General features: G+C 37.3%; 10 protein-coding genes across 11 annotated transcripts; 5 read left to right on the top strand and 5 right to left on the bottom strand.

Annotated features, from left to right (window-relative positions):
* Window positions 1-15,624: 15,624 nt before the first annotated feature.
* Window positions 15,625-18,416, bottom strand: LOC125236631 (cytochrome P450 6B6-like). Its single transcript, XM_048143511.1, has 2 exons — window positions 17,027-18,416; window positions 15,625-16,786 (listed from the first exon to the last, which is right to left on the bottom strand). Exons 1-2 carry the CDS (start codon window positions 18,384-18,386, stop codon window positions 16,599-16,601), a joined length of 1,548 nt encoding a protein of 515 aa, XP_047999468.1. The 5' UTR covers window positions 18,387-18,416; the 3' UTR covers window positions 15,625-16,598.
* A 1,171-nt stretch (window positions 18,417-19,587) lies between these two features.
* Window positions 19,588-21,679, bottom strand: LOC125236389 (cytochrome P450 6B6-like). The gene is made up of 2 exons (XM_048143172.1): window positions 20,293-21,679; window positions 19,588-19,946 (listed from the first exon to the last, which is right to left on the bottom strand). Exons 1-2 carry the CDS (start codon window positions 21,650-21,652, stop codon window positions 19,768-19,770), a joined length of 1,539 nt encoding a protein of 512 aa, XP_047999129.1. The 5' UTR covers window positions 21,653-21,679; the 3' UTR covers window positions 19,588-19,767.
* Window positions 21,680-28,589: 6,910 nt separating this feature from the next.
* LOC125236612 (cytochrome P450 6B6-like) lies at window positions 28,590-30,358 on the top strand. Its single transcript, XM_048143477.1, has 2 exons — window positions 28,590-29,949; window positions 30,173-30,358. The coding sequence occupies exons 1-2, from the start codon at window positions 28,590-28,592 to the stop codon at window positions 30,340-30,342; spliced, it is 1,530 nt and encodes a 509-aa protein (XP_047999434.1). The 3' UTR covers window positions 30,343-30,358.
* Window positions 30,359-72,745: 42,387 nt separating this feature from the next.
* LOC125236651 (serine protease 1-like) lies at window positions 72,746-76,634 on the top strand. The gene is made up of 5 exons (XM_048143535.1): window positions 72,746-72,845; window positions 73,768-73,933; window positions 75,076-75,343; window positions 75,775-75,900; window positions 76,343-76,634. The coding sequence occupies exons 1-5, from the start codon at window positions 72,779-72,781 to the stop codon at window positions 76,487-76,489; spliced, it is 774 nt and encodes a 257-aa protein (XP_047999492.1). The 5' UTR covers window positions 72,746-72,778; the 3' UTR covers window positions 76,490-76,634.
* Window positions 76,635-111,010: 34,376 nt separating this feature from the next.
* On the bottom strand, window positions 111,011-121,384 carry LOC125236619 (SWI/SNF-related matrix-associated actin-dependent regulator of chromatin subfamily B member 1-A). 2 transcript variants are annotated; one of them, XM_048143484.1, is made up of 8 exons: window positions 121,182-121,384; window positions 120,871-121,061; window positions 120,405-120,567; window positions 119,475-119,622; window positions 118,167-118,378; window positions 116,842-117,018; window positions 116,268-116,406; window positions 111,011-111,682 (listed from the first exon to the last, which is right to left on the bottom strand). In XM_048143484.1, exons 1-8 carry the CDS (start codon window positions 121,260-121,262, stop codon window positions 111,591-111,593), a joined length of 1,203 nt encoding a protein of 400 aa, XP_047999441.1. In that variant the 5' UTR covers window positions 121,263-121,384; the 3' UTR covers window positions 111,011-111,590. The 2 variants fall into 2 exon arrangements, with proteins under 2 accessions (XP_047999441.1, XP_047999442.1); XM_048143485.1 differs by lacking the exon at window positions 111,011-111,682 and having other exon boundaries at window positions 116,260-116,406.
* A 283-nt stretch (window positions 121,385-121,667) lies between these two features.
* Window positions 121,668-143,176, top strand: LOC125236441 (putative tricarboxylate transport protein, mitochondrial). The gene is made up of 5 exons (XM_048143249.1): window positions 121,668-121,949; window positions 130,023-130,149; window positions 138,514-138,737; window positions 139,920-140,084; window positions 141,647-143,176. Exons 1-5 carry the CDS (start codon window positions 121,751-121,753, stop codon window positions 141,883-141,885), a joined length of 954 nt encoding a protein of 317 aa, XP_047999206.1. The 5' UTR covers window positions 121,668-121,750; the 3' UTR covers window positions 141,886-143,176.
* A 2,543-nt stretch (window positions 143,177-145,719) lies between these two features.
* On the bottom strand, window positions 145,720-178,175 carry LOC125236568 (aldo-keto reductase AKR2E4-like). Its single transcript, XM_048143418.1, has 6 exons — window positions 177,869-178,175; window positions 177,142-177,315; window positions 176,403-176,519; window positions 157,157-157,324; window positions 155,079-155,282; window positions 145,720-145,857 (listed from the first exon to the last, which is right to left on the bottom strand). Exons 1-6 carry the CDS (start codon window positions 177,941-177,943, stop codon window positions 145,720-145,722), a joined length of 876 nt encoding a protein of 291 aa, XP_047999375.1. The 5' UTR covers window positions 177,944-178,175.
* Window positions 178,176-178,366: 191 nt separating this feature from the next.
* LOC125236664 (zinc finger protein 723-like) lies at window positions 178,367-180,431 on the top strand. Its single transcript, XM_048143557.1, has 3 exons — window positions 178,367-178,642; window positions 179,067-179,216; window positions 179,385-180,431. The coding sequence occupies exons 1-3, from the start codon at window positions 178,510-178,512 to the stop codon at window positions 180,224-180,226; spliced, it is 1,125 nt and encodes a 374-aa protein (XP_047999514.1). The 5' UTR covers window positions 178,367-178,509; the 3' UTR covers window positions 180,227-180,431.
* A 1,849-nt stretch (window positions 180,432-182,280) lies between these two features.
* On the bottom strand, window positions 182,281-283,500 carry LOC125236445 (gustatory receptor for sugar taste 43a-like). The gene is made up of 12 exons (XM_048143254.1): window positions 283,404-283,500; window positions 198,669-198,781; window positions 194,861-194,975; window positions 193,898-193,980; window positions 192,782-192,892; window positions 192,127-192,274; window positions 187,324-187,479; window positions 185,018-185,167; window positions 184,189-184,374; window positions 183,729-183,838; window positions 182,769-182,930; window positions 182,281-182,420 (listed from the first exon to the last, which is right to left on the bottom strand). Exons 1-12 carry the CDS (start codon window positions 283,462-283,464, stop codon window positions 182,358-182,360), a joined length of 1,458 nt encoding a protein of 485 aa, XP_047999211.1. The 5' UTR covers window positions 283,465-283,500; the 3' UTR covers window positions 182,281-182,357.
* Window positions 203,766-207,042, top strand: LOC125236444 (cytochrome P450 6B2-like). The gene is made up of 2 exons (XM_048143252.1): window positions 203,766-205,149; window positions 205,946-207,042. Exons 1-2 carry the CDS (start codon window positions 203,766-203,768, stop codon window positions 206,131-206,133), a joined length of 1,572 nt encoding a protein of 523 aa, XP_047999209.1. The 3' UTR covers window positions 206,134-207,042.
* Window positions 283,501-288,358: the final 4,858 nt, after the last annotated feature.

Below are 288,358 nucleotides of genomic sequence, written 5' to 3'. Positions count from 1 at the left end.
CGTGAAATGACTTCATTTTTTTTTTTTTTTTCATTATCATTTGGAAATAAGTAGAGCATTTTTACCTTTCTCTATGAGAGATCCATATCTCCGTGAAAGCTGGTGGTATTGCTTACCTGTAACAATGTTAATATTTGTTATTTCTTTTATTTACATAACTTAACTGATTTATAGGTATATGTAGAAAGTGTACGAAGCCTCCAAACGGTGACTTACTGGACCAAAAACTGCATACATTTTACGTAACATTTATTACATAGAATACCTGACGTATTTTAGAGCATTACAAGCACAATCTAGACTCTGTACTCTGACACAAAATAATAAAAATGAAATAAATAACTAAAAATTCCATAGGTACAAGGTTATTGCCACAGACATTTTCTACAGTTTCGTTTTCTTTCAACCCTTTATTTGGGCGTTTTTCAAAATAAATCTCGAATGTTGAATTTCACCAGATTTTGACGTGTTTGGGCTAATTCTTCTCAGAAGAGCTGATTCGATCCCGACGATAAAAAATGTGTCCTAAATTTTCCATACAAAATTCGAGTTTCCAATACGTCACGCTCGTAGTAAGTTCATACAAAAATCGTGACGTAAAGGAAAAAAATGAGGACACATTTTTTTATCATCAGGATCGAATCAGCTCGTGACTCTGAGAAGAATGAGCCCAAACACGTCCAGATCTGGTGAAATTCCATATTCGAGATTTATTTTGAAAAACTGAAACTTGAGTAGTTTCGTGTGCTCTGCCTACTCTTATATGGGAAATAGGCGTGATTGTATGAATATGCGAGACGACTAAAAAAACAATTAGTCCGTCAGTTACATTCTATCAAAGAATTTCAGACACGTATTTTTTTTTTCTCGTAAACGAAAAATTACGACGGTACAGTGCGTCAAAGTTTCGCGTGACGTCACGCCTAGCGTACACTACAATTTTTACTTAGAAGTGACATCACAAGCCCCCGCTCCGGAACTTTGATGCTCTATATCTTTGTATTTTTTCATTAATTAGAAAAAGCGAAAAATATGTGTTCAGTATTTTTGGACGATCTAACTGACGGACTAGTCAGAATGCCATTTTTTTAAGTATTCGTCATCCCTATTGCCAGCGCTAGCCATATGGCAAATCTAGACAAAAAGCGAGGACAAGACTAGATGGGTGCGGGGTTAAAGACACCCAGTATTACGCTTGGAGTTATTTACCCGCCGCCCTCAATTAGTCCCGCCCACAGATATATATTCAACTAGATATACATACAATAACTGAATGTGTAACAGTGTTAGAACGAAATTGTTGTCATCTTTGTCGTACCGGCGCTGGTGAAATTGTAATAGGTGATTTTATTTTTTTAAGGACCCAAATTATTCATAATATTTTGTCCTGTAAAATAATATAACCTTTTCAGGAGCAGTTCATTCATAATCTTACTTCTTGACCTTCATGACTTATGTTAAAAATATTTTAAGTCAAACACTTATGGCAAACGCACGTTCTCCTACACATACGTTATACGTTGGTAAGTTGGTATTTCGCCCAACGCTTACAACCGTAATCATATTGTATAAAGACGTACTGCACTCCAGGGTCCCAAGATACAGGCTCAGCCTAGTTTGGGATCCGCCAGAGAAACCATTACTGTATTGTATTACATGTATTACTGTGTAATGTGTAACAATAAATAATTTTAATTTTAATTTTAATTTTAATTTTTAATTTAAATTGTTTTAATTTTATACAATCGTGATATAATACAAAGCTTTTCAGTCGAGTACCATGTTTAGGCCACGAAGCTTGCTGAGTGGTCTAATAGTAGTAGTACGAGAGTGAAAAGATATCACTATTGTATACAATATTTTTTCTATGAGTCATTATCAATGGATGAAAAATATCATCATTCAAGTTAAAATTAATGTTAAAAGCGTTGTTCACCGTTGTATCAACATCGAATTACCTGGCAACCAATTTTTTGTAGTAACCGTCTCTGATTGGTCGATAACGCGATAAATAAAAAAAAAATGTGTTTCAGATGCAGAAAAAATTACCAGGTATCGCAAATTAGTATAGAACTTGTATGAAGTTATATTTTTGAAATTTTTTCAGTTAACTAAAGTGAAGTGTAATGAAATATTATAGTTGACTAAGTGTCAAAGACTATCCAACACTGAAAAGTCAGCACGTATAGTTTAGTCTGGTGTCCTAAATGACAGATTAAAGTCGACGAGTAGAAAAAAATATATATAAACACCAAAATTATTCCAAAAAGTTTTCAGGTAGGTAAACGAAATCATAACAAGGCTACCTACCCCTCTCATGCCTATCACTGTCTTGCTCGTGAATATAAAGTCGAAGTTAGTTGCAATAAAGTCACATGTGGCATCTAATGCATAGTGTAGTCTGTAACGTCAGCAAACACACGCATGAGACGAACGCTTCAAGCGGTCCTAATAGCGTTTACTTCCCATAATACATTTACCCGCCCCTTTCCAAGAAGAGCATCTTTCTTCCGGGTTTAAAAACGTCCGAAACTCCGCAGTAACATTCCCTTGATTAAGCCCCAAACCCATTTATCGTCTCGCGAGCGTAGCGTCGGGCCAACTGCACAGATGTGGGGGGGGGGGCTAACATGGGCAAGATCAGCAAAAGAGCCTCTACGTGTTGAGTTCGCCTCCACGTATGCTTCCAAAAGGACGGAATAGTATTGTTCCGTGATATGATGAAAACGAAGAGAATTTTAGTATCGTTCACTTGAGTGGGCAATAGGCTAGGAAACCTGTCACTGCAATATTACGATGTAGTTCTTTTTAATACCCTGGCGCTAAAAGTTGCACTGAACTTGAGCTGTTCCATGTACTATCAGCTGAAAAAGTGCATGGAGAAATTATGAATTAATTCGCGGTTATTTTCATTAGACTTATATTGACCGGGATATAGACCGTGATTACCTTTTTGATTTTTGTCGAGCTCCCGATATTTCGACGCAGTTGCATGCATCATGATCACGGAAAACTGACGAAGGCGGGTGGATTAAAGTTGTATAGACAGCGCGCGATCTACCCTCCTTCGCGCGCGTCGGCTGCGTTCACTTCAGCGTTACCACTGGTCGCGTTCACACTCGATGGTCTGTCCAAACACACTACACTCACAGTGTCACTACGTTTGTTCAATTCTGACTTCACCGGTTTTTTACACAAACAAATCACTGGATTCCATACAGTAGATAGTTTGAAGCCATCCTCACGATTGAAATTTTTGTATTTGTGAATCTCAATGGCTTCTCTTACCAATCTCGGTATGTAGTGGCGTTCCGTCGAAATTACCTTAGGACTATGCAACTCGATCCAATGATTTGCACCCGACTCAATGAGATGTTGAGCAATAGCAGACTTGCGAGTATCGTTCTTTTTGACTGCAGCAATGTGTGTGTGTGGGAGCTCGACAAAAATCAAAAAGGTAATCACGGTCTATATCCCGGTCAATATAAGTCTAATGAATTAATTCATTGATAAATTCGCCATGTACCTACTTTTGCACCTAATAGTACATTGTTACATTTTTGCAACTATTATGTTTCTTTATCTTAAGGAAGTAAAACTAACTATTAAACAACAACAAATAAGATAGCAACTCATAAACCATACTAAACGCGGTTAGGACTGTTTTAGCAGCAGTTAACGCCAAATGGCCTATTATCACAATTAACTGGGTACTTTGCTATCCTTACGTAAATGAGACTACAGATTAGATGTGGTTCCGCATCCCGCATTTTAAACCCTTTACCCGTAGTTTCAATAAGCGTCGATGTTGGAGCGATAAGAGCGCGGGACTTCCAATCCAGAGGTCATGGGTTCAAACCCTTGCTCCTGTTAATTTTTTCGGAACTTATTGAGTACCTATATACGGAATATCTTGTGATATTTGCCGGTTGCTTTCCTTATTATCAATTCAATAAGGTTAAGTTTGCTATCTGGGTTAGTCGAGTTTATAAAAAGTTTCCTTGGGTTTAATTGCCGCGCGGATTCCAAGCTTCCTGGAAAAAGTACAAAGGATGATGAGGGAATTCATATTGTTTTTTCTCATGAGTAACTATCGTGATAACGTAAAAGGAAGGTATTTTCCTCAAATATACACGGAACAACGCGCCGTCATTTCATTTCACAGTGGATTGAACCGCACGACTATTTGGAAGGTACGTGAGATTACAAGTGAATGAGTTTCCCAATAGGGTTGACTGGCTCGGATCAGGTTCTTTTGTGGTAACATTAAAATTCTCTTGTTTGATGTCGCTTTCCAAGACTTCAACAGAAATTGGCTCCGAAAAAGACAAAAAACAAAGTTTGCTTTCATAACATTGCAAGTTCATATTAAGCTAAAGACGAATTACAATGTTCTGGAGTTATTTTGATACAGTTACAGTCTAACCTCAAGTAACAGATGAAAATACCATTTTCTATTTGAGGTAAGAAAAGTAGGTACAGCGTACGGGACTCTTAAAGTACCTACGCAGAATCAATACGCTTGGAAGACTGAGTCCCTGTATTTCATTCAATATTATTTCCGCTATTGAGCAATCAACAAATAAATAATACCGTTATATTGCCTAATGCTTATCGCTCTAGTTTCAAAAACAGTACCTATTATGTCACTTTTACACAGTTTGGAGCGTCGAAATCGAACGATCGAAATTCAAAAATCGTCCCATCGGGAACTTTGTTTACTTTTCTCCTATCCTCTCCAAATATTTTGCATAACATTGTTTACTAAGATCCCGTCTATTTTCCTTGTCGACCCCTCGACCCTTGATTGTTATTCTTACCGTCCACTTATCCTAATTATCTTGACATTTCCAAGAAGGACTAATCTGGAAAAATATTCTTCACAATATTATTAAATCGAATAAAACTATTTCGGTTCATTATTCTGCATATTTATAATCAAATAAGTCCTAAGTCCTAAATAACCTAAACAGTTCTGACCCAGTCCACTATCGAAGACCAATTGTAGTGTGTTCAAGATTTTTTCGATCATTCACTCACTCAATCTCTATAACAATTTTGACCCACTGCTGGGCAAAGGCCTCCCCTTCCTTTCTCCACTCCTCGCGGTTTGATGCCCACTCTTGTCAGTTGCTGTAAAATACGTCGAGGTGGTCCCGACATCTCTACTTTAGTCTACTTCTGCCTCTGCTATATTCATTTATTTATACACGAACGTAACTTTCCCCATTTTTGACTGATCTATACGCGAGTAAGTATAATTATATAGTTCGTGTCATCCACAAAGCTGTGACACGCTCCTGTTTTTAATCACTTTGAATATAAATATTCAACCTTTTAACAGTGTACCTACATTAGTTTTGTATATTTTTTTATTTAGTCGTAAGGCAAAAATCTGTTTCTGTAATTGCTGCGAGGCTCTCATAAAAAGTGCAGTGCAGCAGCCAAAGTTGACTACGCTTTAGCACCACCCAGGGGACACATGTAGGGAATCTAAGGTAATCTTCCTACGGACGCGAGTAACCAATGTCCCCCAGTTTTGTATATCACATTTAAACAATACGTACAGAAGAAATTTTAATTTTACTTTAACTATTATCGAGATTATTCTGAGCCAAAATCCTAAAAGCCAAACTTTATATATGTAGATATTTACTCGATTAAAATATCTTTGTACACCGTTATAGGGGTAGAAGAATGTGGAGGCTGCTTTGGTTACACAGAGAACCTCCTATAGAGTAGCAATATTGTATATTTTGTTCGCGATACGAGTCACCAGTGTTTGGGGTGCGAGGAGCGGGCGGGGAATGTGTTAAGCGCGCTGTGATCGGCCGTTTCAAGGACGGCGGGCAGTCGCGCCAGATGAAAAGGGACAGAAGTATGACTGTCCCTCTACTGACGCGTAAGTGGCCAATGTAAGTTGACCTATGCCGGCTCTGAATAAATTATAAATATGACTTATTTGTGGAATGTAATGCCGTCTGTTTTTAAATTTGAGCTTCTTGTTACCTTTCCACGCCATTTCACACTACAGGTGGACATCTTTAAGGCATCAAAATACCCTTTTCCAATTTTTTAGTGCGAAAAACACGCGCTGCTTTCGGGTCTGTTACTTGGTCGATACTGATCGGGCACGGCGAGCGCCCGCGCTTATATCAGTGCAAATACTAGGAAGGCTGGCGACCGCGAGTCGTCTTGTAATGGATGTCTATAGGGGTTGGTCTGTGTTTGGTTATCACAATTTGATCGTGTTTTGATTATATTTTGATACAAACTTTAGTCTTGTCATGGTATATTCAAATAAATATTATAGGACTTCTTACACAGATTTACTGAGTCCCACGCTAAGCTCAAGAAGGCTTGTGTTCGAGCAGTAATCACTGCGAGATGCCTAAATTCAACCAATGCTGTGACCAGACAGAGTGAGCGATAAACTCTGATTAATGTAGCCTAATATTGTTGACTCAAGATTGTTTCAAAGCAAGATAGAAACTCCACAAAATTCCTATGAATGATATGCTCTGAATCTATCTCCCTCTACTGCAATTCCGAATCTTCCGTATGACTAACGACAGAACCCGTTGTGTGGGCAGAGCATTGGCGATTAGCGAATTGTACTTATGTACTTACTTAGGTACTTCCTTTGTTGGCGCGACGACCCAAGGTGAGTCTTGGCGTCCAACACAAGGGCACACCATTTTACGCGGTCCAGAGCGACCACTCGCCAGCCCTCGTTAACGCCGCGCTCACGGAAATCTGCCTCCACTCTATCTGCCCAACGACATTTAGGATAGCCAGCAGGACGGCGTGCAGTTGGACAACCCAGATAGGCCCTCTTGACTTGACTGCCCGATCCTCACCCATCCTTATGAGATGGCCAAGCCAGCGGAGACGATGTGCCTTGGTCTCACCTATTATATTCGGTTCGGCTATTAGATGTTCCATTCATACGAACTTTAGTAGGTACTAGGTACTTCAAATAAAATATTTTATACCATGCACGAAATAAAGCATCAGGTATTTCTATTTATAAGAAAAACATGGACAGTGTCTAGTTATAAGTCTGATAGAAAGATATAAAGTAAATTAGTTGACCGTGACGTCATAATTTCATATTAATTCCATAATAATATTAGCCCTGTGCCACACTTGCCCGTGTGGTGCCGGGTTAAGAATTTCACCACCCCCTTTCTTCCCGTGGGTGTCGTGGAAGCCGACTGTGGGATATGGGTTAAAATTGAGGCGTAGGCGAGAGGCTGGCAACCTGTCACTGCAATGTCACAATTTTAGTTTTCTTTCAACCTCTTTTTGCCAAGAGTGGCACTGAAACTTTATGGAATACAGGCGTGATTGTATATATGTAATAATATTAGCAAATCGTTCTATGTCGTTTTGACTGTTCTTAAAAAGAAGCTGATTTGACTAGAAGAAAAGTAGCATTCGCAGTAATTCATTTCTCGAAAGGAACAAACCTTGTATTACAAGTGCGCGAACTGTCAAATCGTATGGGTTGTCATGGAAACACACCTGTAATACAATGCTTGCACCTTTTGAGAAACTGGTCACAGCTAGATGTTTTATTTTCATTTCAGTTATATCCAACAAACTGTAATCAGACAAAATCAATCCGACGAGACAAGCCGAAGATTCAATCTACAGCGAATCCATTTCTGTGCAGTGGACAAGTCTCGGGGGAATGAGAAAATCTACGAGGCGGCTGGAAAACTATATATGTAGCGAGGAATCATATAAGCACAGTACAAGGAAAGCGTCTTTAGGACCCAGTAGTCCAACATCGGATTCTTTACACTTTTTTCATACAATAAATATTATTTTATTCTGAAACACAATTTAACTAGATTTCCAATCGGGCGATTCCGGTAAGGTTCGCCTGGCATTGCTACGTAGCAATAAAATTGTTTGCATTAGCACAACTTGACATCCCGTTTGCGTGCGCTACCAGTGCTACCACTGATAAGACAATTACTTAGTGTTTGACAACCCTAAATAGACGTTAGAAAGAGACAACGTGTTTCGACCCTGAACTGGTCAAATATCGCTGTTGTAGTGTCCTCTCTGTGCGTAAGTACTATTATTTATTCTGTGAACTATAAATAAAACAAAAGTTTATAATGCTCAACCTTCAAATCAAGAGCGAACAGGCATCTTCTGGGCGAGCTCACTCCATCCGTAGGCCACGTCTTTGCCTTTGTCTCCCTAGTAGCATTTTGAGTTGGCTGTTTGTTGGGCCTTTGTCCACCTTTAGCTTGGCCAACCGTCCGGCGTGTCACCCCTAGGAATAGAAGGACCAACGGTAGAATCAACAAGGGGCCAACTACGTCGGGCCAACTGCGTATTTATAGAAGAGGCCCTACCGTTGGCTAAACGTTATTTATTCAACTCTTAAACAAGTTGGGCCCACGTTGAAGATCCTACGTAGGGCCCTCACTCGATTTTCCTCGTAGGGCCTTTGAAACATATCCGACGAAGGCCCTACCTAATAGTTACAGCTGTTGGCCCTCAGTTTCTTGTGCATACATAGGGCCTTTCAGGTAGTAACTTCGGAGGCCCTACGGAATGGTAATAGCTGAAGGGCCATCACTTGATTATCAACGTAGGGCCTTATAAACATCTCTGTCGGAGGGCCTACGTTAGGGTCTCTCAGGGTGCCTGTCCACTGGAGCGGAGCGAGGCAGCGGAGCTGTGAGCGAGGTAAAAATCTACCAATAGAATATCAGGAGCGGAGATTTTATGATATTCAATTGGTGGATTTTTACCTCGCTCACCGCTCCGCTGCCTCGCTCCACTCCAGTGGACAGGCACCCTGAGAGACCCTAACGTACACAGGCACCCTCAAGCGATTCCTTTGGAGACCCTTTGTCGCACCTTAATTTAATTTAGAATTGTATGACCTAATTCTCATACAAGTTGTATGAACATTAGGTCGGTACAATTCTAAAAGTGATAAGGAATTTCAGAAAATGGGTACAACCAACTTATGCTATTGATTTGTTTTTAACATCTACAATTAAATTGGGAGTGTTATTATAGTGCTAACACATGACCGTACGAGGACCCCGCCGCACCAAAGTCATCCAATTACTATCCTGTAAGTGGGAGCGAGAAAGAATCATTCTTTTCTAGCTCCCACGTACAGGCATATATCGAAAGTTGTAGTAGTGCGAAAAGCTTTTCCTTCGTATTTTTCCGGAAACGTTCGTATTTCTCATGCTAGTTCAGTCAATTTCAGTACTTCTTGTACTGAGACTGACTGAAATACGAGTACCATGACATTCGTACGTTGCACAAACAGAAGCAGATTAGTCAGAAATCTAAAATGAAGAAACATTATGCTTATAATATTTAGCTAGTATTAGAATTTCGATAAAACAACAAAATTTGTGTCTTTGAGAAAACTTCGGAAAATATTTTTTTTTAATTTTAACCATCACTTCACTTACCATCAGGTGTGATCGTGGTCAAACGTCTACCTATCTATACTAAAAAAAAAAAAAAAAAAAAAAAAAAAAAAAAAAAAAAAAAAATGTATTTCTTTAAATATTAATATACATACAAAGAACCTAAAATTCTTGTTACTTATATTTTAAAACATCATTTGGCGGAAAAAAAATCATTGGACTGGCAACATTTATAAGAAATGGCGGACAACAAAAATTTCAATTTTAGTATTTACGATTTCGTAAAAATATCGCATTAAACTCTATACTTTCGCGTGGAATGTAATATCGGGCGGTTTATTTTTATTATATGTTGTGTTATAACATCCATTCTCGACAGAAACTACAATATTACTCGCAAATTAATTTTTTTTCGGGAGATGCTTTTGGAACGACTTGAAATTGAGTACTGCGAGGGCTGTTCGGATACAATCACACAAGTGCGAAAAAAATTCACACTTGGCATGGCTGCACTAGGATGTTCGGACACACTATCTGGTGTTATTAATCTAAGGGTACAACCAATTAGCGTAAGATGTTAAAATAAATAGGTCTGTATCAGTTTTATGACTATAATTAAGTTTAAAAATGTGTACACCAGTGTGAAATGACATACGTATTAAAGAAAGAGTACAACACAATATAATTAATAAGTACACTGGTAACAATTTGGTGATAACAGGTGGTAATAGGCTACTTGACCCTTTTTAAAGTCTCTCTTATATTATTAATTACTGTTCAATGAACCGAAAAAAAATATTGCCATATTTTATTATAAATAAATAAAATAAATAAATAAATATTGGGGGACATCTTACACAGATCAACTTAGCCCCAAACTAAGCAAAGCTTGTACTATGGGTGCTAAGCGACGATATACATACTTAAATAGATAAATACATACTTATATACATAGAAAACATCCATGACTCAGGAACAAATATCTGTGCTCATCACACAAATAAATGCCCTTACCGGGATTCGAACCTGGGACCGCGGCTCAGCAGGCAGGGTCACTACCGACTGAGCCAGACCGGTCGTCAAAACTTATGACTTGAAAACCGCAAAAAATATTTTCAAAGTATACTTTTAATTAATCAGGCAAAAACATCAGCCATGTTAGTCTACTGATTATCTGTGTTTGTTGTCATTCTGCTGGAAAACAACATTTTCTAACATTTAAATATAAGGCACAAATGTCATTTATGATTCGACATAGTTAGGTTGGAATCCTATGACGTCACTACATCGCCGATAGCGTTTTCAGTGTCCAAAATTAAAAAAAAAAACAATCATTTTTAGTCAAAAATACGTAGGTAGTCAACATGCACTTTTAATACCTCATACCTCAGCAATTCCCGTCAACTTTGTACAATGCCACGTCAGCAAAATTTAATTGATCCTATTTTGTTACCAACATTTAGTAATATAATTCGACTTTCGTAAGATATATACAGGATAATTGTTATAATTAAGAAAATATAGATACTAGAGAACCTTAATGACGAAATAAAACTTAATAAAATCTCAATTAATCAACAAAATCTTGGTAACAAAATAGGAATTAATAAAAACAAATTTAACTTTTCCCTTAATTTTTGTACAAAGTTGACGGGAATTGCTGACCTATAAATATTGGTTTCTTAAGTCAAATTCTATAGAAAACAATTATTTATTTTGCCAATATTGATATAAGTCTAGTAGCCTAAAAAGGTTAAAAAGTTACAATTAGTACAATTAATGGAGCCTTACTCGTCTTAATTAAGTATATATACTTCTATTAGTCTTTGGCCATACCTAATAGTATAATACAAAGGGTATACATACAAAAGAGTTATCATTATCACAAAAGTTGGGTAACAGTAAGTAAACATATTTTGTGCAACTGTGACGAGATGAAAAAAAAATCTGTTTGTGCCGTGACTAACTTTATATATGCCTAATTTGCTACTGTCGTAAATAAATCTGATTTTTATGTGGAACCAATGTTCCACATAAAAATCAAATTTATTTAAGAATTCCTATATTTTGCAATTATATAGGAATCAGACTTCGGACATTTTTTTATCTTCTTAATGACTACAATATCAATCAAGTTCTGTTAGTATACTTTTTAGAATCTGATGGTCTTCATATTCTTGATTAACAAATCCAATTTCGGTTCTAAGAGATAATATGAAATTGGTTCAGATTCACTAAGGACCGCAATGGAGGACGGGAAGCCCGAAGAGCCAAGCAGTAGCAAACCCGCTGTTACAAAAAAAAATAAAAAAAACGAAGTCTAGCTCGTAAGACAATACAAATCAAACAAGAGTTACGTTTACTCACTTCTCTTTCCAATACTGAACATGAATCACTCTTAAGTGCAGATCATTACGGTACAATTAACGTAGCTTCTAATTCAAATATTCCAATTGATTACTATACCAAAGAACCCTTAAGAGATATTGATGTTCCATCTGATTCAGAGGATAATATTAATTCTTTTCTTGTATTGTGGTCTAAGAAACATAATATAAGTCACTCTGCTCTCAACGATTTGCTAAAAAAGTTGCAACCTTGTCATCCTTCTTCACCGAGGGATGCACGAACGTTATTAGAAACGCCGCGTAATGTAAACGTTACTATTGTAGAGAAATAAATGATTATGACATTTTACTTCATGACTTTTTATTCTAATAAAATATTTTTTTCTATAAAGGAGAGCTGGTAGCGGCCTGCATTATGTGAAAACATTATATCCGATCAAACTATTTTTATTTAGAATCTTTTCATTAGGCTTTTAGTCCAGTGTGTCTCCTGTTAACCAAATCTTGTAAGTGAAATTATATATTGCGTGACGAGTTTCGACTCGTCTTATCCGTATTGACGAGTTCTTTCATTATATTTGGTAAGGGTCTGATATGCTGGAGCTGGAAGGTCTGAAAGGCTGGACAATCCTACGATATTCCTGATTGGTTAATCCAACCCAGTAAGGCCAATTGATAGAGGTTTGTGGGAAATTACACAATAAACCTTTTGGCCTGGCCAACTGTAGAAGCTGTTGGCCCACTGTTGTCAGTTTGTAGAAAATATACGTTGGTATTACATCGTTGGCCCATTGCATTTTAATGGTACACTAAAACTACAAATTCATCATTGGTTACCCAACCGTAGAGCTAGTAGGGCCATCGTTAAAGGTTTGTGGGAAATTACACAATAAATTTTGTGGGCTGGCCAACTGTAGAAGCTGTTGGCCCACTGTTGTCAGTTTGTAGAAAATATTACGTTGGTATTACATCGTTGGCCCATTGCATTTTAATGGTACACTAAAGCTACAAATTCATCATTGGTTACCCAACCGTAGAGCTAGTAGGGCCATCGTTAGAGGTTTGTGGGAAATTACACGATAAACTTTGTGGGCTGGCCAACTGTAGCAGCTGTTGGCCCACTGTTGTCAGTTTGTGGAAAATATTACGTTGGTATTACATCGTTGGCCCATTGCATTTTAATGGTACACCAAAGCTACAAATTCATCATTGGTTACCCAACCGTAGAGGTAGTAGGGCCATCGTTAGAGGTTTGTGGGAAATTACACAATAAACCTTGTGGGCTGGCCAACTGTAGAAGCTATTGGCCCATTGTTGTCAGTTTGTGGAAAATATTACGTTGGTATTACATCGTTGGCCCACTGCGTATTTAACCACAATATATTTTCGTGGAATTTAATGCGGTTAGCCCAATGTTCTACCTACGGTAAAAAATCTTCGTTAGTTATCCTACCGTAAAGCTAGTAGGCCCAATGTTACACGTGTGTGGGAAAAACAACATAATCTCTATGCGGTAGGTCCAATGTTGGGGCTTTGTTGGTAGACCGATTATCATCTCCCAACAATAAACCAACCGTTGGCGAGGACACCCCAACGATAAATGCTACTAGGGCTAGTCTGTGGCGAAAAGCAAGTCCATTTATAATAAATAAATAAATAAATAAATGTACCCGCCATATTTAATTTCATCTCAGCCACTCGCCTCAACTCCCTGGATATGAAAACAATGTGGAACTTTCAACAACCTTTACCGCTTCATTGATTCTTACGGCGCCCGCATACAAATGTGGCGATAACACCTCTCCTTGCCGCATACCAAAGATTTATTCCGAAATACATTTTAACCCTTAAATTGTTTTTGTCCGTTTTAAATGACGTCCTATAGAGTCTAGGCTAACTCAGATTCCTAGGCACTCTGGCGCAGGTGGCGTGATCCACACGATCTAGCGTCTATCCCTTTTATTTTTACGCACTATCGCATCGCTTTCTCTTATCAAAATTTGAAAAAAATACTCAGTTTACAAATTACAACCGTGAGGTCTTTTTGCGCTTGTGACAAATGTCGTTGTTATGTAAGTATTTTAGTAGTTTATGCGTATTTTTCACTCAATTTTATAGAAATAGTAATTAAGTTACTATTTAGTGTCATTATTGTGAATAAATGACAAACATTTCATTATTATTTTTGAAGTTATAATATATGTCACTTCAAAGTGACACTGCCAGTTAGTACTAAATATTGTGTTTTTTCTATTTGTCACTTGTAACGGACATTGCCAACTTTTCTAAACGAATATTTTTTTGTGTATTGTTAACATTAGTTGCATTTTTACAATAATATAGATGGGCAACGTTTGAGATCAAAGAGGATAATAGCTCTTCTACCACCTCCAGCTTCTAAAAACTCCGATTTAGAATCAGACAACGAAGAAAAAATGAGAATCTTAGGTAGAGAGTTTTTTTAGAGACGACTGCAGCAGTAAATCTTCTTCTCCTAAAAGTGTAGGTACCTGTTTATTTTTGCCTGGACTATATTTTTATTTAATTTATTAGGAAAACTCACAGATAAAATTACTATTAGGCTTATAACATAGAAACAACGAGCCAATAACAAGTATCCACAGATAGAAACTGGGCAAAGTACATGCGTGCAAAATTACAGGAAATTATGTAATTTATTTAAAGATTATGTAATACATATCTATATATGAGTTCAACCGATGATTGAGAGCAAACAATAAAAGAAAGAAAAAAACAGTACCCTGTTTATAGTGTTATTTGAGAGTTAACAGTGGGTGAAGTCTTGGGTCAGTAGTTTGCGTACTGATGTAAAACTGTCAGAGATCAGATCGATGGGGTCATGATCAAATTAAATTTGATTGAAATATTTAGTGGTTCTTATAATAAAGGAGTTTTTTCTGAAGTTAGTATTAGCGGCGAGGATATGAAACATTCGTTTAGTGCGAGACGCAAGGCGTGAGGGGACTACGAAGTGGGAACTTCAAGCTTGACAGCAGATCCGGACAGTCAACATAGTTTTGAGCATTTTTCATAACGTAGACTACGTTAGAGATATTGCGCCGGACATAAAGAGGTAGCACGTGAAGTTTCGGACAATGTTGAGTGTAACTTATTAAGTTTACGTTTTATTTTTCTATGTTAGCAATGTGCATGTGTAGTTGGCAATGTCCGTCCAAAGTGACGTCTTTATGTTAAGCAGTAGTTGGCAATGTCATTTATAAGTGACGCTTAAAAAAAACCATTTCCAATTTTGTTATGTTTTTTTTCACACATTTTCCCCTTAATCTACCCTAACTGAACCCAAAACACCAAGTTTCATTATAAAAATCCTGCGCGGTCATAGAGTGGCAATTTAAGGGTTAACTAGATAATGTGAAATGTTTAAAAAATCTGACGATCACGCCTGGTTGTTGAAAGCGTCGGCAGAGTCCATCCTTGTCACTTGCTACGATCCTGATATATAGATAAGGTACAGCGGGACAACTTCGACTGGGGGGGGGGGGGGGGGGGGGGCAGTAACCATTTTTTTCATACATTTTGTATGGCGGTAACGGAATGGAAGGTTCGAAAAATGTATGGAAATCTTGGGACTTTTTTTTTCTCCTATAAGGATCGAAAGAGCTTGCGATTCTAAGTATTAATCGCGTAAAAAAATACCCATGTTACAAAATAAGTGGGGTGGTCGGACAACTTTGAAAACAATGGCCCATATAATGTTTTAAATACTTGTGTATTTGTTTTTTTTGTCAACCATACGCTGCCACCGATACAGCACGCTGATAACGATCTTTATAATTACCTATGAGATTAGTTTTATTGGATTGAAATTAAACCAATGATAAGCAACTAAATTTATTACAAAAGCATAACATCACTTTCATTATAATACATTTTAATACCCTTAAGTTATATCACTGAAACTTCAACATTTACTTGTACATGTGTTTTACCTTTTAGGGATACAGGCGTCAGTTTAGGAATATGTAGTAAAATAAGTACTTAATTTTGATACTACGAGTATGTATTTACTATATACTCTGTAATGCTTTGTAGGTAATCTGTAAGGTCCGTTGTTTATTCTATATCGTCTGTTGGTGAGAAGAGATGCGCATGCGCAAAACGCTTCACTGAGGTGAAAAGAGTGATTCAATGTCTGTCGCTCGCGGTGATATAGGTATATTAATAATTTCTCTCATTCCGCTTATTTTGCTCAGTAAATCTGTCAGACTATTTTGAGCAAGATTGCTAATCATGTGACACGATACCGCCACATTGCCAAACCAAATCCTTCCGAATCGCTCCGAAGCTGTCATTCCGAACATTTGTATCGTTTCGCTCTTTTGGTTCTACCCGCTCATTCGAATCATGGCTGGGAAAATGCGCGCAAGTAACTCTGAGATATGTAAGTTATCTTATCTTATCTTAAATCTGCCGGGGCCCTTACGGATACACTTCGACCCATCGGGATCTTTTGTGCAATCACCCCCTACTATCCTAAGACCATACAGCTATTCAGGAGCTTCTCGAAAATCTCCACGTATCGGATGATGAGGCTCATGGATAGCTCTCTGAAGTCCTTTGGTGCCAGGTAGCCTGCTCCAAAGTTCTTCATTCTTTGTCTGGCGATAGCGTGACATTCACACATTAGATATCTGACGGTTTCTTCCTCTTCACCACACATGCGACAATCAATGTTGTCAGCGTGTCCCATCTTGGCCAAAATTCCTTTGACCCCGTAATGATAGGTAAGTTACTGAGCGAAATGAGCGAGATGAAACTGAAGTTGAAGAGTTAGCGTTATGAAGAGTTATCACTCACTCGCGTATGACACATCTCTACTGGTGAGCTTGAGTGGCAATCCTCCCCGGACAGCTTGTACAATGTTCGAGCGGGAGTCGAGCGGCGGCACACGCCGGGTCTCGGCCGCCGGCGACACGCTGCACTGCTGCAACACTGCTGCCAGCCCCGCCAGCGACTGCATCTCGCCTAGACGTAGTCCTAGAACATGTCAGCCAGTATAAAAAACGCTCAAGACAGTCATTGCATCAAATGTATAAAAAGAAAAATCTTGCCAATAAATCGGCAAACACATTCAAAAACTTGAATAGTCATGGGAATAAAATATCGGAAAAATTACAGCTTACGAAAGTCGTCATCTAGCCGAAAAATTTACAAGGGTTGCAAGAAAATATTTGGAAAAGGAGTAAAAATTTTGAATCATTTGTTTACATGACATACCTATACACGCTCTGGGTCCGTCTCCAAAAGGTAAATACACGTATTTGTGTCGCTTCTGAATTTCTTCCGGAGTGAATCGCTCCGGCCGGAACTCCCGCGGGTTGTCGAAATACTTCTCATCATTTTGCAGCGCTTCCACCGGGATCACAATCTTTACTCCAGGATCAATGGTTAGACCTAGTTGAGGGAATGTATACGTCCGCGCGCAGACACGGTTCAGTACGCCCAGCGACGGAAACATTCTCATTCCCTCTTTAAAAGCCATACCAAGCAATGTCATCTCTGCTACCGCATCGTAGCACAACTTATTGTCATATTTTTGCAACACTCCATCTATCTCCGACTGAATCTTAGCTTGTATTTCAGGGTTGTACGCCAGTTGGTGCAATAAAAAGCTTGTAGCAGATGACGATGTTTCAAAACCTGCACCAAAGAAGACATATACTTGAGCTGCCATCATTATGATATCCATTTCCATGTCCACAATTAAAGGGGTCCCATCAGCATTCCTATGTTCAACTGATTCTCCTACGATCTTTCCCTTGGTTTCCAATTCTAAAAGTAGGTCTATGAAATCATGTCGACCAGAAGGTTTACATTGCCTATCTTCTCGTATAGTTTTTACCAATTCAATTATTTCATCACGAAGCTTCGGATTGGCAACATGGAGGAATGATCTCATTGGTGGCAAAAGTTGATACAACATTTCTTTAATTATTATCGGGAGTGGTGTAGCAAAGATCATCCTGCCGATGTTTCTGAAGGCTGAATTTTCATTTCCTAGGGAATCAGCATCAACACCAAAGCCACATGCTCCGATAAATTCTGTGGTGAACCGCGCCATGAGTTCGCGGACGTCGCATGCGTCGGACCGGCCCGCGGCGGCGCGCGCCACGTCCTGCAGCCGCTCGGCACACCGCACCACCAGCGGAAACATCGCCTTCAGCTTGGCAGTCGTGAACGCGGGCGTTATTCGTTGTCGCAGAAGCTTCCATAGATCTCCTTCGGCACCGAACAAGTTAGCTGACAACGGCTCCACCTTTGGATCTTTTCCATGACCCCGTCGATAGAAATAAGCAAAATCGGTGTTCAATATCTCCCTGATGATATCTGGATCTCTTATGTATAGTTCCGGGGTGGATCCCCTGTAGTAGCCGACTACTTTCTCATTCGGGAACCGGTTGTAGAGGTCGTTGGCTACCTGTGTGAAGCTTCGTTGTCCAATGAAACCCTTGTAGTTGTTTCCGAACAAAAACACTGGCGGATCATGCTTGACATTTCTCTTGGCCCAGTAGTCGTGATTGCGGGTGCCGAAATAGTAAATGGCGATCACTATAATTGCGAGCAACACAACAACCATCTTCACTCGTCAGTTTGTTTTTGATAACTGAGCCTGTTTTTTTATACTAAAATAAAAATTACATTTGATAGTCTTCTGTGATAACAGCATTTTATGATTTGATTAAATGAATCTAATTTGATAATTAAAAGCGCTTATGACTGTAAAAATAATCTTGTTGCATTTCGTTGTAATTGTAATAAGCATTAAAATACTAAAGATAAAAAAATTGCTAATTCATGTAAGTAAAGTTACATAAGTTATTCACTTACCGTAAGAACTGGATTTAAATTAAATAAATATGAATCTAGATAATTACGTATGCAGTCTAAGAAGAATTATAAGATTTGTTAGTCAAATGTGTTGTTTATGACATTAAAGGTTTTGAATTGAATTGAATTGAATTGAATTGAATAAATGACATGATAAAAGAAATCAATCGTTAACCTTTACATAACGCAATTAAAGATAGTTTGTGTTTGGTTAGAAATAAAAATAAACCAATGATAAGCAACAACATTTATTACAATAATATAGATTTAACTATCGTAATGTATTTATCGATATTTATCACAAAAGTAAATATTATAACATTTATTATTATCATAATACTTTTTAATACCCTTAGATGCCAATAGTGTCACCGAAACTTGAGCAGATTCTTATGCTCCACCTTTCGGGAATACAGCCAAGAAATTATGCAGGAAATTACTTAAGAGATACGGTAGGGGTCAATTCTCTATACAAACGCTCTCGACTATTTCCTCCCTGATTTTTGAAGATAGAGCAATGATTTTTTCAACACATATTGTTATTATTTTTATCTGTGTCGGACCGTTTTGATTTTTTTGATATTCTGCTTTTAAAAGACTCTAGAGCCAATAAAAATTTCCAAAAACGGCCTTTTTCATTGTGGCGCAAAAAAAGGTGTGATACTCAAGATTGGTAACAATTAACCAAAAAAGCTAAACGGTCCGACATAGATTATTTCATAGTTATTCAGATTCTCAAATTTCGTTCCGATTGATTAGTTTTGAAGGAGGAAAGAGTCGGGAGCGAAACCTCGATTTTAAAGATTTTTTTGAAATATCTTTTGACTGAGTTGTTCTTAATGGACAATTTTGATAAATCTAGTTAATAACACTTGTATATTTAACTAAAATTCCCAAGTTAAAAGGGGGGCTCCTTTATTTATATATATCGTTGTCTGAGTACCCACAACACAAGCCTTCTTGAGCTTACCGTGGGCCTCAGTCAATCTGTGTAAGAATGTCCTATAATATTTATTTATTTAAGTATTTATTTATTTTCCATTTTAGCATTTTCGCTACCGTATCCTCTTAATATTATTCCCGTTTACTATACTCCGGAATGCTTTGTAGGTAATCTGTAAGGTCCTTAGTCAATTCTTTATCGTCTGCTGGTGAGTTTGAGTGGCAATCCCCCCCGGACAGCCTGAACAACGTTCGAGCGGGAATTGAGCGGCGGCACACGCCGGGTCTCGCCCGACTGGCGACACGCAGCACTGCTGCAACACTGCTGCCAGCCCCGCCAGCGACTGCATCTCGCCTAGACGTAATCCTGGAACACGTCAACAAGTTCAAAAAAGGCACAAAGCATCAACCATTACAAAAAATGAGAACACTCATGCAAAATTACTATTAGAGGAATAGTTTAGAGCCGCCAGGCAAGGAACGACTACTGGCTCTGGGCTCTTAGTACATAATTATGTATTTAACTGTTATCACTCAAAGAGTGCATCGGAACGTCTGTCAAATTACATCAGCTTGACAGCGCTGGCTTCCTTCGAAAGCGCTTGACCCGTTATATCAAAGTCTTGACAAGTATAGTCGTGTAGCAAGATGGTTATTAAGTTCCTTGGAATGTAAATAAATAATGATTGAATTAAATAGTTTACATAACATACCTATACACGCTCTGGGTCCGTCTCCAAAAGGTAAATACACGTATTTGTGTCGCTTCTGAATTTCTTCCGGAGTGAATCGCTCCGGTCGGAACTCCCGCGGGTTGTCGAAATACTTCTCATCATTCTGCAGCGCTTCCACTGGGATCACAATCTTTACTCCAGGATCAATGGTTAGACCTAGTTGAGGGAATGTATACGTCCGCGCGCAGACACGGTTCAGGACGCCCAGCGACGGAAACATCCTCATTCCCTCTTTAAAAGCCATACCAAGTAATGTCATCTCTGCTACCGCATCGTAACACAACTTATTGTCATATTTTTGCAACACTTCATCTATCTCCGACTGAATCTTAGCTTGTATTTCAGGATTGTACGCCAGTTGGTGCAATAAAAAGCTTGTAGCAGATGAAGACGTTTCAAAACCAGCGCCAAAGAAGACAAATACTTGAGCAGCCATCATTTTGACATCCATTTCCATGTCCACAATTAAAGGAGTCCCATCAGCATTCCTATGTTCAACAGATTCTCCTACGATCTTTCCCTTGGTTTCCAATTCTAAAAGTAGGTCTATAAAATCATGTCGACCAGAAGGTTTACATTGTCTATTTTCTCTTATGGTTTTTACCAACTCAAATATTTCTTCACGAAGCTTCGGATTGCCGACATGGAGGAATGATCTTATTGGTGGGAAAAGTTGATACAACATTTGTTTGATTATGATCGGGAGCGGTGTGGCGAAGATCATTCTACCGATGTTTCTGAAGGCTGAATTTTCGTTTCCTAGGGAATCAGCATCAACACCAAAACCACATGCTCCGATAAATTCTGTGGTGTAGCGCGCCATGAGTTCTCGTACGTCACATGCATCGGACCGGACCGCGACATCGCGCGCCACGCCCTGCAGCCGCTCGGCACTCCGCACCACTAGTGGGAACATTGCCTTCAGCTTGGCGGTCGTGAACGCCGGCGTTATTCGTTGTCGCAGAAGCTTCCATAGATCTCCTTCGGCACTGAACAAGTTAGCTGACAACGGTTCCACCTTTGGATCTCTTCCAAAACCCCGCGAGTAGAAATAAGCAAAATCGGTGTTCAATACATCTCTGATTATATCCGGATCTCTTATGTATAGTTCTGGGGTGGATCCCCTGTAGAAGCCGACTACTTTCTCGTTCGGGAACCGGTTGTAGAGGTCGTTAGCTACCTGTGTGATGCTTTGTTGTCCAACGAAACCCTTGTAGTTATTTCCGAACAGGAACACCGGCGGGTCATGCTTGACATTTCTCTTGGCCCAGTAGTCATGATTGCGGGTTCCGAAATAGTAAATGGCGATCACTAGAACCGCGAGCAAAACAACAATCATCTTCACTAGTCGGTTTAGCTTCGATAACTGAGCAAATAGATGGCTTATCTTTTTTCCTAAAATAAACATGAGATTTGATAGTTTTCACTGATAACAGTATTTTATAGGTTGATAAATAAAAAAATTACTTTGATGATTTAAAGCGCTTAACACTATAAACATAATCTTGTTAAATTGCGTTGTAAACACATAAAGTACCTAGTAAAATACCTAGGTACTAAAGATAAATAAATTCAAATTTACTTCAGTAAAGATGCGTAAGTTCTTTTTCATCACATTAGCTGTATAAAGGTCTCATTGCATCTACGTGTACTGAAGAATAATGTACTATTTTATTCCCAATGGAGTAATGGATTTTGTTTTAAAAATTAATACAATCCATACAATACTTCCGGCAAAGGATGTTTCAATCAGCCAAGGTTTTTTTGCACAACTAAAATTTGACTATTAAGCTATAAAAAAATATACGCTGTATGAAAAATGCAATGTTTCACATTTATTTTGTAAATTTCACGTAGATAAATCGTTATAATTTGCAATCTGGCAGGAAATTGTGACGGCCATCTCGATTTGCGCTTAACCGCGTTGCCATAGCAACGGGCAGTACATACAACACCGAATTGAAGGTTTTGCCTTATAATTTTTTTTCCGTGGTTTCCTCTTAAACGTGATGAAAAATATTGTGTGTAACTCAGGAGGTAAGGATTTTGTAAACTCGTGTTTAAAACTCTCTCCAGCCTGCGGCTGTCGCGAGTTATTAACAACACTCGTTGACAAAATCCCCCTTACCTCCCTTGTTGCACAATATACTATACTTGTATGTTTAATGCTTTAAGTACCTACTGGTTAAAATTCACAGTCACAGTTTCGTTTTCTTTCAACCCCTTATTTGCCAAGAGTGGCACTGTAACTTTAGCAGTTTCATGTGCTCTGCCTACCCCTATATGAGAAACAGGCCCCGTAGCCGAATGGCATTTCTCCGACGCCAAACGAAAGCGATACGCCGCTGGCTCTGTCGCGCCAATACGCAAGCGCGATAGAGATAGATATCTACTAGCGCTTCGTTTCGTGAGCGTTTCGTGAGCGATTGTGCCATTCGGCTAGCCACCCAGGCGTGATTGTATGATTGTATGTTGTATGGTTAAAATTAAGTAAATATCCGGCGGCCGCGACGGCGACCCATCGAGTTTGACTAACATCACGCTGCGAGATAAAACTCAATGTTGCGGTCCGTTGACAGTGAGCCTCTGTATTTGTACTATAGGCTCCTAGACTCATATCTAATTGGCACAATAAATGATTGTCTTCTGTAATATTTGACATAAGAAACCAATATTTAATGATTTTGGGTATTAAATGTGCACGATGACTACGTATTTTTATTTTTTTTTTATTTTTTTATTTTATTATAAAAGTACGTCCACATCATATATATTGTAGATTACATTAACAAGCATTCAAACAGGCATTAAGTACTGATATATATGACAATTACGGAGTACATAACATTCTCTCATATAATGCAGCGAGCTCCAACTAATACTATTATCTAACCTAGAATTACACAAGAACTAAATTTAAATTACTTAGTCTAAAAATATATAACATAACTACACGAATTAAGTTCAACTATAATTATTAACTTGTTTTTACAATTTTTGTTGTTTTTTATTTTTATTTTTATTAATCATTTATTTACCCTTTTATCATCCCCCCTTATTATTTTATTTTTAAATTCGGATAAAGTGTCGTGGAAAATGTCGATGCAAGTCCCGTCCCTTACAAAGGCATTTTATGCAGCGCAAATTCGTACCATGGGCGACTGCAGTCCAAGATTAGTCCTAGTTGCTGGTAGCGAGAACACTTTCGTTATGGGTTGCCGAGGATAATTATATGGTGCAGTTAGACAGAGTCTCTCGAGCAAGTTACTGCAATTTACTTGTCCGTTTACGACCTTGTGCAAAAAACAGAAATCCAGCATTCGTCGCCGATCGCGTAGGCTGACCATGTTATATTTGGCGAGGCGACAGTCGTAGGTGTTTCTATGCGAGAATCCTGGAGTACCATAAGCCAGATACCTGGTAAAAGCTCTCTGTATACTCTCTATGCGTTGCGAATGCACATGATAGAATGGATTCCAAACAATTGAGGCAGATTCGAGATGGCTGCGTACCAGTGTATTGTAGAGGATTATTTTAGTTTGCTGCTCTTTGAAACCGATGGAATTTCTCTTAATAAAACCAAGCATCTGTGCAGCTTTTTTTACTATGGCGTCAATGTGAGCATTAAAATTGAGCTTATTGTCAATTATGACGCCAAGATCCCGAACTTCAGAAACTTCTGTTATGTTTGTACCGCCTATCTCGTACCTATATGCAAGTGGTTTTTTTTTCTTACAGAATTTTATAAAAAAGCACTTGTTTGCATTAAGAGTCATGCGGTTTGTATTGCACCACGATACTATATTGTTAAGGTCACCCTGCAGCAATTTTGCATCAGAGTCAGATGTCACTGATCTGTAAAGCTTGAGGTCATCTGCATACAGGGAATAATTAGATTGTTTTATGTGGTTCGTAATGTCATTTATAAATATGAGAAAAAGGACTGGACCCAGGTGTGAACCCTGTGGTACTCCTGAACTGGCATTGTAGGTTAGAGATTTAAAGCCATGCACAGCCACATTTTGGGGCCTGTTACTTAGATAGGACTTAAACCATTTGAGCCAATTACCCCCCACTCCAAAAGTATTAAGCTTTTGTACAAGAATTGTATGGTCAACCTTATCAAAGGCACTGCTAAAGTCCGTGTATACCGTATCAACTTGCAGGCCCTTGTCAACATGCTGACACAAATCCGAAACAAAAGGCACCAAGTTCGAAACTACGGAGCGTCCGGGCCTAAAACCATGTTGATGATCTGACATATAATTGTCGTCGCGAGAGTATTGGTTGTACAAGAGACTCAAATAGCTTTGAAAAACACGACAAAATAGAGATTGGGCGATAGTTTCGTACGTCAGCTTCATCTCCTTTTTTAAAAACCGGGACTATTCGCGCCTCCTTCCATGCAGAAGGAAAACATCCATCAGAAAGTGACCTATTATATATTATAGAGAGGGGCAAAGCCAATGCTGAGCCGCAGCGCTTCACAAATATAGGAGGTATACCATCTGGACCAGCACCTTTAGAAGTGTCTAATAATTTAATTGCCCGCAATATCTCAGATTCTGTTAGGTGTATTTTACTAATGTAGGCATCCGATCTGGGAGGGATGTCACCAAGCGTGTTGTTGTCACCGTCGCTAGAGCTAAAAGAACTGTACACTGAGGAAAAGTGCCTAGCAAATAAGTTAGCAATCTCCGGGCCCGATGTCGCCGACATGTCGCTTAAGAACATTCTGGCAGGGAGAGTAGAGTGTCCACCTCTCTTGTTTTTAATATAGTTCCAAAATGCTTTTGGGTTACTTCGGATGTTTGATTCAATTGTTTGTTTGTAACGTTTAAAACACTCATCATAAAGTTTGTGACATCTACTACGAAGTAACTTAAACTCCAACTCGTCTCGAGGGTTCTGGTATTTACGGTACTTTTTGTGAATTTTACTTTTTTCATGTAAGAGTTTTATCAGCGCTTGGCTAAACCACGATGGATATTTGCCACTTCTGCTGCTCCGCTTTGGCACAAATTTACTTATCAGGTCATTCAGCATTTTATAAAATTCTGTAGTCATTACATCGACACTTTCCAAGCCTGATAGCGCGTTGTTCCAGTTTATCTCATTTAGTTTGTTTACCAAGTTGTTATAGTCTGCTTTGAAATAATTGTTAGATACATTTGTTTTGGGTTTTAAATAGCTAATGTTACAGTATGACACCATTGCTACCAAGCTGGGGTGGTTTTGATAACATTTACTTAATGTGTCCAGGGGCTTACTGACTACGATAGATTGAAGATTTGTTACAATTAAGTCAAGATGGCGATCGTCACTATTGCTTACATTATTAACTTGATATAAGTTGTTCGCTGACATAAAATCTATCAATAAATAACCCAGGGTGTTATTATAATTCGCCGGAGCCAAATAACTCACATCATGTTGAGGTTTCCAATTAATGAAACTTAGATTAAAGTCACCAACGAGTACAATATCATCAGTTTGATCTAAAACTGTATCTAAACTTAATAGAAAATTTGACAACAATTCCGCCTTGACTGGTGGAGGCAGGTAGACTACACAAATTGTGATCTTTCGAACACTGTGATTATGATTAAGGAGCAATGTGACCGCTAGACTTTCAATGCCCGTCCCAGAGTTCGCTAATTTTACTGACGGAATATCACGTGAAACCGCAATCATTACACCACCTCCGTCTTTTTTGGAACTTTCAGAACATATACGGTCTCTTCTATATACAACATATCTATCATCTATAAATTCTTCGTTTGAAATTTTTGAGTTTAGCCAAGTCTCTGTAAATGCAATAACTTTGTAATTAGAAGCTAGGATGTTTTTTAACACATCATTAGTTTTAGTTCTTAAACCTTGCACATTTTGATAATAAATATCTAACGTGAATTTGATTAGAAATTTACAAGAGAGCTTACACTGTGAAACATTCAGTTAACGCATTAACCCTAGACTATCCATGTTTCTAATGAGTATGGCCTGATCCTTATCATCTTTCCGGACATAGATGCGCCCATTCCGAATCCACACGTACTTGTAACTAAGTTCTTTTGCCTTCATCCTAGTCGCTGCGTGTAGTTTCTTGGCAGCCGGCGTTAGATGCTCCGCCACAAATACCGGGACTCGTTGACCACCAATTCCTAGATGCTGGGTGGACAATTTATCTTTGGCATTATCTTTATTAAATTTAGAGACTGCGGCTAATATCGTATCACGTAGACGCGGCGTTCGAAGCTTAGCTATTATAGCTCTAGGCCTTTCACTATCATTTGTTAGCTTAGCAACTCTGGTCACGGTATGGATATCGTCGGTAGTGACAGGACTTTTGACGATTGTTGACAGTTGAACCACTGTGTTAACTAAATTTTCGGCCTTATTTTCTGGGACACCGTTTATCTCAATATTACACTCACGCATGTGATTTTCTACAATATTCACCCTTGCCTGCAGGTCCGAAACCGACATCCGCAGCTGTTCGTTTTGGTTTGTGAGATCCGAAATAGTGACACGTTGATCTTCGACTGTTTTTTTCATAGACTCATATTTCTCGTCGTAAAAATTCATTGAATTCCGGAAGCCTGCAATCTCTTCATTTATATCTTTCAACTTATCTGCTACAAGCCTCTGAATGGTACTCTCCAGTGCAGAGTTTACTTCTTCTCTTATAATTTCCCGCCATCTTTGCTCCGAGGTGCGTGCATCTTCAGATGCACTCAGTGCGGGAGCAGGTTCTGTTAAGGGCTTTTTCAGCGTACGGTCCTTATTTGGACTCTCCGAGTTCACAGCCACTCCACCCACAGCGGAGCACGCCGCTGCTGGTCGCACAAGTGTATTCGTATTGCCGGTTTTAGGCTGTTTGCAGCAGCACTCTGGGCATATCCATTTACCTTTCTGCTGGGTATTCATTGATGAAAAGGTCGGGGAATCTACATTGGCACAGGTAAAATCATATTTTAACTTGCATGATGAACAAACCAGGTACTCGTTTCTCTTCGGGAAAGGCTGACGGCAGCCTGCACAGCAGCTTATCGGTGCCATATTAAGAATCGATAAAAAAATCAACAATCGATTTGAAAAAATAGTATCGAGTTCGACGCTGGCAACATTGATTGTAGATTTGCGTGTTGCGGAACGTATCCGTCAACTGTCAATGTCAGCACGACTGAAGTGTCCAATCAGCTGTAGCCGGGGAAGCCGGTCCCGTTATTTATTTCCGAAAACAAACGAGCACAATACGAAATTTCGTTGTTTTGAAGATAATCTTGTTTCCAACGGCTTTTATGCAGTTCTTACCGAAGTCCCTGGTTATTGTTTTGTGCAGTTGTGAGCTTCTTTTTTGTGAATAACCAACAATCATCGCCTCTCGATGTCGCAGGATTCACATCCACCAATATATTCAACTTGTAATTAATTAATTCTTATTAAATTAGATAGGAGTTCTCACTACAAGTGTTTACATGGCTGGGGATACCAGCCGCTCTTCCTTCATTAAAAAATGTGAGTATTTTTTTTTATTTAGGCCACTGAAAACGCTGTCGGCCGTGTAGTGACGTCATAGAATTCATGTCAAATCAATCACTGATATAATGACCTTTATGCCTCGTACTTAAAGTGTCAGAAAGTGTTGTTTTTGCACTGAATGACTTCATTCACAGAAAATCGATAAATGACATGGCTGATGTTGTTTTCGCCTGATTACGTAAAAGTATTCTTTAAAAATATTTTTTGCGGTTTATAAGTCATAATAAAATATAGTGATATTTTTTTTCGGATTGGACAGTAAGTAATAATATAAGACAAACTTTAAAAAAGGGTCAAGTAGCCTATTATAATTATCTATACAGTCTTAGGAGTCCTTGATAACGTTTTATTAATTTTAGGATTCATTAGTCAAGATAAATGACATGATAAAATAAATTGTTGATTGTAGGTCCATAACGCAATTACGACGCCAAACGCCGCAGAAATGTAGTCTGACTTTGTCGCGCCAATATGCAAGAGCGATAGAGATAGATAGTTACGAAAGAGATATTATTCGGCTACGCACACAGGTCCACCTTTTAGTAACACGTGCTTGTCTACACTAGATTGTGTAATGTTTAACACAGGTTTATTTTTTATCTAATTACGCTACTTTCAATCATACGATTAAAAAATAGACAAGACTTCTAATCTTACCTAACTACAGACATTGATAAAAGTTTGAACTTCATTTTTGAACTCAGTTTCTAAAGGAGATCAGAGTAAGAAACATGATCATTTTACTACTGGCAGGACTAGTTTTAGCTGTCTACTATTTGGGCACTCGTAATTATGACTACTGGGCCAAGAAAAAAGTTAAGCACGACCCTCCAGTGTTTCTTTTCGGGAACAACTACAAAGGCTTTTTTGGTCGGCAAAGTTTCGCAGAGATAGCCAGCGACCTTTACAACCGCTACCCAAATGATAAAGTAGTCGGCTTCTACAGAGGCTCCGTTCCAGAGCTATACATACGTGATCCAGATATCATCAGGGACATACTGATCAATGATTTCGCTTATTTCCATAAAAGAGGACAAGGAAGAAACCCAAAGTTAGAGCCGCTGTTAACGAACTTATTCCACGCGGAAGGAGATCTGTGGAAGCTTCAGCGCCAGAGGATAACGCCCGCGTTCACGACTGCTAAGCTGAAGGCGATGTTTCCGCTGGTGGTGCGATGTGCCGAGCGGCTGCAGGACGTGGCGCGCGACACCGCGACCCGGTCCGACGCATGCGACGTCCACGAACTCATGGCGCGGTTCACCACAGAATTCATCGGAGCATGTGGCTTTGGCGTCAGTACTGACTCCCTTGGCAATGAAGACTCCGCTTTCAGGAACATCGGCAGGATGATATTCCATATCCCGCTCCCGATCATGATCAAACACATGTTATGGGAACTTTTTCCACCGGTAAGGTCGTTCCTCTATGTTGACAATCCGAAAATTCGAGATGCCATGTACAGTTTATTGAAATCCATAAGAGAAGATAGACAATGTAAACCTTCTGGTCGAAATGATTTCGTAGATTTTCTTCTCGAATTGGAAAATAAGGGAAAGATCGTGGGAGAATCAATTGAACACCGGAACGCTGACGGGTCTCCAGTAATTGTGGACATGGACATGGATATGAAAATGATGATTGCCCAATTGTATGTATTCTTTGCTGCAGGTTTTGAAACTTCGTCGTCTGCTACAAGTTTTTTATTACATCAATTGGCATTCAATCCTGAATTACAAACCAAGATCCAATCAGAGATCGATGAAGTGATGCAAAAATACGACAATAAGTTGTGTTACGATGCTGTAGCAGAGATGACATTGCTTGGTATGGCTTTTAAAGAGGGAATAAGGATGTTTCCACCGCTGGGCGTACTGAACCGTGTCTGCGCGCGGACGTATACATTCCCTCGACTAGGTCTAACCATTGATCCTGGAGTAAAGATTGTGATCCCGGTGGATGCGCTGCAGAATGATGAGAAGCATTTCGACAACCCGCGGGAGTTCCGGCCGCAGCGATTCACTGCGGAAGAAGTTCAGAAGCGACACAAATACGTGTATTTACCTTTTGGAGACGGACCCAGAGCGTGTATAGGTATGTTACGCTGTAAACAAATATTTCATATTCCAAGGATCTTCTTGTAACCCTATTTCTCGGCTAGATGACGAGTTTCCTAAGCTGATTCTTTTATATTAATTTGTGTGAGTGGTGAAACTTTTTGAATGTTTTTTCCGATTTTTTGGCACGATTTTTGTATTTTTATACATTTGATGCAATGAATGTCTTGTGCCTTTTTTTACTTTTTGACGTGTTCCAGGATTACGTCTAGGCGAGATGCAGTCGCTCGCGGGGCTGGCAGCAGTCTTGCAGCAGTGCAGCGTGTCGCCGGCGGCCGAGACCTGGCGTGTGCCGCTGCTCAATTCCCGCTCGAACGTTGTTCAGGCCGTCCGGGGGGGATTGCCACTCAAGCTCACCAACAGACGATAAAGAATTGATATAAGACATTATAGATTTATTAAATAATATGTAAAATCTATAACTCACGTAAAATTGTCGAAGGTCACTCGACATGTTTCGCTCAATAACGAGGATCATTTTCATTGAGCACGCGCGATGCTGATGGTATCCCGACGCAGACGCATCGCGCGTGCTGAAATGAAAATGCTCCTCGTTACTGAGCGAAACATGTCGAGCGACCTTTGACAATTTTACGTGAGACACCCGATTTTACATGTTTAATATGTCAGTGTCTCGCGTAGTTTTATCATTAAAATGACCTTATAGATACCTACAAAGCATTACGGATTATAGTTAAGAGGATTAAAATTACATAGGTGATCTAATCTCACGGATGTATCCCCAAAATGAAGAATATAACGAAACTGCTATTTAATTGATACAATAATTGTATAGTATCTATACAATTATTGTATCAATTATTGTATTGTATTACATAGGTAATCTAATCTCACGGATGTATCCCCAAAATGAAGAATATAACGAAACTGCTATTTAATTGATACAATAATTGTATAGATAATTATGTTGAAATAAGTAACAATTTGATTGTGACCTGTTACCTTATTACCAATAAATGATATGACTACGTCTGCTCAAGTGTCTACGACACTCTTAGCAATTAAGGGTATTCAAAAGTAATTTTATTTATTTAAACTTTATTGCACAGTAAAAAAGTACAAAAGGTGAACTTAATGCCAGAAGGCATTCTTTACCAGCTAACCTTTGGGAAAACAGAGATCTATAAGAGCTTAATAGGTGCAAGAAATATCGCAATGACGAGAAATGGAATACCTACTAACCTACTATATACTGTTATACACCCTGTTTTTATTGAATTCCGTTAACTATAAGGGAAGGTTCTTTAGATCAAATGCAATTAATTTCTCTAAGAAACTAGGGTCTTAACTCTTACGATTAACGAGTTATTAAAAAAAATAAAGATAATTACTGAACACGTGTGTGACAGCCTTTACCAATTACTAATGTTATTTTTTTTGACATGTGCCGTCAATCACTTGACACTAACTTGAATGTTATTCTTAAGGGTCTCTCACACTAACAAATTAATTTATTACGTATGAAAATGATGAAATTTTTTTTTACGCGTATTTAACTAAAAGTCATATACAGGGTGGTTCCTGATAATGAACCTAGTTACGTGTCGAATTTAACGGAAAACAAAAAAAAACACGGTGTATATATACAGCGCGTAAACGTAATAAGGGCGATAAATGAAACCAGGCATATAATTCAATATTGTTATCATTAATTAAGAGGTGTTTTTGAGTTACTTTTAATTTTCACCCCATGATGAATTTTTTTAAAATTTCCCAGCAGCAATGTACTGTAAACGTGGTTGCGATGACAATCAATGACAACTGTCAACGAGCGTTTAACGCGAGTGTGTTTGCATTACGTTGCGGGCCGAAATAATTTGTATGGATAAAAAAAATATTTCAATTTTAAGTAAAAGTTATCTAATTCCATTTTTTATGTCCTATACTCACCGCCGTTAAGAGGTTCGCCCGTATTAGGTTTACACCCGGTATATATATATAAATAACAACAAAAAACATATAACATAATATAGATATTTTCACCACACCAACTGTTCAAGGCTTACTTTGCTATTCGAAAACAGATAGCAAAATTGCATTTTATCCACAAGAGTGCAAAGTAATTTCATACAAATTTTAACTTGATGTCTTAAGCTGACTGGTAGAATTGATTTAAATATTTTGAATGATGATTTTGAATCATAAATATTGAATAAATTGATAGATTTCATTTAACTTGATGTTTTATAGTTAGTATTTTGTTCGTGTTAGTGTGGTGAAAAATTTTGTGTTTCACTCGGCAAAGTTTGTTTTTAACCTTTGTGCCTTGAAACCCTCGCAACGCTCAAGATTCCACTTTTTGAACCACTAGCTACGCTCGCGATTGAATATTGGAATCTTTCGCTTGCTCGGCTATCAATATTTGTCACGTGCGGTTAAACAACTACTTTGCCCCCTTGTAAAACATTTATTTATTTATTACTTTTGTAATAAATGTTGTGGCTAATCATAGTAATCATTGGTTTATTTCTAACCCAATAAAAACTAATCTGCTAGGTAATCATTAACAGTAGTACCTACTTCAAAATAGTTTTGACAAGTACTCTAAAAAACTTTTATATACATCGCCATAGGGTGCATTGGGGTAATTTCGAAGGACAGAAATGCGCGGGTAATTTCGAAAGGGGCGACTTTTGAAACTACCCCAATGTTATACAATGAAGCGTTACAAATGTTTTTCCCAAATGTTAATAAGGTGCATTAGGGTAATTCCGAAAGTCGCAGAAAATCACCATTATTTCCATCATATCAAGATTCCCTTTTCGAAATTACCCGAGCATTTCTGTCATTCGTGTTAACCCTTACAAAAATACAAAAATACAAAATCATTTATTCAGCAAATAGGCCACGGGGGCACTTTTACATGTCAACATTACAGAGTATTCATTAAAGTTAAACAAATGAAATTAATAGAAATATTAACTAAAAATATTAATCATAAGCAAAGTAGCCTTATAAAATAAAATACTTAACCGAGTAAAATCACAATCAATATAATAAAGCGAGCGGATATCGTGTTCTATTTTGTTGAGAGAAGTTGGAGATATCGCTCCTAACAGGCAATAGCAAAGTTAGTTGATATCGAGCCAGTGGCCACGGCGTTAAGGCCCAGCCACGACATTGGTCTAAGCGCGACAGCGGTGAGCGGCGGCCATACATGGGAGCGAGACACAGCGATGGGACTTTTCATTCGCACGTATGGCTGCCGCTCGCCGCTGTCGCGCTTAGACCATTGTCGTGGCCACGGCGTTATATTTAGGTTAAATGTGTCTTGCGATAAATGAGCTACATTGAGTGTTAGATTCTGTAAAATGAGAATCTTTAAATTGTTTATTTATTTATTTATTTCATGACAAAAATTGTACAAATGGTGGACTTACTTCTCTAGCAGTCAACCAAATTGTTTTAATTAATAGATTTTAAAACATTAAAAAACCCTCTTTGGCGACACTTTGCAAAGAACTGCATCAATTTAATGCATATCGTAATGCAAAATTTGTATAAAAAAAAAACGTTTAGTTGAAATTACACGATCACGCTAGTCCAGATTGCCTTAGTGCGTTTTCACATTATCCGATCCGATATCGGGTGTCGGAAGGATTTCAATAGAAAAAATCCAAGATGGCGCCTGTAATGTATGGGATAACGGTCCAACATCCGATATCGGATCGGATAATGTGAAAACGCACTTACTGTGCCTTATCTTATAGGAAAGAACAATCTTAATAGCATATTACGATACGAGTGAAAAAAAATCTGAAGTGACAGAGGATACATTTAAACAACAAGGGAGTATTTTAAATTGACACGAGTTACGTACTTTAAACAAATCAATCTAAAACAAAATAACCGAGTAAAATCACAATCAATACGTAGAGCAGCAAGCGGCTATCGTGTTTTATTATGTTGAGAGAAGTTGGTCATAATATCATTCCTACTAACAGGCAAGTTAGTTGTGATCGAGCCAATTAAATGTGTCGACCTCTTGCGATAAATGCTTGCTACATCGAGTATTAGATTCTGGAAAATGAAAATCTAGATATGTTGTTAGTAATAAGTATATTTTATTCCGTGACAGATAACTGTTGGTTCATAAAACAATAAACATTTTTTACGACATTTTCTTGCATACATTTTATGAATTTAATAACGTAAAAACTTATAAAACATGAATAGAATCGTTTAGTTGAAATTACACGCAAGTTAAAATTACCCTCTTGTGCGTTTTAGAAAATGAAAATCTTAATTAGCTTACGATAGTGGAAAAAAGAGGAAATCCGAAACGATAGGTGATAAAACTTAAACAACAAGGGAGTATTTAAATCTAAGTATTTCCTGTTCGCATTTGTATTGTACGACGTTTTACAGTACATAAATATGGATCTTTGAAGTTTTGCCACGATCGCCACTCCTTTCGAATTTCCATTTATTCGCCCTAAACTTATATAGTAATGTACTGTAACAGAACAAGCGCCTATGACGAGGAAATTGACTTGTTATTATTACATATAAAACTTACGGCGAATCAACTTTTCCTTGACCAACTTTTTGGTGCATATTTCCTTTGGGATTTCATTGGATATTTTGACAAATAATATCTGTGATGTTTAATCACATGTATAGTCACGTCTTCACTCATAAAATTCACTGTTATTCGATGCAAAACAGGTTGGAAAAACATATTTATCAACAAACTACGTTCACTGTGGAACGAATTGTCGCCTGCGGTATTTCCGGACCGATACGACCTTCAAATCTTCAAGAAAAGAGCGTACACCCATCTTAAAGGCCGGCAACGCACCTCCAACACCTCTGGTGTTTCGAGTGTCCATGGGCGGCGGTGATCGCTTACCATCAGGCGACCTGTCTGCTCGTTTGCCTCCTATCCCATAAAAAAAAAAAAAAAACATGGATTAAATACTGACACTGACAGTTGTCAACTGAGTAGCGTTCCAATATTATATCTTGATTTCAATTATAGGTCGTAAAAATTGATAATGATAAGTAGTGTATATATTTTCTGGATGTGTTTATTGTAGCATTTAGAAACAAAAATGATATTTTGCCTCAAATTTGATTTACAAAACTAGTTAAAAACCTTTGATAAAGTAATATTTGCATATTTATTAGGGTTCCGTAGTCAACTAGGAACCCTTATAGTTTCGCCATGTCTGTCCGTCCGTCCGTCCGTCCGTCCGTCCGTCCGCGGGTAATCTCAGTAACCGTTAGCACTAGAAAGCTGAAATTTGGTACCAATATGTATATCAATCACGCCGACAAAGTGAAAAAATAAAAAATGGAAAAAAATGTTTTATTAGGGTACCCCCCCTACATGTAAAGTGGGGGCTGATATTTTTTTTTATTCCAACCTCAACGTGTGATATATTGTTGGATAGGTATTTAAAAATGAATAAGAGTTTACTAAGATCGTTTTTTGATAATATTAATATTTTCGGAAATAATTGCTCCTAAAGGAAAAAAAGTGCGTCCCCCCCCCCTTCAACTTTTGAACCATATGTTTAAAAAATATGAAAAAAATCACAAAAGTAGAACTTTATAAAGACTTTCTAGGAAAATTGTTTTGAACTTAATAGGGTCAGTAGTTTTTGAAAAAAATACGGAAAACTACGGAACCTTACACTGAGCGTGGCCCGACACGATCTTGGCCGGTTTTTTTATTTACCACAATATAAAATGTTTCATTACGTACTAGGAATCAACAAAAGATATCTCCATCTCACTCTAAAACACGTGCAGTCATGCAGGTGTTACTATTGAGAAGCAAAAACGTACGTGCTGAGTTGTATTGGACATTAATGCCTAAGGCGTATGACTTAGTAAACAAAACAGTTATGACCTTTTTCTTATGCGTGTAATTTAGCGGCTATCCATTGTTATTTGTCGCCAGTCACTCATTTGTCACCTTTTTGTCGCTCTTTTGTCGCTCTTTTGTCACTCTTTTGTCGCTCTTTTGTCGCTCTTTTGTCACTCTTTCGTCACTCATTTGTCGCCATTTGAGTCGCCTGTCACCCTTTTGTCACTCATTTGTCACTCATTTGTCACTCTTTTGTCACTTTTTTGTCACTCTTTTGTCACCCATTTTGAATCTATAAAAGGGTCGGAGCGAGCTGACGCGGGGCATTCTTAAAATATCTACAAGACTAACAGTGTCTCTGGCTTTCGTGTGTTATACTGGTGAGTGAAGTTGTTCTGCTATTATTTCTCTGTTTGTTTTTACTTGGAAATTATTCTAAGTGATTGTGTTGGATTTGCCATTATAATGTTTAATAATTGTAACATTTTAAGGTACGTTTCTCTCAAACATTTAAATTTATGGCAATAATGTCGGTAGACAAAGAAACCGGGTCGGTCTGGCAAGTTTACCTGGACTGGTTATAAAAGGGACTGCTCGTCGGCGAGCAGTCACTTTTAGTTCTACCAGCGCCACGAACAGAGATAAGTACCTTTATCTGATTATATCATAATAATAATAATAATTGTCTGAATTAATTTATGAAATTATTTGAAGTACCTTAATCTGATTATTTAATAAATACCTGAATTTATTCAATGAAAATTGTCTGAATTAATTTATGAAAAGGGTTAATGAAGATGTAATTAAAAAGTTAATGTTTTAGTGTTTCGTTATAAACAACTCTACAACGCTGTTTATGTCTGATTATTTAATAATAATTACCCGTATTTAACTATGAAAATTAATTAATGAAAACTACCTGAATAAATTGATGAAACTGACTAATGAAATTGTAATTAAAAATAAGCATATTTTACTATTTCATTATACGTAACTTAATAGTAACCATGTTTATGATTTTACTCCCTTGTTGAGTATATTTTGATGTGTCTCTAACGAGTAAATATATAATTGGTGTCATTGATTTATAACCAACGCAGTTTTATTATGTCCCATATTTGCCAATTGAATTACATATTTAAATTTATCCCAAAAACAAATTTAATTAGGATCGCTTAAATGGAGAATTGCCCGAATTGTAATACAAATAAATGTTTAAAATTATTTTATCATATTAGTCACTTCAGGTCATATGACATTTGGGTAAAGCTAATTTGTTCTTTGGAAGTTGGTTATTTCGTCATATTAGTAGTCACTATAGGTCATATGACATTTGAGTAAAGCTAATTTGTTCCTTGGAAGTTAGTTACCTCTCTTGAAGTAAAAACGTTGATTATTATTTTGGACAAAAGGCTGCATATTATACCCCTTTAACATACTCTGTCGCATAATTGAATTGATATGATCTCTCAAACAAGCATAAAATAAAAACGTTTCATTATATAACCAAAATGCTAAATTCAGAAGTGGGATACGTTTTACCTAGCCATCTTTTAACACTGTGAATTATTTCAGAGATAACGGATTGAAATCTGCTGACCAACTTTCATACCACCATTCGGAGTGAAGTTTCTTCGGGCTGCCGATACCACAACATTGTGCTTCCTACATTTGGTCCTACTAACAGCGATGATGGGGCTGCACGGCCGACGCATGGTGCACCGATTTCGGGACCTTCTGAAAACCTGAATGGACTGGCGTTGTTATGATCATTAAAGTCGGTAAGGCCCTGAGGGCTCTGCATTATCATGTAAAAAATCTTGCTTTGAAGAAATATTGTTGTACCCACTGTGTTTTAAACTGATTTTGTTTACTTATTACGGAACTGCAGTTAATCGAGCTAGTTATTGAAAGAGCTAGTGTTATGATTATGACATCTTGAATAAATAAATTACCTCTTATTAGATCATGTTGTTTAAAAGAAAAACAGTTAAATCCTGAAGAAAGGGTATAAAAGTCAGAACTGAACAATACAGGTTTAGAACAATACTGGTTTAGTTTCTTCCTTTGGGAATAGATTATATTTTGTTAATGACATAATTCGGTAAACAAGTTCTTGTTGTAAAGATTGTATTACGACACTACTGATCCGGAGTGATCCTATAACTGCAAAACAATATTTCGATTTTCGTATGGATATAGGGTCTAAATCTCTGTATTGACCAACGTTTATTTTATTTTCCAAAAAATATTTTTAGCTATTTCTCTTGAGAAACACTAATTTTAAAAACACTAATATATTTTTTTTGTTTATGTATTTAGCAAAGTGGCAGTTTTCACTTAATAAATAAAAATTTGATACTAATAAGTGACTCAAGATCGATGTTTTCAAGCAAATATGTACGTTTCAAAAATCGTTTTTATTTTTTTTTAATACTCGCTTTTCAATTGTCCAATATTTGTTTTCGCTTACATTTTATAATGATTTTTCTCCACTTTGACCAGAATGAGACCTAAGTGGATTGCCATTGTAATGAGATACAAAAAAATTGGCAATCGATATGTGATTTACTTTAGGTGGTTTCGTTGTTTATTTCATTATAATATACCAAAAACAAACAAATTAGTAAGTAATTAAACCTGCCTACCTACAAAAATGTCAAATTTAAAAGTAGTATATTAGTGTTTTCTTCAGATAGTGGCATGGTTTCAAAGTGAAAGTTATTGGTTTATTTAAATACAGTAGTTTAGTTACATACTTACGTTGTACATCATAAAAAAAATAGACACAAAACTTGCTGCTAAAAATGCTGTGCTTATTTTAACCTGTTCCTGCCCACCATGTAGGTACAGTTTGAGGTATTTAAATTTAAACCAAATTATTTAATAAATATGGTAGACTTTCTTTACCTACCTAATTAATAAAAAAAAATAGATTCAAAACTTGCTACTATAAATGCTGTGCTTATTTTAAGAAACGCTTAAACGTTTGTATCCCGCACTAACGTATTTCAAAATTATTTCACCAATTGCGGACCAATAAAATTTACTTTTAGTACCCAACAGTAATGTTACACACACATCCCTATTGGTTTGAATTCAATTAACATTAAAACTTTTTCCAAGTAGCTGTTACTTCGGACAAACTACTGATCTGATAAATGATAAATCTATTTATCATCATTGCGAGTATGTTTACAATTTTGTCTTCTCTTTTCGTTGAGAAGTAACGATTAAGAAAGTGTCTGAGATTTTAATTCTACTTTCACGTTTGTGTGTCTGTTATCGCATATCTTAGGCTCAAAAACGAATAAAGTTTTATTTATTTATTTGAACTTTATTGCACAAATTAACAATAACAAGTACAAATGGCGAAATTAACGCCTTAAGTCATTTTCTATCAGTCAACCATTGGGCAAAACAGAGATAGTCTGGTGGGCGCCATTAAAAAAGCCAGTATGAGATTTTAATGATTAAATACAAGTTGATTCTATTATAAAATAAACATATATAGATACAATAAATGAACTTACATACATATTAATATATACGTAGATAAATAAATGGACCTAGTGCAAATAAAGGCTTACGCAACTTGCTTTATAAAGAGAGTTTACTCTGTGCTTGCCTGGTTTTCGAGTTTGGGTAGATTATTATCTACAAAGAATTTTTATTGATTTCCGTTAATATTAGGGGACGGTTCTTTAGGTAAATTACAATTAATTTCTGTAAGAAAATATTGTTTTTTCTCTTACTGTTATCGAGTTATTCAGGGAATGAATTTAGTGGCTCAGTAAGCGTAGTAATAAAGGCTGCCTTTGTAATTCCTTATCATTATTTATTGTTACATGTGTCGTCATTTACTTGAGACTGACTTTATTGTTTCTACGGGTCTCTCACATGATTGACAAATTTATAATGTATGAAAACGGTTAAAAAAAAACCTTTTTTCTAATTTAATAAGTGATTTGCCGAGTGGTTCCTGATAGGGATCCTGGCGACTGTCAAATTTAACAAAAAAAAAAGTGTTTTCATATCAGCGGGTTCGTTTATACGAACCAATTATTAATTTGGTCTCCCAACAAGAAAGTCATTATTAAAAAAAGGAAAGCAAAAAAAATAAGATTAATAAATTAAATTATGAACAATAATACAAATCTCACAGAACAAGATTCTGCAAAAAAAAAGGGTCACTAGGTAGGTACTTATTCATCTTTCATGCTGAGTAGAGTACCTACGGAAAATAGTGTGAATAGATTCAAATAAATAAGATTCTTTGGGAAAAGGGACCATTTTCAAAATATAACTGTATAAATAAGTGGGCGATTCTATATGCTTCTTTTCCTGATTATTCGTCACGTTTATGCTTTACTTCTCAAGATAGCTCATTACATAGTTAATATGTGATACTGTAATGTTTAATAAATATATTAGGTATACTATTTACTGAAAACTATTGCTGATAAAGCGCTATTTACCATGTAATAAGCTACGAATAAGGGAAGATGAGTTTTCAGTTTGTACGGCATTTGCATCTTACATGACATGCCCTTCATAAAATATTATGTCGTTAGGTCAGACTGGCCGAGCTGTTTGGAAGATATAATAATATTCACACTTGTTGATTGATCGTGAAGTAATCAGAAATAAATATATAGCTCGATTAATTGAAGTCCTAGGATATTGTATCTTTTTACAGTACAGTACAAAGATAAAAACATTTTGTGATAAAACTTGATGAAAGATATACCTATCGATGATGCTATATCTGTAAAGAAAATGTAAAATAGTATACAAAATGGTAAATGGCCATATTAAGTGCTGATTATCTTAAAGCATTCCGCAAAAAAAACTGGCTATATTTATTGTGTACTTGCTATACTGTTACATTAATTTAAGGTTACAATAAATAACTGAAAAAAAAGGTAGCTTTTTTGCCGATTGCTTTAAGTCCGGATTAGCCGTGTTGGATATATACATATGTAATAAAATGTGTAATATATATTATATACTATGTATAATTGACAACGTTTCAAAATTTTCAGTGTCCCTAAGTCGAAAACCATTTCAAGATATAATATTAATATAATTTTTTTTCCCGTATTTTTATGATAACAAAAAAATCTTAAAAAATAGTTTAATGGGGATGTGACCTCAATAGCTGATTTAGAGCTGTCACTATAACAAAAGAAACTTCCAGTTAGGAAGTCACTTGAGTTTGACAGTGACACTTGACAGTCAGACATACCGGACTGTTTAAGCTGAATGTTAAAACTTTTTTTTTGGAAATTATTTTGTCGTTTTCTTAAGTGTATGAATCAACACATGTGAAGTCATAAAGCTGTGTCTTCTTAAGCTCTTTCTACTCGAAGTAGTAATAAGGGACTTTCTCATTAAAATAGCAGTTTTTGGAAAAATAAAAAAATACGTGTATCTTTTAGTATTGAGTTCTTTCAAACCAAACAATAAAAAGTAGTACTCAAAAATATGAAATGTTGTCAATTGTATATATACTGCTGGTCGGTTATGTGTCTGATGATTGCTTGACGTCATGGTGCAGCAGGTGACGGAGCTTTCATGCCAGGGCACATAGCTACAAAAATACTGTTGGTCGGTTGTGTGTCTGATGATTGCTCGACGTCATGTCGCAACAGGTGACGGAGCTTTCATGCCAGGGCCCACAGCTACAAAAATACTGTTGGTCGGTTGTGTGTCTGATGATTGCTCGACGTCATGTCGCAACAGGTGACGGAGCTTTCATGCCAGGGCCCACAGCTACAAAAATACTGTTGGTCGGTTGTGTGTCTGATGATTGCTCGACGTCATGTCGCAACAGGTGACGGAGCTTTCATGCCAAGGCCCACAGCTACAAAAATACTGTTGGTCGGTTGTGTGTCTGATGATTGCTCGACGTCATGTCGCAACAGGTGACGGAGCTTTCATGCCAGGGCCCATAGCTACAAAAATACTGTTGGTCGGTTGTGTGTCTGATGATTGCTCGACGTCATGTCGCAACAGGTGACGGAGCTTTCATGCCAGGGCCCATAGCTACAAAAAATACTGTTGGTCGGTTGTGTGTCTGATGATTGCTCGACGTCATGTCGCAACAGGTGACGGAGCTTTCATGCCAGGGCCCACAGCTACAAAAAAAATGCTGGTCGGTCACAAGTCTGATGTTTGCCTGGCTTCACGGGCAGCAGGTGATGGGGCTTACATGACAAGGCTTGTGGCTACTTAGTGTTAGAGTTAGATTAAGATAATTATGTAAATACTTTTGTACTTCGAGATCGAAGTACTTGTCAGTATGGCCGTGTTGGATTTGCCATTATAATATTTAATAATTGTAACATTTTAAGGTACGTTTCTCTCAAACATTTAAATTTATGGCAATAATGTCGGTAGACAAAGAAACCGGGTCGGTCTGGCAAGTTTACCTGGACTGGTTATAAAAGGGACTGCTCGTCGGCGAGCAGTCACTTTTAGTTCTACCAGCGCCACGAACAGAGATAAGTACCTTAATCTGATTATATAATAATAATAATTGTCTGAATTAATTTATGAAATTATTTGAAGTACCTTAATCTGATTATTTAATAAATACCTGAATTAATTTATGAATTTATTCAATGAAAATTGTCTGAATTAATTTATGAAATGGATTAATGAAAATGTAATTAAAAAGTTAATGTTTTAGTGTTTCGTTATAAACAACTCTACAACGCTGTTTATGTCTGATTATTCAATAATAATTACCCGTATTTAACTATGAAAATTAATTAATGAAAACTACCTGAATAAATTGATGAAACTGACTAATGAAATTGTAATTAAAAATAAGCATATTTTACTATTTCATTATACGTAACTTAATAGTAACCATGTTTATGATTTTACTCCCTTGTTGAGTATTTGATGTGTTTCTAAAGAGTAAATATATAATTGGTGTCATTGCTTTATAACCAACGCAGTTTTATTATGTCCCATATTTGCCAATTGAATTACATATTTAAATTTATCCCAAAAACAAATTTAATTAGGATCGCTTAAATGGAGAATTGCCCGAATTGTAATACAAATAAATGTTTACAATTATTTTATCATATTAGTCACTTCAGGTCATATGACATTTGGGTAAAGCTAATTTGTTCTTTGGAGGTTAGTTACCTTTCTTGAAGTAAAAATGTTGATTATTATTTTGGACAAAAGGCTGCATATTATACACCTTTAACATACTCGGTCGCATAATTGAATTGATATGATCTCTCATACAAGCATAAAATAAAAACGTTTCATTATATAACCAAAATGCTAAATTACATTGCATTGTGATAATTATTTAAATTTATTTAAAATTTATAAATAATATTTTAATTTATAAATGATATTTCTATATTTAATAATATTTTTGTATTTAATAATATTTCGTAAATATGTTGACATTTTAATCAAATGAATTATTAGAAAAACAGTTGGCTATAAGTGATTAGCACTATTGTTTTATGTTTATTGTACTTTAGTCTCTATTAAAATATGGTTTTAAAATTGTAGAAGATCTGTTTGATTATTTATGTGTTTATCAATAAACAAGTTTGATCCATATGAAATAAGCATTTTTTATTAGTTATCGCCTATTAAATATTCAACAATTAATATTTATGCTGAATTAAATCCTTTTATTAATTAAATAAAAGGATAATTCCTTTTATTTTATAGTTAATTACTTCCATATTTTGTAGTGCCGAATTTTGAGATAATTAAATAATCCTGCACCAAATCTCTAATATCAAATAGCCTATTTAATTTATGTAGTAATATTTAATAACGACAATAAACGTACTTTGCTATCATATTATTAACTAAATCGTAAATTAAATTACCTTAAGTAATTACATTCAGCTATTTAGATTGTTGGTTAATTATTTTGTGTTTCGGGTAATATATTTTAACACTGTCCCATTTGCTATAATTTCTTTAAACATTAGAATATTATCTCTTAGTTGAAATGAACATCCATTTATTTATTTTAATTAAACTGAAATAGAATTTTAACGAATGTGAAGACGCTTGATATAAACAGCATATTAAAACTTTAAAAGATGAGATAAATTAATTTAGCATTTTGGTTATATAATGAAACGTTTTTACTTCAAGAAAGGTAACTAACTTCCAAGGAACAAATTAGCTTTACTCAAATGTCATATGACCTGTAGTGACTACTAATATGATGAAATAACTAACTTCCAAAGAACAAATTAGCTTTACCCAAATGTCATATGACCTGAAGTGACTAATATTATGATAAAATAATTGTAAACATTTATTTGTATTCTCCATTTAAGCGATCCTAATTAAATTTGTTTTTGGGGTAAATTTAAACATGTAATTCAATTGGCAAATATGGGACATAATAAAACTGCGTTGGTTATAAATCAATGACACCAATTATATATTTACTCGTTAGAAACACATCAAATATTCAACAAGGGAGTAAAATCATAAACATGGTTACTATTAAGTTACGTATAATGAAATAGTAAAATATGCTTATTTTTAATTACAATTTCATTAGTCAGTTTCATCAATTTATTCGGGTAGTTTTCATTAATTAATTTTCATAGTTAAATACGGGTAATTATTATTAAATAATCAGACATAAACAGGGTTGTAGAGTTGTTTATAACGAAACACTAAAACATTAACTTTTTAATTACATTTTCATTAATCTATTTCATAAATTAATTCAAACAATTTTCATTAAATAAATTTATAAATTAATTCAGGTATTTATTAAATAATCAGATTAAGGTACTTCAAATAATTTCATAAACTAATTCAGACAATTATTATTATTATATAATCAGATTAAGGTACTTATCTCTGTTCGTGGCGCTGGTAGAACTAAAAGTGACTGCTCGCCGACGAGCAGTCCCTTTTTATAACCAGTCCAGGTAAACTTGCCAGACCGACCCGGTTTCTTTGTCTACCGACATTATTGCCATAAACTATAAAAATAATATTTATCACAATGTAAATAACTTTGAAATTGTGTCTCTGTTTGATTGTGCGGGGACAATATCGTCGTACAGTTGAACTTAGACCTGTGGTGGAATTGCTTTACCGTCAGTTGTGGGGTTATTTTAGTGTTCTATTTATAGTGTAGTGTTACATTTAAATTGATGTGTATAGTGAAGTTTTCTGTGCTTTGTTTCATGAGTGCCGTCAAGCAATACAAAGACTGGGTCGATGTATGGCTGGTGCTTGGAGATAAGTCTGTGTTTGGTTTTGTAGGGAGTAATTCTTGCAAAACTAAGCTTAGATTATAGCACGTAAAGGAAACTTCATTCGTTTGTTTTAGTTGGTCAGTAAAATTGAACTTAAGAGTAATTTTCTATGGGGTTATTTTGTGAAAATATAAGCCAGATCATTGTTTGTGACAGACTGTTGTCCGGCTAAGCGCTTTATACCTTGCGGCTGTTAAACATAAGGCATTTAGGGGTCTTTTTGTTCCAAGTGGAGACTTGGACGCTTTTTTTATACTTACAAAAGCGTATTTTCTCACCGGTCTCAAAGAGTCCAACTGTTAGATGGAAGTGAGGACTTTCACGATTGACGAAAGACATTAGGAGTAATCCTTGCTCACTGAAGTCGGCAGTATTTGAGGCTGGGGTCCTATATATATATATATTTATTTACTCGGTGTTCTGGTTCATGCTGGCGTTGGTCGCTGGGGATTTCGGTTGTGATTGATCCATATCTAAGTAAAGTTTGATCGCAGCTGGGTCTCCCATGTGGCTGGTACTGGTGTGTTCTAGAATACTGGATATATACACGGATAGGGCGATCTACTCTCTGCTACCCTAGCCCGCGGGCAAAAGCAGAGGGAGGGGTCTAACCAACTCAAGCCTATAGGTTGCCTATCTCAGCTTCGCTGGCTGAACTGTACAGCTTATGGTAGGGATACACTTGTGCATATTTTGAACACAAGATCTATGGTAAGTGACGGTCTGTGTTTCAGATATGCTAGAGTAGGGAAATAGATAGGATTAGGGTAGAGTCACACACTATTTCTATGAATGTAGAGTTCTTTTATGATTGGTCTTAAAATATAATTGGTCAACGTGTATTGTGGAGAAATAATTTAACTACTACTATTTATATGGTTTAAATGGATTTTAAATGTGGTGTTTATTATCTTAAAATATGTGGTAAAACTGGTAATTTATAAAACCTCTTATTACTTAATTTATCTGAGTGAAATTAATAATTGTGGTAGCAATTTCTGATTCTTCGTGTAGCATCGAGCCAGTGAGTGTTGCTAACTGATTTTTATGGTGTATTTTCAAATATCAAGTAGGGACCAGTGGCAAGCGAGCGCCGTCCACTGATGACAAGTCAAAAGCTTCAAGGAGTTACTAGACTTACTTACTTCGTTCTCAGTGGTAGCAACTACTCGGAGCCTTGATGATACATTAGAAGGATCAAGAAGTTATGGTCTATTAGCAGTATTGGGGAAAAGGGGGGTTTAGCTAGGAAACAAAACAAAAAAATAAATGGGGGGTCAGTTCATAGATAGATAGCCCTTCTGGTTTGGCATAGGACTCTCAACAGAGCAGTTTGGTTGAGATGAGGAGTTCCATACCACAACGCAAGCTCCGAGCCCCATTGGAACTACTAATAGGGCGTAGTGGATGATTACCAAAATATTTTTTAATATTTATTTCATGTATGTTTCACTCACTAACTTTTATTCTAAAATTTCTTCATCACGTCATTAATTTTCTCACATATAACTTTCTAGGCCTAAATCTGATAAAATACTCTTCTATAACACTATATTATTATGCTACAATAACCGTTATCCTTCTTTAAAATATAAATAAATAAATTTTTACTATTAGTCAAAAATACAGCTGATACTCATTAAAGGATCTAGGTTGTCGCGGATCACATCGAAGGGTTCTACTTATTCACGCTAGACGATCACAAGGCCAAATTTACGGGGTATATTTAAAGGGGGCTTAGCTATACTATTGGTTAGTCAAGTAAGTAAGTAAATAAGTAAAGGTGAGCGGAGGTTTAGTTACAGTACTATAATTATAATTAATTATTAGCATTGTATTAAAGTACAAATCAAGAACGCCGGCTGAACTCCTTTCACATGCGCTGTTTGCGTAGCATAGTGGGCATATCACATGGAAGGATCGCGTGACAAACGAGTCTGTTCTAGCCGCGGCACAGCTTCCTAGTATCACAGCCATACTAAAGAAGAGGCAACTGAGGTGGCTCGGGCATGTGTATCGAATGGAGCGGACTCGTTTGCCATGTCAAATCCTGCTCGGAGAGGTTGCAGATGCAAAGAGACCGGTCGGACGGCCAATGCTGCGCTTTAAAGATTGCGTGAAGCGTGACATGGTGACATTTGATATTCCATGCAACCAATGGCAGCGACTGGCCGAAGACCGACCCACGTGGCGCCGTGTTGTCCATGACGGTCAATCCAAGCACGACAATGCCTGGTTCTCCTCCGTGAATGATAAACGCATGAGGCGTCACGAGCAGGCCTCTAAGCCCCGCCCATCTGGGGGAGCATACACCTGCCGTGTGTGCGGACGAGGAATCCTCTCTCGAATTGGGCTATACAGCCACGAATGTAAGTGTCACAAGGATGTTGCTTGAATCATCTGTTATAGTTGCAAAGGCCTGTTATTATTATTATTAATAAAGTAAGAGTAAGAGCTCCTTCTGAAAATAAAAGAAACGAATGAGATATACGAGTATATTTAGTAGCATATTTATTTGAAGACTACCACTCAAGTCATGACAGTTTTGGGTCATTATTTCAATGCATGAAACTGTGTTCAGACTTGATGTACAGAAAAGTATACGTAGTAAATGATATTTTATTAACTTTACGTGTTTATTTTGTTAATACTATTATCGTCCAATAATGTTTTTTAGAATATTGTAAGATATTTTTCTGAAATTGCCGATTTACGTAATAAACATCACGCTACGTGGTCAGTTCGGATGAGACATCGTCTACTGCTCACCACTGTTAAAAATACATATTTAGCAAAAACGCAATGTTAACTGTATATACTTATGTGGAAGTATGTTGGCTATATATAAAACAAAAGCACAAAAAATACAGCAATGATGAATATCAATATTGACATGATTTTATTTGTTCCTAAAACCATCATCACTCTCGTGGTCACTCATATTTAGTAATATTTTTGGCAAAAAAACTGGTCATATCGTAGTATTTATACGTTTTAAATACATTAGCAACACCGATACTCTGCCTCAAAAGTTTGGTAATTAGTTGGACACCGACGACGGACATCATTTATGATTAATCAAATGATATTGTATCTTGTCAAGACTGTGTCAAAGATCGTGCGTCACTTTTGTTGACTTAAGTTTAGGTAAGTGTTTAATTATTAAATTATATTAATATGCTTAATTCATGCTTTCTGGGGTTAATTTACACGTCGACCATGTAAGTCCATTATAACTTAAAAACTATTCAGTATAAATCCGTTAAAGCAGACTATCGTCACTTTCGTGGTCGTCACTTTCGTGATCCGTCACTTTCGTGGTCAAAAGTCACTTTCGTGGTCGGACACGAACGTGACTTTTGACCACGAAAATGATGCATCGGGAGATGAATTTGTTAAATTTAATTATTAAATTAAAGTTCTTTGTAAGATATATGCTTATAATACTTTGACATGTGTGACACCTATATGTAGAAATAGTACGAAGTGTTAAATATTAGTATTTTGGTGATTAAATTTATAAAATAAGTTTTACAGTTCAATTATGCCAAAATGTCTGAAAAAATTTAAACGGATGCCAATGTCATTCATAGCAGAAGTAAGGTAGTAAGCTAGAGAAAGGTATTAAATAAGAAAAGAAAATGGATTATTATTTTAAAAAAAATACTGTTTAAATACCTGTGTTCAAGAGAAGATACTTACTTCTCGTGAACAAAGCTACGCGAAAAAAAAACTGGAGGGATCGAGCTAAACGTTACGGGGATAGAATAAAGCAAAACAAGCCAAATATACTAAAAGAGTTATTAGAGAAGAAACGCCACCTTCAAGTGAAATATCAGAATATAACCCGTCCCCTTCGCGCGCGTCTGCGGGTAAAAAAGCGACTCTTAAAAATCGCAGAAAATTAAAACACGATTATGTCGATTATTTAAGAAGAAAGGTGCAAATTGTAGACACTAGATTGGCAAATTTAAATGACAGATAAGAGAAAAAAAAACAAAAAACAATTTAAAAGAGCAAAGAAAAGCTTGAAAAAGGAAATAATATGAAGATCGAAACAAGATACCCAAGGAAAAACGAAATCGATTAGTAAACTTAGATTAAAGAAGACATAGTTAAGATTTATTTAGAAGACATCGATATCTGTAGATATCTGCTGGCAAAAAAGAGAAAATAAGCTTATTAAACAAATACACCGTAACGTTCTGGAACAACGCGATCACAGGAAAACCTTTACTCGGAAAAACCTTATTCGAAAATCATCTAAGTGACAATTCAGCTGAAAGTCGGGATGTTTGATATGAAAGTGTACAACATGCATACCATACCGATCTAAAAATAATAGGTATCACATTTAAAACAATATTTGATTCAATTACAGTGATTAAATTCAGACGTTAAGGCGTAGACTAAGTTGGGTAACTAAAGTGATGATTTGAATTCGTCACTTTCGTGAGCAAGTCATTTTTATTTTTTTTAATGAACGTGCAATGTTTATGTCAAGTTCATTGCTACCTGACTGATTGCAATCGATGGTTCCTAAATCATGTTATAACTGTAATTTCTATTATATATGTAAAAGGCTTAAAATCTGATTAAGTGTTATTTTTCGTGGTCATCATGGTCACTTTCGTTACCACCAAATATAGTTTTTTGAGTTTTTTTACATAAATAATTATTTTTGATCTCTAACACCATTAAAACTTTGATTTGTATATCTGACTACATCCATAATAAACAAAAAACTAATCAAAAAGAGCATTTTTGTTTTTGAACATTTTTAGAACCCCTTGAAATAATGACCCTTTTATTACAGTCTGTTTAAACTATGAGATGTTTTAGGTAGTCTGATAACGAATTTAGTAAGCAACTTAATCTAATCATTCTCGATGATGAGATAAGTTAGTCAATAAAGATAGGTTACTTACACGTGTAGTTTTCAAGGTTACTGTCACCAATCTCACCACCGCCATTGTTATGAAATCGAAGTGAACTGAAAATTTAATCATAAAGTCTGACAATTTTCATTCATTATTTTAAGAAAAGCTTGTTAATATCACTTTTAAACATGTGAAATCGGGTAACTCACGAAAAATTGTCGGTATTACGTACTACGCAGGTAGTCCGTGTGGATGAGCCCTTAGCGAATGACGTAATACAGTCTACATTTAGTACACCTACTTACAAGGTTAAATTTATTATTCTCCACTACCTAGGTTGTCTGGAAGAGATCGCTCTTTAGCGATAAGACCGCCTGTTGTTTTACCTCTTAAGTTGTTGTTTATACTTACTATGTTGTTTCCTGTATTGAGGTGTGCAATAAAGAGTATTTGTATTGTATTGTATTGTAATGAGTGTAGTGTGCAACCCACGTGCAACCCAAATGACAATTATGCCGAAAGTGAGGGTAGTGTACAGCGAGCTGCGGCCCGCAGTCTACGCCGGGATACCATCGGCATCGCGCGTGCTCAATGAAAATGCTCCTCGTTACGGAACGAACCATGTCGAGCGACCTTTTACAACTTTACGTGAGTTACCCGATTTTACATGTTTAATATGTCAGTGTCTCACGGTAGTTTTATTATTAAAATATTACCTTTGCGCATAATTGGACAATAATAATGTTAGGTAGCTGATGTTGGGCACTTGTCTTTCTCTCTTTTCCTTGTTTAAAAACATTCAGTAACACATTAAAACAATAAAAACACTTATACTAAAACCTTACAAAATATAAACACTAATGCTAAAAACCTTATAAATAAAAAATTTGGCTTAGATCCTCGCCGGCAGGCAAGGTGCCCAGAAGGCTGGCCGCATTGCCCCGCTGGATAGCAATGCAGACGCCTCTATGAGGCGCTTGGACAGCTCCTACGTACAACGCGTACTTTACCAACGTATACAAGTACCTATTAGTTATTTCCTAGTGCCGTAGCCGAATGGCATTTCCGCGAAACGAAAACGAAACACCGCGAAAGGTAGTCTGGCTCTGTCACGCCAATACGCAAGAGCGATAGAGATAGATATCTAGAGCGTTTCGTTTCATGAGCGTTTGTGCCATTCAACTACGTACCCTGCTCTTAATAAATATTATCTACCTATCTGATAATCTTGTCTAGCAAAAACATCGTCGGATAATTGAGGTAATCCGATTTCTCAGGGGATTGACCGATTAATCTCTGTTTAATTAGACCGTCTGCAATACACCCTGTTTTTATTGAATTCCGTTAACTTTAAGGGAAGGTTATTTAGATCAAATACTTTAATTCCAAAAGAAACAAGCGTCTTAACTTTAACTGTTTTTGAGTTATTAAAGGAATTAAGATAATTACTGAACACGTGTGTGACAGCCTTTACCAATTCCTAATATTATTTGTTTTGACATGTGCCGTCAATCACTTGACACAAACTTGAATATAATTCCTATGAAAACGGTAAAAAATTTTTTTGCGAATTTAACTAAAAGTGATATACAGGATGGTTCCTGATAATGAACCTAACGACGTGTCTAATTTAACGGAAACCCAAAAAAAACACGGTGTATATTAGTGTATCTATGTGTCATTCCATGTGTAAAGGCTATGGAAGGACAATTAAATGCACTATATTGTATTAATCTTATATGCGCTGCCTGCGTAGGATCTTGGGCATATCACGGCAAGACAGGGTGACAAACCAGAGGGTTCTAGAAATCGCACAGCTGCCCAGTCTGACCGCGCTTCTCAAACAGAGGCGACTGCGTTGGCTGGGGCATGTGCACAGGATGGAACCCTCCCGTTTACCACGCCGTGTTCTTCTAGGCGAAGTAGCGAATGCCAAAAGAGATGTTGGGAGACCATTGCTTCGCTTCAAAGACTGCGCCAAGAGGGACATGGCAGCCTTTAAAATCGACTACCAAAACTGGGAGAAGCTTGCGGAGAAGCGGACTGAGTGGCGAAAGTGCGTTGAAGATGGTCGCAAGTTCGTCGATGAGACCTGGTTTGCGGCACTTGCTGACAAAAGGGAAAGAAGACACCATAGCGAAACGTCGCAATCGGTTGCAAGCTTCCCTTGTCAGCTATGTGGCAAAATGTGTCGCTCTCGCATAGGTCTCTTTAGTCATCAAAAGCGATGTCTCTCGGACATTTTGACGACCGGTCTGGCGCAGTCGGTAGTGACCCTGCCTGCTAAGCCGCGGTCCTGGGTTCGAATGTCTTAGGAGTCCCTGTACGTGGCCCGTGGGCAGCCACGAGGGCCCCTGATGCGGATTAGAGACTTTATACACACCAATCGTGTATGTTACTAATATTGAACTTCTTATTATAAAAACACAAAATAGCGAATCCTACTAACATAATTATACAGATGGATAGATTTATCAATCTCAGAAGTCGTTGTTATAAAAAAAAACCCTGACCGCGACATAGTGGACCGATTTTCATAAAACATGGCTAAGAACACTCCCGACTAACTCAGCTTTCAATCAAAAAAAACTAAATCGAAATCGGTTCATCCGTTCGGGAGCTACGATGCCACACACACAGACAAACAGACAAACAGACAGACAGACACACACACACAGAGACAGACAAATCAAGAGTGAACAGGCATCTTCTGGGCGAGCTCACTCCATCGAAGACCACGTAGATCTTTGGCTAGTCTGTGGCCAGGAGTAAGCCCATTTATAATATACTAGCTTTTGTCCGCGGCTTCGCTCACGTTAGAAAGAGACAAAATGTAGCCTATGTCACTTTCCATCCTTTCAACTATCTCCACTTAAAAAAATCACGTCAATTCGTTGCTCCGTTTTGCCGTGAAAGACGGACAAACAAACAGACACACACACTTTATCATTTATAATATTAGTATGGATAAAAAGTATTAAAGTAAAATGAAAATAGTAACAAGTTGATAAATCTGCTTCCACCCGTCTCAGTTCAGGCACAAACTTAGGCACAAATTCAAAAACAAACAGGTTTCAGGATTTCGTTTGAATTAAGCGCTTAATCCGACAAATCCTGTAAGTCGGCTTGATTAAACCCTTCCTTGTAGGAAAGCCCTTAAAGCGATTATGTTTATAGGTTTCAGGCACCGTGATACTTTACCGTTGCTGGGCCATTTAGTATCGCTTTAGCGAGGGGGATATGTCATTCTGTAGGTAGTAGGTATACGCTTCTAAGTGGGGGTGAGTCTTATAAAATTCATCTAAAACCCAGGAACATTGGCTTAACAGGCAGATTTACTATCCACTGGGCCATACCGGTCGTCAAAATACGCAACACACTGACAATACGTAAAGTCTAAGAAGGAATTTAGGGGTACGGTGCAGCCTGGCAAAAATCATCCTCATTTTCTAATGAATGAATGAATGAATGAATGAATGAATGAATGAATGATTTATTCACAAGAACATACATATAAGATACAGATACAGGGCATGCACTTATATACTATATTCTGCCATTCGGCATGTGAAATTTGATTGTATTCATTCATATCGGGGACAGAGACGATGTAAATAATTACAGGCCTATATCAGTATTACCGGTGATTTCAAAAATACTGGAAAAGGTACTTAACATCAGACTGCAGAATTATTTAAATAAATACCAATTACTGTCTCCATCTCAGTACGGTTTTCAAGCCGGAAAATCAACTGAAGATGCTGTGACTGCTCTAACTTCTTTGATAACTGAGAACCTGGATGCTGGGTATAAATGCATGTCTGTATATTTAGATATCAAGAAAGCTTTTGACACCGTCTCTGTCCCCATACTCTTGCATAAACTGGAAAGGTTGGGCATAAGAGATGTTCCGCTAGGTCTTTAGATAGATAGATAGATAGATGATTTATTTCACGAAAAAAATTACAATATAAGTTTGTGTTTCTGTACAAAAATATAAGAATTCCCATCATGATCGTCATAAAATTAAAAACTTAGAGATAACAGGAATAATATTAATAATAAATCATCATATTGTGTCCCCCAATAAGGATCGTCATTTTCCAAAATTTAACAATAAAAACAAATTAATAAAAATTAAAATTAAAAATTAATTAACATAAGTATGTAAATACTTACAAATCAAAATACAAATCGATTATTAAAGGAATGTCACACACAAAGATAAAAGATGAAAATATAATGTCATTATTAAATTTCAATGTAAAAATAATATCTCCCAATAAGAATCGTCAACAAAAATAAGTATAAAAATAACAATCTTAAATAAAATTAAATCTCCCAATAAGGATCGTCATTTACGTAAAAAATATCAAATAAAACAATAGCAATTAATAATAATAACAACAACAAATCATCAAAATTTCAATTCCATATACTCTTTTATTGAGTATAGAGGATTTTTCACCAAAAGGTTTCTCAATTGACGCCTGAATGTTTCGTCACTTGGCTCATTTCTTAGTTCGGCGGGTAGGTGCTCGAAATAAGTCGGTCCGATGACACGAGGGTTCCTTGTTGAAAGTGCCATGCGACGAGGGACACTTTTTAGGCGTCCTGTTGATCGTAGCAGTTTCCCCGGACAGTGTACTCGTTTAAATTGACTTATGTTGTTGCGCACGAACATGAGTATTTCGAACATGTGTTGTGAGTAGTGAGTCAATATACGCTGCGAAACAAAAAGTTCTCTGCAGGGGTATCGGCATTTCACTCCAACAAGTGTCCTTTTTTCGGGACTATTTGACAAACAGGAAACAGAGGGTAAAATTAGGATTCAGTGACTGTACCAGTGAAGATGAGGACGTGACATACGGAGTTCCTCAAGGTTCTGTGCTTGGTCCCACGTTATTTTTAATCTATATTAACGACCTATGTGACTTGAGGATCCCAAATGCCAGAGTGTTCTCGTATGCAGATGATACCGCCATCGTTTTTACTGGTACGTCATGGGAAGATATTCAAAAATCTGCTGAGACAGGATTAAAAAACATCAGCCTATGGCTTAAAAATAATATTCTTACGCTAAATACCACCAAAACAAATTATATATGTCACAATATCTACTCTAATACTCAACCGAATAACAGTTTTTCCATTAAAATACATGGCTGTTCCAACGATGAACTAGATTGCTGTCAGAGTACCTGTCCTACTATATCTAGAGTGGAGTCTACAAAATATTTAGGCGTCTTTGTGGATCGGGGGCTCACTTGGTATCAACATCTCGAATATGTCATATTGCGATTGCAAAAACTTAAATGGATTTTTAAAAATGTGAGACACATAGTTCCAAGCAAAGCGCCGGACCCGCAATGGAAAAACAGAGATATTCTGAAGGAGATATACACATCGTTGGTACAATCAATACTCACCTACTGTCTACCTGTTTGGGGTGGGGCATGCAAGACTCGTTTTATAGATGTAGAGAGAGCTCAACGCAGTCTTCTTAAACTAATGTATTTTAAGAAAATATGGTTTCCAACTGAAGAATTATATAAATTATGTAAAGTACCTACAGTGCGGAAGCTATATGTCTTAACCACAGTACTTAGAAAACACAAAACTACACCTTTTGATTGCAATTTGTTAAATAAGCGAAGAAGAGACATTGTTATGCACTCACAAACAACTAAAACTGCATTTGCTAGCAGACAATATAATAAACTATCATCTCATTTATACAACACCTTAAACAGAGAGCTTGACATATATCCGGAGTTACATTATAAGGTAAAAAATAAAATAACAACTTGGTTACAAGAAAAAAACTATGATGAAGTGGAGAATTTGTTAAGATTTGTAACCTGAACTAGTAACACACACACGCGCACACACACACACACACACACACACACACACACACACACACACACACACACACACACACACACACACACACACTCACGCTCGCGCGCACTGCATGTTTTTTAGGATTAAAAAAAAAATTGTTTATTAAAAAATAGGAATGTTACAGGATAGTAAAATTATATTAGGTACTACGTTATAGCTATGAAGAGCGGTGCCTCCTGGCACAGGTTATTTTGCAAATAACTTACAAGGAGACACCAGCAACTGTAAGATTTTGTACAAAATGTGAACAAATAAATAATTTTAATTTTAATTTTTTAAATAATTTTTAATTCATGCAAGAAACAGAAGTACTGAGCTGCCTTTTCGTGCACAAACACAGGTTTGACATTGACTGCTGTCATTTATGCCAAATAACAGTTGATACCAAATCTAATATTAAAACTTAAAACTAAAGAAATCGTCTAGGGAATAAAAGCAACAATCGCATAATAAATTATACAGTTTGTTTTTGAAATCAGTATAAGTAAGGGTCTTTAAATATGCTGGAATTTTATTATATATTCTAATACCCATAATGTAGGCACTTTTCCTTCTGACTAGTAGATTATGCGATGGCACTGTCATTTAGAATTGCCGTACAGGTCTATTGACAACATTTTTTTATAGCAGGAAACAAGTCTGGGTTCTGCTTGACAAACAGTGACATTTCATATATGTAAAGGGAGGTCAGAGTTAGGAGTCCAAGTTTAGGAAATAAAGGCTTACAGGTTTCTATGTATCCTACTCCACAGATGGCCCTAATACATTTTTTTTGTGCAATGAACACTTGATCGGCATTTACTGAATTACCCCACATGATGATACCGTAACGTAAGACGGACGCGACATAGCCATGGTAGGTCATTAAGGCTGTGTCCAAGGACACTGTTTGTTTCAGTTTCCACAGAGCAAAACGAAACTTATTAATTCTAACACAAACATATTGATTTGAAACTGTTTTCACTCTCACTACAATATCACACCTTTTTAATTTATACTTAGTAGCCAGCCTGTAAATCTGCCAAATAGGAATTTATTTAATTCAATATGCATTACTATTTTATGAGCCACATAAACAATGAGTTCCGCATCCAATTCCATCGCGTTTAATGTAAACACCGAGTGTAAACCTTCCTCGTAAACATTATTGTTTACGACGGTACTATCAGGTCGATTCGAATTCAAACGTACAATGATATCAAAATAATATCAGGGTTTTTTTATAAAAAATATTGAAGACCTAGGCCTGTAGTAGGTATAGTCAACTAATATACATAACCCTAGGTCACTCTACAACCATGTCGAAATGACAAGCAGTAAGAAACTTCTTACAATCTGATTTATAACGTCACTATAACATAGTTCTACAGTGGTCTAGGGTTCTAATTGGTTGACTGTACATACTACAGGCGCTGTAGCCAAACCAAAAGCGTAACAGTCGTAGACGCTTCGAGGTGCACTACGGGCCATTGAAATTGATAACTAATAGATGTTTGTTTTACAAGGAGGCAAAGTTGTTGCTTAACCGCACGTGCCAATATTGATACACGAGTAAGCGAAAGATTCCAATATTGAACCGCAAGCGTAGCGAGTGGTTCTAAAAGTGGAATCTTGAGCGTTGCGAAGGTTTAAAGGCACGTAGGTTAAACAAACTTTGCCACCGAGTGAAACACAAAATTTTTCACCACACCAACACGAACAAAATACTGACTATAAAACATCTAACTAAATCAAATCCTGCAATCTCTTCAATATTCATAATTCAAAATAATAATTTATAGGTGAATTCTACCAGGCAGCTTTTGAGCATTGCCTTGGCATCAAGTTAAAACTTGTATGAAATTACTTTGCCCTCTTGTGGATAAAACGCAATTTTGCTATCTGTTTTCGAATAGCAAAATTGATATTCACCAGTCGGTGTTGTGAAAAATACATTAACGGAGCGCTAACGATTGTCCTCACGGCAAATACATGTAAATATATTTTACCTTATAGATATAAGGTAATGGCGCTTATTAACGTGGTACTTAAGGAAGATTTCAAAAGATACCAAAAAATTAAGGGTATCAAAGCTCATTAACGACCACAAATATTTTTTTTATGGAAGAGTATTTATTGAACTATTAGTTTTGAAGAGTTTAAGGATCATTTTAGTTTATTATATGTCATAAAATGATTATTGAAGCCAACATACCTAAATTTTCTATTACCGTGGTAATGAACAGGCTGCAGTTCTATTAACGCGAATTGAGATTTCATTACCGAGGGTATGAATGACAGTGTTTTTCTGCCATCGGTAAATAGAAACCCATCTCAAAATTCGGAGCTTAATACCGACGGTTGAATATACAAATTATGACAAATACATATACCAATACTATCCTCCTTTATGAATACCCACAGAAGACTCAGTTTCACCTAAGAAATCTGTACTTACGGTACACTAAATGTCATATTTTTGATACAAGACTAATATGTCACTCGGTAATAGATACTTCTATAGGAACCCATTACCGACCCAAACAAATATTGCATGGATCGGTAATAGATTCTTATATATTCTATTACCGAGGGTTATCTGATCGTACCATCGGTAATAGGCATAAATTGGAGTATTATAAAATATAATTCCGACCCAGAAAAACAAAGTCATACAGATGTATTTTCATTACAAATCAAAATAAAATATTGCAACCTTATATTAAAACCAAGTTTATATAACTGGTAAGTAAGCATCAGACTTTATGTCAATGTTTAAAAAAAATGACAAATTAACGGTTTTCATAGAAACTACGAAATCAGTCATGAAGTTTCTGCTAAAAATTAAGGTTTTGTTGAATAATTTTCATACCGCGTAAATAGTTCTTTGATAGCGTGAATAGATCAAGATTGAAACAACTGTAATACATTATATAACTGATCACATATACTTAAAATAAAGCAAAAAGAACTAATATCACTACTTTAACTATTACTGTGGTATACCACAGTAATAGAATCTACTCACGAAATGGCGCCTTTCACCGCTGTCTTTTAATTTCCACTTTAAACACATTTCCAGGCTAAACAATACGTAAAAAGTACTCAGAAGTCATGTAGAAAACTATAAACAATAATTTGAAATGCATAACTTTCACCTGTTTGCCATAATTATTACGTAAACTACTAAATGAGATTGGAGTTCACTTAGGTTTAGCGTCACACGTCAGTATGACACAATCTCTCCTCGCGGCCCCGTGGCAAAAACTGTCAAATAGCGAGCGTCTTCTTTCATTCACACTCTCTATCGCCTATATGTGCGTTAGTCAACTAAACAGGCTTCCTTTGTGTGAGTAACTTTTTTTAAGAAATTGGTCGGTTTGCCTATAAAATGCGTATTTGCAAATGCGGCGGTAATGGACGTCGATTTCGATACCCGCGTTGATAGCCGCCGTTACCTTATAAAGTCTAAATAAAAAAGGTAAATCGGAACCATTACAAGAAAAGTACGGCTGATGGTGTTACCAAAGATGGTTGATTCTCGGTTAGATGGCGCTAATCATATTTGACAATTCTAACACATATCAAGTTAATTAATTCTCTATAATATACTCGATCCTTTTCTCCTCAGCGGCTTAATTTGAGAAAGCTGATATTTGTGTTTTTGAATTTTTTTACTCAGAATCAATAGCATATCCAAACATGGTTTAAAAGATGTTGCAAAATTTTGTACAAAAAAATTAGTTTTCACTATGTGACGCTCATACTCACAAGTGATTTTGTCACTCATCAAATCAATGTTCAATAGAAAGGGCATTCTGGGAAGTCTGCTGTCCGTGTATGTTCGAATAGGCTTGTGTTTTACTACTCGCGATTTGAACACGTTTTTGACAACGATACAGCGTGTTTAATTAAAATGAACTGACCTTTTCCGAGGGATAGAGCTGTGAAATCCCACTGACTACCTGCGCACGTTCTATCATCGAGTAATGAACTTGAAGCAAGATTAAGTAGGTATATCTAAATTCAATTTTGGAATGGTGACCAAGCCATGAAATACAGTATTTTTTAGTAATATTATTTTCACATATACTTATTACTATTCGTACCTATGGCCGGGGCATATGGGCATTTGCTTCCTAGTATTATTAATAAAATACCCCCGACGCAAACTGTCTATCTGTGGCGTAGCTTTCGAACTGATGAACCGATTTAGATTTCGATGTAGGGAACAAATCAAATTATTTAATTGAATATTTTTTGATATGTTATATATTAATTATAAACTGAAATAGATACCATACACCAAAAAATCCACACTAAATAAAAAGTGGCCCGGCTTCGCAACCAGTGGGCTTGATCGCTTTTTCATTAGTGTATGGTATCTATTTCAGTTTACGATTTAGATTTCGTTTTTTTTTTGAAAGCTGAATTAGGCAGGAGTGTTCTTAGCCATGACATGTTTGATGATAAACGGTTCACTATGCCGAGGTCATACAAGCTTTATCTACCATTTTAAGTTTTTCACATTGCAACTTGCACTCAAGACGACCAGGCCCCAATTTCATATAGGTGACAGGTGCGACAATTGTCACAAAATATTACATATGCAGAATTATTGGTTTCACCACGCTGACAGGTGCGACAATTGTAGAATACAATTGTCATGCCTAACCATAGGGACAAATGTATCAAATTATTAATAGTAAGTAGTTGACTCAAATGGCAATAAGTAAGTAAATTTATTTAATGGATATTTTTATGTTTATTGGCTGACTATAAATATAAATGCCTTTATTAACTTCGATAAAACTTATTTAAAACTATTCATTACCTAAATCCTCTCCCACCATTATATAATTTTCTTCGGTAACATTATTTATGTGTATCAAGTAGGCATTGGTTATGTGTTAGTATTTTGTTTCAAAAACAATATTGCAGTATGGATATAATAAGAAAGATGACTATCTTAAAATTGATTTCCGACCGCAAATTCGTGTTATTTGATAAATTTGATAAATAACATTTGATAAATTAACATGCGCAATGAAAGTTAATACTTAAATATAAAGGAATAGCTCAACGTTTGATTGAAACGGGTGTATGACAAAGAAATAGAAATATCTAAGTTATATACCTAACTTGGCACTATACTAAGTATTTAATAAGTTTGAATTATTAATTATTAAGATATATAAAATTTATTTCTTATAAACGTGAATAAAACAAGAAAAAGTAAAAATATTGACCATTACTACAATAAAAATATACAAATAAAACAAATTAAAACTAATCTAAACTAATAGTTAAAAATGCTTAACTAAACTAAAAATATTTGAATTTGGAATTTGGTGTACCTAAATACGAAGGTAACTCGTTCATTTAAAAACGCTCAAATTAATTTGAGGGTATTTGTTTAAAATGATATTAATGATAGCTATTTAGGTACATAGGTATTTAGTATTTTTTATGATACATAATAAGTTTAAAAACACAATTTAGTATAATAATACATATAACGCAGAGAAATCTCAAATAAATACCTAAGTACTAATAATGTTACGAGGGGCCAATAGCGTTTACTAACAGCAACACTCTTAACTAATCATGGGTAGGCTTTATGCCCTTGTAATAAGGTAGTAATATTGCTGCCGATGGTACAATGATAAAAATAAATTGAGATATCCGTTTGCTACAAATTTAATTTCATATTTACGTAGCATTATTGAAACTTATATCGACGGTGAAGTAACAGGAACTCCTAACTAAGTACGAAAACCTAAGTATATAGGTAGGAATTACTGTCACTAATAGTGTCACTATACTACTCGCATGGGCAGCCATTTTGAACAACGCGTATGTCAACCACAAATTACTACAATTGTCACACAATTCGACACATCTTAATCCTCCTGTCGAGATTCACCGACAATTCTACAAATATGTCGCCTAGAAATAATAATTATTGTTTCACAACATCATTGTAATACATACAATTGTAGCAAAATGCCTGTCATGTTTGTAAGCAATTCTATAGAAAATATTTTATAAAATTGTAATTTGTCACCTGTCATCGACAATTGTCGCTTCACATATGTCACTGACAATTGTAGCCTTTTTGAAACAGGGGCCAGGCTAGCAGCAATCGACACTGTTGTAAGACTTCAGCCGAGCGAACGACCGGCTAATCCCATTTGGAGGCCGGCCGGTGTAATACGCGGGTTATACGCGTTGTATCGAACTAGCAACTCGCCCGCCCCAACTTCATACATATAACCTCAAGATAACATATTCATATTCATATTCATTTATTCATAAAATTAAAAACCGGCCAAGAGCGTGTCGGGCCACGCTCAGTGTAGGGTTCCGTAGTTTTCCGTATTTTTCTCAAAAACTACTGAACCTATCAAGTTCAAAACAATTTTCCTAGAAAGTCTTTATAAAGTTCTACTTTTGTGATTTTTTTCATATTTTTTAAACATATGGTTCAAAAGTTAGAGGGGGGGGGGGGGGGGAACGCACTTTTTTTCCTTTAGGAGCGATTATTTCCGAAAATATTAATATTATCAAGAAACGATCTTAGTAAACCCTTATTCATTTTTAAATACCTATCCAACGATATATCAGACGTTAGGGTTAGAATGAAAAAAAAGATCAACCCCCACTTTACATGTAGAGGAGGTACCCTAATAAAACATTTTTTTCCATTTTTTATTTTTGCACTTTGTTAGCGTGATTGAGATACATATTGGCACCAAATTTCAGCTTTCTAGTGCTTACGGTTACTGAGATTATCCGCGGACGGACGGACGGACGGACGGACGGACGGACGGACGGACGGACGGACGGACGGACGGACGGACGGACGGACGGACGGACGGACGGACGGACGGACGGACGGACGGACGGACGGACAGACAGACAGACAGACAGACAGACATGGCGAAACTATAAGGGTTCCTAGTTGACTACGGAACCCTAAAAAATAGAAAATACTCGCAAACAAATTCAATAATTAATTAAAAAAAATAGATGTCGAACAATAATTACAAAATAATCAAGTAATCAAGTAATCAAGTAATTTATTTGCTTTCATGTAGTACATTGGGTCTTATACAGTAAAAGTTTCATACATGAGCCCCGTAAGGGCATGGCAATTCTTAAAAGTAACTTATACTAACTTAAACTAAAATTTTTGTTTTACACTAGGTAACCACTATAACATGCTTATTATTATCTATTATAGTTGATCATTTAAGTATTCTTTCACAGAGTAGTATGTTTTAGTTACTAGTAGTTTTTTAATTTATTTACAAATATATTAAATTTTACTTCTTTTTTAATATCTTCAGGTAATTTATTGTACAGTTTTATTGACATTTTTAAAGGGCCAGACGAGTGTAGTTTTAATCGAGAGGGTGATGGTGCCATTAACCGTGAGTTATGTCTAGATGGGTGTGAGGAGGGTATATCTCCTCGTTTTGTGTAAAATTACATGTATTTATGGACAAATTTGCATGTTTCTAGTATGTAGATGCAGGGTAGGGTGAGTAATTCGTGTTCTAGGAAGTAAGGCTTGCAACTATCGGGCTCTTCAATATTTACTATAATGCGAATGAGTTTTTTTTGCTTAATGAAAAGAGAGGGAGCATCGGTACTATTTCCCCATAAGGATATTCCATAGCATAGCCAGGCGTAACCATATGCATAATATGTTGAAAGTGCAGTTTTCATGTCAGTAGTTCTTTTAATTTCGCCTAGTGCATAAGTAAATTTTGATAATTTGGTTTTTATGTTATTTATGTGTGCTTTCCAGGATATATTTTTATCTATGGTGATTCCGAGTAATGAAAATGAGTCTATGACTTCTAGTTCAATGGAGTTGTATATGCAATTTATTTCTAATGGTTCTTTTTGATGGGGGTAGAAGGTCATTAGTTTTGTTTTTTGGTAATTTATTTCTAGGTGGTGATCATGCATCCAGCTTTCTACGTTAGTAAGTGTGTTATTTATTTTTTCATTTATGTCTCATTGACCCGTTGTCAGTATTGAGATATCGTCGGCAAATAATATAGATTTATCTTGTATAATTTTTGGGAGGTCGTTTATGTAACAAAGAAATAGGAGGCAGCCAATAACACTACCTTGCGGTATAGAGGAGATGATAGGTTGGGTTTCGGACTTTACTTTTTGTATTTCCCCCGTTTTGTAGTCGTAATAATCGAGCTCAACATGTTGGTTCCTATTAGTTAAGTATGACTTAACCCATTCATGAGCTGCTCCCCGGACTCCGATTCCGTATAGCTTATTTAATAGAATTGGGTATTGGACTTTGTCGTAAGCTTTAGTCATGTCTAGTAGAATTATTTTATTTTTTTATTTTATTTTTATTCATAATAATTAACACAGCATTACAGATAAACCAAAGCACTGTGAAAATACATATATGATCCCTATATATACATAACGGGAAAAAGTTGACATACAATAAACACTAATAAGGCACAGAAGAAGGACGAACATCCATCATCTCGCTGAACCTCAGACATTCATCACGTACAACCATCCATCTACTAGCAAACACATCACATTCAGGCGCTGATGCGAGGAGTAAATTCAAGCTGTGTAATGCTCGAACAAAAGGAGAGTTCCTTCTCGACACTGTTCGGGAACTTGGCACTGACAGAAGACAGCGGTTTCGAGGCCGAAACTCAAATTTAGACGGTATCGGGACAAGCAGCCGTACTACTTGTGGTGTCAATTCGACACAATCAGAGTCACCGCGTAGGATGGTACAAATTGCAGTGAGAAGTGCCGAACTGCGTCTTACCTCGAGTGAGTTATATCCCAGCATTCCTAACAAAAATTTGGTGGGATAGAGAAATGGGTAATACCCGTACAATTTTCTGTATAGGAAGCGCAAGAAAACTTTCTGCACTTTTTCAAGTTGCAAGACATATGTTGTCTCGTAGGGACTCCAAACGACAGAGGCCGTCTCAAGTTTACTCCTCACTAAGGCGTTGTAGAGCAGCTTTATTGTATGTGAGTCAGTAAAATCCTTGGCACTTCGAATGACAAATCCTAACCTCCTGTAACAATTACGGGTCAATGCATTCAAGTGCTCATGGAAATTGAGACGAGAGTCTAGGATGACACCGAGATCACGAATAGAGCTAACACGAACTAAATTGTTTGAACCTAAAGTATATTCGTACATCAGTGGATTCCGAGCTCTACTAAAACTTATAACCGCGCATTTGGAGACATTAAATGAAAGTATATTTCTTACGCTCCACTCGTGCAGCAGATCAAGATCCTTTTGAAGAGATTCACAGTCTGAGATTTCTTGCACGCCATAAATCAACTTTAAGTCATCGGCATAAAGAAGGCATCTAGCGAATCTCGGAACGGATGCCAGGTCATTAATCATTATACCGAAGAGCAAAGGACCCAGCACCGATCCCTGACTGACTCCAGATCTAGTGTGGTAAGCGTTCGATATAAAGCAGCCGTGTTGCACATATTGGCTCCTATCGCGAAGATAACTAGCGAAGAAACGGAGCAATTGCGGGGAAAAGCCTATATCGCACAACTTGCTCAATAGCACATCGTTATCCACGCGATCAAATGCTTTTTGAAAATCGAAGTACAACACGTCCGCTTGTATACCCCTGTCCATATGATCGGATACCGAGTCCGCCAAAGTTAGAAGATTCGACTCCACTGAGCGCCGAGGCCTAAAACCGTGCTGGGAATCGCTAAGGAAGGACTTAACTTGAGGAGCTACGAGCGTATTCACTATGATCTCAAATACCTTAGCAATCAACGACAGAATGGCTATAGGTCGATAATCTTCCACGCAGGTTGAGTTACTAGTTTTAGGAATAGGTCGCACTCTTGTGACTTTCCAGTGATGCGGGTAAACTCCAGTACACAATGATGTGTTCAAAATGTGACATAAGGGTTCTATAAGCCACTCTTTACACCCTTTTAATATATAGGCCGGAACGTTATCAGGACCTGGGGAGCTACGCGGCTTTAAACGCTTTATAGCGGCTTCAATGTCTAGCGGAGATATAAGGCTTATATGAACGTAATTAGAATTACAAGTCAAGTCACTGCGAACAGCTTGCTCAAAGTCAAGGTTTGGAACATTTGACAAAAAGACAGAAGAAAAGAAGTCTGCGAAGGCCTGTATGCCGATAGCATATTGTTTTGAGTCTAATATGTCGAGGATAGCTTGTACGTACTTGAACACCGCTAAAGTTGTAGAGCGTTTTTTTCGGAAGCCGTTTTGTAACTCGTTAAATATTTTATACTTCTCGCAGAATGCATATATCCGGTTGCACATAGCTTTTTCGAATATTTTCGATGCTGTAGAAAGTAGGGCTATCGGGCGGTAGTTATTCGGATCCGTTTTTGAGTTTTTTTTATGGATCGGTTTTACTATGGCTGTTTTTAATAAGTCGGGGAAAGTACCTTCCATAAATGATTGATTTATTAAGTAACACAGTGGCAAAGTTAGCTCGTTCGCACATTGCCGTATTAAAGACGGCGGGAGATCGTCTATTCCACAACTGTTTTTGTTTTTTAAGTTTTTTATAATCGTATGTACTTCTTGATAGTTAACCGGGGCGAGAAACATCGTGTTCTCAGTGGGTTGGAGTACAGGTCGCCCCTTTCTTTGTTCTGTGTTATCAGAGGATTTCCCAATTGATACAAAAAAGTCATTAAAAAATTCAGCAACTTGTTTTGGATCGCTGGTTATCTTATCATTTATTTGTAGACTTAAGTTTTGGGGTTCTTTTTTCTGTTTTTTATTTGTTTGTCTTTCCCATCACGGAACAATGGTATTCCGGACCTTTGGGAGGCGTGCGTGGGGCCGAAGCCAACACGTAGAGGCCCTTTCGACACTTTAATGAAATGTAAGGGGTACACCGAGCGGATGTTGCCCTTGCCCGTATCATGTTTGTTTTTTCATTAATTATGTTCCACATTGTCCTAACCATATTATTTGATTTTTTTATTCTGTGTATGTATTGAATTTTTTTGGATGTTATTATTGCTTTTTTTAATATTTTATCGTAAAGTTTATAGTGTTTTTTCAATATGGGGTTATTTGTTTTTGTTACGAGTATTTTTAACAATCTTTTATTCTGACATGATAGTTTTATTCCAACTGTTAACCAGTGCTAATAATAATAATAGTACGTAATTGTATTGAACATTTAAATGCATTATTATTATGATATTCGGAGATGTCATAAAAGGCATTAATAGTTAGCCATTTCCTGAATTTATTATGGAACGTGGCTTCCACTTTTAATATTTTTATGGTCATACTTAAACATTCCTCAAGAATCACTCTTATGGTGCTCCTACACTGGGCGATGGCGCGCTGTCGACAACATGTTATATAACATTTATAACAGCCACTCTGGGAGCAACATTAGGTGAAAAATGCATAAAATCAGTTGAGGTGTATTGTTTGACTCTGGCTAGGGACCGGACAACCCTTTCCGCGCTAAAACCCTTTCATTGGGAATCCCTAACATAAGGGTTGTCCTTATGTTAGGAATTCCCAATGAAAATTTCCCATTGAGAGACTCTCCCTTTCGAACTGCAGGGCCATTCATTTGACTAGCCCTTGTAGAAAACTTAGCAAAACAAAAAACCCTGTGCATTAGCTTACCGCTATCCGATATGACTTGCAATCCTTTAATAAGGGTTACCCTTATATTAAGCGCTTTTTATAAGGCTTTCCCTTTTGTTAACGCGTAGTCGAGCCTTGCGCGAAAGAGACAGGATTAATAATTTAAGCTAATGTAAGAACAGTGCCCTATCCCACAAAACTTTACAAGTGTACAATTCGACAAAATTGTTAAGTTGTAAACATAACAATGTACCACAATAATTACAAATATGTGTTCGTTACAAGTGTGCAGTATACAAATAAGTAAGTATGTTACTTTTGTGAAAGCGTATCACTAAGAATAAAGGTATGTCATGACAGCTATATAATTGTAAGATTGTAAAATATACAAGTGAAAAATTGTAATGTTACGACTACAAATATTTTCATTTAATTTTTTTAGTTTCAATTTATACACAATACAAAGGAATAACATTAATTATAAATAGGTTATTGATCTATTATACCTGCGACCCTGGGAAAATTAACATGTGATGCTGCAATAAAATCCTGTGCAATTGTGTTTCCATTTACACCGATTACTCTAAAGCCTTTGACAAAATATCTCATTCTATACTTTTACAAAAGCTAGAGTCAGTCGGAATTCATGGCAATCTCTTGCGATGGGTTACTTCGTATCTGCGGGACCGTTGTCAAGCTGTAGCTATCAAAGGTTTCTGTTCTAGTTTTGTCCCTGTCAGTTCAGGCGTCCCTCAGGGATCGCATTTGGGGCCTCTATTTTTCAATGTCTTTATAAATGATGTGACATCCCATCTGGTATCTTCAACTTGCCTTTTATACGCCGACGACAAAAAGATACTAAAACTTGTTAAGAGTATAACTGATTGTCATGCGTTACAGGAAGACTTAACTCGACTGCATACATACTGCCAATTAAATCACTTGCACTTAAATATTAACAAATGTAATATAATTACATTCACCAGAAAAAAACAAGTTATTTACTACGACTACCATATAAATAACACGCCATTATGTAGAGTCTCTACTATTAGACTTGGGTATTCATCTGGACAGCAAACTATTGTTCAGCAGCCATATTACGAGCATAGTAAATAGAGCCTTTGGTTTACTTGGGTTCATCTTGAGAACTTGTAAAGCTTTCAAAGAACCAGTCACATTGCTGACACTCTTCAACTCGCTAGTCCGACCAATTCTGGAATATGGTTCATCTGTATGGAATCCTAATTACAAGTGTTATATTAACAGTATTGAAAAAATTCAAAAGAAACTTATAAAACATTTAACATACAAAAACATTGGGTCAACTCAATCGATAAACCTGAAGGATCTGGTATCGCTCGAAAGCCGGCGCACATTAAAAGATCAAATATTTTTGTATAAAATTTTAAGAAGTTTAATCGACTCCCCTTATTTGTTAAGTAGACTTAGCTTTAAAACTCCCCGCCTGAACACACGACGTAAAGATAAATTATTTCATATTCCCTTCAGCAAAAATAAATATAGATCGAACTCCTTTTTAATAAGAACATGTAAATTTAATAATGATATTTTCTCAAACATAGATGTATTTAACGACTCCTTGACTAAATTTAAACATCATGTGCTTTTGGTTTTAAATGAACAAATAAAATAAGATTTTAATTTTAAGATTGCACCTTTATAATTTGAGCTGTAACCCCTTTATAACTTTTATTGTGTAATTAAGTAGTGTGTAGAAATAGTTACTTATCTTTTTTTTTTCTCATTAATGAAGCCATTGACCTAATTTGACTGTTGTTGTTAATTTTAAATTTAGTTATACCGTATTAGTTAGTCTTTAATGATATATTAAGTGGTGGCAACTGTATTGGTTCATAAATTATGTATTTACTTTAGCTATAAGAAACATGTACCGTTTGTGCCCAAATAAACATTAAAACATTAAAACATTTGCTGGCCATCTTATTTCACTTCCTAGTAATTTTTCCACTATTTGCCTAACATACGGCGTAAATCGAATTGTCGTTTTCGAAACACCATGAGCATCGCCAGAGATGTGATATTGGTATCCTAAGCCATCTTAAAACAGTCAGTAACTGTTGTTTAGGATCAAGAGCATGACTTCTTCTTGTCGGATGTCTAAGGTTTCCAATGGTCTGTAATAGATATTCGACAGTAGATTAACTCTGAACCTTTGATTGAATGTAAAACCCGTTATGGTCAAAGCATAGATATATATGAAATAGTATTTTTTGCTCTGACGATCAAAGTTAAATTTATTCCTTTTCTATATGTTCTTGGACAAGAATTAATTGTAAGAACTAATTGCAAGAATTAATTGGAGCAGAAGAATTAATTGTCACACTACAATCAATTCTTCTTCACAATCACTGCTACTTGCACGAAATATTTCGTGGTACAAAGGGTTGAAATCGCTGAATATGATAAAATATACCGCAATGTACCTATCCGTAAATTTGTAAGAGGGTGTGACACTCGTTTAGAGAATGGTTGACTTGTACGTACAATTCTACATATATGTAAAATTGTTACCACAATTTAATGTAGCACAAAACAATTGTCCGCTACAAATTTGTACATTTTCCGGAAAATATGTGTATCGTATGTAAAGTTTTATGATACAATGAATTGTAAACTTGTCGATACAATTTACATATTTGTCAGAATTTTCCGCTACATATTTGTTATGTGCGTATTTTGTGGTACGCATACTTGTACTATTACAAATTTGTAACTTGACACTTAATTGTAGTTGTAAGTTTTGAGAAATAGGGCACAGGAAGGAAAATGCTGTTGCCACTCCGCACTATGCGCCCTATTTTCTCTGGCAATATGAAAAATCTATCTATTTAAATATAAATGTTAGTGTAAACTCACACTGCATTCGGAGACTTATGACTGCATCGGTTTGAAAATTACCTGTAAGCATACAATTTTATATCAGGTAGGTGTTCTATAAGTAGTTAAATAATTATTATGGTATAGAGGAGCAATTGAGTACTATTTTCAAACTAGTTGAAATACATATTATTTTTAGCAAAAATGAATCTCCTCTAAAGGATGTTTCCGGTTCATTTGAACCTAAACTCAAATTACCCTATTAGACGGTACCTACCTACTACATTAAGTCAAAAACACATCTACACTATTATTATAAATGGGAAAGTGTGTGTCTGTTTGTTTGTCCGTCTTTCACGACAAAACGGAGCAACGAATTGACGTGATTTTCTTTAGTGGAGATAATTTATTTATTTATTTATTTATTACAATAATTAGCACTAACAGTTAAACCTTACGTATAATTGAAGGGATAGAGAGTGACATTGGCTACTTTTTGTCTCTTTCTAACTCCCCACTTCCCGAAAACCGAAGGATGTCCTGGATATCGTATCTCTAAATAATAATATTATCATGAAATGACTTTGCAATTTTTTTTCTTATTTTGTAAAATCATCTCATGATAATAATTATAAAATACATTTAGATTCTACCCATACCACCTGCGTACGAGTATTTAACCTACAACAATTTCATTACCTTAACTTTTCCTTTATTTATTTGTGACCAGTATAAAGTTCTTGGTAAAAATAACAAACTCAATTATACATTATGGGGATATGAAATTAGTTTACTAAAATTATTATCAATGCATGTTGATAAAATTAGAATTGATAAAATAATAATTGCAATTATTTCTGAAAAAGGCAGTCTAATCTAAGCTAACTAGAGGTATTATAGCTGAAATTTAATAATCAAACTACTTGTAGGTAGTAGCTAGTAGTGCAACAATTTATCAATCGATTTTTATCCCCCGACGCAAAAACGACGGGGTGTTATAAGTTTGACATGTCTGTCTGTGTGCGTGTCTGTTTGTCTGTCTATATGTCTGTGTGTGTCTGTATCTGTCTGTGGCATCGTAGCTCCCGAACTGATGAACCGATTTAGATTTAGTTTTTTTTTGTCTGAAAGCTGAGTTAGTCGGGAGTGTTCTTAGCCATGTTTCATGAAAATCGGTCCACTATGTCTTGGTCGGGGGTTTTTTCAAAAATTTGAATTTTGTGGTTAAGTATTAATAATTTGGAGTATAAATAGAGATCGTAATAGTTTAGAGGTACATTCGGAAGCTAATTTCAATATGGCTCGCCCGCTACTTTTGGTTTATGTGAGTGTTATAGGTACTTCCAGCAACCAAGAGTTTTATTGGTTGACAACCCTTTTCCTATCGCAGTTATCTACTGGCACGGATTCAGGAGAACATCTTCCAGAATGTTTAGATTTCTTTAAACTTCTTCCTCTTTATTTGTTATGTTCCTAATTAATTTTTGCATTAATAAAATATCTGTTTTAAACACTCCATAATAAATGGATATTGAAAAAAATACTTAGGTATTGCAATTATCACTAAACGTAACAAATAATCTAATCTAAACTTTGATGTTATAAATAAAATTATCAGTCTTCAAACGTAATTTTACTTAATTTTTATTCCCCCCTCTGAAAGTGTCGCCCACCCCCTCTTGGTTACCTCACAGTTACCGCCTGTCCAAAAACGCGAACAGTCGACCTGTCATATCTCACTCATACAAGCATAGTACGTTTCACCTACACGACCTTACTGTGTGATGGGAACGGGCCTCATTCATATGTTTGACCGCCAGTGTCCGAGGTGTGCCAGTGCCCCAGGGGCGAAAGGTCAGAAAAACATGTAAGATAACCAAAAGATTAATACATATACCTACATGCGTACATAATCTTTGGATACGACGTAGTTTTATCTTATTAGTCGAGGAAATTGTATTAATCAATTTAATGAAACCTATTGATTATGGCATATTAGATATGAAATAAGATCATCATTTATAAAATTAAAGATTATGACTGTAAAAAAAATTTTGTTACTTTGATAACATTTTTTTTCTGGCAAAATACCTATATGAGAAAATAGCGAGATAAATGAAATTAAATGTTTCTTAATGATTTTTATCTCACTGACAATTTAGATTTTTTTACATTACAGCAAAAAAGAAGCCAATTAATAAAATTGAGCATTTTTAACGAAGACTAACTTTATCGAAATTATAAAAGTTTATAGGTATAAAATTCCAAACAACGCCAATAATTTATCAAATTAAAAAAACGATAGTTACCTACCTATATTTAGGTATTTCATTAATTGTTATCCTTATCAGGGTATAAATAAGTTCAAACATAAATTCATACAATTTAGTTCATTTTACTGTGTCGCCATGACTCTCATACTGAAATTATTATGTGTGACTGTTAGTGCATTTCTTCCAGTAGCATGGGGTTCAGGTAAGTTCAAATTTCATAAGTTACAGATGGTAATATGAGTAAAATATTAATAGAGCATACCACAAAAACATGGGTTCAACCATAATACCTAAATACTATGATTTTTGTAAAAAAAGGCGTAGGTATTTAACGAAATAATTACTGTTTCTACAACAAGTTTTAAACATTTCATAAGTACATTTATTTTATTTATTTATTTAAACGTTATTGCACAAAAATACACAAAAATGTACAAATGGTGGACTTAATGCCAAAGGCATTCTCTACCAGTCAACCATAGGGCCAAACAGAGATTCAATACAAATGGTGCAGAGAGAAAACAAAAAGGTGATGTACTAAGAAGAAAAGCAAACTATATGTATAGACTACATATACTTTTACATAAATAGATATTTTAATAAATATTTTAAATATTACATATAATACATACAATGAAATACATATAATATTGATGGATATTATTCGAATTGTTGTTTTTATTTACTTCATTTCGATCCAGAGCTATTGGCAAATGGCGATGTAGCCTATCATTCATTAATTGAACATACTTAAGTTCTAACATTTTCTGTCGTATTATAAAATTTTGAATTTAAATTGATTTTGAATTTAAATTGTGGCGTAGGCGAGAGGCTGGCAACCTGTCACTGCAATGTCACAGTTTTGTTTTCTTTCAACCCCTTATTTGCCAAGAGTGGCACTGAAACCTGAGTAGTTTCATGTGCTCTGCCTACCCCTTCATGGGACACAGGCGTGATTGTATGTATGTATGTATGTTATAAAATTTTACAAAAAATAAAGTGTTACCATTTCTTTTATTTTTCCGGTATGTTATCACTTTTAGACAAGTTTTTTTTTTACATATGTACATATGAGAATTATATTTATTTTTCAAAATTTATATCAATTTTCCATTTTCTTTCAGCCTTACATACTTCAATTCACTTGGGCATCTATGGTGGACATGCTGTATCTATTGAAGACGCGCCTTACATGGCGGCCCTGTTTGGAGAATACCACGGGTTCCGGTACTTCTGTGGAGGATCCATCGTCCATGAGAGATTTATTCTTACTGCAGCACATTGCATAAGGTACTTTAATATACAATACAATACAATAAAGCAATCCAAAACCGACCGGTCTGGCGCAGTCGGTAGTGACCATGCCTGCTACGCCGCGGTCCCGGGTTCGAATCCCGGTAAGGGCATTTATTTGTGTGATGAGCACAGATATTTCTGTGGGCCTGGTGAAAAAGGGTATAACTCAAATTGACTCGGTGAAAAAGGTCATAAGTCCGAGGTGGGACTTGTGCCCTTTTTCACCGAGTCATTTGAGTTATACCCTTTTTCACCAGGCCCACAGATTTGTTCCTGAGTCATGGAAGTTTTCTATGTATATAAGTGTTTATACATTATATATATCGTTGTCTGAGTACCCACAACACAAGCCTTCTTGAGCTTACCGTGGGCCTCAGTCAATCTGTGTAAGAATGTCCTACAATATTTATTTATTTATTTAAAATACCGACAAAATAATACGAGTATTGTACCTATGTCAGTAGAATAAATGTCCTAAATACGGAAGACATATTATCAAAGTTATCGTAGCCTATTTCTGAATAAAATATAATAGCAACACAAACAAAAACGAGCAAGCACAACCTTTAGTAATTGACTTCTAGCCTTTCATCCAGTTATTAAGTAATACAAATATTTACATTTGAATACCAATATAACACGGAAGGTATCGATTTATTTTTCCTGTAATATGTATTATGATAGCCATATTTGGTAAAAAAATCATAAATTTTCGTTGGTAAACTTCGGAGATAAGGGGGGGGACGGTTTTTTTTTTCAAAAAACGATATTTTTCCACAACAAAAAAATTATAAAAAATAGTTTTGATATGTACAGTTTGAGTTCTTTCTAACGATACTCCACTTGACCTAGTAACTTGACATTTTATAGTCCCTTTCATTTAGGCCCTTTTCTATAATTAATATTAATAAATAAATGAAAAATACTTTTAGATTGTAGAGGTTTGCCATGTTCATAAATATTCCAAATTTCAAGTCAATAGCATAAGTAGTTCTCGAGATATTTAGAAATGTGACAGACAGACAGACAGACGGACAGAGCGTCGCCATAAGGGTTCCTTTTGTACCTGTTTGGTACGGAACCCTAAAAACAGTTCTTATATCTAACTTGATCGACTAACAAAACAAAAATTACAGGAGTATCGAAGACACGTCTTCAATAAAGGTTCTGGTGGGCTCCGACAATTTAGAAACCAATTCTGGAGTTTTCATAGACATACAAAAGGAGCTCTATTACAGGACATTCATCCCTTTCGGGAATATAAATGATATATGTCTCTTGAAATTAAAGGAGCCAATACAGTTTGGAAACAAGGTGGCTAAAATTTCACTGCCTGATGAAGGATTGGAACTAGAAGAAGGAGCTCAGGTCAATGTTACTGGATGGGGCTCAACTGATGGTTACGTAAGTATTACTGAAACTTTGTGAGGCATTCCAGCTACAATGCAGATGCCTACTCATAGTCTTCCCAGAAACATACGATCATTTGCAATACTATATAATAATACCACAGAAAGAAAAATACTATCAGAAATTGATTATGTTTAATATAGAGAACTTCTGGAGAGATTAGTCAAGTAAATAGCCCATAACTTAGGCTTTTTCTCAGTTTCACTTGTTACCACTGGAATTAGGTATAAAAAATCTCACTGACTACTACTTGTACCAAGCGTAAGCAATTGTTTTTGTTTTCTTTAGATACGAAATCATAAATTAATGTAATCCTAAGAATAATAAGCCATTTTAATGACCGCCGAGACATCTGTGAAAAGTTTACAGGGAAATTCAGTTTTTTTAAACGGACACCAAATTGATATTTTTCTCGTTTTATACAGTACTATGAGAATAACCTCCGCCAAGTGACAGTACCGGTGGAGTCACAAGACAACTGCGCGAAGATCTACGTCGACCTGACCGACTATAAGATGTGCGCAGGAGTGGACGGCCAAGATGCCTGCTGGGTAAATACATCTTTACCTAATATATAATTACATACATACATACATACATACAATCACGCCTGTATCCCATATAGGGGTAGGCAGAACACATGAAACTACTAAAGTTTCAGTGCCACTCTTGGCAAATAAGGGGTTGAAAGAAAACGAAACTGTGACATTGCAGTGACAGGTTGCCAGCCTCTCGCCTACGCCACAATTTAACCCATGTCCCATAGTCGTCTTCCACGACACCCACGGGAAGAAAGGGGGTGGTGAAATTCTTAACCCGTCACCACACAGGCAATATATAATTAGCATTTAATATACAAATTATATAAATGGAAAGGTCTCAAATCTCAAATCAAGTACGAGTATCTATTACGTTTCTTACAAGGGCATACTCGTATCCAAAGATATTCTGAAGTTCATATTACCAACTTTCTTTTTGTTATTTGTCATGCAGGGTGACAGCGGAGGCCCACTAACATACAACAACGTGCAGATCGGATTAGTGTCGTACGGCGAAGGCTGCGGCCAACATTCATCGGTGTACACCAGGGTGGCCAAATATGCCAAGTGGATCACCAAGACTATTAGGCAAAATCTTTAATTTATATTTCTACAATAACTTAAATTAAAAAAAAAGAAATTCACACCGATACAATCGCTCTGACCTACTGAGCTACGGGGGCCTACCAGATTTGTGCAAATTGTTCTACCTTCCCTCTAAAATGCTTCCAAGAATAGATGAGCAACGCATTGTTTTATTTGTACCTTATCATTGTATTGCATTGTATTTCTGTTCGGGCGATTTTTCGTAACTCGACGTCTTGCGCCTATTTTGCGTGATATGGGGGATTGGCTAGTCCTGCCATCCCAACTTTACCTTATCATTATATTAGTATGAAAAACAATCGCATTTTAAAATCAAAATTTCGCAAAATTAATGGGTGTATCAAGTTTACACCTACCAGGGCATCATATAATGTGAGGACGGGTGAAATTTACACGCATCGCATCGCATACATAACATTCTCTTCAAGGGTTTCATGCCTTCCACAGATTCAATTACAAGAGCTAAACAAAATGATTTGTATCTAAATATTCAAACACACATATGTCATTAAGTACTTCTTCAAAATTTATTTTTTAAGCACACGCACACACTTCTAAGAGCAATATCAAACTAGCGTTTTATGTATAAGGAATTTTCCTAGCGTTCTCCTAACGTTCTAGTAAGCTCATAAAAACAATTGAAGGGAAGTTGAATCGTCGTCACCGAAAGGACCGTAAATGCACATGTTTAGTAACACTGAAACCACCCTAAAAGTACACCTCGGACAATGCCAATATCAAATATATGAAAGAAGCGCGTTCCTGCGCACAGTCTAAGCTCGTGTAGGGTAACGCGTACCATGCTTGTATGAGTGAGATATGACGTCGACTGGTCGCGTTTTTGACAGGCGGTAACTGTGAGGTAACCGAGAGCTGGTGGCGGTAGTACTCTTTATTATACTGTGCTAAAAGTCTCACAAAGAGACCAGTTTACTCAGGTCACACCACATAAGCGCGTCGTAGATCTATTATTAAGCAGTGGAATACTCCGCAATAGCGCGCCCGACTGACTGCTGATCCGATAACAAATAACCAGAGGAAATATGTAAAATTGTGTGCAAACACGACACTCGCTATTTCCATCCGTAACGAGAATCCGCCCCCACATTGCTGTTAATTTTTAACAATAATAAATAGCGCTTGGATTCATCGCTCGTCGCTCATGTTGATATTTTGCCTAAACACACCTATATAAACATATATTTGCCAGTCGCTTTTCGGTAAAGGAAACCCATACAACCATTTCAGTCGCAAAATCTTCAAATCAGTAACTAACTGTCAAATGTGACATAACGCGTGGTAACGTCGTGCAAACAATGCGACCGTATTGATACAATAACAAAATGTAGTCGTCGTGTGCACTCGTTACGGTAACAAAATGTGTACGAATATGTGGCTGTCAATGTCACTGTCAGAATGACTTTTAACGACACTTTATTAGTCGACGTTTGCACACATAACGGTAACAACATGTAGACGAATTTGTGGCTGTCATTGTCACTGTCAGAACGGTTTCTGACAGTGACATTGACAGAATTTGTACACACATGTGTAGGTCTGATTACCGAACTGCTCCTAAACCACTGTATCCGCAAATGACAATCTGAAATACGAAGGTTTCTCAAACTGTCTTGTGAAGTTGTGGACTGGTTGCTTTGAATCATTTAAATATGAGCGAATTAAATAATAATAAACGACGACGACTATTTAATCACTCTTCGACATTTTATAGAAATGTGGGAAAGTTAAGAAAAGTGCAGAATGATAATACAAATAGATAAGCACTTTATAGTTACTTAATGTATTAAATATATAATTTTTAATTCTTATTGATAAAAATGAAGTGTAGTGTTGCTTTACACAATAAAAGTAGGAAGTAGGAATCAAATGAAATAGAGTATTTACTGTGATATTAATAGAATTTCTGTTGCGCAATGATAGTTTTTTTTTCAGTACAGATGCTGCTTTTTCTAACGCAGTAGTGCGAGCAAATCAAGCAATGATTCATTTCTTGTCTGGTCGAAACTCTTAGCTTAGATTTAGGTACTGAAAATCGTCGTACGATACACGTGCGAAAAGGACATTCACAACTCGTGTCGAAGTAAAACACTCCCTTCGTTCGTGTATTAATTTATCGCTACTCGTATCGATTTTCCTCTTTTCCGCACTCGTATCTACAAGTATTTTGTTTGGGTTACAAAAAAAAACACATCAATTGTGAAATGCCGCAAAATACTAGTTGCTCTATAGAAGACCATAATAATATGATCCCCGATCCTTTACAACCCAGCAGCTCGATACGCACGTTACAATTTTTTTTTAATCTTCTTTAGTGAGAACTGAGTACGACGGCATATTTAATTGTTTATAAAGTTTGAGGATACCTGGAAAAAAATAATTCATGAAGCCATTTTGAAAATATAATAAATATTCACTGCTTTCGGTCACGCGTGTACGCTGCGACCATTTTGCGACCGTTTGTCGACCGTTTGGCGACTGTTTTTTTACATGGAATATTACCGTCTTAATCCATATTTTAACAACTTTATTGGTTTTCTAGGCATTATTTTTATTATTTCAGTATAGTATATGCACCGGAGCACTAAAACTTCACCAATCAATATACATAACACGCAAACACCGAGTAGTCAATAATATTATTACTGGTTAAACTGAGGTAAATTGATGGCGCGTTGATAAATTTAGACTTATTTTATGAAATCACTCGAGCAATTTAATTGGCCATGGTAATTAGCCCACATTATATTACAAATGCAAACAATATTTTATCTTTAACAAATTCTTACGCCATTACATTTTAATGTCAAATGATTTTATTTCTTTTTTACTTTGACGTCTGTGACAGTCGCCATTTGAAAAGAATGAAATGAACGAATGATTTTGGGAAAGTAGTCGCCAAACGGTAACAATGTGTGCACGCGTAGTGCACACTTCTGTCACTTCTGTGACCATTTGTGCCTGTTACCAATCGTCCCCATTTGCGTAGGAACGGCGACCGATTATGGTTATATGGGAAACATCATGACGAAACCGGACTAATTCCTAATAAGGCATAGTTAATTAGTTACCCTTCGGGTAGAAACTTGAAAGGTCCGAACCCGAATGGCATACGCTTTCGCAAAACTATTCGATTGGTTTTCAAAGCAGACCCCAGGCCCTCATGACGCAAGGAGGATCATGTTAATAATGATTAAACTCGCTCTAAATTTAAAAGGGCAATTAGCAAATTAGTAAAATAAAATGCAAATAAAAAGAATACGAAATTATGATATCGCAGTGACAGTGCGACGCGTGGACTGCGGCGTGGTGGTTCATAATCATATGAACCTCATATAGGCAAGAGAGATGAATTTTGATGGATGGAGAGGGAAGGATAAACCAAAACAACTATGAAGGGATTGTGTGAAAGACGATATGAGAAAGAAAGAAGAGAGTGCTGAGATGACGAATAATAGAGGAGAATGGAAGAGAAAGACAAGTTGTACTGACTCCACATAACGTGGGATAAGTGTTAGGTACGAAGGTAGAAGAAGAGTGACTGTTGCTAGCCGCCCATAGATACCAGCGGGCGTAAAACACTAGTAGGGTAAACTTTATCGCATCTTTGCGTCTCTATCGCACTTACAATAGTGCGAAAAGGATGTCCTGATGTTATATCGTTTATCACGCAACCGTGCTTGTCTGCCTGTTCATTGAAGTCGTGATAAGGATTAAATACGTAAAGGTCAGAAACAAAACTACCCTCATTTCACAAAAGTAATTCTTCCAGTCAAAAGTTCATTGGAGGTGAAATCTTATGATTCCCGTGGGTGTAAATAGAATTGATTTAATTAAAATCCTACGCTGAGATAGAACTCTTATGAAAATAATGATTTATTATTTTGTTCAATCTTGGAAACCTTCAATAATGAAAAAGATGTGATGCACTCTCGACTAATTGGACGGAAAAATGTTAACCTTCTATTAAATTTTCTTGGATTTATTTAGAATGGAGCTTAGATAGCAATATTGAAAGTCTATTTTACAAGCTCAATAAAGAACCATTGCAGTAGTGATAGTTTGAGCACGAATAAGTTAGTCCAGATTGGCAGGATTTCTATTCCAATAGCTTATAGACTTGTTGCAGGAAAGTGTCCTGTTATAGTATAGCCATCACACAGGCCTAAAGGAGACCATAGATTACCAGTTTGCCCGACGATAATTATCGGCCAAAGTTTTCAGCACTGTAATGCTATTGCAAGTGCCACTGCTGAGAGCCCATATCTTACAGCGAACGGGTAATCTGCGGGCCGATTTTTGAGTCTCACGCGTTCGAATTCAGAAAATTGTCACTGAAAATAATAAGCAAGTCACAGTTTTCAACCGGTATTTTAGTGACAAAATCCCGTATGCGAGATTCAAAAATCGCCCTCCTGACCTGAATTTCGACCGCTCAATTTCGCAAATTTTCTTCAATTCTACTACAGACTTTCGAGTGGCTGTACGCGCTAAATCCAAAAGTCAGTTGGAATTGTTGAAAATGAAATGAAAAAAAATCAAAATTATTGTCAACGTCACATCAAAACCACTTCAAACCATTTTCATTTTTTTAAATTTGGAATGGGCTTAAGGTGAATGCTCCCCGGTTCGTGGTGAGTGCTCGATATGCAATGTAAACAGTAGTTTCGGACGTAATCAATATTCCGCGAAAAGTTTGGATATGCGAAAAGCTGTTTTCAGAACCGATATTAGTATATTTGAGAGGATGATTGATTGCCTGAAAATGGTTAGAATATTTTCTTGCCTAGCCTAGGCCAAGGCTATTCAAATTGTAAGTAACTCATCCTACGTCGGATATCATATCTATTCAAAATGACTCAGAGGCAGTGAAAAGGGCTTTTATCTGGATATTGTATTTTCTTTCTTATGTGCTTATGGTTTATTTTCAAATAAGGAAGAGTTTTTTGGGTTTATCGGCCCGATCCGACTGGTCAGATATAAGCTCTGGATGTATCTTGATCTAAGTAGAATGGATTGGATATGTCATGTAGTGATGTTTGACAAATTTATTTTTTTTTCTTTCAGCGTGTAAACGTAATACGGGCGATAAATGTAGCCAAGCATATATTTCTTTAGTGTTACTGTTATCCTTAATTGAGAGGTGTTTTTGATTTACTCCACAGATTAAATATAAGATCACAGTATACCATCCCATAAATTAAAATGCGACCGCCTAAGAACGTGCATACCCTACACCACACATAGATGTCTTGTAGCTTTCGATTATACTTGTAGATGGCGTTAAGTGTCACTTTTGATATAGATTTATGGCTCGATAAAAAATATTTTAATTTTAGGTAAAAGTTATTTAATTACATTTATTATCTCCTATACTCATCAGCTCATCACCGTTAAGAGATTCGCCCGTATTAGGTTTACACCATGTAGGTATATGCCCTTCATTAATCTGTACCTTTTTGTACTTTCAATTTCTTGTTTTTCTAATAAAACTGTTCATGTTAATTTAAACAGTTTCAATGTAGAACAGACGGGGCCAAACGAGAAAGTTTGTGTTATTTTAGTCTAGCCCTAAATATAGTGGATAGGGGGAAATGACTAAAGTTTCGTTATTTACCTTAAGCTTCGCAGGACTGCGTGCGTAGCTGAATGCACAAACGCTCACAAAACTCTCGAGATAATTAATAAATAAATAAATATTATAGGACATTCTTACACAAATCGACTAAGTCCCATGGTAAGCTCAAGAAGGCTTGTGTTCAGTAAGTATTATATTCTTTGCTTGTGTTGCAGGCACTCAGACAATACTAACTTTTTCCCGCGGTTCGCTCGCGTTAGACACAGACAAAAAGTAGCCTATGTCACTCTCCATCCGCATCCCTTCAACTATCTCCACCTCAAAAATCACGTCAATTCGTCGCTCCGTTTTGCCGTGAAAGACGGACAAACAAACAGACACACACATTTTCCCATTTATAAAATTAGTATAGATACAAATACTTATATACATAGAAAATATCCATGACTCAGGAAACTCAGCTATCGCTCAGCTTTTTTATTTATTTCTACCGCTCTTGCGTATTGGCGCGACAGAGCCAGACTACATTTCTGCGGCGTTTCGGTGGCGTTTCACGTCGCAGAAATACCATTCGGCGACGGGGACTGATCATGTGCCACCCACACATGTTGGCACTTACGAGTTACGAGTAAGTATGTACTTATGTAGGCTGATAACAAAAATCGGTCTAAAGCATGTCTAGCGATAATATCCACAGTTGATTTTGAAATGATGGGACTTTGACAGTTATTATATTTGTGGTTTATATTAGGCCCTTGGGCAAGCTCAGTGCATTGTTTCGTGGTTATCACTCTGTCACATTCGAAACGTAATAAAAATAAAAAAAGGCATAAAACTCATATAATCCAAGATGATAAACATTACTAATGATAGGAATGAATTGAATTGATAAAGTGGTACAAAAGCAAAATCGGACGAATTTAACAAGTTAAGAGGTAGGTACCAAAAATGATAACTATCTGAGAGAAAATACAACCAGTTTTCATGTCCGTTCAACAAGTTTTTTGGTTAAAATAGCGCCTACGTGCTCTTTGGTTCAAACAACAAGCTACTTGTCATTTGAATCGGCAATATATTTGAATCAACAAGTCGATTTTATAAAAACAACCTGACACATATTGTTTTAAACATACGTTTGGCTGATTCAAACGGATAAACCGCAACAAGTCGAACTTGTTAAATTCACAATGCAAATTTCTCTCAGTGATATGGTTTCGAATATAATTTTACCTGCAGTTCGTTCATCCTTTGTAATCACTCCATATCGACTAAATGCAAAGTTAGGGCCCATTTAGACGGTGCGAGAACTCGCATACGAGTTTTATTAATTATTACATTGAGATATTTTATGGATGTGCATAATTGCATGTAACCTCAACAGCCCGCAATGTAACTAAAATCGCATGCCAGTTCGCGAGCCGTCTAAGGTCAGGATGCGTAACCGAATGGCACAAACTGCAGCGCAAAACGAAAACGAAACGCCGCGAAAGGTAGTCTGGCTCCGTCGCGCCAATACGCGCGATAGAGATAGATATCTAAGAGCGTTTCGTTTCGTAAGCATTTGTGCCATTCGGCTACGTACCCAGACCTTATACACAAGAGTAGGTACTTAAACTTACGAATCGAGTCTTTTCGCGACACTTTCGGAAAAAAACTGGATTCTGCTCGTTTAAAAATAATTAGCAATTCCCGCCGCTGTCATTTCCGAGACGCATTTTTTCCACAGATTGCCTCCTTCCACAGCCCCTACTAAATATTAAAAGGTCCTAAAGACCATTAAAACCCTGTGAAGTTAGGCTGTTTTCTTATAAAAATATATAGAAACGTGCGTTTTTCTCTGTATTTTTTGTAGGAAGAGTATTTTAGTCGTTAAAAATACATGGTTGTTTTAGTTAAATATCGCTCGCACAATTTGGATATCATATTTCTTGGTAAAGAGAAGTTTCCGTGTTCGCGCGTGTGAATATGTACTGTCATCCAATTAGAATCCTAGGCCACTCTAGAACCCTATCGTATTGACACCGTGCTTTATTTGATATAAAAGTCAGTTTGACTTTTACTGTGAAAGGGTTCTACAGGGGCCTAGGATTCAGATTGGTTTACTGTACAAGTACCTACCTAACTGACGAGTGGATTTTAGATTTTTGACAGTGTTGATATATTTATGATACCTACGACTTGCAAATTGCCTGATTCTTTCATTGTTTCTTAAATGTATAAATCACCTCATGTTGTAGATATCTATCTAAAACACTGTATTCACAACATATTATTATAATTATGGTTATTACAAAGGATTTACATGCAACCTAAATTAAGAGAAAAATCGTATTGTAATATTTATGTAAGCAGAATTAACTAAGTATGCAGACTTGGCTCATTCATGAAAAACAGGGTAAGGTACAGCGGGGCAAATTTCGACGGGGGGGGGGGGGGGGTGTAACTAGTCCATGTTTTTATTATAACACTATGATGTTGAATTTTACCACTGAACACACCTACCATATATAACCGGTGGACACTCTATTTAATAATGCAAACATTGTAAAACATGGAAAAAATGGACCAGTTATATTTGCCCCCCAGTCGAGTTTTGCCCCGCTGTACCTTATTCTTCACTCTCCGTGCGATGCTTTTTCAAATTATCCGATCCGATATCCGTATCGTTCCGATCCGTTTGGTTTTTGCCTTTGAAATTCATCCTACATCTGATATCGAATCGGATAATGTGAAAAAGCACTTATCACTTACAGTAGATTTTTATTACAATCTGTAGTTGGCTTTAATTGTAAAGTATTTTGATACTTTACAATGGAACAGAATTATATATATTTTTAATGAGAATTTTAGGGGTCATTTAAACTAGTATCATTGATCACCCAGCTGACTTGAAACCTCAATTAACCCATACCCTAATCGAATGCCCAGACACATTGACAGTAAAAAACGATTACTGTTAGGTACAGCGAAGCGGTGCCACTGTTATCCACGGTCCAGTATGTACAGTCAACCAATTGGAACCCTGGGCCACTGTTTAGAACTATGTCACAGTGACGTTATAAATCAGATTGTAAGAAATCTCTTACTGCTTGTCATTTTGACATGGTTGTAGAGTGGCCTAGGGTTCAATTGGTTGACCAGTCAACAACACAGCTGTGAATACAAAGTGACAAAAACATGTATACAGAACTTTGACGGCCGGTCTGGCTCAGTCGGCAGTGACCCTGCCTGCCTGTCTGTGTGTCTGTGTGTGTGTGTGCTATCGGCGGTCCTGGGTTCGAATCCCGGCAAGGGCATTTATTTGTGTGATGAGCACAGATATTTGTTCCTGAGTCATGAATGTTTCCTATGTAAATAACATACATACATAAGTACATACATACAATCACGCCTGTATCCCATGGAGGGGTAGGCAGAGCACATGAAACTACTCAAGTTTCAGTGCCACTCTTGGCAAATAAGGGGTTGAAATAAAACGAAACTGTGACATTGCAGTGACAGGTTGCCAGGCTCTCGCCTACGCTACAATTTAACCCATATCCCACAGTCGCCTTCTACGACACCCACGGGAAGAAAGTATGTAAATAAGTATGTATTTATCTATTTAAGTATGTATATCGTCGCTTAACACCCATAGTACAAGCTTTGCTTAGTTTGGGGCTAAGTTGATCTTTGTAAGGTGTCCCCAATATTTATTTTATTTATCGCCCGTATATTTAATAAGGTGTGTGTATACATAATCTTGGCACTTTGTATGTATTCACAGCTGTGTCGTTGACTGTACCACTCCTTGTCATTTCGAGCCCTGTAACCACAACACCCAAGTTTCTACATCTGTAATTTCACGGGAATATAAATCGGGTTCGTTGTCGGCCGACGTTATCGTAAAAAGGGCCTCGCAGACGCGCGGGGCCGTTTAATCGCCCCTGCCAATTACACTGAGAGATTGCGTTTACTTGTACATTTATATGTGAAACATTGTACCCCTGTTTCAAGTTTTAAAAATGTTTATCTTGCAAGTAAAATTTGTTACAAAAAGAGTTTTTGTTAATTTGAAGTTTTAAAATTGTTAAAAATGGTCTAGACCGACAAAAAAGTTTTACATAGTCATAGAAACTGTTCACAAAATTCAACTTTTCTGCTTTGCCTAATGGTTGACTGGTAAAGAATGCGTTACGGCATTAAGTCCACCTTTTGTACGATGTTTTTCTTTGTGCAATAAAGATTGAATAAATAAATAAATAAAATTTTATGAGAATCGGTTGTGAATTGCGACTTGTAGAGGAAAACATCCGGGCATACACAAATCAAATCGAGTTAAACTATACTACGCTGTCGCTCCGGTGAACTTGTAACCCGACAGCGGACAATCTTGTCACTAATCTACAGGTCTAGTAAATACTAAATCACAGAACAAATTACTTCGTGAATACATACATATAATCACGCCTGTATGCCATAAAGGGGTAGGCAGAGCACGTGAACTAATAAGTTTCAGAGCCACTCAAAAAGGGGTTCAAAGAAATCCAAATTGTGACATTGCAGTGACAGGTTGCCAGCCTCTCGCCTACGCCACAATTTACCCCATATCTCACAGTCGACTTCTACGACACCCACGGGAAGAAATGGGGTGGTGAAATTCTTAACCCGTCACCACACGGGGTCATTTCGTGAATATAATTTATATTAACTGTCCCCCAAATTGTAGGTCACAAGAGTGCCACGAAACCTAATACAAATCGTAAATCGAACCCCTTCGTAAAGGCCTATAGTCTTGTAACACAAGTAAGTAAATTGATTTATTTTCCTGTGGGAATATTAAGCTACAAGGACCTAGGTTTTGGAAATGGTGAATAATAATGAAGACATTTTAGTACCTACCGAAAACTAACCAGTCCTGCGGATGCAGTGTTTGTAAGCAAAGTGACAACGACAACCCTACCACAAAAGTGAATAATCAAGAACAAGTGCGGGTAATAGTTCGAAAAACTTGCGCGGCTAGAAGATGTTGCAATTCCTCGCCAGTCTACCCGTGACCACGAATATAATGTGATGTTCGAAACGTCGGGCCAAATATAAATGTAAGTGTTTACGCGATTAAGTTCCGTTTAGTTCTAAAATTATGAGGGCAAATCGTATGTTAGTTTACATCAATATTTGGTCAAATTAAATAATATTTATTTAATAAAAGATACGGACGAGTAACTAAGTGAGCGAGCTGAATATCAAAAACCAAAGACAAGTGAGCTGTGTTAATTGCTATATGTAATACTCACTGCGTGAAAGCAACTCGCCAGTGTGATACCGCCTTTATCCCTATTTATTTTGAAGCCTAAGAAATATGTTTAAACTTCACTGAATTGCCACATTTTAGTGTCATCTTCAGATTAGATATTTCCAAGGCCTCCATTAATTTATTAAATGAATAAGCATTGTTATTAAGAAGCACCCATATTTATCAAAGTACTTTAAGAGTTTTCAGGCTTTTATGTAAGTTAATTCTGCTTACCCGAAATGAACAGTGTTGTGGGCTTTTGTTAGGGAATAATTTACTTAACAATCGCGTCCCAACAAAGTATGGAAAACAATGGATGCTTTGCAGAGTGATGTTTTTGGAGGACGTAATTAAATTCTGTACTTGTGCATGTAGTAAAAGAACGATAAACGTAAAAGCGCGAAGAGGGGACAGTACCAAATACAGAAAATTGATAATAGATGTACCTAAACTAATTGGGCCTAGCAATATGCTAGTCTATAGTTAGCAGCAGCGGCTGGTCCATACAAGCCGATTCCCACCGGCTTGCCTAAAATTGATTACTAGTAAAGTACCTAATGTTAAGGTAGGTTTCTTTTTGATCGGTGTTACCTAGCAGAAATTTTCACCAGCCACCACTGATAGTTAGTAAGAATTATTTATTATTTGAGTGACATGTAAAATTACTTATAATTTTCTCAATAAAAATCTCATTTTTCATTTCTCTCACGACACAAATTATTATCAACTCGCAGCGCAAGCGATTATCACCCTACAGAAGAAAGCCTACAGAAGGTACAGATTTAAGTACCTGATTTAAATTACAATAAGTATTTCGAAAATTTAACTAAATAAGTATATATATGTACATAGGTTATGGAAGCAAGGAATTGTGTAAAATAAGATAAGTTTTCCAAAATCCATAAAACAAATATGGTCGATATAACCAATCTGGCACCAAAACACAATAGATTAACACAATGAGCAGAAAGTTTGCGACCAAGCCGCGATCCTCCGGGATTATACTTCGGGAGTTCATCTCACTTCTAATAACGAACGAAAGACATTTCCCGGCCTAGCCTATGTGACAATCGTTGGCACTCACAGGTTTCATTGAAATGAAATGAAATGAAATATTTATTTTCCAAGTAGGCATATTACAATGCGCTTATGAACGTCAAATAAAGCTACGCCGGCTCTAACCCTACGCCTCAGCCTCGAGAAGATTTCAGTCCCCCCTCAGTTGGAGGGGGGTATCCACTATGGGACCGGCAAGAAACTCGGCGGGCCACTTCTTTTCAAAACATTACATCTTATAATTAACATGCATTACGAGATTTAATCAGCAAAAGTATTCATCAAAAAAACTACAAAAACATAAAAATGCCTCATTACGTGTTATTAAATAACAACAGTACAATAGTTAATTGTTATAAGTACAAGAGTACAAAGTTGTATTTTAACGCCGAGTGTGGAATTGAAAAACGAGCAAGAATAGAATCCTGAGCTTGCGAGTTTTTCGACACACGAGAAGTAATAGTTATTTGTTATACAAGGGGGCAAAGTTGTATTTTAACGCCGAGTGTGGAATTGAAAAACGAGCAAGTGAAAGGATTCTATAGTTGAACCACGAGCGAAGCGAGTGGTTCGAGAATAGAATCCTGAACTTGCGAGTTTTTTAACACACGAGAAGTAAAATACATTTGCACCCGAGTGTAACACAAAACTTTTCCCCTCACTGTAGCGAGGAAACTACAACGCAAAAAATGCGTTTATCACTGCTTCCAATAGTTCCACAGGTGGTAAATCATCTTCATTACTAGATTCACTTACTTTTATCAATTTTAAAGCAGTTAATTTGACTTTATTCAAGGTCAAATTACTTTACCCACTAGTGGATAAAATGCGTTTTTACCCGCTGGTATTAAAGGACAAAACACGTGTTTCCGAGCTAGTGAGGGGAAAAATACATTTGCGCTCGTGTGTAACACAAAACTTTTCCCCTCACTATAGCAGAGGAAAGTACAACGCAAAAAACGCGTTTATCACTGCTTCCAGTAGTTCCACAGGTGGTAAAACATCTTGATCACTAGATTAACCCACTTTTATCAATTTTAAAGCAGAAAATTTGCCTCTATTCAAGGTCAAACTACTTTATCCACTAGTGAATAAAATGCGTTTTTACCCGCTGGTATTAAAGGACAAAACACGTGTTTCCGAGCTAGTGAGGGGAAAAAATTATGAACAGGTTCTCCACCTCCTCCCCCACCTCCAAGACAGTTGATGTTTTAATACAGTCGAGTTCATAAATATATGTACATTTTTTCACCTTATTGCAACGAATTAAGGTGAAGAACACATATTTATGAATTCGACTGTACAAGGGTAGACAACCGTATGTAAGTTCATACATTTCATGTATTTTTAGGGTTCCGTAGTCAACTAGGAACCCTTATAGTTTCGCCATGTCTGTCTGTCTGTCCGTCCGTCCGTCCGTCCGTCCGTCCGCGGATAATCTCAGTAACCGTAAGCACTAGAAAGCTGAAATTTGGTACCAATATGTATATCAATCACACCAACAAAGTGCAAAAAGAAAAAATGGAAATAAATGTTTTATTAGGTTACCCCCCTAAAGTGGGGGCTGATATTTTTTTCATTCCAACCCCAACGTGTGATATATTGTTGGATAGGTATTTAAAAATGAATACGGGTTTACTAAGATCGTTTTTTGATAATATTAATATTTTCGGAAATAATCGCTCCTAAAGGGAAAAAAAGTGCGTCCCCCCCCCCCCCCCCTCTAATTTTTGAACAAAATGTTATAAAATATGAAAAAAATCACAAAAGTAGAACTTTATAAAGACTTTCTAGGAAAATTATTTTGAACTTGATAGGTTCAGTAGTTTTTGAGAAAAATACGGAAAACTACGGAACCCTACACTGAGCGTGGCCCGACACGCTCTTGGCCGGTTTTTTATTTTAGAATGATGCCAATATAATACCGGAATTGAATTTAACATCCTTGAGTTATGCACAAAAGAGACGATACTTATCTTATCCTAGCAGTTTTCATCATAAAAAGTTGTATTCTGTGGTAATACCCCGTCAAATAATTACATCAAAATTTTTGGTGGGTCACTTCTTAAACGGAAAGAACCGTCCTAAGGAGCAATCCTGTTCACGTCACAGGCCAGTTTCAAATCTACAACCGACTAAATATTTTTTCCCCTCACTAGCTCGGAAACACGTGTTTTGTCCTTTAATATCAGCGGGTAAAAACGCATTTTATCCACTAGTGGGTAAAGCTATTTGACCTTGAATAAAGTCAAAATAACTGCTTTAAAATTGATAAAAGTAGGTGAATCTAGTAATAAAGATGATTTACCACCTGTGGAACTACTAGGAATCAGTGATAAAAGCATTTTTTGCGTTGTAGTTTCCTCGCTATAGTGAGGGGAAAAGTTTTGTGTTACACTCGGGTGCAAATGTATTTTACTTCTCGTGTGTTAAAAAAACTCGCAAGTTCAGGATTCTATTCTCGAACCACTCGCTTCGCTCGTGGTTCAACTATAGAATCCTTTCACATGCTCGTTTTTCAATTCCACACTCGGCGTTAAAATACAACTTTGCCCCCTTGTATAACAAATAACTATTAAATCCATCCACATCCAACGTTTAAATTAAGGGTTAAATTGTGGCGTAGGCGAGAGGCTGGCAACCTGTCACTGCAAAGCCACAGTTTCGTTTTCTTTCAACCCCTTATTTGCCAAGAGTGGCACTGAAACTTGAGTAGTTTCATGTGCTCTGCCTACCCCTTCATGGGATACAGGCGTGATTGTATGTATGTATGTATGTATCCAACGTTTCCTACTAGCCACTTGTCTACGGGCAAAGACACTTGATAATTAAGTATGTACCAGTAGATACAATACTTTTATAAAATACTAGCTTTTTCCCGCGGCTTCGCTCGCGTTAGAAAGAGACAAAAAGTAGCCTATGTCACTCTCCATCCCTTCAACTATCTCCATTTAAAAAATCACGTCAATTCGTCGCTCCGTTTTGCCGTGAAAGACGGACAAATAAACACACACTTTCCCATTTATAATATTAGTACGGAAGTATGGATAACAGTCACTTTGCTACAACAACAAAGTTCACTAATACCCTTGCAAAATAACCTTTGTAACCCCAATTATTTTCCATTATAATGCTTTTCAAACACAGACTTTTTCCATCAAACGTTTCAAATTAGACTTACATTCTTCAAACTCCTAGAGGTATCTATCCACCAGCGTTTTTGTAACATCACTCGTAAGTCAAGCACAAAAGAATCTCAATTTATTTCAAAAGACTAACTAAAATACGACTTCGTGAAAGTTATTTGGAATTATAAAGCGAACCAAATTGGAAGGGCGTTGAGATGAATCGGAATAAGATTGATTTAATTTTTTGCCGGATAATAGATTCAGTGGTCGCGAAACCTTGTCGAGGCTGTGGTGTACTTTAATCCATTTTGGTGGAATTCTATTATAATCAGAGATCGGACGGATTTGCGACATTCTTAGTGACTTACGTCATTTTAATAACTTTTAGTATGAGATGACGCACAAAAATCCGATCTCTGATTATAATTCATCTAATAAATGAAGTGGAGATACGCGCCAATTTTTAATGGAAAATGGTATAAAAATTTTGACCACAATCTCAACAGCAGAGTTATTTACATGATTGGAGCCGTGGAGCGAGAGTATGTCGCCGCGAGAAAGACTACCCGTTCTGTGTGCGTAGCCGAATGCACAAACGCTCACGATAATATCTCTTTCGTAGCTATCTATCTCTATCGCTCTTGCGTATTGGCGCAACAGAGCCAGACTACATTTCTGCGGCGTTTCGGTGGCGTTTCGCGTTGCATACTTAAATGCCATTCGGCTACGGGGCCGATGTTATTAATACAGAGAAGACGTGTGATCTATCTATCTAACGGCGACATACTCTCGCGGAAATTTTGTGCGTTCCTGCTGACGGTACCTACCTAAGTGACGATGCAGTCTAAGATTTTACACGTGAATCACGCGATAAAATACAAGGTTCAAGTTCACATCCACGTTAAGTGAGTGAATCAACTTTTTCTTGCCTGTTGCCATGGTCACGGTCCCCTGAGTCACGCTGGTTTTATGCAAAATTATGCTACTGAAATTACGCAAGCATACAATATGTAGTCTATGTTAGTAGGTGGCAAATTAAGGAAAGGGTTTGTTAACACTAGTATAAAAATGCATGTTTGCATAGTTTAAGTAGCATAATTTTGCATAAACCCAGCGTGACTCATGGTGGGGACCATATGTAAACCATATCGTCTTTAACCATTGGGATCGTCTCAATGGCAATAACGGGCAAGAAAAAGTTGATTCACCCAAGTACAATTTACTCTTTGGTTTGCTTCGTTTACCTATGCAGTAATTTGTGCAAGTATTCAATAACAGTATAATTAATATGTCTACAAAACTCTATACGAATACACGTTTAATAAACCCTTCAAATTTGTGTTTAATTCCGTATAGGTCGCGTCCATTTCGGGATGCGCAATTTGAATTTAAAATGAGGGTAGATTCAAAGTAGCTTTATTTTACACCTTCGGCCGCGACTAATCAACGAATTTTGTTTGAATTTGGATGTATTTTGCTTTTATGAAGAGGGCTCAATTTGGTTGACCCAGAGTAAATGTTGTACTTATTTAATATTCTTTACGTTGAACTGTGGATTGACGAGGAACTTTTTATTATAGCTGCTAGCTGGCAGAACAGGATACGAGTAAGTTAATATAAATTTATATCTTCAACTGAAACTCATATAATTTCGATCGAACTTCACTTCAAGAAGTTCGTTTGATCATCAATAAAGTTTTTGGCATATTTTTATTTTGTGTTTTCCTTTTTTTTTTCAAATGAATGTTAATATTTTTAGGTAGGTACTCAGAATCATAAGCTCTTTCAATTCCATAGGAGTAAAAAAATTCAAAATATCCAAAAACAAAAAAATGGTGAAATCGACTACAAAATTAAAATCCGCGTAATTAGTATTATAAATGAATAATCGCCCCGATTCGAATTTCAGTAGAAGACAAACATTAGATACAGATATTACAGAGCATATGGTTCGGATATAATTATTGTCAGTAACATCTGACTCACATCTTAGAATCATTGGGCGAATATGGCAGAATATCCTATCATTTTATCTCAAGGCGGTATCCGTAAACAACTCCATGCATAGATCAAGAGGATTTGGCGTAGTGCCGTTTCGACAGGCGATGGGGTGAGTCTAAGGCTATTAAGGTCACAGGGGACATCAGGGTGCGTATCCATGGTGCCAGTTTTACGCTCTGTAGCGAATGAAACGCGTGATAAAATGTATCGCTGTCGGTGCGTCCCTATTGCACTTACAAATAGTGCGAAAAGGACGGCCTGACGTGATAACCTTAACGACTATCGCACTAACGTGCCTTTGGTTAAATAAAAGAATATTATAATTTTAGAACTAAACAGGACTTAATCGCGTAAACATTTATATGTATTCAGTCTACCCGTGACCACGAAGGGATCCCTTTCTTTCCCATAAACTTATTGTTCATAATTTCGTTAGTCAGAAGTTGTTATTCATATATTTTCTGGTCATAAACATCACTAGTCATAATTTTTGTTACGAATAACGTTTAATGGTTCTAACAATAACAAACCATAATATTGGATATCATAATCTCAAAAGTCATAAAGTTGATGAGTATAAAATTGAAAAGTATAACAATAATTATTCAGAAATATTATGAAGCATATATTTTGAAGCCCTACTGATTGTTCTGCATATAGGTTTAATGTCTAAAATTTCTAAAGTATATTATATTTCAGACATACATACCTATAATTAAATTACACAGAAAATTTTTATACATAAAATATTATTTATGACTTCAAAACAAAAAGTAACCCTATTCCTCAGGTAGGTTGTTAGTTTCTTAATATACTCTGGCAAGTGATTAAAAATCTTTATTCATGTGGCATATCGTCACTACTTTGACAAAAAACTTGTAACTTCTTCTGTTAATGAAAAGAAAATTGTAGTAAGTATGTATGAAATACATACAGACTTACTGCGTTTTAACTTTGAGGAGCAGTGTGAGATACGAGATTTTTTCAAAAAGTGACGATATGTACTTTTGCTCATTACAAAAATTTAGATGCTCTAATCGTACATACATCATTTTTATATACATACATTTCTATCGTGACGTATCATATCATATCGTCACTACTTTTAAAAAATCTCGTAATGCATTCCATACATACTTACTACAATTTTATTTTCATTGACAGACGAAGATACAAGTTTTTTAGGGTTCCGTAGTCAACTAGGAACCCTTATAGTTTCGCCATGTCTGTCTGTCCGTCCGTCCGTCCGTCCGTCCGTCCGTCCGTCCGCGGATAATCTCAGTAACTGTTAGCACTAGAAAGCTGCGCTGAGCGTTAACGTGAGCGGACGTGTTGCGAATTTTTTAAATAGTTATTAAATTAGTGTAATAACAAAAATAAAACCTATTACTCAGTCATTAAAGTGCTTATTTAAATTACTCGCTAAAGTGAAGTTACGTCCTAACGGAAAAGAGCAAGACGCGGTCAAAAGTGCGTGCAACGTGAAAGTGCCGTCGGCGCAATTATCGTGTGTGCTCTATTAACACCCAGTCCAATACGCGTTAAAAAAATGTCGTTCAACTTAGGCGTTCAGAGGTCGCCCGTTAAGGCTGTGACCGGTAGCGCTCCGCAGCCAGAGCCGGCTAAGGCGGATGATGAGAACGCTGCGGAATTATTGGCGAAGCGTAGTATTAAGCGTAAATACTCCCCGGAGACGAATTGTAACTGCACTCGGGAACTATCAGAATTCAGATCCGAAATTAGGGAAATGTTTAAGGAATTTACCACCAACCAAGGAACTTTCATGAATAATATGCGTGAAGATATATCACAAATAAAAAATCAAATAAGTAAAATACAGGCAACCACAGAACGATTGTCATTGGAAAACGAGAAAAATTCCTCGGAAATATCTACACTTAAACAACATGTATCCCAAACAGATGACACTGTTAAGAGTCTGCAGAGTGAAATACATACCTTGAAAAGTGAATCCTCAGCCAATAATCCAAACAACCGCCTCATTGACGAGGAAGGTTTAATCAAGGAGGTTGGTGAACGTGCCTACAGGGAAAAAAACATAATAGTTTATGGCATACCAGAACCAGCTGAAAGAGACATTCAAGAAAAACGGCAGCATGACGAAAATAAAGTACATGTTATAACACAATCGATTATTGAAAGCCCGCCAGTTCCTCAGAAGATATTTCGCCTTGGAAAATTTAACCCAAAAAAAACTCGACCGGTGAAAGTTTGTTACGATTCTGCACAGTCAGCAAAACAAATACTACGTAACAAGAACAAAAACGAAAACAGGGAGATCAAAATATATGCAGATCTAACACCTACTCAGCAAAACAACCTTAAAGCATTGCGACAAGAACTTCGCTCGAGACAAGAAAATGGTGAAAATAATATCACTATAAAATATATCAACAGCGTTCCCAAAATAATTACAACCAACGCGCCAAAAAACTAAGTATAACCCATCAAAATATACAACCGTCTCCCAGTGATGATGCTATGATATCATTTGACCTTCCGCAAACATATAAAGACGTTCGGATAAAGGATTCGTCACTTAATGTTTTCTACACAAATATACGCAGTTTAGTAAAGCCGGGAAAAATCGACGAACTAAAATGTGTAATCAATACCACACAGAGCAAGATCCACTTGGTAATACTAACTGAAACATGGATTAAATCAGAATCAGAAATTCAGTACTTACAGCTTGACAACTACAGCCACTATTCAAACTACAGAACCAATGCTAGAGGTGGAGGAGTATCCATTTTCGTTCATAACGATCTTAAACATTATTTATTGGAAGAATCCTACAAAAATGGCAACAATTACTTATGGGTTCACATAAATAAACTTCAACTGGACATTGGTGTCGTATACAAACCCGGGGACACGAATATTAATAGCTTTTTGGAAGATTTTGACCTACAACTACAAAAACGCAAACGAGCAATGGTCTTTGGAGATTTCAATTTGAACCTACTATCATCATCGGACAGAAATACCGTAAGATACCAAGAACTCCTACAAGAATGTGGATATTCGATCCTGAATAACATCGACGTGAACTACGCAACTCGTAAATCCTCTACAACGAGCAGTATTCTCGATCATGTACTAACTAACCTAGCAGATAATAAATTCACCATGTCATTGATAGATTCCGCACTTTCTGATCATGTTCAAATATTTGTCAGCGTAGAGAAAATAAAAGTAGACCAGAAGCAACGCATCACATACGAAGCAATTAACTTTGATACCATGTATGAATTAGCTAAAGTTTATAATTTCGATTTCGATAATAATAAAAACTATAAAGACTTTGAAAAATATATCAAAAATCTCATAATTAGCAGCACTACGACCAAAACTAAAATACTTAACTTACCACGCAAAGATTGGATTAATAAAGATATTATAGACAATATTAATAGCAGAAATATACTATGGCAGGCACTAAAAAAGGACCCAAATAACTCGAACCTCCAAGACAGCTTTACCAAAAAAAGAAATGAGACAACCCAACTAATACTCAAAACAAAAAACAAATACTATACTGATAAATTCTCTAAATGTCTGCACAATCCTAAAAAAACTTGGAGTCTAATTAATGAACTGTCTGGTAATAAAATTAAAAACGACTGTAGCCCTCCCAAACTTATGTTAAACTCTGTACTTACTACCGAAGGCACAGCAGTGTGCGACATTTTCAATAACTTTTTTGTTAGCATAGGAGCTGAGCTAGCGAACCAGATTCCAACGAGATATCATAACAATACCACATGCACAGTTAACTACTCAACCGTAGCTAGCAATAAACTATCAGTTCTTGCACCATGTTCTCGCGAAGAAGTATCGAAGATAATAGATGCATTAGACAGCAACACAAGTGTGGGTATCGACGGGATTAGTACAAAGTCCATCAAATGCTTGAAAGTTCACATCCTTGACGGAATTACAAACTGCATTAACAAATGCCTATCAAATGCAGAATTTCCGGACGAACTAAAAGTGGCTAAGGTCAGCCCTATTCACAAATCTGGCCCCAAGACCGATCCTGGAAACTACCGCCCAATATCAGTGTTGCCAGTGATGTCTAAAATTTTCGAAAGGGTTCTATACAATCGCCTGGATGAATACCTGAATAGTATAAATTTTCTTTTTGAACGACAGTATGGTTTCCGCAACAAATCTAGCACATTAACGGCAACAATTGACTTAGTGACTAAAATCAAATCAAGTATAGATGCTAAAAATATTGTTCTCGGCGTATTCATTGATCTCAAGAAGGCATTTGATACGGTCAGTCACTCGATACTTCTCCAGAAACTTTCTAGCATTGGTGTCACTGGCAATGCACACAAGATGTTTGCTTCATATCTTTCAAATCGGTTACAAGTAGTAAAAATAGGAAATTATCAAAGCTCACCACAACCAATTACCTATGGCGTGCCACAGGGATCGATTTTGGGACCGCTGTTGTTTTTGACATATATAAACAATGTAAGTGCATTGAAACTTAACGGAGAGATATCGCTTTACGCAGATGATACGTGTGTTTTTTACTACGGAAACTCAATTAGTGACATGTCTAAATTGGCACAAGACGATCTAAACGTTCTACATAAGTGGTTTCAATATAATTTGCTAACTATAAACATCTCTAAAACCTCATACATTATATTTAAATCCAAAAATAAAAAGATACGTAATCACACGCCATTATCAATCAACAATATCACACTTAATCAATCGTCGCACGAGAAATACCTCGGTTTAATTTTAGACAGTGGTCTGACGTGGAGGGCGCATATTGAGAAAATAAAATCAAGATTGTCAAGCCTCTTGGGTTCAATCAGAAACTTAGTTAAATTCATCCCTCATAATGTAAAACTTAACATATATAACTCATTGGTCAAATCACATATAAATTACCTCATTGAGATCTGGGGCAATGCCGCGAAAACCAATCTTAAGTGTCTCCAAACTGCTCAAAATAAAATAATCAAACTACTGCTTAACTACGACTATCTGACACCGACTAATCAAGTTTATACTAAATCTAAACTGATGAGCCTGAAGCAATTATACACATATAACACAATAATACTAATAAAAAAATTCTAAATAAAAGTATTCACTGCCAAACCACATTCAAAACAAATAAGGAAAGTGGCAAAAGGAACCTTCGTAGCGCAAATAACTTATCCCTGCCATTTATACGGACAAAAACTTTTGGCACAAAAAATATAACATACCAGGGAGCGCGCATGTACAATGATTTACCTTTAGATATAAAAAATTCACGAACATTAACTATTTTTAAAAATAAACTAAAAACATACATTTTAAGTAATATTCCAGCAACCTAAATCCGACCCTGGTAAACAGCAACACGTTATCGAGCTCGAACCTCGGCAACAAAGGATTCGCCGCTTACCCGCCACATGTTTGCAATCATGCATTTAGAATTTTAGACATAAAAACATTGCAAGAAATTATTGTCTGCTAAGTTGCTTTAACTAGTTTATTACCTATCTGTTAAGTATTTATTAATGTGTCAATTTTGTTATTACCCTAATAATGTCATAATGAAATCCATAATTATCTATAAATTTTGTACTACTAAATATTGATGTTCAGTAGCATAATTTAATTATTACAATTGTATATACTTATCTCAATAAGTGAAATGTAATATTTCTTTTGAGACAAATAAAATATCTTTAAACCGAACTAGGAACCCTTATAGTTTCGCCATGTCTGTCTGTCCGTCCGTCCGTCCGTCCGTCCGTCCGTCCGTCCGCGGATAATCTCAGTAACTGTTAGCACTAGAAAGCTGAAATTTGGTAACAATATGTATATCAATCACGCCGACAAAGTGCAAAAATAAAAAATGGAAAAAAATGTTTTATTAGGGTACCCCCCCTACATGTAAAGTGGGGGCTGATATTTTTTTTCACTCCAACTCCAACGTGTGATATATCGTTGGATAGGTATTTAAAAATGAATAAGGGTTTACTAAGATCGTTTTTTGATAATATTAATATTTTCGGAAATAATCGCTCCTAAAGGAAAAAAAAGTGCGTTCCCCCCCCTCTAACTTTTGAACCATAAGGTTAAAAAATATGAAAAAAATCACAAAAGTAGAACTTTATAAAGACTTTCTAGGAAAATTGTTTTGAACTTGATAAGTTCAGAAGTTTTTGAGAAAAATACGGAAAACTACGGAACCCTACACTGAGCGTGGCCCGAAACGCTCTTGGCCGGTTTTTAAAAGTAGTGACGATATCCATAACTATTATACCCTTTACAGGTAACGACCACTCTTGTTTACCAATAACATCACACCGCATAATCCACCATGTATAAATTACGTCACAATTTATACAAGGTGTAACGTGAAAGCTTTTGTCCGTGATTGCCCTTTAATAACCTCGTTAAAGGGTTATTACTATATTTTTTATGACACCGTGGAAAAGAGAAAGGTATATGTTGTGTCTCTGTCTCTCATGGCAGCGGGATAGCAGAAAGAATCTCCCGAGAAGATAGGCGAAATTACAGTTTTTATTAAGTCTCGTAGTGTTAGGAGACTAACTGAATTTTATAGTAAGCAGGTAGTATTTTTAGAAGTAGTATCACAGAGTAAATAATAGTACACACGTTGAGAAAGGACAGATCCTATAAAACCAAAGTTTGACAGCACTTCTGGGTCAAATAGTGCTGTCCCTTTCCAATGAATGACCCTATCCTTTTCTGTTATTTAGAGTCAGAGATCGCGTTATTATTCAATCTCAAGATTTAAGTGTTTATAATAGATCTAGAACGGTGTTTTTAAAGTTCATGATTCATGACCTGAGTAACACAAGAAATCTGTGTATAAATGTCCTAAGTACAGCAGGGAAAATCTCGGCTGGGGGGCAATTGTAACTGATCCATTTTTTTTCGATTACTACAATATGATGTTGAGTTCTACATGTATCCACTGAACATGCCTACCATACCCGGTGGACACTCTATTTAACAATGCAAACATAGTGATTTAGTGAAACATGGAAAAAATGGACCAGTTACATTTGCCCCCCAGTTTTCCCCATAATATTTATTTATTTATACGAAAACCTACACTCGACTTAAGCTAGAGCCGCTCTGGACAACTCAGTTTCCTTCTGGACACATGCCAAAACAATAAATATGATTGGGTACTAAAGTGTATCCTTCTGCCTTGTATAACCAAATATTATACGGAGATACAATAGGTACAATGTCTTAAACAGAGAACTATCGTTGTGTTGCAACTATATAAGAACAAGTCAAAATATTTTATTAGCAAAAACTGTGTATGAATTACACCAAAAACATAAATGAGACTAGTATCAACAAAACAATTATTGAAATCTAAAATGTACCTATTACTAAAGTTTAGGGGTACAGAATTTAAACAAAATGGCTTTGGATAATCTTTTATCTTTTCCGTGTGGTGTCGGGCTAAGAATTTCACCCCCCCCCCCCTGTTTCCCGTGGGTGTCGTAGAGGCTTTCCACGAGAATGTCCCTTACGAAATAAGCTTCTTCTAATACTTCTGAAAATGCTAAGGAAGCGATTTCGTGTATGACGATCTTTCATGACGGCTAACACATTGGCAGTATTTTCTCGACCTTTACGGATTTCATTGAAGTAGCTGCCATACAAGGCAAAAGCATTTCGTAACAGACATTCTCGTGGAATGCGCCCGTAGTCGACTGTGGGATATGGGTTAAATTGTGATGTAGACAGACATGAAGATATTAAATCGTTTTGGACCATATTTAGAAGATTTATGACTAGGTAACCTACATGTAGTTGGGTAATTACATCAATACAATATATATATTACTACTAGGTATGTTTCCACATGTCTAGTTGTAATTCCCTAACCTTATATAACGAAACAAAGTAAATACTATAAATGCTAGCCAAATAGAATTGTTCGTAAGTAATATAATTGTTGACGGTACATTAAGGGTCGCATACGTGCCGGGAATAAAGGTTAGAAACAAGCCACTCGTGTAGAATATACCTACTTCATCAGCGATATTACTATGAGCGAGACGACTAAAAAAGAATAATTAGTCCGTCAGTTAGATTATCAAAGAATTTTAGACACGTATTTTTTTATTTTTTCTCGTAAACGAAAAATGACGACGGTTCAGTGCGTTGAAGTTTCGCGTGACGTCACGCCTAGGTACAATTTTTACTTAGCAGTGACGTCACAAGCCCCCACTCCGGAACTTTGATCCATCCGGATCTTTGTATATTTTCATTAATTAGAAAAAGCGAAAAATATGTGTTCAGTATTATTGGAGGTGTAACTGACGGACTAAACAGAATGCCATGTAGTCGTACCTCAAAACCATACAAAAAAATGTGACCTAGATGGCCATACACGTTTGGGAGACGCTCGGCTAGATGGCGCTTAATATACTTAATAATATTTGACATTTTAACACATGTCAAGCTAAGAATATGGGCGAAATTTTCGAAACTGAGGTTCAAAAGTTTTAAGCTTGTGTCGAGAGATGGCTGTCTATGCATTGTGATTACACATTTTACTTTGACAGTACCTCTGTATAATACTCGATCCTCTTTACTACTAACTGTGTTGTATTTATTTAAAACACATTTTCATTTCTCTAAGAAACCAGTGTCTTAACTCTTACTGTTAGTGAGTTATTCAAAAAATAAATTGAGCTGAACAAATTAATCACAACATTTAGATAGGAGCAAAAACTACAAAAATGTTGACATTTGTGCCCCCTTGGACTTGACGAATTTCGAAAGCAAATTTCAGGTCCGGTGCATGGGCTCCAACTCTCCTCGACTTTACAGTCCATTTTATATCGGTTGTAGGACAAAATATCATATATTAGCCTGTGTGGTGACGGGTTAAGAATTTTACCACCCCCTTTTTTCCGTGGGTGTCGTAGAAGGCGACTATGGGATATGGGTTAAATTGTGGCGTGAGCGAGAGGCTGGCAACCTGTCACTGCAATGTCACAGTTTCGTTTTCTTTCAACCATTTATTTGCCAAGAGTGGCACTGAAGATTTAGTAGTTTCATGTGTTCTGCCTACCCCTTTATGGGATACAGGCGTGATTATATGTATTATATTAAAGGGGCGTATTGAAAGATGACGATCTTTGACACTGCCTACATCCGATATCTGATCGGATAATGTGAAAACACTCTAAGGCCCACTTGCAGCAACCACTTAACTCAGGGTTAGAGGACTGTCATCTGTCAAATCTGTCAAAAAAGGGCCACTTGCACCAATGAAAATGGAGGGTTAGCCCTCCATTTTCATTGGTGCAAGTGGCCCTTAGTGTGTTAGTGGCCTGTCATCTGTCAAATTCCATATAAAATGGTGGGTTAACCCTCCATTTTCGTTGGTGCAAGCGGCCCTAAGACGTCTAACGTCTTCTAATCCATCTGCGGTCGTGTGCTGGGTACGCCATCTGTGGACTTACATAACTGGAAACGACTCGACAGAAAAACCCTTTAATATGAACTTTTATTTAATCTAGTAATTCCATCTTTTCAGACTACTTTATACGCCTGTATTCCCATAAAGAGTAGGCAGAGCACATTAAACTACTCAAGTTTCGGTGTCACTCTTAGCAAAAATGGTTGAAAGAAAAAGAAAACCACATTTTAAAATCTGGGATTCCATATATAAAAGGTTACACTTTATGTGGAATAAGAACCATTTTACAGATTGTCTTTTGGATTTTACCTTATTACACTGGAAGGACCCTTTAAGCCTGGAAAATCACGTAGAAACAGAAAACCACTAAAAGGGTCTGTGCGTGTAACATAGTTGAGCCGAACGCTGAGTACAAAATCAGGAAGATGTCATTTTATAATCAACATCGATAGGTAGTTCCAGAGACAGATAAAATGACGGGCGATAGACTAGGGTAGAGAGGTATTGAAAAAGACATGCTGCACCGACCCCAAATTAACGGGATAAGGTCTAGCGAATTATGATGCCAAGAAACTCCAAATTCTTATGCAGAAACACTTTTTTTTTAATTCACTGTGCTGCACCCGTGGACCAAAGCCAAGGTATTCAGCAACCTTAATATTTTGGCACAACATGCTACTATTTACTTAAAGTACGTACGTAAGTACGTTTATTGTGCCAAATGTGTTTAGTGTGAATACTTTTATTTTACATAACAGATTACCTACTCTGAAATAAAAAGATGTATTAAAAAATATAGATTCCTGTTAAAAAATTAAAGAAATTACACACAAATTTCTTATATAAATGCAGAATAATTACACAGGTAAGTTTGTACTAAATGTCTTTAAAATTAATTTTACCTTATAAAGAAGAAATCCCATAACCCCTCTCCAACTGCCGAGTCATTTTCCACGCAACTTTCACATTCGTTCTTAAAAATAAACTTAAACAAAACACGACGAACCGTTTCAGATCAAACTTCACACACTCAATTCCAACTTTAAAAACTTTAAAAAGTTTCAATTGTCTATGTACAGGATAATTTTTGCGATTCGAATTTTGAATTTGGTTCGAAATTTGAATTCCGCGATGGCGGGAGCGGGCGAAGGCCCTCGTTGCCGCTGCTTCGCCCGAACATGTTATCGCACTGAGCGGTGTGGAAATCTACCGATAGGGTGGCCCCGAGTCGAGTTGAGCTTGCAATGATGCGCGGCGTTTTCCTCTTCTGATGAAATCTTTTATTTTTAGTTTGAACCGGATTAGTTAAACTAATGGATAGTAGGGACAATATGCTAGTCCTACAATTGAAATTAGTATTCTTATGACTAGATTCAATAAATCGAATAAATTCGACTGCAACTAAACAGGAGTCCATATTTACTATTTTACGGTTATAAATTAATTTTGTAAATATTACTTCCATAATCCATGTAATATGACAAGTCAAGAACAACATAATACTTAAGTAAATCCACAATTTAATCAGGGACCTATTGTCAACGCAAAAAGTTAATTGGAATATATTTGTTTTGCCGTATCCATAATGAAATTTGTGTAATTGACGTGTGCCTACTCCTTATGTGTCTACATAAGAAAGGTTCCGAACGGCCATTAAATTATTAATTTATAAAAGTTAGCAATATTATGTTAATTGCTGATGCTCATAATTGTTTAGCGACATGATTGATTCAACTCAACTACAGGAAATCACTGGGAAGTTACATAATCAACATTTTCATCCCTCATCCCCTATCGATATCCGCGCGGCGCATCACTACCGATCTCGAGCGACACAGTCACGCACCACGACATTGGTCGAAACCGCGCATGCGTCCAGCCTGTTTTTCGCAATTCCAAACTCGAATCCGTCTTACATCCAACGTCTATATCCTTCCGATTGCTTGAAGAGTTGAATGGGAATAGATAACCAGTGTTTTTTTTTAAGAAACAGTTTTTACAATAAACATTTTTGATCCGCTAATCCCGAGATTCCCGAGACATGACTAAATCTAATGTCAAAGTCAGTGCAACTCGATTTGAACAGGTTTTGATACTACACTTAACAATTGCATGTGAAATAAAATACCGGTCTTGTCAAATTAGTTCTAAACTACAATTCCAATTTGGCTCCAGATACCAGTACTGGTATTCCCCATTCAGGTTTTCAGGGTCTCTTGGGGATTTTTAAAGACATTTGAAATATTGGAAATTTATTATTATTTATTTTATTTAAACTTTATTGCACAAATTATCAATAAAAAGTACAAATGGCGGACTTAACGCCTTAAGGCATTCTCTACCAGTCAACCATTGGGATTTGTTGTTTTTTATTAATGACCTATGGATGTACCAATATATATTATACCTAAAGTAGCGCTGGTGGCGACGACTAACGATAGGCAGGTGCCAGCGACTTGCAGTTCGGAGGTCACCGGTTCAAACCTCGGGTTCGGGTGTATCTATCAATTTTTCAAAATTAAATATCTTTTCCACACCACAACACAAGCACACAGTAGATAATCTCAAAAATACCAAGGTATTTTACTCGCTGGAGGACAGATGACAGTAAAGTTGCGTTCAATAATAAATAAGTGATCTACTTAAGCATTAAATATTCTGACCTAGATTATAGTATTACATTTAAATATTAATACGCGTTACCGTCTGTAATTTGAATACATTTGGATAAAATTAGTATCTCAGTTATTGATTGATTGATATTCTATTGCGGTTAATTGACCCGAGCGATAAGCTACGGTTTAAGTTGGACTGTTTTTTGTATGGCCGGATGTTCTCCTTCACAGTTTACAGTTCTCAACCGTTTTTTTTTCGACGCGTTTCGGAAACTATAAAAATTGCGGAAATTGGTATAAACAAGCGCCTATAGCAAACCATAACTTTTGGCTCTTAAAAACATTATAGAGGTAGGTTAACTGGTATAATATCTTGAAGAACTAACTGTTACATGTCTCTTGCATTTTCTAAGCATTTCTCGAGATTTACAGCTTTCTTGACCTTAACCTTTTGAGTCCTGGAAGCATTTGTTTTTAACCCCCGACGCAAAAACGACGGGGTGTTATAAGTTTGACGTGTCTGTCTGTCTGTGTGCGTGTCTGTCTGTGGCATCGTAGCTCCCGAATGGATGAACCGATTTAGATTTTTTAGTCATTAGAATCTCGATCTGTCAGTGTTATTTTGCTTGAAGAAATGTCACACTTTCGTACAAACATGAATTTAATTTTTTTTTGTTTGAAACCTGAGTTAGTCAGGAGTGTTCTTAGCCATGTTTCATGAAAATCGATCCACTATGTCGGGGGTATTTTTCAAAATATTAATTTTGTGGTGCTCTTCCGCAGGGATCGGATTTGGGAGATTTTGTTTGGTAGTTTAGTTTGTAAGGGAAATTTTAGATATTAAGACTGATTTATGTGTGATTGTGTTTAATTTAATGTGTATTTGAAATAAAAGTAATTTCCTCTGGATCCTAATTTTGTGCTTAGGTTATATTTCTTGAATGAAAAAATAAAAATCTTTGAATTTGGAAGCTTTTGTTAGATACTAAATAAAAGTTCAAAATTTTAAGAATTTAAAAACAAAAAACTTTGACAATGACAAAATAACTAATTTTATTTGCACGAAATATCTCCCATCTGAAGCGAATTTTTGGCACATAATTATCACAGTTCGAATTTAGGCCTCCGACTGATAAGAGCGATCGGCAAGGTTCGAACAAACTTCTGTTTGAAAATTGATCTCAACAGGCCCCGTAGCCGAATGGCATTTCTCCGACGCGAAACGAAAACGAAACGCCGCGAAAGGTAGTCTGGCTCTGTCGCACCAATACAAAAGAGCGACAGAGATAGAATTATCTACGAGCGTTTCGTTCCGTGAGCGTTTGTGCATTCGGCTACCCACGCAGGGCTTTAGCACAGTATAATAAAGAGTACTACCGTACAGTATGGCCACTCCCTCTCCCCGCTGAAACAGCCGCCCACCCCCTCAGTTACCTCACAGTTGCCGCCTGTCAAAAACGCGAACATGTCATATTTTACTCATACATGCATGGTACGCGATCACCTACACGAGCTTAGAATGTGTGCTAGGAACGCGCCTCTTTCATATATTTGATCGCCAGTGTCCGAGATGTGGCTTTAGACTCGCTAGCACTCTGCTAGCGATGACAATGTTGTCTGTAACCGATAAATCTTGGAGGCGTATTTATAAACGAAAACATCCACATAAAGTTTGGGGTTTGAAGAAATGATGCGTTAGAGACACAGAGTCCTCGAGATTTGTCCAAATTGGACTTAACACTTTCGAAACCGGGCTCTACGCGGCGCTACGACATTTTCGCTACATACGGGGAAACCCATGTAATCGGCTACGCTTCTACGAGCGGTGTGCCCGACAGTCGGGTTCTTGGTAGCGAAAGTGTTAAACGCTGTTGATCTTTATTTTTTAACCCCGACGCAAAAGCGACGGGGTGTTATAAGTTTGACGTGTCTGTCTGTCTGTCTGTGTGTGTGTCTGTCTGTGGCATCGTAGCTCCCGAACGGATGAACCGATTTGGATTTAGTTTTTTTTGTCTGAAAGCTGAGTAAGTCGGAGTATTCTTAGCCACGTTTCATGAAAATCGGTCTACTATGTCGCGGTCGGGGGTTTTTCAAAATTTTAATTTTGTGATTAGGTTAGTTCCGCCATTGATATTGTTGCGTATCGTTCGGCAAAGAGCGTCGATGACTGTAGGTACTCTTGGTAATAGGCCCAGGTCACTAATGTAAAATACAGATGTGGTGCGAACAGATTTGCCTTCGAATTGTTACGGAAGCGTACGAACGTGTCATGCTATTTCAGTCAGTCTCAGTACAAGATGTACTGACATTGACTGAACTAGCATGACAAATACGAACGTTTCCGAAGGAAACCCTTTTCGCACTACATCTGTACCCTGTAATAGACGGTGATGCCTTTATGGACAAAAAAAACACAAATCCTTAAGACGATACGGTAGGGGTCAATTCTCCATACAAACGCTCTCGACTATTTCCTCCCTGGTTTCTGAAGATAGAGCAATGAGTTTTTCAACACAGATTGTTATTATTTTTATCTGTGTCGGACCGTTTTGATTTTTTTGATATTCTGCTTTTTAAAGACTCCAGAACCAGTCAAAAATTTCCTAAAACGGCCTTTTTCATTGTGGCGCAAAAAAAGGTGTGATACTCAAGATTGGTAACAATTAACCAAAAAAGCTAAACGGTCCGACATAGATTATTTCATTGTTATTCAGTTTCTCAAATTTTGTTCCGATTGATTAAGTTTTGAAGGAGGAAAGAGTCGAGAGCGGAACCTCGATTTTAAAGATTTTTTTGAAATATCTTTTGACTGAGTTGTTCTTAATGGACAATTTTTTTTTCGATAAATCTAGTTAATAACACTTGTATATTTAACTAAAATTCCCAAGTTGAAAGGGGGGCTCCTTTCCATTTTAGCATTTTCGCTACCGTATCCTCTTAAAAATAAGTATCTAAAATTAAAAAGTGACGGCATTAGATTTTAGATAGATGCATTATGTTTGTAACAGCGCGTAGAACCCGCTACGGCTACGGGGCCCGTAGCGATACGAGACACGTCAGATAAGCTACAGAAAAGTAGCGGTCCTGGGTTCGAATCCCGGTAACGGTGTCGCTTTCGTAAAACTAGTGACTACGCCAAATCTTGGGATTAGTTGTCCCATGAGCCGCGGCAAATGCCGGGATAACGCAAGGAGGATGATGATGTTTTACACTAGAGAGCCTTAATTGGGAGGCACACTGACATTTTATCCCACCAGGCGGCGCCCGTGCAAGTGTCTAGAGGCATGTCACTGTAATTCATATGTGAGAGAGAAAAAACATATCTTCTCGCTCTCACGTATGGACTAATAGGGTGGCGTCATCTGTCATATCTTTTGAGTGTGCCTCCCCATTGTCCACTGGTCACATATGGCACGCGAGGGTGCAGTGTTAACATCAATAACGCGCATGTAGGTATTTCTATAGTTCAAAGATTGTTTGCCATGCGGGTAGAAAAGTTGTCGTAACTTAATAATAGATGGCGCTGTTAAAAACATACCTTGGCCACGATGACGCGCTTCACTTTCGACGACATTGGACACAACTCACTTCACATGGACACTGCCGGGACACCTCGGACACTGGCGATCAAATATATTGAAAGTGGCGCACTCCTAGCAGTCTTAGCTCGTGTAGGTGAACGCGTACTATGCTTGTATGAGTGTAGGTCGACTGTTCGTGTTTTTGACAGGCGGTAACTGTGAGGTAACCGAGAGGGGGTGGGCGGCACTTTCAGCGGGGAGCGGGAGTGGCCATACTGTACGATAGTACTCTTTATTATACTGTGCTGCTGGCGTAGCCGAAGTGACAATCGTTTACGTACGCTTGGGTACGAAGCGTAACGATTGTCTCCTTGACTAGGTACCCTGGTCCTTAAGAGTCACACTGTCACATTCACAATTTTAACTACACGAAGATCGGTGTTCTTGAACTCATGTCCTTGATTTTTATGAAATTCGATGTTTCCAGACAGAAAAGAGGTGCCTTTAAGGTCCTTAATTATTTCAGTAGGTACCTTTGTAAAACACTGATTTAAACTTTCACGATTATTACACATAATTATTATTAAAATCGGGACTTAATCGCGTATAACTACATATTAAACTGACCTCCAACGTTTCAAGGACGGCGTTGTCCCCGTGGTTTCGTGGTACATTTGTAGTCGAAAAATCACACCTTTTCGCAGATTAGAAATGTATAAGTATTCTTGGTCTATTTACGAATTTTTCTAATTTGTATGCGCTTTAACAAATTACATGCAAATGACAATGACACTTAGGTACTGAACTGACTCTTCCTGACAGTCTTAGTGACATGTGAAAGCAAATGACAGAAAAAAACAAGGACAGGTTCGGTTTTGCCAAGTCGGTACCTAACCTATGTACCTTTTTGCATAACTATTTTTATTACGAACCTCATGCGAACCGTGCGAACAGAATGTTTTTAAGGCATTGGTCCCACCGCGAGCTAGTAAGCTATGAGCTATCGGCTATAAAAACGAACAAAAGATAAGCACTCCCGTGCGAATAAGAGACACGGCGATTTTGATAGCTCACCGCTGGGCGAGTAACTATAAACATCGCCGTGTCTCTTTTATTTGCACGGGAGCGACTATCTTTTGTTCGTTTTTATAGCCGATAGCTCATAGCTTACTAGCTCGCGGTGGGACCAGTGCCTAAGTGGGCATTTTCGCAAAAAAAGATTCAAAAACTTTTTTTTAAATAGGTAAATTTAATGTTTTTCCTACTCAGAATTACGAGCCCTTTTCATCCTACAAGGTGGAAAAAAGCGTCCCAAATTCATTTTTTCCACTTATTTACCATTTATCAAACACTTTGTACAGCGGTTACAAAGTGGAAAGTATGCAAAATAATACAAATTAAATTTTGGGACCATTTTTTTGTCTCTTGTTTTTTGTTCTAGATCGAAAGGGCTCGTGATTCTGAGTAGGAAAAACATAAAATTGACCTACCTTAGAAAAAAAATATTTGGTGATTGTTCTCGCGCAAATGCCCGTTCCTAATTTTTATAGTCAGTGCAAAATAAGTTGGCATTTTCCAAATGAAACGACGACATCTCTGTATGATTTTTAATATACGACACGAATTCTTAAACGCTAATAGATTACAATAAATGGAATTATAACTCCACAGGTTACAACGAAAAATCAAAAATACATTCCTACGTATTACCAAATACATATAACTCGGTATAGACAAATAAAGTCTAAGAAAAAAACGTACCTCAAAACCATACAGAAAAAGGTACGGTGAGCTAGATGGCGATACACCTTTGGGGTACGCTCGGCTAGATGGCGCTAATATTAATATTTGACATTTTAACACATATCAAGCTAAGAATATGGTCCAAATTGTCAAAACTGAGGTTCAAAAGTTTTAAGCCTGCTGTGATTACACATTTTACTTCGACAGTAACTCTCTATAATACTCGATCCTCTTTGCACTTAGTAAGGTCTACATTTTGCTATCTTATGCTTATGTTCTTGGATTTACTAGATAGCGTTCAAGTGTTACAAATGCAGGTAAAACATGTCATTGTAATTCTTTTAGAGTGTTCATAGTTAGATACTAATGACGTCAAAGACCTGTTTTTATATTTTTAGCAAACTTACGTAGTAACTCTAAGTCACAGATTTCGCTAGGTCTGATTCCATTGACAATTTTCCCAAAATATATTTCAATTAATTCCGTTTTGAAGATGCTTCGTCGGTGACGCGTGCAGCGAGCTTGCGTCCACACTATGAAGTGTCGACTCAGGACACTCAGTCATGCTTTATAATGTGGGGGAGTGGGGTTCTTAAATGTAGTGGTGATCTTCAATCACACGAAGCGGCGTGACAAGTGTGCCAACTTTACCAGCCTGACAAACTTGTCACCAATTGCTGTGAACTGGGTGATTATATCTTTTTCCTCCTTTTCTCGGGTGTTGACTGGAAGAGAGCCTCGTCGGCGCGAATCAGGCGGTTGACCGCTCGCCCCAATGACACATCTGCCACAGAAAAATACCACTATTATAACAACTGAGTCAAAGGATTTGAATTTTATATTCAGTAGTTCGATCCGTGTTTAAATGGCAGCGCTGAGCGGTTAAACCGATATCTAAACGAGTCGACTCGACTAATCGAATTTAAAGTTTACAGCGCGAATATTATATAAATTATAATCGGATATGTTTTTAAAAATAAACACATACGTAGTACGTCACTGCCATTTAAATATAAATATTAACTACTGTATATAAGCTTCGAATACTTCGTCATATTAAAAAAAAAAAAAAACTGAAAAGCTGCCATGCTCATAAGAAATTTATTTTATCATAATTTGAGAATAGTATTTGCTAGTTTTTAATAATAGTGGTAAGCAGATTGTGTCAATTTAATCACCCAGTTTGAAGAAGTTTAGCGATATTTTAAATAAAACGATTTATTATTTTTTAAACTTTAATGTGATAGAAATTTTAACAGTCCACTTACGTTTTATTATTAATTTATAAAATACAGTAAATATTACAAGAAAATAACAGTACTCAGAAAAAAAAAATATTTTAATGATATTTTCTTGTAATATTTAATGTCCAAGTCTCATTGCAATTGTACTTATAAAAGGCAACATTATTCTTATTAGATAATAATGAAAATGTAATAGCAAATGTAAAATTATCTAAATTTAATAAGTAATAATAAATAAGAGTTCATGCAGCCGGCATCAATGGACTTTAAATAAATATGAGATCAATAAAAGTGCAGTCTACACAACGATTTGAAATGAAGAAGTTTTCAGGATAGTTAATTTTCAATCAATGAAATACCTATAAAACTGCTAACACTAAATAAGGCCCAAATTAAGCTTATTCACTGCCTAATATTCAAATTTTAATAACGTTGGTTTCTATTTTGCGTCATGTTTGCTAACTAGTACCATAATCAAAACTGAAAATTCCTATTAAAAAACATTCGAAAAATCGAGAAATTGTCTGACCAAAAAGAGTAGAAAATTAAGTGGCAAAATTGTAGTGACGTCCCGTTTTCTCGCACATATTGATTTGAAAAGGATGACACTATAATGTTGCCATTTTTTAATTTCTACTCCTTTTGATCAGACTGTATTTATACTATTTATACAAGTTATAGTAATAACTTTATTTATATTGTGGTTGACGTTCTAAGTCATTGATGCCTGCTGAATGAATTGTACTTTTCAACCTTTACTTATAGCTTTTACAGTCCGCTAAGTTAATTGTTTTGCTGGCCGTAACCTCAAGTTTGCGATACAACTCTCCGAAAAATAAATGACTATTTAAATAACCGCCTTTAATGGTCGACCTTCATTTTTTATAGCATTTTATATAGTGTGTAAATATTATATGTAGTTACATCCAAAAACTAAAACTGTCTATAAATGTTACAAGAAATATTATTCAGTCGATTGGACATAATAAATAAGGCCAGCCAGATATGCCAGGCCCCGTAGCCGAATGGCATTTCTGCGACGCGAAACGAAAACGAAACGCCGCGAAAGGTAGTCTGGCTCAAGAGCGATAGAGATAGATATCTACGAGCGTTTCGTTTCGTGAGCGATTGTGCCATTCGGCTACGTACCCAGGCCAGGTATATGATGATTTATATTCATGTTCCATTCGTAAAATACTATATTTTTTATTATTAGAGTTAACAATCGTAGCTACTTTAATAAATTATCCAAACTTTGAAAACAAGGCCCTTAAAATAAGGCCCCCATTTTTTTTGAGAAACACAATCTTTATTTGGTTTCCAATTAAATAAATTAAAAACGAAATTGCATTTAGGCAGTGTAAAGCTTTCGTATTCCTCTTTGGTCAATATTCCAATTTCAGCTTATGTGTGTTTCAAGTGCATTTTTACTATATTAAGTGTCAATAAGTTAAGTAGTTTATTAATTCTAAAATAAATTAATTATGAATACCCAAAAACCCCTCACCCTAATACCTATTAAAGTTCATTAAATACCTATCAACTTATTATAAAATATATTGTAAAGTTTATAAAGACCGCACACAAGATGCGTGTGTGTAAATGTATTATGTCAGTCAAAGATAAATTGCCAACGATTGTGACAGCCTCACCGGTGCAAATGTTATTTTAGACGCTAAACTTCAATGTAATTTTATCTTTTACCTAAGTAAAAGGTTGCATAAACCGTCTGTCACCGTTAAAGCGTTCGTTAAATTTTATTGTATGGGAAGTTCCATAGTCGTCTGCTGCGTGACGATGATGTGTCTGTCAAATGATGCAACTGGCCCTTAATCCTCAAATTAATGTCAAAGGAAGCAACGGGAGAGGAAAACCGAAGTAAAGTTGGATGGACTGTGTGAAAGTCGATTTTTTATTATTATTAGAAACTGGCCAGTGATTCACCTTAGTCGCACCTGATGGAAAGAGACGACAAGGCCGAGGTTGTCGCTCACTGGTTCAGTAACAGCCTATTCACTCTTGACTTGAAATCACCCAGACTGTATTCGCCCGGGAATACAGATGAGGGGAGCATGAATCGGAAACAAGCGAATGATGAGATGACGGACGATAGGTAGGTATGGAAGAGGATATGCTGCGCCGATCCCAAATAACTGAGATAAGGGCAGAGATGATGACTTTAATCCCTGTAGAGGCGGGGCTATCAGGATCGTTGCATAATCTTGGCCTAAGTGCCTACGAATTGTACCGTCGCGTGTCTCGGGGCGCGCAACGGACGTCTCCGCCACGCCGCCTGAATGTAATTCAAAAAATGTCTCCTCAGTACATTTTGTATAGGAAGGACGTAAGACGCGCCCCCAGGCGGCGCAGCGCGCGCCACGCCGCCTGGGGGCGTCCGTTGCGCGCCCCGAGACATGCGTCTTATGAGTGTGGGTGGTCCCTTACATTTCTTATTACGCGACCAAAAATATATGACAATAAGTCTAATATTATGAGCATAAAAACGTGTTCAGATATCTTTGTGTATGCAAGTGTGTAGAACTGAAGGCCACTGTAACTCGCCCAGCGGTGAGCTATCAATATCGCCGCGTCTCTTTGATTTGCACGGGAGTGCTTATCTTTTGTTCGTTTTTATAGCCGATAGCTCATAGCTTACTAGCTCGCGGTGGGACCAGTGCCTAATATACAGTCTGGCAAAAAGAGTAAAAATTAAAAAGTGACAACATTGTAGTCCTGTTTTCCTACGCATATTGATTTCAAAGGATCACACTATAGTGTAGTACTTTTTGCTTTCTATTTTTTTTTTTGCCATACTGTACTGTGTTTACATACTCGCAACCGGTGTGTTGGGCTTAAATATATTAGACAAGTTGGCTAAATAATAATACGCTTTTCAAATTCAATACTATTTGGAAAACACGGGAGATAAATTATATGAAATGTAAAACACCGATTTTTTCATAAATATATATCTGAAGTTTATTAAAAATATCACTAAAATAATAACTATAAATGCAACAAACATTTAACATAATTTGCCGCTGCCAAATAAATAATATTCATCCATTAATAAAAGCATTAAGATTGAGCAAATAACTTAATAACAGTAATATGATTTGATAAACATATTTTTAATTTTGTGACCTTTTTCACCACGATATATTAAGTACAAAAGTAAATGTGGATCAAACTTGTATTTGTAACCAGTCGAACAAGTTTGTCACTACATTTTGTGTGTGTGAGTGTGTTTTAGACGCGCGCGAGTGTGTGTGTGCGTCTGTGAGTGTGTGTGTTATCGACCGCTCGATCCTGTAGTATTCGCGAGGCGGCGCGTGTTTCGGTCCTTGGGTCCATTTCTCGAAGCTACAAGTTACAATTTACAAGTGGTAGTCAATGTCTAATATGACAAGTTGGAAAGAGACTTTCGAACGGTAATTTGTAACTTTCGAAGTTCAAAATGGGCCACTGGTGTCGATTTTTTTCTCCATTCGTTTTTAACCGCGTACATGTGTGAGTGTGTTACCGACCGTGTAAACTATATGTGGGTGTGATATATTTTATATGTGTGTTTTACTAATCCGGGCGTAGTATTCGCGAGTCACGGATCTTATTTTTCTGTAACTATGTGTATGTTGGTGAATCAACTTTTTCTTGCCTGTTATTGCCATGGTTACGGTCTTTTGAGTCAGGCTGGTTTTATGCAAAAATATGCTACTAGTTTAAACTACGCAAACATGCATTTTTCTGGTTTTAACAAGCCTTTTACTTAATTTGCCACCTACAAACATGGACTACATGCATGCTTGCATAATTTCAGTAGTATAATCCATAGTAATATTACAAATGGGAAAGTGTGTGTGTCTGTTTGTTTGTCCGTCTTTCACGGCAAAACGGAGCGACGAATTGACGTAATTTTTTAAGTGGAGATAGTTGAAGAGATGGAAAGTGACGTAGGCTACATTTAGTCCCTTTCTAACGCGAGCGAAGCCGCGGGCAAAAGCTAGTTTTGCATAAAACCAGCGTGACTCAGGGGACCGTAACCATGGCAATAACAGACAAGAAAAAGTTGATTCACCCATGTGTGCTTGTGTGATGCAGATGGGTGTACATATGTGTGTTACCAACCAGGCGTAGTATTCGCGAGACGACGCATGCGACGCGTGTTGCGATCCTGGTCACGGATCTTCTTCTCCATTTCTGCGTCTGTGAGTGTCTCCAGGAATGGGGCCCATGCTTCGGCCTCGGAGGGCTGGCGGTACGGGGTCTGCAAGAAAATTAAAAGCTTACGATATCCATACTAATATTATAAATGAGAAAGTGTGTGTGTCTGTTTGTCCGTCCTTCACGGCAAAACGGAGCGACGAATTGTTGTGATTTTTTAAGTGAAGTTAGTTGAAGGGATGGAGAGTGACATAGGCTACTTTTTGTCTCCTTCTAAAGCGAACGAAGCCGCGGGCAAAACCTAGTACTGTATGAAATGCGCAAACTTTAACCCTTTTAAATTAGGCCTATATCCAGAACTTTGTCACTTCGACGCTTAAGACACTACAATACGCGCGCCAATATCCATCCAAGCTGTCTTAAGTGATGCCTGGTGCAAACTCCCTGTATAAACCTAGTTCTTTACATTACTTTGACCCTAATACTTCTAGCTAATTTCATTTTCAAAATTAAATTAAAAATAATTTTATTAACTTACCTCCACGACAGGGAGAGGTGCCTCGCTGAAGGCAAAAGTGCGCTGATGCCAGCCAAGCTGCCCCCGCACAGAATAAGCAATGCCTGTCACGAATTCGCCGCCTAATCCTAGCTCGGCGCAGAGTTTGGTCGCGAACGCTTCTGGATTGTTCTCTTTTTCGGACATATCCCACTCCACCTGGCGAAGAAAAAAATAATGAATAAAACATGAACCTACAATTCTAAGGACGGATAACTCCGAAGAAAAACTTGTGATTCCATCATCCACATTGATAGCTTTGTCTATGACCTCATCCACTAATCTCCCGTCAGTCGGATCGAGGCGCCCGTGGCGAAAACATCTCCAGAAAAATAAGAAAATATGCCTACATGCGTTGTCAAATTGTGTAAAAATTACAACAATCGAAAGAAAAAAAAAATACGGAGCAACTTTTCATGCGTAATTTAATACTTTATCACGTTATTATGCGTAAAATCACAATATTAATTAATGTTCATAATATCATAATCGTAAACCAACAAACTGCAAAACAAGAGTGTGACCAGTATTTTTTTTAAATCGTGTTTGCACATCGCAAACCGTCTGCCATTGCTGGCTTGAAAGGTCGCCACCAAGCCATAAAATAAAATTAAAAAAAAAAGTTCGCCATTGTTGGCCGGTCTTCAGTGAGACTCTGAGACTCCCTCTGTTCTATTACTACTCTGTGGAATAAAATAACAGTTTCAGATCAGCTATACCATAACAATCTGTTACACTAAAACCATTAATATTAGGCAGTACCAATGTACTTAAATTTGAAGTGTATTCCCAAGATGTATGATGTGAGTTTAATGACAACTCACTGGCTGCTTTGGTCTTCCCTTCCAAGATATCTGATGATTCTCTAGGCCAAGAGATTCTCTAGGAATGACGACAAATAAAAATAAAAGGCCAAGGCGGGTAAATCGGGTAATTAATATATAACCTTATCAACAAGTGGTGTTCCCAACATGAATATTTAGTTTTACATCCTAGGTGGCTCGATCTGCTGTTGGATAGATAATAAGGCAGGTATTGTGTAATACCACACAATTGTCTTAAATATATAAAAGAAGAAATTGACTGACTGACATATCAACGCACAGTCGTAACCGCTGGTCCTAGAGATTCCAAATTCGGCACATGGTTCCTTATTAAGATGTAGAAGAGTACTAAGAAAGGATATTTTAAAATTCACATCCTAAGGGGGTGAAATGGGGGTCCAAAGTTCAACGTTAGAAAAATTACTTTTAGTACGGGGGGGGGGGGGGCCGCGGGAAAAAGCTAGTATGAAATCATTTTCTAACCTGATCAACAAGCGAAGTGTTCCCAACATGTATATTCAGTTTAATCACAACCCGCTGGTCGCTCTGCTCCTCCAGTATAGCTGGTGGTTCGCTCGGGAAAGCATCGATCTGTTGTCTGATAGACGAGGCGACAGCAGGCACGAAGGTGCTTGGGTTCAGTTCCAGATCATCGCAGAGGACTTCGGCGAATTGCTCGGGAGTTATTATAGATTCTGGAAGAAGTGATATTTTATTAGACAGATACACCACAGACAGCAAGCAGCAGCACGCCTTTCTCTCGGCCAAGCAGTCTTTGATTTGGAATTTTATACTGGGCCAGAGAATTGCATGTCAAAATTGAAAATTTCAGAAAAGATCTGTTTCATAAACATTTCCAAACTGATATAATTATAATTGACAACGTTTCAAAATTTTCAATGTCCCTAAATCGAAAACCATTTCGAGATATACGCTCGTGTTTAGATCTGACCTGGCCTTTTTAAATTTCGATTTGATCAAAAAAAGTTCGCCTAGGTTTTCCTGCACTTTTTATATAATCAAATCTTACAAAATAGTTTACCCATCTCAATCTTTGTCAACATGACATCAACTTCTCTCTTATAGCTGATTTAGATCCTATCACTCAATCACCAGCCATGCTTCTTGTCTCTCATTTCTACGGATGTCACTTGAGTTTGACAGTGAAACTTATCACAGTTCACTACCAAGATATTTAGGCAAAAATCATGGCTTAGTCTATGAGTTCGTAGTCATTCACTAGTGGTTGACAGTGACACTTGACAGTCAAATACCGGACTGTTTAAGCTGACTTCTTCCAAACTTTTTTTTAGGAATGATTTTGTCGTTTTCTTAGGTGTATGAATTCAACACATGTGACGTCACGAAGCTGTGTCTTGACGTTTGTAACTTACGCTCTTTCTGCTCGAAGCAGTAATAAAAAAGGAATTTCTCATTAAAATAGCAGTTTTTGGAAAATATAAAAAATACGTGTATCTTTTAGTATTGAGTTCTTTCAAACCAAACAATAAAAAGTAGTACTCAAAAATATGAAATGTTGTCAATTATATATATATATATATATATATATTATAGCATGACAAACATTAGGTTTTTAAACTAGACACAAATATTTATATTATTTGACAAAAATCTACAGTCAAACTAATTAAAGTGCCTGTGGAAGGGGGTTCAGGCCGGTTTGGAAGCAGAATCTAGAATTTGACCCCCCCTGAACACAAAGTTGTTATACTCCATGGTTGAGTTGTATGTCAATAATTGTGTAAGAATTTGGGAAGAAGTTATACACACCATTTTTATTCCAAGTGAAGGTGTCCCTGAGCTTCTGTCCCTCAATCTCCATGTCGAGTCGGATTGGGACAAGAATCTGCTTCTGCGAAGCATTCTCCAGCATTGAAGTCATGTCTGTGTCGTCAAAGCACAGAGGGAAGGTCCGTACCTGAAGATTCAATTATAAGTCGATAAAGTTTGGTATAAAAATCAAATAATTTTTTACTATAAAAACATCTCCAAATATCACTCATTTGGAGATGTTATTGTATTAAAAAAATTGCTGAACTACTAATTGTTTTTTAACCGACTTCAAAAAAGGAGGAGGTTCTCAATTCGACTGATTTTTTTTTTACCCATTCAAGACCCACACTTGCATACTTTTGGAATACAACTCCATTTGCTGTGACCAATTGAGCCATGGAGGGCTACCAGATGTGTGAGTATTTTATTTTCTTGTATTCTCTTAATGTTTGAATGCCTTAGGGTGGCATATATCAAGTTCTACCTGTAGGAATTAATGTTACCAGGCATGGAAGCCTCTAGGTATTCATTGAAATCCCCTACTAAGAATGCTAAACCACACTAAACAATTTTTTACTAGAAGATTGCATGACAAGAGAAAGATCTAAATTTAGTAGCCCAAAATATAGCAAACTGCCATAGGAGAAAAAAACTTCCACAATAATTTTGCAAAACTAATTGTTAACACTTAAATGGGACTGGCTAACATAGCCACCAAGTGAATGCCGACGAAGAAGCGTGGGCCGGGCAGGCCCAGGCAAAGATGGCAAAACGATCTTGACGCCTTTCTGAAGAACTGGCCGGAGGAAACAGAGAACAGGGAGTCATGGAGAGCCAGGGGAGAGGCCTTTGCCCAGCAGTGAGACACTCAAATAGGCTAACAAAAAAAAAATTGTCAACACTAATTTTATTGAAAGTTTTAACTACCTTCTTATTATGAACCCTGGTCCTGCTAATCTGCGTAGCTTGCGGCACGGCATCCAAGTGTGAGGAGTTCGGCATCACCGGCATCCATGATGGGTTGTGTGGCTTCTTGCTCTTGCTCTCTCTAGGTGTTGCTAGCTCCTGACTCACAGACACAGCCTTATATCTGTAAGAAATTTAAAAATGGATACAAGAGCACATCTCGAAAGAAGCCACTTTTACTCGCAGCCCAGACGGAAGGTTGCCACTCTGATATAATTAAATGGTATATCAAGGAGTTTACAAATGAATGGAGCTCTCAGTATCCATAATTAAGTAAAATACTATTAAAATGTTGACGACCCTGCCTGCTAAGCCACAGTCCCAGGTTCCCACAACACAAGCCTTCTTGAGCTTACCGTGGAACTCAGTTGATCTGTGTAAGAATGTCCTATAATATTTAAAAAAAAACTTGGGTATTTGTACTTACTTATCATCATTGCCTTCTATAATATCTTCAACTTCTGATGCTTTCAGAAGTGACACAGAACTTGATAGGACATGCTGGCCCAGGCCATTGTCTACTAGACGCTTTCTTTCTTCATTGGTCAGGGTCCTCCTGACCATTCCAGGGTACTTTTTATATAGAGACCCACGGAACAATCGTAGGTAGTTGCCGACCTAAAAAGAAGTGTTGTTATAATACTACGCAGGCTGCAACTAGGAAAAAGATAATGACAGTACCTGGCAGATATACTATGTAATATAAATAAAAAATAATGAAATTAACCAAATAAGCACCTCTGAGCCAACGCAATAAAATTCTCCTCCTTCCTCGATCTGGAAACTAATCGGCTTATCGCCGTACGTTCGTAATGCCATGTTGGAGTTTGTTTAATTTATTCCAACTCAGTGAGATACCAAATGAGACTAATTCCAATCAATAAAACTAAACATATCCCAAAACCGTATCGTACACACAATTTCTGAGGAAATGCTATCAATGCTATGCCACTGCTATGCGGCCTGTCAAAATGGCGGCGTCAAACGGCTAGTGTTGTGCCAATCAATAGTAATTACCGGTTTTTCGTCTGCTACTTGGCACTATTTGGATCGCTTTAAACAATGCCTTAAACAATCCAAGATGGGAATACCACGGGAATACCATACTATACTAAAAAAAAAAAAATTGAATTTCATTTCATTCGTTCTCATTCACTAATGAATGAAGTTGTATAAAAGCAATCAAATCAATCCCTAATCAAGTAAAGTAAATTAAATAAAAAAAAAGTCAGTCAGTGTTAAGCAGTTGCATGGGGAGGGTGTTGCAGCCGTTGTGAAATCCGATTGAAGTGTTTTCAGTTAGAATCATGTCTAACAGGACCGGAAATTTTAAGAACCCATTCCAAAGGCCATGGATGTCGGAAAGTGGCGCAGCGGCTGCAGCTGGGGGCTCGGGATCAGTGGGAATGAAGGGAGTCGTTGCCGGCGGCATCACTGGTGGCATTGAAATTTGTATTACATTCCCTACCGAATACGTGAAAACACAACTGCAATTAGACGAAAAAGGTTAGTGATTACCGGTTACGCTATTAACAGGTTCACCTTCATTCATCAATATGATTATAACCTTCGATAACGTAATTGTAAACATTGTTGATTGACCTATTTATGTCTATCCAGCTGTGGATATTATGTTTCTTGTGGAATTGGAGACGATTCTAGAAATAGAGATAGCCATTCGTTTCAATTTATCGCCTTAACGTGGCTTACATTTGACGGGAATGTGCATCTACAGTTCTATTTATGTTTGTTTTTTCTATCGAATGGCAACCGCTAAAAATATTTCCGTCATCGATCAGTTTTTCTAACTCCTACGCGATAGTACTCGACTCCACAAACGAGTGGACTTTGGTCTCATATTCTTTGCTTGTCGGAAAACCTACAACACGTATGACGCTAATAATCTAATACAAGGTCACGTCTAACCGTCTTGTTTATCTAAATCCATACATATTTATATTTAACGAGTCACTATGGCGATACCACAGTCAAGGAAACCAATAAAAAGTATTTTATATATAAGACTAGTTTATATAACAGTCAGCAGTTAAAAGGAAATTTTTCTTCAATTGTTGACTAATTAGAATCTCATTAGAAACCATAGCCATGACATAACAATTATCGTGTATTTACGCCTTTACCCTCTTTATGTTAAGGTTCAATTTGTGAAGCATAAATTTGTAGTGGCCAGTTCTGTTCTGTTTCTGTATTCATTTGTTTTGTATTTTATACATAAATTTTCTAGAACTGTTGTCAGTAGGAGTGAACAACAAATATATCTGGCTGGTAATGATAACAAAAAAAAAATTAGAGAATTTTTTTTATACTATACTACGTCGGTGGCAAACAAGCATACGGCCCGCCTGATGTAAAGCGGTCACCGTAACCTATGGACGCCTGCAACTCAAACAGTGTCACAAGCGCGTTGCCACCCTATTAGAAACTTGTTTTTGCTGTGTTAAGTACACAGCAAAAAGAATGTACAAGTTCTAAACCACGACTCAAAGGACAATAGACGGAACAAGTTAGTTCCGTAAGTCCTCCCGTCATCAGCACACCGCACCCTCGTTGAGCTCTGGCAGCCTTACTCACCGGCAGGAACACAACACTATGAGTAGGGTCTAGTGCTATTGAACTTAATTTCGTTTTTCTTTGAGATGGCAACAAGACAAATGATATTTATGAGCAGTTCCCGGCAACTTTGTACATAGCCACGTCAGCAAATTTTAATTGATCCTATTTTGTTATCAACATTTAGTAATATAAGTCGACTTTCGTAAGATATATACAGGTGAATTGTTATAATTAATTAAATATAGATACTAGAGAGCCTTAATGACGAAATAAAACTTACTAAAATCTCAATTCATCAAAAAAACTTTTTTCTTAATTTTTGTACAAACTTTTCGCGAACTGCTGTTATAATCTTTGTTTGGTTTATCAAATACTCTGATAGTCAAATAAACATAAGTAAGTTGTTTTTGTTTTGTAGTTCTACAGTTCATCAATCATTTCTATTTTTAAGCTGTCAGATCAGATTATTCTTATTCAAAGTACTTCTGTAGCTATGGCAGATACATAAACATGTTTGATAAATCTGACATTACATCATCACAGTGCCGCTATCGTAATCAAAGGATCAATACTTATCTATCGGCTGTTTTCATTCCACGCTATGTACTTTTTTTATCAAGTGTATAGAGTGTGCGTTAGTTTAATATTATGGGTTATAATCCCATAATAGGATATTATGTTTAAAAATCATCTTAACATAGCTACCGCAGACCAGGGTCAAATGACATCTTATGAAATGCAGTTATTTGTTTAACAATACAATTTTCATATAATAAGTACATATTAAACTCATTATTATTACAAACCTTTCTAAATGGCAATGATTTGTCTGCTTAAAGATGGTATGTTAATCTTATGAACAATATTATAATCACCTTATATTTTGCAGTTACTTATCTTGTGACATGACGACAATGACGGGCAAAGTATTTATTTTGTTGACCTTAAAGTTTTTTTTATTTCACACACGGATTCAACATGCTTAACTCACGATGATAATGTCATTATAACATGTGTCACATGTGTGTACTTATTACATAGTAATTATAATCTTGATTAAATTAAAGATAACATTTGTAGACCTATCTCAAATAGGCATAAAAGATAAAAGTTAATCAGACAATAAGTAAATAAAATAAATTATTTTATTTAACAACCAACAGCCTTTGAGATTTCAAAAAGTATTGAAAGAAACTTCATAAAAGAAACCTCGATATACCATTAACTCCATTAAGCAGTAGCATATTATCATTCACTATTACTTATATAAATACCTGTACCTACCAGTGGCGGCTGGTGAAAATTTCTACTAGGCAACACTGAGCAAAAAAACCTACCTTAACATTAGGCACTAGTAATCAATTTTAGGCAAGCCGGTGGGAATCGGCTTGTATGGACCGGCCGCTGCTGATAGCTACTTATTTCTGTACCTAGGCAACAGGGCAACACAATGTCTTACGCTCTGTAAGCGTGTCGCTCTCTCCCTATCGCACTTCTGTAGTGGTTTGGTGTGGTATGCGTAGGATTTTGAAAAACGCGGCAAGCTGGATGATGTGGAAGGGCATTTTTAAAAATTTGGACCCAAAATTGAGCAGTTCCCGACAACTTTGTACATAGCCACGTCAGCAAATTTTAATTTATCCTATTTTGTTTGATCCAATATTTAGTAATATAAGTCGACTTTCGTAAGATATATACAGGATAATTGTTGTAATTAAGAAAATATAGATACTAAAGAACCTTAATGACGTAATAAAACTTACAAGTTAGTAATAAAAGCCCTCATGTAATGACTATTAGGATTTATAATTGCCTCCACCAGTATATAACTGAAGAGCAAACATACACAAAATTTATTAACAAACTAAAACAGTTTTTTACACCTTACAAGAGTTTTTGCGTTGGCAAATGAGTACTGTACTATTCCAAGATAATTAAATAAATAAATACACTATATTATTTTACTTAAATACAGGAAATAGGCTGGATTAATATTTAGGATTAAGTACTTTAGTTATAAGATGCTTGTTTCTTTTTTAATATATGTGTACCATATTGCAATACCCTGTAGGTTATCATGTTGCTATGTAACTATTGTACCTAGTGTAAGATCTGTATATAGTCATACTTGTTATGGAGAATTTTTGGCCAAAAGCTGCACTTTTGGATGAAAGCAAGCCGCTTTGCATGGTGATAGTAGACATCATAGTAAACGATTTTTTCCGAGGATATCGAAATTTCATCCCTTAGGAAGCCGAGCGTAGCGAGGTGTTTTATGAAAATTAAAAAAATTCTATCTTTTTATTGTATCGTCCGATTTTGACAAAACGTATCTCAAATGAAAGGTATTGATTTGTGTAATTTAAAAAAAAAATACAAAGAAAAAAAATTGAAAGAAAAGTAAGAAAAAAATAAAAAAAGTAAATTTACGTCTCGCACTGAATAACTTCAAAGAATGACAGACAAAATGTACAATGTCGATATACGAGTTTTTTTTAATCGAAGACAGATAAATTTTTAGTTGAAAACTCAAGACCGCATCGAAATCAGATGAGCATTTTTTAAGATACAAGTTGCCAAAGTTGGGAAAGATCGCTTTATATGGCCACTTTGAAATTCCTTTGCCAGAAAGTCAGAAATAATATGTTTTTCTGACACAGAAAAATACATAGTAACAGTACACATCAAAATAAAATTAAAAATTCCGAGGATATTATAATTTCATCCCTTAGAACGACGAGCGTAGCGAGGTCGGTTACGAAAACCGAAAAAAAAATCTCATTTTTTTGTACGTCGTCCGATTTTGACAAAACATGTTTCATTTGAAAGGTATTGCTTTATGTAACTTAAAAAAAATATTGAAAAAAAAAAATTGAAAAAAAAATGTAAGATTTTTAAAAAAAAAAAACCTTAATTTTCGTATCACACTGAATAACCGCAAAAAACGGTAGACACGGTGTATAATTTCGATATATGATTTTTTAAAATTAAAGACAAATAAATGCATGATTATAAACTAAAAACCGAATCGAAATCGAATCAGTAGTTTTTAAGATGCAAGTTGTCAAAGTTGGCTTAGTTTGTTTATATGGTCGCTTATAAATTCCTTAGCTAGAAAGTCAGAAACATTATATTTTTCTTACAGTTAAAAGTATGCATAGGTAATAGACATCATTATAAACATTTTTTTACGAGGATATAAAAATTTCATTCCTTAGAAACCCTTAGAAAGACGATCCAATAAAAAAAACTGCCTTTTTAGGGTTCCGTAGTCAACTAGGAACCCTTATAGTTTCGCCATGTCTGTCTGTCCGTCCGTCCGTCCGTCCGTCCGTCCGTCCGTCCGTCCGTCCGTCCGTCCGTCCGCGGATAATCTCAGTAACTGTTAGCACTAGAAAGCTGAAATTTGGTACTAATATGTATATCAATCACGCCAACAAAGTGCAAAAATAAAAAATTGAAAAAAATGTTTTATTAGGGTACCCCCCCTACATGTAAAGTGGGGGCTGATATTTTTTTTCATTCCAACCCCAACGTGTGATATATTGTTGGATAGGTATTTAAAAATGAATAAGGGTTTACTAAGATCGTTTTTTGATAATATTCATATTTTCGGAAATAATCGCTCCTAAAGGAAAAAAAGTGCGTCCCCCCCCTCTAACTTTTGAACCATATATTTAAAAAATATGAAAAAAATCACAAAGTAGAACTTTATAAAGACTTTCTAGGAAAATTGTTTTGAACTTGATAGGTTCAGTAGTTTTTGAGAAAAATAAGGAAAACTACGGAACCCTACACTGAGCGTGGCCCGACACGCTCTTGGCCGGTTTTTTGTTTTTCGTAACAGACATCGCTACGCTCGGCTTTCCAAGGGATGAATTTTTTATATCCTCGTAAAAAATTGTTTATTATGATGTCTATTACCTATGCATACTTTTAACTGTAAGAAAAATATAATGTTTCTGACTTTCAGGCTAAGGAATTTATAAGCGACCATATAAACAAACTAAGCCAACTTTGACAACTTGCATCTTAAAAACTACTGATTCGATTTCGATTCGGTTTTTAGTTTATAATCATGCATTTATTTGTCTTTAATTTTAAAAAATCATATATCGAAATTATACACCGTGTCTACCGTTTTTTGCGGTTATTCAGTGTGATACGAAAATTAAGGTTTTTTTTTTAAAAATCTTACATTTTTTGTCCAATTTTTTTCAATATTTTTTTTAAGTTACATAAAGCAATACCTTTCAAATGAAATATGTTTTGTCAAAATCGGACGACGTACAAAAAAATGAGATTTTTTTTTCGGTTTTCGTAACCGACCTCGCTACGCTCGTCGTTCTAAGGGATGAAATTATAATATCCTCGGAATTTTTAATTTTATTTTGATGTGTACTGTTACTATGTATTTTTCTGTGTCAGAAAAACATATTATTTCTGACTTTCTGGCAAAGGAATTTCAAAGTGGCCATATAAATCGATCTTTCCCAACTTTGGCAACTTGTATCTTAAAAAATGCTCATCTGATTTCGATGCGGTCTTCAGTTTTCAACTAAAAATTTATCTGTCTTCGATTAAAAAAAACTCGTATATCGACATTGTACATTTTGTCTGTCATTCTTTGAAGTTATTCAGTGCGAGACGTAAATTTACTTTTTTTATTTTTTTCTTACTTTTCTTTCAAATTTTTTTTTCTTTGTATTTTTTTTAAATTACACAAATCAATACCTTTCATTTGAGATACGTTTTGTCCAAATCGGACGATACAATAAAAAGATAGATTTTTTTTAATTTTCATAAAACACCTCGCTACGCTCGGCTTCCTAAGGGATAAAATTTCGATATCCTCGGAAAAAATCGTTTACTATGATGTCTACTATCACCATGCAAAGCGGCTTGCTTCCATCCAAAAGTGCAGCTAGTATGACTACTAGCTTTTTTTCATAACTAGTTTTTGAATGACTACCCTCAAACTACTTTACTGGTCCCACTTTTATTTAGGGACTTATTCTTAACTTTCAAAATTTAAGTAGGTAATCATTCGGACTTCGTACCTGTGAGCAGTAATTATTTATTGCTATTTACAGTAGCTCTACCAAAGTCGTCATTAAATCATACCATACCTACTACCTTCAGTTAGTTGATATAAGTACTTACCTACCTACTTTTTAGGGTTCCGTGTCTCAAAAAGAAAAAACGGCACCCTTATTATAGGATCACTCGTGTGTCTGTCTGTCCGTCTGTCACAGGCGTCACAGCCAATTTTCGCCAAAACTACTAAACCGATTAACTTGAAATTTTACACAAATAATATGTTAATCTGTGACCAAAAGACGGACACGTAATTTAAATTAAGTAATTTAACTATAGGTGCCACTTTTGGGAGGTAAAATTGAAAACTATATTGAAAAAAAAAAAGCTTTTTATAAGTATGTATTTCAAAAATATTTTTTTTTACAAATCTTCATAAAAAGCCCAGTTTTATCCGGCATTTTAATAGTACATTACGATACAAGTGCGTAAAAAAGGAAGTTCGAAACGAGTGGCGATAAATTAAAACACGACCGAAGGGAGTGTTTTAAATCGACACGAGTTACGAATTTCCTTTTCGCACGTGTATCGTACGACGTTTTTCAGTACAGATGAGCCTCTAAAGTTTCGACATGTCATATAATGAACCACTTCTCGCACTAGTGCGTAAAAAAACACCATCTGTACTGAAAAGTTTGTTGCATGGTTCTCATAAGAAGGCTATCTTAGACTAAACTAAGGGTTGCACCAAACCGTCCGTTACACTTACAAGTAAAATATTTTTTTCTACTCGTCGACTGTAATCTGTCAATTAGGACACCACAGACTAAACTATAAGTGCTAACTTTTCAGTGTTGGATACTCTATGGCAGTTCCGACTCAACTATAATAATATATGTAATCTCATTATAGTTGACTTTAAGTTAACTGTAATAATTTCAAAAATAGAACATCATACAATTTCTATACTAATTTGCGATACCTGGCAATTTTTTCTGCATCTGAAATACATTTTTTTTTATTTGTCGCGTTATCGGCCAATCAGAGACGGTTATTACAAACAATTGGTTGCTAGGTAATTCGATGTTGATACAAAGGTGAACGACGCTATTAACATTAATTTTAACTTGCATGAATGATGATCTTTCCGTCCATTCATGATGAAGATGATGACTCGTAGAAAAAGTATTGTATACAATAGTAATATAACTAAGCTTTTCACTCTCGTACCGTACTATTAGGCCACTCAGCAAGCTTCGTGGCCTAAACATGGTACTCGACTGAAAAGCAATTATATCACGATTGTATAAAATACTATTTTTTACTAATCTTCATAAAAAGCCCAGTTTTATCCGGCATTTTAAAGTTTGTTCCATGGTCCTCATAAGAAGGCTAGACTAAACTAAGGGTTGCACCAAACCGTCCGTTACACTTACAAGTAGCAGCACAAAAGTTTAGCGCTGAGTGAAATGTGGAGGGGATAGCTGCCCATGGGGAACTTCTGCGTTGTAACGGTCAGCGCTAAACTTGGGCCTGATTTAGACGACGTGGAAACTCGCATGCGATTTTAGTTACATTGCGGGCTTTTGAGGTTACATACAATTTTGCACAGCCATCAAATAGCGCAATCTAATAAAACTCGTATGCGAGTTCTCCTGCCGTCTAAATGGGCCCTTACTTGTAACGTATTTAGCAGCAGTGGCTGGTCCGTACAAGCCGATTCCCACCGGCTTGCCTAAAATTGATTACTAGTAAAGTACCTATTAATTTTAAGGTAGGTTTCGTTTTGCTCAGTGTTTCCTAGCAGAAATTTTCACCAGCCGCCGCTGGTATTTAGTGTTCGTATTATTTTTTTGTATGGGAATTTCCACAGACTTCTGGTGATGTTGATGTGTTTGTTAACTGGGGTTGATGCAATGGCCCTAATATTAGACTTCTAAACTAAGAGTAACTTTACTGTATTTCCAGGTGGTACCAAGAAGTACACGGGTATCGCCGACTGCGTAAAGAAGACTGTGCAAGGCCATGGTTTCTTCGGGCTCTACAGAGGTCTCAGCGTGTTGCTGTATGGCTCCATACCCAAGTCTGCTGTCAGGTGAGACCGTCTTACTGATATATTTCCAAGTGGTACCAAGTTAGTGGTTGTACCATCGAAGACTGCATAAAGATTGTGCAAGGTCATGATTTCTTCGGCCTCTACAGAGGTCTCAGTGTGTTGCTGTACGGCTCCATACCCAAGTCTGCTGTCAGGTGAGACCGTCTTACTGATATATTTCCAAGTGGTACCAAATTGATGGTGGTACCATCGAAGACTGCATAAAGATCGTGTAAGGTCATGATTTCTTCGGCCTCTACAGAGGTCTCAGCGTGTTGCTGTACGGCTCCATACCCAAGTCTGCTGTCAGGTGAGACCGTCTTATTGATATATTTCCAAGTGGTACCAAGTTGGTAGTGGTACCATCGAAGACTGCATAAAGATCGTGCAAGGTCATGATTTCTTCGGCCTCTACAGATGTCTCAGCGTGCTGCTGTACGGCTCGATAACCAAGTCTGCTGTCAGATGAGACCCTCCCTACGAGTATGTTGTATTGTCCAGGTGGTACCATTGACGACAGAAGACTGTGTGTTAAATATATTTGGCGATCGACCGCGTATCTCTAACTTATTTCGATTGAAAGGGACGATTTGTTGCCCAAGAAATGAAGTGTTACAACTTGCGAAGTGTTTTTACAGTAGAAAGTTTAACTGACTACGAGCTACCTAAGTGATGGGAAAAAGAAAAGCGAATTATAACTTCTCAATACATACAATACAATACTCTTTATTGCACACCTCACATAGTTTACAAGTAATGCACGAGAAACAAAAACAAATTAAACAGAGGTAACAACAGGCGGTCTGGTCTCTTCCAGACAACCTTTACAAACACTTTTTTTTAAATACATGTCATTACTATATAATAATAGTTTAAAAAAATACATGTCAAAGTGGCAATTTTTAAATTTTTACTGTCTTCGCCCGTCTTAATTGCTACCCATCATTAAAAAAAACCTACACTGATACATTAAGAGTGTAAAAATACGTACTTACAAAACCTAAAGGTGTGTTTTTGTCCTGTTAGTTGAGACACATTCATGAATAATATATTTTACTTTTTTCGTCCCGGAAATCAATTTTTAAACCAACTCCAGCAAGCTAGCTGACGACAAAGTCGGCAACTAGGTCAATGGGGTGACTATTTCGGATTGGGACAGATTGATCGCTAGAAATAGCATAACTTTGACTTACGGTGTATAGTAGGGTGGAGCGAAAAAACACTTTTCTGGAATTAGCAAACCTAATAGTTATCAATCAATGTCTCTTAGTCTATGAAGCCTTTGTGCAAATTTTCAGCTTTTTAAATCAACATCTTCTGCCTCCGCATTAGGTTTGAAATTTTGAAAATCTCATACAAACCTGAAAATTCAACTTTCAGATAAAAAATGTTTTTCGGCAGTATTATGTTCAGTATACATTATTGATACATATTATTACAAGAAACTAACAAAAATTGCGAAAATAGCGGTAAAAATCGCCAATTTTCAGTATTTTAGCGGCTATTTTGGCGAATGTACTGAAACTAGACAAACTTTTGCGATTCTTGACGCTATTTTCGCAACTTTTTGTAGTTTCTCATAATGATATGTATCAATAACATATACTAAACATAATACTGCTGAAAATTTTTTTTTATCTGAAAGTTGAAATTTTAGGTTTGTATGAGATTTTCAAAATTTCAACCCTAATGCGGAGGCAGAAGATGTTGATTTAAAAAGCTGAAAATTTGCACAAAGGCTCCATAGACTAAGGGGCATTGATTGATAACTATTAGGTTTGCTAATTCCAGAAAAGTGTTTTTTCGCTCCACCCTAGTGTATAGGTAGGTACACTGTAATGTAATGTGTAGGTTTGTGAGTATCACACCTTTTTTTGAGCCATATTGAAAAAGGCCGTTTTTAGAAATTTTTGATTGGCTCTAGCGTCTTTAAAAAAAAAACAAAACGGTCCGACACAGATACAAATAATAATAATCTGCGTTGAAAAAATCATTGCTCTATCTTCAAAAACCAAGGAGGAAATAGTCGAGAGCGTTTGTATGGTGAATTTACCTGTATCGTGTCGTCTTAAGCGATTTACAAGTGTATGAAAAAAAACGTCCCACAAACATCGATTTTTCAAACAAAAAAGTATTGCTAGTAAAATATTAATTAAAAAAAATTAGTGAATGTACGTCTTTTGTGGAAACAGACTAGTGACGTAGACACACGCATAAGTATTCCAATAGCGTGATATTGACGTACTCGACTCGACACACCTCCAGTGGAGATTGGCCAATTCGGCCTACAAACTGAATAAATGAAACTACAATACATCACGATGCATTAAAATCGTTTTATGGCAGTTTTAATTATATAATACGGGGAAATTAGCTAAAATTACGGCATAATACCTGCTAAACGCTTTTTCTGCATCTTCAACGGTTTTGTCAGAAATTGAGAAAAAACGCATTTTCGGCTCTTTAAGGGAGGGTAGAGGAGTGACGCAGACGGGGGGGGGTGTTGATGAAAAATATCTTTGGTCTATAACGTACATATCCCAATTTAAAAAAAATCTTCCTTTAATTATGCCAAGATTTTCATACATAACTTTCCACGAGCAACGTACATAGGTCTGTCACTTACTCTAGCGCTATGAAGTGAAAATGCTCCGATTTTCTAGTCGGAATGTAGCAGACTACCAAATTACCAATAGGATAGGATTGGTATTACAAGATGTAGTACGAAAAGATTTGCCTTCGCATTGTTACGGAAACGTACGAACGTATCATGCTATTTCAGTCTGTCTCAGTACAAGATGTACTGACATTGACTGAACTAGCATGACAAATACGAACGTTTCCGGAAAAATACGAAGGAAACCCTTTTCACACTTTTTTTTTTTATACAACGTCGGTGGCAAACAAGTATACGGTCCGCCTGATGTAAAGCGGTCACCGTAACCTATGGACGCCTGCAACTCAAACAGTGTCACATGCGCGTTGCCACCCCATTAGAAACTTGTACGTACACTCCCTTTTGCTGTGTTAAGTACAATGTGTGTTGTGTTAAGTACACAGCAAAAAGGAGTGTACAAGTTCCAAGGAGGGTTCGGGTTGCCGACGACTCAAAGGACAATAGACGGAACAAGTTAGTTCCGTAAGTCCTCCCGTCATCAGCACACCGCACCCTCGTTGAGCTCTGGCAGCCTTACTCACCGGCAGGAACACAACACTATGAGTAGGGTCTAGTGCTATTTGGATGCGGTCTTCTGTAAGGCGGAGGTACTACCCCAGTTGGGCTCTGCTCTAGATTCGAGCGAGACGATATCCGCTGTGCTGTGCTGTGCCCTACCACACAAAGCGGAATATCATTCGCTATGCCCTACCTCCTACTCACACTACATCTGTAATTGTTTATCATATAGTAGAACTATTTCTGACATATTATTATTCATCGGATATTTACCTTAAGTAAATTATCGTGTAGTTCTTAAATTATTTTTAACCCCCGACGCAAAAACGACGGGGAGTTATGAGTTTGACGTGTCTGTCTGTCTGTCTGTTTGTGAGTGTGTCTATATGTGGCCTCGTAGCGCCCGAACGGATAAACCGATTTAGATTTAGTTTGTTTTTGTTTGAAAGCTGAATTAGTGGGGAGTGTCTTGGGGCGTGTGGGGTCTTAGCCATGTTTCATGAAAATCGGTCCGACGGTCCACCAATTCCACTATGCCGCGGTCGGGGGGTTTTCAAAATTTTAATTTTGTGGTTTTGTTTATATTTAGTGCTTCACATCCCACATAAAGACCATCAAGCAAATCTTGTCACTAATAAATATAAATAAATAAATATTGGGGGACACCCTACACAGATCAACTTAGCCCCAAACTAAGCAAAGCTTGTACTATGGGTGCTAAGCGACGATATACATACTTAAATAGATAAATACATACTTATATACATAGAAAACATCCATGACTCGGGAACAAATATCTGTGCTCATCACACAAATAAATGCCCTTACCGGGATTCGAACCCAGGACCGCGGCTCAGCAGGCAGGGTCACTACCGTCTGAGCCAGACCGGTCGTCAAAAAAGGCAGTAAATTTGAAAAATGTAGGTAACCACACTATCTTAATTATTCCGGCTGAGCTGTGACCTTACCATTCACGTACCGTACCTATAACGAGAAATATCGCACGCTGTCGACGTGTGTTTATCAATCAATATCACGAAATTGAATGTGGATCTCTATACCAATTTGACACCCGACGCGATCGGTTGGTTGCGTAACCTGGATGTCGACTTATAATATTAATTGTCTGCAAATATACGCCATACGCTTAAATAATAAATAAATAAAATACGAAATTGAATGACACTACCTTATTATCATACAAAGAGTCACAATGCCTACGCGACAACATTTCCATCGTCATCATCTAGATGGCTGGCAGTCCTCAACTGCGCGTTTCTCCAGAAACTTCCTGCCCCGCACAGCTAAACTTTGTAATGAATTGTCGCCTGCGGTATTTCCGGACCGATACGACCTTCAAATCTTCAAGAAAAGAGCGTACACCCATCTTAAAGGCCGGCAACGCACCTCCAACACCGCTGGTGTTTCGGGTGTCCATGGGCGGCGGTGATCGCTTACCATCAGGCGACCTGTCTGCTCGTTTGCCTCCTATCCTATAAAAAAAAATGTTTTCCCTAAAGTCCGCACATCACGCTGCTAAAAACCGAGACAATTGTTTGTTATTCAGGTTTTAGATATTATATGTAATCACCCCGAGATATTATATGTAAGCGAGTGGAACAATAGGGAACTTGACTGTACTTAAAATAAAATATTTTATACTATGCAAGAAATAAAGCATCAGATAAATATAAGAAAAACATGGATAGAAGTTATTTTTAAATCCAATTTCTATTTAATAAGTCAGGTAGAAATATATAAAGTAACTGAGTTGACCGTGACGTCACTCAATTCGATTTCATATTAATTCCATATTAGCAAGACGTTCAAATTCGTTTTGACAGATCTTAAAAAGAAGCTGATTTTACTAGGAGGCAAGTAACCTATTTGAGGCAAAACGAAGCCGAAACCACAGTCCGACACGTTGCATACAATGTTTTAATTTATTTACTGCCTAGTTACTACACATAATCTATATACACCTTGTTTTTTTTTTGTTTTCCGTTAATTTCCGTTAAAATAGTTTCATCATCAGAAACCACACTATATCGCTTTTTGTTAAATTAAAAAAAAATTGTTTTTTGTTTCCATACATAATAAATGGATTAATTAGTGTGAGAGGACCTTAATCTTAACATTAAAGTCATTGTCAAGTGTTTGACGGCACATGTCAAAACAAATAACATTAGGAAGTGGTAAGGGATGCCACACACGTGTTCAGTTTTTTTTTTAATAATTCGATAACCGTAAGAGTTAAGAGGCTAGTTTCTTAGAGAAATTGTATTTGTATTTGAACTAAAGAATCTTCCCTTAAAGTTAACGGAATTCAATAAAAACAGGGACAGGTGTATAAGCATTACATAGCACGTAATAATTTTCTATTCTCTAAGAATAACTACTGTAGACGGAGACCATTATAATCAAATCACGTAAACAATTAGTAAATGTAGATACCGCTGTGTACCGCAAAGGTATTTTGACAGATAATTAATACGTTGATTTTAAACCGTTACGGACATAAAGGAGACAACGGTAAATAAATACCTATCACGTGAGAACATCTACCGTAGGTACTAAAAATAAAGACTAATGAAACCTAAAGACACTAGAACGCGATCCGCAGTCCAAGGCATCAATTCGCGTCGTATCTGGTTGCAAAGCGCTATCAGCGAAGATAACAAGTTCATTATGTCACGGAGGTTACCCGATGCGTGATATCCGATGATATTGACTGACATTCACCGATGTTTCCGTTAAGATGAGTTTAGACGAGCAAGTTATTGCTGCAAATTTTGAGACAAAGTAGATGCAAGAAAGAGATGCAGATATTTGCCACTCACTCTTACCTATAGTTGCGTCTCAAAACAGCTTTAAACCAGCTTAACACATTCAGGTTTAATTAGGTAATAAGAAAATTGTTGAGTATTGTCGACGAAATATAATTTGTCTCGTTTCGACATAATTTAATTTGTTCGAAAGATCGGTTGCTTTATAATTCGACAACATCGACAAGCATTAGATGCTGTTTACACAAAATGTTTAGTAAATTACATCCAATATGCTAACTTCTGTCGTCATACATCCGTGAAAAATTCCATCTTATTGTTACGCCTGGCCAGAAATATGTATACGACTATTTTCAAAAGGACGCTGTTATTCTGTATGGATGACAGTTCAGTTTAGTATGAAGAAAATAGTTAGCTGAGCATTTTTTTTGCCACTTTTATGAAGTGTGATAGTTTTGAAAAAAAAAATGCTACTTCTACTCAGAATTACTAGCTTTTTCAATCCTAGTAGTTAAAAAAATTGTCCCATACGTTTTTTTCTTATTTTGTTACCATTTTCCGTACATGTTGTATGGGGTAACAAAAGAGGAAAGTAACAAAAATGTATGGAAATTCTGGGACACTTTGTCTCCCAGTGAGATTGAAAGTACTCGTGATTCTGAGTACAATTGACCTAAAATTCCCTAAAACAATGAAATTTTTTTTATTGGCAAAAAAAAAAGAAATGCTCTTCTAATGAAATTCCGCAACATGGAGCGTAGTCATATATTTCTGACCCTTTAACACAACTTGCCTTGTCGCGCGCGAGTCCATACTTAAAGTCGCGCTTGATGTATGTATAGTCAACCAATTGAAAAAGGCGGAAAGATATCGTTTGTATTCAAACCGTACATAGAAAACACGTTTTCTCATTTAGATTTTTCGTCTTTCTGGGGCCATTTCTATACAACAGGCTAAATGCAAAATTAGACTTATATCCACTTAGCTATGTTTGTTGTAAAAGTGCTCTACGACGTGGCCTGCAAAATATGACGTACGATGATACAGAAAAGTTTTATTTTAGTGAATAATTAAAAATAAATCACTAATTTAGTCCTTCCTCTGCCTGAAACACAGGAACTATCCTAGCTCAGGCATTTGTATAAAACATCTCTTATATGTATAACAATTCTTAGCCTTTAAGAACAATCACTGTACAATTATGTTTTTATTAATAAATTATTTGTATTTTGTATTTGTAATTAGGCCTCTACAACCATGTCAAAATGACAAGCTGAAGAGATTTCTTACAATCTGATGTATAACGTCACTATGACATAGTTCTACAGTGGCCTAAGGTTCCAATTGGTTGACTGTACTCGCGCGCGACAACGCAAGTTGTGCTAAAGGGGCTGGTCAGGCATTACAGTCATTACAATTACAATGAGTATTTATTTACATACCACATATTATGCTGTCAAATGTTTTATGTTATCTTAGACAGTAGCAATTAGGGAACATGGAGGGGACACTGAAATGTACATGTCGTCACTGCCAATGCCACCGATGTAAATAGTGTTGCCAAGCCAGAAAATCTTTAAAAAAATTATGAGATTTGTCAGCAGGCGTTTACAAATAGTGCGATAGGGACGGCCTGATGTTGTATTATTTATCGCGCGACCATGCTTACCGTGTGCGTGTGGATTGAGTGAGCACCTTCCGAAAAAAAAAATGCTGATCATTTAGTAAAAGTTCTAAAACAATTGTAAAACGAATCTCTAAATTTGTAAAAAGATAAATCAAAAGATACAGTCATTAACATGTGCTCACTCAGTTCTCACAAACTACCAACGAAAACAGTGAATGTATTCATTTAACATATAATATTTATATACTAACATTTAGTAAAAAATATGCCAACTTACTTCTATAAATTTTAGATCACCTAGTGACGTATTTAATTTTTTACAAATAGTTTCTTATGCTCACTCAATCCTCACACTTTTGAAAAGCCGAATTTTGATGAAAAACATAAGATTTAGACCGCTATTATATGTGTATAGTTTAGTAAAAGTGAAATGGGAATTCGTAAAATACAAAACGAACCACTAACGTGTCAGGTTTTTTATAATAAATTTTTGTAAGTGCTTACTCAGTTCACACGTTTTGAGAAAGTTAAAAATGTAAATATCTTAAGATTTGTAGTAACACCACAGACACTCGAAAGTACTTCAACATTTAGTAAAAAATTTACTAAATATCCACCACCTAATATTTTATATTCGTTGTCTGGTTTTAAAGATATTCAGACATAACTTTTCTCATACAAATGTATCATGTAGGGTGACCACACTATGTCGGCTCCTGATTAAATTGGTAACCGAGACTTTGAAAGCCTTTTACATTATAATCTATCTTCCCCAGATTTGGCGTATTCGAGCAAGCTAAATTATACATGGTGAACGACAATGGCACCCTCAGCAACACCGGCAAACTGGCGTGCGGTCTGGCCGCCGGCGTGGCGGAGGCTATCTTCGCCGTGACCCCTATGGAAACTGTCAAGGTCAAGTTCATCAACGACATGAGGATGGAGAAACCCAGGTTTAAGGGCTTCTTCCATGGAGTGAGGACTATTGTTAGGGAAGAAGGTTGGTATAGTTAAACTTACCCTCGATAAAAAACTGACAAATACAGTATTGTTAGGCTGTGGTGTGGCTGTTCTCATTTTGACCCATATGAAGAATGTGAAGGTCAAGTTCATCAACGATATGAGAATGAAGAAACCGTGGTTCAAAGGTTTAAATAAAACTCTTCCTTAGAGTCTGGTGACCAGAGTTAAAATAATAAATTAACAGCAAAAGGGAGTGTACAAGTTTCTAATGGGCTGGCAACGCGCATGTGACACTCCTTGAGTTGCAGGCGTCCATAGATTACGGTGACCGCTTTCCATCACGCGGACCGTATGCTTGTTTGCCACCGACGTAGTATTAAAAAAAATCAATTTTTTTGACACCCTAATTTGTAGTGGTAAATGGAAAAATATATTCTTATCAATTGCACGTCTAGTACTCTAAGATACTTATTACAATTATGCATACCCGTAACCTTTGTCATAACTGATGGTAACATAACCCCGTTTATTAGACCACTTAACATTTATAAATGTTATACCAACAGCTGTATTTGTGTTTTAGCACATCTAGATATATATTTACAGCAGTATCTCTTCGCTGAGCCAGCAGTGATGAGATACTCGCTCAGGAAAGAGAGAGACCACGATACCTGGAAGGCTTTATATTCGCTCAGGAAAGAGAGAGACCACGATACCTGGAAGGCTTTATACTCGCTCAGGAAAGAGAGAGACCACGATACCTGGAAGGCTTTGGAAGAGGCCTATGTCCTCAAGGACAAGACTGAAGTTGAAGTGGTTGATGTAAAAAAATAAACAAATAGGAAATAAGCAAAAATAGTGTACGTGTATGTGAAATGTAAAAAAGCTTCAATATTTTATCTCTTCACTAGTCACTATAAATTATACCTTTGAAATTCAAATTCATCTAAATCTAGGTACAGCGGCAAATCTCGCCTGGGCAAATGTAACTGGTCCATTTTTTACATGTTTTACAATGTTTGCATTATTAAATAGAGTGTCCGCTGGTTATATATGGTAGGCGTGTTCAGTGGATACATGTAGAACTCAACATCATAGCGTAATAATGGAAAAAAATGTATTAGTTACAATTGCCCCCAGTCGAGATTTGTCCCGCTGTACCTTAAGTCATTCTTAGTGAATAAACAATTTTTAATTCATTAATTTTCTCCATGCACAGGTGTCGGCGGAGTATACAAAGGCGTCTCAGCAACAATCATGAAACAGGGCAGTAACCAAGCCATCCGATTCTTCGTGATGGAGTCACTACGGGACTGGTACAAAGGAGGCGATCGCGATAAGCCAGTACCAAAGTATATTGTTGGTCTTTTCGGTGGTATCGCCGGTAAGTTTTATATTAATACCAATAATTTTAAATTTAATTTGAATTTTATTAATAATATATATGACCTTTGATGATTTCCAAACGCAACTAGGTACAGATGTAGTACGAAATGAATTTCCTCCGTATTATTACGAAAATGTACAAACGTGTCATGCTATTTCAGTCAGTCTCAGTACAAGAAGTACTGACATTGACTGAACTAGCATAACAAATACGAACGTTTCCGCAAGAAACCGCTCCGCGATAAGCTTTTCGCTATACATCTGTATAAGTTTACTATCAAACTTCATTGCATACCCATCAAGGTTAGAACGAAGACATACCATGGTCAGGTAACCAATTTGTGTGGGTTAAACAAATGGTGACTGTTAAAAAGTATACTGAAATTTTCAAGAAACATTGTTAACAGGCTACATATCTTATACTTTTAAACGAGCAATTCTTGTATATTTATTTATTTATTTATTTATATATATATTTATTTACACTGACGATCTCGGAAACCGCTCTAACGATTTCGCAGAAATTTGTTATGTGGGGGTTTTTGGGGGTGAAAAATCGGTCTAACTTATCCTTAGGTCCCGGAAAACGCGAATTTTCGAGTTTTCATGCGTTTTTCTTCGCGCGCCATCTCGTGTCCAGTAGTTGTACTGTTAAGACAGAATTCTTTCGGTCGATGTAAGTACTATTTATTGCAAACACTAGATGGCGACACAGGTCAAGGCTAAAACGAATAGAAAATACACTATTTGAGTTTTTGTGGCGAAATGCGCGCCATCTCGTGTGGAGTAGTTGTGTTGTTAAGGATGAGAATTCTTTCGCTCGATGTAGGTACTATTCATTTTTGAACTAGATGGCGACACATGTCAAGGATACGAAACAGAACCGAGCGAAGCTCGGTTGCCCAGATATTCTTTTTACATTACGAAAGACACGATCAAACTGCTTATCTATGTAAAAGCGTGGGCAGATAGAAATCATATCATTTATTTGGTTATCTGTATAGTTGACATGCTGGCTGATAAGATGGCCCAAATGCACGACTCTTATTTGTGATCAACAAACTGAGTTATGCAATACATGTATTTATGTAACTTGCATTCTTCGATAAGTGGATTATGGTTGCATACTCGTACATATTGACAATTTAATTTTGTTAAAACGTTTATCAAGGCATTACTACAATGCCTATTTCACATTGTGAAACTTGGACGATTCGGTCAGAATGTATTGAAAATGTATTTTTGAGAATTCTAACGTGATATCGCATCAGAATCACCAATCAAAATTCAATTGATAAATAAGAACTATACATCCAGGGGCCTATTGCATAACAATTTAAAACTCATGTTACAAGCGGTAGTCCCCAGCCAATTCCTTTTATAAGAAAAAAAGTTCCATTTGTAACCCAAGTCGTAAATTGCAAAAGGGCCTTAACCATTCAAAATTACCTACAAAATTCCATGAAATGTCGCCTAACCTTAAATTTTTCTGGTCTCATTACTCTCTTAAAAATTAAGTTTTCTGTAAAAATTTTCAATAACATTTGTTCTCTTTAACAGGAGCGGCATCCGTATTCGGCAACACACCAATAGACGTGGTCAAAACCCGCATGCAAGGTCTCGAAGCCTCCAAATACCGCAGTACATGGGACTGTTTCATCAAGACTTGGAAGTCGGAAGGCCCTCTCGCCTTCTATAAGGGTACGGTACCTCGCCTGAGCAGAGTAGTCTTCGATGTAGCTATCACATTCACTATCTATGATAGTATTATGGATGTGTTCAACTATGTGTGGAAGTAAGGCGTGATAGTGTGGGGTACGCTGGTATAAGTTACATCAGTGTTTATTAGCATATTCTTGCTATGTTACGTTGATATTGCTGTTATTTCACTGAAAATTAACTGTGAAAATGTGATGTTTACGTAGTTTTATACAATCGAAGAGTGCAGCCTTGTCTTGGAAAAAAAATAAGTAGGTTTTTGTTATATTAAGGGAAAGTGAAATAGACAGTACCTAAATAGTGATAAGTGAAGTTCTGTAATCTATGGACTCAATTCACAGAAAATTAAGTAGGTGTATGATTTATTACTGATACATATACAAAATTTTCACAGAGAAAAAAAAAACAACATTGTTGTAACTTATAAACGTGGTACCATATCGATGTTTAGTCTAAAAGCTCATGTAAAGAGTGATTCGTTCAAGCATTTATTGCTTTGATAAAGAATATGTCCCTTTCCATATTACATACTCTTAAAACGTTACAATATAAAAAAGGGACTCGCAAAGTTTTATAAACGGGTGGTAGTAGCTTGCACTCGTTGTTGTTATTATATTTATGGAATGTAGGGCCTATTATGCGACTGGGTCTTTTGACTACAGTAATAATTGTCATGACAAATATGACAACACCCCAAAAAAAATATCCCACATTTTTCTAGATACGGACAATCGGAATGGCTTTAAAACGCAGGGGCGACTTTGGAAATTTAGTTTTAAAGTCAAACTGTAAGTAAATTCGCGATTTTCTATGGTAGATTTACAAGAATATTTATTGATCTAACGTTACATAAACAGTTTCAGTAAATAGTGACTAATATTAAATTTAATGCCGTTCAAATACAATCAAAGTTACCCCAAATTTTCCTAAAGCCATCACGGTTGACGGTATACGTTTCTCGTGTCATGACAATTTTATATTACATTTTCGGTAAAAGATCGTTGGAAATAAAATAATCGTTGTAGGATATTGCACTAGTGCCTTCGGCGGTATTTTAGCTGTCCGCCCGTTTATAACTAAAATAGTCACTGTCACATTGAGATGGCTAAATATTTATCGAATATGCTGAGATAGCTAAATGAGGTAGATAAGCTCAACGCGTAGTGAAAAATACAATATTATTTTTATCTTCCAAATGGAATGTCTGCCAGCGTTGTCAATTTAACGTTTTTTTAATACTTTTTTCATGTAGTATTGTATTTTTTACTATATTTTGTGACAAAATGTTGCGTTCCATACTTTAATTGTCCTTAGCTGCAGGAAGGACCTTTATCTAAATATGTGTTATAAATAATGGAAAGGTCCTAGTACTTGATGATAAAATATTTATTTATAAAATCACGAAATAGTTTGTATAATTTAATTAAGGCAAATGGGTTTTATTAAATTATACTAACTATTTAGGATTTCATCAATAAATATTTCAAAAAAACGTAAGTTTTACGCGATTAAGAATCCCGATGGAAAGAGCCTAACTGTACTCGATGGATAAGGTCTCTTTAGGCATGGAAAGCCGCAAATATAAAGTTATAGTCATTATGTGCATAGTTGTACAAATGTTAATGCGCTTGACAGATGTAAGTGAAATGTAATCGCGTAAGTGTTATTTTTTTGTAAAATCATCGAAAATATATTTTTGTAGATATATAGATGTACTATGGTGTTGACTGTATTTATTATTCATGACTATCAGCAGGGTTTTGTTTCATGTATTTTTTGTTGTCTTTGTTTTTTAGATTACATGCGGTAGTGAGGTTTTACAATGAATTGTATTTTGTATTTTACGAGTTATTTTTACAAATTTTATGCAGACTTGGCAAGGTGATAAATTTTGTTTAGAACAAAATTATTGACTTTTTCTATCATGTTTCCGAATTATTATGTATTGTGATGTTTTTAACGACAGGTTTTTATATTTTTTAACGGAGCAGTTTCCTATATAGAAATAGGTACGTACAAATGATGATTTCAACGACCAAAATACTAAAATAGTTTAGTATTTGAACCATTTTTAGTACCAATGCATTTCTTTTTTATACTCCTTCATTTCTGATCCTTTAAGACCTTTAGAGCATGAAATTCACAAATTACCCTTTTTATTATTGAAATAAATTTATATTGGAATCTCGAGAGGTCTTATTCGGACATTCCATTGACTTCTGCTTTTAATTACAAATAATTATATACTATTGTTTTCATAATGTTGACATGTTGCTATTATTTATTTATTTTCGTTTTTATGAAATAAAAATTGTGAAATAAAACAACTTGTTCTTATTTTAAAGTTTTACTAACTTCCATAATTCCCTTTTGATGGCATTCTGTTAGAGATCAGATAATTCTACTTTTAAAATCACAACCACTGTGCATTTGTTTTTAGCATTTCTAGATTTTCTGGTGCCTTTAGGCTACATGCTAAATTATAAGTTTATAACACTGAAAATCAGCGTCGTGGCACTAAGTGCTCTGACACATGCTGAGTGGAATCCTTTTAGGAACAATTTATTAAATTTCATAAGTGCAATAATACCTAGTATAAATTATGTTTCAAATAAATAATTTTCATTTCATTTATAATTGTTAATACAACTATAAAAATACACCTATTAGTTTTGACGATTTGATAAAATATGAATTCGTAAGTAATGTTATACATAAATGCTATATTTATAACAAAATATATATATTTTGCAAAGCACTTATGGTGATAACATATTTTACCTACACAAAAACATACATTTTTACAAGTTAGATGTGAATGTGTGTAGTTTTTCTATACTACGTACGCAGAAAAAGCACACGGCCCACCTAATGATAAGCAATCACCGTAGTCTGTGGAAGCCTGCAATTCTAAAAGTACATTTAAGCCCCATTTAGATGGTACGAGTTTCTCGCCCGTCTTGGTCGAGAAACTCGTATGACATTATCGTATGCGATAATCGCCTGGCGAGTATCGTACGAAAACGTTTACATTAGTGCGAGAAATAAAAACTCGCATACGAGTATCGTATGCGAGACTCGCCAGGCGATTATCGCCAGGCGAAATAGTTTAGACGGAGAGTAGAATTTTCGGGAGATATTTCCATAACATTTCTCGACTCGTCTAAACCGGTTCTCGTATGACATTTTTTCTCGAACGTGCGATTATCGCACGAATCGGAGCGAACCGATTTTCATACGAGTTTTGCCTGTCAACTTGCGTGCCTAGTTGCTAATTAATTAATTATAAACACATATATTATATGCTTTTTTATAATATTGGGTATAATTTACCTTGGATTTATTTGAATTTAAGATGAATAGTACCCAATATTATTTATAAAAACACTATAAATGATTTATGAAGGTCTCAATAATATACAATAGGGAAAATAATTATTTCGACCGTAGCGTTACCTAGCTAATAAAATCTTGGTTGCGATACTTACGATTAGGTTTAGGATATTATTAAACATAGAATATAAATAACATTTTTTTTAAATTATAGTAGGCATTTTGCCCCATAGATATATGGGGTAAAATGTCAGTAGGTAAACATTAACTGTACCTATAATATTAATAAGCCGAATTTATTTTTGGTTTTAGCAGTTACTGAGATGCAGCTACAAATATAAAAAACACCATGTTTTACATGATTTCTACTGAGTTCATTTCGACTGAGTAGCGCATAAACTCGTATACGATTCTCGCATATGTGTTTTGTTTACACGGAGACATACAAATATCAAAGGCGAGGCGATTATCGCCCTCTCTCGTGCGATATCGTACGCATAGTTTACATGATACGATATTTTTTCTCGTACTTCGATAATCGTACGTTCGAGGCGAGAAACTCGTACCATCTAAATGGGGCTTTAACAGCGATGGTTGATGTTGTATGAGTCGACCACGTCCATATCGGCCGGGCTCAGCTCGAAATCAAAGAGGTTCAGGTTCTCGGCTAGACGGGACTGCGTGAAGGACTTGGGGATCACCGGGATGCTCCGCTGGATCTGGAATTTATATTTTTACGTTTTACAAGCTTCGTTTTTGTTAGCAATAAATAAATAAATATTATAGGACACTCTTACACAGATCGACTGAGTCCTACGGTAAGCTGAAGAAGGCTTGTTTTGCAGGCACTCAGACAACGATATATATAATATACCTCTACAAATACTTCTATACCTACATAGAAAACATCCAAGACAGGAACAAATATCTGTGCTCATCACACAAATAAATGCCCTTACCGGGATTTGAACCCGGGACCGCAGCGTAGCAGGCAGGGGTAACTATGCACTAGGCCAAACCGGTCGGAGCAATATAAAGGAAAATAAACAAGGCACCTACTTACATTTGAAGTAACAAATAATACCTACTAATTGACATTTCAATATTATTACTGAAATACAATTTTCGACATTGCATTGCGTGAAAAAAGCGGTCGTGGACGAGTGGATATGACGCCCGACTTTCAATTCGGAGGTCGCTGGTTCAAATCCTGGCTCGTACCAAAGAGGATCGAGTATTATAGAGAGTTACTGTCGAAGTAAAATGTGTAATCACAGTGCATAGACTGCCATCTCTTGACACAGGCTTAAAATTTTTGAACCTCAGTTTTGACAACTTGGCCCATATTCTTAGCTTGATATGTGTTAAAATGTCAAATATTAATATTAGTGCCATCTAGCTGAGCGTACCCCAAAGGTGTAATGCCATCTAGGCCACAGTGGCTTTTTCCGTATGGTACTGAGGTCGGTTTTTTTCTTAGATAGCTTTATCTGTCTATACGGAGTTATATATGTCTTTGCTCGTACCAATGAGTTTTTCGGAACTAGTACGAAATGTAGTTTGACATTTACCACTTTTCGGTGAAGGAAAACATCGTGAGGAAACCTGCATATATCTGTGAAGAAATTCTGAGGTGTATGCGAAGTTCCCAATCCGCATTGGGTTAGCGTGGGGACCATCGCCCAAGCCTTCTCATGCGTGAGAGGTGGCTTGTTTCCAGCAGCGGGACACTATATAGGCTCAATTATTACTATAATAATTATTGCACTGCGTATGTCTAACAGCATTGCAACGAAACGGATGGGGAATTAAATTCCTTCCCCCTTATTTATAAACGTACACTAAAGTTATCAAGCCGATAAAGTTTGTCCCTTTCTATCACACCGTCATACAGTCAACGTCGGAAAGAGAAAAACGAACTTTATCGGCTTGATAACTTTAGAGTAAGTTTATGAATAAGGGGGTTAGTCTGTACGGTGGACTTGAAGCGAATGCTCAAACTGTGACTAGCAAAATAAACTATGTTTGTTTTCCTGTTTTGTTGACATTTTTCATTTACGTATGTGCGTTAAATGAAGGATAATAAAGGGAAGCAATTATATAGGTTTTTTTCCTTTTAGCGTTAGTGACTACGCTATTTACCTAACCTATATCTCTAACCAATATTGATCAATGCACATTGTTGTGCACAATTCTCATTCAATTCATGAGATGTTTTAAGTGAACCAAAGAGGATCAAGTATTCGATGGAATCAGGCGTTACTTTGCGGAAATCCATGTTAATCGTAAACTAGAACGTTCCTTTGCTAATTCGCGGATTAGCAAAGGAACGTTCTAGTTTACGAGGATCATGTATTATAGAGAGTTACTGTCAAAGTAAAACAGGGTGGCCACTTTCTGGAAAACCGGGAAAACCGGGAAAAGTCAGGGAATTTCACTGGTCATGGAAAAGTCAGGGAATTGTCAGGGAAATTTAATAGAGGTCAGGGAATAAAAATTGTCTTTGTATGTACATAAAAAAATAAGCAAATTATTAATTTTATCATCTCCAAATTTATATATAATTATACTATAATAGGTAAGTAAACGTGACCACGCGGCGCACGTGCCACTGTATTACTCGGAAATCGCCGCCGGCTGGGATGTCAAAGGACGCCGACACTTAGCCGGCGCAGGTTGGCGGCAAATCAAAGGCTGTAGGTATCGTTTATCAGGTGTTCTCATTGAGGTATATGTACTACGTACTAGAGGCGACGTTGCCAAGCGAAAACACTGCACATGCTGACAAATGCGCGGGGCGGGGGGAGCGGCAATTTACACATAGAGTAGGTCCACCATCAGATGTGACACATTATTATTATATTCTGCCTAACGGAAATTTTACATTTTAAAATACGGCTATTCTAGTCAAAATGATTTATTCATTTACAACTTAAACAATACAAATTAATATAATTGTGCTGTACTTATCTTCTTCTTTAAAATACAATGAATGAACATATATATGTGTTGGACAAAGCGTATCCATTGTTCCCTTTTTTCATGACCAGATCAAAGAAAACTGCAAAAAGTGAGCGTGCTAAAAATACAATTTCACTCAAAAAATATCAACAATCAATAAACAAATAAACTTTTTTTATATTATAGTAACATAATTCATGAAGTAGTAATTAGTTAGGTACCTAATAATTTTCCAAATAGAAATATATATATTTCGCAAATATATTAGAGGTGAAGCACTTAGTAGGAACAATGTAAATGGCACATCTGCACGGTTAGTCTATGATTGCGTCACCAAAATGGCGGCAGTCCCGCTCCCGCTCGCGTATTTGTAGAATATTCAATCTTAAAATATTATAGACGAGTTTTTTGTTTAATTTACCGATGAAATGTCACACCTTGACTTTTATTTGATTTTTTCGAGTGATTAGAACAATTTTTAAGCACACAAGAACGCATTATTCACGTGGAAAGTAAATGCATTACGGCACATCACTGCACTGCGAGGGCCTGGTGACGACTGACAACGTTGCGGTCCATGGACCGCAGTGGGGTGTGTAAAAAATTCTCTTAGCAGCGTCGCCTCTAGTACGTAGTACATATACCTCAATGGGTGTTCTAGTTACCGCCTTGCGCCCGCCCTTTGCAATGGGTAAATTTGTTTCATTCCTATTCATTACGCGATTGGATAAAGACGATAGTGAAAGTGCTGTGTGTCTTTGTGTACTTCTTTACTTACGACTTACGAGTATTGTTTTTTGGAAGTTAATGTGTGTTAATTGGCAAAAGTGCATTAAGGACGTGAATTAAGAAGAGGACATAAGGGTGTAATTAATCGACACGACCCCCATCGAGTTTAAGCTCGATTGTTTCGTATTGACATGACGAGTACTTTGCGTTCCTGGATGATATACAGGGTTGTCTTCTCGGGAGAACTCCTCAATAGTAAATTGCAGTGATTCGAAACTTTGCGTGTAGGTTTAATTTCTGTCATTTTCATAGAATGCCTAAGTTTTAAATATATGTTTCGATTTTATTGGTTTAAATAATAATGCACATAGGCAGCGTCCACACCCAAGAGACGCATGTCTTGCGGCCCGGAACGGACGTCTCCGCCACCGCCGCGTCTCTGCATGGCGCGCGCCGTGCCGCCTGGGGGCGCATCTTACGTCCTTCCTATACAAAATGTACTGAGGAGACGTTGTTTGAATGACATTCAGGCGGCGTGGCGGAGACGTCCGTTCCACACCGCAAGACGTGCGTCTCATGAGTGTGGACGCTGCCTAGGTTAACAACAACACGAATAACAGTCTCCTGTTACACATTTGCGTTCACCACATAAATATACACAACTTAATAGTATACCTACTATATTTTGTAAGATACCTACTTATAAGATTTCTTGGCTTTTTGTTGTGTATGTGTATTATCTTCATCATCTTCCTTGCGTTATCCCAGCATGTGCCACGGCTCATGGGAGCCTGGGGTCCGCTTTGGTGCGCGATGTATGTGTATATTATATGGCTACATTTAAAGCAATTCAACTTTATCCCTCTCTATAGGTATATTTCGAGTGGGAAAAGGTTTCCCATGACAGCACCTTTATGACATTGTCATGACAATCGGTTTGGTTTGGCCTGTGTGCAATCTTTTTTTTTTTTCACTTTACTTTTACATACTGACCTTAGTAGTGACCTTGCCTGCGAAGCCGATGGTTCTGGGTTCGAATCCCGGTAAGGGCATTTATTTGTGTGATGAACACAGTTGTTTGTTCCTGAGTCATGGATATTTTCTATGTATTTACGTATTTGTATACTATATTTTTGGACGACGACCAGTTTGACCTAGTTTGTAGTGACCCTACCTGCTGAGCCGATGATCCTATCTACGATGATCCTAGCTATTTGTCCCTAAGGCATGGGTGTTTTTAGGGTTCCGCAGTCAACTAGGAACCCTTATAGTTTCGCCATGTCTGTCTGTCTGTCCGTCCGTCCATCCGTCCGTCCGTCCGTCCGTCCGTCCGTCCGTCCGTCCGTCCGTCCGCGGATAATCTCAGTAACCGTTAGCACTAGAAAGCTGAAATTTGGTACCAATATGTATATCAATCACGCCAACAAGGTGCAAAAATAAAAAATGGAAAATAATGTTTTATTAGGGTAAAACATCCCCCCCCCCCTACATGTAAAGTGGGGGCTGATATTTTTTTTCATTCCAACCCCAACGTGTGATATATTGTCGGATAGGTATTTAAAAATGAACAAGGGTTTACTAAGATCGTTTTTTGATAATATTAATAGTTTCGGAAATAATCGCTCCTAAAGGAAAAAAAGTGCGTACCCCCCCCCCCTCTAACTTTTGAACCATATGTATAAAAAATATGACAAAAATCACAAAAGTAGAACTTTATAAAGACTTTCTAGCAAAATTGTTTTGAACTTGATAGGTTCAGTAGTTTTTGAGAAAAATACGGAAAACTACGGAACCCTACACTGAGCGTGGCCCGACACGCTCTTGGCCGGTTTTCTATGTATGTATTTACGTATTTGTATATTATACCTATACTCGTTGTCTGAGCAGGCTACACAAGCTTTCTTGAGCTTACTGCGGGACTTAGTCATTTTATCTGTGGAATGTCCTATAATAATTATTTATTTATTTGATATTTGTGCATATTAACAATATTTAAGCGGCCTCAAACTATTAAATCAATGTGTTTAAAAATAGAATAAAAATGTGCTATGATTTAATTTAATCCCCTTTGTTATTTGAGTTATTTTGTTATTTGAGTATCAAATGGGGAACGTGACGATATAACAGGAGAGCGTAATTGTCTTTACATTTCACTTATGTGTGTTATGTGTTTATACTTTTTAATTAACATAAACAATGAAAAAAGTTCGAATTTAGACTTTTCTATGAAAATGACGGGTTTGCTCAAATAATATAAAGTCACTGCGTATAGATGGATATGGCTGGTCCTTAAAATTTCACCCGGTATACTTATGTGCCAACTCATAAGTTTTAAATTGTGTATCATTTCATAGATGTCTATAGCTAGTGGAGTATATTTTAAGTAACTTACAGCTTATACGTCTCTTCAAAAATGTTTTCTTTTTACTTCCAGATGGTCACTCTACGATGTCGAAGAACACTACTTTTAATTGTGAATGGCAATTGAACGATAAATTTAAACCGTGGCTTGAACCTGTCAAAAATGACCATTTTTCCGCCTACTGTAAATTGTGTAAAAAAAGTTTTACACTTAGTAATATGGGCGAGCAGGCTCTCTCCAGCCATATGAAGGGAAAAAAACACAATATTTTGTTATCTAATCAAAATAAAAGCATGAGCCTTAAATCATTTTACTCGGAAGATAAAAAGGAACCTGTTTCCAAAGAACCCATTACAACTACTTCCCCAGACATAGTAGTCGAGTCAGCAGGACAGGTCACGCCATCACATCACAATAATATTAAAGAAAAACGTGTTATAATGACAATGCTTATTAAGGACGAAATTACGAAGGCTGAAATCATTTGGTGTATGTACCAAGTACTAAGTCATAGCTCACAAAGGAGCGGTGGACAAGCCGTGGATCTCTTTCCTCTAATGTTTCCGGACTCTGATATCGCAAAAAAAATGCGCTTGCAAAGAACAATAACCTAACCACAAAATTAAAATTTTGAAAAAACCCCCGACCGCGACATAGTGGACCGATTTTCATGAAACATGGCTAAGAACACTCCCGACTAACTCAGCTTTCAAACAAAAAAAACTAAATCGAAATCGGTTCACCCGTTCGGGAGCTACGGTGCCACAGACAGACACACACACAGACAAACAGACAGACAGACAGACAGACAGACAGACAGACAGACAGACAGACAGACAGACAGACACACAGACAGACAGACAGACAGACAGACACGTCAAACTTATAACACCCCGTCGTTTTTGCGTCGGGGGTTAAAAATAGCCTACACTGTTTTATACGGATTAGCGCCATATTTTTTTCGACAGTTAAAAGAAGAATGTTGCGATTGTGATGTCATTACCATTGGCTTTGACGAATCCCTTAATAAAGTTGCGCAGAAAGGGCAGATGGACATCTTTGTCCGTTATTGGGACAATGAAAAAAACCAAGTCCGAAGCAGGTATTATGGTTCAGCTTTTCTGGGGCACGCAACTGCTGATGATTTGTTGAAGGCTTTTCTTGCCACTACCGATGGCATTGATACAAAAAAAATATTGCAGGTTTCAATGGATGGCCCTAATGTGAATAAGAAGTTTTTGCAAGACCTAAAATCCAAACTAAAAAATGAGGGCGAAGCAGGTGACCCAATTCTGCTCAACATGGGGAGTTGTGGACTTCATAATCTCCACAATGCGTTTAAAAAATCAATGAAAGCCTCGGGGTGGAAGGTGGTAGACTTTTTACGTTCTCTATACTACCTATTCTGCTATAGCCCCGCGCGACGTGAAGACTATACAAGGTTTTCAGGCTCGAGTACATTCCCATTAAAGTTTTGTGCAGTACGTTGGCTCGAGAACTTTAGCGTTGTTGATCGCGCCACTAAAATCATACCCAACGTTGAAAAATATGTGAAGGGAATTAAAAACGAAAAAAAAGCACCTGACAGCGCAAGCTTTACAGTAGTAAATGCTGCATTGGAAGACAAATTATTAAAGGCTAAATTGGCCTTTTTTCAATCGGTGGCGGTGCAAGTGGAGCCATTTTTAACATTATTTCAATCCGACGCACCACTTGCTCCACTTTTATACGAATCACTTTTGGCCACACTGAAAAAAATCATGCAAAGAGTTGTTAAAGTGGATGTATTGGATTCTGCCACTAATATCACGTCGATTGATTTGAAAAAGGAGTCTAATCTGATAAACGCGAAAGAAATCGACTTGGGCTTCGCTGTAAAGAATGCTCTTCGAAATAGCCGCGATATCAAAGATATCGATATCTTGCGTTTCCGTCAAGACTGTCGAAAGAGTCTAATAGAATTTTGCGTGTCATTATGCCAAACATCCCCACTTTCGTATGCTTTGACTAAGGGAATATCTTGTTTCGATCCCGCAATCGCAGTCAATGCAGAATTCCGACGAGAGAGGCTCGATAAAGTGTTGGACATATTTGTCAAAAATAACCGGCTTTCAGGATATGAAGCAGATAACGCCAAAAGTGCTTTCAACGATATTTGTAAATCACCTGAATTTGAAAAATCAATGAAACATTTTTCCATTAAGGATGGTCACCGACTGGATGATGTTTGGCTCAGTTTGACGAAAAAGGAAAATAAAGACTTGCAATCTTTAATAAAAATGGTCCTGGTGTTATCTCACGGAAACGCTTATAGTGAGCGTGGCTTTTCCATCAATAAGGAAATATTGGTAGAAAATCTTTCGCAAGAATCTATAATTGCGCAAAGACGCATTTATGATGCTATATCGTACCACGGCGGTATAGAAAAAATAAATATTGGAAAAAAAATGATCCACGCGGCTCGTAATGCTCACTCCTTGTACACAGAGGAGCTACACAAAAGAAAGGAAAATTTAAGTTCTGAGGCGAAACTCAAAGCAGAAAAAAGAAAAAATGAAGAAATGGTCAGAGAACTTAAAGCCAAAAAGCAAAAACTTCTCGACGGAGCTGCCAAGGAAGCTGAGTTATTAGAAGAACAAATTGCGAAGTTTCAATAGATTTTAAAATATGTACTTATATTATAATAAACCATGCTAACTGATGACTTTGTTTCAGTTACACCCAAGCAAAAACTCAAAAATGTATTCCAATTATACATTGTATATTTATTACATTTAAGATTATGGTCAGGGAAAAACTTGAAAAAACGCCTGGAAAACCGGGAAAAGTCAGGGAATTTTGGTTGTAGTAAATAGTGGTCACCCTGTAAAATATGTAATCACAGTGCATAGACTGCCATTTGTCGACACAAGCTTAAAACTTTTAACCCTTCGTATATATTATTTTAAAGTCCAACGCCTTATGTTAGGATCCTTATCAAACACAGACGAAGGGTTAAACCCCAGTTTTGACAATTTGGCCCATATTGTTAGCTTGATGTGTTAAAATGTCAAATATTAATATTAGCGCCATCTAGCCAAGCGTCCACCAAAGGTGTAACGCCATCTAGGCCACCGTACCTATTTCTATATGGTTCTGGGGTACGTTTTTTTCTTAGACTGTAGCTGTCTATACGGAGTTAGATATCGTCACTACTTTAAAAAAAATCTCGTATCTCACGCTGTTCCTCAAAGTTAAAACGCAGTAAGTCTATATGCATTCCATACATACTTACTACAATTTTCTTTTCATTGACAGACGAAGATACATTTTTAGGGTTCCGTAGTCAACTAGGAACCCTTATAGTTTCGCCATGTCTGTCTGTCCGTCCGTCCGTCCGTCCGCGGATAATCTCAGTGACCGTTAGCACTAAAAAGCTGAAATTTGGTACCAATATGTATATCAATCACGCCAACAAAGTGCAAAAATAAAAAATGGAAAAAAATGTTTTATTAGGGTACCCCCCCTACATGTAAAGTGGGGGCTGATATTTTTTTTCATTCCAACCCCAACGTGTGATATATTGTTGGATAGGTATTTAAAAATGAATAAGGGTTTACTAAGATTTTTTTTGGATAATAATAATATTTTCGGAAATAATCGCTCCTAAAGGAAAAAAAAGTGCGTCCCCCCCCTCTAACTTTTGAACCGTATGTTTAAAAAATATGAAAAAAATCACAAAAGTAGAACTTTATAAAGACTTTCTAGGAAAATTGTTTTCAACTTGATAGGTTCAGTAGTTTTTGAGAAAAATACGGAAAACTACGGAACCCTACACTGAGCGTGGCCCGACACGCTCTTGGCCGGTTTTTTTTAAAGTAGTGACGATATGTCTTTGAGTGAACTTACCAGATATCTCAGGACAACTTGAGCTCGAGTCTTCCCATGTTGCTCAGCCACCCTGCCAAGGGCCGCGTCCGTCTTAATGACATCCTTATCAGCAAATTCTGGCCGAGCTTCTGATAGCAGACCTAGTGCGGTATACGCCACTGGAACCACGCCGTTGGCTTTGCAGAAGTTGACTAGCTCGTGGTTAGTCAGCGTTGGGTTTATCTGAAATATAAATTATAAAAAGTCATCATCATCATCATTTTAGCCGAGCATAGGTCTCCCTTCATGTACAGTCAACCAATTGGAACCCTCTACAACCATGTCGAAATGACAAACAGTAAGAGATTTTCCTACAATCTGATTTATAACGTCACTATGACATAGCTCTACAGTGGGCTAGGGTTCCAATTGGTTGACTATACGCCACTTATCCCGGTCCTGGGCTAGTCTCATCCAGAAGTGCCCCGCATTATTTCGAATGTCGTCCACCCAACGAACCAACGCATTCCAGGCGCTTCTTACATTATCAAAATAAGAATCCCTTTTTTTCTTCTGACGCCGGGTAAGGTTGAGGTATTAAGTCAAAAATAAAAAAATATGAACTATAGACGGTCAACCAAATCTTGTCACTAAAAAAAGGCGGCAAATTTGAAAAAATCGCGGGCTAGCAACACTAGTTTTGAAATTCTTGGAATCTTCGCGTGTCATTTGTAAATCTGTGGAGACTTCCACCCTACCAAAAAGAGAGATGACTAATAGCATATATCCGTCCCTTTTCAATACATTATCTAATTCATAGGGCGGCTTGGTGGACGTGGAAATAATTTAAATTTTAATACTGCAGGCCGAGCGAGCACCTTGTCTGTGGCTGTTCGACGTACATTGCTGTTTTTCATAGGGATACCATACTTTAGTTTGATGTACATATTGCTACTGCCAAAATTTGGTTGACAGGCTATAGCAAACATTTCAAAGTGAAAACACTACTGTCGTTGGTGAAATACGACCTCTAGATTTCTGCCATTTGGGCCACCAAGAACCTCATGCATTGCCAGCGAATATTGTAGTGTTGTGAATTTAAGCTTTGAGGCGTAAACTACAAAACTCGAGTCCCGACTTTTGAGTCTTGAAGCCTCGAACCTTAAAGCCTCGACTATATAAGCCTCAACTTAATTAGTTCGCGTTGCTGCTTACGAGCACAAAAACCTCGAGTCTTCAGGCCTCAAGCTTTAAAGCTTCTTAAGCGTTGAAGGTTTAAGTCTATAAAAGCTTTTAAGCCTGAGGTCGACAGAAGTAAAAACAGGCCAAGTGCGAGTCGGATTCGCCCACTGAGAATTTCGTACTTTTTAGTATCCTGAGATACACGAGATACAGCCTGTTGACGTGACTGGATAGACGGACAGCGGAATTTTAGTAATATAGTCGCGTTATTACCCTTTGTGTACGGATCCCTAAAAACTACCACACCGGACACCGTCAAATTAAGGGTTAAAAATAAATACACAATAATACTTCCTGCCTATAACGCTCGTTGTTTGAGCTTTTGACGATTGACCCAGGTCTTCGAGGTTTGGGGGTTTGAGCTATCTATGAAGCCTGAGTCTTAAAGACTTACTCTTAAGAGCTCATAAAAAGCTTGAGTCTTTAAGGTTCTGAACCGTTTTTGAGCTCAAACCTTTAACGCTTGAGCCTTCAAAGCTTGAACCTTCAAGGTTTGCAAGTCTTTAAGGTTCAGAAGTCCTCAAGGCTAGTCTATTAACAACACTAGAATATTGTCACTATAGGGCGACCCTATAGACCCTACAGTGACATCTACCGTTCAAGTACCGTACACTTCTTACGGTCGGTTGCACCAAATCGTCTGTTACCTTACCTTAGAGTTTGTTAACACATCCGGTCTTAATTTATAACCGCCCGTTTGTATGGCGAGAACCCGCCGGCGGGTTTTCCTCTCCGGTATCTGAGTAAAGTTCACGAGTGAGTGCCCACCAGGCGATTTCTTGCGAAAGTGTTAAATTTCTTGTACGTTGATGTGCCTGTTAACCGTGGTTGATGCAACTGGCCTTAAGTCTCTTAGTTCCCCTGTTTAAGGTTACCTCTATCTGGTTGACGAGTGGTTTGATCTGCGCGACTCGTAAGACCCGCTGGAGCTGGTCGGCGTTGAAGTTAGAAACGCCGATGCCCCGCGCTAACCCCCTTCGCGCCGCTTCTTCCATACCGCGCCAGGTTTCTAGGTAGTCGATACCCGTGTCTTCTCCTGAAGCCTGTAAATAGAAGGTCTTTTATTTATATTTTAAAAACCTTTATTGATAAATCTTTAAAATAAAGGGCGAGTTCGGTCACAGCGGAAATCGCACGGATCAATTTTAATAGAATAGTACTAGAACGTTAACACTACTTACACATCCGTGCGATTTCCGCTTTGTTAGAACTAGCCCAAAATGTTACGCCTACACAGGTATACTGTTGCACTTATTCTACCTTAATACATTTAGGTATTTGATGACTATGAATATTTCAGCGAGCATCTGTTTTACAAATATAGACAAATGATTAAAATCAGTGTCTAAATTAATCCTACATAAACCTGAATACAGAGCGATTTCGGAGACGTGAGCCTGCAAACTTAATATTAAGTTATAAACAGATACGTCTACGTCTTTGCTTTTGTCTAGGCTGTGGCATCACTATGAATTAAACTAGACGGAATGAAGAAAGCTTTCTCTGACATTTTAGTGTTTAATTAAATGTTATACGAACTGTCAAAACGATTTGCTAATATGGAATTAGTATGAAATACTGAGGAGTGACGTCACGTTCAATTTATTTACTTTATATTATCTTTGTCTTTGACTTATTAAATACAAATTATGTTTAAACATAACTCTGTCCATATTTGTGAGTGTGTTTAGTAAAACGTCCCACTTTGTCGGTTACCATTAAGGCGAGATTTACTTCAATCAATCAATCAATCAATCAATCAAAATATTTATTCGTAATAAACTTAAAACTACACAATATGCAAAAAAACAGTATTACTAAAACTACAACTATATCTTTATATCAATAAACTGACAAAGCGGCTTTATAGCAATCGACAAAAAAAATGGGACGTTTTTCCGTGCACACTCACATTTTTCTTCTAATTATGTGGTGCTTTATTTCGTGTACTGCATAAAATATTTTATTTTAAGTATAGGAAACTAATAGCCCAATACTAACTTACCTACCTATAATGCGTAACATAGATGGGTAGGTAAAATAGGTATTTTATTAATAATTGCATCCGCTGTGGCTTGACATAATGAAATTATTTTACAATTATATTGACATTTGCGTGATTCATATGTGACATTCTACGGGAAAGAGTACCCTGTGGTGGTGGCCCTTATATTATTGCATAGCATCTCATTATTTGTCAAATTTCACATGTCAAAGAACAAATTTAAATTCAAAATAGGTACTTTAAATTAAGATAATATTTTTAGGTTGATATAAATGTCATGCAAAGAGAAAATTACTAACACCTGCAGTGTCCAGAGCTGGAATCGAACCAGCGTGGTACCTTTACCGGACGAATGCCTATACTGCTTAACCATCTTGTCACGGTGGCGAGGGTCAATAGTCTAAACTCCAAAGTATATGACAATATCCGAAGGCTAGCGGCACCCTCTGGCCATATTTGCAGTAGAATACTATGCTTCAACACACCTTTAGGAAAACGTCATTTACTTAGAAATTTCAACCCTTGACACCGCAATCAGATGGTGTAGCCATCCAGCAATCGGTGGAAGCTGTGTACGTAGCAGAATGCACAAACGCTCACGATAATATTCTGTTTCGTAGCTATCTATCTCTATTGCTCTTACGTATGGGTGCGACAGAGCTAGACTGCATTTCTGTCGGCGTCTGGCGTCGACGATAGCCATTCGGCTACTAGTCCGTTGCTTCTGGAAAGTTATGTATGAAAATGTTGGCATAATTAATGGAAGATTTTTTTTGATTGGGATATGTACATTACAGGCCAAAGTTATTTTTCATCAACCCTCCCCATCCCTCCCCCCTCTGCGTCACCCCTCTTCCCCCCCTTAAATAGCCGAAAATGCGGTTTTTCGCGATTTCTGACAAAACCGTTGTAGATACAGAAAAAGCGTGTAGGAAAGAAGTAATCCTTGATAAATTTACTACAAATCGTTCATTGACACTTTGGTTCTAGCACTTATAGATTTCGCGTGATCCATCACGAAAGTTGGTCCTTTACTGCAATTTTCTTTAGTGAATGTTAAGTTTTCTCCCAAATTGCTTATGAAATCTGTTTGATATTACTAAAATATTATAAACTGAAAATGAATGACAGGGGCAAAAATCACTACCATGGGTGGGACTTGAACTCACGGCTACTGGATTGATACTCCAGGGCTCTACCAACAGCTACCAAAAGCTCATCCCCAGTCATAGATACACTATATAGATCAATGGTACTCCTAGCGACTACTACCGTGAAAATATTACGTCTTAAATAGTTACTGGAATTCCAAGACATATTGGAAATTCCACCCATGGTAGTGATTTTTCCCCTTTAATTTTATTTTAGTCATGAGTTACAATATTTTAGTTATATCAAACAAATTTCGACGATTTCGTATGCATTTTGGGCGAAAACTTAACATTCACTAAAGAAGATTGCAGCAAAGGACCAACTTTCGTGACGGATCACGCGTAAATTATAAGTGCTAGAACCAAAGTGTTAATGAATGATTTGTAGTAAATTTATTAAGGATTACTTCGTTCCTACGCGCTTTTTCTGTATCTTCAACAGTTTTGTCAGAAATCGAGAAAAACCGCATTTTCGGCACTTTAAGGGAGGGTAGAGGGGTGACGCAGAGGAGGGAGGAGTGGGGAGGGTTGATGAAAAATAACTTCGGTCTATAACGTACATATTTCAATTTAAAAAAACCTTCCATTAATAATTCTTTAATAGTTGTATTCTTCCATTAATAGTTGTATTGGCCGGAAACCATACTAATGTAACTAAGAGGTCGCTGGATACTGGCATTAAATCACTGATTGACATTCAAATTAAATCTAAATGTAAGATAATTGTATGTACGTTTCCATACTGTTTTAATATGACTCGAGATTACAACCTGTGTATTCACCGAATGAATTTGTTTATGTATAATGCGACGAGCCAGGTTCGTGAAGCAATCCAGTTATTTGATGTTAATAAATTTATCTATAATTTCAAATTAACAAAATATACAATGTACATGTCGCAAGTAGAGAAACGGTGTTTAGTGAAATTATTGGCATATAACATTTCTGATCCACATGTACTAAATGCAAAACAGTCTATTACCAATGTATTTGGTGACACCAGCAATACAAATACTAAAGTGCCGAAAGAAATTTCTTTGCATAATTTAAACTTACAGTAAAGACAACAGATAAGCAAAAAAGTATTTCACTACTACACCAAAACATAAATCGCTTCTCTGGCAAAATCCTAGATTTAGAGTTGTTTACAGAAAGACAAGATCTCGATGTGGTTTGCTTGACGGAAACTTGGTTGAAAGACGACACAATGAAGTTTAATGTAAGTAATTTTGTAGTAGCTAGCGCTTATAACAGAACGACCACGGTAGGGGTGGCTCTATTGTATTAGTGAAAGATGGCCTAGCATTTAAAGAGCGTAGGGACCTGTCGGCTCTTTCTGTGGATCGAATATGTGAGATCGCCTCTGCAGAGCTGGACCAGTATCTTATAATTTGTATCTATAAGCCACCTTCTAGCAACATGGCTTATTTTATGAATACTGTTGAAGATGTCTTGAATAAAGCGTCCAATTCCAAAAAATCAATAGTCGTATGTGGCGATTTCAATATAGATGTTTTAACTCAATCTATTGATAAAGACCTGTATGTATCTTTGTTTCGGTCATTCAATCTACATTACGTGTTTGAGGAACCTACTCGGGTTACTCCTACTACCGCTACATGCATTGATAACGTTTGGTTAAACTGTTCTCATCTGGGGTCAAGTGTGGTGAACGGTGTTCGTTCGGACCATAAAGCTCTTATTGTTAGCCTACCGAGTGAAAAGAAAGATACTGGCCGCGTGATCGAAATTAGGCCACTAGGTAAAAACAGACTGGAACAACTTAAGTTTAACTTGGCTGCTAAAATCTCAAATACACAAGTAGAGTCGAATGACCCGAATGAGCTGTTTAACATGCTCCAGAACACAGTGTGCACGGAATTTAATAAAACTTGTGGAAAAAAGCAAATAAGATTAAAAAGTAGAATGTCATTTCGAGAGTGGGCCACGAAGGGTATACGCATAAGTAGAGACAGATTGTATCAGTTATATGAAAGAAGATCTTACACCAACAACGAAAATTTTCACCAATACGTCAGAAACTATTCAAAAGTTTTTAAACTAGTATGCAAAAAAGCAAAAGCAGCTTATCTTAAAGAAAAAATAAAAACCTCTAAAAGTAAATCTAAAGCGGTCTGGAAAATAATAAACACTGAAACTGGTCAAAACAGTAAACGAAATCCTTCAATCACCTTGACAGTCAATGGTAAATTAGAAGCAGATCCCGTTAAAGTAGCAAATGAGTTCAATGCTTTCTTTTCCGAAATACCCAAAGAAACCACTAGATTACTGTCATCGTCAACAGCTGTTGCTGAATCTTTGCTACGTCAAAATGTAGAACTTAAAAATTTAAGTCACTTTAAATTTCAGTGTGTTTCCGCATTAGACATAATGAAGACGTTTAAAATGTTACAAGTAAAGAAAACTGAAGATTTATGGGGTGTTTCGGTCCAGGTACTGAAATCGATTTTGGAGATTGTGGCACCAACTCTGGCATTAATTTTTAACAATTGTATAGATATCGGTGTATTCCCAAGTTTAATGAAATTCAGTAAAGTAGTACCAATTTTCAAATCAGGTGATAGCCATAATCCGACTGACTATCGTCCAGTGTCTATATTGCCTGCATTCAGTAAAATATTTGAAAAGATGATCCTTAATCAATTGATTTCCTATTTCAATCGTAATAAAATTCTACATGAACAACAATTTGGCTTTACCAAAAATAAATCTACTGCTGACGCAGGTATAAGTCTAATCAAATTTATTTTGCAAGCTTGGGAAGAGTCGCAGGACGTGATTGGAGTTTTCTGCGACCTTTCCAAAGCTTTTGATTGCGTAGATCATAAAACGTTAATTTCCAAGCTCTGTTTCTATGGTATTCAAGGACCAGCATTAAATCTCATACACTCGTATCTATCAGAAAGAAGCCAAAGAGTTACTGTAAATGGCGCTTTTTCAACAGATAAAGTGGTAGAGATGGGTGTGCCACAGGGTTCGATTTTAGGCCCTTTTCTGTTTCTGGTATATGTGAATGACCTGCCATATATGGTGAGCCAAAAATCTGGCATTGTCATGTATGCCGATGACACTTCTTTACTTTTTAAGGTGAATAGAAGAGATACCGAATTAGTTGAGGTGAACAACACTCTCTCTGAGGTAGGCCATTGGTTTTCTGTAAATAATTTAATGTTGAACCCAAAGAAAACCAAGTGTATGAAATTCTCCTTATGTACTGGTTCTAATCTAAATTTAGTCTCGAATATCAAGCTTAATGGTCAGCTTCTTGGCTTTGCGCAAACAACGGTGTTTTTAGGAATAACGCTGGACCCAAAATTACAATGGGGATCTCATGTAACTACACTAGCAAATAGATTGAGCTCAGCTGCTTTTGCAGTCAAAAAAATGAAACAGTTAACTAATGTAGAAACGGCACGACTGGTTTACTTCGCCTACTTTAATAGTTTGATGTCGTACGGTCTTGTATTGTGGGGCTCTGCAGCCGATATAGAAACAATATTTATACTACAAAAACGAGCATTAAGAGCAATTTATAATTTAAAGACACGAGATTCACTAAGAGAAATCTTTAAAAATATTGACATTTTAACGTTGCCGTCCCTATATATTTTCGAAGTCATTATGTATGTCAGGAGAAATTTGTACGCTTTTCCAACAAACTCTGAGAAAGCAAAGGTTACCAGAAATTCGGGTAAGCTTAAAGTTTCTTCCTGTAGACTAGTAAAAACGTAAAAAAAAGTCCTTCTTGGGAAACTGTACAAAGTTCTACAATAAAATTCCACTAGAAATTTGTAATCTTACAGACGCAAAGTTTAAAGCCGTTGTAAAAGGGGCGCTCATTGCTAGGGCATACTATAAAGTTAAGGACTATATCACAGACCGGGATATATGGAAAATGTACTTAAGTGACAAACCAAAATAATGTATTTTGCTTTATATGCATAATTATTTAATTTAAATTGTATTTTCAGTTGGGATAATTGGTACAAATTAATTTATTTATTTATAAAGAATTTTTGTACAAATGTATTTCCCCCTTGACTTTCATCACGATAAAGAGCATTATGTTAATGCCTAAATTGAAGAATAAAGAATTCTGCGGCGATTCGATTTCGTTTCGGGTCGCAGAAATGCCATTCGGCTACGGGGCCTGTAAAAGAACACTCATTTCGGTTTAGCTCAGAGCGTCATATTAATAACAGCGTAAGCGCCAACCGCCATAAGGTACCTTCACTAGTGGAAAGTCACAATTACTGAACGTGGACGTAAGGTTGCTCCATTATTGGTTTACACTTATTGCCGAATTTATTGTACCTAGTCGCTATGTAGCGAGTAATTAAGTACCTACAGGTTAATAGGAACGCAGAAACTGACACGTTTTCGTACTATATTATCCTTAATATAGTACGAAAACGTGTCAGTTTCTGCGCCTAAGGATAAAACGCACAATGATGATGATGAACATTCTAATAATTATAGTTATCATTAACGTTCATCAAGTTTGGGTAAGTACCTACTTAAGTATATTTATTGAAATAAGTAAATAAAGAATGATATTAGCTTAAAACAATTGGTACCACTTCGTACATAAACTAGAGACGAGAAAATTAAAATTACATTCAGGTAATCCTGAATGCGGGATAATTTCAACTAAGTAATCGAAATATCCATACTTCCATACTAATATTATAAATGGGAAAGTAAGTGTGTCTGTTTGTTTGTCCGTCTTTCACGGCAAAACGGAGCAACGAATTGACGTGATTTTTTAAGTGAAGATAGTTATAGGGATGGAGAATGACATAGGCTACTTTTTGTCGCTTTCTAACCCCCTACTTCCCTAAAATAGGGGGGGGGGTGTGGAAGCATTCCTCAATTTTCGAATTTAACGCGAGCGAAGCCGCGGGCAAATGCTAGTTTTTAATAATTTACATTATTTTTGAAAGTATTGACTATTTTTAAGATACAATATAACATACTAAACTTACATTAAATTTACTATAATATTGTTATTTACATTATTAACTAAAGTGACATATGTGTCCACTGAATGCTAATACGTCCAATAGACAAGCATTTGTAGACATTTAAATATTTCGATTAGTTAAAACTAACCCACATTCATGACTGTCCCACCTGTACCATATATGACTTATTTTCATTATTGTCCATGTCCACTGTTCCTCATAATAAGAGTGTTGATTTTTTGAATCAAAAACTTACCTAAATAATCTTTATTATTATGGAATTTAGAAGTAGTTTTCGAACGCGCCGACATCAGCTACTCCAATGAGAAGTATATCACGGACGTGAAAATAAACGTGCGAAGGTACGTCCGTCGTGGGAACTACTACTTGAACTTGAACGGGACCAACCACCAACCTTGGGGAAATAATGTATCGGTAATTACCGTTTCTAATCCAAGAATTATTGAAAAAGGATTGACTATCATCATACTACGCATGATTTATTCTGTAAAAAAAATCAAACAGCACCTTAAAATATGATTTTTGCCACCTTCAGGCTGTGATGTGCCGCAGCGCCATCTAGTTTTACCATTTTTTGTATGAAATTGTCAGTCCCGGTATATAAGCGTTCTTGAGTGACAGTGGAAGGTTTCCCTTCATAAGCTCCTTCATGGACCAGTAGCTCTTCCAAGCGTTATCGACACGGCGGCGTTCGACTTCTTTGTCTTGCCTGTTGCTGAAAGAGACTAGCTGGCCCAAGTAAATATACTCGTCGACATATTGTATATTCTGCCCATCTACCTCGACCCTACGTTTCTTGCTGTTGGTCATCACTTGTGTCTTTGCACGATTCATTCGAAGTCCAACCTGAAGGCTTGCGTTGCTCAGATCTTGGAGCATTTCTTGCAGTTCGGATTCCGAGGAAGCAAAGAGGACAATGTCGTCGGCGAAGCGAAGGTTTGATAACCTCTTGTCTCCGACGACTATTCCTCTATTCTCCCAGGAAACCGTCAGGCTTTTAAAAACTTCTTCAAGGGTGCTGGTGAATAATTTTGGAGATAGCGGATCACCCTGTTTGACACCTCGCTGTATAGGAAACGACGGGCCGGAGTACTGAAGTTTTATGTCTGCTGTACTATTCCTGTATATGTTTTGAATTAAACAAAAAAATTGGTGAATGAAAAACGGGTGACAAGCCGGCAAGCAGTCGCGATTTAAGTTACTCTTGTTAGTAATATTCAACTTCCTCCCCTTGTTGCACAATGTACTATTGTAATGTCGTGGCCAGCTCTTCAGAACTTCAACCTTTGCAATAATGCTTTACTATTCTTCTTGTTATTGTTCCAGCTTCATTTCGTGTTTTACGAATTCTTACACAACGAGTACAGGCGCAGTTTCGTCGAGTTCAAGTTCAAATTATGCGAAATTATCAATAAAGAACAATATATCGGCAGAGGGTGTTTCGGGTGTCCATGGGCGGCGGTGATCGCTTACCATCAGGCGACCTGTCTGCTCGTTTGCCTCCTATCCCATAAAAAAAAAAAAAATAAAAAAAAAAAAAGAGGGCTGCTCGCTGCGGGGTTAGAATGCCCTGCACCGTCCGTAAGTAGCTTTTTTTCTACTCCCGTACTTTTATTAAATAAAATTTTGTCAAATTTTGTCATTTACAGGATCGTGCACAGACACTTAAAACCCTAAACAATAGTTGTCAAGCAAGACAAGACTAACTATTAGTCTACTTATTCGCCAAAAACGCATTTGTGCATACACGCAGTGCGTTTAAATGTCTTTCCCAACTGTCAAATTTTCTGTCAAAATCCAGTAAATACCTAGTGTAGTATTTGATGAAAGTTATTCGACTTATTATAGAAAAACTATTTAAAAAGTGGTGCAGTGAGTGGTCGTGGAAATAGTATTGTATGCAAAATTGTTTAGCTGAGTCAAAAAATACTCGCGGTGTCTTAATTAGCATTTTATCGGCTTTGCCTCAAACTGTGTAACGTCACTCGCCTTTTTTGACCTCTCTTAAATACCGATTGCATAAAATACTATAATGTGTAAAAAATGACAGTGTTTTGTAATGTTTTAGCAAACTTGGAAGCTGACTAACATATCGATACCAGCGCACGACTTCCCTAACGTGTGGCCTTTCGAAAAGTGCAGACTGGACATAAAGTTCGAAACTGTTCCAAATAAGGAACACATCGCCGATTTGCATATCTACTTGCTTATCAAGCAGGGCCAGCGGGGATAAGATTAACGGCCCAGCCACGACATTGGTCTAAGCGCGACAGCGGTGAGCGGCAGCCATACGTGCGAATGAAAAGTCCCATCGCTGTGTCTCGCTTCAATGTATGGCCGCCGCTCACCACTGCCGCGCTTAGACCAATGTCGTGGCTGAGCCGTTAAGCCGGGTCCAGACATGTATCATTTGCCCGATCCTATCACCGTATCCGATCACCGTACCGTATCTGCGTATTGTATCAAGCCCCGTATCAAGTTGTGGACGCCTCCGATTTGCTCCGTATCCGTATCTTCACAATAGTCATGATCGCGTATCAAATTGCCCAGTTCAGTTTCTGCTACGGCGAAGGGCTGCCAATAAATAATCCATCTTTTTCTTTAATTCGCCAACTGTACACTCCATTTCGACGGAGAGTTCATCCCAGGCTTCCTGCTTCAGATTCCTGTTGTAATTGTAATAGCTTTTGTGGCTGGGGTCTCATAATACTTGCTTTTCTTTATAGGCCTCGATAAATTTAATAACATTTTCATTGTTCCAATTCATTGTTTTTATTTCACGGCAAGGACACGAAAATGACGCGCACGTGCAACCGACCGAGCGTCGCGAGTGATGCGTCCAGACTGACCCCCGTCCGTATCTGTATCACCTTTGATGATCGGACAAAAACCGACATGACATGGGTCGGGCCGTATCATAACGGCGTATCGAGATCGCGTATCATGATACGCGTATCATTACCCGTCCACATATGCGATCATGATACGCGTCGGCGATACGGATACGGTGATCGGATCGGGCAAATGATACATGTCTGGACCCGGCTTTAGTGGCCTGAGTGCACGCCTCATATTAGGTACAGCGGGGCGGGGAGTGCGGCGTGCATGTCAAACACCTTGATTCATAATGTTATTTATATCTTTAAAAATTCGTTTTTTCAATAGGGATGACGACTACATAAAAAAATGGCATTCTGTTAAACCGTCAGTTAGATCGTCCAAAAATACTGAACACATATTTTTTGCTTTTTCTAATTAATGAAAAAATACAAAGATATAGAGCATCAAAGTTCCGGTGGGGCTTGTGACGTCACTTCTAAGTAAAAATTGTACCTAGGCGTGACGTCACGCGAAACTTCAACGCACTGTATCGTCGTCATTTTTCGTTTACGAGAAAAAATAAAAAATACGTGTCTGAAATTCTTTGACAATCTAACTGACAGACTAATTGGTTTTTTTAGTCGTCTCGCTTATTGCGCGTTGCGGATGACACGGACTTGGTAATTGGGTTGGTCGGATTTTATCGGTAAGTAAGTATTGGTGGTATTAATGGTGTTTACACAGGGTTTACCAGTTAAATTTACGACCATTTGAGACCCATTTACCATAGTTTTGGGTGTTACTTGAAGAAAAAAAGCGTCCCGACTTTAATTTTTCTAACCCGTTGGGTAGGTACGTCTGAAAATTGTGGGACATTTTTTTCCTAGATCGAAAGAGCGTGTTATCCTGAGTAGGAAAAACATGGAATTTATCTTAGAAAAAAGCTTTTTTTTTACTTGGTTTGTAATATAAACAATAAAGAAATTAATGCTGCATTATTATTTTATTGCATATTTCAATTTAGTGCAATTATTAGTAACTAAGTTTTTACGAAAGCCAGCACATACCTACACATAAGTTGAAGGAATTCAGGGCCAGAATAATATTAAACGCATGCGTTGCGAAGGCATGATGCCGTTTCTAAACATTTTCATTGACAATATAGCGAGGTAAAATATATATAAACACACAGACGTCAGACAGTACCTACAGACACGCAACTCTCGCGCGGTCAGTGAGGCTACCATGAGTTTTCAATACATTACTCGATAACGTAAACGTCACGGAAAATAACTTTAATTGTATGGAGAAAGTGAACAGCGCTCCCAAACGGTTAAGTAAGGTACTATACACAGTGTTTTTTTTTATTTTCCGTTAAATTCGACACGTCGTTACGTCGTTAGGTTCGCTATCAGCATGAACCACCCTGTATATCACTTTTAGTTAAATTTGCCAAAAAACTTTTTTCATCGTTTTCACACATAATAAATGAATTAATTAGTGTGAGAGACCCTTAAGAATAATATTCAAGTTAGTTTCAAGTGATTGACGGCACATGTCAAAACAAATAACATTAGGAAGTGGTAAAGGCTGTCACACAAATGTTCAGTAATTATTTTTATTTTTTAAATAACTGAATAACCGTAAGACTTAAGACGCTAGTTTATTAGAGAAATTAAGTGTATTTAATCTAAAAAACCTTCCCTTAAAGTTAACGGAATTCAATAAAAACAGGATGTAGATATTATAGATCCAAAAATAACAGACAGTAAACAGTTATAAAGAATGTGGTCTTTGCAAAGAGACAACGTCACAAGCAAGAAAGAGACAACGCTCTACAAAGACGAAAAACCAATGTGTATTCTTTATGGCCGTTTACTGTACATGTTACGCAACGTTTACGCTCCGCGCACACGGATGCAACAGTTGCACGGCGTCATTTTTAGGGTTCCGTAGTCAACTAGGAACCCTTATAGTTTCGCCATGTCTGTCTGTCCGTCCGTCCGTCCGTCCGTCCGCGGATAATCTCAGTAACCGTTAGCACTAGAAAGCTGAAATTTGGTACCAATATGTACATCAATCACGCCAACAAAGTGCAAAAATAAAAAATAAAAAAAAATGTTTTATTAGGGTACCCCCCCTACATGTAAAGTGGGGGCTGATTTTTTTTTTCATTCCAACCCCAACGTGTGATATATTGTTGGATAGGTATTTAAAAATGAATAAGGGTTTACTCAGATCGTTTTTTGATAAAATTAGTATTTTCGGAAATAATCGCTCCTAAAGGAAAAAAAAGTGCGTCCCCCCCCCTCTAACTTTTGAACCATAAGTTTAAAAAATATGAAAAAAATCACAAAAGTAGAACTTTATAAAGACTTTCTAGGAAAATTGTTTTTAACTTGATAGGTTCAGTAGTTTTTGAGAAAAATACGGAAAACTACGGAACCCTACACTGAGCGTGGCCCGACACGCTCTTGGCCGGTTTTTGTCTCTGTCGTGCGTCTAAGGAGTGACGACAGAGACAAAAAATTTCGCCGTGCAACTGTTGCATCCGTGTGCGCGGGCCCTTACGCTATCAAGAGTAACAAGCAACGTATTCTAAAATGTCAAAGAAGATTCAAGTGTAATGATACATATGCAATATTCGCAACGAGGTGGAAGATACTGTGAGGACATTCTATTTCAACTGGCTACCGGCAGTTTTGGAGACCCAGTACGATGCCCAACAACATACTAAACATAAATAAATAATAATAATAATAACAAATATTGGGCACAGCTTACCCAAATCAACTTAGCCCCAAACTAAGCAAAGATTGTACTATGGGTGCTAAGCGACGATATACATACCTAAATAGATAAATACATACTTATACTTATAAACATAGAAAACATCCATGACTCAGGAACAAATATTTGTGCTCATCTCACAAATAAATGCCCTTACCGGGATTCGAACCCAGGACCACGGCTTAGGGCAAGGTCACTACCGACTGAGCCAGATCGGTCGTCAAACATGTGTAGCGGTTTTCGGAAATCAGATCCGGATCTGAACTTGTTCTTCGACCATTTTTCGTAAGTGTCAGCCACGAAATTGGTCTAAGCGCGGCAGCGGCGAGCGGTAGCCATACGTGCGAATGAAGTCCCATCGCTGTGTCTCGCTCCAATGTATGGAAGCCGCTCACCGCTGTCGCGCTTAGACCAATGTCGTGGCTGGGCCGTAAGACCTGGCCCCGTAGCCGAATGGCATTTCTCCGACGCCAAACGAAAGCGATACGCCGCTGGCTCTGTCGCGCCAATACGCAAGCGCGATAGAGATAGATATCTACTAGCGCTTCGTTTCGTGAGCGTTTCGTGAGCGATTGTGCCATTCGGCTAGCCACCCTGAGTGGACGCTCATATTGGGCGTGTGGCGGGGCGGAGCGTGCGGCGTGCATGTCAAGCAATGGAAACTCATACAAGTATCCTGAGACGATGCTTGCATAAATAGTATGCACGCTCGCGCTCGCCGAACGCTCCGCAATGAGCGTCCAATCAGGCCTTGCAGCCCAACCACGACATTGGTCTAAGCGCGACAGCGGTGAGCGGCGGCCATACACTGGAGCGAGACACAGCGATGGGACTTTTCATTCGCACTTATGGCTGCTAGGCTTGTGTCGTTCACGAACGATGAACTGTTAGGAATAAAATCCCATCAATGACCGAAATGAACTGAATCTTTCCGTGCTCTGCGAATCGGTCTTTGCTCATTTAGTTCAGTATAGGATCGGCGAGCGCGAGCGGTTTGGATCAAGAAAGAGTGTGTGACGGCGCTAGGGTATGCAAAAACCGGTTAACTTAAAAAACCGGTTAATAACCGAGACTTTTCCTTCAAAACCGGTTAACCGGTTATTAACCGGTTTTGAGGATTTTTAGTAAATGGCCGTACTACGCAATAATTACCATTGCCTTTAAGAATTCTGATGTTGATGATATCGTAGCAGGTATTACTTGCACGATGAAGATCATTTTTATCCAGTTTTTGGAAATTTGGTAAATGCGGAAATTGCTAAAAAAGGCTTGTGTGGTTTGAATGTGATTTATGTGATTCGTCAGTTGCGTTTTCTAGGCATGTCGCGAAGGTCTTCAGCTCCCAAAGCCCCAAGTAATACAAGCAATTGATGTAAGAAAACCAAGATCTCCATTTTATCTTTCTTTTAAAAAATATAGTTTGAAATATACGGTAGACTCCGGTTACAACGACGCTCAAGGGACCGCTGATATTACGTCGTACTAACCGGATGTCGTACAAAACGAATTTCATTTCATTTAATTAAAAGTAATATCTACATCTCTATTACTAAAACATTTTAATCAATAGGTTTATTTACAGGGTATTATTATCATCATAGTATTAATACCATATTTTATTGTGAATTGTTTAGTTAGAAAAGTCCTTTTTAGTATGCGTGCTTGCTCATCATTTGTAAGTAAAGCTAGTTTATACGCAATCGAAAAATACAAATTGGGTTCTATTTAGCTTATAAGATTAGACCCGAGGCGAACAAATTGTTAAAATTTTAAAAGCAATACTCCAAAAAGGTACGTAGCCACAATGTAATCTTGTTGTAGGCAAGACAGGGGGCCGTGCTTGGGTGGAAGTAGCTTTGTTTCCTCAATTTACTAGTAAAACTAAAAACGTTGTCGCTCGTCGTTGCAATCGGACTTGACGGACGGATTCTGTGTAAAATGTGTCTTAAAAGGCGGCTGGTCGTTAAAATCGGAGTCGTAATAAACGGATGTACTTTCATACTATCACAGACGAAATTTTTAAAATAAAATCATTACAGATAATAATGTTGTCAATGAAACGTAATGAATAAATCTTTATTATTACAAAACATTAAATAATTACGTATTTTTGAACCTTTTAATGCCTAATTTTCCAAATATTGAAAAATAAATACAGTTTCGGTTATTAACCGGTTAGAGACTATAAAAACCGGTTTTTAACAGAGGCCAAAAAGTCTCGGTTAACCGGTTTTTCGGTTAACCGGTTTGCACACCCTAGACGGCGCCGACCGGGAGCGAGGTATTTAGCAAAGCGACACAAAAACGTCAAGTTTTCATATTAAGCTTCGGTTACTTACAACCTTTCGGCCCGGAATTGTTATTGTCTGTGGACTATTCGTATAATTTTGACACTATTCGGTCCCATTCGTTCTGATCTTTCCGACCGCAGTGATCGCTGGTCTGGCTGAACTAAATGAGCAAAAGACCTAAAAGAGCGAACTAGTTCATGGGAGCGATTGAACGAGATCGGAGCGCTCCGATTAACGAACGAAACGGCACAAGCCTAGCGGTGAGCAGCGATGGGACTTTTCATTCGCACGTATGGCTGCCGCTCGCCGCTGTCGCGCTTAGACCAATGTCGTGGCTGGGCCGTTACAGGCAGGGCACTAATGCCACTCACCTATGATACGTAGCTTACATATTACTGATAAGTATCTGAATATGTATTTCATTAATAACTGTACGTATCTGCGGTACCTGTGCGAATTAAAATAATTTAACAATTATATTGACATTAAGAGTATATACAAGTCATATACTTACTACTAGAAACATTTTTATTCGTTTACATACGCCAAATTTAATGTAGTAAAAGAGTTGATTGAAGTCTAGAGGAACAGACACGAATTTTTGAGAACCTAATTCTAAAAATCACAATGTCTAAGAACGCATTTCTGGCAGTTTTGTTCATGATTAGTGTTCATCATGCTTGGGTAAGTATTTCCTAATAAACATTGAAATAAATACTAATTAATTATATAAATAAAAGTCCCTTAATGGGAACAAATTAACATAAATTAGGGACGAAAAATTTCCTTGTTCCTTGTAGAAAACCAAGTTTGATAATAACTTGTTATCTATTAGGAAAAATAATTCTTCATAGACAACCCGGATATGAATTGAGAATTTTATTTTTGTAGTAGAAAACCGTTATTGTACCTAATAATTCGTATTCTAAAAAGTTTTTTTTCTTTCTATATATGTACTTAACCCGGTTATGAAATGGGAATTTATTTTCCTCGTAGAAAATCGCTACTTTATAAGTTTTCCACGAAGAATACCTTTTCCTTCTTAGATAACACGAAGAATACTTTTTTCTAATGTGGAATGTGTAAAAGTACGTTTTCGTTCGATCAGCAATTCGAAACGAATAATAACAGAAAATAAAATATCGACAATGTTTGTGTGTCAGCAAAAAGGCTCAGGCTCAAGCTCGTTATGAGGCATTGTTTCACCTCGTATCATCATGCTCCTTGCGTTGTCCCGGCATTCGCCACGGCTCATGAGAGCCTGGGGTCCGCTTTGACAACTAATCCCATGTTTTTTAGTAGACACTCGTTTTACGAATGGTGACTAGGCCTTACTGGGATTAGTCCGGTTTCCTCACGATGTTTTCCTTCACCGTAAGGTGGCAAATATCAAATGACATTTCGCACATAAGTATTTAGATTCCGAAAAAGTAATTGGCACGAGCCGGGGTTTCAGCCCGTCATAACCCATGGTGGACGTTTCTGTTAGGAATCAATTAATTTAATTTTTCTAATTGTTAAAGAATTTGGAAGTAGTATTTGAACGCGTTGATGTTAGTTACTACAATGAGAAGTACATCACCGGTGCGAAAGCCAACGTGAGGCGGTACGTGCGTCGCGGGAACTACTACTTGAACTTGGTGGGGACTATCCAGCAGCCTTGGGGGAATAATGTATCGGTAATTATATCAAATTATAAAGGTGTGGTTTTTCGGCGGTTCCGGGGCAACCTGCCGAATCCTACACCGGGGCAAACGACGCAACGGAGCCACGCTGTTACGTCATTGCTCAAATCAACTGTTTAGTTGTAAACCTTTGTTGGTTTTTTTTTTTTCATTTTCTTATTTAACGTTTTTTTTTTTAATTTAAGTTTCATGACGCATTAGATTTATCTGTAATGTCATTGAAATATGTTTTCAAATAAATAAATAAATAAATAAATACCTACTACTAGTTACACCAGCCATTGAAAACCTCATGGCATAAGCCGTAACGTGTAAGTCGATTTAAAAGTTATCCTGGGTTCGAATCCCGGTAAGGGCATTTATTTGTGTGATTTCTGAGTCATGGATGATTAGATTAGATTGATTTATTTCATAATACTATAGTATAATTTAAATTGCATGTCATATCTACAAGAATTCATATTAGGTACGATCGTCAAATACAATAATATAAATAATTTCATAATACCTAGTTCTAAACATAAACGTTTAAACAATATCTAATTAATGTTAAAATATTATCTCCTGTAGCGGATCGTCAAATTACACAAATATAAGTCAAATTACAAGAAATTCAATAACATATCAATTTATAATAATGCATTTCTTCATGTTTCTTTCGATGGACGTTTGTTTACATTGTTGAGTCATAGAACAAACTTTGCTCAGTTTGGGGCTAGGTGTCCTCCAAATATTATTTATTTATTTAATAATCGAGAAAGTTTAAACCACTGCCATATAAATTTCGTAATGTTACAGCTCAGTTTCGTGTTCTACGAATACCTACACAACGAGTACAAACGTAGCTTCGTAGAGTTCGAGGGAAAATTGTGTAACATTATGAAGAAGGATAAATATATCGGCGGAGCTCTGCTTGCAACCGGTTTGGTGTGCCCCGTACCGCCTGTAAGTTTCACAAGTTACTCCAGCTATTTCCACTCATTAAAGAAATAGACTTGAACATCTTTAAAGGAATGCAGTGCAGTTGACTGGGGTACTTTTTTTTAAATTATAAATGGGCTTACTCTTGGCCACAGACTAACCAAATGCAAAGACAGAAGACCGCAGCCAAATAGCACTAGACCCTACTCATAGTGTTGTGTTCCTGCCGGTGAGTAAGGCTGCCAGAGCTCAACGAGGGTACGGTGTGCTGATGACGGGAGGACTTACGGAACTAACTTGTTCCGTCTATTGTCCTTTGAGTCGTTGGCAACCCGAACCCTCCTTAGAACTTGTACATTCCTTTTTGCTGTGTACTTAACACAGCAAAAGGGAGTGTACAAGTTTCTAATAATAAGGTGGCAACGCGCTTGTGACACTGTTTGAGTTGCAGGCGTCCATAGGTTACGGTGACCGCTTTACATCAGGCGGGCCGTATGCTTGTTTGCCACCGACGTAGTATAAAAAAAAAAGACGTGGCCTACGATGGAGTAAGCTCGCCCAGAAGATCGCTCTAATCTCCCCCTACTTTAAGATACAAAATAAATGATATTTCTCTTTTTTTCCAGCGCTATTGGGAGCTAGCCAACATATCGATACCAGCGCACGACTTCCCTAACGTGTGGCCTTTCGAAAAGTGCAGACTGGACATAAAGTTCGAAACTGTTCCAAATAAGGAACTCATCAGCGATATGCATATCTACTTGCTTATTAAGCAGGGCAAGAAGATTTAAAGAACTAAAGTTCTGTAATAAACTTCTGTAGTACTGATAGCTAAAGTCAGACTTTATATGATAAGAGATTATGGAAACTTGCTTTTGTTAATAAACAATAAAATAACAAGAAACTCCTTTTCAATCGTGAAAAAACCGGCCAAGCGCGTGTCGGGCCACGCTCAGTGTAGGGTTCCGTAGTTTTCCGTATTTTTCTCTTAGTAAACCCTTATTCATTTTTAAATACCTATTTAAGTTTTACGAAAGCGACTGCCATCTGACCTTCCAACCCGAAGGGTAACTAGGCGTTATTGTGATTAATCCGGTTTCCACACGCTGTTTTACTTCGCCGAACAGTGACTGAAAAATATTTAATGACAACTCGCACATCGCTAACCTAACCAGTCTAACCACAAAATTAAAATTTTGAAAAAACCCCCTACCGCGACATAGTGGACAGATTCTTATAAAACATGGCTAAGAACACTCCCGACTAACTCAGCTTTCAAACAAAAAAAACTAAATCTAAATCGGTTCATCCGTTCGGGAGCTACGATGCCACAGACAGACACACACACAGACAGACAGACACGTCAAACTTATAACACCCCGTCGTTTTTGCGGCGGGGGTTAAAAAGGAATAAAAAAAGGAATTTTAAATAAAACATTAAGGGCAACTTACAGTAACGGAGACAGGCCAATGCACTAGATACAGGTCGACATAGTCCAGTTTCAGCCTCGCTAGGGACTTCTCCAGAGCCGGGATAACATCAGCTTCCGCGTGGCAGTCATTCCACAACTGTTAAAAAGAAAAGAAGATATTACTACATAACTTGTAACAGCAGGGTCTCTGTTGGCAATAACCTGGCAGTAGACGGTCGGGACGCCCTTGTACCACGTGGAGGCGGTCAGTGGAGAAGGAGGCTGAAAGGATCTGGAAGCAATCGCCCAGGATCGTGAAAAGTGGAAGATTCTTCTAAGAGCCCTATCTCCCTAGTGAGGGATACATGTCATACAGGATCACATCATCATTATCATCATCATCTTTTTGAATTGTGCCCCTCATACTAAAGTTAACAAGCCGCTAATAATGGTTTGTTCCCTTTCCAACGTATGTTAAAGGAAAAACAATATCTTTATTTAGCTTGTCAACTTAAACATTTATGAATAAATGAATAAGGAGTGTTTATTCTGTTAGGGCAGAGGGGTCGAAATTTTCTGGTGTATACTATCTTTGAAAGGCATATTTACTGCTCAATGATAACCTTTCTTCGCAGATGTTTTGGTTATAATTATGTCACCCATATCTCTGTTTATCTGCCCAGAGCCTTGAAAGACTAGGTGCCTAGGAGGATGCTAAACTCTGAGAGCAAGTAATGTGGGCTTGCACCTCCTATTAGTACTCTTTGACTGTCACTAACCTTAGTTGTGACAAGCAGCTCCTGCCGAGTGACAAGCCCTTTGCTTATTGCGTTAGCTATCCCTTCTCCGACCTCCTCCTCATTGTTGTAGCAGGAAGCTGTGTCTATGTGCCGGTAACCAGCCTCTATAGCCCACTCTACCGCTTGCCGGTACTGGCCTGGTTCCGCTTTACGCTGAATTAAAAAAAAAACCTTTATTCATTTTAAGAATTACTTACATAATTTTAGATGTGGATACCCCTTTTTAAGTAAACAAATACCTGTGGTAAGGGGTACAAACAATAAAATATGACATCGTAAGTTATACAAATCTTGAACACAGCCATTATACAGCAATAAGAAGCCAGAATAGGCTAAAATAATTAAGCTTATTATAGATACCGTTTGCAATAAGGTGTAGGTATTTTTCGTTTGATTTCCCCAAAAAAAGGATTGCCGAATTATTATGGAGCAGTGACTGTTAAAACTAGTACAATTTGAATTGAAGGAACAAATAAGATTAATTTAGTAATGAAGGTTATGTCCCCAACTATTAAACTTCTGAATAATAAATAAGTTAGGTTTTCTTCTCCTATGGAAAACTATAAAATATCTACATTACAAAGTATAAGTATAAGGAAATCGGTTTTAAATTAAATTTTATTAATAGCACAATATTGCACGTTTTTTTAAAGGAAAAATATTTCATTAAACTACAAGAAATTAAATAATTTAAAACTTAACTTACCGCGTAAGTGCCTAGTCCGACAATAGGCATAGTCTGTCCATTTCCTAATTGGATTTTAGGCACTTCCACAACCATGGTGTAAATTGACTGACTTAATTAGTACAACTGAATTAATTGAAGCAATCCTGCGTTATCATTAACAAGGTTATTAATATGATACAGATTCGTTTTTATTGCCCGCAACAAATAAAATACAGTAACGATTGAACTACGTATAAAAAACAAGTAAGTTGCTCCACTTGAAACTAGTTTATCTAATCTTTTTGAGGAAATTGATGGAAAGTTTTGTTGTGGAAACGGGAAAACTTTGAAATTTCGTTTTTCATGTTTTATCACATGTCAAAATTAATATTTAAGTCAAATATAAAAACGCCGAGTGATGATGTTGAAAAACCGGTAATCTGTCAACTTGTCTCAAAGAACAACACTACACGTCAAATAAAAAAAATGTAACTGTCACAAACTTTCAAATGTCAAAACAAAAATATGATTGATTTCGCGTCGTATTTGCGTATTCATTATTTAAAATCAATTTAAATAATAAAAACATGTAATACAATTACACAACCGTCATAGAGGCTCAGCAAAGTGTAGTAAGTCTGCGTAAATATACACTCCGGTATAAAAGAAAGATATTTAAGATGACACAAGATACAGTAAAAGTGAAGAAAGAACCTGAATGGGATATCGACGAACAAACTCGAACTCGACTATTTGGTTACGATGAGGTGAAGAGTGAGGTTGCACAGCTACAGCTGGGAGATAAGGAACAAGGTAAGTGTTTGAATAAACCATTATTACTCTTTTCTTCCAATATTTCGACGCAGTTACATGGTCTAGTTTTTTTTTTACCTATAATCACGGTCTACATGCCGGACAATTTAAATCTAAGGTAAGTTCTTCAGTATTAATTGCTTTAGTATTAACTACTTCTTTAGTATTAACTACTTGATAGCTTTCAAGTTCTGTGACATTCACAAAAGCATTTTTTTTAATACTATGTTGGTGGCTAACATACAAAGAACTGGTCTGATGGTAGTTTTCGTAGCCTATGAATGCCTGAGATTTTAGAGGTGTTGCTGGTGCGCCCTCGCTCAACCATAATTTAGTTATAATTACCCAAATAGTTTAACTTAAAATACCATTAATTTCTGTTAACCACTAATTCAGACATATTTCAGTAACTTCTTCTTTTCAGTAAAACCTCATATAGAAGCAGTATTTGTAAAAGGAGAGCCCATTCAGGAAAACACAAAGATTAAAAGTGACCAGCCATCAAACCTGTCGGAGGCTGACATAAAGACAGAGCTGATGAATGAAGAGTCTGGTTCTCAATCACTTACTCCCGGTGAGTTATAGGCATGCACCGGATGGACGGGGCCAATTTAGAATAGTGCAAACCCAAATGAAAGGCAGCCTGCCTGTAAAACTATTTAATTTATTACACTGATAGTTTCTAAAATCTTTATTCTAAAATAGAAATTCCAATTATAATAATTATGCATTTTATTTTCAGCACCATTGAACAGAGACATACCAAGTGCCGAGCAGCCAATCGCCCCGTCCTTGTTAACAGACCATGAGCAACCAAACACACAGATGTCGCCACAAGCACAAAATAAATCACAAATTAAAAAACCTTATACCTGCAATATTTGTAACAAAGACTTCACACTGTCAAGTAATTTAAAGACTCATCAACGAATACACACGGGAGACAAGCCATACTCCTGTAAACAATGCGAAAAGAAATTTACACAAATGGCTTCCTTGAAACGACATGAACTTATCCACAGCGAAGACAAACCCCACGTGTGTGAAGTATGCAACAAACAGTTCAAAAAAATTGGTCATCTGCAACGTCATAAACGAATCCACACAGGAGACAAACCTTATGCTTGTGATACATGTAATAAAAGATTTATAAATTCAAGCGGTTTAAATAAACATAAGTTAATTCACACTGGAGACAAGCCATATTCGTGTAAAATGTGTAATAAAGTATTTACGCAATTGGCAAATTTAAAGGCGCATGAAAAAACACATACAGATATAAAAGAATTCTCATGCGAAGTATGTGATAGAAAGTTCAGGATTATAAATCAATTAAAGGTCCATATGGCAATACATTCTGAAAATAAATATTCATGTGATGTATGTGAAAAGTCATTTTCTAGGGCGGCATATGTTAAAGATCATAAAAAAATTCACAATAAGGCAGATCTGTATAAATGTGACATATGTGGCAAAAACTATTCGCGAATGGGTGTTTTAAATAGGCATAAACTAATACATCGAGGTGAGAAACGATTTTCGTGCGATTATGTAACAGGCGGTACTCTGAAAAAACTACTTTAGTGAAACATAAGTTGAGTAAACATTTAGACTAAGAGTCCTAAAAATACGGTGGAGCCACCGTTTTTAAAATAGTTAAGAAGTATTAAACATCAGGTTTAAGATGTAATATATAAATATTTATTAAAAATACTTATTTTCATTTTATTTATTTATTAGGTACTAGTTTTTGCCCGCGGCTTCGCTCGCGTTAAATTCGAAAATTGCGAAATGCTCCATACAAACTTCCACACCCCATTTTAGAGAAGTGGGGGGGAGGGGGTGTTAGAAAGAGACAAAAAGTAGCCTGTGTCGTTCTCCATTTCTTCAACTATCTCCACTTAAAAAATCACGTCAATTCGTCGCTCCGTTTTGCCGTGAAAGACGGACAAACAGACACACACACTTTCCCATTTATAATATTAGTATGAATGTGCTCATGTGAATCTCTGTCACTGCTATTGAATTGTAATTTCCGTCTCGCTCACACAAGCGACACAAGTAAGTGAAGAATAACTTCTTAATAAAACTTAACGTAATGGACTGCACTGCACATTTTAGATGGGTGTGTATTATAATAACATACAACTCTATTTCATTAAAACCTCTGTATTTCAATGTGTTTTTGATATTTACATTTTATGAATACTTACATATACCTTTTATCTAATAATAATGCAAAAACAACGGCCACTTCATTGCGTAACTAGGTTGACGCTAAGCTAGTATAAAATTATGTCTAGTCGCAGTCACAATCGTTCACGCTCCATTGCGTATACAGAGATGAAACTCGTGAGACATGATCAACTCTTTACATAAACGGTTATATTCACGTTATTTTATCGCGATTGTTGCGACATGCTTCGAGTCATTATTTTTAAAATCGGGACTTAATCGCGTATAACTACATATTAAACTGACCTCCAACGTTTCAAGGACGGCGTTGTCCCCGTGGTCTCGGAGAAGACTCACGGGGACAACGCCGTCCTTGAAACGTTGGAGGTCAGTTTAATATGTAGTTATACGCGATTAAGTCCCGATTTTAAAAATAATGATGTGTAATAATCGTGAAAGTTTAAATCAGTGTTATGCTTCGAGTCATTTAGGAAACTCGTCATCAGGCATGAGTGCTCGCGTCGGCTAGACTTCATCTACATTGTGCGTATTATTATTATCTCTGTCTACCGCTCTTCATTCTTCTTCGTGCAAAGGGGCCAGTTGAGTTTCATTCGCCACGGAGCATGAACGATTGTCATTTCGGCTAGGCTAGATGTTGTCTTTCTTAGCTACTCGTAATTTATATTTGGAAATAATGACTGTAAATATAGGAACATTAACGCATAATAATTTATTTAGTATTTTATGACTAGATTAACATAGCCAGGTAGGTACTACTTTCTGTTATAAATCAGCTTTTTATGTACACTACTATACATATACTTATATGTATTATCTGAGGCTGTACCTACGTCCTACATACTTCTACAGCTTCTTAGTTTATATGTACAGTCAAGTGTAAAAATATGGGTGTACACATCTTACTCAAAAATGTGTCCCATAGCACCTTAGTCCGGTGTAATAAGAGCGTAGTACCATATTTATGAGACGATTTTTTCGATACATATTTTTGCACTTGAGTGTACGATGATTATTTAATATTACAGATATTTATATACAGTTATATTTGTTTATATTGTAGTACTACATTTGTTGAGTTTTATATGGATTGATATTAGGTATTTAGGTACATGATTGTAATAAAATATACAATATGTACCTACGATTTTTACAAATTTTCGGTTGATTAACAAGTTAACAAGATTACCTGTCTAAAGTATCCAATCCATGAACTACATATCTACAAGACGCGAAGACAATTTGGTAATCGTTAACATTTACAGTATAGACGTATGAAGTATTGTACTATTGACAAGTGGCTTGTCTATGTGCCCTGATAATATAGCGTCCGCAATAGCCAATGGAATGAAATACTCGATTCAGAAACGAAGTAATTAATGATTAGATATAATTCTAATTTTTCATTCAAAGTTTTTAGTTTTAAAAATCTGCCCTGTGTTGCTTGTTGCTTCTCACACAGCTACGATGCGATGTCTTTACCTACATATTTAGTATATCTGATATATCTTAGTTAATTTTAACTGTCGTATCTTTGGAACTGTATTAAAATGACCAAATACGTTGTAACTGCGCCGATTACCTGTAACACACAAAAAACACATATACTTAAACAAAACGACCACACAAGATTGTGCATAGATATGCGGTCTAATATCTGTATTACGTGTCCTTGATTTCGGTACTTCTACGGTACCATGTAATAGCGCGTAATAGGGTAACTCAAGAAAGAACGATTTTCTAGCTTAACTACCTCGGTGAGTTGGTGGTTGTATAGTCACTTTTCTATTTGACTATTTAACCACCATTTCCAAAGAGAAGCAGCTGAAATAGGTACCTAACAAAAATAAACTAAACCTAAACTATTGGATTTCACTCCTTGAAAGACGAATTTTCCAAAAGAAGGAAGAAATGTGTAGAAGATTCATACAGAAGCCACCAGCGGTCGATCCAGCGTAGCCATCCCCAGGGGAGAATAGGTGACAGACCGCAGCATTAGCTGCCGAGAGAACAGCTCCAGGCGTGATGGAAGTGCGCCGCCTGACGGCGCGTACGTCATCAGCTGGCAGACTAGCTGCTCAGTTCTTTTTCCCTGGAATAAAATAAAACTAGATTTTACTAAGGTCCAAACCGCAGGTCAATAGTACAATCATGCAACTTTTTTCAATCAATACATAATAAGGATTACATTAACGCATTTAAAGTGATGACGATAACAAAGTAGTAGTTTCGTTTGAGCGGAAATATTAAATACTAGCCTTTGCCCGCGGCTTCGTTCGCGTTAAATGCGAAAATTGCGGAATGCTCCATACAAAATTCCACCCCCCATTTTAGAGAAGTGGGGTATTAGAAAGAAACAAAAAGTAGCCTATGTCTCTCTCCATATCTTCAACTATCTCCACTTAAAAAATCACATCAATTCGTCGCTCCGTTTTGCCGTGAAAGACGGACAAACAAACAGACACACACACACTTTCTCATTTATAATATTAGTATGGATTAAAATATTAGTAATATCTGGCGCAGTCGGTAGGATAACACATAGCAAATGAGGAGGCACACTCAAAGGTTATGACAGATGGCACCACCCTATTAGTCCATTGCACAGGTAAAGAATGTCATACGTGAGAGCGAGAAGATGATATTTGTTTTCTCTCTCTCACATGTGAATGACAGTGACATGCCTAGGCACTTGCACAGGCGCCGCCTGGCGGGATAAAATGTCAGTGTGCCTCCTCATTGACGACGATTTTCATTAAGCAACTTTACAATTTTTATTTAATCACGTGCCTGTGTATCTGATTGCCTATAGGACCTGGTGGGTGGCATCATCAATGAGCCATAGGCTTCTACTCGTATGTCACAGAGTTATACATAGAAAGCTTCCTACCTCAGTAATGGTGTAGTGGCAAGGCTCGACGACGACGAACATTCGCAGCATGTGTGTGGCGCACCACAAAAACTGGAGCACCAAGAAGTGGATTCGATTCGTGGATACAACTGGAAGAAGTAATGTAAGAATTTTATACGATTATGTACGAGTATACTATACATACAACATTAACACTCTTCCACATTCGTTCAATAGGGATAGAACTTTTCGTTTCCATCGGATCATAAGCGGTTCAATGTTAGGCTTTCGATCAAGTCTTCAAAATTGGGAAAGAATCCATTTCGAACTGAAGATAGAAGCCAGGTTGGACTTAAAAGTATGATACCTACTTAGTATGACGCGGACTGGCTTTAGTATGACGCGGACCGCATATTAGTCCAGTGCTGATCACTCCGCGCGGTCGGTCCGCGTGACACAAACACCAGCCCTAGTTATAGATTATACTCCTATTGCTTACTGATTTCCATGATAAGGAAGTACGGTGTGACAATAAGATGCAGCAGGGTCGAAAGCAATATAACTATGAGAGGAAGTCCATAGCTCCTATCAATCCGCTGCACTACTTCACATAAAGATCCGTGGAGAGCTGCTAGCCGTCGGATGGCCTCGCAAGGTGGAACGATTAGGCGGGGCTCGCCGTTCACTGGAAAAAAAATACTGTGCATAAATAGGGTACTTTCTGTTTCTGAACATCGGTACTCATACAAGGAAGAAAGTAGTTTAAAGCATCTAAAGCAAATTAGCAGTTTAGATTACCTTGTGGCTCTTAACGCTGAAGGTGTGGTCTCAATTAAAATGTCTCTAACGCACGGAAGAAGTGATAAGATTTCAAAATATTTTCTGTGACTCCCTGACCTGTCAAATGCGTTCGATTACGTTATTCGCCAAACTAATTTAAAAACTCTACCAATTACTTAGTATCAGATATTGCTATGAACTAATTAAACTCTTATTATTATCAGACAATCGAAAAAGTAAATCTCGGTGGAGGGAACTATCCTTTTTTTGTTCGATTAAATAGGCGTACCACAGGGTTCTATTTTAGGACCACATATATGTTGATAATTTAGGAGATTAAAGGCCGGTTGCACCAAACCGTCTGTCTTCGTTAAAGCGTTCGTAAAATTTTATTGTATGGGAAGTTCCATAGACGTCTGCTGCGTGACCATGATGTGTCTGTCAAATGTGGTTGATGCAACTGGCCCTAAAAGGAAATAAAGAAAGAGCACATGACCAGCAGTGGAACAATTGGACTCTAAATGAATAAATAAAATAATCCAACGCACCGTTCTTCCTAATGATGACAGGGTGGTCAGACGGCACGCCAGGCAGTGAGTCGACCAGTAAGCTGACGTTGCTGGCTGAACGGCGCGGTTCGGCCGGAGCAACACGAATCGCAAACATGTTAATGGCTGTTGGCTGCTCCAGCTTTTCCACTGAAAAACAAAGAAATACAGTTAAGTGCTGTCCCTATTTAACATTTTAGAAAGTAGTGGTAACTCTGCAGGACTGTGTGTGGAGCGAAGACATGTTGCAAATCCCATTGTATCCTCTCTCTATCGATTTTTCGTATTTATTCTACAGAGCAAGTTGCGTTCGTTCGAGAGAAGACAGGTACTTAAGTAGGAAAATCATGAAAGATAGTTCACTTTTGTTTCCTTTTTTGTGAGTGTATGTACTACTAGCTTTCTCCCGCGGCTTCGCCCGCGTACTAATCTAATCTTGTTTTCCCATACAAACTTTGGACCCCCATTTCACCCCCTGAGGTGAATTTTGAATTATCCTTTGTCCCAGATTTGTAAGAACCTCTTTTTGACACATTACAGCGACCACAAAACGTAAATTCGCGTAACCTAATGAAATTTCAAATAAAATCCTGTAATAATATTTAAAAAATCAAGTACTTAAAAACAATATTTCGCTTACTTTAAACACAATCTAACACATGTTACATTTTTGCGGATCTTCTTTAGTAAGTATTTTACGATATTAATTTATCACCCAGCCGGCGTATTATGATTCCAATTTTATCACTTATCCACGTGGATAAAGCATCCGTCACGCTTTGGCAAGTACGTCAGTGTGAGTGTGACAGTTGTCTTATCCACGTGGACAAGTGATAAAATTGGAAGCATGATACGCCGGCATGATTTACTTATTATGTCATTTATCATTCATTTTTATTTTTAAACTAGTGCTGTGGCAGTCTGTCATTTCGATTCAAATGACATTTCACTAAGTTGATAGAAATCGTATATTTGTTTTACCTCCTTGTACATAGGGCCTAATCGATTCAACCAATTCAAAATTAATCGTTAGATTTGGCAAGCGATACGTCTTAGCCACATCGCAACATACTTCAAAACAAATGTGTCAAAAATGTGAACTTACAAATCTGGGACAATAGTGCTCCTCTACACCTTATAAGGAACTTACTTACGTCCCAAATTTGGAATCTCTAGGACCAGCGGTTTCGGCTGTGCCTTGATATGTCAGTCAGTTAGTTTCTTCTTTTATATTATATTGAAACAAAGATGTAGACAAGAGCAATTTAAATGGATTATTTTGTTTACTTTTCATGCAAAGTGCCTCTTTCATTTGCTGTTTACTGCATAATAACTGTAATAAGGCTAATGCCATACTGACATACAAAAATGTGACTACTGCACGTGACCATCGCACGTGCATTACTATAAATACCGTAATCGTTACAAAGTATGAAACTAGGAGTATCATACTAAATTAGTGTTTAAATTGCGACAGTTATCTAAACCACGGTCATCGGCTACTATCCGAATGATATAGAGATAGGTACCTACACAGTTAGGTGTGTAAGGGTCACAGTTCTAACCTAATCTACTTTTCTGGTAAATGATGGATCTAATTTATTGTGCAATTCTAACTGTGCTTTAGAAAGAATTTGTGTTATACAATTTATTTATCATCGGAAATAAGCATTATATTCAAAGTATGTTATAATAAATGTTATTCGAAAAAAATATCATTATATTAAATAACAATTATACAATTTGTCAGTATATTATTTGTTGTTATATGATTCAATAATTATATCAAGTTATAACGACTAAAAATATATCAAAAAAAGTTATATCGATCGATACGCACCCTACTACGACGACTGAATGATTTTAAATGTTATAACTTATAACTCTTAAATCAAGTTATCAGGACAAATTACTTTGTAAGGATGAGTCTCATCACGCATGAGGAGGACTCATCAAGTCATCACACAAATAAATGCCCTTACCGGGATTCGAACCCGGGACCGCGGCTTAACAGGCAGGGTTACTACGCGCTAGGCCAGAACGGTCGTCATTTAAGCCGCCATCTTCGATTTTTGCCTTTGAAATTCATCCTACATCCGATATCGGATCGGATAATGTGAAAACGCACTGATGCATCGTTGGCTGACATCTCTCATCTCATCATCTGACAATTTAAGCTACCTTAGCTTGATTTCAAGAGGGAGAGAGAGAGAAAAAGGGAGAGAGAGAAAAAAAAAAGTGCCCTATTCGTCTCAGTATAAACATTCAAAATGGTATGGTATGGGTGGTATGGTCTCTTCTCTTACATGGTATCGCGACATGCCTCGCCGTGAGCGCGATGGCGTCGTTGACTGCGCGGAACCGCGTGCGCACGGACAGCGCGGTGAACGCGAACTGTAGCTCCAACACCATCACCACGTACCACAGAAGGTAGAACGCTATGTAGTTCGTCACTATGTCCCCTGGAAAAATAATAGATTTCATGTACGAATCCCTCTCTTTGACATAATGATCAAAATTCATAAGGTCAGTGCGCATATGCGCATACTTTATTTGAAATAAAGTTTGAGTGGATAAAACTCGACAGTTAAAGTACATAGTCTGGAGTGATCCGCATGGTCCGACTATGTGCTAACAAATATTATATTTTTTCTTTAATACGAGTATATGACATCTTATTTCGATTTGTATGACCTAAGATTAAGAGTTTATGGGAACCAATAGAGACCCTTTTATGTACTACATATGAAAAATATTTTTTAATTTTTGTTCCACACGAAAGTAGAAGCGCCGGTGGCCTAGCGGTAAGAGCTTGCAAATTTCGATCCGGAGGTCGCGGGTTCGAACCCCAGCTCGTACCAAAGAGTTTTTCGAAACTTATATGCGAAATGGCATTTGATATTGTCATTTTCTTGTCGGTGAAGTAAAACATCGTGAGGATTTCTTAAATGATAACACAAAAGAGAGCTTAATTACAAGATTTTTGTACCTACCTTACACAAAAACTAAGTTCAATTCAAATAAAAACCTATGACTTGCGTGGCACGCAATCTATTTTAAAGTCTTCAAGGTCGCAAACAAAACATCCATAACGTATGTTTATAAAACACCATCTAATTCTTTACAAAGTGTATAAGTACTAGAGATGGGCCGAATATGGACTTTGCCGAATACGAATATTTGGCCGAACATTCGGTTCAACTCTTACCGAATCGAACATTCGGCCGAATATTGGGTTACGACATATTTTTAAAGCGGATGTTCATTAAAACTATTAAATGATTGATAATGGTTACATATGTTACTAACAACTATGTACTTATGATTTAATGGATAACTAAAACTTAGTTAAAACAACTCTGAACTCTTCTTAACTCTTAAACTACAGTTTTTTAACTTTTTTACAAAACAATTGTACCTACCTAATATTTTGACGCATAGGTAATTATCTCTTTTTAGTATAGTTCCTTAGAAAACTATTAACTTTATTTATTCGGTAAACATTCGGCAATACAACCGAATTATTCGGCCGAATACGAACATTTAAAAACTTGCCGAATATGCCAAATACCGAATATTCGGCCCATCTCTAATAATTACCTACCAATTCATTTAAGAAAATAATGATATACCTACACACGATTGACGTATGCAGATATTATGGTATTAGTTCTTTACATTGTATAAGCGTTTATCTACTGAAACCATAAATTTAATAAGTGGTAGTTAGTATCGTTATTTATAATGGCTAGTCGACACTTTTCTCGGGTATCTTGAAACCATAGACTGTATTTATGTAGACAATGAACTATTTATGCATAACTCGCTTAAGGGCCAATTAGATCCATGCGATGTACGATGTCACGGACGATAGTTCTGTTTTATGAAGTAACATCACACTCGTCTCGAGGGGATATCGTATTGTATCGTTGTATCTATGGCTCTTTCTCATTGGCGCGACAGAGACAGTTTCGTGCCTACTGTTCGCCACGGAGCATGAACGATTGTACCTTTGTCTAGAAATTCTAACCTTACAATGTAAAATAATAAACACGTTTTTCGTTTACTTTAATCCCCACAATTTTAAGGGCCTATTTCCACGACACGTAAATTCGTATTCGATTGTAGTTGCATTCTTGTAAATAAGTCCTAAGAATTGTACTGAAATATCACTAGTTTCATGTGCTCTGTCTACCCGTTTCGGGAATAAGCGTGAGTTTGTATGTATGTAGTACCTACATAGTATGTGTGTCTTACCCAATTTCACACCTTAATAATAAGTAAGGTACAGCGGGGCAAATCTCGACGGGGGGCAATAGTAACTAATCCATTTTTTCCATTATTACACTATGATGTTGAGTTCTACATGTATCCACTAAACACGCATACCATACATAACCGGTGGACACCCTATTTAATAATGAAAACATTGTAAAACATGGAAAAAATCGATCAGTTACATTCGCCCCCCAGTTGGGATTTGCCCCGCTGTACCTTAACTTCGACGAATCGAATGAGATAGGATTGACCGAAATATAGGCAATTGTTGGCAATCAATAAGATTGTTTAAATTTCAATGATTCAAATAAATCATTCTTGTTTAGATTACTTACCTACTAGTTTTAAGGAAGAGCGGTACCCCTTACCACAGGTATTTGTTTACTTAAAAAGGGGTATCCACAACTAAAGTTATGTAAGTAACTCTTAAAATGAATAAGAATTTTTAATTTTTTTTTTTTTTTTTTAAAGACGTTAGTCACTGATGGATTAAACTCAAATGGGTTTTGTTGAAAGTTACACGAACACAATACGAATGAATAGATGCGATCGGAATTCGTATAAACATGACTGTGTCCAATAAACAATAAAAACCGGCCAAGAGCGTGTCGGGCCACGCTCAGTGTAGGGTTCCGTAGTTTTTCGTATTTTTCTCAAAAACTACTGAACCTATCAAGTTCAAAACAATTTTCCTAGAAAGTCTTTACAAAGTTCTACTTTGGTGATTTTTTTCATATTTTTTAAACATATGGTTCAAAAGTTAGAGGGGGGGGGGACGCACTTTTTTTTCCTTTAAGAACGATTATTTCTGAAAACATTAATATTATCAAAAAATTATCTTAGTAAACCCTTACTCATTTTTAAATACCTATCCAACAATATATCACACGTTGGGGTTGGAATGAAAAAAAATATCAGCCCCCACTTTGCATGTAGGGGGGGTATCCTAATAAAACATTTTTTTCCATTTTTTATTTTTGCACTTTGTTGGCGTGATTGATATACACATTGGTAGCAAATTTCAGCTTTCTAGTGCTTACGGTTACTGAGATTATCCGCGGACGGACGGACGGACGGACGGACGGACGGACGGACGGACAGACAGACATGGCGAAACTATAAGGGTTCCTAGTTGACTACGGAACCCTAAAAATGAGGGCATATTAGCAATGTGCGGTCAACCAATTTAAATCCTAGGTGTAGGCACACCTCGGGCAAGGGCGATAATAGTTATTTGTTATACAAGGGGGCAAAGTTGTATTTTAACACACGAGAAGTAAAATACATTTGCACCCGAGTGTAACACAAAACTTTTCCCCTCACTATAGCGAGGAAACTACAACGCAAAAAATGCGTTTATCACTGCTTTCAGTAGTTCCACAGGTGGTAATAAATCATCTTTATTACTAGATTCACCAACTTTTATCAATTTTAAAGCAGTTAATTTGACTTTATTCAAGGTCAAATTACTTTACCCACTAGTGGATAAAATGCGTTTTTACCCGCTGGTATTAAAGGACAAAACACGAGTGCCCGAGCTAGTGAGGGTAAAAATAAATGAAAGAAGCGCGTTCTCACGCACACAGTCTAAGCTCGTGTAGGCGAACGCGTATACCATGCTTGTATGAGTGAGATAAGACAGGTCGACGCGACCAGCGTTCTTGACAGGTCGTAACTGTGAGGTAACCGAGAGCGGATGGGCAGAACTTTCAGCGGGAAGCAGGGAGTGGCCGTACTGTCAAGCGACGGAACTACCAAGTACCAACCTCTGCTCTAGATTCGAGCGAGATGATATCCGCTGTGCTGTGCCCAAAGAGGATCAAGTACAAGTATAGAGAGTTACTGTCAAAGTAAAATATGTAATCACAGTGCATAGACTGCCATCTCTCGTCACAAGCTTAATACTTTGAAACGTCAGTTATGACAATTTGCCCAATTTGGCCCATATTCTTAGCTTGATATGTGTGAAAATGTCAAATATTAATATTAGCGCCATCTAGCCGAGCGTTCCCCAAAGGTGTAACACCATCTAGACCACCGTACCTTTTTCTCTATGGATTTGAGGTACGTTTTTTTCTTAGATTGTATCCGTCTATACGAAGTTACATATGTCTTTGGCTGTGCCCTACCACACAAAGCGGAATATCATTCGCTGTGCCCTACCTCCTACAATTCCTTTCAAATAAGTGATCAAGATTACAATACAACTTATATTCCTTGTTAACCTTCTTGGCTTGCAGCACATAAAAGCAGAAGTCATCAGCGATAACAACCAGCAAAATCGCACAGAGTTCGCGCTTATTGTAATGCGCGCGCGGCAATGCTACCAGCCTTCTGGGCACCCTACCATCTGGCGCCGAGCTTGCTCCTGTTTTTTATTTATAAATATTTTTATGTACATATATTTATTCTGTGTTAGTTTAAGTTTAGTAGGTAGTTTAAGTTATTTTTATGTTTTTTAACCCCCGACGCAAAAACGACGGGGTGTTATAAGTTTGACGTGTCTGTCTGTTTGTCTGTCTGTCTGTGTGTGTCTGTCTGTGGCATCGTAGCTCCCGAACGAATGAACCGATTTAAATTTCGTTTTTTTTTTTGTCTGAAAGCTGAATCGGGAGTGTTCTTAGCCATGTTTCATGAAAATTGGTCTACTATATCGCGATCGGGGTTTTTTCAAAATTTTAATTTTGCGGTTAGGTTATTATGTACATATATTTATTCTGTGTTAGTTTAAGTTATTTTTATGTTTTTATACAGATTTACTGGTTTTATGAGTAAATATTAACTTTTAACTAAAAAAAGATAAATAAATAATTACATGGTTTGCAACTTACATTCTCTGTTAACCCTCTTAGCCTGCAGAACATAAAAGCAGAAGTCATCAGCAATAAGCACGGTAAAGAAGATGAGTATCGCCAGCAGAATCGCGCAGAGTTTGCGCTCATTGGTGAGGGAATACTGGGCTCCTATACTGGTGTCCACCTGGAAAGAAAGAAGCATTTATTACAAGCGTGGATCCAGCTTCGTGCCCAGGGGGAGGTCACGTTGTCAGTGCCCAGGCCCCAGGGGGGTCACGTGGTCTATTTGTATGGCCAACCTAGGCTCCAGGGGGGACATGACCCCATACCCCCCCTGGATCCGCACATGATTTATTAGCACAACAATATGGTGTAAAGTTACTAAACGTTGTGTTCGCCATAATGGCAGATACAGAACACTCCAGTTTACCGGAACCATTTTTCTACGATAGCATGGAGTAAATCATGGATGCAAACTTTTCCATTTTCCTTGGGTCTCCATACAAATCGATTCTGTCTATGCCTACCATAATACTCTGCTACGCTACACACTGTTTGTCAGTAGAAAAAGCCGCAAAATCAAATAATTTTATAGAATGGTTTTGGTGGTGTATGGTTGGTGTTTTATGAACTAGGTGTGCATGGTACTAAGTATTCGTACTAGGACATCAGACGTAGTAAAGAGGCTTACCGACGCAACGTTGTCCATAAACTTGAGCATTTCCCTCATCCGCCTTGGAGCACCGTATACGCCGGCGCCCGCTGTGATCACCACCACTAAGACGTCACACGTCGATACGACCTGCAACATAATAGCTGTGAGTCTAGTGAAAAAGGGTATAACTCAAATTGACTCGGTGAAAAAGGTCACAACTCCGAGGTGGGACTTGTGCCCTTTTTCACCGAGTCAATTTGAGTTATACCCTTTTTCACTAGACCCACAGCTATGGGTTCTTAAGAGTAAAGTGACCCACAGGTTGTCAGCTTCTCGACAGCGAGTTGTCAGTTAAAAGCGGCAGGGCTGAGAAAGACTACTACCCATTCTCTTATTAAAACAGAAGAAGACGGATAGTCTTTCTCGCGGGAGATACTGTTACCTCCATCATATGCTTGCCCTACAGTAATGATGAACTGACACTGACAGGCCGACCTGATACCTTCGTACAGATTTCAACGTCAGCTTCCGTTTTCACATTATCTGATCCGATATCGGATATCGGAAAGGATCATGTGAAAACGCACTAAGGTCATCTGCATTTTTCTCTTGTGGCATGGTTGTATAGCCGCCATAAGGCCGCCATATTTGTCAATTTTCTTGATATAAAATGACGAGCATTACTCTCTCGATGAAGGCAAGTGACAGATTCAGCGGCAGTAACGATGACGAAACATGTTGCCTTAAGAACTAACATCAGCCCCTCTAGCACAACTTGCCTTGTCGCGCGCGAGTCCATACTTGAAGTCGCGCTTGATGGATGGACTCGCACGCGACAAGGCAAGTTGTGCAAAGGGCTCTGTCGCGCCAATACGCAAGAGTGATAGAGATATAGATAGCTAGTTAGCTACGAAAGAGATATTAATTATCGTGAGCGTTTCTGCATTCGGCTACGCACACAGGTATAAATTCATTCATATTTTCAGTAATTTAAGAAAATAATTTCAAATTTAGAGCGTAATTCAATTTTAAAAGTGTATAGAAGAGGCTTTTCTTCACTAAAATATGTACCTACTCATAATCCTGCTCATACTTATGTGAGTATTCATACTCATACCAGTCATACCCATACTCATACTCGTCATGACTAACCTGCGACATTCGTGATGACATCCGCACAGACAGCTCGACCCCAACGTTGATTTCCGTCGCGAGCCCGAAAATCGTGCAAATTACTGAAATTAACAATAAATTATTCATATTATAAACCGGAGTGAATAAGGATGGCCGGGGTGAATAAGGATGGCCGGGGTGAAAAGAGACTAGGCTTAAAATGTGACCCATTGATTGTTAAGACGCCACGGCTGATGTTTATTTTGATTATCGTTCGCGTGTTTTACTGAACGGCAAATGGTGGCCACGTTTCCATTCTTTCCATTCCGTTTCCTTTATACTTCCAAAGACAATATTGTAGAGAATTTTATGAAGAACATATTTCTTCTAGACATCGTGATGGTAGAGACATCTTTTACGGTTTTTATGGAAATATTAAAAAACTGAAATCAGGGATACAAAAGTGGGGGGAAAGAGGGGAAACATTGACACCTCGGCGTGTTTCTACTTCCATATTTTCTTATAAACCTATAAGCTATATACTATACATGCCAAGTTTCATGCTTTCTGCCAGCAGGGACTGTACTCCCATACTTATTATTAGCCGTTTCCGCCCCGCACTAATAAGAGGACTCGAATTTCTATCGGACTGTAAAATTTAAGGAATCCTTTCATTAAAGAGGTCCTTTCGTTAAAATATTGATAAAATTTAGATTCCGGTTAAACGGATATTTAAATTGAGATGTCAGGAAAATGGACATTCAAGGAAATGGACGTTCCAGGATAATTGTCACTTAGGAAATTGTATATTTAAGGACAGAATTCACAGAATCTCCGTAGACAACGTGTAAATCTCTATCTCGTTCCGTATTTAGAAATGGAAATAAAAAAGTTATAAGCTGAGACGAAGCAGTTCATTGTCGAAACGACTGCGATAGTGACCTTGGTTAGGATTTCTGAACCGTCTTGTTAAGTGTTTAAAAATTTAGATGCGTATCTTACCTAAAATGGTGACTAAAATGTAACTATATATGCACATAGCGCTAGATATAGTGACTGTGAAGCCGTTGGACTGCGTTTCGAACTTTAGCGGCGCCAGACCGAAGAAACTGGATATCTGGAACAAATATTTATATTTTATTATACTTTCAAAGATTTATTTGTTCAACATAGGTAAGTAGATGAATAATAAATAAATAAATAAATATTGGGGACACCTTACACAGATAAACTTAGCCCCAAACTAAGCAAAGCTTGTACTATGGGTGCTAGGCGACGATATACATACTTATTAAGGTAACTGTACACTATTCCGGGATAGTAAAATGTCGTACATTATTCCGGGATACTTTGGTTTTTGTCGCAAAATAAGGAAACTATCAGTAAAATCTTAATTTAATGCAGCATTTCATTAACTATAGATCAAATAGAACCGAAAAAGTCGATTTTCGAATATGTATCATATCTTTTGAAGCCGTGAGGTACTTCCAAACGCGTCAGTCGCAACCACGCAGGGGTTTCTATGGGCGTGTTTGACGGTGAGCTTAATGCGGCGGCGGAACTTCTTAAGGGTTTACTGTGATGCGGGTAAGTTTATTTATATGAAATTTGTATCATAATTGTGTTATAGTTATTAAAAGACATTTATATCATCGTTTCAAATTAATTTGAAGCATATTTTAATTAAAATACCCGCTCCCGGAATAATGTACACCATTTTGACGCGGTGTACATAATTGCGGGAGTATCACGGAATAACGGAAACACAGTCCGTAATGTTTTTATGTTTTATTACTATTTGTGGTGAAGTATATTTATATATTTGATGTAAATATATTGAGTAAAGATTACAGATTATAGTGACATAATTACGGTATATATATTTTTTTGATTTTAATCTCATAATTGAGTACGAAATGTATACTCGTTGTAATACGTGCGAAATATTGGAGTGTGGCATCGACATTAAATTTGTTTTTTTTTTCATAAAATTAAAGCACAAAGTTTATTTCTTTCGATGTTTTGAGTATAATTGTTATATAATCTTCCAATGTACTAAGAAAAAAATCTTGTTTGTTTTTTAATATAGCCTTTGTGTTGACTGCCGTAATTAAGTACACGACTTTATATGAGTGTATCTTATTCCGGCATGCCTATATAAAGTATGTTTTTAAACTTCCTTAGTTAGCTAAAAATCTTTATACCGCATATTGGTTTGTCCGTCAGTCAGTCTGTCCGTCTACGATTTAGCTCAATCATTATTAGTACTAAAAAGCTAAAATTTACATAATAATAATACATAATAGGATAGACATATATAAATATAAAATAGTACAAATTCGTTGGACAGTCAATCAGTGTAAGAACGACCTATAATATTTATTTATTGAGTACTATTTATTTGTATATACATAACTTGAATAACGTATGGAAAAACCTGACGGACATAAGTGTATCTTGCATACCTATATGGGAAATAAATAAATATAAATATAAATATATCACCACCATATATGTATACGGTGTAGCTCAGTGATCACCAGTACCAAAAAACTGAAATTTTCACGAGTACCATGCAATTTTTATAACCGGCAATAGCTTCTGGATTGATATTAAATTTTGAAAAAACCCCCGACATTGTTAACCGATTTTCATCAAACATGGCTAAAAACACTCTCGACTAATTCAGCTTTCAAACGAAAAAAAAACTAATCTAAATCGGTTCATCCATTCGAAAGCGATGCTTTAGACAGACAGACAGTAAAACTCATAACACCCTGTCATTATATCATACAATCGTCATACCGTAAAATATCATATTTCCCATGCCACCCCAACCCATCAAAACATTGCCAATTATAAAAAATACACTCTGTATAAGCATCTATCAAAACGATATGTGCATTATATATTTATGTAAATAATATTTTTGATTCGTTTTTTTACATTATGCTTCAACAACGTGGACTTTAAAGGTATCCCGTAATTACGTACAACGACTCCCGGAATTAAAGCCATACCAAAATTGTATCCCGGAATAATGGGCAAACTAAGGGTTAAGTAAAACAATGGTAATTTCTATAAATTGGAAGTTGCGATGCAAAATAGTGTCTTAAATCGATCGTAGAAGACTTATCCTTAAAATAAAATAGTTAACACGACTAGAAACTTCGCATTTTTTTTACAATCCTCACTCAAAGTAGGAAACGTCTTAAGTTCCCGTAATATGGTACAGTTACCTTAACACTTATTAAAATTCCTAAGTATCATTTGACAGCCATTTTGTATGGCGTATAGTTTTATAAGAAATATTATTACCAAAAGTTCAATAAATACACTTTTCTTGCAAATGTTTGTTTCCATGGGGATCGCAGTTCTAACCTAACCTAACCCACTTTTTTAGCAAATGTTTGCTTCTGTATGGTCGCACTTCGCAGTTCTAACCTAACCTAACCCACTTTTCTAGCACAAGTTTGTGTCTGAATGGTCGCAGTTCTAACCCAACCTAACCCTCTTTTCTTGCTAATGTTTGTTTTTGTGAGGGTCACATTTCGATGTCGCGTAGCATCTGATTTATGAAAAGGTGGTTAACGAAACGGTTGTGAAATGATAAGATTGGCAACCGTTCTTCTGGTTATTGAGTTTCTATAAAATGATATTAGGGAATAGTATTTTATGCAACTGGTGGTTAAAAGAGGTCAAAAAAGGTGAGTGGCGTGGGTAACAATTTGAGGCGAAGCCGAAAATTGTTAATAAAGACGCCACGAGCATTTTTTGACTCAGTTAAACACCGTTGCATACAATACTTTTTCTACGACCAAGCACTTATTTTGAAAGAAAATTATAAATTCAACAAATACCTACTTTCAGTCATCTTAGTTATCTAGGTGGACCGCCTACCATTTTGAATATGCAGTTTGAGTGCAAACATGAAAATAAAACTGTCTATGGTATGGTTCTTTGAAGCCTGGCCACTAAGACGAATCGAGCCGAGTTGAATCGAGTTCTATACATTTGAATGCGATTCGACGCGTCGCCAATGAACGCAGCAGAAAACGAAGGAGTCTCGACTCTGCGAATTGGTTTGTTAAGTTGGTAGCAATGTATTTACTGAACTGTAAAACAGCTATATCGTGCGACTGCTACTAAATGTTTTCAGGGTATAGACTAGATAGACTTGTCCTGACATCTTTTATGTAGGGTTTTAAAGTTCTATGCACGACCTTGTAACTCACGAATAACAGTACGGGAGTAGAAAAAATGACATTTCGATGTCACGTAGCATCGGATTTATGAAAAGGTGGTTAACAAATTGGTTGTCAAATGATAAAGTTGGCAACCGTTCTTCTGGTTATAGAGTTTCGGGAAAACGATAATGTGCCATAGCAAACTAGCGACATTTTAAAAATGTGGTAAACAATGTATTTGGATTATAAAAATTCTGTCAACCGTTTTCGGACAAGTGATAATCGGACAAAGGATTTTCGAAACATCGATAGGTTACCCACAGGGCCACTAGCTACGTTCGGGGCTCAATAATATTCGAATATTTCGTTTTCTCGGATATTAAATCAATATTGGCACATGAATTGAAACAAATACTTTGCTCCCTTAGTCGTTTCAACGAACATTGTCATGGCGAAGAGCTTCAACCAACATCTTGAGAGACTCGCTAGGTGGTTGGATCAAGGGTCAGATGCAGAAGGCGGTGATTTTGGACACAGCGCGGATAGTCCGGCGGTTCCTCTCTCTGCAGCCCTAACCACCGGCAGCTTCGGCTAAATAACTAAAGCTTGCTGAATATTCTTACCCTAAGAATGAAGGCGTGTGCCCCTCCAACCACGCAATGTGTCGACACCTCTGGCTTGGTGTTTTCCCCCGGCGTCGCTGCTACCGCTCCATCCTTTCCAGATGGTTCTACACCTAGAACAACATTTTATATCAGATGTGTATGACCAAATTATTAGACGATTATAGGTCAATTTATCTGTTTAACCTGGTGCCCGATTGATATTCCGAAATAAAATACGCCGATTTTCGGTACGCCGACAACGATTCGCCGACGTCTGTTTTGGCCGAATAACGATTGGAAGATTCTCATTTCGCATAATATTCGTTCGTAAACGGAGTCAGTAGGCAGAAATTTGATACGCCGATTTACTTTTCGACGAACAATCATTTAGTAATTGTAAAAATTGGCCGACACAAAATTGGTCGAAACACAATAGGTCGAGTGATCATTTGGTATTTTTTTTTGGTGAGTTGGCTGGAGCCTGGAACTTGCGTACAAAGTGTTCTGCGGATTCAAGAATCTAGCTGTTAGATCGTTTGTAAGAGTAATTCACATTTATTTCATTTACTTATTTATATTAATCATCATGTTCTGATTCTAAGGATTAATTTTAGTAAATTATGTATTGTTGTTTTCAACTCACCAAATTTTTTACCGAACATAATGTTGCCAGTATATATAAATTATTACCGCAACGAAAAGAATTTCACATTATACATTGTTCAAGACCCCCCCCCCACTTTCTTCCCGTGGGTGTCGTAGAAGTCGACTGTGGGGTATGGGTTAAATTGTGGCACTGTCACTGCAATGTCACAATCTAGATTTCTTTTAACCCCTTTTTGCCAAGAGTGGCACTGAAACTTAAGAGTTCATGTGCTCTACCTACCCCTTTATGGGCTACAGGCGTGATTATATGTATGTATGTATGTAAGAAAAAAAAGTGTCTATAAGTGCGCAATTTTTTTACAACAGCGATAAGTCATTCATTCGAAAATATTTTAACAATGTATAAAATGTGAAACGTTATTCGACTAAACGTGGCCTAAACGAAAATATTACTTTGCTAAATGTAAAATGTCCAATAATAGTTCGGATAATTTGCACAGAAGCGAACTGAACTGTATGCGAATCAAGATTCTACGTAACGTTATTCGACCAAAAGTGACAGCGATAGTTTGATTATTCGGCTAAATAGCATTCGGCGAATCGTTGTCGGCGAATCAATAATCGGCTAAAAAATTATCGGAGAATCATTAGGTAGCCGTTTAACCTAAATCTTTTCTATAAACTGATCGAATCGGGTCGAATTGCATTTAAAATACCCACGAACTGCAACTGTACGTCAACGAGATGAAGATGCTACAGTGGGCAGGCGGAGTAACACATCTAGACGGGGGTCATGCCCCCCCCCTCTGGTGCCATGGTCGGCCGTTGAAATAGACCATGCCCCCCCCCCCTCTGGGCACGAAGCTGGATCCGCGCTTGCAAAGTCCGCAATAAGTGTGCGACTGCGAGGATATTTTAAAGTTCCTCCTATTTATGATAAGGTGAAATAAGAACGATTGTTCAAACCCATAAATAGGCGGGTCCTTAATCTCCCAAAACAACCGAAAGGAAGTGGTAGACCGCCTTCCACATGGTGGTCTAACGTGGATCTCCATAGGCAGAGCATTAACCCACAGACAATCCGAAATAGAATTATTCGGCGCGGGAAGACCCGACCCCAGATAGACTGGGATAAGGGTAGGACAAAGAAGAAGATTTTCTATTAAACTAATATCGGGTAGTTAAATAGAAAAACACGACGATATTAATAGATGTCTTATAAAAGTATTAGGTACTTATATTTAATTACTTAACCTACAATTTACTTTGACAATAAAATTAACCTACAAAGGTTAATACTTTATTAATGATTTCTTAAATTAATATATTTCATATCTACGCTTAAACAGTAGATGCAATGATATTAAGAAATTGACATAGAAAACAATATGAATCATAGAATTATATTTAGACAGAAAAAATAAGTTAATTTATTTCTATTTGTATAGTGGGCATAGTGGCCGAGCGTGTAATCTTTTGTACAGACATTGTTACCTGTGATAGGAAATGTGTATGTTTCTGGCCCTCGAGTATTCAAAATTGTTGTTGCAATTAAGGACCTAGATGTATTTGCTTGAATATCAAGCGTATAGGTAGGCTATGAAATATTGTTATGTAGGTAGCTGATATTCATAAATGAATGAATGAGAGAACGGTTTTAAACAGGTACTAAACTGGGAATGGAGTCAGTTTATTTCCAGAAACTGTAGTTTTACGGACCTATAAATACTGAAGACATTGTGTTTTACCTTTAGAGTAGGTAAATTGTATGAAAAGTTCAGGGACAAACATGTGGATTCATATTCATTACTGTACAGTACTTATCCTCATCACTGCATATAAAAAAAAAACCGGTCAAGTGCGAGTCGGACTCGCCCACCGAGGGTTCCGTACAAACTTTCAAACTCCCCAGTTAAAATAATCTCATGTTTTCACATAACTCTAACGACTTGACTAGAAGACAAAAGTATAGGTACTAATGAGCATTATTGTGTATAGCGCCATCTCTCGGTGAATTCGCTAACTAATTTGCGCGACCATAGTATGTTGGTTTTTCAGGGATTATTCTTTATAATGTTAACCGATTTAAACAATTTTTACTTTATTGGAAAGAAGATGATTTACGTAACATCTCGTATTAATTTGAAGTACTATATACATCCGCAAAGGTGGGTAAATTAAAAGTAAAAATCTGAAAAGTTTTTTGTGAATTAAAAAAAAAGTTTTCAAGATACAAACACGATTATATTTTTCCTGTAATATTTAGCATAAAACCAATGTTTTCTAAAATTTTCATAATTTTTAGTTGGTAAACTTCGAAGATAGGGGGGGACGGTATTTTTTTTTACATTTTCCTTCAAAATTCTTTTTTTTTCCACAACAAAAAAAATATAAAAAATAGTTTATTTACGTTCAATTTGAGCTCTTTCTAACGATACCCCACTTGACCTAGTAACTTGAAATTTACAGTTTGCCCCCCTTTCATTTTGGCCATTTTCTAGAATTAAAATTAATAAATTTAAAAAAATTATACCTCCTATTCGTAGAGGTTCTCAATGTTCACAACTATTCCAAATTTCAAGTTGATAGCATTAGTAGTTCTCGAGATATTTAGGAATGTGACAGACGGACAGAGTCGCACCATAAGGGTTCCAGGGTGGCTAGCCGAATGGCACATAGAAACCTGCTATACCAGAGGAATTGGTAGTACTCGTAGGTAACTGCCATCCTATTAGCTGAAATGACAAGCGTTGACACTAGCGTCAACGAATTCTCCAATCGAAACGCAGTATGGCTCTGTCGCGCGAATCAGAAGGGCTATGATAACGCTATCGCCTATCATCGTAAGCCTTTGTGCATTTGGCTACGTAATACCCTGACCTTTTAGGGGGAAGAAGCCATTTTAACCCCCGACGTAAACACGACTGGGGGTTATAAGTTTGACGTGTCTGTCTGTCTGTCTGTTTGTGTGTGTGTCTGGCATTGTAGCTCCCGAACGGATGAACCGATTTAAATTTAGTTCTTTTTTGTTTGACAGTTGAATTAGTCGGGAGTGTTCTTAGTCATGTTTCATGAAAATCGGTCCACTATGTCGCAGTCGGGGGTTTTTCAAAATTTTAATTGTGTGGTTAGGTTATAGGTAGGTACATGTTTATTGAAGTTTTCAAGGTAACGATCTTGAAACATTTCTGGGTACGTAGCTGACTGCCACAAACTCTCACGAAATGCTCACGAAACGAAACTCTCGTAGATATCTATCTCTATCGCTCTTGCGTATTGGTGTGGCAGAGCCAGACTACCTTTCCCGGCGTTTCGTTTTCGTTGCGCGTCGCAGAAATGCCATTCGGCTACGGCACCTGATTTGCAACTGAGGTCAGGCGGGGGTTGGGCAGTTGTATTTTGGAAGACTTTACATCTAGATAGAATAGATAGTTAGATAAGAATTATATTTATTGGCAGCATTTGACCTCAGCAAAAGATACAGAAAACAGAAACAGTTGAGACAAAACAAACTTAGTTCCTCATTACCGTCTTATATAAACTTAAGCCATGTCAAACAAAACAAAACATGTCAAAGAAGAACGCCCTAAAACTCTTAAAAGCACACTTAGAGACACGTCAAACGGATCCAACTGCTGTGTGTGACATAACTCTGATCACTCATCAATAGATAGCGTATAATATACTCTTCTGTCCCGGATTACTTTAACGTCTGATAAAGAACCATACCGCGATTTCGTTTCGTTTCGGAGGCATCAGTTTGGCTTGACAAATATACGTGAGAATTGGAGTTGCAAATAGGTTTAATAAATGTGATTGGCGTCTGATTTTTGAAAGCAGATGAAAATCTGGATCTTACGGCGTTCTTATCGACCGATTAAGAGAAATAGGGATGCGAACTCCCAAAAATCTTATATTATCTCATAATCGCAGTGCGCGTTTAAAATCAACCATTGTGCTGTTCACCATGACATTTCTACCATTAGGTGGACCGTTGGCTTATCTGACGTTGTAATCTTAAGCCCATATATAGCGTTTTCAAGATATAGCAAATTTCTGGTATAGCAAATTTCGTTTGGCGTCGGAGAAATGCCATCCGGCTACGGGCCAGGCCCCGTAGCCGAATGGCATTTCTCCGACGCCAAACGAAAGCGATACGCCGCTGGCTCTGTCGCGCCAATACGCAAGCGCGATAGAGATAGATATCTACTAGCGCTTCGTTTCGTGAGCGTTTCGTGAGCGATTGTGCCATTCGGCTAGCCACCCTGTTGTACCTTTTTGGTACGGAACCCTAAAAAGAGGATTAGTAAGAAACCCAAACAAAAAACCGTCATAACAACGAAACATGCGGAGAATCATCAAAAATAAGTGCTCCTTGTTACGCTCAATTTCAATAACATATAATATGCCCAATGTTAGCCGCCCTAATAGCTCCTTGCACGTAAATACGTCAATATATAAAAGAGTCGTAAACACAAGATAACATTTGCTTCCGGCATCTCTGTTGTCATGATCGCTTTACTCCTTATATCGGCCACTATCGTGGCCCTCTCAATATTATACTTCATAGCCAATAAGAAATTAAATTATTGGGAGAAAAGAGGAGTTCCTTTTGAAAAACCGGTACCTATATTTGGAAATTTTGCAGGATACATTTTATTAAAATCGTACTGGGGCAAAGCGACCCAGAAACTATGTCAAAAATTCCAAAAAGAACCATATTTCGGAGTGTACTATGGGACGGAGCCCGCTTTAGTAGTACAAGATCCGGAGCTGATCAAACTCATCACTACTAAGGATTTCTACTACTTCAGCAGCAGAGAAATATCCAACTACACGCATTTAGAAACCATCACCCAGAACCTGTTTTTCACCCAAGGCAATCGATGGAAGGTGCTTCGGCAGAACCTGACGCCCCTCTTCTCGTCATCCAAGATGAAAAATATGTTTCACTTAATCGAAAACTGTACGAAGACGTTCGAAAATCTGCTTGATGAGGAAACCAATAAATGTCCAGAACTTGATATCAGAGCGACGGCAGTGCGGTTTGCTATGGACAGTATCACTTCCTGCGCCTTTGGAATCAACAGCGATGTTATGGGAAAAAATTGTGAAAATAATCCGTTTAAGGTCATGGGCGATGTGATCTTCGAATTGACAAACATCCGAGGATTCAAAATTGTAGCTCGCGCTATTTGGCCTTACGTATTTTATGGTTTAGGTTTCAGGACATTTCCTGATGAAATCGACACGTTCTTCAACAGACTGCTTTCCGATGTATTCAAAGAGCGAAACTACAAGCCTTCCACTAGGAACGACTTTGTTGATCTCATGCTAAACTTTAAAGGTAGCAAAAACATGTCTGGAGACAGTATGAGTAATGTAAAGTCGGAGTCCGAAAAAAAAGAGCGTATACACTTAGAAGTGACCGACGACTTGCTGATCGCACAATGCATGGTGTTTTTCGCCGCTGGTTTTGAAACTAGTGCATCCGTCATGTGCTTTACATTATACGAGTTGGCTAAAAATCCTGAGAAGCAGCCAAGGCTGTTCGAGGAAGTGGATGCATATTTGAAGAAAACTGGGGGTAAAGTTACTTATGATTGCTTGACAGAATTGCCTTATATGGAAGCGTGTGTCAACGAAGCGATGAGGTTATATCCGGTACTAGGAGTGCTGGCGCGCGAGGTGGTGGAACCGTACACGTTGCCATCAGGCCTGGTGCTGGAGAAGGGCATGCGCGTCCACTTGCCCGTGTACCACTTGCACCACAACGCAGACCTGTTCCCGGAGCCTGAGAAATACCGACCGGAACGGTTCATGGGTGAAGAGAAGCAGAATATTGTGCCGTATACGTACATGCCTTTTGGAGAAGGACCTAGAATCTGTATTGGTAAGTTTACTTTTTTTATACACTCTTCATCAATTTAAAATACGAAGACCCGATTGAACAGTTTAGTAGAAAATTAGCAAAAGGGCTTATATTATTTGTCTTTTGTTATCCAATCAGAAACTTTTTACAATAACAATCTTTAAATTAGATAAATCTATCTTCGCAAGATTGAAATTATACAAAGAGCTTCTTGGAACCTAAGCAAATTTAAACAGATTATGAGCAGCAAAATTAAATATTGAAAGTTAGATCATTTCTTAGAGGGCTAAATTGAAATACTTTAGTGCCTTAAAATGGGACGAAAAAACTTCCTTCGAGGATAATTTGAATGCCAAATACTTTTAGGATATTTGAGCTACTGGGTTTTGTATGTATTCAGTTTAATTTATCACAAGAATTCGTCCTAAATATTTCAAAGCAGACATTTTGATAGTCTCATGACTTCTCGTTCCCATGCCTCTGGTCAAGAATGTGCCTCACCTCAAGTATTACGGTTTCAAAATCACATCCTATTTTAATAACAAAACTACCGTGAGACACTGACATCCATACTAATATAATATATCATAATGTGGAAAGTGTGTGTCTGTTTGTGTGTCCGTCTTTCACGGCAAACCGGAGCGATTTTTTAAGTGGAGATAGTTGATGGGATGGAGAGTGACATAGGCTACTTTTTGTCTCTTTCTAACGCGAGCGAAGCCGCGGGCAAAAGCTAGTATTAAATAAACGTGTTAATTACACATGTAAATATCACAGACACAAGTAAATATCACATAAATACTTTCTTGTTTTTCAGGAATGCGTTTCGCCCGGATGCAAATGTTCGCCGGCTTGGTGACTCTCCTGAAGAATTACAGCCTACGCCTAGCGCCAGGCATGCCTAGAGAAGTGGACTTCGAGCCTAGGACCTTCGTTACGCAGGCGAAGAACCCCATTAGGCTCACGCTGACGCCTCGCTCTTGCACGCAGAGGATGGTTGCCTAATTTTTAAGGATATAGCACCATTAGGCAGTGGACATACGCACTATTTTTTTTCTGCCGTAGCACAAGCCCGAATGGCTACAGAAGGTGCGGATTCTGACTCGTCCTGTCCACATAAATACAGAAAATATTGCATAATTTGCCTTGTGTCAATTTTCTACCTATTAGGTATGTACCTACCGGATTCTGTGTGTAGTGAGTTTGAAATTGAAGTGAAACTATGTGCAATTTTACACCTGCAAGGCAAGCAAATATTGGCAGATTTCTAAATAGGCTTACTCATGACCACAGTCACCACAGACAATGATTATGGATTTAACATCTGTTCGTAATTGTCGATAATTATAATATATCTAGACTAATTTTCAATGTGGTACATGCATGGTGTTACCTATGTCTCGAAAGTGACACTTAACGCCATCTAACAGGTAGGTAACAATAGGTAGGTAGCAACTAGATAGTTTTTACGATCCCAGCACTTCCACCGATTTTTTCTGTCTAAATTAATTCAAAAACTTGTAAATTTTTATTACAATAAATGTTTATTTAGGACGGCAAGTAAAAGTTCTGTCTTCTTTTAAATTCTTTTATATAAGTACCAAACTAGAATTTTGGGCCTTCGAAATTTTCTTACCTATAATTTTCTATCTAGGTACGAAGTTTTTAATTAAAATACATTGATTCGTGTGTCATGTCATAAGCGCCCTCAATGAAGCGCGTCCCTGCGTATCGAATCCACACTCGCGTTTGCGGTGTCACGCCGCGATACATGCGCGAGTGTGGAGGGCGCTTTATTTTGGAAAGAATTGTACAAGAAGTGAGTTCTCGATGGCACTGGAGTATCCAGTAGATATATTCGTACCTAATTTAGTTTAAGTTTAAGACGTGTCTTTTTGTAACTATAAAAATAATAAAGGAATTTGTATGCATTTTAAGTATTGCAATATTATTTTGAAACTCTTAAAATCTCACACAACTTTACAAAAAAAAATAGAAGATCGACCGCTTGACATTTTTAGGGTTTAGGTGCCAAATTCATAAAAGAGAATACATTTTAGAGCATTTATATATCTCAAAAAAGGGATACTAGGATACCTAGGTACTGATTCTGAAAAACTATAAATATCTTTTAATGAGCAAGAGTAAATGATACAAAGTAAGTTAGAAAACCAAATAGAGTTAATTGATAGTAAAAAATATTTTTCTAATTCGCAAAGGAGTTATACCAAACTATAAACACAAGGTAAACTTTGTACCTAAACAACACGAAACAGTACAATTAAAATATCATCACACATAGATACAGTTTATACTAGTACCGTAATACAGTTTATACTAGTACGGGGGTCAGAAATACACTTACTTAACTTTGTCTTAAGCCAAAAGTGCAAGGCAAAAGAAAAAGAGGAAAACCTAAACAGCGATGGACAGAAGACATTATTAAGGCTGCAGGGCCAAGCTGGATGGAGCTGGCCACCAATCGAAATAAATGGCACGGGTTAGAGGAGGCTTTTACCCATTCAGGGATCCATATAAAATGACACCAAGATGAACCACAAATAGAACATATTTAAACATTTAAAGAACATGATGGAAAAGCAGAAATTATAAATATAATGTATCAAATAGAGTTTATATGGAAAAATAAAGCTTAAATAAAAAAATAAAAAAACTTTGTCTTGGTTTTTACCATAGAATAGTTACGACAAATAAAAATGTAAGTAGTTTAAGCACTTTTTCTGGCACAATAAAAGATTTTTATTTATTTATTTATTTATAGATGGAATTTTCTTTTTATAATTGGGTTTATTTTTAAGTAGTTATAGTTAGTTATAATTTAGTTTTGTTTAGTTATTTCTAAGTATTTTTTAAGTTTTATATTGTTATTCTTTCAACAATGTATAGGTATAATTACACTATTATGTCTCAGAAATACAATAAGTAGGTACTCTGTATATGACTATTGCTGTAACGCTATCATTATTATGTACTTAAAATAAACCGAATGTCATCTAATCGTTATTGTAAACTCTTACAGTCCCAACTTCAATAACAATGAATAAAATTATCGTTCCCTTTAATTTGCTAAGAAATAATGCGGCGTGGTTTGTTTCGCCGAGTACAATCACCACCACCGGCATAAATATGTAATGATTTCTCAGATTTCTGTATAGTGTGAATTTTTTGAGATGAACGTTTCGCTTTAGCCGTAATCTGTTAAACAAAAGCCTTTGTTTCTATTATTCACCGCGGCTAGCTCCTGTTTCCACAGCACGTGCTAAAGTCTCAGTGTAGTTAAAAATCAGCTATCATGATAGCAATAAGGTTCAAATTTATTAAACAGTTTGCAGTGTGCAGGTAACTTTTTTTGAAGATGACAAAACGTGTTATCTCCGAAAGGGCTTTTTATGGATTTGAACCTTATTACTATCATGATAGTTGCTTTTTAACTACACTGAGACTATAGCACGTGCCGTTTAAACGGGAGCTAGCCGCCGTCAACAATAGACACAAAGGCCTTTGTTTAACAGATTACGGCTAAAGCGAAAAGTTCATCTCAGAAAATTCATACTATACCTTATCATAAGTATTAACATCTTGTTTGCGTACGAAATTGACAAAACGATTAAAAGCGACAAGGTACTGAAATCATCACTTCTTTATGCCGGTGACTGTTAGAATCGCAATTGGCCGAAAAACGATTGGAAAATTGGTGCGAGCAACTCAGTGTGTGTAGCCGAATGCACAAACGATAATATCTCTTTCGTAGCTATCTATCTCTGTCGCTCTTGCGTATTGGTGCGACAGAGCCAGACTGCCTTTCTGCGGCGTTTCGATTTCGTTTCGCGTCGCAGAAGTGCCATTCGGCTACGGGGCCAGGACAATTGTGTGAGCTTCAATTGTTTGACATGCAGTCATGCACGCCGTACGCTCTGCAGGGCTAGCACATGATTGTCGCAGCATATGTCGCCGCGAGATAGACAGGATAGACTATCCGTCCTTATGTCATTAATAAAGATCGTTATCAGCGTGCTGTTTTGGCGGCAGAGTATGGATGGCAAAAAAACAAATACACAAGTATTTAAAACATTATATACTTAACAAATTATGAAATATATACATATTTATAATTACTTATCTAAATTACATTGAATAAATAACTAAAATTTGTTCAACAGATTTGGCTTCGTGCACTACTTTGTCTACTTTTGACTTGAACTAGGTACTTGAATAACAATTCTAGATAGTCGTATCTAGAGTGCATTTGATTATTTGGATTAAAATAATGTTCCTACACTTCGCGTAGTGTATTTTTATGACATAATTAATGTCATTTACGTACCTATATTGTTTTAAAAATATATAGTTCATCGAAAAAGGCTTTGTACCGTAGAGGTGTAATCCTAAGAAGGTAAGTATTTATTTTGTAGTTAAGAACAAAGTGAATATTTTAAATGTAAGTATTTGTTTTTTTTGCCAACCGTACCGTTTGCTACGAAAAGTGCACCTTGATAACGATCTCTAGTCATTAATACAATGAGGAGGCACACTCAAAGGTTGTGACAGATGGCGCCACCTTATTAGTCCATTCCACAGCTATGAAGCATATCTGTCTCACATATGAATGACAGTGTCACTGTGTACTTGCAGAGGCGCCGCCTGGCGGGATAAAAGGTCAGTGTGCCTCCTCATTGCCATCTATCTCGCGGCGACATACTCTCGCGACAATCATATGCTAGCCCTACTGCCCCGCTGCACGGTGCTTACGGCGTTATGAGCGATATTCGCGTACAAATACGACACCGCGGGACGTAAGTGCCATCGACAATTTTTTTATTATTTTTTTTTTATTATAAATGGGCTTACTCTTGACCACAGACTAGCCAAAGGCAAAGACGTGGCCTACGATGTCTAAGTCTAAGTCCCTTTACCCAGATAACGTCAATGAGTGAGCAGCGCGCGATAGCGATGCGACAAGACACGGCGCGACGAAATCAAACCTTCGATTTCTATTGAATCTTCTTTAGGTGGGAGTCGATGATACGTCCACGAATCCGCACGAAGCGCTTTGCTTCTTCTTTTCTTATGCGCACTGCCAAGGAGTGGAATTCCTTGCCGGCGGCTATATTTCCGAGCTCATATAACCCGGCAACCTTCAAATCAAGAGTGAACAGGCATCTTCTGGGCGAGCTCACTCCATCGTAGGCCACGTCTTTGCCTTTGGCTAGTCTGTGGTCAATCCATCCATCAATCCATTTATAATAATAAAAAAAAAAAGATGAACTATCGATGATAGGCGAGGCGATGCGATGCGTCCACGCAAACCACGGCGTTAGTGCGTTTTCACATTATCTAATCCCATATCGGATGTCGGACCGATATCCCACACATTACAGGCGCCATCTTGATTTTTTTTTCATTGAAATCCTTCCATCGGATCGGATAAAGTGAAAACGGACTTACACTTAAGTTTATGTAGAGCAATCAGTCTGTCCAATCAGACATTTACTGAGAAAGTCCCCTAAGACTGTCTTAGTTTACGAAGTAGTAAAGAGGGCAATTAAAGTTAGTAATGGAGTGATGGATCTTGTAATAACCAGGATCTTGTGATAGGGGATTGCAACGAACACGTGACCATGTTACTTTATACTATACTATACTATACTATACTATACTATAGCTATCCATGCCGTAATCGGCAACGGCGACCCTGGCGACGTTACGAGCGTGTGCTCGGATATGGCTTGCAAAGCCGAACTTGGTCTTGAAAATTCTGTCGCACGTGGGGCAGTAAAGTTGACCAGAACCATTGTAGGTGTAATTATAGGAGGGTTTCGGCCGAGATTTCCGTATCTGACGCTTCGTATCAAGCTCAATTACTTTATAATGCACAACCAGTCTGGCGTAGTGATGTGCCCCTGCCTCCTAAACCGGTAGTCCAGGATTCGTATCTGGCAATAGAATTTATAAAATAAGTATTGAATAAGATTTTTTTTTTGATGTCACTGTTCTTACTATCTCATTCTTATTCTGGTTATTACTATCTCATTCTTATTACAAATAAGGTTGTACGACTTGTGCGTCTTTGTTTGGCCAAAAATTATTACCGCATAATAATGTTTCAGCGATGTGTAAATTTTTGGGTTATTATTATTGTGTCTGCGGCTGTTCGATGTACATAATTACTGCTTTTTGTTCGTTTCATAGGGACCATAGTTAAGTTTGCTGTACATTGCTACTGTCATAATACGGTTGACAGACTATAATAAATTTATAGTTTAAAAAACTCTAGAAAAACACGCTTTTATAAATGCACGTAAAAGCCAAAAATAAATTATGGATCGTTCAAGTTGTCTCTATTGCTGGAATGAAGAGTAAACTATGTGCTTTTAATTATAATATTTGATTGTAAAAGCGTGGGGCGCTGCAGTCGTGCTGCAAGTCCAGTTAGCGCGCCAATCTGTGTAAACTGCTTCTCGTAATATAGCTTAACTTGATTTCTCAGCAAGTTATACAAAAAGTTTTTCCTGTTACAGCGCCCCACGCTTTTACAATCAAATATTATAATTAAAAGCACATAGTTTACTCTTCATTCCAGCAATAGAGACAACTTGAACGATCCATAATTTATTTTTGGCTTTTACGTGCATTTATAAAAGCGTGTTTTTCTAGAGTTTTTTAAACTATAAATTTATTTTATACTTTTTAGTCGTTAATAATGAAATATATTTAAAATTTAAACAAAAATATTATTTCAAGTAGGCGAATTTCGCAAGCCATTTGTGGCTTAACACGTATTGCTACTTAATAAGAATTAATACCACCTGATGTATAGGTACCAAGTTTATCGCAATAAAGTCATTCATTTAAAAATTTTTTCACAGTGCTGCGCTAATTTGAAGTTTAATGCAATACAGAACTTAAGGATTTTATCTTACAGAGTAGGAAAAAGACAAAAGGTTGAATGTTCTCAGTCGCTCTCTAGTATATTTGCGTGGGGTTGAACCTGGAAATGGAACGTGGACGCGACAGTTTGCTAAGCAACTAAAAGACTGATAGTGGCTCTGGGATCTGTAGACCTTCGCGACGTGCTTAGCAGTGGCGTGGCGTGAAATTTTTCGTTGATAAAGCCCTTACTTTTGCCCCCCTTACTTTTGCTCTTAAGGGTCACAAGAAAGCCCTAACCCAACTTATTTTAAATATTACATTGATCTTTCTTTTATGCGGGGGGCTTCGCCCCCCGAGCCCCCTTTTCTTTGCTCTTAAGGGTCACAAGAAAACCCTAACCCAACTTATTTTAAATATTACGTTGATCTTTCTTTTATGCGGGGGCTTCGCCCCCCGAGCCCCCCTTACTTTTGCACTTAAGGGTCACAAGAAAACCCTAACCTAATTTATTTTAAATATTACGTTGATCTTCTTTTATGCGGGGGGCTTCGCCGCCCGAGCACCCCTTTCTTTGCTCTTAAAGGTCACAAGAAAACCCTAAACCAACTTATTTTGAATACTACGTTGATTTGTTTTTTGCGGGTGCTTCGCCCCCCGAGCCCCCCTTTTGTTTATTTACTCTTGTGGGTCACAAGAAAACCCTAACCCAACTTATTTTAAATATTACGTTGATCTTTCTTTTATGCCGGGGCTTCGCCCCCCGAGCCCCCCTTACTTTTGTATTTAAGGGTCACAAGAAAACCCTAACCTAATTTATTTTAAATATTACGTTGATCTTTTTTTTAAGCGGGGGGCTTCGCCCCCCGAGCCCCCCTTACTTTTGCTCTTAAGGGTCACAAGAAAACCTTAACCCAACTTATTTTAAATATTACGTTGATCTTTCTTTTATGCGGGGGGCTTCGCCCCCCGAGCCCCCCTTACTTTTGCACTTAAGGCTCACAAGAAAACCCTAACCCAACTTATTTTAAATAATACGTTGATCTTTCTTTTATGCGGGGGGCTTCGCCGCCCGAGCACCCCTTTCTTTGCTCTAAGGTCACAAGAAAACCCTAAACCAACTTATTTTGAATACTACGTTGTTTTTTTTTGCGGGGGGCTTCGCCCCCCGAACCCCCCTTAGTTTTGTTCTTCAGGGTCACAAGAAAACCCTAACCCAACTTATTTTACATACTACGATTATCCTTTTTTTTATGCGGGGGGCTTCGCCCCCCAAGCCCCCCTTATTTTGCACTTAAGGGTCACAAGAAAACCCTAACCTAATTTATTTTAAATATTAGGTTGATCTATTTTTTATGCGGGGGGCTTAGCCCCCCGAGCCCCCCTTACTTTTGCTCTTAAGGGTCACAAGCCCTAACCCAACTTATTTTAAATATTACATTGATCTTTCTTTTATGCGGGGGGCTTCGCCGCCCGAGCACCCCTTTCTTTGCTCTTAAAGGTCACAAGAAAACCCTAAACCAACTTATTTTGAATACTACGTTGATTTTTTTTTTGCGGGTGCTTCGCCCCCCGAGCCCCCCTTTTGTTTATTTACTCTCGAGGGTCACAAGAAAACCCTAACCCAACTTATTTTAAATATTACGTTGATCTTTCTTTTATGCCGGGGCTTCGCCCCCCGAGCCCCCCTTACTTTTGTACTTAAGGGTCACAAGAAAACCCTAACCTAATTTATTTTAAATATTACGTTGATCTTTTTTTTTAAGCGGGGGCTTCGCCCCCGAGCCCCCTTACTTTTGCTCTTAAGGGTCACAAGAAAACCTTAACCCAACTTATTTTAAATATTACGTTGATCTTTCTTTTATGCGGGGGGCTTCGCCCCCCGAGCCCCCCTTACTTTTGCACTTAAGGCTCACAAGAAAACCCTAACCCAACTTATTTTAAATAATACATTGATCTTTCTTTTATGCGGGGGGCTTCGCCGCCCGAGCACCCCTTTCTTTGCTCTAAGGTCACAAGAAAACCCTAAACCAACTTATTTTGAATACTACGTTGATTTTTTTTTGCGGGGGGCTTCGGCCCCCGAACCCCCCTTAGTTTTGTTCTTCAGGGTCACAAGAAAACCCTAACCCAACTTATTTTACATACTACGTTGATCCTTTTTTTTGCGGGGGGCTTCGCCCCCCGAGCCCCCCTTACTTTTGCTCTTAAGGGTCACAAGAAAACCCTAACCCAACTTATTTTAAATACTACGTTGATTTTTCTTTTATGCGGGGGGCTTCGCCCCCCGAGCCCCCCTTTTGTTTATTTACTCTTGAGGGTCACAAGAAAACCCTAACCCAACTTATTTTAAATATTACGTTGATCTTTCTTTTATGCGGGGGGCTTCGCCCCCGAGCCCCCCTTACTTTTGCACGTAAGGCTCACAAGAAAACCCTAACCCAACTTATTTTAAATACTACGTTGATCATTCTTTTATGCGGGGGGCTTCGCCCCCCGAGCCCCCCTTTTGTTTATTTACTCTTGAGGGTCACAAGAAAACCCTAAACCAACTTATTTTGAATACTACGTTGATTTTTTTTTTTTTGCGGGGGGCTTCGCCCCCCGAGCCCCCCTTTCTTTGCTCTTAAAGGTCACAAGAAAACCCTAACCCAACTTATTTTAAATATTACGTTGATCTTTCTTTTATGCGGGGGGCTTCGCCCCCAAGCCCCCTTACTTTTGCACTTAAGGGTCACAAGAAAACCCTAACCCAACTTATTTTGAATACTACGTTGATCTTTCTTTTATGCGGGGGCTTCGCCCCCGAGCCCCCTTTTGTTTATTTACTCTTGAGGGTCACAAGAAAACCCTAAACCAACTTATTTTGAATACTACGTTGATATTTTTTTTGCGGGGGCTTCGCCCCGAACCCCCCTTAGTTTTGTTCTTCAGGGTCACAAGAAAACCCTAACCCAACTTATTTTACATACTACGTTGATCCTTTTTTTGCGGGGGCTTCGCCCCCCGAGCCCCCCTTACTTTTGCTCTTAAGGGTCACAAGAAAACCCTAACCCAACTTATTTTAAATACTACGTTGATCTTTCTTTTATGCGGGGGGCTTCGCCCCCCGAGCCCCCCTTTTGTTTATTTACTCTTGAGGGTCACAAGAAAACCCTAACCCAACTTATTGTTCTATAGTAGTCATATTTGATCCTGTTATACACCAGGCCTATAGCGGCTCTATAAAATGGTGATATAAACGTTTACATCGCTTCCTAATAACACCTTTTAGCGGTATAAGCTTATAGAGCTAAAAGGTGTTACTCGAGGCTTTTATACAACAAGCGGTCACGCCGAAAACCTTTATACGACATCTATAGTAGCTTTTGGCGTCGAAAACCAAAATTATAGCACTAAAATGTTACTTGGGATATTTGCGTGGGGTTGAACCTGGAAATGGAACGTGGACGCGACAGTTTGCTAAGCAACTAAAAGACTGATAGTGGCTCTGGGATCTGTAGACCTTCGCGACGTGCTTAGCAGTGGCGTGGCGTGAAATTTTTCGTTGATAAAGCCCTTACTTTTGCCCCCCTTACTTTTGCTCTTAAGGGTCACAAGAAAGCCCTAACCCAACTTATTTTAAATATTACATTGATCTTTCTTTTATGCGGGGGGCTTCGCCCCCCGAGCCCCCTTTTCTTTGCTCTTAAGGGTCACAAGAAAACCCTAACCCAACTTATTTTAAATATTACGTTGATCTTTCTTTTATGCGGGGGGCTTCGCCCCCGAGCCCCCCCTTACTTTTGCACTTAAGGGTCACAAGAAAACCCTAACCTAATTTATTTTAAATATTACGTTGATCTTCTTTTATGCGGGGGGCTTCGCCGCCCGAGCACCCCTTTCTTTGCTCTTAAAGGTCACAAGAAAACCCTAACCCAACTTATTTTAAATATTACGTTGATCTTTCTTTTATGCGGGGGCTTCGCCCCCGAGCCCCCTTACTTTTGCACTTAAGGGTCACAAGAAAACCCTAACCCAACTTATTTTAAATACTACGTTGATCTTTCTTTTATGCGAGCCCCCCTTTTGTTTATTTACTCTTGAGGGTGACAAGAAAACCCTAAACCAACTTATTTTGTAAACTACGTTAATTTTTTTTTTGCGGGGGGCTTCGCCCCCCAAATCCCCCTTAGTTTTGTTCTTAAGGGTCACAAGAAAACCCTAACCCAACTTATTTTACATACTACGATTATCCTTTTTTTTATGCGGGGGGCTTCGCCCCCCAAGCCCCCCTTATTTTGCACTTAAGGGTCACAAGAAAACCCTAACCTAATTTATTTTAAATATTAGGTTGATCTATTTTTTATGCGGGGGGCTTAGCCCCCCGAGCCCCCCTTACTTTTGCTCTTAAGGGTCACAAGCCCTAACCCAACTTATTTTAAATATTACATTGATCTTTCTTTTATGCGGGGGGCTTCGCCGCCCGAGCACCCCTTTCTTTGCTCTTAAAGGTCACAAGAAAACCCTAAACCAACTTATTTTGAATACTACGTTGATTTGTTTTTTGCGGGTGCTTCGCCCCCCGAGCCCCCTTTTGTTTATTTACTCTTGTGGGTCACAAGAAAACCCTAACCCAACTTATTTTAAATATTACGTTGATCTTTCTTTTATGCCGGGGCTTCGCCCCCCGAGCCCCCCTTACTTTTGTATTTAAGGGTCACAAGAAAACCCTAACCTAATTTATTTTAAATATTACGTTGATCTTTTTTTTTTAAGCGGGGGCTTCGCCCCCGAGCCCCCTTACTTTTGCTCTTAAGGGTCACAAGAAAACCTTAACCCAACTTATTTTAAATATTACGTTGATCTTTCTTTTATGCGGGGGGCTTCGCCCCCCGAGCCCCCCTTACTTTTGCACTTAAGGCTCACAAGAAAACCCTAACCCAACTTATTTTAAATAATACGTTGATCTTTCTTTTATGCGGGGGGCTTCGCCGCCCGAGCACCCCTTTCTTTGCTCTAAGGTCACAAGAAAACCCTAAACCAACTTATTTTGAATACTACGTTGTTTTTTTTTTTTTTTTGCGGGGGCTTCGCCCCGAACCCCCCTTAGTTTTGTTCTTCAGGGTCACAAGAAAACCCTAACCCAACTTATTTTACATACTACGATTATCCTTTTTTTTTTTTTTTTTTTTTTTTTATGCGGGGGCTTCGCCCCCAAGCCCCCCCTTATTTTGCACTTAAGGGTCACAAGAAAACCCTAACCTAATTTATTTTAAATATTAGGTTGATCTATTTTTTATGCGGGGGGCTTAGCCCCCCGAGCCCCCCTTACTTTTGCTCTTAAGGGTCACAAGCCCTAACCCAACTTATTTTAAATATTACATTGATCTTTCTTTTATGCGGGGGGCTTCGCCGCCCGAGCACCCCTTTCTTTGCTCTTAAAGGTCACAAGAAAACCCTAAACCAACTTATTTTGAATACTACGTTGATTTTTTTTTTGCGGGTGCTTCGCCCCCCGAGCCCCCCTTTTGTTTATTTACTCTCGAGGGTCACAAGAAAACCCTAACCCAACTTATTTTAAATATTACGTTGATCTTTCTTTTATGCCGGGGCTTCGCCCCCCGAGCCCCCTTACTTTTGTACTTAAGGGTCACAAGAAAACCCTAACCTAATTTATTTTAAATATTACGTTGATCTTTTTTTTTTTAAGCGGGGGCTTCGCCCCCGAGCCCCCCTTACTTTTGCTCTTAAGGGTCACAAGAAAACCTTAACCCAACTTATTTTAAATATTACGTTGATCTTTCTTTTATGCGGGGGGCTTCGCCCCCCGAGCCCCCCTTACTTTTGCACTTAAGGCTCACAAGAAAACCCTAACCCAACTTATTTTAAATAATACATTGATCTTTCTTTTATGCGGGGGGCTTCGCCGCCCGAGCACCCCTTTCTTTGCTCTAAGGTCACAAGAAAACCCTCAACCAACTTATTTTGAATACTACGTTGATTTTTTTTGCGGGGGCTTCGGCCCCGAACCCCCCTTAGTTTTGTTCTTCAGGGTCACAAGAAAACCCTAACCCAACTTATTTTACATACTACGTTGATCCTTTTTTTTTTGCGGGGGCTTCGCCCCCGAGCCCCCCTTACTTTTGCTCTTAAGGGTCACAAGAAAACCCTAACCCAACTTATTTTAAATACTACGTTGATTTTTCTTTTATGCGGGGGCTTCGCCCCCGAGCCCCCTTTGTTTATTTACTCTTGAGGGTCACAAGAAAACCCTAACCCAACTTATTTTAAATATTACGTTGATCTTTCTTTTATGCGGGGGGCTTCGCTCCCCGAGCCCCCCTTACTTTTGCACGTAAGGCTCACAAGAAAACCCTAACCCAACTTATTTTAAATACTACGTTGATCATTCTTTTATGCGGGGGCTTCGCCCCCCGAGCCCCCCTTTTGTTTATTTACTCTTGAGGGTCACAAGAAAACCCTAAACCAACTTATTTTGAATACTACGTTGATTTTTTTTTTTTGCGGGGGGCTTCGCCCCCGAGCCCCCCTTTCTTTGCTCTTAAAGGTCACAAGAAAACCCTAACCCAACTTATTTTAAATATTACGTTGATCTTTCTTTTATGCGGGGGGCTTCGCCCCCCAAGCCCCCTTACTTTTGCACTTAAGGGTCACAAGAAAACCCTAACCCAACTTATTTTGAATACTACGTTGATCTTTCTTTTATGCGGGGGCTTCGCCCCCGAGCCCCCCTTTTGTTTATTTACTCTTGAGGGTCACAAGAAAACCCTAAACCAACTTATTTTGAATACTACGTTGATATTTTTTTTTGCGGGGGGCTTCGCCCCCGAACCCCCCTTAGTTTTGTTCTTCAGGGTCACAAGAAAACCCTAACCCAACTTATTTTACATACTACGTTGATCCTTTTTTTGCGGGGGGCTTCGCCCCCCGAGCCCCCCTTACTTTTGCTCTTAAGGGTCACAAGAAAACCCTAACCCAACTTATTTTAAATACTACGTTGATCTTTCTTTTATGCGGGGGCTTCGCCCCCGAGCCCCCTTTTGTTTATTTACTCTTGAGGGTCACAAGAAAACCCTAACCCAACTTATTTTAAATATTACGTTGATCTTTCTTTTATGCGGGGGCTTCGCCCCCCGAGCCCCCCTTACTTTTGCACTTAAGGGTCACAAGAAAACCCTAACCCAACTTATTTTGAATACTACGTTGATCTTTCTTTTATGCGAGGGGCTTCGCCCCCCGAGCCCCCCTTTTGTTTATTTACTCTTGAGGGTCACAAGAAAACCCTAACCCAACTTATTTTAAATATTACGTTGATCTTTCTTTTATGCGGGGGGCTTCGCCCCCCGAGCCCCCCTTACTTTTGCTCTTAAGGGTCACAACAAAACTTATTTTAAAAATTACATTGATCTTCCTTTTATGCCGGGGGCTTCGCCCCCCGAGGCCCCCTTTCTTTCCTTTTAAGGGTCACAAGAAAACCCTAACCCAACTTATTTTAAATATTACATTGATCATTTTTTTATGCGGGGGGCTTTGCCACCCGAGCCCCCCTTTATTTGTTCGTAAGGGTCACAAGAAAACCCTTACCCAACTTATTTTAAATATTACATTGATCTTTCTTTTATGCGGGGGGCTTCGCCCCCCGAGCCCCTCTTACTTTTGCTCTTAAGGGTCACAAAAAAACCCTAGCCCAACTTATTTTACACACTACGTTGATATTTTTTTTTGCGGGGGCTTCGCCCCCACCCCCATTTTGCTTTTGTTATCAATTTTTCTTTTGTAAGCATGTGGACGCTAGCCCGCGACCTGGGCTACATATTTAAGGGTCACAAAAAGACCCTTACCTGACTTAGTTTAGATACTTATTCGGTCTTTCCTTTTTCCGCTCATAAGGGTCGCAAGAAAACCCTAACCTAACTTAGGCCTCGCTTCGCTTCGGTCAATAATAGGTTTGTTATAACGTTGAAAAGGTAACGTTCAAAGTTCATTACGTGGCCTTTCTCACAAGCGCAAACACAACTATGATACGATATGCCATCATGGAATGCCAGTGCCAATCTTCGGGCTTCATTATCAGACCTTGAAACCTAGTCGTGGTCAAAGTTCATTATAAGACTTTTCTAAGAAACCAGAAAACAGCTATGATACGAAGTTCCATCATGTAGTTCCAGTTCATATCTTCCGGCTCCATCATGAGACCTTGAAACCTAATCGTAGTCAAAGTTCATTACAATACTTTTCTAAGAAACCCAAAAAACAGCTATGATACGATGTTCCATCATGTAGTTCCAGGTCATATCTTCCAGCTTCATCATCAGACCTTGAAGCCTAATCGTAGTCAAAGTTTATTACAAGACTTTTCTAAGAAACCCAAAAACAGCTATGATACGATGTTACATCATGTAGTTCCAGGTCATATCTTCCAGCTTCATCATCAGACCTTGAAACCTAATCGTAGTCAAAGTTCATTACAAGACTTTTCTAAGAAACCCAAAAACAGCTATGATACGATGTTCCATCATGTAGTTCCAGTTCATATCTTCCGGCTCCATCATCAGATCAGTTCATCAGTATCATATTATTGTATTGTCATCAGAACTACATACAGCTGCCAATTTTCATTACGCTACGATCCTTGGAAGATGGTTAAATTAGCCTCCGTAGATTCCATTACATAGTTAGTTACATACACGACGACCTAATAAAAAGCGTGTTAAAAATATGTTCCTCGTTATAAGAAAGTAGTCTAAAAAATTAGCACGAGATTTCCAATGTCTACAAGAGAGATATAATCAACTTGCTTTTTCCCGCTGCTTCGCTCGCATTCAATTACATGACATTTTAGGTAAGTGGAGGGGGGGGAGAGAAAGAGACAAAAAGTAGCCTGCCACTCTCCATCTCTTAAACTATCTACAGTTAAAAAATCACGTCAAATCGTCGCTCCGTTTTGCCGTGAAAGACGGACAAACAAACAGACACACACCTTTCCATTTATAATATTAGTATGGATATTTCATTTATTTCATTTCATTTATTTATTCATGCAACATACAAGCTTACAGTATTAAAACCAAGACGCTTACATGCTACATAATTTACAATTTACTTACACAATAATTGTGTAAGTAAATTGTAAATTATGTAGCATAGTGTGGATAATCCATAATTATTATGGATTATCCACACTATAATATCTGTTTGGCCCTAGTACTATTACGACCCTCAAGTAATGAAGGCTACCCGTATTTGCGATCAGAAATTGACGCTACTTTAATTACAAAAAGAGCTCTCTAAAATTCTGCTACTCTCGTTAAAAATACGATTAAATATTTGTGTCCGTCAGGATGGCGTGAGAGATATTCGAATAGTCACGAAATTTGCACCAAATGACTGTACCTAAACTGTACTAAACTGTACCTATAGCGAAGAAAACTGTACCTCAGGCAATTAAACATTAAATAGATAGTTACATAAACACGCCGTTCTGACATCATCTTGGCGCGCATAGCCGTGTATCGCCCCAACGTGTGGGAACTGTGTTCTGGAACAGATATTAATAACTTGTACCTAAACTGTACCTCACTAAATCTTATACTTTTAAACGAGCAATTCTTGTATATTTATTTATTTATTTATTTATATATTTATTTACACTGACGATCTCGGAAACCGCTCTAACGATTTCGCTGAAATTTGTTATGTGGGGGTTTTTGGGGGTGAAAAATCGGTCTAACTTATCCTTAGGTCCCGGAAAACGCGAATTTTCGAGTTTTCATGCGTTTTTCTTCGCGCGCCATCTCGTGTGCAGTAGTTGTACTGTTAAGACAGAATTCTTTCGGTCGATGTAAGTACTATTTATTGCAAACACTAGATGGCGACAGCGACACAGGTCAAGGCTAAAACGAATAGAAAAATACACTATTTGAGTTTTTGTGGCGAAATGCGCGCCATCTCGTGTGGAGTAGTTGTGTTGTTAAGGCTGAGAATTCTTTCGCTCGATGTAGGTACTATTCATTTTTGAACTAGATGGCGACACATGTCAAGGATACGAAACAGAACCGAGCGAAGCTCGGTCGCCCAGATATTTGCCAATAATAACATTTAAATCACACGTGAAATATTAAGTGAGGTACAGTTTAGGTACAGTTTATCAATCAATCAATCAATCAAAATATTCTTTATTCAAATAGGCTTACAATAAGCACTTTTAAATTGTCAACAGTGTACAATATTCATCTTATTCTAAATATCAGAGCAATTTATTGGTGCAATAAACAATATTGTTTTAAAACTACATTGATTTAATAAAATGATATCAATCTAAATTGTATAAAAAAAATACTAGTTTAAAAATATTTTAAGAAGGTTACTCACGTATTAAGTCGATATAGCGTTCGACATGTTTCGGTTCAATTTCGAGAACCTTTCTCAAGAGTACCGACACCCCGCCTTTACATGTCGAGAGCGCGACGCATACAGTATACGTCGCGCTCTCGACATGTAAAGGCGGGGTGTCGCTACTCTTGAGAAAGGTTCTCGAAATTGAACCGAAACATGTCGAACGCTATATCGACTTAATACGTGAGTAACCCGCTTAAAATATTTTTAAATATGTATGAGTCTCACGGGAGTTTTATAGTTAAAAAAAATACTAGTCTAAAAACTTCTAGAATAAATTCTAAATGTCAAAAAAATTGTATAAAAATACATTGAATTATCAATATCATCATTAATAAGCTATATAATTAATGGTTTTCAGCAATACTTGTATCCCACGGTGTTTCATCATTCATGTAGTCTTGTGTTTGGGTGTTTTATTGATATATGTTCCAGAACATAGTTCCCGCACATTGGGGCGATACACGGCTATGCTCGCCAAGCTGACGTCATAACGGCGTACAGTTTAGGTACAGTTATTTGGTGCAAATGTTGTGACTATTCAGACATCTCTCACGCCATCCTGACGGACACAAATATTTCAACTTTATTTGAATGAGTGTAAAACGTAACAGTTACTTCAATTCAATTCAAATAATTTATTCTACGTGCAACATAGGATTAGGATGATCACAATAATTATTTCATTACAATTAAAATTATAATTAATTCAATAAAATTACACCCAGTTTAATAATCATCATAACAGGCTACTTGACCCTTGTTTTAAAGTCTGTCTCATATAAAGTGCTGTCCAATTAACCGAAATAAAATATTACCTAGCAAAGCAACCATATTTTATTAAAACCTAAAAACAGCAAAAAACATACGTAATCACTAATCAGGCGAAAGAACACAGTCATGTTAAACTAATCTATAGATTACCTATCTGTGCATCGTCATTCTATTCGAAAACAATATTTTCTGACTTTTGAGTATCTATGAGGCATAAAGTCCATTATGTCAGTGATTGTTTTGACATGAAGTAAGTTTGAATGCGATGACGTCACTACATCGCTGACAGCGCTTCGGTGACCAAAAAAAATACACACATTTTTAATCGAAAATACGTACTTAGTCATCAACTCATCCATCATACACTTTTAATACCCAAAATCTATAAATGTCATAATATGGGTCAGCATTTATGCTGAGGCGGGACCATTTCGTGGTAAACCAGAGTTACATTTTTTTAGAATCTCATCACTTATTAGAATTTTATATAATACTTATATATATTAACTGTGTTTACCATTGAATAAATGATTGAATCTGAATCTGAATCTGAATATTTGTTTTTTATGTCAAAATATTACAGAAGACAACTCCTTGGTTCATGGTAGCCTGGAGTCCGCTTTGACAACGAATCCCAAGATTTTGGCGTAGGCACTAGTTTTTACGAAAGCGACTGCGATATTCGATATGAGTCTAGTATCCTATTATTGTTCACTTTCTCCTTTCCGTGAAGTTTACGATATCGAGTAACGTAGCGACAGTTATGGTACAGTATAATAAAGAGTACTATCGTACAGTATGGCCACTCCCGCTCCCCGCTGAAAGCGCCGCCCACCCCCTCTCGGTTACCACACAGTTACCGCCTGTCAAAAACGCGAACAGTCGTCCTGTCATATTTCACTCATATAAGCATAGTACGCGTTCACCTACACGAGCTTAGACTGTGTGCTAGGAACGCACCTGTTTCATATATTTGATCGCCTGTGTCCGAGGTGTGGTTATGGTAGCGACAGAGATCCATCATTTCTTTTTAACTTTAATTGCCCTCTTCACTACTTTGAAAACTAATAAAGAACTTTGTCAATCTATCTGATAGCATGATTAATCCTAAGCCTGATTCGAACTTTAAATTAGGTCAAATATTAGCTCTAATAAATACGACATAGAAGGATACTTCAACAGCGGCTTAAATAATATTTGACAAAAATGAAGGCAGTTCAAATACGAGTTAATTCATTAAACGCGATATAATAAGATAAAGTTCATTACCTATCCATAAGGTACAGTACAGGGGGCAATTTCGACTAGTTAATTTCAAATAATATTTGTGACATTATCTGAGTAAAGGGACCTTATTGTCAATGGCGCTTACGGCGTTATGAGGGATGTTCGTGTACAAATGCGACGCCGCGGGACGTAAGCGCCATCGACAATGAGTCCCTTTACACGGATAACGTCACATTTATTTTTCTGTTTAACATTTTTTTAACATAATTAAATAGAGTGCCCACTGTGGGCAATTTCACCACAGCAAAGAGGATCGAGTATTATAGAGAGTTACTGTCGAAGTAAAATGTGTAATCACAGTGCATAGACTGCCATCTCGTGACACAGGCTTAAAATTTTTGAACCTCAGTTTTGACAATTTGGCCCATATTCTTAGCTTGATATGTTTTAAAATGTCAAATATTAGTATTAGCGCCATCTAGCTGAGCGTACCCTAAAGGTGTAATGCCATATGACAAAAAAAAAAGAAAACTAGGCCACCGTACCTTTCTTTCTGTATGGTACTGAGGTACGTTTTTTTCTTAGACTTTATCTGTCTATACGGAGTTTTATGTCTTTGACCACAGTGACATTTACACATGACATTGACAATTCTGTGTCTATTTCTGGGTTGATAAGTAACATTAGTCAGCGTCATTATTTTCTTGTTGAACAGGCAATGACCGGCGAAGTGTCACTGTTGGCGACATTGTCACTGTTGTGAAATAAGCCACTAGTCGTATATTATAAATAATAAAAGATTAGGACCTTCTAATAACACATACCTATAGAATATATTTTTCAGTACTTACTGATGGTATTTTTTACGTACTAGTGCGAGAAGTGGTTTATTATAGGTCAGGTCAAAACTTCTGAGGGCCATCTGTACTGAAAAACGTCGCGCGAAACACGTGCGCGAAGGAAATTCGAAACGAGTGGCGATAAATTAAAACACGATCGAAGGGAGTGTTTTAAATCGACACGAGTTCGTACTTCCTTTTTTTCGCACTTATATCGTAATTTATGGCACGGTTGTTTAGAAGACACATGTAATTTTGACACCTGTGTTTTTTATATTCACAAAGGTCATTTATGAATTGCCCCAAAATTTGCCTCGTCATTTGACGTTAAAGAAACAGTCATTGTCATTACTAATGAGCAATGACACGATATGTTGTCAACTCGCACCAACCAAACTTGTTTATGTTTCCGACACAGCACTTAATACTTAAGAGCGTCTACCACAAGTTTAGTGTTTGACGTTTAAAGGCTTCTTTACGAGTACACGGTGCGAGAATTCAGAACATTGCGTTGTAACTGAAAATACGAGTTCCCGAGTCGTGAAAATAAGTGCGTTTTCGTATTATCCGATCCGATATCGGATGTAGGACCGATATCCCATACAATACAGGCGCCATCTTGGATTTTTCCATTGAATCCCTTCCGATATGTTACTCATTACTCATTGTAAAAAGTCATTGATTTTACGGAGAACATGATTTTTTTTACCAAATGTGTATTGGCGTGATATCATGATATTGAAATAAAGAACATGTCATTTAATTTAAATAAAAACACTCAAAAATATTTAGGGAAAATACTGTTTTGGCCTCTCTACCTTCTGAGGTGTTCCCCTTGCGCTATGACATGGGGTTCTTCAAGAAGCAGGTATTTAGGGCTCTCAAAGGTCGGCAACGCATAAGCGACTCCCCTGATGTTGCTTATGTCCATGGGCGGCGATGACTGCTTTCTATCAGGCGGCTCGTGTGCTCGTTTTCTGCCTATTACATAAAAAAGGCCCATACATTTCAGGGGTACGTTTTTAGGGTTCCGTACTAAAAAGGTACAAACAGGAACCCTTATGGTGCGACTCTGTCCGTCTGTCTGTCCGTCTGTCACATTCCTAAATATCTCGAGAACTACTAATGCTATCAACTTGAAATTTGGAATAGTTATGAACATTGTAAACCTCTACAAATAGAAAGTATAATTTTTTTAAATTTATGAATTTTAATTGTAGAAAATGGCCAAAATGAATGGGGGGCAAACTGTAAATTTCAAGTTACTAGGTCAAGTGGGATATCGTTAGAAAGAGTGCAAATTGAACGTAAATAAACTATTTTTTATAATTTTTTTCTTGTAGAAAAAAAAGAATTTTGAAGGAAAATGTAAAAAAAAATACCGTTCCCCCCTTATCTCCGAAGTTTACCAACTAAAAATTATGAAAATTTTAGAAAACATTGGTTTTATGCTAAATATTACAGGAAAAATATAATCGTGTTTGTACCTTGGAAACTTTTTTTACCCACCCTTGCGAATGTATATCGTACTTCAAATTAATACGAGATGTTACGTAAACCGTTTTCTTTCCAATAAAGTATAAACTGTTTAAATCGGTTAAATTATAAAGAATTATCCCTGAAAAACCAACATAGTATACAGGTCGCGCAAATTAGTTAGCGAATTCACCGAGAGATGGCGCTATACACAATAATGCTCATTAGTACCTATACTTTTGTCTTCTATTCAAGTCATTAGAGTTATATGAAAACATGAGATTATTTTAACTAGGTACTTTGAAAGAAAGTTTGTACGGGACCCTCGGTGAGCGAGTCCGACTCGCACTTGACCGGTTTTTTTTTGTATGAGCTTTGTCTGTCCCGGTATTACTATATTATTATCGTCCTTGGTTTACGCAATCAAGTAGGGGAAGGTTGCTATCATTGGACCACTTAACTTCTCTGCTCTATAATTCATTTAATAACCTTTATTAATAACACGTAAATAAAAATTTGGTACAATAAATATTATAATCTAGGCATAAAAAAAAGAAAAAAAAAATTCTATAATTCATAGATTTTATGTCAAAAAATAAAACTAGTTTGAGAAGTTTTAATTATTGACATCTATTTATGAATTACCTTATTCACAATAAAAAAAGTATAATAAATTTAGAGAAAAAAGGTTTTCATAAGCTGTTGCCTTCTTTGGACCAGAATCGCCTTCATTGAACCATAAAGGGTCGCCATCAATGGACTTAGGAAATTTATACCAATGGTCCAATCAAGGAAATTTTTGATGAAATATTTTTTATAAACATTTTATAAATAAAAATATATAATATTCTTTTCAGTACAGATGGTATTTTTTTTACGCACTAGTGCGAGAAGTGGTTCATTATATGCCAGGTCGAAACTTCGGAGGCTCATCTGTACTGAAAAACGTCGTACGATACACGTGCGAAAAGGAAATTCGTAACTCGTGTCGATTTAAAACACTCCCTTCGGTCGTGTTTTAATTTATCGCCACTCGTTTCGAACTTCCTTTTTTACGCACTTGTATCGTAATGTACTATTTCATATGTACTAGTTTTTTCTTACGTATTGTCTATTTACGCACGGGTGAATAATTCAAAAAAAAAGTTGCCGTGATTGGACTGGTCCGATGATAGAACCCACAGGTGGTCCATTGATAACAACTAAGTATCACATCACAAATAAAAATATGAAAGAAATAGAGAAAACTAATGCCTGGAAAATGTTGTTTTAAATTTGCTCATTAATCATTTAAGCAATATACGTCAACATATAAATTCAATACTTTCGTGATTTTTATTCCTTTGCGTAATTTAACTTCAACAGCGCTCGAAACACACTTGGACGTGTCACTCTTTTCCGGGAAGCGAGGCGCGACTGAGGTTAGGGGGTGGCCCAAGGTGAGGCCTAAGGTCACCTTGTACCTTACTGGATTCCATCTATAAATAAATAAATAAATATTGGGGACACCTTACACAGATCAACTTAGCCCCAAACTAAGCAAAGCTAGTACTATGGGTGCTAAGCGACGATATACATACATAAATAGATAAATACATACTTATATACATAGAAAATATCCATGACTCAGGAACAAATATCTGTGCTTATCACACAAATAAATGCCCTTACCGGGATTCGAACCCAGGACCGCGGCTTAGCAGGCAGGGTCACTACCGACTGCGCCAGACTGGTCGTCATCTATCACGATTAGATTCTGAAATATTTAAGTGGTCCAATCAATGCGCTGGTCCAATGATCGCAACCTTCCCCTAACTCGTAGTAGAGGGTAAGGGCACAGTATAATAAAGAGTACTATCGTACAGTATGGCCACTCCCGCTCCCCGCTGAAAGTGCCGCCCACCCCCTCTCGGTTACCTGACAGTTACCGCCTGTCAAAAATGCGAACAGTCGACCTGTCATATCTCACTCATACAAGCATAGTACGCGTTCACCTACACGAGCTTAGACTGTGTGCTAGGAACGCGCCTCTTTCATATATTTAATCGCCAGTGTCCGAGGTGTGGTAAGGGTGCCTTAACTCCTAAGTAATATCATAATGTTCTTCCATTATAGACAAACACGATTAAGCTATTATTCGAGACATGATACTAATATCATTATCTATGTTGTGTACTAGGCAAACATATGTTTACGACCGGTCTGCCGGGCGTAGCCGATTGGCAATCGTTGACGCCAGAGTCGGCCGACAGAAATGCAGTCTGGCTCTGTCGCACCAATACTCAAAAGAGAGATAGACAGCTACGAAACAGATATTATCGTAAGCGTTTTTGCATTTGGCTACGTACCCTGGTGCCGTAGCCAAAGGGCATTTCTGCGACGCGAAATGAAAACGAAACGCCGCAAGATACATTCAATAATTAAGAGTGATCGGTTTTTTGGATTCACCCTCGCGGGATATCAAGTAGAAAAGTTAATATTGATACGACGAAATTATCTCTAAGGAACTTTTTACTCTTACATTAGTTTAGTTTAAGTTTATAATGTTAATGTTGTTGCTTTATATTTTTGGTTGAGCAATAAAACCATTTGGCATTGTGGACATTGTACATATTTTTTTGCCTTTTCTAACAACATTAAGCCCGGATTCCCGGGGCATATCCATACTAACATAATGATTGAGGTCGTTCACCCCATGTCGAATCCAAAAAACCGATCACTGAATTAATTAATAACACATTTGCTTTTCAGAATTTATAAAAAGCCAAATAACGACCACAAATGGATTCACTAAAAACATGATAATCAAAAACGAATTAACCAAACGGGTGGTCGTGATTGGCTGACGACACTTTAATGGGTCGCTCATAGATTACAAAATGATGTAGAATCTAGATTTTAGCAAGCATCCTTTTTGTTTTACAGGGTGTAATTTTTATAACGGGCAATATTTATCTGTGTGGGCCGGAATATGATACTTCCTCTGCTTGACCTCCTTCTTCCCATTATTACCAGCATTTTTAATTGTTCAGTTTCTTCTCGATGTTTCCCTAATTCCTGGAAAGACGCTAACATTACTCCCATTCCCAAAAAGTCCAACCCGTCGTCCTTCTCTGATTTCAGGCCTATTTCTATTCTCCCTTTCCTCTCAAAAGTTTTGGAGCGGCTTGTGCAGCTGCAACTAACTTCTTTTCTGAATAAAAACTCTCTCTTTAACCCTTTCCAGTCAGGGTTCCGCTCCGGTCACAGCACAGCCACCGCCCTAGTCAAAATAACTGACGACATCCGATCTGGCATGGATAACCAGAGGTTAACGGTGCTGACGTTGCTAGATTTTAGCAACGCCTTCAGCACCGTTGACTTTGATATCCTGCTGGGTATCTTGCGTACTATCAATGTTTCTACATCTGCCATCGAGTGGTTCCATAGTTACTTGGATGGTCGCCGGCAACGGATTAAAGTCGATAACACTTCTTCTTCATCTTGGTGCAATACGCTAGCTGGCGTCCCGCAAGGTGGCGTCCTGTCTCCCTTACTTTTTTCTATTTTCATAAACTCTATTACTTCTAATCTTCTTTCTTCTTACCATCTCTATGCCGACGACCTTCAAATCTATTCCCAAGGCCTGCTTGACGAATTACCCGATCTCGTTCATTCCACGAACGCTGACCTGGAAGGTATTGCGAAGTGGAGCTCTCGCTATGGTTTAAAGGTAAATCCTTGTAAAACACAAGTCATTATCATTGGCAGCCCAAGAAGCATAGCGAGAGTTGACTTCGAGAACCTCCCTGCTGTTCAGTTTGATGGGGTGTCGATTCCTTTTTCGAATCAAGTAAAAAAATTTGGGCGTGATCATTGACCGCACTCTATCTTGGATTCCGCAGATCAGTGAAGTGAGCAGGAAGATCTTTGCTACAGTTGGTTCCCTACGTCGGGTTCGTAACTTCCTGCCTCTGACAACCAAAATTGCGCTTGCTCAGTCTCTCCTTTTGCCCATTTTGGACTATGCTGATACTTGCTACTTAGATATTACTGAAGAGCAATTGAATAAACTTGAACGACTCCAAAATGTCTGCATCAGGTTTATTTTTGGGTTGCGCAAATTCGACCATATTTCCAGTTTTCGTTTACAGCTCAAGTGGTTGCCTATACGCCTCCGACGCAATACACATATTCTTTCTCTCCTATATGCCACTCTGTTTCACCTGAATACTCCTTGCTATCTCAAATCTCGATTTAAGTTTCTTTCTTCTGTCAGATGCGCGCAAAATTTGCTACTTGTCCCACCTCCTTCCACTTCTAAATTTTACTGTAACTCTTTTAGTTTTCGTGCTGTTCGACTGTGGAATGGTCTGCCCATTGATATTCGACGTGCAACTTCATTATCCATTTTCAAAAGGATGCTAAAGGATCATTATTTGTCTACTTCATAAACTTTCTGTCCTATAGGAACTTTCATGTTGTTGTAATGGTTTCCTTATTTTTACATATATATATGTATATATGTATTTATATTTATGCTTATATTGTTTGTATATATTAGTAAATGTAGTTTATCATTTTTTTTTTATATATATATTTGTAGTTTATGTATTATATTATACCAATTTGATTTAATTTCCTTTTCCGTCTCTCTCTTTTGCACCACCCGTTAACTTCTCTCCGATCGCCACTCGACTATCTGAAGGTTGTCTGTAAGAGACCGCTGTTTTAGCGATAAGACCGCCTGTTGTTACCTACCACTTTGTAACCGTTTTCATTTATGTTTTATTTTTGTAGTGTGCAATTAAAGCATTTTATTATTATTATTATGTTTGTCCTTTACATATCTCGGGACCATGGGGTCCCGGACCTTTGTAAGGCATACGTGGGGCCGAAGCCAACAGCGCAGAGGCCCTTTAGAACAGTTTAATCTAAATGTAATGTGACACAAACCAGCGATTATCCCTGTCCGCACTATAGTAATGCACCCAAGGACAAGCCCCGGTTAGTGTAGAACTATTGTAAGATAAAGGTACAAAAAGAAACCGGGCTATTATGTTGAGTTGCTAGTGGATTCGTAACCGGTGCTATTGGAAAAACTATGGCACCTGCCTTACTCATATGTTACAAAACATGACAAAATAGGCAGGTGGTGACTCGCCAACTCACTATATGGGTCCCCGAAAACGGCCGCTCGCACGGAGCGACAAGGGCACAACATAGCGTGAGCGGCTCAGGGTGTGGAGAGGTGTGCGCCGCTTTCTACCCAGTCTGTACGAAACAGCCACTGTGCCAACTCGCGTCTTATGCATATTTCACTTCCACCCTGCAAGCATATAGCTCTGGCACCCCACTCTGGACGGCCGGTTAAGGCAAGCCAGAGGTGAGAGTCCTGCGACCCCTGCTCAGTGTTCACTCCGGCCGGCCAATGAAGGCAAGGCAGAGGGAGGGATCTGATCGACTCTCGGGGGCATGGGACCCAAGGGACGCCACTTCCCATTCAGCTCGCCACAAGCTGCCCTGGGGGCTTATTATTATTATTATTATTTAAGGTGATCATGTAACTGATACAGAACCAGAAAAAATAAAAAATAAAAAACCGGCCAAGTGCGAGTTGGACTCGCCCACCGAGGGTTCCGTACAAACTTTCAATGGTTAAAATAATCATACTACTTATACTCATATTCATTTATTCATATTTGTACTTAACGCCATTTTACACGTCAAGATTTGATTTAAAAAAATAATATTTATACAGCAATAATACTTAGAGAATAAATAGACAGAAGATTGAAATTACAAAAAGTTAGGCAATATTCACATAAAAAATGCACAAAAATATTTTTCTAATTAGGTAATAAAAAAATTGTCATTAGTGTAGAACGGGTTCACAAAATGACGCCATTCTAAATTCTTACCTACATTAACAAACGGACCGCACGCGAGCAGCCACCATTGAATTTTTCCCCTCACTAGCTCAGAAACACGTGTTTTGTCCTTCAATACCAGCGGGTAAAAACGCATTTTACCCACTAGTGAGTGGGTAAAGTAATTTTACCTTGAATAAATTCAAATGAACTGCTTTAAAATTGATAAAAGTAGGTGAATCTAGTAATAAAGATCATTTACCACCTGTGGAACTACTGGAAGCAGTGATAAACGCATTTTCCCCTCACTAGCTCGGAAACACGTGTTTTGTCCTTTAATACCAGCGGGTAAAAACGCATTCTATCCACTAGTGGGTAAAGTAATTTGACCTTGAATAAAGTCAAATTAACTGCTTTAAAATTGATAAAAGTAGTAAAGTGATGACTTACCACCTGTGGAACTACTGGAAGCAGTGATAAACGCATTTTTTGCGTTGTAGTTTCCTCGCTATAGTGAGGGGAAAAGTTTTGTGTTACACTCGGGTGCAAATGTATTTTACTTCTCGTGTGTTAAAAAACTCGCAAGTTCAGGATTCTATTCTCGAACCACTCGCTTCGCTCGTGGTTCAACTATAGAATCCTTTCACTTGCTCGTTTTTCAATTCCACACTCGGCGTTAAAATACAACTTTGCCCCCTTGTATAACAAATAACTATTCTTGCGTTGTAGTTTCCTCGCTACAGTGAGGGGAAAAGTTTTGTGTTGCACTCGGGTGCAAATGTATTTTACTTCTCGTGTGTTAAAAAACTCGCAAGTTCAAGATTCTATAAATAACTCGCAAGTTCATGATTCTTCAAATAACTATTATACAAATAACTATTATTGCGCCGCGCGAAGGTCGTCGCCAATGAATGGGCCGCGAACTCGCGGCCGCTGACATGTACTTGTAGCGCGGCGATAGAATCGCGGAGTGAGCCGCCCCTGGTTTTGTATGCTGCCAAGTTCTCTCTTACATAAATGGCTACCTGCATGATAACTATTGCAGGCAGTGTAATGAGTGTATATAAAGCTAGGAACATACTACGCGGACGTCCGTCGTAAATCGACCGCGACCGCGACCGAACAGTGTGCACGGAACAAAACATCCAGCGAGCCAGATTTCGAACGGACGTCCATGCGCTCAAGGCCACGTCCACGTCCGACGACCGATAGTTTGCACGGTTAAGTGTATATTCATTGTCCAGGTCCCCGTCCGCGGTCGATTTACGACGGACGTCCGCGTAGTGTGTTCCTAGCTAAAGGATTCTTATTTTTTAAAGAGTTCTTTGGCCGGGGTGTCTACTGTCTACAGGTACCTGAGCAACGATCCTGACAGCTCGTTTCTGAAAGCGAAAGACCCTCTCTCATTCAGGACAACATCCCCAGACCAGACCTCCGCAACGTACTGTATTAATGAATGGACAGTGGCGAAATAGCATGTACGGGCTACTTCTGGAGCCACAGACTTTGCAACTCGACCTAAGGCAAAGCACGCACTGCCCCGACTACCACACGGTTTATCTACTTGCTGGTCCCAGTTTAAGCCCTGATCAATCTTTAAACCTAGGAAAGTAGTCGTGGATGCCTGTTCAAGTATTTTCCCATTAATTATGAACTATCAACGGCGTGGTCATGCGACCCGAAAGATTAAAATGCACAAAGTGTAATTAAAATGTTGGCAGCCTGTATCGCAACTGGAGGACCTACGGAAGTAATTAGGACAATAGATCCTTCCTCCTCCTTCCTTCGGTCCTTTGAGTCGTCGGCACCCAGGCCCCTTCTAAGTACAGGTTTGTACAAGTTTCTAATGAGTCGACTCGGCAACGCACATGTGCCACTCCTTGAGTGGCAGGCGTCCATATGTAACAGTGACCGCTTTCCATCAGGCGGACCGTATGCATGTTTGCCACCTACGTGGTACAAAAAAAAATCTCGACGAATTCACCTTAAACATTAAAAACTAAATCAAAATCGATTGATTCGTTCGGGAGCTATGATGCCAGACAGACATGTCAAGCGTCAAACCTATTATTATTATAACACTCCGTCGTTTTTGCGTTGGTGGTTAAAAACAAGAAACCTCCTTCAAAACTATAATAAAACACAACTTTCTATGAAAATCGGTAAAGTGCGAGTCGGATTTCGACATTTCCATACAAAAAGGTCATGAGCGCCTGACGACATGTGATAGCAACGTACACTAGATTTGTACTTTAAAAATTTTGCGTATATTTTGGAAACTATAAGATTTGCTCTATCAAATAGACTTCAGATTTTGGTTGTCGGTGGCACAATTTTTTTGTTTTCGTATATATACACCATTTTTTGGACCTATTAGGGCAATATTATGGTCAGTGCAGTTCTAAACAGTCTTAAGCGCCTCTTTTTTAGTAGGAACTTAAGTCATTTTGTCAAATTATTAAAATTTTTAACAATTTCTAAACAGAAATGAATTTCTTTCTACCTGTCCATGGCGCTCACAAAATTTCAAAACATTTAGTAAGTACTTGCAGCGGCAGTGAGTGAAAATCTCAATTTGAGTTTTTTTCTCTTAAGTCCGACTTACGCTTGACTGTAGATTTCTAATAGGTTTTCCTGTAATCTACAGGTAGAGGGCAATCTCGTGTATTTTTTTGAAAATTTTACGCTAAGTAGTTTCGGAGATAAGGGGGGGGGGAATGGTAATTTTTCTTAAATAACTTCTAAATTACCAAAATAAAAACTATAAAAAAAATATATTTGAAATGCTTATAAAATGCTCTTTCATTTGATATGTATCACAATATAGTTCTAATAACTTTGATTTTTAATTTTCAATTTTACCCCCCAAAAGTGCCCCTTATGATTAAATTTCGTTTAATTTCATTTGATTATATTGCATGTCCGTCTTTGGGCCACAGGTTTACATACGTGTGCCAAATTTCAAGTAAATCGGTCCAGTAGTTTCGGAGAAATCGGCTGTGACAGAGGGACAGACAGACACGCGAGTGATCCTATAAGGGTTCCGTTTTTCCTCTTTGAGGTACGGAACCCTAAAAAGGTGTACTTATCTTATTTTTATCAATTTTTAACCCCCGACGCAAAAACGACGGGGTGTTATTATAAGTTTGACGTGTCTGTCTGTCTGTCTGTGTGTGTGTGTGTGTGTCTGTCTGTGGCATCGTAGCTCCCGAACGGATGAACCGATTTAGATTTAGTTTTTTTTTTTGAAAGCTGAGTTAGTCGGGAGTGTTCTTAGCCACGTTTCATGAAAATCGGACCACTATGTCGCGGTCGGGGGTTTTTTCAAAATTTTAATTGTTTCCCATAAATTTTGGACACTAAGCATGAGAGTATAAAATCTCACGAACCGTCTGATCAACTCGCCGGTGCAACAAGTAGGTAAATATCTATTTCAGTTTAGAATTATATCTATTAGGGCTACTTGCACCAATCACTTAACTCAGGGTTAGCGGGCTGTCATCTGTCAAATTCCATACAAAATGGTGGGTTAACCCCCGGGTTAACCCTCCATTTTCGTCGGTGCAAGTGGCCCTTAGTTAAGCCAAACCCTTGTCTAATGTTCCCAAACCCTTGTGTAATGTTTCTATAACAGCGAAAAGGAAATCATGATACCTAGTAAATAGTAATACAGTCAAGTCATCATCCTCCTTGCGTTATCCCGGCATTTGCCACGACTCATGGGAGCCTGGGGTCCGCTTTGACAACTAATCCCAAGACTTGTCGTAGGCGATAGTTTTACGAAAGCGACTGCCATCTGACCTTCCAACCCGAAGTGTAACAAGGCCTTATTCAAATTAGTCCGGTTTCCTCACGATATTTTTCTTCACCGAAAAGCGACTGGCAAATATCAAATGACATTTCGCACATAAGTTCAGAAAAACTCATTGGTACGAGCCGGGTTCGAACCCGAACGGATCGAAAGTCGCACGCTCTTACCGCTAGGCCACCAGCGCTTCATACCTAGCAATGCACGGACGAGAATTTACAGAACTTTCCTCATGAGAATTTTCGGTAACTTCTGAGAATGTTCTCGAGAACGAAAATTTATCAGAATACTTAGTAACTTCGTAGTTTATAGCATGATTTCGTCGGACTCAGCAAGTCAAGACGTAGTCCCGTAGTAGTGCGCTGGCTTCGTATGCCCATGTTCTCAGGATCGACAGCGATCCTGACAGCGATCTATTTTTTTATATTTTGACATGACCAAATCAAGATCAATCAATCAATCAATCAAGAAATAATAGTTCAGTACCCAATTTAAAAAAGTCAGGACTAAAACTGTGAAGTCTGAAAGTCGAAATGTTTCCTGAAGTATAGTGAGAATTTAAGCAACTTATTGGTAACTTATCACTTAATATCTGGGCAACCGAGCTTCGCTCGGTTCTGTTTCGTATCCTTGACATGTGTCGCCATCTAGTTCAAAAATGAATAGTACCTACATCGAGCGAAAGAATTCTCAGCCTTAACAACAAAACTACTCCACACGAGATGGCGCGCATTTCGCCACAAAAACTCAAATAGTGTATTTTCTATTCGTTTTAGCCTTGACCTGTGTCGCCATCTAGTGTTTGCAATAAATAGTACTTACATCGACCGAAAGAATTCTGTCTTAACAGTACAACTACTGCACACAAGATGGCGCGCGAAGAAAAACGCATGAAAACTCGAAAATTCGCGTTTTCCGGGACCTAAGGATAAGTTAGACCGATTTTTCACCCCCAAAAACCCCCACATAACAAATTTCTGCGAAATCGTTAGAGCGGTTTCCGAGATCGTCAGTGTAAATAAATATATATATAAATAAATAAATAAATATACAAGAATTGCTCGTTTAAAAGTATAAGATTTATCAACAAAATAGCTAACTGTAATAGACAATATTATATGTATAATGACATATAGTTTATATTATGTTCTCTCGATTAAACAATAAATTTCATGTTGCAGGAATGTTCTGCGAACATTCTCAAGAATGTTTCCGCTTTTTGGGAATGTTCTGCAATTTCTGCATTACTATTCATACCTAGTAATACAAGTCATTTTTCATAAATTATAGGCATTATAGCACTTACCTCTCAAACGTTCGGCGTACAATGGATATAATTTCGACACACTTTTAGAGATTGACATCTCATACGAAGTCAACATGATTTCCATCAATAGGCAGAATTTTATTAATACCGTCTGTAGAAAATATATTTAACTGGCACTTTGACACGAAAAAAAATATGAATATCTATCGAATTAAGTACCTACATCATAAATAGTATTTTATGCAACAGGCGTTTAAAGGAGGTCAAAAAAGACGAGTGGCGTGGGTAACAATTTGAGGCGAAGCCGAAAGTTGTTATTAAGACGCCACGAGTATTTTTTGACTCAGTTAAACACCATTGCATACAATACTTTTTCTACGACCACGCACTTAGTTTTTAATAGTTTTCTTGAATAGCTTTCGTGAAATTCACACTTTTCCTGTATTTTGACGCAAAGTTTTGCACTGTCAGCTCAGCTGCCCAAAGCCTTCCCGCGCACGCGCGCAGTATCGTTATAACAATGCGTTGCCATGGTTACAGAGCCAAACAATACGTTTTCCGTTTTTTCGATACTGCGCGCATGCGCGGAAAGCCGGCGGACGCTGGCTTTGGGGAGTAGACTTTTATGTAGGGTTTTAAAGATCTATGCACGACCCTGTTAATAACGAATAACAGTTCGGGGGTAGAAAAAAGTCTTTACCATAAATTTTTGTCGTTTTAGAATACTTACGTTTCTTGATAGCGTTAAACATCAAGGAAATCATAAATACATGTCATTTAGTCGTAGGAAAACTGCATCTTGACGACCGGTCTAGCTCAGTCGGTAGTGACCCTGCCTGCAAAGCCGCGGTCCTGGGTTCGAATCCCGGTAAGGGCATTTATTTGTGTGATGAGCACAGATATTTGTTCCTGAGTCATGGATGTTTTCTATGTATATAAGTATGTATTTATCTATTTAAGTTTGTATATCGTCGCTTAGCAACCATAGTACAAGCTTTGCTTAGTTTGGGGCTAAGTTGATCTGTGTAAGGTGTCCCCAATATTTATTTTATTTCATTTATTTATTTATTACAAACACATTTAATAATTACAATTATATTAAGATTACCACAAAATTGTCCCAACTTAAAATAAGCGTTATCGTTACAAAACAATTGTAACTATATATATTTTAAAACATCAAAAAATCATGCTAAAGACATTTTTAATTTATTTATTCTAAAGCGTGACGTTATGTAACGTTTTGATAAGCATTTTGTATGGGATTTTAGTTTTGGAAACACAGATTAATCTAGACAAAAAAAATGCGCAGGTATTCAAATACAATTTACAAATTACTAAGCCTTTTCATCCTTTTTTTTACGTTTAACATATTTTTTTACGTCAAACACTTTTTTATTTTTTTTTATTTAATGAATTTGCACCTTGTTATATGTATTATATTATAATTTAGCGCGGGCATACGTATGTCATCAACTAACCACGGTATTTTACTTACTAAATTATCGGAACAGAATACATTAAGTAAAAGGTAAATTGACTATTACAAAATTATATGTGGTTCTGCATAATCTTTTTTATGTTTTCCCTAGAGTTTTATTTTTATTTATTTATTTAAACTTTATTGCACAATATAACAAATAAAGTACAAATGACAGACTTAATGCCTAAAGACATTCTCTACCAGTCAACCAACGGGCTAAACAGAAAGAGTAGTGGGTGCAGGCTTTAAAAAAAAAGGTAACTGAAAATGAAACATAAATGTAGCAAATAATACATATTGTCAATAATAAACTACACACACATATATATCTATAAAATTACATAAACTTACATACTTAATATATAAACATACTACATACTTTATGTACCCAGTGCAAAGAATACTATGCCTATGATTAAAGAAATTAACCAGTGAGCTTGTCAAAAAATGCTTGTGCAACATGCTCTTAAATGAGAGCTTAGTTTGTGCTTTTCTGATCTCAAGCGGAAGATCATTCCAAAGCCGGATCGCCTGAACGGTAAAGGAGTTAGAGACAAATCCAGTACGGTGAGAAGGAACTGCAAGCTTGAGACTACGGGATTCGCGAAGAGTGCAACCAGTTCGGGCGGTTATGAAATTAAATCTAGATCCGAGATAGTCTGGCGCACACGGGTCAAATACTCGTAACACAGAGTATAATGTGGAGAGAATTCGCAAGGACCTCCGTTCCCGGACAGGAAGCCAGTTCAGTCGACGGCGATATGCAGATATGTGGTCATATTTACGAAGTCCGAAAATAAAACGTATCCCGTTATTAAGAAGCCGATCTAGTCTGTTTAGAGACTGACTGTTTAGACTGTTTAGAGTTTTCAGTATAGGGTTCTGTAAAAACCGGCCAAGTGCGAGTCGGACTCGCCCACCGAGGGTTCCGTACAAACTTTCAATGGTTAAAATAATCATACTACTCATACTCATATTCATTTATTCATTCAGCGCCATTTTACACGTCAAGATTTGATTTAAAAAAATAATATTCATACAACAATAATACTTAGAGAATAAATGGATGGTGATAAGCAATAATGTGTCAACCCACACGCCAACCATTTTGAGAAAATGGCGTCTAAAGATTTTTTCTCATTTTTTTGTGTTTCTCTTAAAAAACATTGTTTTTTATATAGATTGTTGTGTTTTTCAGCTATAATACGTTCAGTAGTAGTGATTATTGTAGCTTAATTTCAAAACAAACTTCAATTTGACGAAATAATGCCCTTTTCTTTTATTGCGAATTGTTCGACGACGTCAAACTTTTTCAAGACTGTGTTATGATACTTAACCCACTTTTGCTAATTGTTTAAAAATATCTATGAGTCTTAAATAAACATGTTAAAGCACATAAATTGTTATTGTAAAATACTCTACCTATGCATATTTTTAACTTTATAAGTGTTAAGTAACATATATCAGTCATGGTCACTTATGTTATTAGGTATAAATAATAAAATAATAATAAATATTATAGGACATTCTTACACAGATTGACTGAGACCCACGGTAAGCTCAAGAAGGCTTGTGTTGTGGGTACTTAGGCAACGATATATATAATATATAAATACTTATATACATAGAAAACATCCATGACTCAGGAACAAATATCTGTGCTCATCACACAAATAAATGCCCTTACCGGGATTCGAACCCGGGACCGCGGCGTAGCAGGCAGGGTCACTACCGACTGCGCCAGACCGGTCGTCATGTAGGAATCAATACATTATTTATTAATCAAACCTTTTAATGATTTTTCTACTCCCGAACTGTTATTCGTCATTTACAGGATTGTGCGTATCGAAAAAACTGAAAACGCATTGTTTGGTTCTGTAATCATGGCAACGCATTGCATTAACGATACTGCGTGCGTGCGCGGGAAGGCTTTGGGCAGCTGAGCTGACAGTGCAAACCTTTGCAATACAGGAAACAGTGTGAATTTCGCGAGAATTATTTAAAAAAACTATTAAAAACTAAGTGCATGGTCGTTGTAAAAGTATTGTATGCAATGGTGTTTAACTGACTCCAAAATACTCGTGGAAAGTACGCCCCTCATATTTCTTGACCTCCTTTAAACGCCTGTTGAATAAAATACTATAAATTAACTATTAGAGTAATGATCATTTCTAGACACATATTTAAATTATCTGTGCTTTTTCAACAAAAAATCGTTACAAAAACCAAATAATCATCTTTAAAAAAAACAAACTACTTATCTAAAATATACAACAAAATATTTTTTTACGCTAAGAAATAGACTAAGTCATTTAAATTATGAATAACTCATGACTTGTACAAGAACAAAACATAAAATATCTTTAACAAAATAATAAACTACCATTCAGTAAGTATTCAAAAATCAAACAATATTTTTATGCATACATTAACACGTCTTAATGTAATTAGTAATTATAAAAAAATAGTAGCTTATATTAGATTTTTATATAAACACGTACTTGTAAAAAATGTTTGCAAATTATAATAACGAATATGTATATTCATGACTTAAAATGTTCAATTTCGTACTGAATTAACCATTCATGTGCAAAAATATACTAATGGACTAAGTCATAACTTATTTAAACATAAATTAATATGAACAGTTATATTTTACAATATAGTGTCATGGTACTTACACCAAAAACGAACAATTTATGACCCGAATATAATTTAACAATAATGACTTATGTTTTATAACACGGGTCGTAGCATAAAACAACGAATAAAATATCATTTTGCAATAATCATTCAAGTCTCATAGTGGGTAACTATGTCATTTTTTGCGTTTTGCAAGAATGAGTCAAGTGTAAAAAAATCGTTGAGTCAACCCTCATAACACATTATTGTAATTTAAATATGTCTTCTGCCAATTACTATAATAAGTTAAGGTTCTTGACATATTAATGCAAAACAGGCAACACACGATATAGGATTTGTGTTAACCTATTTTTTTACTTTTGGGATAGTAAAAATTTTCAAAATGAAAAGGTAATTTTTGCAAATAGAAGTTTAAAAATCCAGCTATAACATGGCATTAAAATCTCATTTTTTTAGTTTTTGTGGGTTGACACATTATTGCTTATCACCATCCAAATAGACAGAAGATTGAAATTACAAAAAGTTAGGCAATATTCACATAAAAAATGCACAAAAATATTTTTCTAATTAGGTAATAAAAAAATTGTCATAAGTGTAGAACGGGTGCTCGACCAGCCAATTTTTTAAGCGATAGGTACTTAAAGTTCGACACACTTAGGCGCTTCAACCACATATTGCGGCAATTTATTATAGACGGCAGGGTCCATCACATGTGTTAATTTGACCGTAAATTGGATTTCGCCAATTTACGGTCGATACCTACTAACTTTTCGGCATTTCGAATGTTGTACTTGGAACACATGTTGTTAGTTTTGTCACAGAATATATGTATAATAGTACAAGTACAGAAGGCTCACTCCTTTGATGTTCACAAAATGACGCCATTCTAAATTCTTACCTATATTAACAAACGGACCGCACGCGAGCAGCCAACATTGAATTTTTCCCCTCACTAGCTCGGAAACACGTGTTTTGTCCTTTAATACCAGCGGGTAAAAACGCATTTTATCCACTAGTGCTTTTTTTTTTTTTTTTTTTTTTTATACTACGTCGGTGGCAAACAAGCATACGGTCCGCCTGATGGAAAGCGGTCACCGTAACCTATGAACGCATGCAATGCAAACAGTGTCACATGCGCGTTGCCACCCCATTTGAAACTTGTACATTCCCTTTTGCTGTGTTAAGTACACAGCAAAAAGGAGTGTACAAGTTCCAAGGAGGGTTCGGGTTGCCGATGACTCTAAAGGACAATATACGGAACAAGTTAGTTCCGTAAGTCCTCCCGCCATCAGCACCGCACCCTCGTTGAGCTCTGGCAGCCTTACTCACAGGCTTTAAAATTGATAAAAGTAGGTGAATCTAGTAATAAAGATCATTTACCACCTGTGGAACTACTGGAAGCAGTGATAAAAGAAAATCTTGCAGTACAAAAGGCGGACTTATGCTTTAAGGCATTCTCTACTATGTTGATCTTTCTTTTATGCGGGGGGCTTCGCCCCCCGAGCCCTCCTTTATATGCTCTTAAGGGTCTCAAGAAAACCCTATCCCAACTTATTTTAAATACTACGTTGATCTTTCTTTTATGCGGGGGGCTTCGCCCCCCGAGCCCCTCCCTTTATTTACTCTAAACGGTCACAAGAAAACCCTAACCCAACTTATTTTAAATACTACGTTGATGTTTCTTTTTGCGGGGGCTTCGCCCCCGAGCCCCCCTTTATTTCCTCTGGAGGGTCACAAGAAAACCTTAACCCAACTTATTTTAAATACTACGTTGATCTGTCTTTTTTGTGGGGGGCTTCGATCGCCCCTGAGCCCCCCTTTATTTGCTCTTAAGGGTCTCAAGAAAACCCTATCCCAACTTATTTTAAATACTACTTTGATCTTTTTAGTAATTCCAGTTCATATCTTCCGGCTCCATCATCAGACCTTGAAACCTAATCGTAGTCAAAGTTCATTACAAGACTTTTCTAAGAAACACAAAAACTACTATGATACGATGTTCTATCATGTAGTTCCAGTTCATATCTTCCGGCTCCATCATCAGACCTTGAAACCTAATCGTAGTCAAAGTTCATTACAAGACTTTTCTAAGAAACGCAAAAACAGCTATGATACGATGTTACATCATGTAGTTCCAGTTCATATCTTCCGGCTTCATCATCAGACCTTGAAACCTTATCGTAGTCAAAGTTCATTTCAAGACTTTTCTAAGAAACCCAAAAACTGCTATGATACGATGTTTCATCATGTAGTTCCAGTTCATATCTTCCGGCTCCATCATCAGACCTTGAAACCTAATCGTAGTCAAAGTTCATTACAAGACTTTTCTAAGAAACCCAAAAACAGCTATGATACGATGTTCCATCATGTAGTTCCAGTTCATATCTTCCGGCTCCATCATCAGATCAGTTCAACAGTACCATATTATTGTACTGTCATCAGAACTACATACAGCTGCCAATTATCATTACGCTACGATCCTTGGAAGATGGTTAAATTAGCCTCCGTAGATTCCATTACATAGTTAGTTACATACACGACGACCTAATAAAAGCGTGTTAATATTAATTTTAGCGCCATCTAGCTGAGCCCTTCTTCTATGTGGTACTGAGGTAAGTACGTTTTATTCTTAGACTTTATCTGTCTATACGGAGTTATATATGTCTTTGACTAGTTAGAAGTATAGGTACTCTAATGAGTATTATTGTATTTAGCGCCGTCTCTCGGCAAAATTTACTAAGTAATTTACGCGACTTGAGACTTGTGCGAACCTTTAGGCATGGAAAGTCACATGAAAAGTTGTCGAAACTAATAATAGATGGCGCTGCATTTAAATTTCTTGACTGATAACTCTAATACTAAATTGAATATACTCTAAGGTAGAGCAGAGTCTAATACCTCCGCTTTACAAAATACCGCAATCAAGTAGCACTAGACTTTACTCATTGTTGTGTTCCTGCCGGTGAGTAAGGCAGCCAGAGCTCAACGAGGGTGCGGTACTCCTTCCTTCCTTCCCCCTCCTTCCTTCAGTCGTCGGCACCCAGGCCCCTTCTAAGTACAGGTTTGTACAAGTTTCTAATGAGTCGAGTCGGCAACGCACATGTGCCACTCCTTGAGTGGCAGGCGTCCATATGTAACAGTCACCGCTTTCCATCAGGCGGACCGTATGCATGTTTGCCACCTACGTGGTACAAAAAAATACTCTCGACGAATTCACCTTAAACATTAAAAACTAAATCAAAATCGATTGATTCGTTCGGGAGCTATGATGCCAGACGTCTACATGTCAAGCTCAAGCGTCAAACCTATTATTATTATAATATTTTTGCGTTGGTGGTTAAAAACAAGAAACCTCATTCAAAACTATAATAAAACACAACTTTCTATGAAAATCGGTAAAGTGCGAGTCGGATTTCGACATTTCCATACAAAAAGGTCATGAGCGCCTGACTACATTAGATTTGTACTTTAAAGATTTTGCGTATATGTTGGAAACTATAAGAGATAGAGCAAATAGACTTCAGATTTTGGTTGTCGGTGGCACAATTTTTTTGTTTTCGTATATATACACCATTTTTTGGACCTATTAGGGCAATATTAATGGTCAGTGCAGTTCTAAACAGTCGTAAGCGCCTCTTTTTTAGTAGGAACTTAAGTCATTTTGGCAAATGCTTAAAATTTTTAACAATTTCTAAACAGAAATGAATTTCTTTCTACCTGTCCATGGCGCTCACAAAATTTCAAAACATTTAGTAAGTACTTGCAGCGGCAGTGAGTGAAAAATCTCAATTTGAGTTTTTTTCTCTTAAGTCCGACTTACGCTTGACTGTAGATTTCTAATAGGTTTTCCTGTAATCTACAGGTAGAGGGCTATCTCGTGTATTTTTATGAAAATTTTCCGCTAAGTAGTTTCGGAGATAAGGGGGGGGGAATGGTAATTTTTTGCTTATTTTCTTAAATTACTTCTAAATTACCAAAATAAAAACTATAAAAAACATATATTTGAGATGCTTATAAAATGCTCTTTCATTTGATATGTAACACAATATAGTTCTAATAACTTTGATTTTTAATTGTCAATTTTACCCCCCAAAAGTGGCCCCTATGATTAAATTTCGTTTAATTTCATTTAATTATATTACATGTCCGTCTTTGGGCCACTTGTTTACATACGTGTGCCAAATTTCAAGTAAATCGGTCTAGTAGTTTCGGAGAAATCGGCTGTGACAGAGGGACAGACAGACACGCGAGTGATCCTATAAGGGTTCCGTTTTTCCTCTTTGAGGTACGGAACCCTAAAAAGAATTGTGTAGATTCCCCGGCTGGAAGAGATTATCTTAGAACCAGGACAGGTGGCGTACCTACTAGAAGAAAGGCTATGTTCAGCATTGGGCGATAAAGCTGATATGATTTGATTATGAGTTTCGATGTAGGTACTTAACGATTAAAAATGGCAAAAATATTTTATGTTTTTTTTAGTTCCATATTATTTAAGTTCTTTTGTGGCGGCTGGCGAGAGCATGCACAGAGCCGTGACGAGTGGCGGAAAACAGGGGAGGCATTTGCCCAGCAGTGGGACACATTATAGGCTATAAAAAAATATTTAAGTTCTACAATGTTATAACGTAGCGATGACGCTGAGAAGACGCGAACAGTATGAGATGGCTTTTATTTTTTTTTCTTTATTGGAGAAACAAACAGGAATAAATGTACATAAAACATAACATGGATATTTTATGGGTAAAAAATAATTTTATTTTATTTTTTATCATGCGAATCTAAATAATGAATACATTTATACCTACTTATAACTGTTATATTTTTTAAGATTATATTCTCTAAGGCCCACTTGCACCAACCACCTAACTCAGGGGTAGTGGGCTGTCAACTGTCAAATGCTATATAAAATGGAGGATTAACCCTCCATTTTCGTTGGTGCAAGTGTTTTGGTTGGTTGGTGGTGTTGGTGAAGTGAGTGGTGGAATATAATGGATAATAACGCTTTCACTGCCCACGGATCTCTACGCATTAAGTGCTTGCTAACAGGATAGTTAATACAACAAAAGGTGACTTACCCCATTAGTAATATAATAAATCAACGATTCTTTAATGTAAAGAAACATGAAATACTTTACCATTAACTACATATGCAAAGTACCTTGAAAAAACTAAAATAACCCGGATATGGAACTGAATATGTCAGATGGACAATTTATCCACGTTAGATACTTTTCCCCTCACTAGCTCGGAAACACGTGTTTTGTCCTTTAATACCAGCGGGTAAAAACGCATTTTATCCACTAGTGGGTAAAGTAATTTGACTTTGAATAAAGTCAAATTAACTGCTTTAAAATTGATAAAAGTAGGTGAATCTAGTAATAATGATGATTTACCAAATGTAGAACTACTGGAAGCAGTGATAAACGCATTTTTGCGTTGTAGTTTCCTCGCTATAGTGAGGGGAAAAGTTTTGTGTTACACTCGGGTGCAATAGTACATTGTGCAACAAGGGGAGGAAGTTGAATATTACTAACGAGAGTTAGTTAAATCGCGACGGCTTGCCGGAGCGATTTAAAGACTCGAGTTAGTAATATTCATACTCCCCGAGTTACACACAATGTTTTTCATCACACTCGCAATGTAAAAAATATGTAAATAGATGTAAAAAAGTTAAGTACGGTACAAGAAATTTCATTATTCCCTTGGGAGAACGATTTTTCTATAACTCACTTTCCGCCTGCGTGCAATAGCACATTTAAAGTGCGGGTGTGATGAAAATGTATTTTACTTCTCGTGTGTTAAAAAACTCGCAAGTTCAGGATTCTATTCTCGAACCACTCGCTTCGCTCCCCATAGATGAGAACAGTACTCCATGTGTGGGCGAACCTGCGCCTTATAGAGCTGAAGGCGGTGGGCTGGAGTGAAATACTGTCTCGATCTATTGAGCATACCCAGCTTTTTTGAGGCCAGTTTGGCCTTACCTTCTAAATGACCGCGAAACTGGACTGCACTCGAAATGTCAACGCCTAGAATTCCTATACTGGCTGTGGCAGTGAGGGGAGTGCTCTCAAAAAGGGTGATGCGACAAACTCTAACTTTTTTGCGGTAAACGCGCAAACCTGTGTCTTGGTAGGGTTAAATCGGACTAAGTTAAGTCGACCCCATTCAGAGACTTCTTTCAAGGAAGTCTCAATTTCAGACACAAGTTTGTTCCGGCTCTCGATGACGTTTTCCCGAGAGATATTGGTGCGGCCGGTGTAAGTAGCATCAACCGTACTATCATCCGCATAACAATGAATGCCGCTGGTTTGCAGCATGTCATTGATATGCAAGAGGAATAGCGTAGGTGATAGCACACAGCCTTGGGGAACACCAGCATTCACAGGCATGGAGTCAGAGCATTTACCGTCAACTAAGACCTTTATGCTTCTGTCTGGTTTTTTTCGATAAATCTAGTTAATAACACTTGTATATTTAACTAAAATTCCCAAGTTGAAAGGCACCTTTCCCTTTAGCATTTTCGCTACCGTATCCTCTTAAGTTCCTACCCGCTAGCAGTTGCCTCAAGGTAACAAATGGCCGAGGGCGTCCATGGGCCTTCTGTGTGGTTGTGTGGCACGTAGGTTACCTACTATTCTTCTGAGTTTTACGTAGTAACTTATTAGTACATATTAGTTAAATAACGCGTAGGCATTTGTCGCTTTGCGGTGAAGTGAAGGATCTGTTACGTCAATAACTTATTAATAATCTGTGGTCTTGGTTCGTCGAATAATAGTCTTGGTTCGAATAGGCCTGTAATGCCGTGGCTTGCGTGGGCGACGGTCGCGCGATGGTCGCGCGACGGCGATGCGACGCATACGAAATCAAACCTTATCGATATGGAAGTAGACGATGCGATGAGACGCGACGGCGACGATCGCGCGACGGTTTATTCACGAATGGCTCCATACAAAACAAATAGGAATATGTTTGTATGGGAATGGGACAACAAAAACATCGGCCGACGATTGATAACGCGTCAAAACACTGTGTTTATACCAAAGTCAAGTATTTTGTAACAACATACTGAGCAATTTTACATACATATATAAACTCACGCCTGTATTCCCAAAAGAGGCAGGCAGAGCACATGAAACTATTCAAGTTTTAGTGCCAATCTTGGCAAATAAGGGGTTGAAAGAAAAGGGAATTGTGACAAGTTGCCAGCATCTCGCCTACGCCATAATTTAACCCATATCCCACAGTCGACTGCTAGAAGACCCATGGGAAGAAAGGGGGCGATGAAATTCTTAACCCGTCACCACACGAATTTCTATTTTGTCCTCTTTCACTCTAAACCATTTTAGAAAAAGCGGACACCTTGTTGAAGGAAAAAAATCAAGAGGTTGCGGTTCGAATCCTCCCAAAAGCGTTTAAGTAAATATTTTTCGAGATTTTCCTTTAGTACCTACATATACACCGTGTTTTTTTTTGTTTTCCGTTAAATTGGACACGTCATTAGTCGTTAAGGTTTATTATCGGGAACCACCCTGTATATCACTTTTAGTGAAATTCGCAAAAAAAATGTTTTCATCATTTTCATACATAATGAATTTATTAGTGTGAGAGACCCTTTCAGAATAACATTCAAGTCAGTGTCAAGTGATTGACGGCAGTCAACGGCACATGTCAAAACAAATAACATTAGGAATTGGTAAAGGCTGTGTTCAGTAATTATCTTTATTTTTTTAATAACTCGATAACCGTAGGAGTAAAGACGCTAGTTTCTTAGAGAAATTAATTGTATGTTATCTAAAGAACCTTCCCTTAAAGTTAACGGAATTCAATAAAAACAGGGTGTATAATTCATATTTCATCCAGTACTCAATTTCAGATCAAACTCACACAACTCAAGATCAAACACTCTTCTCACATCATCACAGATATTGGGTCCAGGCCATAATGTAACAGGAATCCTAAGTAGCTATTCCACTTTGCTGTGGGGTATACTCTACATACATGAAATTCGATCACGGTATTGGTGGCTATTTCTAAGTCTATTTTACGCTCTACTTACGTATCTGGATAAAGGAAAGGAAAGGAAAATGTAGGAATCTCGAGGCTACCTATAGGAATAAAAAAGCACAGGTCACCGACCTTTGTACATATCTATGTAAATAATACGGTTGTCTATTGTTTGCCCGACAGTCATTTAACATAATATTCATTTGCCCGAATCTAACTTGCCTGAATTTCATTTGCCCGAATGATTTGTTTACCATAAAAATCATATGACATACTCGTTGTTTATCCGAATATTACCTTCCATAATCATACAATGCCATACTATTTGTTAGCCATATTATTAAGTGCAATAATATGGTTTCATAGAATATTCAAACCATAAGCAATTATTGCCATATTAATTGTTGCCCATATTATTACCTAACCTACTTTCTGATAGCAGTTTCATTTTCCAGGGGTCCAGTTCTAACCTAACCTAACCTACTTTTCCAGCAGTTTCATTCTCCAGGGGGTCACAGTTCTAACCTAACCTAACCTACTTTCTGATAGCAGTTTCATTTTCCAGGGGGTCGCAGTTCTAACCTATCCTAACCTACTGTCTGATAGTATTGTCATTTTCCGGGGGGTCACAGTTCTAACCTAACCTAAACTACTTTTCAAGCAGTTTCCTTTTACAGAGGTTCACAGTTCTAACCTAACCTAACCTACTTTCTGATAGCAGTTTCATTTTACAGGGGGTCACAGTTCTAACCTAACCTAACCTACTTTCTGATAGCAGTTTCATTCTCTAGTCCTTCTAGTACCTATTATAGTAGTTTTCGATTCTGCCAAAGCACATTATGGAAATTGACTTTTCTGGACGCTAATTTGTATGACAAATGATGGTATGGAATGTGGTAATTACGGGTTTCGATGATTCTGACAAATGACATTATGGAAACTGACTTTATGGGAAACAAAGTTTCTGGCACTAGATTAATATAGTAAACAATGATTATGGCATAAGATGTTATGAGAAACAATTTTATGATTGTTGAATAGGATGGCAAATAAAATTATGGCAAATGAAATTCTGGCAAATGGGGGTATCCCAAATAATACTGTTTGATAAAGTAGACTTACTAAAGAGTTTTCTGTTAGTAGTTCATTTTCGAGTATTACTGAGGGTTGTCTATTGTTTCCCCGACAGTCATTTAACATAATATTCATTTGCCCGAATCTAACTTGCCTGAATTTCATTTGCCCGAATGATTTGTTTACCATAAAAATCATATGACATACTCGTTGTTTATCCGAATATTACCTTCCATAATCATACAATGCCATACTATTTGTTAGCCATATTATTAAGTGCAATAATATGGTTTCATAGAATATTCAAACGCCATTAAGCAATTATTGCCATATTAATTGTTGCCCATATTATTACCTAACCTAACCTACTTTCTGATAGCAGTTTCATTTTCCAGGGGTCACAGTTCTAACCTAACCTAACCTACTTTTCCAGCAGTTTCATTCTCCAGGGGTCACAGTTCTAACCTAACCTAACCTACTTTCTGATAGCAGTTTCATTTTCCAGGGGTCGCAGTTCTAACCTAACCTAACCTACTGTCTGATAGTATTTTCATTTTCCGGGGGTCACAGTTCTAACCTAACCTAACCTACTTTTCAAGCAGTTTCCTTTTCCAGAGGTTCACAGTTCTAACCTAAGCTAACCTACTTTCTGATAGCAGTTTCATTTTCCAGGGGTCACAGTTCTAACCTAACCTACTTTCTGATAGCAGTTTCATTCTCTAGTCCTTCTAGTACCTATTATAGTAGTTTTCGATTCTGCCAAAGCACATTATGGAAATTGACTTTTCTGGACGCTAATTTGTATGACAAATGATGGTATGGAATGTGGTAATTACGGATTTCGATGATTCTGACAAATGACATTATGGAAACTGACTTTATGGGAAACAAAGTTTCTGGCACTAGATTAATATAGTAAACAATGATTATGGCATAAGATGTTATGAGAAACAATATTATGATTGTTGAATAGGATGGCAAATAAAATTATGGCAAATGAAATTCTGGCAAATGGGGGTATCCCCTGTACGGTCAGCCAAGAAAGTGGTTTACCACTTTTCGACTCTATTGATTGAAAAGTGGTAAACCACTTTTTTGGCTGACTGTACCTTACACATATTACTATTGTTTTAAATGAAATTCTTGCAATTATTGTAGAATTGTTACACAGCGACCACAGCTTAGGTAGTAGGTACGAATATGTATGTATTTTACCTACATAAATATTTATACTGGGGAAACTTCATACAACCCACATAGCCAGTATCTCGACGCTATGGTCGGTAGGGTAAAAAGTATTTCCTTGCATTATCGCTTACAATTTTTTCCATTTTGCTTATACTTACTCCGGCAACGTAAACATATAAAAGGCAAGCAAACAACGATCTTCTTACAGCACATTGAATGTAATAGTTATTACGGATGCAGGATACTCGCCAATGCCTACTTAATCCCTTTCCACTGAGCCGCCTGCATTTTACACTGCCTAGATATCGATTGCCGACCGATTATTCCGACCCCAATCCCTATTCGTATCCCCGTCCCTATCTCTATCCTTGTCCCCGTCCCCGCCCCCGTCCCCGTCCCGTCCCGTCCCGTCCCTGTCCCCGTCCCTCCCCTATCCCTATCCCCGTCCCCGTCCTCTATCCCTATCCCTATTTCTATTTCTATCCCTATCTATCCCCATCCCCATCTCCATCCCCATCCCCATCCCCATCCCCACCCTATCCCTATCCCGATCCCGATCCCGATCCCGATCCCGATCCCGATCCCGATCCCGATCCCGATCCCGATCCCGATCCCGATCGATCCCGATCCCGATCCCGATCCCGATCCCGATCCCGATCCCGATCCCGATCCCTATCCCTATCCCTATCCCTATCCCTTCCCTATCCCTATCCCTATCCCTATCCCTATCCCTATCCCTATACCTATCCCTATCCCTATTCCTATCCCTATCCCTATCCCTATCCCTATCCCTTCCCTATCCCTATCCCTATCCCTATCCCTATCCCTTCCCTATCCCTATCCCTATCCCCACCCCTACCCCTACCCCTACCCTATCCCTATCCCTATCCCTATCCCTATCCCTATCCCTATCCCTATCCCTGACCCTGACCCTAACCCTGACCCTATCCCGTTCCTGTCCCTGTCCCTGTCCCTGTCCCTGTCCCTGTCCCTGTCCCTGTCCCTGTCCTTGCCCCTGTCAAATTATCATGCTAGGAGGTGAACTTTGAAAAATCCTTTCTTAGTGCTCCTCTAAGGAACTTCCGTGTCAATTTGAAATCTCTTGAACCAGAAGTAAAGATAAAAACTAAACCTATACTTATGGCTATTTTGGATATTTTAACCCCATTGCACAACAACAGGGGAGAAAATTTCTTTTGCACCTCATTAGATTTTAAAATCGTATTTATCGTGATCAGCGACCTGATAAACCATAAAAACGATACCCATATTGTGTTTTTAACTTTACTTCCTTTGCACCCCTTTAGGGGTCAAATTTTCAAAAAAACCTGAAACATGTATTTAGTCATATGTCTTTAGGAATCCTCCTGTGATGTTTCGAATAAAATAGTCAAACTAATCTTGTTTCCCCATACAAACTTTGAACCCCCCATTTCACCCTTTTAAAAGGAGAATTTTGAAAAATCCTTTCTTAGTGCTCCTCTACGCCATATAAGGAACCTATGTGCCAAATTTGAAATCTCTAGGACCAGCGGTTTCGGCTGTGTGTTGATATGTCAGTTAGTCAGTCAGTCAGTTTCTTCTTTTATATATTTTTTTATATTTAAACCCCATTGCACTACAACAGGGGAGAAGGTATTTCACTTCCGCCTCGTTAGATTTTAAAAGCGTTGTATTTATCGTGATCGCCGACCCGATTAGTCATAAAAACGATACCCATATTGTTTTTTTGACTTTATCACCCCCTTTTCACCCTTTTAGGGGTTAAATTTTCAAAAAACCTGAAACACGTCTTTAGTCATATGTTTTTAGGATCTCTCCTTTGAAGTTTCGAATAAAACAGTGAAACTAACATTGTTTCCCCATACAAACTTTGAATCCCCATTTGACCCCCTTAGGAGGCGAATTTTAAAAATCCTTTCTTAGAACTCCTCTACACTATATAAGGAACCTACGTGCCAAATTTGACATCTCTAGGACCAGCGGTTTCGGCTGTGCGTTGATATGTCAGTCGGTCAGTCAATATCTTCTTTTATATATTTTTTTGATATTTAAACCCCATTGCACCACAACAGGGGAGAAGGTATTTCACTTCCGCCTCGTTAGATTTTAAAAACGTTGTATTTATCATGATCAGCGACCCTATAAACCATAAAAACGATACCCATATTGATATTTTGACCTCATCACCCCCTTTTCACCCTTTTAGGGGTTAAATTTTCAAAAAACCTGAAACACGTATTCAGTCATATGTCTTAAGGAATCTTCCTGTGAAGTTTCGAATAAAATAGTCAAACTAATCTTGTTTCCCCATACAAACTTTGAACCCCCATTTGACCCCCTTAGGAGGTGAATTTTGGAAAATCATCCTTTCTTAGTGCTCCTCTACACTATATAAGGAACCTACGTGCCAAATTTGAAAGCTCTAGGATCAGCGGTTTCGGCTGTGCGTTGATATGTCAGTCAGTCAGTCAGTCAGTCAGTCAGCTTCTTCTTTTATATATTTAGATTATTAATTAATTAATTAATATTATAAATGGAAAAGTGTGTGTGTGTGCCTGTTTGTTCGTCCGTCTTTCACGGAAAAACGGAGCGACGAATTGACTTGATATTTATATGGAAATAGTTGAAGGGATGGAGAGTAACATAGGCATAGGCATATTTACTTTTTTAACCGCCGCCTCAAATCTCTCAAAAGAAGGTGGTTCTCTATTCGTCTCTTTTTGTTTAATGTTTGTTCCTCGATACCTCCGTCGTTACTGGACCGATTTTGAAATTTTTTTTTTGATTGAATGTATGCATACAGATTGGTCCCACTTTTCTCAGAACCCAGTTCTGATTATGAGATCTTGGAGAAATCGAGGGAACTCCTCAAATCTGAAAGGCACACATATGGCGACTAGCTTTTACCCGCGGCTTCGCCCGCGTAATAAAAGTATTCTTATTGAAACGTTTACAAAAAATAAGATTTTCATTTGGATCCGTAGGTTTCTTTGTAGGTACATCTGTCCGCGATTATTTCGATTAAGATAAAGCGGGGCAATTCTCGACTGGGGGGCCATTGTAACTGATCTATTTGCTGTACGATCCGGTTTTGGCTGACTGTACCTTACACATATTACTATTGTTTTTAAAGAAATTTTCGCAATGATTATAGAATTGTTACACAGCGACCACAACGTAGGTAGTAGGTACGAATATGTATGTATTTTACCTATATAAATATTTATACTGGGAAACTTCATACAACCCACATAGCCAGTATCTCGACGCTATGGTCGGTAGGGTAAAAAGTACTTCCTTGCATTATCCCTTACATTTTTTTCCATTTTGCTTATACTTATTACAAACGTAAACATATAATAGGCAAGCAAAACAACGATCTTCTTACAGCACATTGTAATAGTTATTACGGATGCAGGATACTCGCCGATGCCTACATACTAATCCCTTCCCACTGAGCCACCTGCATTTTACACTGCCTAGATATCGATTGCCGACCGATTATTCCGACCCCAATCCCCATCTTATCCCTATCTCTATCTTTGTCCCCATCTCCGCCCCTATCCCTATTCCGTCCCCGTCCCCTATTTCTATCCCTATCCCTATCCCTATCCCTATCCCTATCCCTATCCCTATCCCTATCCCTATCCCTATCCCTATCCCTATCCCTATCCCTATCCCTATCCCTATCCCTATCCCTATCCCTATCCCTATCCCTATCCCTATCCCTATCCCTATCCCTATCCCTATCCCTATCCCTATCCCTATCCCTATCCCTATCCCTATCCCTATCCCTATCCCTATCCCTATCCCTATCCCTATCCCTCTCCCTCTCCCTCTCCCTCTCCCTATCCCTATCCCTATCCCTATCCCTATCCCTATCCCTATCCCTATCCCTATCCCTATCCCTATCCCTATCCCTATCCCTATCCCTATCCCTATCCCTATCCCTATCCCTATCCCTATCCCTATCCCTATCCCTATCCCTATCCCTATCCCTATCCTATCCCTATCCCTATCCCTATCCTATCCTATCCCTATCCCTATCCCTATCCCTATCCCTATCCCTATCCTATCCCTATCCCTATCCCTATCCCTATCCCTATCCCTATCCCTATCCCTATCCCTATCCCTATCCCTATCCCTATCCCTATCCCTATCCCTATCCCTATCCCTATCCCTATCCCTATCCCTATCCTATCCCTATCCCTATCCCTATCCCTATCCCTATCCCTATCCCTATCCCTATCCCTATCCCTATCCCTATCCCTATCCCTATCCCTATCCCTATCCCTATCCCTATCCCTATCCCTATCCCTATCCCTATCCCTATCCCTATCCCTATCCCTATCCCTATCCCTATCCCTATCCCTATCCCGATCCCGATCCCGATCCCGATCCCGATCCCGATCCCGATCCCTATCCCTATCCCTATCCCTATCCCTATCCCTATCCCTATCCCTATCCCTATCCCTATCCCTATCCCTATCCCTATCCCTATCCCTATCCCTATCCCGATCCCGATCCCTATCCCTATCCCTAACCCTAACCCTATCCCGTTCCTGTCCCTGTCCCTGTCCCTATCCCTGGCCCTGTCCCTGTCCTTGCCCCTGTCAAATTATCATGCTAGGAGGTGAACTTTGAAAAATCCTTTCTTAGTGCTCCTCTAAGGAACTTCCGTGTCAATTTGAAATCTCTTGAACCAGAAGTAAAGATAAAAACTAAAGCTATACTTATGGCTATTTTGGATATTTTAACCCCATTGCAGAACAACAGGGGGGAACGTTTCTTTTCCACCTCATTAGATTATAAAATCGTTGTATTTATCGTGATGAGCGACCCGATAAACCATAAAAACGATACCCATATTGTGTTTTTGACTTTACCCCCTTTGCACCCCTTTAGGGGTCAAATTTTCAAAAAACCTAAAACATGTATTAGTTATATGCCTTTTAGGAATCCTCCTGTGAAGTTTCGAATAAAATAGACAAACTAATATTGTTTCCCCATACCAACTTTGAACCCCCATTTCACCCTTTTAAGAGGAGAATTTTGAAAAATCCCTTCTTAGTGCTCCTCTGCGCCATATAAGGAACCTATGTGCCAAATTTGAAATCTCTAGGACCAGCGGTTTCGGCTGTGTGTTGATATGTCAATCAGTCAGTCAATATCTTCTTTTATATATTTAAACCCCATTGCACCACAACAGGGGAGAAGGTATTTCACTTCCGCCTCGTTAGATTTTAAAAACGTTGTATTTATCGTGATCAGCGACCCGATAAACCATAAAAACGATACCCATATTGATTTTTTTACTTTATCGCCCCCTTTTCACCCTTTTAGGGGTTAAATTTTCAAAAAACCTGAAACACGTAGTCAGTCATATGTCTTAAGGAATCTTCCTGTGAAGTTTCGAATAAAATTCCCCATACAAACTTTGAACCCCCATTTGACCCCCTTAGGAGGTGAATTTTGGAAAATCCTTTCTTAGTGCTCCTCTACACTATATAAGGAATCTACGTGCCAAATTTGAAATCTCTAGGACCAGCGGTTTGGGCTGTGTGTTGATTTAAGTCAGTCAGTCACTCAGGACTTTGCCGTTTATATATATAGATTTTTGTGTTTTTAAAGGAACAGCATAAATTTACGTACGGAACAGTGACATTTGGTGCAGTGGAACTGCTGGTGATGGTCAGAACGGAACTCCTCAAATCTGAACGGCACGATTATAGTGACTTTGGTATTTTTATAAGAACAGAATGCACTTACGTCCAGAACAGTGACATTTGGTGCAGTGGAACTCCTGATGATGGTCAGAACGGAACTCCTCAAATCTGAACGGCACACTTATAGTGACTTTGGTATTTTTATAAGAACAGCATGCACTTACATCCAGAATAGTGACATTTGGTGCAGTCGAACTGCAGATGATGGTCAGAACCGAACTCCTCAAATCTGAACGGCACACTTATAGTGACTTTGGTATTTTTATAAGAACAGCATGCATTTAAGTTCAGAACAGTAACATTTATTTGGTTATATTTGTTAAGCATATATTCAAGTCAAATTTTGTCAAGCTTCGATTTCTTATAATCGGATTCATGAGGAATTGAGGAAACTCCTCAAACCTTAACGGTATACGTATATTGATTTTTGTTGCCATCAAATAATTAAAGCATTAAAAGCAGTTTATAAAAAATACCTACACACACATCTACGTAATCCAACATTCGCAAATAGCTTTCACCAGAACCCCGTAGGCAGCGGTTTTTTTTTCTTAAAAATTATGTAAATAGGTAGACGGAAATACCTAGGTACATACCTAGATAAAATTTTATGTTTACATTGAACTAGGGCTTCTACCAGGGTTTATAGGGCGTATCCCAAAACCGTCATAAAGTCGTGATACGAGTAGATTCGAGTATCGTAAGACACAACAACAACCCCTCTAACCCGACACTTCGATGGTCCGATACGTCCAGTACCTAATCCGGCACTAAGCTAAAGTAGACATTCAAGTACCATATATTAAATTTATTAAAACATTCAATAATACATTAAAACAATAAAAACACTTATACTAAAACCTTATAAAATATGCTAAAAACTTATAAATAAAAAATTTGGCTTAAATCTAATTATCTATGTTCGACTTATGTATAATATTAAAATTATGTACCTATGTTCGACTGATTGCTCCGAAATTCGTAGTCCGATTTCAATTATTTTTTTTTGACAAATAGAAACGTCTGCAATCGATGCCAAAAAGTTTGCTTGTTAAAAATCACTAACTTCAACAAGTACTTACATAGTATAGAGTCAGCTAACTGTGTTTAGGGTTCACAATTTTTTTTGTATGGGAATTTCCTTAGGCTTCTGCTGCGTGACGTTGGCGACTCTGTTAACTGTGGTGGATGCAACTGAACCTTAATCAATAAAAACATAACTAATTTGTTTTCCAAAAACTTTGTACATAAGCCACGTCAGCAAAATTTAATTGATCCTATTTTGTTACCAACATTTAGTAATATAAGTCGACTTTCGTAAGATATATAAAATTGTTATAATTAAGAACATAGATACTTACTAGAGAAACTTAATGGCGAAATAAAACTTACTAAAATCCCAATTCATCAAATAAATCTTGGTAACAAAATAGGAATAAAAACAAATGATTTAACTTTTTCCTTTATTTTTGTACAAACTTTTTGAGAACTGCTGTTTTGACCAATCAGGTATTGATGTGACAATAATTAATCACTGAATTAAAAACATGTAGGTGTGACGGGCAATGGTAACTAATTCAGATAGGTTATCGATGTTTGTTTACTTTAAGAGAAGGTTCTTTAGGTCAAATACCTACAGTTAATTGGACGGTGTTATGGAATAGCGAACTAAGCTCCAAAATCCGAAAAAAAAGTTATGAATGCAGTTCGGATATAAATGTGATAATCTATAGTATTGACTATTTCTTTGTTGAAAAATCATGCTTACAGCCTTATTTTAAGGGGTAGAATCAAGCGACACGTTAAAATTTGTATGGCCCTGTGTACTAAGTCGTTACGTAAAAACGAATTGAACGCCAAATTTACTTTTACAAATTATAATAAGCGTATATTCTAAATCGCAAAATCGAGTTAAACGCCATAAAGATGTTATTAATTCGTTTTGGTTTAAAGTTTTGATGATTTATAAACGCAATATCGATTTAACCGCCCTAATGGTGTCGTTTAATTCGTTGTTACATATTTGAAATTGCAGGATATTTCGCTTAATGAGAACTAAGTATCAAGTGGTTTTGTTATATCATAATATCTTATGTGTGTAATCCTGGCTAGTACTAATGAATTATTATTAGTTACAATGCCAATTTTGCCATATATGCTGATTTTTTTGACATTTATTAAAAAAAGTTGATTGCACAACAAAACTAAATTGTTAGACGGATTAGTCCTAATCATTGTGAAGGAAAACATTGTTGTTGATTTATTTACAATAGCACTATTTACTCAAAGATATGGAATTTTATTTTATTCCAGTATTCACTTTACCTCTAACAATTTGCATTAAAGAATCAAGCGACAAAATATGTCTCATAGTACGCTACGGCGAAATAAATTAACCTCATCGCAGTATTAGTTCAATAAAGAATCAAGCGGAAAAACGTTAATAACTTCTAAACTAGAATAGGTATGGTGTTATTTTTTTTTTCTATTTAAATTATGAACACTTTTATAGGTTCAATGTCAAAATTAACTTTTTTGCTTTATAAATGAACTTACAACAACTGATTCAAATTTCAAATCTTTCTAGCTCATTTTCTCGATTTCAACTAACTGTCGCTTGATCGCTTATTCCATAACACTGTCCAATTCATCTGAGAAAGTTACCTATTAAAATTAAAATTAGGTAATTGGTGAACAAGTGTAAATCACTCATGTTATTTCTTCCTAAATCGTAACAAAAACGCTTGCCTCCGCTCGTATCATCATGTTATAAAAGATTAGAATTGACCACTACGTACGAGTTATCCACAGTGTACCAGTAGATGCTACAGATCTAGTGCGAAAAATTAAATAAAAATAATAAATATAAAATAAAATATCATTTATTTCAGACCTTGAGCCCATATTAAAGAATGCCTTCGTATTGTTACGGAAACGTACAAACGTGTCATGCTATTTCAATCTGTCTCAGTACAAGATGTACTGACATTGCGAACTAGCATAACAAATACGAACGTTTCCGGAAAAATACGAAGGGAGCCCTTTTCGCACTACACCTGTACTTACAAAAGTAAGTCATTGACATAATATTGTTTTCGGTTACCGCGATAGTTACTCATGAAATAAAACTATGGAAACGGATTAAATCGCGTACTTATAATAAATTTACAATTCATCCCGACGTTTCGGACACTTTACAGCATTCGTCACCCGTTGACCACGAATCATTGACGTCATTGTCAATAAATTGACAGACAGAGTGTTATCTGTTCGACATTCCCGGTTGTCTATTGTTTGCCCGACAGTCATTTAACATAATATTCATTTGCCCGAATCTAACTTGCCTGAATTTCATTTGCCCGAATGATTTGTTTACCATAAAAATCATATGACATACTCGTTGTTTATCCGAATATTACCTTCCATAATCATACAATGCCATACTATTTGTTAGCCATATTATTAAGTGCAATAATATGGTTTCATAGAATATTCAAACGCCATAAGCAATTATTGCCATATTAATTGTTGCCCATATTATTACCTAACCTAACCTACTTTCTGATAGCAGTTTCATTTTCCAGGGGTCACAGTTCTAACCTAACCTAACCTACTTTTCCAGCAGTTTCATTCTCCAGGGGGTCACAGTTCTAACCTAACCTACTTTCTGATAGCAGTTTCATTTTCCAGGGGGTCGCAGTTCTAACCTAACCTAACCTACTGTCTGATAGTATTTTCATTTTCCGGGGGGTCACAGTTCTAACCTAACCTACTGTTCACACAACACAACATATATGCGTTTACCCAAGTACTCGTACGAAGACCGGTTGATGACACATGACGTCACACACATACGTCACGGTCCCCGCGCCGCGTACCTACATTAGACTGCACCTTACAGCCGAAGCGGCTACACATATATCTGTATAGATTAATAAACTACTTGTACCTAGTTATTAAGTTAATTAAAAGATAAATAGTACTATCCTGGAGTTCTTCATTCTTCATAAGAAGATCTTACATTGACGAGTACACCGAACACCTACTTTTCAAGCAGTTTCCTTTTCCAGAGGTTCACAGTTCTAACCTAACCTAACCTACTTTCTGATAGCAGTTTCATTTTCCAGGGGGTCACAGTTCTAACCTAACCTAACCTACTTTCTGATAGCAGTTTCATTCTCTAGTCCTTCTAGTACCTATTATAGTAGTTTTCGATTCTGCCAAAGCACATTATGGAAATTGACTTTTCTGGACGCTAATTTGTATGACAAATGATGGTATGGAATGTGGTAATTACGGATTTCGATGATTCTGACAAATGACATTATGGAAACTGACTTTATGGGAAACAAAGTTTCTGGCACTAGATTAAATATCTGGGCAACCGAGCTTCGCTCGGTTCTGTTTCGTATCCTTGACATGTGTCGCCATCTAGTTCAAAAATGAATAGTACCTACATCGAGCGAAAGAATTCTCAGCCTTAACAACACAACTACTCCACACGAGATGGCGCGCATTTCGCCACAAAAACTCAAATAGTGTATTTTTCTATTCGTTTTAGCCTTGACCTGTGTCGCCATCTAGTGTTTGCAATAAATAGTACTTACATCAACCGAAAGAATTCTGTCTTAACAGTACAACTACTGCACACGAGATGGCGCGCGAAGAAAAACTCATGAAAACTCGAAAATTCGCGTTTTCCGGGACCTAAGGATAAGTTAGACCGATTTTTCACCCCCAAAAACCCCCACATAACAAATTTCTGCGAAATCGTTAGAGCGGTTTCCGAGATCGTCAGTGTAAATAAATATATATATAAATAAATAAATAAATAAATAAATAAATATACAAGAATTGCTCGTTTAAAAGTATAAGATATAGTAAAGAATGATTATGGCATAAGATGTTATGAGAAACAATATTATGATTGTTGAATAGGATGGCAAATAAAATTATGGCAAATGAAATTCTGGCAAATGGGGGTATCCCGACATTCCCGTGTTGAGCAGTGATACTTTTGCAACTTCCTAAACTGTGGAAATCCTTAGACAAGTTTCACGTATTTAAAAATATTTTACGCGGGTTACTCACGTATTAAGTCGATATAGCGTAGGTTCTCGAAATTGAACCGAAACATGTCGAACGCTATATCGACTTAATACGTGAGTAACCCGCTTAAAATATTTTTAAATATGTATGAGTCTCACGGGAGTTTTATAGTTAAAGTTTCACGTACCTATACCGAACTTAGTAACAATTTTGCTTTTGGCAATTTGCATAATGTTTCACCTCTGTGAAATGATTAAGCCGTCTCGAGAAGGTGGAAACATACAATTTGACTGAGGATTAAGTTGTTTACGTAGATAGTATTGGAAATGAGGTATAAAAACATTACCTATTACAATATAAATAGCCAAAACAGCATTGTGGGCACAGATGTCATATATACCATAGATCAAGCAAACGTATCTACTTAGCGTGTCAAATGAACTCAGTGAAATCCACTGAGTTGTCCGTCTTTACTCGCAGCTTGCAGCTTTCGGGCGTCAATTTTTGTAAGTTGAAGTCAACCAAAACATTAAAAATGCCTCGTTACGTGATATTCAATTGCAACAACACAAAAATTATGAACAATCAAGAGCCTGGGACATATTTAAAATTACAGGCAAGAATCAACTTCAGTACAAAATTTGACACGCTCGGCCCCTATACAAATATATAAATTTGTTTCTTCTATCTAAATTAAGTTCTGTGATTGCATATATTGTATTGTATAGTAATCTTGTATATAGTGTTATTAATTACTTAGTTTTAGTTTGTTACTTTATTGCAGTGCCCTTACAGGGTTGTGTTGAGTCATTACCATTTATAAGATCTTATGTACACACAAAGCAATGATTAAATGAATACTGAATACTGAATTGTGGGCGTGTCGATCGATGGTAATTCTTACGGTATTTGATATAATAATTGTTGTTATTTAGTTTAGCTAATCAAGCCTTCTTTCCAGAATGTACCATGGGACATTATGTATAGGTACTATTTATACTATTATAAGAACTTGATTCGTGTACAAACTACATTTTTTGCATATGAATAAATGTCAGTATGTTTGGTAAAACGTCCCACTTTGTCGCTTACCATAAAGACGACATTTGCTTGTAAGTATCTTTATTTGAATAAACTGACAAAGCGGCTTTATAGCAATCGAGGACGTTTTACTAAACACGCTCACAAATGATTTACCTAAATTTTAGTAACTACACTATAGGTTTAAATTAGTTATGCTTTTAGTAAATATTTTTTCCAATTAGGTAAACGAATGTGAAAGTACACTACTGTCGCGTGATGACATGTTAAACTTGGTTTCTCGTGTTTTTAACAAACATGCATTGTGTAAATAAATGTCTGAATTATTTAAATTCTCAATTGTTCTTTCCCACTTTTAGTGTTATTTCTCCATTCCTTTTTTTATGTAATATTTGTTTATTCCCATAAATTATGTATGTATTTATTTAATTATTTGTCTTTGTAGTACCTTGTTGTACCTACATTTTGCTGCATTTGTCACCCTCATCTTCCTTTTATCCTCTCATTCACTCAACGGTTAACTGGGAGAAATCCCTCACAGGGATAAGTTCGCCTTTGTACTGTTCTTTACTGTAATTTACTGTGTTTTTTGTTATTAATTGTACTATAAAGAATTTACTACTACTACTACTACTACTACTACTACTATTACTACTACTACTACTAGTACTACTACTAAATATTTATAAAGTAATATATACCTATATATTACATATATACTATATTATTATAATTTATTGTTCGTAAACACTAAGTAATGAAAATACTTGTAACTGTATTACCACAGAACTTAATTTAGATAGAAGAAACAAATTTATATATTTGTATAGGGGCCGAGCGTGTCAAATTTTGTACTGAAGTTGATTCTTGCCTGTAATTTTAAATATGTCTCAGGCTCTTGATTGTTCATAATTTTTGTGTTGTTTCAATTGAATATCACGTAACGAGGCATTTTTTAAGTTTTGGTTGACTTCAACTTACAAAAATTGACGCCCGAAAGCTGCAAGCTGCGAGTAAAGACGGACAACTCAGTGGATTTCACTGAGTTCATTTGACACGCTAAGTAGATACGTTTGCTTGATCTATGGTATATATGACATCTGTGTGTATTACCTACTCAAGTAGAGTGAGACCAAGCTAAGTAGGCAACGATTTGCAAGCGTCAAGTAAACGTAAAATTTCATCAAAGTCTGACGTTTAATACAATATTTGCACTGGCGATGCTATGAAAATCGATGCCAAGTTAGCTTGGAATTATTCTACTTACAGATGTAGTGCGAAAAGCTTTTCCCTCGTATTTTTACGGAAACGTTCGTATTTGTCATGCTAGTTCATACAGTGTTAGTACTTTTTTTTTTTTAATGTGACAGATTATTTATTTTTTCTACTCCCGTACTGTTATTCGTGAGTTACAAGGTCGTGCATAGAACTTAAAAACCCTACATAAAAGATGTCAGGACAAGTCTATCTAGTCTATACCCTGAAAACATTTAGTAGCAGTAGCACGATGTAGCTGTTACAGTTCAGTAAATACATTGCTACCAACTTAACAAACCAATTCGCAGAGTCGAGACTCCTTCGTTTTCTGCTGCGTTCATTTTCGACGCGTCGAATCGCATTCAAATGTATGAGAACTCGATTCAACTCGGCTCGATTCGTCTTAGTGGCCAGGCTTCAAAGAACCATACCATAGACAGTTTTATTTTCATGTTTGCACTCAAACTGCATATTCAAAATGGTAGGCGGTCCACTAGATAACTAAGATGACTGAAAGTAGGTATTTGTTGATTTATAATTTTCTTTCAAAATAAGTGCTTGGTCGTAGAAAAAGTATTGTATGCAACGGTGTTTAACTGAGTCAAAAAATGCTCGTGGCGTCTTTATTAACAATTTTCGGCTTCGCCTCAAATTGTTACCCACGCCACTCACCTTTTTTGACCTCTTTTAACCACCAGTTGCATAAAATACTATATTTATTTATTGCACTGAGATTGTTTTGTACTGACACTGACTGAAATAGCGTGACACGTTCGTAAGTTTCTGTAAAAATACGAAAGAAAATCTTTTCACACTACACCTGTAGAAGCACTAAATTGAAAAGAGCTCTTATTATACATACACAAAATCCATACTAATATTATAAATGGGAAAGTCAGGAACGTGTGTGTGTCTGTTTGTTTGTCCGTCTTTCACGGCAAAACGGAGCGACGAATTGACGAGATTTTTTAAGTGGAGATAGTTGATAGGATGGAGAGTGACCTTAATAAACTTACGCTTGTTTTCGTAAAAGAGGTAGCACATTGAAAAGAAAAAAGAAAAGAAAAGAAAAGAAAGTTTATTAACAGAGTTAGGTTTCTACATTTCCAGGGGTCCTCGCACTAGGCTGTGCCTCGCGGGGAACCATTTGCATTGTGTTACTGAATTAGTTACAATTTGAAATAAAACTACTTAAAAGTAAAATTTATACAACCAAGGCTCAAGTTGAAACTAAAAGGTTGAAGCAACATTAAACTGCATGTGACACTCTTAGCAAATGACGGGGTTGAAAGGAAACGAAATTGTGATATGTGAAACTATCTGGGCAAAGGGACCTTGTCGATGGCGCTTACGTCCCACGGCGTTGTATTTGTACACGAACATCGCTCATAACGCCGTATGCGCCATCGACAATAAGGCCCCTTTACCCAGACAATGTCACGCAATATTATTGCTGTCGTAGGTTGCTAGACTTGCTAGCCTATTGCCTGTACCCACAGATGTCATATAAACCATAGATCAAGCAAACGTATCTACTTAGCGTGTCAAATGAACTCAGTGAAATCCACTGAGTTGTCCGTCTTTAATCGCAGCTTGCAGCTTTCGGGCGTCAATTTTTGTAAGTTGAAGTCAACAAAAACATTAAAAATGCCTCGTTACATGATATTTAATTGCAACAACATAAAACTTATCAACACTCAAGGGCCTGAGACATATTTAAAATCACAGGCAAGTAACAACTTCAGTACAAAATCTGACACGCTCGGCCGCCATACAAATAAATGAACTCGTTTCTTCTATCTAAATCTAATTCTGTGCCTGTACCAATATGAAACCCAGCTCATATCCCACAGTCAACTTCTGCTGAACCCACGGGAGGCACAGGGGTGTACAAATTCATACCCCGTCGCGTCGTATACAGATATGTATAATAAAGCGCTGAATTGGATATGTCCATCGCTAAGTAGGTAATACGTAATATCACAAATATAACATCGTCTAGTAAGTATATCGCCACATCTATTATTATTATTGTCAAATGTTTATATTTTTTATAACTTCTTTATGCTGTATGTTTCGTTATTTTTGTATTTCGTTCTTTAATGCCTCGTGTTTCTTTAGTTTTGTCTGTTGCCTTTCGTGATTTTTCTCACTTAATGGTCTCACCGGAAGACCAGCGCTGGAAGTCGCCAGCAATCTCAACTTTTCTAATAGAAAAGTTTTATTCGTAAACACACAGACAATAAACAATATTTATGAATGACATAGAGAATAAAGTGCCACGAAATGGCCTCACCTCAGCATTATTCTATTCTATTCTATAATATGGCACGCAGCCAGAAAAGGGAAAAAAAACATGAATTGAGATTAAAGTAGGAACATCAATCTTGAACTCACTATATTTGCTTGCTATTTTTCTGCGGTGCCAAAAAAAAACCTATCCGATGAGGAACAGATAAGGTATGTAATCTGTCTATTTCAATCTAAGTTCACAAAGACCTATAATCATTAGTAACATTTACAAGTAGGTACTAAGATTTTACACACATTTCCTTAGTTTATTAAGGGTAGATTTAGATTAGATTATATATTTCTTATTGAAAATACGATGGTATTTAAAAATGTCGCGATGTTTCTAAATGATATGAAGTCACAAAAAGATCGTCAAATTGTAAAACATAATAAAAAAATCCATTAAAAAAGATATAGCAGTTCTCAAAAACTTTTTACATACGTACATAGCCTCGTCAGAAAAAAAAATATTGATCCTATTTTGTTACCGACATTTAGTAATATAAGTTGACCTTCGTAACTTATAGGTATACAGGATAATTGTTATAATTAAGAAAATGTAGATACTAGAGAACCTGAATGACGAAATAAAAATCTCAATTCATCAAATAAATCTTGGTAAGTAACAAAATAGGAATAAAACATATCATTGATGAATACTTTTGCATGTTAAATTGTATCTTGTTATTTAATGCATGTTAGTTATAAGATGTAATGTTTTGAAAAGAAGTTGCCCGCCGAGTTTCTTGCCGGTCCCATAGTGGATACCCCCCTCCCAACTGAGGGGGGACTGAAATCTTCTCGAGGCTGAGGCGTAGGGTTAGAGCCGGCGTAGCTTTATTTGACGTTCATATGCGCATTGTAATATGCCTACTTGAAAAATAAATATTTCATTTTCATTTTCATTTTTTTCATTTACCTAATTTTTTCCTTCATTTTTGTTACCGACGGAAAGATTCCGAAATTCTGAAATTTTCACATAGAAAAACTTCGGAAACTTTCCATATTTTGTATAGATGGAAACTATCCATTTCATAAATTTAAATTCCCTTTATTTTTCGTGAAAGTTTTGTGAATTTTTTGGTAAGTTTCCGCAACTTGTACAATGTTAATTTGTGTGTTGAGTTTTGAATGATTCATGGTTATTTTCATTAGACTTATATTGACCGTGAGCTCGACAAAAATCAAAAAGGTAATCACCTATATCCCGGTCAATATAGGCTAATGAATTACATAACCGTAAGTGTGGAACTCCGTCAGTTTTATTTGTATTTTATATCCTGAATAAATACCTACGAAATTCATTAAAAAAATACTCGTAAACAAATGTAATCAATCGAATATCTACTTCCCTTGTCAGGAGTAGGTTGTGATTTATGAGTGCGGCCGGCTCAAGGGGTTGTTTACTAAGAGCTTGTGATCCAAATCGAATTATTTACTTACGGACATTACTGAATTAAAATGGAAAAATAGTACAAAATATTTGTTAGAAAGAAAGAAGAAATTTATTCAGAAAACGCTTAAATTTAGGTATTACATAGACAGTACACTGAGAGAAATTTGCATTGTGAATTTAACAAGTTCGACTTGTTGCGGTTTATCCGTTTGAATTGGCAAAGTCCATATTCGGCCCATCTCTAGCATAGATAGAGTGGAGGTAGACCTCCGTGAGCTCGGCGTCGGTAAAAGCTGGCGCGATACCGCTCAAGACCGCGCAAAGTGGCGTCAGGCGTCAGGCCTACGTCACTCGCTCGCGGTCGCACGTTAAGTACCTACACGCTAGCCGTTCATTCGAATGAACAAGTGGCCGAGACGCGCCACGCGCTCTCCTCCTGTATAGTCGCGTGGCACGTACCTACTATTCTTCTGAGTTTTACGTAGTAACTTATTAACTACAACTTAACGTTTTGCGGGCAACTGTTACGTTAATAACTTATTAAGATTCTGCGGTTGCGTGTTCTTGTGTTGGAGGCCAAAACTTATTTTGGGTTATCGCGCCAGCCGAGTAAGGACCAAGGACTTATTGTTAACGCCAAATGACTGTCTCAAGTGCTATCGTGCCGTTATCGTATCGTTATTTCAACTTACACTTGTTTTGATGTAATATAGTCCCTAGTGGGAGCTACTAGCGTAAAACTAATAACTATTTGAGTAGCTATCAATTTTATTAGCACAATCTGTTTATCAGTTTCATTTCGTTCCATAAACCGTTTATGTGTATTTTTATGGCGCCTAGTGTATTTTATTATTAAAAATTACCAGTGTAAGTAGTAAGTACTAGGTAAGTACTTGTCTCTTATCACGAGTACTAAATTATTGATAGGTACGTGTATACCTACACAAATTATCCTCCTTAAGTTATCCCGGCATTCGCCACGGCTCATGGGGACCTGGGGTCCGCTTTCACAACTAATTAGTTAATCCCAAAATTTGGCGTAGGCACTAGTTTAGTTTTACGAAAGCGACTGCCGTCTGAGGTCCCAATCCGAAGGGTAAATAGGCCTTATTGCGATTCATCCTGGGTCACTCTAGATTACTCTAGGACCCTGTTCTAATGACATCGTGCTTTATTTGCCATAGAAGGTTACTTTGACGTTTACTGTGAAATATACAATAGCCTAGGATTCAAATTAGTTGTTACTTGACGGACTTTTTGTGATTAGCGTCAAGACTGTAACCACAGAACTTAATTTAGATAGAAGAAACAAATTCATATATTTGTATAGGGGCCGAGCGTGTCAAATTTTGTACTGAAGTTGATTCTTGCCTGTAATTTTAAATATGTCTCAGGCTCTTGATTGTTCATAATTTTTGTGTTGATGCAATTGAATATCACGTAACGAGGCATTTTTTATGTTTTGGTTGACTTCAACTTACAAAAATTGACGCCCGAAAGCTGCAAGCTGCGAGTAAAGACGGACAACTCAGTGGATTTCACTGAGTTTATTTGACACGCTAAGTAGACGTTTGCTTGATCTATGGTATATATGACATCTGTGACTGTAACAAATAATAGAATAATTAATCATATCAATATTAATTGTTTCTGATTTATAAAATATTGGGTACATTTCTCGACAGTAAATAAACACATTTTCCTTGTGATTTTGATAAACGTCAAAATTTTGACTTTGATACGGTATGAATTACGTTACCGTCAAAAGTAACGTTTCTCCAAACGAAATGTAAATTATAAAAGTGACCTGTTTAACCTTTATTAAATTACATTTCTCAACAAAAATAACAAAGGCTTTGGGGAGGATATTTAAGACCTTTGACCTTTTTGTACCTCAAGGTTTTAATTAGAGCTGCCCCGAATATCCGGCAATTATCGGTATTCAGCCTATTCGGCTACTCTAAACCGGATATTAGGTATTCGGTCGAATTTCGTCAACTGTACTCTACATTAGTACCTAAAGAAAAACAAACGACAAAGATTTCGCATTGCCCTATAATTAAAAAAGTATTCTTGAAAAGTGTTAAAAAACTAAGTCCCTTTTTTAAACATATCTATTTTAAAAATAAATGATATAAGAAAAGCGTTCGATTTGATTGACTCCGACTAATAATATTTATTCACTAATTCTGAACCAAAAATAAAATCTTAGCAAACATTGTGCTTTGTCGGCGAACAATTTTCATCCATACTAATATTATAAATGGGAAAGTGTGTGTGTCTGTTTGTTTGTCCGTCTTTCACGGCAAAACGGTGCGACGTATTGACGTGATTTTTTAAGTGGAGATAGTTGAAGGGATGGAGGCTACTTTTGTCTCTTTCTAACGCGAGCGAAGCCGCGGGCAAAAATTATGCCTCAAAAATATTCGAAAATCATGCCGAATATTCGATCGCTGAAATTCGACCAAAATCATTATCCGGGGCACCTCTAGTTTTAATGATCCCGATGGCAAATAAATTAAAACAATCCAGTCAAGAGGATCAAAGTCCCATTGTTGTATAAAAAAAATAGTAACTGTTTTCTACAGATTCCAAAAGCTCGTTCTACGAAATAATGTATTTGTACAAAGAAGCTTTTCAACTATCGGCGTTTGATTTGATTCCAGTGATACCCTGTGAGTGATTTTCAGATAAGCTTATTATGATTTAACGTTGAAATAAAGGTATGTCACTGACTACCCAGATACCGCATTATGAAGCACTTTTTTTATTATTAGTAAATGGGCTTACTCTTGGCCACAGTTTCCCATACTAAATTATTACGGGAACTCATATGTGTGGTGAACATTTGGCTTGAATGCTGTTTGGTAGTCTAGGTGATCTACCAGATCCTCTAGCAACTTGCCTTGTCGCGCGCGAGTCCATACTTGAAGTCGCGCTTGATGTATGGACTCGCCTGCGACAAGGCAAGTTGTGCTAAAGGGCTTACATAAACTTTAAGCGATAATCTACATTCAGAACGTGAAAAAAGTAAATTTTTAGACAGATTTTATGCTGACACAAAACTGACAGCGAGTTAATTTTTCTTAACAACTTACGCTAATTGGGGGAACCCAAATTCTATAAATGCCCTTCTCAAACATAAAACTCACCCATCTTAAAAAATCCCGTTTTTCTCAGTAAACATTATAAACTTATCCACGTAAGTACCAGGAGAGCAGAAATCACGTAGCGTGTCCCGGGCGGGTGGCGCGTATACTAACAATTACCTAGAGGGAGCTTCGGCACATACAACACCCTATCGGTATTTCCTCAACCCTCGATATACACTGCGCGTTCTATTTAAACCAGGCAGTTTAAACTCTTAATAAAAGCAGCAATGTATGACGGCGTTGGAAAAAAAATGCGTTTTATTTGTAGGTTATATTATGGGTTAGTTTCAAATCATGTTGATCTTCAAATAAACAGGTTGTTAGTGTTTATTGTGTACATATTAATAACATAACGACACTCTTATTAGTCTGACACTCATAGACAGCCTAGACAGGTCATAAATGACGCTTTTACTTAGTTTTGTATTCAAATGGAAATGGTAATGGGTAAATAATTTTCATACAAATTGTTTGATTACTCTATTTTTAGTTTTCAGTGACTGATCATTTCATAGAAAGTGGGGGGGTCAATTTATTTACGGTATTTAAATAATGCTTATAAAATATAACAGCGATTCGATACATATTACATGTTAAAGGTTATATTATGTTTTTGGTTGGAACCTGCAAATTTTATATCATATCGTAACCATATATTCGAAGGCTATTCGAATACGACCATCAGTATGTAAGTTATTATATTTTTAAGAATGATAATAAAGTTTCAGTATAAAATGAAACTTTTAAGCTTGCATTACAAGCGAATTTCTAACTTAATATCATCTCAGTATAGCATATTTTATAGTGCCTCATTACTTTGAATCTAAAAATACTGTAAAGTGTAATATCGTATATCACCATTGAAAAAGGACTTAAGCGCCATATTGGCTTTTGACTAAGACTCTAATAAATAACAGTTTCCTTTGAGCTTTGCTTTTCTTTATGCTGTAGCACAGAATATATAAAAGTGGCTGTAGACACAGAATATAATAATATAATAGTACAAGTACAGAAGGCTCACTGCTTTGATGTACACGAAATGCCGCCTTTTTAAATGCCTACAAAATTTAAACAAAGAAACTAGCCGCACGTGCGCAGCGTCGGACGATAGGGTTGCCTATGGATGAAAACGAATTAATACTCAGATAAAATGTTATACTATTACTATTGTTATTATTGTTATACTATTACTATACTCTGCTGTAGATGCGGTAGGGTAAATAATATGCACTGAATATAGCGCGGTTTATTTTTTACTACAAATCAATAAAGTATTATAGAAGGAGAATTGAGATTATAGACATCGAGACGAAAATTAAATGTATCTAATTATTTGACATGGAAAGTCATCAACGGTATCTTAGAAACCATAAGAACCGACTGCGCCTGCGGGCGGCTATCTATGTAAGTATCTAAGTATATAATAAAAAGGTTATTATAAAAGTCGTTGTCTGAGTACCACAACACAAGCCTTCTTGAGCTTACCGTGGGACTCAGTCAATCTGTGTAAGAATGTCCTATAATATTTATTTATTATTTATTATTATTAAAAAAAAGTACAAACTATATACATGAGGTAAATTGAATAAATAAATCAATAAATATTGGGGACACCTTACACAGATCAACTTAGCCCCAAACTAAGCAAAGCTTGTACTATGGGTGCTAAACGACGATATACATACCTACTTAAATAGATAAATACATACTTATATAAATAAATAAATAAATAAATAAATATTGGGGACACCTTACACAGATCAACTTAGCTCCAAACTAAGCAAAGCTTGTACTATGGGTGCTAAGCGACGATATACATAGAAAACATCCATGACTCTGGAACAAATATCTGTGCTCATCACACAAATAAATGCCCTTACCGGGATTCGAACCCCGGACCGCGGTTCGAAGTTGAATGTAGTCGTCGGCGCGGACCTGTCCGATTTACTCTATAACCCTCCCTGAACATCAATTGATTGGGTGTCCCTGTACCTCTTCAAGGTATAATATACAAAATTGCGACTAGCTCCAATACTTTTAATCTGATTGAAAATCTCCATAGGTTTTGCACCGGCTTCATACAACGAAATCACCGTTGACCGTAACTGTTTCTTTCCCGCCATCTCGATAAAGAATGACAAATAATCGAATAAAATATCCTTTTTAAAATTAAAAGGTTCCACATTCAAAATTTGAAACACTGGACGCAAACTGCGGGCATGTTCTTATTTCAAATTCAACTTTTTAAATTCGTCTCAAAACTTATGAATACACGAGGTACATATTACTCCAGTGCGTAATATATAACATAAAACCAGCACCTCTATAACAACTTGCCGCGACAGCAGCGAGAAGTGACAGATCTGTGTTCTTGTACAACTATACAATATATGTATACGTCTTTCTTCTTAGTGCTGCAAGCCTTTAAAACCAATCTCTTCCTCAATCGATCTACCGAAGCTCCTGTCTTCCAATCACTTTGTACACAATCAAGGCGAGCTTAACGGTGAACTCTTCTTCATGATTAGCGAGAAACTATCACGAAAACAGTGTAAGTTCGACCTCTGTGGAATATTTCACCGCAGTGACATTGACACTGACAATTCTGTGACTATTTCTGTGTTGATAAGTATCAAAGAGGATCGAGTATTACAGAGAGTTACTGTCAAAGTAAAATGTGTAATCAGAGTGCATGGATTGCCATCTCTCGACACAAGCTTAAAACTTTTGAACCTCAGTTTTGACAATTTGGTCCATATTCTTAGCTTCATATGTAAGAAAGAAAGAAAGAAAAAATATTTATTTGGTATAAGAAAAACATAGGTAGGTACATGTATGTGTTAAAATGTCAAATATTAATATTAGCGCAATCTAGTCGAGCGTTCCCCAAAAGAGTAACGCCATCTAGGTCACCGTACCTTTTTCTCTATGGCTTTGAGGTACGTTTTTAGGGTTCCGTAGTCAACTAGGAACCCTTATAGTTTCGCCATGTCTGTCTGTCCGTCCGATAATCTCAGTAACCGTTAGCACTAGAAAGCTGAAATTTGGTACCGATATGTATATCAATCACGCCAACAAAGTGCAAAAATAAAAAATGGAAAAAAATGTTTTATTGGGGTACCCCCCCTACATGTAAAGTGGGGGCTGATATTTTTTTTCATTCCAACCCCAACATTTGATATATTGTTGGATAGGTATTTAAAAATTAATAAGGGTTTACTAAGATCGTTTTTGGAAAATATTAATATTTTCGTAAATAATCGCTCCTAAAGAAAAAAAAAGTGTCCCCCCCCTCTAACTTTTGAACCATATGTTTTAAAAATATGAAAAAAATCACAAAAGTAGAACTTTATAAAGACTCTAGGAAAATTGTTTTGAACTTGATAGGTTTAGTAGTTTTTGTGAAAAATACGGAAAACTACGGAACCCTACACTGAGCGTGGCCCGACACGCTCTTGGCCGGTTTTTTCTCTATGTCTTTGAGGTACGTTTTTCTTAGACTTTACCTGTCTATACGGAGTTGCATAATATGTCTTTGATTGTTGATCAGGCAATGAACGGCGTAGTGTCACTGTGAAATAGGCCACTGGTCGAGTATCATTTTATTGGAATTTTAGATTAATTAAACATTGATAAAAATTCAAGGTTGAGAAAAATGTTTCGTAGTTTAATTGATACCGATATTGCTGAACTAGTAACTCAGAGTGTTTGAATATTTATGAAAATATTGGGTTGGTAAGAAAGTAATGAGCGAATCATAACCAATATTGTAATTTTTATTTAATTTATTATTTTAATCATTTATCAAAAATATAACGGCCTTCGTTATCTACTACTTGTCTCCATCGTTCTGGTAAAGAATGAATAGCATCGGCGAAGAAGTTCTTAGGTTTAGATTCAAAAAACTCAGCTATGTACTGTCGTAGATGGGCTTGATCATCGAACTTTTTTTCATTCAAGGCATTGCTTAGCGATCTGAACAATGCGTAATCCGTAGGTGCCAATGCCAAGTCTGGAGAGTACGGTGGATGAGGTATCACTTTCCAACCTAGCTCCAATAGCTTTAGCCGAGTCACTTTTGCAATGTGTGGGCGAGCATTGTCGTGTAAGAAAAAAACTTTAGCATGCTGTGGACGATTCTGACAGATTTTTTGGTTTAAATTTTCAAGCTGATTACAGTATACTGATGCGGTAACAATCATTCCACTTGGTAGGAGTTCCCAGTGAATAATACCATAAATATCCCACCAAACGGACAGCATAACTTTTTTCGGGTGAGGCTCTGTTTTTGGTGCCTCTATTCCTTTTTCGTTTGGAGCTAGCCACTGACGTTTGCGTATGTGATTTATATATAAGACCCATTTTTCATCTCCAGTGATAAGATGGTCCAACCAGTTGAATGTGCGGCGAAAAGACAGAAGTTGTATGCAGATATCGGCACGGCGGTTTAGTTGATCTCTATCAAGTTCGTGCGGTATCCAAACACTGTATTTGTAGTTTTTTCCCAACTCGTGTAAATGTGTTTCTATGGTGACATGAGAGCAGCCTCACTCGGTAGCAAGAGTACGACTCGTTAGCCTCGGATCTCCTTCAATTAAGGTTTTTAATTTGGCTACATCAATCTTCACCGGTCGGCCAGACTTAGGTTGATCTGATAATGAAAAGTCGCCACTACGAAACCGCTGGAACCATCGTTTCGCCGTGGCCTCAGACACAACTTCAGGAGCAACACGCTGACATATATTACGCACTGCTTCGGCGGCTGAATGGCCAGACTGAAATTCATATAGTAAGCAATGCCTTACATGCACTTTTAATTCGTCCATTTTCTTCCTTATATTAGCTCGGCGACAGCTAGTGAATGACTGACGAGAAACTGTGCGACTCGCCCTTTATATACTTTCGGCCATAGAAGATTCTAGAACTCTCTCAAAAATTTTATGTGGAATTCAATCGATCGCTCATTACTTTCTTACCAACCCAATAGTACAAAAACCTTTATTTAAATCGCCAAAAGTGGCGTCTTTCATCAATCAATCAATCAATCAAATATATTTATTTCGTCATCACAGGTAACAATTAGGTGACAATATGTTATATTATTTGGATGTATATCTAGATTCCTAAAGTTTTTTCTTCGATTTTTAGATCGCGTAATATTTTTTGGCATAATGATCATTTGGCCTAATTTAAATGTTCTAATATTGTTTCGCCTAACGCCGTTAAAACCCACTTTTTTAGAAGCGATTCGGATTTGTGTAAGGTCACGGTTCTAACCTAACCTAAACCTACCTTTCTAACAGCAAATCGGTTCTGGGTAATGTCATTTTTGGGGCAAAATTTAAATTATGCCAAATGATCGTTAGGCCAAAAGAGCGTTAGGCATTTCATAATTCGGCCAAATGAGTTAGGCCAAGTGATTTTCGAACAAACGTCATTAGGAATGTAGAGGTAGTCCCATATTATTTATATCAGCCATGATGAGCCGTGTTCATGACAGTGAAGAAGTTCAAGTTTTAATAGAAATGGGGACCTCTTTAAACGTACACGTGGATTCGACGTCGATTCGAGGTAACTCATTTTGGTCACTGTCAGATTTGCGATCTATAATAAGTAGTTTTATCGCTATTTTTACCAGGTCCTTTCTTAGCTCGCGAAGCTCTAGCAACAGGCTTCTTGATTGCAAATTAATTTAATGAAGTAGCCGCTTCACTGGCATATGCAGATGCAGGTAGGAGTTAACTCTGAGACTGACCTGATTTCATTAAGGTTTCTAGGGTACGAACTGTATGGGCGATACATTCTAAGAAGAACCTTCTAAGGTGCATCAATATATTAGTTCCCTGACGCACATCATTACCACTCATTACTGAAACCCTTTTCCAAGAGAAAAACGGTCGATAAAATAAAACACCGTCACAAAAAACAATCAGCATCCCAAAATGGTTACTTACTGATACCTAGAGTCAAAAGTAACGTAAGTAATCGACGGAATCAGGCGTTACTTTGCGGAAATCCATGTTAATCGTAAACTAGAACTTTCCTTTGCTAATCCGCAAAGCGCGACTTAAGTTGCGGGACTTCGGACCGTCAACATCAGCTCCTGAGGATGCCTCGTAGAGAGGCGAAACACGTGTCGAGTTTTGTATTTTTGGTGGTGGGTTGTTATATTTATTTGCGTATTTATTTTTATTTTTGCGGTGGGAGGGTGGGAAAATTAATTGCATTTAAAAAATACGCAAGTAATTATAACAGGTTTATTTTTATTATTTATTTATTATACTCAGAATTACAAAACATAACTTAAATACAATGCTCCACAAAACTACAATTAGTTTGACTGTGGAGTCGTTTCAGTCTCTTTTATACAGTTTTCTTATTAAATATAATTAAATATACAAATTAATATATATAACTTCTAAACATGTATCTATACTCAGTTTGAAGTAGGCAGGATCGCTTATTATAGAGTATCCAAGAGATGTTTTTTTAAGAGCCTTTTAAAAGTACTTTTTTTGGATTCCAGTACTATATCCCCGGGCAAAGAGTTCAAGAGATAAGGTATTCGTTTTTGAAGCGTTCTGTCGCCATAATAATTTGACACTCTGGGTACTACATATTTGCCCGCAGATATCGTCCTGGTGTTGTGGCTATGGTTGACTAGTTCAAGATGGTCCTGTCTGCCATGGTTTTTCAAGGCCAACATATATTTAAGTTTGGATGATATGGGTAGAATTTTAAATATTTTAAATAATTGTTTGTAGTCTTTATTGCAACTGTTTTTAACTTTTTTACTGACTAGCAATTTTAAAAAACGGGTTTGTAAATTTTCTAGCTTATCTATATTAGTTTTAAAAGTGAGGCCATAGCAGTCAAGACCATAGCTGATAATAGAGTCTATTAGAGAATTGTATATACATTTTAGCGTTCGGATAGGAACTTTAAAACTTAGATGATAGAATTTACTTAATAGAATCCTAAGCTTACTACATATAAAGTCTACATGGCTCGTCCAGGAGAAGTGTTGATCTATTTTCATGCCAAGATACATAACACTTTTAACTGTTTCTATGGGCTGACAGTTGCAATTTACTAAGTTATTATTATTAATATGTAAGCAATGAAAACTGTGAGTGAAAATGGATGGAGTGACATTAGTAGGTACCAGGTAGGGAGAATGTATTATCATAAGTTTGGTCTTTTCAGCGTTCAGAACAATTCCATTATCATGTGACCACTTGACTACGGCATCAACATCCTCCTGAACCATCCGACATGTTTCATTAAGGTCGGTGCCGGAGCGCAGCGCGCACAGGTCGTCCGCGAACATATGCGGGGAACAGTGTCGCAGCACGCCGCACAGGCTGTTTACGTGCATCAGGTAGCATACGGGCCCGCAGCCCGAGCCCTGTGGCACGCCGCAGGAGACGGCCTGTTCGTCGCTCATGCCAGCGCCGACCTTCACGCGGAAGGATCGCGCCGTGAGGTAGTCACTGAACCACTGGTTCAATGGCCGCCCCACTCCGCACTCCTCCATGGCTCTTAAAAGTGTGCAAGTCTCGAGCGTATCGAATGCTTTTTTAAAATCAAAAAAAATATGGCTACTACAAATTTCTTCTCGGATAAGTAGGTATTTATTTCATTGGTAAATTCAGACAGAAGTGTATTAGTGCTCTTCTCTTTCTGAAATCCATGTTGACGACAATTTAACACCTGATTTTTTTGGAGGTAATTTCCTAGTTGGTTGACTATACATTTCTCTACAACTTTGTCTATGCTGGATAAAATAGATATGGGCCTATAATTTAAGTATGATTTTCGGTCACCTTTCTTATATACAGGTCGTACTATGGCTTCTTTAAGTTTTTCGGGAAATGTATGGTGCCTGACTGATAAGTTGATTATTTTTGCTATGACAGGGCTTACTTGGTTAACGACTAGTTTCAGGTCGGACATGCGGATGAGGTCGCTACCCGGGGATTTATTACTGTTCATTTTAATAATAACGCGTCTTACGTAATCATTTGAGACCGGTTGCCATCTCATGCACCTGTCCGACCCTTGTACATAATTTTCTCTCACAAGCCATTTGTCATTACAGGAATGTTTTATGTTATCAATTTCTGTCTTAAAAGTAGTTGCGAAATTATCACAGATATCTTTATCATTATTTTCCTCCATATTACTTAATATAATATTATCTAGTGACTGTTTTTCCTTACCCATCATACTATTTAACCTATCCCATATTTTTTTAATATTATTATTACAACTTATTATTGACTCTCTATCGTATTCATTTTTAGATTTAGTTATTGCTTTTGTACACTTATTTCTATATTTAGTATATTGCAGCCTTTTTATCATATTCTTAGGATCATTACTCCATATTGTAAATAGTCTATCGCGTTCAATAATCATGTTCTTTAATCTATTATTTATCCATGTTTTACTACCTCTATTGCTAATGCGTATAGTTTGTATTTTGTAACAGTCGTTATAAATATTTATAAACAATTGTGTAAAAGCTTCGTACAACTGGACAGGGCAATCTATAGACATAATCTTTTCGAAATCGGTTTGAAGTAATTTTTCCCTAACTAATCTATTATCTAGTACCCGTCGCGTGGCGGGAGAAGCGAGAGGGGAAGAGTCAGCCCCGCGTGCGCCGGCCGAGCGCCGCGCGCGCTGCGATGAATTCGCGGAATCCATAAACCGCGCGCCTTCGGTAGCCGGTACGCGTTTCCAATCCACCGCTATCGATACGTAGTAGTGATCCGACAATTTATGTTGTATAACTGCTGAGTTTATGAATGCCAATGGTGCTCTTACGTAGATATGGTCGAGACACGATTCAACTATATTTCCCATAAAAATTTCTTTGCGTGTTACTTTATTTATACACCTAGTAAAACCGTATTCGTATAGAATATTTTCATATGTTATTACTGTATTATCGAATGAATTTAGCAAGTTAATATTAATATCACCACATAGCACAGCTTTCGTATTTTGAGGTACGCTATCAAGTAAAGTACGGAGTTCAGTAAGAAATTGTGATAATTTATCTTGTCTATTTATTTTAGGTGGTCTGTATATTGCTAATAGATGTATAAGATCGCCTCGGTCGTTAAGTGTAGTGGAAACGCACTCCGCCGCGCGCATGTCGCCCGCGGCCTTGAGCGCCGGCGCGCCAGCGCGAGCCGCGAGCTCCGTCCGCGAGTACACCAGCACTCCCCCCCCGCGTCGCCCCGCTCGTAAATAACTATTAATATTATACCCCTTTATCTTATATAAATCTAATAAGGAATAATCTATGTTAGGTTCGGTGATTACAATTACATCGAGATCATTTAAATGACTACTTAATGAAACTAGCACTGATTAGCACTGATTGCACTGATTAGCACTGGTTAGCACTGATTGACTTGCACGTTATCTATTCGCGGATTAGCAAAGGAAAGTTCTAGTTTACGAGTAACGTAAGTACCTAACATGTTTACGTTGTCGAGTAACGTTTTCTATCACGTCAAAAACTCATGACAGAAGTTCAGACAACTATTTTTAAATTATTCGTGCAGTAACGATGCATGGAACATGTATTTGCTTTTAAGCGCCACGCCATTATTTTTCATCGAGCGTGCTTGTGTTGCTGTCTGTATGATGTTGCATGAAGTTTTATCTTATCAGGTGCCTTAGCCGAATGGCATTTCTGCGACGCGAAACGAAAACGAAACGCCTCGAAAGGTAGTCAGGGTGGCTAGCGATTGTGCCATTCGGCTAGCCACCCAGGGTACGTAGCCGAATGGCACTAACGCTCACGAAACGCTCACGAAACGAAACGCTAGTAGATATCTATCTCTATCGCTCGTGCGTATTGGCGCGACAGAGCCGGACTAACTGGCGCGGCGTTTTCGTTCGGCGTCGGAGAAATGTCAATCGGCTACGCACGCTGGCTCTGTCGCGCCAATACGCACGAGCGATAGAGATAGATAGCTACGAAAGAGATATTATCGTGAGCGTTTCGTGAGCGTTTGTGCATTCGGCTACGTACACATCAGACATTCTGTCAGTGGTACCAGAAATTAGTGTTTTGGGTCAAAAAGATTTAGTAAAAACGTCACTTCTGTGGACAATATTATAAAAGTTCACGACTCTGGTACATTCGTATCCCGTTTATTTCGTATTTGAGTGTCAAGAACTAAAAAAATGTTTCCCGTCATTAGAATGTCGTCTAAAAATTATCACTAGATTTTCTTAACTTTTGTAATGTCCACAGGAGAGATATAACCAATTACCCATACATTAAAATCTGTTTGACCCTTTTACGTCTGCTTCCGATAGAAATAGTTTCTAACTTTTGATGCCTGCTATTCTAATGCAGCACTCGCCTTTTAAGTTTAAATATTTCGTTATTTACATGAACATATAAAGGTTAACCGGAAAAGATCCCTATCAGGGATAAGTTCGCCTTTGTACTTCCTCCTTTTTCTTTCTTTTATATTTGATGTCTTGTATACCTACTTGTATATTTTATGTTGGTGGTACAATAAAGAGTTTACGTACTTGCTAAATTACATATATTTACATAATTAAGACTAAATAAAAAAAAAAAACATTCAGTCGAATTGAGAACCTCCTCCTTTTTTTGAAGTCGGTTAATAAAAGCTAGCTATACCTAAAATAGACCCTTGAGGCATTGTACCAAGGATACTGGCGACATTTACTCGCTGTATCGTAATGCGTATACGTTGTGCGAGGAATCGCCAGCTCTTTGGTCACCGTTAAGTTTATTTTTGAAAAAACACCCGGAGGATCCAATATCAGCAAATCCCGTGTTGTGACGGGTTAAAAATTTCACCAAACTCGCGTGGGTGTTAGAAAATGACAGTGGGATATGGGTTCCATTGTGGTGTGAGCGATGGACTCGCAATTTGTCAATATCACAGTTTCGTTTTCTTTTAACCTATTAATCGCCAAGAGTGCCACTGAAACTTGATCAGTCTCATATACTTCGTTCGTTTGGGGATACACCGATACGGGCTTGAGTTTATGAATGAATGAATATTGCCAAACATCCGAAATGTTTCACCATAGTTTGAAAACTCTTAGGGACCGGCCACATCAGAGCGTCGCGTGTCTCGGGGCGCGCAACAGACGTCCGCGTCGCGCCATCTGAGTGTAATTCAAAAAACGTCTCCTCAGTACATTTTGTATAGGAAGGACGTAAGACGCGCCGCCAAGCGGCGCGGCGCGCGCCACGCCGCCGCCACGCCACCACCACGGCACCTGGGGCGCGTCTTACGTCCTTCCTATACAAAATGTACTGAGGAGACGTTTTTTGAATTACACTCAGGTGGCGTGGCGCGGACGTCCGTTGCGCGCCCCGAGACACGCGACGTTTAAGTGGGAACGCTGGCTTAAAAAGGTTAGATACTTACTTTCGATGAAGATCTTGTTGACTCCATTGACTTGAATAAACGTGTGACTAATAGGCAGCATTTTACTAGCGTGGTACAGTTTTCCAACACGAATACTGTCCTTATCACTTGTTTTTCCGAACGCCATTTTGCCTAGTCCAAGGTAATCGACTTATTTATTCACTGGTGCGTAACTTCCACTTTTCGAACACGTTTCAGTTGTATTATTTTTATTTATACGTCCATAGGTACATTTTTAGGTTAGGTGAGATGATATACCTACTGCATGTCACGTAATGTAACTAGCATATTTCTAAAAACACATTTTTTTCTAATTATTACAGAATTACCTAAATTAATAATTATGGTTTTATGGTATTAGATATTAATTCCTACTGAGAAATACACAGAAGACATGTTACACAACAATTTGCCAACTGCCTGATTCTACTTCAAAAAAATGGTATTAAAGCATAAAACTTTGTTGACAACGACACAAAATTGGATTCAATATTGACTATAAAATTACTGAATGCAACTCTAGTGAGTCAGCCCGCGCGAGTGAAACGCCATGCACCTTGCGTGCACCCTCTATATTAAAATGTGTAATCAAGGAACTGGCGAACGTATCAATTTTGTGCAAGCGCCATTGCTATTCAGCGAGGATAGTCAGTTAAAAAAAAAGTGATTAAAAATTCTCGCCTGTGTTGGCAAATACGGGAAAGGCAGATAACTAGAGTTAATACGTGCAGCTTCTGACGTTTCCCATACAATGGAGCGGCAACAATTTTACTAGCGCCATCTAGCGGTACGAGTTGTTCAAAGTAGTTTGTCAGACTTTTATTTTAGTAAATTAAAATAGAAAATGCGATTACTTGATCTACTTTAACATTTTTAGACGGAATAAAACAAAAAAATAAGAATTTTTTTAATTTTATACTGAATGAACTAAACTATTTTTAACCGACTTCAAAAAAGGAGGAGGTTCTCAATTCGACTGAATGTTTTTTTTTTTTATTATTTTTTTGTATGTATGTTACTCGATATCTCCGAGAATCGTGGACCGATTTTCAAAATTTTTTTTTTGATCGAACCGGTATAACCCCGAGATGGTCCCATTGGCACCAAGTCAGGGTCTGATGATGGGATCCTGGAGAAATCGAGGGAACTCTTCAAATGTTATAGGCACATGTAATGTTTTTAGTATATTTTTCAAAGGTACACCAGTATTTACGTCTGATGGTAATAATTTTATGTGGCTGAGCTGATGATGGAAGGTCAACTCCTCAATGGTTAGGAGTTTAAGGATAATTATTTCACTACTGTACATGTATTCGGACTGATACATATAATATCACTAGGAACCACTAAAAATCAACTGAGCTGATGATGGAAGGTCAACTCCTCAATGGTTAGGAGTTAAAGGATAATTCTTTCACTACTGTACATGTATTCGGACTGATACATATAATATCACTAGGAACCACTAAAAATCAACAAATAAATAAACTTTTTAACAAAAAATAAAACCGCCTTCAAAAATAAGCGCGTTACAAAACACGGAGAAACTAAAAAGCCAAAAATAATAAACCTTTCAATTCAGATTTCTTATCGTATTGCAATAAGCTAAACATCCAAATTATAAACAATTCAATTATTTTTGGAGTCGGTACCAGCCTGTGTATGGTTGGGTGGGTCAAACAGGCAATAGCAAGGCGACGAACAGGTCTGGTACCGACTACAAAAATAATTGAATTGTTTATAATTTGGATGTTTAGCTTATTTTTTCAATTCAATTCAATTCAAAATATCTTTATTCATGTAGGCCTAGTTACAAGCTCTTATGAATAGTTCATTACATATATATTATGATCTTAATCTAACCTAATTATCAGAGCAATTTATTGTTGTAAATTATTGTTCATAATAATATTGAGTCTATAATATACAATTTCATATAAAAATAATCGTTAAACAAAAAATATATAATTAGGTATATGTATATATAAAAATACATGTCTAGAATATTTCTAGGAAAAATCCAATGTCCAAAAAAATACAATATTAATTTCATCAACAATAATAATAATAAAAAAACGTAAAAATAAGAAACCATTTCGAATAACAATTAATCCCACGTTGTTTTATCATTCATGTAGTCTTGTGTTGTATAATAAGCTTTGGAAATGAGTACACGCTTTACATGATTCTTAAATTTATTAATTGACAAGTCAGTAATATGATTCGGAAGTTTATTATAAAATCGAACACAATTACCCATGAATGATTTTTTTATTTTACAGAGCCGTGTGAAGGGCACCGCGAGTTTATGTTTATTTCTAGTATTTATATTATGTACATCACAGTTTTTCTTAAAATTACAAATGTTTTTATGTACATACATAATATTCTCATAAATATATTGACAATGCACTGTCATTATATTAATGTCCTTAAATTTATCTCTAAGTGAGTCTCTATGGTTCATTTTATATATTGCTCGAATAGCCCTCTTCTGCAGAATAAATATGGTATTTATCTCTGAAGCACTGCCCCAAAGTAAAATACCATATGACATAATGCTGTGAAAGTAACTAAAATAAACTAATCGAGCTGTTTTCACGTCTGTTAACTGACGGATCTTGCTCACTGCAAAAGCTGCAGAACTAAGTCTATTCGAGAGGTTAACAATATGGGGACCCCACTGAAGTTTAGAATCTAAAGTTATACCAAGAAAAACTGTACTATCTACCAGTTCTAATTCCTCATCCTTCACAACGACACTTGTTTGCTCATTCCTTACGTTACTATTAGTGACAAACTTAATACATTTAGTCTTTTTTTCATTTAATAATAAATTATTAGCATTGAACCAGTTCACTACTTTAGAGATAGCATTGTTTACATCACTGTGAGCTTGTTGCTGTCGTTTGAGTTTGAAAATAAGTGAGGTGTCGTCTGCAAACAATACTATATCATGGTGGGTCTTTACAAGGAATGGCAAGTCATTTATGTAGATAAGGAACAGGAAAGGCCCCAATATTGATCCCTGTGGTACACCCATAGAGACCAATGACCCAGTTGATCTCTGTCCATTGACATCTACCCTTTGTATTCTACCATTTAAGTAGGACTTGAGTAAATCTAGTGCTGATCCTCTGACTCCATAATAATGTAGTTTCCTGATCAATGTTTCATGACAAACACAGTCGAAGGCCTTAGATAAATCACAAAAGATACCTAAAGCATCTTGTGACTCCTCCCAGGCATCGAAAATATGCTTAATTAGCTCAACACCAGCATCGGTTGTCGAGCGACCCCGTGTGAAGCCAAATTGCTTATTATGCATTAAATTATTAACGTTAAAATGTCGTACTAATTGAGAAAGAACTAATTTTTCAAATATTTTACTGAAAGTTGGCAGCACAGATATTGGTCTAAAGTTAGTGGGGTCAGAGTGGCTGCCGGATTTAAATAAAGGAGTTATTTTGCTATGTTTCATTAGATCAGGAAACTCGCCGCAGTCAACACTGTTGTTGAATATAACTGCTAAGTCAGGCATATATTGCAATACGATAAGAAATCTGAATTGAAAGGTTTATTATTTTTGGCTTTTTAGTTTCTCCGTGTTTTGTAACGCGCTTATTTTTGATCAACTCATGCCGGGCGCTAGTATTGCATGTTGCCAACTTTGGCACCAAGCTGTACTTAACTCGTAGAGTTTACATAGTATTTGCCCTGTTACGGTCCAGCCACGACATTGGTCTAAGCGCGACAGCGGTGAGCGGCCGCCATAGGTGCGAATGAAAAGTCCCATCGCTGTGTCTCGCTCCAATGTATGGCCGCCGCTCACCGCTGTCGCGCTTAGACCAATGTCGTGGCCGGGCTGTTACGCGCTGTCAGTTGGAAGTCGTATTAGAAGTTTCACTTCAAAAATGATCAAGTTTCAGTATCAGTATGTTGAAAGGAAACAAAATTGTGATGATTGCAGTGAAAGATTGACAGCTCATCGCCCACGCCACAATGGAACCCATATTATTCCAGGCAACTTCTACACCCGCGAGAGGAATGGTGGCAGCGAAAGGTTCGAAGAGGATCGCACGCTATGTCTGTACCGCAGGCTACAATCGTTATGCGTCTGGTTATAGTGTGCGTCTGCACACAGGCGCGCGCCAGCGCCGCCGGCGTTGAAATGCGAGCAAGCAGGTTTTTTGAAAGCGCTCTTAAGCGATCTCCACAGGGGAGAGCAACAAATTATACAAATCCTTACCCAATTTTTATAAAAATCGCCTGCTACTTTTTTTACCGCACTTTTTATAGGTGCTTCTTATTTTTAACCCCCGACGCAAAAACGACGGGGTGTTATAAGTTTGACGTGTCTGTCTGTGTGTGTGTCTGTCTGTCTGTCTGTCTGTTTGTCTGTCTGTCTGTGTGTGTGTCTGTCAGTGGCATCGTAGCTCCCGAACGGATGAATCGATTTGGATTTAGTTTTTTTTGTCTGAAAGCTGAGTTAGTCGGGAGTGTTCTTACGCCGTGGCTTGCGTGGGCGACGGTTGCGCGACGGCGATGCGACGCATACGAAATCAAACCTTATCGATATGGAAGTAGACGATCGCGCGACGGTCGCGCGACCGTCGCCCACGCAAGACACGGCGTTAGCCATGTTTCATGAAAATCGGTATACTATGTCGCGGTCGGGGTTTTTTTCAAAATTTTAATTTTGTGGTTAGTTTATCTCGCCTACAATGCTGTAATTCTAAAAGATGAGATTTTTTTTAATCAAACAGGGACAAAACAATATCCGGCTACCTAGATTTTTATTTATTTATTTAAACTTTATTGCACAAAATATAGGTACAAAAATGTACAAATGGCGGACTTAATACCAAAAGGCATTCTCTACCAGTCAACCATAGGGCCAAACAGAGATTCAATACAAATGGTACAGAGAGAAAACAAAAAGGTGATTTACTAAG

The sequence above is a fragment of the Leguminivora glycinivorella genome, chromosome 19 (genome assembly GCF_023078275.1).
Source record: "Leguminivora glycinivorella isolate SPB_JAAS2020 chromosome 19, LegGlyc_1.1, whole genome shotgun sequence".
Lineage (NCBI taxonomy): Eukaryota > Metazoa > Arthropoda > Insecta > Lepidoptera > Tortricidae > Leguminivora > Leguminivora glycinivorella.
The sequence above is the reverse complement of the archived record's forward strand: the minus strand, read 5'-3'. Positions and strand labels throughout refer to the sequence as shown.

What these genes read in the sequence shown, in the direction of transcription:
- LOC125236445 (XM_048143254.1), bottom strand. Translation starts at nt 283,464, where the DNA reads ATGCTGCCTATTAGTCACACGTTTATTCAAGTCAATGGAGTCAACAAG. An exon ending in CACACGCCTTCATTCTTAGG is followed by an intron (nt 194,976 to 198,668) that starts GTAAGAATATTC and finishes TATTTGTTCCAG; the next exon opens with ATATCCAGTTTCTTCGGTCT. An exon ending in TAAGAGGGTTAACAGAGAAT is followed by an intron (nt 187,480 to 192,126) that starts GTAAGTTGCAAA and finishes TTATTTTTCCAG; the next exon opens with GGGACATAGTGACGAACTAC.
- LOC125236612 (XM_048143477.1), top strand. Translation starts at nt 28,590, where the DNA reads ATGATCATTTTACTACTGGCAGGACTAGTTTTAGCTGTCTACTATTTG. An exon ending in CGGACCCAGAGCGTGTATAG is followed by an intron (nt 29,950 to 30,172) that starts GTATGTTACGCT and finishes GACGTGTTCCAG; the next exon opens with GATTACGTCTAGGCGAGATG.
- LOC125236389 (XM_048143172.1), bottom strand. Translation starts at nt 21,652, where the DNA reads ATGATTGTTGTTTTGCTCGCGGTTCTAGTGATCGCCATTTACTATTTC. An exon ending in CGGACCCAGAGCGTGTATAG is followed by an intron (nt 19,947 to 20,292) that starts GTATGTTATGTA and finishes GACGTGTTCCAG; the next exon opens with GATTACGTCTAGGCGAGATG.
- LOC125236664 (XM_048143557.1), top strand. Translation starts at nt 178,510, where the DNA reads ATGACACAAGATACAGTAAAAGTGAAGAAAGAACCTGAATGGGATATC. An exon ending in GCTGGGAGATAAGGAACAAG is followed by an intron (nt 178,643 to 179,066) that starts GTAAGTGTTTGA and finishes TCTTCTTTTCAG; the next exon opens with TAAAACCTCATATAGAAGCA. An exon ending in TTCTCAATCACTTACTCCCG is followed by an intron (nt 179,217 to 179,384) that starts GTGAGTTATAGG and finishes TTTTATTTTCAG; the next exon opens with CACCATTGAACAGAGACATA.
- LOC125236444 (XM_048143252.1), top strand. Translation starts at nt 203,766, where the DNA reads ATGATCGCTTTACTCCTTATATCGGCCACTATCGTGGCCCTCTCAATA. An exon ending in AGGACCTAGAATCTGTATTG is followed by an intron (nt 205,150 to 205,945) that starts GTAAGTTTACTT and finishes CTTGTTTTTCAG; the next exon opens with GAATGCGTTTCGCCCGGATG.
- LOC125236441 (XM_048143249.1), top strand. Translation starts at nt 121,751, where the DNA reads ATGTCTAACAGGACCGGAAATTTTAAGAACCCATTCCAAAGGCCATGG. An exon ending in ACTGCAATTAGACGAAAAAG is followed by an intron (nt 121,950 to 130,022) that starts GTTAGTGATTAC and finishes CTGTATTTCCAG; the next exon opens with GTGGTACCAAGAAGTACACG. An exon ending in ATACCCAAGTCTGCTGTCAG is followed by an intron (nt 130,150 to 138,513) that starts GTGAGACCGTCT and finishes TATCTTCCCCAG; the next exon opens with ATTTGGCGTATTCGAGCAAG.
- LOC125236631 (XM_048143511.1), bottom strand. Translation starts at nt 18,386, where the DNA reads ATGGTTGTTGTGTTGCTCGCAATTATAGTGATCGCCATTTACTATTTC. An exon ending in CGGACCCAGAGCGTGTATAG is followed by an intron (nt 16,787 to 17,026) that starts GTATGTCATGTA and finishes GACATGTTCTAG; the next exon opens with GACTACGTCTAGGCGAGATG.
- LOC125236619 (XM_048143484.1), bottom strand. Translation starts at nt 121,262, where the DNA reads ATGGCATTACGAACGTACGGCGATAAGCCGATTAGTTTCCAGATCGAG. An exon ending in CTTCACTTGGAATAAAAATG is followed by an intron (nt 118,379 to 119,474) that starts GTGTGTATAACT and finishes CACTTCTTCCAG; the next exon opens with AATCTATAATAACTCCCGAG. An exon ending in TCTCGCGAATACTACGCCTG is followed by an intron (nt 111,683 to 116,267) that starts GTTGGTAACACA and finishes TTTCTGTGGCAG; the next exon opens with ATGTGTCATTGGGGCGAGCG.
- LOC125236568 (XM_048143418.1), bottom strand. Translation starts at nt 177,943, where the DNA reads ATGGTTGTGGAAGTGCCTAAAATCCAATTAGGAAATGGACAGACTATG. An exon ending in AGCTGCTTGTCACAACTAAG is followed by an intron (nt 176,520 to 177,141) that starts GTTAGTGACAGT and finishes TCTTTTTAACAG; the next exon opens with TTGTGGAATGACTGCCACGC. An exon ending in ATTGGCCTGTCTCCGTTACT is followed by an intron (nt 157,325 to 176,402) that starts GTAAGTTGCCCT and finishes TTCTATTTACAG; the next exon opens with GCTTCAGGAGAAGACACGGG.
- LOC125236651 (XM_048143535.1), top strand. Translation starts at nt 72,779, where the DNA reads ATGACTCTCATACTGAAATTATTATGTGTGACTGTTAGTGCATTTCTT. An exon ending in TCCAGTAGCATGGGGTTCAG is followed by an intron (nt 72,846 to 73,767) that starts GTAAGTTCAAAT and finishes ATTTTCTTTCAG; the next exon opens with CCTTACATACTTCAATTCAC. An exon ending in ACGGCCAAGATGCCTGCTGG is followed by an intron (nt 75,901 to 76,342) that starts GTAAATACATCT and finishes TTTGTCATGCAG; the next exon opens with GGTGACAGCGGAGGCCCACT.